This window comes from Mustela putorius, unplaced genomic scaffold (genome assembly GCF_011764305.1).
Source record: "Mustela putorius furo isolate JIRA1106 unplaced genomic scaffold, ASM1176430v1.1 tig00000224_pilon_pilon_pilon, whole genome shotgun sequence".
NCBI lineage: Eukaryota > Metazoa > Chordata > Mammalia > Carnivora > Mustelidae > Mustela > Mustela putorius.
Genome location: NW_025421321.1, coordinates 8,649,808 through 8,924,857, shown reverse-complemented (window position 1 = coordinate 8,924,857; position 275,050 = coordinate 8,649,808). Strand labels below are relative to the sequence as shown.

At 42.5% G+C, this 275,050-nt stretch overlaps 2 protein-coding genes, 1 long non-coding RNA gene and 1 pseudogene across 8 annotated transcripts; all 4 read left to right on the top strand.

The window, feature by feature from the left end:
* The first annotated feature begins 67,347 nt into the window (after positions 1–67,347).
* IL1R1 (interleukin 1 receptor type 1) lies at positions 67,348–140,631 on the top strand. 5 transcript variants are annotated; one of them, XM_004753056.3, is made up of 14 exons: positions 67,348–67,677; positions 70,700–70,798; positions 115,816–115,892; positions 117,437–117,528; positions 118,869–118,935; positions 121,923–122,157; positions 122,266–122,455; positions 123,262–123,430; positions 125,324–125,389; positions 130,572–130,689; positions 132,421–132,572; positions 134,979–135,122; positions 135,876–136,043; positions 137,381–140,631. In XM_004753056.3, the coding sequence occupies exons 5-14, from the start codon at positions 118,875–118,877 to the stop codon at positions 137,797–137,799; spliced, it is 1,722 nt and encodes a 573-aa protein (XP_004753113.1). In that variant the 5' UTR covers positions 67,348–67,677; positions 70,700–70,798; positions 115,816–115,892; positions 117,437–117,528; positions 118,869–118,874; the 3' UTR covers positions 137,800–140,631. The 5 variants fall into 5 exon arrangements, with proteins under 5 accessions (XP_004753113.1, XP_004753112.1, XP_044933569.1 ...); XM_004753055.3 differs by lacking the exon at positions 70,700–70,798; XM_045077632.1 differs by lacking the exons at positions 67,348–67,677; positions 70,700–70,798 and adding an exon at positions 105,676–105,970.
* LOC123391393 lies at positions 126,357–129,674 on the top strand (annotated as a pseudogene).
* A 10,309-nt stretch (positions 140,632–150,940) lies between the features above and the next one.
* On the top strand, positions 150,941–188,987 carry IL1RL2 (interleukin 1 receptor like 2). Of its 2 annotated transcripts, none has more exons than XM_045077631.1 (11): positions 150,941–151,354; positions 152,097–152,158; positions 153,233–153,467; positions 155,969–156,170; positions 161,488–161,647; positions 162,904–162,978; positions 171,845–171,974; positions 172,744–172,880; positions 174,594–174,737; positions 183,231–183,392; positions 187,006–188,987. In XM_045077631.1, exons 2-11 carry the CDS (start codon positions 152,101–152,103, stop codon positions 187,371–187,373), a joined length of 1,671 nt encoding a protein of 556 aa, XP_044933566.1. In that variant the 5' UTR covers positions 150,941–151,354; positions 152,097–152,100; the 3' UTR covers positions 187,374–188,987. The 2 variants fall into 2 exon arrangements, with proteins under 2 accessions (XP_044933566.1, XP_004753115.1); XM_004753058.3 differs by lacking the exon at positions 150,941–151,354 and adding an exon at positions 151,364–151,638.
* Positions 188,988–230,951: 41,964 nt separating this feature from the next.
* On the top strand, positions 230,952–233,195 carry LOC123391386. The gene is made up of 3 exons (XR_006606079.1): positions 230,952–231,054; positions 232,575–232,664; positions 232,764–233,195. It is a non-coding gene; the product is annotated as an uncharacterized LOC123391386 (long non-coding RNA).
* The last annotated feature ends 41,855 nt before the right edge of the window (positions 233,196–275,050 follow it).

Below are 275,050 nucleotides of genomic sequence, written 5' to 3'. Positions count from 1 at the left end.
TTGGAGATGACGATGGGGGGCTCAGTTTCAATATTACATCATCATGTGGCTTAGATGGGCAGCAACAGAGAGTTTCCTAATACGGACTCCTGGGACTTCGCACAGCTGGAGAACAGCTGGCCCCAAGCCGGGCTGAGTCCTTTGCAAGAATATAGAAAGAGGGAGCAGAGCAAGTATTCGTTTTCCTGGGGACAACCTGGCCCTGGGGAAGAGCTGAGATCCACGTGTCCAGCTCTTCTCCCGACTCACCGAAGCCACATCTGGAGGGGACAACAGAGACTCTAGTGGGGGTTCGTCTGCAGGGAAGAAAGTACCATGCATGGGATCCAAATGTCTCCTTATAGCATTCCCCAGGTTTTAGTCTTCTTGTCCTGTGGGACTCCAACCGGCCTGTGTCCCACAGGGTGGGGATGAGCAGCCCACTCACTTGACCCACTCACTTGGCTGCTCGTCCAGGAAATAGAAGTGAACCATCTCCATCCAATCTTTCTGGGCCTGATGGTGGGCAATGTAGATTTAGCCCCCCAGAAGGTTCAGAAATGATTAGGAATGGATGTGAATTAAATTTCCTGTCCCAAATTACTGTTTTAAAATGTAGGTTTTATTATTCTTATTATTTTGATTGATTGATTGATTGAAGTGGGGAGGGGCAGAGGGACAGGGGAAGAATCTCAGGCACACTCTGCCCTGAGCATGGAGCCTGACTGGGGCTTGATCCCACAACTCCTGAGATCAGGACCTGAGCCAAAACTAAGAGTTGGACACTTAGCCAGCTGAGCCACCCAGGTGCCCCTAAAATATCAGTTTTATTATTATTCAGGTATGGTGAGGCCAACAGATTTGGAAATGATTGTCATTGAAGAGATGGTTTGTTACAGATCCCAGAAGAAGGGGCCACCCCATGCCGCGCAGAGCCACATGGGGATGCACCAGGCTGGGTCAGGAGGCAGAGGGAATGAGGGGAAAGCATGGCTTTACTGCTGTTTCTGTAGAAGGAAAGGACAAGACAGGGGGAGCATTAGATCACTTCGGATTGGCTAGTGTGACTAATTTCATTGAATGATCTTTGCTCTCTGGTTTAGGGCAGGTGGGTGGAGGTCTGGAGGGTGAGAGAGACTGGTAAAGGAGCTGATCCTGGTGTGGACTCTGTCTTGGTTGGTTTGCATTTGAAAATAGTGCTCTAGGAACTGGCTAGCCCTGGGAGGGGCAGCAAAGCCTGGGTGTCAGAAACGCATGCTTCGTGCACTGACGCCCAGCTTCACCAGGGGGGCTGGTGAAGGGCTGGCCGGCAGTTGTGCGAGGACATAAATGGCCAAAAGTGAAGAGCCAACAAATCAGATAGGCTCCCGATTTTATTTTATTTTATTTTTTTGCAAGAGAATCAAATATCCTTTACTAAGCCAGCCACCAAGCCAGAAAAGCAGTCACGGTCAACCTGCAAGCATTAACAGTAAAAGGTTATAAAACAATATTCCGTAACCCGAATTTGATTTTCAAGTCCTTTCTCACTATCAAGTTCCTTAGGAGACATTCAAGTTCAAAGATTAAATTTGCCCTTGTAAAGCTGAGGGTAGAGAAACCAAACCTCAGAAATGTTGAGATTGCCACCTGAGTTTCATCCTCCCCCATCCCACCTCGCTCGGTCGCCGCAGGAAGGCTTCTCTGTCCAGGGGGAGTGACCGGCAGCGGGCAGTCTGGTCTGCCTTCTGCAGGGAAGGGTGTGGCTCCTAGGCCTTGACCATGGCATTGGCCTCTCACGTGTCCCTTTTAAAAAGTCCCAGGTGTTAATACAATATAAGCATATGAGCACAGCCTGGACTCCACTCACACCGTGTTTTAGGATAGGCTACCTCCTGGCCTTTGGAGCTGATACTGCAGGCCACTGTTGTTCCCACCTGGCACTGAGTGTCAGAGTGACCCCAGCAGCCGCAGGGGTACTGGGGAGAAGGGCAGACAGGTGCTGGTGCAGGCTGCTGGTCCTCAGAGTGTGGACCCCGGCCTGGCAGCACTGGTGTCCCAGGGAAACTGGAAATGATGGAGCTGCTGAGGAGAGGCCCTGGACGGTGGCCTGGGGTGCCCGTGAGGCATGCTCATGGCCTGAGCCCTCTGTGGTTTATCTCGGATCTTTAACCCAAGAATGTTGAGTCTGTTGGGCCAACTACCCTCATAGGCCTTAGTCACAGCACCACAGTGACCTTATCTGGAAAATTCCACTGCATCTTACGCATCTTATCTCAGCAGCTGAATCCCTGATATCTTCTTGAGTAATGTCCGTGTTTCCAGGGAAAGCCCTTCTTCCAGGCTCCGTGTGTTTCTTGGTGCCATTCTTCCCCACCTGGTTCCCCACTCAGAACTTCTTTTGGAGTCCTGGATTTCAGGCCCTGCCTGGTGACAGAGCCTCCCCAGTGTGTTGTTAGCAGGCCTGTGAGGTCCTGGCCTGGAGCGCTGGTGACCATGGCCTCCTACTGTGGAACTTTCTAGGCCTCTGCACCTTTCCCAAGGGCAGGCATCTCTTCTGGCTCCACTTGAGCTTCAAAATCACCCTCAGCAGATTGCAGACCCTGCCTGTGCCCTTGGGGTTCCCTGAAGTTGATCCTCCCACCAAGCGCAGCTCAGTTCTTGGTTTTCCCTCAGCTTTGGAATGGTCAAGACCCTTGTAGCATTTCGGCCACATAAATAAGTTTCTGAAGCAGTGGGATAGGCTCCGAGCTTGTGTGCCTCAGATAAGCAGCAGGGTCCCAGCCTTGGCTGCATACTGGGATCACATGGAAGGCCTGAACCGAAGCTGTGGATGCCTGGCCCCGCCTCTGCGGATTTTGCTGGAAGTGGTCAGGGTGCTGGCAATCTCCATGCTCTGTAGCTGGGGCTGGGTTGGAATCCTGGCTTAACCTCTTCCATCTTCTTGTGCCTGTGGGTCTGAAGGCTTTGACTGTAGCTTCCTCTGCTGTCCAGATCAGGATTCATCCACTCATTCATTCATTCATCCTGGTATGCTTTTCTAGATTTTTTTCTCCTTTGGCTCTTTCCTGTAAGAGCTATAAAATCAGTAAGTTTGGGTTTGCCACAGTCCCCTGCTCACCTCTCTTGAGCTTGGTAATCCCACTGGATGCTATCCGTTCAACATCTACCTAAGGCCAGGCTCAATACCCTTGTCCTAATGGCCCCTTTACCCTGCCTCATCTGTGCCTTACCTTCCTTTATTACTGTCCTAATGGAGTGCCTGAAGTAGAGTTTCTGCCATGTTCCTTCAACAAACAGTCTTGCAACCCCATCTAGCAAGAATCATGTCATATGGAAACTCACTGAGCACTTTGACTATTTTAAGATTCTTGGGTTATAGACAAGGCCCATGAATATAAAATGTGTCCCTCCACAGTAGCATCCTTGGACCCAGTGGAGATGGAAACTGGGCCACATGATCTGGCTTTGCCAACTCAGGCCCAGGACGGACAGTGCAGGGCTAAAACGTCTTGGTGCCCACGGGCAACAAAGGAACTCAGCGGCCTTGCAGTTTAGAAGCAGTGCCGCCCCGACTAAAAAGGCTTAATCCAGTTTCATTCAGCTTTGCCTGGAATCGTACCACACTTGCCTGTAGCTAATGTAGTTCAAGGTCAGGCTGTACCACTCTGTCTCTGAAGGCGTCTGACTTGGCTTTGGTCACGACAGGGCCTGCCTCCCTGCTCAGCCTCTGTCCTACTTCAGACAGCCTCAATATGAAACCATATGCTAACAAGAAGGCAAGCAAGCAAACCAATCACGCATGAGCTGCATTGGCTACCAAGGGAAGCTTCCGTGCGACGAAGTGTAACATGGGTTGGAAGTGGCCCACCACCTTCCCTAGAAGAATCTCTGCAGCCACGTGATCCTATGTGGGCTGCCATAAGCCTCCAAGGGAAAAGCCAGCCGTCAGAGGTTTCCGTCAGAGGTTTCTATCATGATGTGTATTTTACCCACAAATCCCACTCCTTATCACTTCTGCTTTTCCCAGCTGTGTTCTGAGCCAATTCAGAGGAAGCATGGAAGAGGAGGCAGAAGGGGGAACCAAACACTACCCTTATCACAGACAGAGCCAACGCTGGAGGGTATGTTGTAGTTGTGTGACAAAGGACCTTCCTGATTCTGAAAGCTTGAGCTGGACAAGCTCCAGCACTTGGTCCCAAAAGAATGTAGGACACAGAGGAGCCTGGCAGAGGTTGTGGATAGCCTGGACTGTAAAGGTGGAACAGGAGCACGTGACAGAGCAAAGCATGCTTGGCACCTCTCTGAAACTCATGGGGAGGGTCACTGGAACCTCCTTCCTCAGGGTGGCTTACAGGGGACCAGGGTCCAAAAGGGTCCTGATGAAGGAAACATCAGGAGTGACATTTTGCCTCCTAAAAATAAGCAGTTCTTGGCTATTTCTGGCAACTGGACCACGACTTTGTTGTTGTTTCTGTTCAACTCTTCATTATCAAGAATTTCTTCCCTGGAAGAAAGAACAGGCAGAGTCGCCAGGCTGTGGTCAAAGTTTTGGGTACCACTGGGCTCTCTTCATGGAAGCCAGCCAGACCCAGAGATCAGGACAAAGCATTTATAAGGCTGTTGTCCATGTCTTTGTTTCCTGTGTGATGTGTAAGAAAAAAAAATGTCCAGCAATTGTTCAAAAGACATTCAGAAGTGAGGCGGTCCTTACGGTCTGGTACTCAGTAGGATCCATACCTGCTTGTTGAATGAATGGACGGAAGAATGGATAGGTGGCTGAATGGCTTCTGCACTGAAAGGACAGGGCCAGAGGAAGACCTTGCCCATTTACCATTGGCTTCCCTGCAACTGGCTTTGCCCATGCATTTTCTTCCTCTCCAAACCCTACTCTTCTCTTAGGGCTCTGTTGCAATGTCTCCGCCACCACAAAGCCGAACCAAACACAGGACTCATTGTCCCTTCCAGTCCTGAATCCTATGTGGGCCTTTATTATAACATTTAGTGCTTTCAACTTTTCCCTTTTTTCCCCTATGAGGCTGTGAGTAATTTGAGAGCAGGTTCAGGATTTGATTTGTCTTTCCAAAGCAGACCCCATAGCATCACAGAGCAAAAAGCTCATAGTAGACACACGCAAGGGCTCTGAGGAGGCTACTCAGGACAGGACTGACTCTGAGATGCCCCAGGGAACTGCATGACACAGACAAGACTGCTGAGCCAATCAGATTCTCTCCTGGGACTCTGAACCCATTTTGGAGAGAACTGGCCACAAGGAGGTGCTGAAGGGGGTTGGGGTGAGGGGCCTTGGCAGGGATGTGCTCTTGTGGGAATTTCACGTGGGCCATGGCCTCACAATTTCCTCAGGCTGCAGTTGTATCCTAGGCTTACACTTTGCCTAGCTTCGCAGTCTCAAGGTGGGACGTGATCCTCTGCCTCCAGGCTGGCCTCCCACTGCAGCTCATCTTCCACAGGGCAGAGCCAGCCTGCCTGCCTGCCTGCCTTCTTTCCTTCCTACCCCCCGCTTCCTTTTTCTTTCTTTTCTTTCCTTCCTTCCTTCCTCCCGCCCTTCCTTCTCTTTTTTCTTGAAGATAGATTTTATTTATTCATTTATTTGAGAGAGAAAGAGAGAGAGCCCAAGTGGAGGGAAGAGCAGAGGAAGAAACAGACTCCCCACCAAGCATGGATCCCAAGGTGGAGCTCGATCCTGGGACCCTGATATCATGTCCTGAGCTGAAACCAGATGCTTAACCTATTGAACCACCCAGGTGCCCCTAGAGTCATCTTTCTGAAGCCCAAACATGGTGGTGTGGCTGCTCTGTTTCAGACTTTTTAATGGCTGCCTATTGGCAGGATGCTGGAGTCCAAACCAAGAGGTTTTTCTCAGTCGGCTTACTTATGTCATTTATTTTGTCTGCTTCTGTCTCCTTATACTAAAATGTAAGTTCCAAGAGGGCCATGGTTGTAGCTGTTCACTGCTGTGTTTGCAGTTTCAAATATTTATCAAGCGAACAGGTGGACACTTCACCTCCTGTGAGACCCTCCCCATCTGAAGGACTGAACCACTCACGGTTCTGCTCAGGGCTGTTGTCTCTGGTCCCGGGGACTTGGCATGTGTTGTTACCCAGTCTGGAAAACTTCCCATTGTGTTCAATTGGGCTGACTCCTTCTTCCTGTTCAGGTCTTTCCTGAGAAGCTTTTTCCAACCCCCAAACCTGGCAAAGACACCTCTTTTATGTGCCCTTAGGGCACCAGGAAGCCCTCACAGTTGGAATCGTTGTCATATATTGATCCAACAGGCCAGGCTTTATCTAAAAACTTTCTCAGATTCTATCTCCTTTGTTGTCCCAAACCTATGAGACGGCTAGTAATAATATCTCTGCTTGATATATGGGGAAACTGAGGCTTGAGCACCTTAAGTAACTTGCCTTAGTTACAAAGGTAGAAAGGGGCAGCAATGGGGATCAAACCCTGTTCTCTAGCTCCAGATGTCACATTCTTAGTCCCTGAACTTGGTCTTCTAGAACACTGAAGTTGCCTGTGTCCCATCTGTCTTTTCTAGCAAATTATAGGCTCTTTGAGGGTAGGGTCTGTACCCTGCACACTTTGGCTTTGTCCTGGTTGTCCTGGTTGCTTATGCTTAGCATGCATTACCTGACTGAACTCACATGAAGCACTCAGCATTCATACCTGGTCAATGAATGAACAAAGGACAGTGGGAAGGTTTTGAGCATACATGGTCAAGGAGAACAGAGTCCCTGGCCTCCACCTCCACCTCCTCCTGGAGTGTCTATACTGATTTTCCCCTGTGGGCACATTTATCTACCCAGATGTTTACCTGGTTGCCTCAAAGGAATCCGCCTTATTTGTAAGGCAGAGGTCTACGGATTTCCCAATGTCCAAGATATCAGACAAATGAGTGAACAAATTGTGCTGGCTTCTTGGTGTTCATGGGAGGTGAGATGTTCTGAGGCAAACAAGGAGGATTTTCTCTGTAACAAAAGGAAGAGATTGGAGTCCTAGTCCAAGAATCACTCCCTCCTACGCTCAGAGATCAGAGTTCCCCTTCTCGAAGTTCTGATGCTGTCAGGCTCTGTCTTCAGCCTTGAGCAAACTCCTTTATCCCACTGTGAAAAGAACTGTCCCACCCCCACTTTGAGATTTAGATTTAACGTTATCTTCCAACAGTGGAGCCGGGGAGGCGGACAGCTTAGTCGGAGCAGGGAGGGTCACTTTCTAACTCCCTGGATGGGTTCAGAATGTTTTCTGTTCTTTGGACTTAGAGTTTCCTGTTTAAATGTCTGAGAGCCTGGGCACAGGGTGCTGGCGGATCTCTGACTAACAGAAGCCTGTGATTAAATTATTTCAAGCTCTAATAAAAATAGTTTTAGGATAAAGTCCTTCGGAATTATGTCAAGTGCTGAGTACACTTTTCTTGGTAAACACTTGAGTCTGCCATGTCTTTGAGTCAGCTTTTACTCAGCAGTGTTCATCCTGAGGAAATTCAGAAGATTTATCTTCAAAGTCCTAAGCCAAGGTTGATTTCAGAAACCTCCTGGAGAGAAAGTATTCTGATGATATCTCATGAGTAGGGCTTTTTGTTTGAGCCTATCATTGCCCACCCAACTGCCACCCCCTCCGACTGCTGCCATCTTTAAAAAAATATTCCTGTAATGCACTTGAAATTACAATCTTCCAGGGAAGAAAATTTTTGAAGGGGTTGCCCTCAGTCTCCCTTTCTCCATTCCACCAGCTCCTTAACCCAGAACATGTGGTAGCAGAGTGGGGTGATTTGGGGGAAGTTGGGGAACCATGAGTCTCATGACCTTCCCATGCTCATGGACAGCACTGACTCCAATATTTCTTAAATTACAATTGTTCTGCAGTAGCCCAAAGAAGATTCTTTGTTTTATCCTGCTTATAAGCAAATTAGGTAAACAAACAAAAGTCTATTAAGTAACTGGCACGAGTGAGATGCTGGGCTTGGTGATGGTATAGAAGGAGACACGTTGATGGATTCTGCAACATTTCCTTGCTCTCCAGGAGCTCATGGAACAAGAGCAGGCATGACGTTTCATAAACAGCACCTGTTTCTCCAGGCCACACCAGCTGTGGGTGCCACTGGGGAGGGTGCCACAGTGGCAACTAAGAGTCTTCTCTAGTCTAGATCCATATCAGTTGGGATGCATTTGGCTGCAAGTAAGGAAAAACCATAGAGAGCGATCTGCACAAAAATTGGTGTTTATTTCTTGTCACATACTGGAAGTATAGAGGTTTGGCAGCTCAAAGATGTCAGGATCAGTGACTCTTGAACTTTTGACCTTTTATCGTGGTCACAAGATGACTGCTGGAGTCCCAGACATGGTGTTACATTCAAGGCAGGGAGAAGGAGAAGAGGAACTTCTGTTCTGTTTTTACCTTTACCTTTACTTGGAAACCCTTTCCTGAGCTCTCTGCAGGCTTTTGCTATATCTCCTAGAACAAATCTTTCCCATTGGGCTTCCTTGACCCCACAGGAGTCTGGGAAAGCCATAGCCCAGCCCCACGCATTCGGTTTCCTACTATACAGCCTGTGAGAAGGCTTTCTTTTCTCACCTATTATCACCCCAGTTTCCTAGGAACTGGGCAACATGTTTCCGTGGGCTGGATTGGAGGAGGGCTGGTGTGACAATGCAGCATGTCCCTCGGCTGTCAATCCTCAGCAGCTGTGTCTGCAACGGGATCCCTTGCCCAACCTCCCTTCCTTTGGGGCAGCTCCTTTCCCCGGTGAGAATATTGTTTTGTAGGGGCAGCCAGTTGTCCTTGATTTGCAAGAGGGTGGATATTGGGGTAAGGCTGAATGTTAGCCTGGACGTGCTGTGCAGTAATAACAGGGAACTTATGCAGGGGAGACCCACGTGTGACTGAAACCAACATGTCTGAGGTTCCTATGAGCACATGGTTCAGACTGTTATGATGGGACTCTCACAAAAAGAAGGAAGGAAGGAAGGAGGGAAGGAGGGAAGGGAAGGGGAGGGGAGGGAAGGGAAAGAAAGAAAAGAAAGGAAAGGAAAGGAAAAGGAAGGAAGAAAGGGAGGAAAGAAAGAAACAAACCCCACTAATTCGTATTACAGAGAAGAGCATGGTAAATGCATGTCACACCAGCATGCTGTTTGAGTCTAGAAGGGGAATGACTTGCAGGGTGCTTGTGTGTGCAGGTTGGTGGAAGGCTAGTGGGAAGAGGTTGAGGATAGTGCATACATCACAGAAGAAAGAACATTTAGCTCACCCATTCATTTATTCATTCATTCAACAAATAACAAATATTGTTTTCCTTCCTTAGCTAGCAGAAACAGACTTGTTCACTGCCCTCTGAGAATTTGTCTCATACGGAAGACCAGCAAAGACAATGTAATGAGTGTGACAAAGCGCAAGACTGTGGAAGGCACAGCAAGGAGAGAGGTGTGCTGCTGGGAGGTGTAATCGGCTCAGGGAGGTCAGAGCTGGATGCACTGGGGTAAGTGGGAGTTTCACCAAGTGGAGGGAGGGAAGGCTGAGCAGTGAATGGGTCTGGAAAGGGCTGGTTGTGTTCAGGGGAAATGTGAGTGGTCCTGACATCTAAGAAAGGTAGAGAAAGAGCATGTTTTGGGACAACTATTTGCCAGCCAGACATTTCTCATGCTCTGAGCTTATGTTATGCTAAAACAGCCCTACAACATGAGAATTCCCTTAGTTTTGGCTCCCCTGAAGGTGAATTCTTGGAGGAAGACTTGGATGCAGATCATTCATGGGGGAGGTGATTCCAGGAAACAGGAGGGAGGGAGCCCAGATAGGGAAGCAGGAAGTAAGGAAAAAACATGTCAAGGGTGATTTATGGGTGTGACCACTGGGGCTCTTGTCCCGGGGACCTCCTGGAAGGCATACAGAAGGTCCCCCATAATATTTTACTTGAAAGAATGGATACAGATCAGGGGTGAGGGGCCCCTGAGACACCTGCTGTAGGTATCGTATTCATTTAAAAGGCAAGGATCAGAAAATTTTAGCCTCTTGCCCAATTATTTTTACTGCCAGTAAATTACAGAGCAGGGATTTGAACCCACGTAGGCTGTGCCTGCGAAACTCACACTCTTACCACCATTTTCTGCTGGAATGGATGTTAGTATCAGTGTTGCTGTGATATTTTTCTAACAGTCACTAATTCTACCAGGCCTAAAAGTGATGCTAAGTCTGCTGCCGGCTACAGCACCTGCAAAAGATGAATCACGTCCTTGGGAGCTAGTGAGGGAAGACACTGTGTCATCTGCAGAGCAAACTCGATGCCCTAATGCAAGCATAAACTAGTGAAAGGGACAACAGCAGGGTCTGTGGTAGACAAAAGATGGTCGGAAAAAAGAAAGATGGTAGCAAATTCTTTGCAACTTCTCTCACCAAAAGTGACATTTAAATCTCCTTCTAAATGCAGTCTGGTCTTAGTGACTTGCTTGACTCATAGAGTGAGGCAGGAGTAACTTCCTGAGCCATTCAAAGTTTGCCCACAGGGATCTCTGTAGCTTACAGCTGGGCGTCTTGACTGGAACACTTGCTCTTGGCGCCCTGGACTGCCATATTGGTTGACTAACTTCCCTGAGGTTGCCAGGCTGGAGAGGCTCCAGGTAAGTGCTCTATTCAAGAGCATCTGCTGAGCTCAGTGTCCCTGGTGCCCCTGCCAAGGTGCCAGTGTATCAGAGACCCACTACACCAGGCCTCCTCCAACCAAGCGCCAATGACCTCTGTTGATGCCACATGGAACAGATGAGTCACCCAGCCACCCATATTCTTGACCTACAAAACTGTAAGATGAAGTAATATGCTTGTTATTTTAAGTTTCTAAATTTTGAAGTAATTTGTTCCTCAGTAGTAGATAACTGGAACCTAGCCACTACTTTCTGTTTCCAGTAGTCACTGAAGTCTTACTTTTCTTAGAAGAAGATGTACCATTTTTAAATTTAGGCCAAAATGTCCCTGCTTCAACTAAGTTCCAATAATATACACATTTACAAATCACGGGGAAGTTTGGGCATCTCTCTCTTTTTCTCTATGATCCACAACTGGGATTTGGGATCAAGACTCTGAAGAACTTGCCCGTAGGAGAGGAAAGCACACTTCCATTCTCAGCATTGACTTTTAAGCAGAGGACCTGAATCTCCAGAGGGCACAGAGCAGCAGGAATTTTGTAAAGTGTGAGATTTCCAGGAGGAGTTGCAGGTAAAGCAATGATTATCGTGGGCTTTCTGAGGGGAAGTAAAGCAGAAGTACAACCACAGTTTGGGGGAGTACCCACAGATGAGGCCAGGGGTCTGAGGTGACCAGCTGGCTGCTGGGAAAGTGAGGAGCTTGTTTGTTGAGTTCATGTCCAGGCTTGGGGAGGGATTACAGCAGGAAGCACTGGTGTCCAGTACCATTGTGAGGTCCAGAAGACTGGCCATGCACATAAGACCACCGCCCTCCTCACCTTGCAAGCGACCTCAATCGCATAGGTGTTGATGGAAAAAAGGTATCTTTCACCGTTTGTGTAACTAATTTATTCAGGCATCTCACCTCTTTGGAGGCAAAAGCATGACATGGTTTGTAAATTCTGTTTTGATAACTACTGCCAGTTGTGTCCTGACATACACATTTTCCTCTGGGTGGGGATCCCCCTAATGACTCATCAGTCCATTTCCATGACTTTCCAGTAATGTTGAGTTATTGCAACAGTCTAGTTCTGATTGCTGAGATTTAGTATTGATCATTTAAAAAATTTAATCTCATGACATATGTTTTCCATTTACCAACTGCTGTGTGTGTGTGTGTGTGTGTGCGCACGTGCATGCATGTGTGTGTGTGTTGTGTTCTTGTGTATTTGGAAGGGTCTGTCATCCTATACCCTCTTAGTTTCCCCTGAATGAACACCTCTGTGTTGGTTGGGGTTGACAGGGGGATAGGGAAAGCCTTTGAAGTTTCTACGGATGGCTGCCTCTGGCCAGGCTCCTGTCCTTTTTCTATTGGCTGTCTCTGCTTTCAGATCTTGTGCTGAATGGGTCTGGGGTCCTTGTGGTGCTTTCCACCAAGTGCTGGCTCTCTGGAGGTGGGACAGGGCATTGGTTGGTTTCTCAAGGGTCTTGGGGAGGGGGTCTCATCGTACATACTCTCCTGGTTTGTATGATAACATTAGTATCCCTAGTGCCATGATCTTTTCTGGTTGAAAATCCTCAACATGGTGGGCTCCCATCCCATCACCTACTTCCCATTAAAAGGCAGATCAGGATTGTTCTGAGCCCTTAGTAAATTCCAGCCATCGTGAGAGGATCTTTCAGGAATGTTACCTGACCAAATCCTCTGAACTCCAGGGCAATTCTGCCCAAGCCACACCCACTGTCAGTGGGTGGGATTTTCATCCAGTTCTCTGCCTTCTTGTCTAATGTTTGTATACCTTGTACATATCTTTGCAACCATTATTTGTGCTCTGAGAGTTTCCTTGAGTCTCTTTTTAAAGATGTGGTAACCTAAAGTTCACATACTTTTCCAAATACAGCTAGAAATTGGTTTTGGGTAAATGCACAATGCCCGTTTCTGATAGCAGTGGCTTTGCTACACTTTGATTCAGTGGGGTGATGGGTAAATGTTGCCAAGAAATGGGCACAGTGAATGGCTGTGTTTCTTCTCAGGGTTATGATGGATAGGCTGACATGTTTGTCTTATAAAAACAGTAGAGATGACTTTTCTGAAAGTCATCTGAAGGAAAAGTATAATTATTAGTACTTCCAGAGAAGTACAGCTATAAATTCCTGCTTACTATTCATTTCTTTGTTGGATCTTTTGCAGTTGAACAGCTTGCCATTTTATCATTTGGAAGAATTGAGTCATCGGCAAAGTTAGAGATTTCTTTGTGTACTCCCACATTTTGGATCATGTTCAAGTATTTGTATATCTTGAAAGTTGGTTTTGGTCCCTAGGTTTCCTGTCTAGCATAATCAATGCTTGCTTCTCTACTAGCTGTATCTTGAAGTTGTCAGGTTAGATTTGGGGCAGTTCTGAAGTAGGACCAGGATCCAGAGGAGATGATGACTTCCAGAGGAGGTCATTTATCAAACCTGGGATTTCCATTTGGGCAAGTCAAGAATGGGTACCATAAGCTTATATAATAGGTAATTTAAATCGGATTTACTCAACATTCTAGGATGTATTAGAGGAAGCCATTTGATGTTTGAGGGGACAAGCGCAATGAAATGGTCCTTTGAATATCATTAAAGAAGGGGATAGAAGTCATTCATGAAAAGGTGGTATCTAGTAAAATCCCAAAACAGTCGAGTAGAGTTGCGGTTAATATTTCCACATCAGTAAATGCATGTCTACAAGAAAATTTTTAATGGTATGAATGACATTCCCTTGAGTCAAAATCTTAAAAATTATTTAACCAATCTCTACCATAGGGCATTAAGTTGTTTCTAATTTTTAGTTACTATAAACAGTGCCAAAATAAACATCCTTGACTCTGCCAACACCTATTTAATAGCTCCTTATGGTAAATTCCTGGGACTGAATTTGCTGAGCCCAAGGGATGTACATTCCAAGGGCTTTAAGTAAAATACCCTCTGAAAGGTACTACATGCTTACATTTTTATCAGCAGTGGTGGAGATGTCCCAGTGTTTCTGTGCCTGACATTGCTAGGAAGATATTTTTCTTTTAGAGAAATTCAAGGTGAATGAGCCATTAAGCCCAGGAAGTGGAATAATTGCCTTTCAGGATGCACACTATGAGCAGAGAAGCTGATGACATTCTTATTGCTCCTCACTTTTTGGTGTTTGCTTTTTCACATCAAACATGTAGATGGAATATATCCAAAGTTTGGAATCAGCTATTTAATGGCTGTGAATATGATGTCATTTGGTGCTGCCAAGCCCCAGGGAATCCTCAGTCTGTGAATTTAGAACTGGGCTCCACTTGACTGAGGGGTGGGACTTGGATCATGGCTCTGAGGGGATGCTGCCCTGGGGTTCTGTGAGCCTTGCGTGCCCAGGATGGTGAGCACCAGGGCAGACAGGTCATTCTAGAATCAACTTTTCAGGATCCTGGCAACAGAGGTAATTAAGCAACACATTCTCACCTGACCAGGGACAGCCCTCAAATCTTAGAAGAACCCAAGTGAAGATTATTGTTTTTAGTAGAAATGCCAATTTAAAAATTATTTTTTTGTATCAATTTCTATAACAAACATTTTAACCAAGAGTGGTTGATCCATAAGATAGGGCATTAGAGATACTAAAGATGAAAGTATTTTCTTGCATTTCCACGAGACCCTTTGCTCTGAGAGCTGTTTTTCCGACAATGTCCTCCTCCTACTCTAATTCATTTCATATTTAAAAAAATCTGGCCACAAATTGCCTCAGAATTATCCTTCACCTCTGACCATCCCACCTTCTTCCTGAATGTCTCCAGAATGCATCAGTCTAGGGAGATGATGTCGTAATGTGGTGGCTGACTAAGCACCAGGTTAGCCTGGGTTCAAATCTCAGCTCAGCCAATTGCTCACTGTGTGACATTGGACAGGGTCCTTAAAGTCTCCATGAACTAGGACAATAATGCCTATCTCATAAAGTGGCTTTAGGGATTAAATTAAATGAAATAATAAATGGTGGTGGTTTGTCACAGAATAAATGATCCTTCAATTGTCATAATCTTCAGATGACATTGATCATGATTACCAAATCCTGGTCTCTCTAAGCCTAGGTTCTGGGGAATTTTGAATTACAGCGATTTCTCTGATTGTTGGTTCATTTCCTGGCTTACTGGGAAGTTATCATTCCCTTGGTGTCCCCTCGCATTGTACCCAGCCCAAAGCCCCCTTCCAGGCACAGCACCCTCTCAGCAGATGCTGATGTGTGCCCCACAGACCCAAGTCTTGCTTGCAATAAATTCAATTACTCATTGCAAACCAAGGGTGGTTTTTGTAGGCTGAACAAATCAGGGAGGGTGCCCGAGGGCAGGCCCCGTGGTTGGGACTGGACAGCCTGGAGAATACAAATCTGTAAAACTATTTAAAAAAGATACTTTTAAACTGAAAATCGACTTTGTCCATTTTCTCCTGGAGCAGGAGAAGCAGGGTATGTCAGGAAATACATGGAAGATCACACACACACACACACACACAGAACAGGGAGTAAGTTCATGGAACATGCTGTCCCCAAAGGTGGCACAAAATTAAGAACAGGTTTTGCCAGGGATCTAGAAGAAGTTGTGGAGAGGGTGTCATAGCAACATGTGCCCAGAAATCAGTGGGAACAACCTGAACCTTTTGAGGTTGCCCTTGAGGGAAAAGAGTCTCCCCTGTGTCATAGTCTTCTTCTTGTGTACTACAGACAAAGCCCTCCTCAGGCCACTTCACCTTGTCCCTGAGCATCTCCTTCCTCTTGGAACCTTGGTCTAGCTGGTGAACCCCCCCTGATTCTGGGTCTTTCTTTCTCTTCTTTCCTGGAGTCTGGCTATAGGCTAGAAAATCATGAACTCATAATTTTATTTGGCTTATACCAAACTCATTTTATCCTCACAACAACCCATGGGAGTGGCAAGGCAGCTCTAACTACACCCATTTAATTGAGGTTTGAGAAAGAGAGAGAGAGAGAGTGCACAAGCAGGGGGAGCAGAGGGCAGATGGAGAAGCAGTCTCCCCTCTGAGCAAGGAGCCTACTGCTGGACTCCATCCCGGGCCACTGGAATCATGACCTCAGCCCAAAGCAGACGCTTAACCAACTGAGCCACCCAGGCATCCTGATGGAAGGGTGTTTTCAGCTCTGTTGGCAGGAAGAATAACTTTCTGCATAAATGTCTAAGACAAAAAGGATTTCCCCCAATCTGGTGAAATACCAAGGGCCATGCCATGCCACATGCCTATTATAGGTAACCTCACTAAATGTCCAGCCAGGGTTCAGGGCTTTTGCCTTTAAGTCCATTTAGCCCAACTTTAGGTGGGCAGCATGCAGAGTGTCAGCTGGGGCTGTGTTCTGCCAACAGGAATGAGCGTGGAGGGTGCCCGTGCAGGACTTGGCAGGTGATGACTCTCTGAAGTGGGCGTGGGTCTGGTGGCATGTCATCAATACAAACAGTCCTAGTTGTGCTTGTGGCAACACCCAGAGCGATCACACTGACTCACTGGTTTGTGGGAGAGAAGTTTATCTGTGTATATACCGACGATACTGTCTCAATCTGGAATGTTTCTGAGGATGCATGGAAGCATGGTTAATGTCGCTGTCTCTGGGGAGGAGGACAGATGTGCTGGAATGGGAACAACACTACTTTTCAAAGCACTGTTTTACCAAATGCATATATTCCTCTTCCATTTCATTATTCAGACCGACTTTCTCTAGCTGTATCAGGGCTAATGGCGAGATCTTAGCCACCTGTCACCAAACGCGGTGGAATTTCATGTTTCTTATTTGCCAAACAGACGAGTTGAGTTAGAGACATTTTAACAACTTTTCTGGCTCCTTCAAAGGATTCCTTTTAAGACAGAAGTACTTTAGGAAGTTAGTTATACCTAAAAGCAATTTTTCATCTGAGATGTTTAAGTTGGCCACGACATCTGCACAGGGTTTTGCAACACAGCCAACCCTGCTCTGCAGATGGCCAAGACAATGGAAATGTCTAAGATCAATTACACATGCCCCTGTCTCCTCACATGGCCAGAAAGGGAGAGAGTGTATCACTTCCAGTACATTCGATAGATGCAGTAGACCTTCCTGTTTGTGTGGTTAGGTGGGGCTGTTCAAATCCTTGTCAAGCTGACAACTGGGATTCAGGCCAACAGTTGGAGGAAGCCAGTAGCCTATTTGATCAGGATGCATGAAGTCTTCTGGGATCTTCCATCAAATGGCCTTGTTTTCAGAAGTTTCCTCTTGCTTCTCATTGATATCAACCAGTGCTTTGAAAGCCACTATTGAACGATGGCTGGCTGGTTTTCTCCGAAAAACACTTCCAGAATGGAAATAATCATGCTTCACTAAAGCAAGGAACTTAAATAAACAGTCATTTCTTCCCTCAGTGGAGGACTTTAATCAGCTGGACTTTACTGTTAACATTTCTTTGAAGCAAACTGATAAAACAGGGTCACTTATGGGAAGGGTTGCAGATGTGCTAAGGCAAAGGCAAAGTTTGGCCTCTCCAGAATTGTGTCCCAGGGTGACTGATGGACTGTGCACTGAAGGGCCTGGCTGGTGACTCAGAAAAGACTTTATTAGTTGCCCTGTGTGAGTGGAGTCACTGAGGTCTTTAGGAAGGTTCACACTGCAGCCAGAAACTTCATTTTGTTGGTGCCCAGTGATGTTCAGGCTCCCATAGATGGGCTCATTCTAATCAAATTTAAGAAGCTATTAAATTCCAGAATGCCCATTTGTTCCTTATAGTGGGCATATCCCCTCCAAGTGATTTATGGAGGTAACTGTGGGGCTAAATTTGGGGTCTGAAGGCTGCATGAAATCAATCCACCAGTAATGTATGTGGAATTTTCCTGACAGAATTTTCGGGCAGTTTAGTATGGCCATTAAGAGCATGGATTCTGGACCCAGACTGGCCAGCACTGAGCCCTAGCCCCTTTTATGCTGGTGACATTGGAGAAGGTTCCTTAAGCTTTCTCTGCTACTGTTTCCTTATCTGTGAAACTGGCATAATTTCATTGGATGTTTTCAAAGCTTGGTGTGAGGATGTGATAACAATATGTATGGTACCTAGAACAATGCTCAGCACATAGTAAGTACTAGAAATATTTAATGGCTGTCATCATCTAGAGAAGGGGTCAGCAAATTCTTTCTGTGAAGAGTCAAATGGTAATATTTCAGGCTTTGCTGGCCACACACTCTCTATCTCGACCACTCACTTTGTCATTTCAGCACAGAAGCAGCCATAGATATAAGGTAAAGATGTGGACATGGTTGGAAAAACAGGAGTGGGCAGAATTCTGTCCTTGGGCTTGATCTACTGATCCCTCATCTATAGAATCCCTGGGATCCTGGAGCACCAGATAGAATTGCTGATATGGGCAAGGGGCCAAGAAGAGGATTGTTTAGTCTTTATCCTTAAGGTAATAACTCTCTCACCCTTTGGGAGGTTGGAAGGAGCAGACAGGGAGACTGAGGCACCCATTCTCATAGAGTGAAGTTGGCAAAATTGGATTCCCCCGACCTTATTTTATTTCTTTTTCACTAAGCCTGAGCAGGTCAGTGTTCACATGGATAGCAAGAATCCCTTACGCTCATTTGAAAAGAATGAGGGATGTAAAATCCTACCCAAGGACTAGCTGTCAGTGAGGGATATTAAAGGGTCATGAAAGATGGAATCTCCGCTGAGGGGGATCTTAGTGGTCAACTATGAGATGCTTCTATCCCCTCAACTGCATCCTGATCAAGGAGGAGTATGGCAACTCCTCTACTGGCCTTGACTAAGAGCACCCTCTAGCAATGGTATCCATGATGGCTGGGCTCAGAACTGCCCTTAGGTCTGTAAGATGGCCCTGCCCCAGGCCCCACACTTTAGAGAAATAAGCTACAAATCTCAAAGACTTCTTTTTTTTTTTTAATTTAATTTCAGTTTCCTAAGGAATTTTTTTGAAGGTTTGGCCAAACACTGAGCAAAGAGAGATTATGGGAAGGAAGTTGTTTGGAACAAACTGGACCCCTCTGAGGCTAGGTATATTGTGGTGGGGGCACTGGGTTTGTGTGGGAAGAGGGGAAAATCACAGGTCTGCTCTGAGGACCCAGAGACAGTTGCTCCTTTTGTTTAAAGTTAACTGCCCCCAGCTGCTGAAAGTGGGTGTCTTGGCAGGAGCTGGGTTCCCTGGATAATTATAGTCTCTTCCTCCCTTTGGCTGGGAGGATGTGGTTTTGGAACTGCTTAGAAACTCTGAGTCAGAAGAGTGAGGTGTGGCTTGGTGGGGATGGTGGGGAATCCTCCAAAGTTTTAGGGTCAGAGAACCACCTGGTTGCTAGCCATAGGCCCCGGACACAAACAGGTAGAAGTTCAGGTTTAGCATTCCTAAGTTTATATTAAATACATTAGAAATATCCAGATACATGGTATGTGGCCCATCTTTGGACTCTCATTTCAAGCCTCAGAAATGTTAGGAGTGAGCCTGGCTAAGTTCACAGCACCTTGTGTTCCTGGGTCACCTGATTTTCCTGGTTTGGCTCCTAAACATGTCCCTTCTAGATATTTTATCAACACACACTTAACTTTGGTCAAAGCTCTCCTGGCTGGGGTACACTCCTTTCCCTTAGAGAACCTTTCATGTATCGAACTTTACCCATTTTACATAGGTTAAAGTAAATCCAAAATTCTCAAGGTTCTAATTTTGTACTGTGTATGTGTGTGTGTGTGTGACAGAAAGCGGGGTTGGGGCAGTGAGAGAGAGTACACATGCATATGTGTATATATGTGTATGTGAGTGTGTATGTATATGTGTGTATGTACATATTCATATGGATACACACATATGTTGTTTAGCTTTTTATTTTGTCTTCCAAAATTGCCTCCTGTATTTCCTGAATATGAGGAGGGTTGGGGTAGTAGGTACATGAGCCATATATTTGCCACTCTCAATTATCCAGATAATAGAATTAAGAGTTTGGAATTGAGTAAAGAAATGCCCTCTGAAAGCTGAAATAGACACTGCATTAGTTATCTGTTGCTGTTTAATAAATTTCCCTTGCTTGAACAAGGACGACTGTTTATTAGCTCACAGTCTGTGAGGGCCAGTGATTCAGGAGTGCTGGCTGGGCTGCATTCTGGCTCAAGACCTTCACGAGACTGTAGTCAAGATGCCGGCTGGGGCTGTCATCATCTGAAGGTTTGACTGGGACCGGGAGTTCTGCTTCCAAGAAGGCTCATGGCTGACCAAGTGGTGCTGACTGTTGGCAGGGAACTGTTGGCAGGGGACTTCCCTTCCCCACCTTGCACATGTCTTACAGGGCAGCTGAGGGTCTTCATAGCATGTGGCTGGCTTCCTCCAGAATGTGGGGTCCTAAATGCCACTGTGGAAGCTCCAGTGCTGTTTATGTCCTAACCTTAGGAGGCCTCTGCTCTTATTTCTGCCAGTCGGTCCTGATTAAGTAGCTGAGGTACAGGGCATGCCTACTAGAAAGTGAGGATCATCTGGAGAGGATCATCTTAGAGGCTGGCTACTGCAGGTGTTGTAACATTTCTGGGTAAGATGTAGCACCTGAAGACCCGGATCCACCCTATTCAGGCCCCATTTTTGAGAATGTTTCTTTCTTGGATTGCCTTCTGTGGGCCCCAGGCCTATAGATATTGCCTCCACCTGGTTCACCCACAGCTCCCCACTCATGCCCAAAGAAGTCCTTGGATTCAAGATTTTATAAGAACCACCCAAAGAGTATATTACCACCAGATCCAGAGTGTCAAAGGTCCACGTGAATATGTGTACACCGATTCAGCACAATGCACAGGTGTAGGCACAGTACTGTCCTGATGTTAACCACTGATGCTTCCTCATTGAAGAACTGGCCACAGATACTGCCCCAGAGAGCTCTGGCAGTTGTCTGTCCTCCTCCTGGTCCTCTTCACTGATTGAACTTGAATAGCTTCTGCATCCCACTCAATGTATTGCTTTTCTCAATTTTAATTCAGCTGACACAATAGTTTGAAAGAGTCTCTGTATTGCCAAGGATCATCTTTAAAGGACCGAGTCCTACTGGCAGAATCCCATGAGCTCCATGAACTGTTTCTAGTGATCAAGATCCTTGTGTTCTCATTTGCTCACTCACTCATGCTTTCATTAATTCATTCAATTGTGACCGTGTGTGCACTATGTGAGGGACTGGTGTCGAGCCCTTTGCTCTTGCGCTGGCGATTGCATGATGTGTCAGACACTGCAGAGCTCAAACTGGGCACTCCCTCATCAGGGGAGGCTCTGCTAATGGCTTCTGCAAAGCATCCTTCTACAAAGTGGCAGAGGAAGCTGCCTGCAGCCCAGGGAGACCAGATTTGAGAGATAGCTCTCACTGTAGGTGAACAGGGCTTTCTGGGCTCACTCTACTGAACGGACCTTGGAAAGGTTCTTCTTAGTGTTGTGTGGCTCTCTCCTCTGTTGTTTCTGAGGTTCCAGCATCCTAGTTACAGATGCTCAAAAGGCTTGTGGTCTTGGTGGGACTTCGCTTCTTTCCTGATTTTTTGGTTCTCTTCCACAAAGGAAAGTTCTCTATCTTCTCCAAGAGTATATTTATCCTTTGGTACTTGGTTATCTGGCCTCCCAAAAGAGACAGGATTCAAATCAGTTCTTTTAAAAGGGGGAGTGGCTGGCAGAAGCAGGTAACATGACAGTAACATGAAGAGGCCATGGAAGGAGACTGAGGAAACAGAAAGATGACACAAACCAGAAGTGAATACTCAGAAGGAGTGTGCCTCTGGAGACATTCAGATGCAGGCAGGCTTCCCTAATGTCTTGGTTAAGAGCCCACACAAATTCTGACGTGTTCATCACCCAGCATTTGAGGCCATGCACACAAAGTCTGTTCTACTGAAGGGGCTCCCCATTCATAAAGTTCTACCTGGGATCCAGCGACAGGGACTATGTGACTATGCAAAAATGGATGTTCTCTGCTCAAAAAAGTGACCTAGAGGGAGAGGGGAGGCCTCTAGAACTCAGGAGGTGATGGCGGCTTTTTCTTCTGGTTAGCTAGCTCAGACCTATGGAGTTAGCTACCAGCTCAGCTGGAAATGATCCTTCAGGGCCATTCAGATTGGTCATTCATCAAGGTCTCCATCCCTGCAGTGATCATGAAGGTCTGCTTGGATGTGGACTCTTAAGAAGTCACCAAGAATTGACAGGTCAATAGTATAGTCTTCTCCTCTTGAGGGGATGGTTTGGGGAGTGTGTGTGTGTGTGTGTGTGTGTGTGTGTGGTGATGACTTGCTGGTCCAGAATCATTAGTTTCTTCCCCAGTTTGAACCCTGTGAAGATGTGGGAACGTTTGAGCACTGACCTTGCTCCTTTTCTGCCAGTAGAAGGAGAGTTTTCTAGGCCTTCCCCGTCTAACACCCAAGTCCATCTTTATGTCAAGCTCCAAAACAGCTTTTTAAGATACTCTAATTACCTGAAGAGAACCCTTTCAAGGGGAAAACAAATGAACTACTTAATTAATACACCTAATTCCATGTTTGCAGTAGGCACACAGGGAAAGGGAAGGGATGGTTTAATCAGAACAGGCTGCAGGTTCCCCTACTATTGGGGAACCCTGTGCATCCCATCTTTGACAGCACATAGCTCCCCATGACCCTTTTCAGGCTTTCCAATCAGAGAACCTGGTGTGAACCTAAAAGGCAGTTGGGTACCCAGCCGCATAGGATGGAGACAAGGAAACTTAGCATTTTTAGCTGCCTGCTCTAGTCGGGCATCCAGGCAAACCCTCTTTGCTGGAGCACATCGTCTGCCCGCCTTACACAGTCAATACTCTGCTGTCCACAAGCAGCCGGTTTGACTTAAGGGCTTGGTTAAAATCTTCTACTCTGGAGAGTGGGGTGAAGAATCATTCCTGTCCCCTTGAGGGCTTGAATCTCACATGCAACCCCAAGCCACTTCGAGACTGTTCCTCTCCCTTCCCCCACCTCAGACCTCCTGACCCCCTCGCTGTCAAAGGTTCATTTGTCCTTTCTCCCAGGACTCCTCAAGGTAGCCATTTTGCAGGGTGCTCACCTTCTAGTCCTACAGTGATGAGTCACTTTCTGCCACTTGGATCTGCCCGTCCCAACCTCTGTAACTTTGCACCTAAAGCCACGATGCAATCCCTGCTTTTCTTTCTTGATTGCCTCTCTTCAGTATTAGTAACTTGGAATCATTTGAAAGAGTACAGCTAGTGGGCAGACCAACAGAAAGGAATTCTGGGAGTCTGGCTGGTTTGGGCCCAGCTGCTGCGAGCTACCATGAGTGCCCACTTCTGTAGGTGCTTCTGGAGGCCTTGCTGAGCAAAGATAACCCCAGCTTCAGTATGAGTCAAAGACAGAGATGTGAGCCATGCTAAAGGCTTGATAAGGGCTGGGGGTGGAGAGTTTCAGCTACTGTTTTATGGGATATGATCTCTTCTGCCTGTCTCTTCCTTCCCTTCTCCATATGTATTTCTGTATATGGAAAAGTATATATGCATCTACGTGTGTGTATCTGAGTCTGTCTATATATGTCTATATCTATACACATACACACAAATGAGTCAAAATGAAATAATTCAAGCTCTGTTTCAAAATGACTTTTGAAACATTTTCAAAATTATGCCTTAGAATTGCTTATCAAAACATTAAAACCAATTTTTCAAACAAAAGGAAAATGAAAAAAAATCCCTCTTTTATAGGTATAGTGGATGTCTCCAGAGTTCGGGGGAGCTGGGATCAGGCAAAACCGAGCGAGTCTGCACACCTGTCACCTTACAGGATTAACTGGGAGCTGGAGGTCTGGCACTGGGCACCAGTGGAAGGCAAGCATGTGGGAAGATGGGAAATCTCTTGAGGCAGAGTGCTCTGGCAGGTGAGTGAGATCCAGGTTTGGGTCTGAGGTCTGTCACCAGGTGTGCCCATGTGACCTTAGACACATCACTTCCTCTCTCTGGGCCTCTGTTCTCCCCAATTTAGAAGAAGCATCCCTAAGTGACCCAGGAGTTCCTTGCAGAACCAACATTCCTTGACTTACAGTCTTGGGGCCGTGGAATCTGAGTACTGTTGTCATGGGTCAAGTGTCATCCCAGGGGCCCAAGTGTCACAGCACTGTGGAGGATAATCACATGGCCTGGGTTCTATTCTGACATGCAGAGGTGAGGATGGCAATGGTTTGGGACTGATATACTTGCCACATGGATTTTCTTCATCATTTCCAAATGAGACCCAGAGTGAAAGGGGCTGGGGACACCCCTACTAGGGTCTGGGATTCCAGCTCCTTCCCTGAACAGCTCTCTGATCTTGGGCACCGAATCATTACTTTTGCTCTCAGGGGTTTCTCTAGCAGAATATGTCTCTGGCCAGGCCAGAGTTTGGACTGTGCCTATGGCAGTGGCTGCCTCATGCGTTGTTCACACTGTGATGGTGAGAGCATCTCACAGACTCTGGAGTGAACGAGGTTGGCATAGGAATCCTGGCCATGAGCAGCAGCAGACCAGAGCTCAGAGCCATCGTTTAACAGGTATTTTATTAATAACACATCCTAGTGAGTGCAAAGCAGCAAATTGATCTTCCAGAAAACACTTGACTTTAGATTCTTGGAAGTGTTTTTATAACTTCACAGCTATAAATGTTTTTCTCTTGGATTGAAAGACTGAAGTGGGTTCACCGAGCATTCTGTGTTTTAGAAGTGTTTCCCTTGGATGGCATTCAGAGCACAAAATCTCTTATACATCCCAGTTTGGAAAGTCCCCATTTTGACTCTAGTTGACCAAGGATTAACTTCACGTCAATGAGCAGGCAAATTCTCTCATTGACATATTTATGAAGATAATATTTTCAAGAGTTCTAATTTATATGTTTTTTACATATAAAACATAAGTCACTTTTTTTGAATTATGGTAAAAAATATGAAGATGACTAAAAATATAAAATTTTGCATATAATCTCACTCCTTATAACTAAGCACTTATATTAGTAAGTTTTTTTTTATTTGTAAGTGACAACCCATCTCAAGGTAACATGTGAGGGAGGGGGGGAAGAGAGAGAGAGAGAGAGAGAATCTATTGGATTAAAAGACAGTAAAGTAAAACCTGGGAACAACACAGCTGCAGATATGGTTGAATCCAGGTGCCATCAGGGAGCCTTATCTTTGTCTCTTTAATGATTCTCTCCATATGGTGGGCATATTAGCCACTGGTAGCTCAACCTTTATATTTGTGCAACAGCCCACCTGGGAAAAGATAATCTTCTCAGATATTTCTGTTCAGCTATGTCCTATGATTCTCCCTGGACTGTTCACTGTGGCCATGGGCATGGTATCATCTGATTGATGAGAACTGGGTGACATGTCCTCATTCATTCTACAACTCATGTGGCATGCTTCTGTCTTTGTATCACTGTTTTCTCATTTCTAAACATAGAAGAATATACTTCTGGTTTGTTTTGTAAGGCTATCTCATAGGTAAATTGTTTGGTGATTGCATTCCATCCTGTGCTTGATTTTTCTGGGGCTACAGCACTGCACTACAGCTGTAGGGGGGCATGGACATGTGTGGTAACCATCATAAACTCAGGCAGTCCCTGAATCTGGTCCTATCCCTTCTCTCTCAGGATTTCCAGACAGCTTTCTCCTTTCCTGAGATTTTTAGTGCCTACGATTAATTGCACCCAGAGCCCAAGGTAGAAAATTAGGTCGAAATGAAAAGCTTGGGATGTATTCTTGACAAATCGCAAAGCCTTGCAGTGTGTCTCTCATTGGGCTGGCGCATTCAAATGAAACTTGGTGTTCACGAACATTATTTGACTTATGCTCAACATCATGCTGTTTCGGCGAATGGTTTGTCCAACACAAGGCTGTTGTAGAAAGTGATTCTTGGGGCACCTGGGTGGCTCAGTGGGTTAAAGTCTCTGCCTTTGGCTCAGGTCATGATCCCAGGGTCCTGGGATGGAGCCCTGCATCGAGCTCTCTGCTTAGCAGAAGGCCTGCTTCCTCCTCTTTCTATGCCTGCCTCTCTGCCTACTTGTGATCTCTGTCTGTCAAATAAATAAAATAGAAAGAAAGAAAGAAAGAAAGATCTTAAAAAAAAAAAAAGAAAGTGATTCTTTTTTCTCTCTTGAGATGAGGCTGTGGAATCACTAGGGACACCTCCCTTCCTAGGAAATCCCCTCGAGAACTGGAAAAAGTCACCATTTTCTCAGGCTATGCTGAGAGCTCAGTGAATTGGTATTAATTAAAATTCCCCTTTTTGTGAGATTTTCCTTCAAGACCCGGAAACAAATGACTGGGGGAAAATGAATAACATGACACCTTAAGTATCAAAAGACCTGAAATTGTTCCATCTGTGTCGTCTTACTTGGAGAGGCAGAAAGATGGGCTTGCGCTGGGTTTGTAGGTGGAGATGTTGAGGATCACTTGAGCCTTTTGTCTAAAGTCACATGCTAGTTGGGGCCCACTTAGAACCCTGACTCTTTCTCTGGGTCTCATAAGCTCAGACACGGTAGCAGACAGCTTCAGTTGTACGTTTGGGGTGACTTATTTTCATATCCTCCTGAGGAAACCAGACCTCTGATAGTCAACAGAACTTGATACTACACATCCTAAAATTTGAAAACTCACCTGATCAAAAAGACCTTGCAATTTTACTTGCTTGAGCAGGGCTCATAGTCTCCCACAGAGCTTCCATGTCACACTCTGAATAAATAATCACTCCCCCTGTTATCAAATGTCCTTTGACCTCTTTTCAAGAACCTGTGACCAGTTTTCCCTTTCAAACAGCTCTTTGAAGTTTGTTTAGTGTGAGCACAAGGCCTTCCCTCCCCTGAGGGTCACAGAGCAATTACTGGAAAATTGGTGGGAGGTGGTTCTTCCCTTCGGGTACACATGAGCGCACATCTCTGAGGAGGCTGGTGTTTAATGTTCAGGAACTGGAGCAGCTTTGGTCAGAAGAAATGTGCAGGTCACCTCAAAATACGGGAAGAAAATGCAAAGCCACTCCCTTGCAGTCAGGGAGGGAAGGCAAGAGCCTGTGCCCCAGACACCCTGAAGGCACATCAAGGAACCCTAAGGTTCCTCTGAACACAGTCTGAGAACCACTGGACTGGAGGCTCTGTATGAAGTTCTAGTTGTAAGAGCCTGTGAGATCTGTGGTGGGGGGTTGCTAGCAAAGACCTGCCCCTCACCAGAGGCCTCCAAGGAGTAGACATTGGCCTCACATGCAGGCAGATTCCTTTCCTTTCTTTGCTTCCTACCTGCCAGGCAAGATGGTAGGTTTCAGGGAAAGCAGAAGGTTATGATTTGACCTTTTTCCTCAAAGAGCTTGTCACTCAGTTTTCATAGTAAGTGTTCAATACATATTTGATGAATAGAGGAGAGAACCTCTTCTGAGGTATACAGAAACCAAAAAGGATGCCTAAAGTGCAGTCCTCAGTAAGAGACCCATTTGACATTGCATTCAGGACATACATCCATATACATGGATGCAATCGAAAACCGAGATAGACTCCATTCTCTTTCTTACACCAGTAGTGACCCACAGAAGTGTTTCTGTAACCCATTGATGGGGTCCTGTTCTGGACAATGTTGGTGAGGGTGTGCTCATTAGTCATTCTCCCAAACTCACACTGGGTTACCTTTAAGCTTCTCCTGCTACATCAAATGTTAGCAAACTGCAGCCGCCAGGCCAAGTGCCACCTATCACCTGTTTTGTATGGCCCAGAGGTACTGGCTGAGCACCACAAACCCAGGTTGGTGTGACCCTGTCTCTGCCGTTCCCCACTCTGTTCCCAGCACCTGCCTGGCACTATGCTTTGGGCTCCCAGTCTGGGAGCTAGAGCCTCAATAACCTCACTTCTAGCCTCCTGAGGGCAGACAGGCTCTCCAGGAGGAGAAGGTCTGGGGTTCATTGAGCAAAGAGAATTGAGAGTAGGGGCTCAATCCCCTTCAACTCCCCCATCGAACTGATCTGGCCTACAGGGCGCTCTTCTTCCTGAGACTGTCTCCAACAGATGCACCTGGGCCTAGAATGGGCTTCCCACCCAGGACAAATATTTGCTTCTTGGCCCACAATGTCTGAAGTATTTACTATCTCGTATTTTATAGCAGAAGTTTGCCCAACACAGTGCTCTGTGATGATGGGCTGTGCATAACCTAATTCTATAAAAACTCATCCACTTTTAAAAAAAATTAATTAATTTTTAAAAAGATTTTATTTATTTGAGAGAGAGAGAGTGAGCAGGGGGAGGGACAGAGAAAGAGGGAGAGGGAGAGAAGCAGACTCCTCACTGAGTGCAGAGCCCGACATGGGGATCGATCCCACGACACTGAGATCATGACCCAAGCCAAAAGTAAGAGTTGGACGCTTAATGGAGAAAGTCACCCAGGTACCCCAATACTCATCCACTTTTTTTTTTTTTTTTTCAATTTGACGGACAGAGATCACAAGTAGGCCTGGGATCATGACCCGAGCCGAAGGCAGAAGCTTTAACCCACTGAGCCATCCAGGTGCCCCTGCATCCACTTTTAATAACAATAAGCAGTAGTATTAGCTATCACTTATTGTGGCTCAGGAGGTTAAGTAACTTGCCCAAGGTCATACAGCCAGTAAGTGGCAGACTAGGATTTTGCAGCGATGGTTTGGCAGGAGAAGAGAAGAAACCACAGCGTTGATACCCAGCCATGTTGCCCATGTCTTTTTTTTTTTTGTTTTTTTTTTTGTTTTGTTTTGTTTTAAGATTTTATTTATTTATCAGAGAGAGAGAGGGGGGAGAGAGCGAACACAGGCAGACAGAATGGCAGGCAGAGGCAGAGGGAGAAGCAGGCTCCCCGCCGAGCAAGGAGCCCGATGTGGGACTCGATCCCAGGACGCCGGGATCATGACCTGAGCTGAAGGCAGCTGCTTAACCAACTGAGCCACCCAGGCGTCCCTGTTGCCCATGTCTTGATACCCAAGCCTCAGCTTCTCCAGGGCCCACCCTTGTCCCAGAACCACAGGGAAGCTGCCTAATGTCTCTTCTTGTGAGCCCACTCTGGGGTGGCTGCCAATGCTTCTTTTTAATTATCATGGTCCTGCATCGGGACACTATGGCCAGAAGCTTCTATCCATCTGGGATTTTCTTTCCTGTGTGGCCTCCCACACTTAGTGGTTCCTTTGTGACTTGGCTAATTCCCCTCCGGAAACTTAGGTTTCCTCTTCAACTTCACCCGGTGGTTCAGGGAGGAGACCGTTGTTTTTAAGTGGTACCGTGCTCCATTTCTGGTGTGTCAGAGTTGACAAGCCCCCTTGCCTCTTATCTGTCCCTTGATTTACCCTCACAGAGAAGACACATCTTACTTACCGGGCACCATCCAGATATGTGCTTTTAAATGGATTTTCCAGGAACCAGAGCTCACTGCCGTGAATACCCAGCTTCGGAAACTTGTAACTATTTTGCACGGTCATCTTTGTAAGATAAATGACACCGTGTTTTGGGTTCTTAAGCAGAGCTCCTTGCACACATTGACTCTTACCCCAAAAACGTAGTAGACTCATTAAAAACATTAGTTATTGACAGGGCTGTGACTGAAAGGCAGCGTAAGGTGGTGAACTGCATGACTTTGAGAGATTTACATAAAACCTTGAAGTTTCTGTTTCCTGATCTGTGAAATGGGGATGATACTCTGACTGACCTGGTAGAATCAGATGAGGGAGAAATGAGAAGATTCTCGTAAAGACTCTAACAAGGTGATTGGCATGCAGTGTGCTCCCGCTAGGTGACTGCACTATGACTCGGACATCATCCCACCTGGGGTAGTAGTTCTCAATCCTGACTGTGCCCTGGAGACCCTGGGGGGAGTTTTGAAAGCCTGATGCCGGCCCCCGGACTCTCCCCAATCAATTACATCAGGATCTCGGGTTGCTTGTGCTTCAGCATGAATGCTTTTGTTTTGATTTGCCTACATCTACGCCTCCTCCCCCCCCCCCACCCCATGTACTACCACCCTTGGCCTCTCTCAAATGCAGCTAGAGCTGGGGACCCATGCTTCGAGGCGTGTGCAGTTATTTGCTCCAACACTAAATAGCCCTATCTTCTTGACTCTTTCAAGAATTTCTAGTTTTATTTCAGCGCTTTTCTGTTCCCCTTAAGAGCAGCCAATATTTATTAAGGGCTTTACAAGATGCTTTGCCTGGCTTGATCAACCCTTCCCTGTACCCCCCACCTAGTTCCTGGTACCAGAGAACACAGTTTAAGGAGGCACTCACTCTCGGGGCCTCACAAGTGCCCTCGGTGTGCATGTCATCACCAATTTGGCGCCCCTGATGTCTCTCCCAAGTCTTTGTCTCACCCCATCAACCACTCACCACTTCCTTCTCCATAAGGACTGGAATCCGTGTCTGTTTTATTGCCTGAGACAGGACAATCCCTCCAGAACTGTGACTGAACACGCTAGGTGCTCATGCATACACGGGTAGATGACCTTTGCAGGAGCCTTGTGCCTTAGGTACCATCTCTATTCACCATGCCTCTTACATGTGGGGTTACTGAGGCACAAAAAGGCTAAGTAGTTTGCCCACGGTCCCAGAAAGTGGCAGCTCCAGCCTGGGCTAGCACCCTGCTTCCTGATTCCATCACTCCCCTTGCCTGGAGAAGCGCTGGGTCGCAAGTCTATCTGTTCCGGGAAGCCAGTAATCACATTTAAAAAAAGAATCAGCTGGTATGTAACTGAGCCCTGAATATTAAGAAATGTTATTTCCTCCCCTTTTCCTGACTCTTGAGGCCCAATTATTATTTTTCAATAAATAAAACTGTTAGTTCAGAAAGTTGGAAGTGTCCTTTCTTTCCGTAATTCCAGCCCCCATCCCAGGCCTGCTGCTGATACCGCCCTCCACCTCGGGGATGTCATCCCCCGGGAGTGCTATGGGGCCCACCCTGACCAATTCCAGCTGCTTCTGATCCAGTCACAGGAAACATAAACATCACCCAAGACGGAATCTGGCTGGGCAGGAGGGTGCTGACAAGCTGTGGACACACACAGCCACAGCAGTGAGTCGGGGGTGTCCTGGCCAGTGGGTGGAGGAGGGGCCCTGAGGACAGTGGGGTGAGGAGCTCTCAGTGTGGCAGCTCGGCATGGAAGGCTGAGTCAAATGGACGAAGAACCGCTTCTTTCTGAGAAGCAGAGTAACTTCTGAGTCATGGCACCTTCTGACCCTGTCTGACAGACATACCGCCAGCCTAGCTTCCAAGCCTTAGAGTGGCAACCCTACCAAGTAGCTCCTTCCTCCCACCAAACCCATCTCCTCAGGGGAATTGTTTACCAGACTCCCGGTTGCACATTCACTCCCCCAGGACAAACAATAGGCTCGCCTTAGACTTCTCTAGACTGTGATTTTGAACCGTGTGCTTCTATTGTTTTCTAAATTTATTGCAAATACCCCGCTAAAGTCATACATGATCAGTGCCTCAGAATTTCATGTCTGTTCTTAACCTCCCCATAAGGAGGGTTGGCTGAGAATGTAGAGACAGGGGTAAAATTGTTTGGACTCCAAACTTGCTTCCAGAAAACTCTGCACCGGGAGGATCTGATTACACAAACTCCCCAGTGTGCTGGGTTTTCTTGATACACCCCTTGAAGCAAGAGCCTTATGTCATTGTATCCTGCAGAATAGCTTGTTTCTGTTAGAACCCATTGACTGTCACTGGGATGGGGCTTTGTATCGAAGTGCCATTAGGCTAGGTCTGCATGGCCCAGAGTGAATGGAGTTCTTAGGGCCACCCACGTATGCAGAGAGAGCAGGTGATGGGATTGTTGGCGAGTGAGAGTCTGTGGGCACCCCTCTCAGCTGGGCCGGTCTCTTGTCTCAGGTCTGAAGTAGGTCAGTAGGGTGGACCTAGGGAAAGCTTATGCTTCCAGGAAGCCTGATGTGGAGCTAATGTGCCCTGCAGAGAGAATTGAGGATGGTTTTGTTCTGACTTTTGGTAAAGAGCAGAGAAGATCATAAACATGGGCCACTGGACACAAGACCACTCGTTCCCCAACTGCCCCCCTTCTTCTCGATCTTGCCCTGAATGATGGCCTGCCTACTCACCAAGGCAACATTTCATGGTTTACCCAACTTCCTAGTGCTTTTTGTTGTTGTTGCTGTTTTTAGTAGGCTCCATGCCCAGCATGGAACCCAACGTGGGGCCCAAACTCAAACCACGAGATCAAGACCTGAGCTGAGATCAAGAATCAGACGCTGAACTAAGCCACCAGATGACCACCACCCAAGTGCTCTTAATCTTCCAAAATCTGCTGCATCTGCTACCAAAACATATATTTATGTTCTTCCCTGTGTCTCCACTGCCTCAACCCAAACCCAGCCTGGTAACTGGCCTCCCTTCTAGTTTCACCTCACTCCAATCCTCCCCTGATTCTAGCTGGAGCATCCTTCTGAAGCCCAGAAATCTTCCCAACCATTACCAACAGCAGTGGCCTTTGACTGTCACTCTGCAGCGCAGGGAAGGTCCCATTCAGAGGGAATGCCCTCTTCCTCCCTCCCTTAAGAAAATACAGCAGCTTGTACATGAGGGGTCTACACTGCAGGGATCCCCTTGACAGAGTCCTAATTAGTAGTATTTGCCCCATGCCACCCAGTTGCTCTCTCCATGAATCAGGACATCGTGATTGAGCAACACTAGCCCAAAGGTAGAGTCCAGAGGGCCTTTTGCAAACTCTCCCTGACCTAACTTTCGATTCTTATTTTCCATACAGTGGCCTCCACCCACCCCTTCTGTGCCATTCATGCAGCGCAGGGTTGGTGTTCTTCCTTGCACGGATGGGCGGTCTCTGCAGGGGGTATGCTTCCTTCCGTTTTCCATTTGTTCCATTCCTTTGAGTTTTCTGCCCCAGTCCCATGGCCAAGGCTTCCTTCATCCCCTCAGTGTTCTGTGTGCCTGCTTGTTACAAAACCTTATTGCATCCTATTACATTCTCTGGTTCTGATTTTTTAAAAAATCAACCTTTTTAAGGGATCATTTACAATAGGAAAAGGCACCCATTTTCAGGATACAGCTTGGTAAGTTTCGACAAGAGTATAAACCTGTGGAATAACCACCACAGGCAAGATATAGGGTATTTCTGGCACCATGAAAGGTTCCCTTGTGCCCCTGCCTGGTCACTGCTGTCCATCCCAGCCCCAGGAAACCACTGACCTCATTTCTGTCATTACAGGTGAGCTTTGTCTTCCCTGGTATTTTTTATATATAGAACATGGAGTTTGTGGTTTTTGAGTTGAGCTTCTTTCACTCAGTGGAAGGTTGTGGGGATTCGTGTGTGTGTGTGTGTGTGTGTGTGTGTGTGTGTAGGTCATTCCAAGAGCGTTCTTCTATCATACAAATATGCCACCATTTCGTTTGCCATCTTTCCCAACCTTTTGGCTATTATGACTAAGTTTACTGTAAAGTACAGGTCTTTTGTACTTTGATATATGTGTTTATTTCTCTTGGGAAAATATCTAGGATTGGACTCATTGGGTTAAAGAGTAGGTGTATATATAGTTGTAATTAAGAAGTATCACTTTCCTCCAAATTAGTGGCATCACTTATATTCCCACCAGCACGTATGTGGTTCCTGGAGCACCGCATCTGTGTCAACATTGTTGTTGTCAGTCTTTTCAGTCTGAGCCATGCTAGTGGGTATGCAGTGCTATCTCATTGTGTTAGTTTATATGTCCCCTCATCATGCTGCATTTTCATTATTTAAGAATGGTCCTCCCCCATCAGACTTCAGTGTGGGGACAGCTGCACTCAGCTTTGCTGGTTGAGTGAACATATTGTGAATATGGACACAGTCTCTGCTCCTCACTCAACCTGGGACATCCTGAGAAGAGGCTCTGTTAGCACTGGGACTGAGTTCTTGGGCCTCCATATTAACCCCGGGTTGGTCCAGGGCAAACTGGGATTGTTGGCTACCCAGGGGAGGCGGGTAGATGTTGGATGGCAGATAGGACATTGAGTCATGATTATACCCAAATGGAACTTTCTTGTATGAATGGTGGAAAAATGCCATCTTTCCAGTTCAAGAAAACGCAGGCTTGTTCAGTCTTACATGTCTCCTCAAGTATTAAGACTGGTTCAAGATTCTCTGCCTGGCCCTTCTCACTGAGAGCTGCCCCATGTTGCCTGTTGGCTTTGTCCTGGATCTCATGAGGGACATGCTTTCTGGGGAAGGCTGGGGGAGCCAAGGAACTTTTCTGAGGCCTCCTGCAGCTCACCAAGTCTCCTGGAACCCTGAGACCTCCCTCAGGCCATCTTCCCAGACATCTCATTTCCTTCCCCCCAACTCCCTTGCTCCCAGCCCACAGCCTCCATGTTGGAGATGGGCCTTCAACACAGGGGTTGCCTAGAAACCTAGACACAGATGCCTCCTTGTCTTGGGTCCCTTCCACCCCACTTCCACTCCAGCCCCAAACCCAGTCATATTCCCTCATACTTCTTGTGTTATGTGCTGGTTCCAGTGTGTACACCCAGTTATGATGACATAAACTCTATGCCCCAGGCTTCCAGGCTTTGGGCTCTTGATACATAAGGATATGTTTCTTGAATTACAACAAAGAAAAGCAAAAATAAGACAAAACTCTTTCCTCATGACTTTTAAGGTGAGCACTTGGACAGTCGACATGGTGGCCATGTTGGCATCTGCTTCTGTTAGGGGAGCATCCAAGAAAGTTGCCCACTGTCTTATAGGGAGGGTGGTGAGCCCGGGAGAGGACAGAAGAGAGAGGTGGCCCTGGAACGTGATTTGGAGGCTCCTCGGAAAGCTGAAACTGAAGAACTTGAAGGGGAGAGCCAACTGTGCTAAGCAGGTGACAGGCTTGGAAACTCATTTTGGAGGAGCCTGGTCTGAACCAGAGCACAAAGGTGGCTGAGCCTGCCATGTGGGGACACTGATAAGGCTACCTGACTGCAGGGAGGATGTACCTTCTAGGGGAGATAAGAGTGGAGTGTGGTGGTATACTTCCTTGGGAAGTTCACCTCAGATCGCCTGCTGGTTTCTGATAGGCATAGCTGGACACCAAGATTGGCCTCCCCTCCATGCCCAGTGTCTTATATTCACAGCAGGCCTTTCCTTGACACAACATTTCACCTCAGCCTTCACCACCATCCCACAGAGCAGGTGTGATTATTCCCATCCATAGAGAGGAAATGGGGCCCAATAGAAGCAAGTCATCTGTGTCAGGTCCCAGAGCCAAGCCATTCAGTCATCCCACAAATACTTACTGAGCGCCCCTGTGTGCCAGAGACGAGTACCATGAGCTTTTGTTTCTTTTGTACTTTGTAAAATTTTCAAAAGACTCAGTAGGATGTTACCCTCCTTATGTGAAAATCTGCATGGATTCCAGTATCTTTCCTGAGTCTTTGTAGCACATGGAACCTGCATGGAAATGTTCCTGAAATTATGTATGCCTACACCCATGTACATATGTCTGGGAAAGGTAGCTTCAAAGCCAACTTGGCTCAACATTTCCTTTAGAAGAACTGCTACCCTGAGAGCAATCAAAAGCTCTGTTGAGGGGCGCCTGAGGGGCTCAGTTAAGTGTCTGCCTTCGGCTCAGGTCACGATCCCGGGGTCCTGCCTACTTGTGTGCTCTCTCTATCTCTGTCAAATAAATAAATAAAATCTTAAAAAAAAATAAAGCTCTACTGAAGGCCCTTAAAAAATATCAAAGTGTGTGTGTGTGTGTGTGTGTGTGTGTGTGTTCAACATTCATCACTGCAAAATGAAACAGAGCTGTGAGCTGGGGTGGAAGGAGGCCTCAAAGCCAGGCGCAGAGCCCCAGGCTGCTGGTTTCTGGGGAGACCACATTCCTAACCGAGCTGCTTCTCAGTTCACCCACCCCGGGGAAGGAAAGCCTGACTCCAAGAACCCTGGGGATGTGGCTCAAGACTCCACTGGCTGTCAGCTCTCCATCTGTATTCCTCACATTGAAAACAGGAGGTGACATCCAGTTAAGGAAAATTCCAGGGGATTTGTCTTGATTAATCCTCTGAAAAATGAGCAGGGCAGCCAGATGACTTTTTCAAGGCTCCTTTTCAGCTGGTTGGGTCAGTGAGTCTAAGGTTCCCATAAAGAGCCCCTCCCAATTTCCCTGGAGCTGTGTTTGTGACCGTGTCATTTTCAGGGTCAGGAGGCCCAGCCCAGGTCCTGAGCTGGACCCAGGGAACTGTTGCTGCTTTTAGGGTGTTTGAAGACATGGACTGTCCAAGGTAGCTTCACTGGGCTCCAAGCAAAAATAAATTTCAGAAGGGGCTCCCTTTAAGAAAAATTAAATAATGAGAACTGGGATTTATTGGCCATTTTGTGCCAGGCCCTGTGAGGTAATTTCTATTTATTCTTATTATTCTGGAGATCCAGACACACATTCTATTTCAACAGGCAAGAAACTGGAGAAAGTGATTGAAAACTAAATAAGCAATAGGTTATGCAAATTGATCTCATGTAAAAATGATGATATTTGGAGCCTATGCCCTTAGTATCTGTTAGACTGTAACTTTTTAGATGATGGTATCTAGTACACTTCAGCTCTCTAAAAACTGAAATATATATCCGTACATATACACGTACTTTAAAAGTAACATGTATTTATTGCCAAAACCTTAAAAAATCAGTTCATAAAGGTAGAAATAAAAGCTTCTTCCTCCCCTCTGATTCTAATCTATATCTCCCTCTATAGCTTAATTTATTTTCTTTAACTAAACGGAGTGATATGATGCATATAATTCCCTAGCATTTTCCTTATTAATGGAAGTTTGTGCACAACACTGTTTATACACCTATCTATACTTCTTACCCTACCCTGTGCACAGTACCTTATTACATGGCTGTGCCATAATTTATTTCTTTTTTTAAAAAAAGATGTATTTATTTATTTTTGAAAGAGAGAGAGAAAGCCCAAGCAGGGGGAGCAGCAGGCAGAGAGAGAAACAGACCCCCCACTGAGTAAGAAGCCCGATGTGGGACTCCATCCCAGGACCCCCAGGACCTGAACTGCCGGCAGACACTTAACTGACTGAGCCACCCAGGCATCCCTGTGCCATAATTTCTTCAACCGCTTCCCTACAGATGGTTCCATCATGAGATTTTTGGCTGTGGTAACAGAAAGTGACTCAAAGAGGCTTTACCAATGAAGACATTTATTGGCCCATGTAACTGAAGTCCATGGGAAAATGTAGCTTTGAGGTGGGCTTAATCCAGTGGTTCTAGTTTGTTGGTCTTATTATCTTTGGCATTTCCTCTCATGTGTCCTTGTCTCCGAGTTGGTTTTCCTAGAATGTTGCTTCCCCTCATGGTGGCAAGTGACTGTTGTAGCAGCACCAGGCTTTAGAGTCCCTCATCAGAGTGATGAGGGAGAGAGAATAAATAGCTGCTGCCTCACATGCCAAGTCAGAGTCGTGTGATTCACCCTAGTTGGAGTCCTTCATGCACCTGTCCCCTGGCCAGTGGCCAAGGACTGGCCAACACATGTTACATGGAAGCATTTGGGCCATACATTCTCTACAATGGACTCTGAGAGTCTGTCCAAATTTTTAAAGGTTGGAAATGCTATTAAAAGAAACCCATAGCTTTGTACCCTATACACAGGGCTGCTTACTTGTGCCAAGGCCAGTTGAGGATAAACTTCGAGAAATAAAATTTCTGGGTGAAATGGGATGTGACATTTAACTTTTTTTTTTTTAAGATTTTATTTATTTATTTGAGAGAGAGACAGTGAGAGAGAGCATGAGCGAGGAGAAGGTCAGAGGGAGAAGCAGACGGCCCATGGAGCTGGGAGCCCGATGCGGGACTTGATCCCGGGACTCCGGGATCATGACCTGAGCCGAAGGCAGTCGTCCAACCAACTGAGCCACCCAGGTGTCCCGTGACCTTTAACTTTTGCTTGGCATTGGCACTTTATCATCCAAAAAAGATATTAACAAGATATGTTTACAATAGCCGCACCTGGTTCCTTTTATCCCGCGCTTGCTTCTTAGAACTCTTTTGGTCTCCGCCAAAACAAGTTATTTTTCTATTGCGGTAATTTATATTTCTTTCATTTTTAGGAATCTTGAACATAGTTTTCATGTTCATGGGCTGCTTCTCTCCTTCTGTAGATGGGGTATTCATATGCTTTGCCCAGTTTTGACTTGGATTTGTGGGAATTATTCATTTCTTATGAGCATTAACCCTTTGTGGGTGATGCATGCTGCCGACATTTTGCCTTAAGTTTTCATTTGTTTGGCAAACTTAATTTTTTTCTAATATTGTCTTTTCTGGATTAAAGGATCTCACTTTTTCTTTTTCTTTTTTTAAAAGATTTTATTTATTTATTTGACAGAGAGAGATCACAAGTAGATGAAGAGGCAGGCAGAGAGAGAGAAAGAGAGAGAAGGAAGCAGGCTCCCTGCTGAGCACAGAGCCTGATGCGGGACTCGATCCCAGGACCCCGAGATCATGACCTGAGCCAAAGGCAGCGGCCCAACCCTCTGAGCCACCCAGGCGCCCCTAGGATCTCCTTTTATGTAGCTGAAATGACACTATTTTCCTTCATAGTCACTAACTTTGAGGTCATGCTGAGTAGTTCTTCCTTTGTTGACTATAAAAATACCTGCTACTTAATTTTTCTCTTTAACATTTTTTTTTAAAGATTTTATTTATTTATTTGACAGAGATCACAAGTAGGCAGAGAGGCAGGCAGAGAGAGAGAGGAGGAAGCAGGCTTCCTGCTGAGTAGAGAGCCCGATGCGGGGCTCGATCCCAAAACCCTGAGATCATGACCTGAGCCGAAGGCAGCGGCTTAACCCACTGTTTCAATCTCTGATCTATCTAAAATAAGTTTGTTGTAAAGACTGAAGTTAGAAGTTGGATTTGAACTTTCATCTGTCTGGCCCTCAAGCTGGGGCCCCCTCACTGCCTGCCCGCCTCAGACAAGCAGGCTGTCAGTCTCCTACCAACTTCATCTTCTGACAGATTAACCCCAGAGCCATACACACACTGATTCGTCAGGACAAGATCAGGGCTTGTCTTCCAGCCACGGATGGGCCTAGAAATAGTGTCAAAGAACTGTCAAAAGGAGGTTCTCTCAGTGCAAGTGCTGAGGGAGCATACTTCTGGCCAGTTTTGAACTTGAACCAAGTAAAATAGGCTGATTGGTCCGTTTGGAAGCAGCCCTGGGGGTAGGTATAAAACTTGCTTTGTATTTCTTGGTCTGGAATATCATGAAACCTTTTAAATCTCTTTGTTTTTCCTAAATGCTCTTGCTTGATCCAGCCATTAGGTCGGGTGGTTCTCAATCTTCAGAGTATGTGAGGATCAACCACTTAGAAAACTCAGTAAGAGGCAGATTCCCAAGGCCTCATTCCTGGTGCAGTCTGGGGGCCAAAGCGGGAGGGTCTCTTATTTCTTCGTTGCTAGGCCTGGATGTTTGTGTCTTCCCCAAATTCATATGCTGAAAGCCTAAATCCTAAAGATGATGCTATTAGTGGGTGAGGCCTTTGGAAGATGATGAGGTTATGATTGTACAGCCCTCATGAATGGGACGAGAGCCAATGAGAGAGCCCACAAAGCTCCCTCCTCCTTCTACCACATGAGGATATGATGAGAAGTCTGCCAACTCAGAAGAGAGCCCTCACCTGACCATGTGGACACTCTGACCTCAGGTTTTCAGCTTCTAGAAATGTGGGAAATAAATTTCTGCTCTTCATAAGCCACCCAGTTTGTGGTGGTATTGTTTTTCTTTTCTAAAAATTTTATTTATTTATTTGAGAGAGAGAGAGAGTGGGGGAGGGAGAACACAGAAGTAGGGTGAGATGGAGAAGCAGACTCCTTCTGAGCAGAGAGCCCAATGCGGGGCTCGATCCCAGGACCCTGAGATCATGACCTGAGCCAAAGGCAGAAGCTTAACAGACTGAACCGCCCAGGTACCCCCAGTTTGTGGTATTTTGTTACAGCAGCCTGGGCAGACTGATACATTCATTGCACAGGTATTTCATGAGTGTTTAGAGCACTGTTCTCAGGGCCATGGTTAAAATATGGTGAATATAGTAGGCAGGTTTCTGTTCTCATGTAGCTGACATCCTAGTGGGGGAGATAGATCATAAGCAAATAAAGAAACAAAACCTCACCTGGGCAATGAAAGGGTCCATTAGGCAACATGATGGTTCTGAAAATGTTGGGATGAAAAGAGGAGGCGTGGCCTCCATGAATGGGAACAGAAACAAAAATTCAATCACTGAAAAATCTCCGCTATTAGTGCCTTCCCTTACTCCTACCTCCACCCCCACCCCCACCAGGTACTGACAGTTGGTGTGACTCCTCCACTGCTCTTGTTACCCCTTACCTGGTATTTCACAAAACCTCAGTGAAATGGCTTACAAGTCTGAGCACATACGAACCACCTGAGAACTCTTTCTTGGATGTCAAATGGATAAAATAGTACCTCTTTAATAGCCTAGATCTCACATCCTCTTGCCATTCCAAGGCAGGATAGCCTTTTGAAGAGCTGTGGTTTGTGTTTAACAATCTCTAAGCTCAAAAAAAAGAGGAGAGGTAAAATGCAATCCTACCTTACCCAGTAAAAAGCTTCTTTTATATGGTTTCCTTCGGCCTTCCTCACAATCCCCTTAAAATTGATGTTAACTGTATGATGAGCAGACGGAGATGTGAAGGTCAAGTGACTTACTAAGGTCAAGCAGCTAATAAGTAGCTCAGTCAATTCTTAACCCAGCTGTCTCACTCTCAACCCATGGTCTTTTTATTTGACTAGTGATGGCCAGCACATGGTCTCCAATTTCACCATAAGGCTTGAGGTTTGGTTTTTGAATTTAGTTTTGGTAATTTTTAAAGAGGCTCAAATATTAAGCTTTTTGCTGGCTGTCTTAATTATCTCTTGCTGCACAATTCCACACCCCTCCACCCGGCCCACCACCAAGTCCGTCCAGTAGAATAACCACCATTTTGTTTTCTCCCCTGAGATTGTGGGTGGGTGGGGTAAGTTAGGCAGTTCTGCTCCATGTGACATCTGCTAAGACTGCAGTCATGTGGGAGCTTCCTTGGGATGATGGAGGTTCACGGTGGTTCCCTCACACGGTCGGCATCTTGGTGAGGACAGCTACTGACAGGGAGTCTCTTTTCCATGTTGTCTAAGGGACTCTCTGTATGGTGTTTCATGTATTTTCTCCTTCAGGGTAGACTACTTTTTACACGGAATTCAGAACTCTCCAAAATATAAAACCAGAAGCTGCTGGGTATTGGTGAGGTCTTGGCCCGCGGCTGGCATCACATTTTCCCTGCTTCCTGTGGGTAAAGCATTCACACCAGATGCAAGCAGAAGGAAAACAAACCACCTCTCTCAAAGGAGAGAGTGACAAAGATCTGCAGCCTTCCTTCATCCACTGTGATGTCTCCTCAGGAGCGTGCCCATTTTCTCACTGAGGTCCTGCTGAGTGAAAAGGTGGGACTATTTTTCATAATAGCACTCAATGACTCAGAGTCTGTAGAGTTCCTTCAATGGAAAAGAATATGGAAATTGAAAGAGAAAATAATATAAAGCAGGCACTGAAATAGATGACTCCAAGTGTGGGTCTTAAGTCCTCTACTTACCCAAGTAGGTGTTCTGGTATGGGTGTTGTTTTAAAGGCAAGGTGAGGATTCTGCCAGATAGGACAAGCTCTTTGCTATCCACAAGAGGGTTTATACCTTTCTCGGTCTTCTCCCACATGCCTATTGGAGACTCAAGACATGTCTACCCACTCATCAGGAGCAAATTTTTAGAGCAAAACCACCCCACACATTCCTAATTGTCTACTACAATTTCCAGAAGTGTCCCAAGGAGGCCCAGATACCATAGATCTATTTCATCACAAGATATGTAAAGGGTATCTTGATAGGTAAGAATAGAGGGTTCCTGGGTGGCTCAGTAGGTCAAGCAACTGCCTGCGGCTCAGGTCATGAGCCTGGAGTCCCTGGATCGAGTCCCACATTGGGAAATCCCTGCTCAGCAGGGTGTCTTCTCCCTTTCACCCTTCCTCCCTCATGCTTTCTCTCTCTCTTGCAAAAGAATAAATAAAATCTTTAAAAAAAAAAAAAAGGAATGGAAAGATAGGTTTTAGCCTTCATAATTTATGGGGGAAGATTATCAGAGCCATTTAAATTTTTACCAGGAAAGGGTTGACCCAAGTAGCTTTAAGATCAGTCTCTTGGCACTATTGGCAGTGGATGACAGGTGCCCAATCATGTCAGTTACAGTCTATGCCATGAAGGGGTTTATTAAGCATCCCTTAAACTTCTTAGAGCTTAATTTCAAGAGATGTTATACCACTTCATGTGTAGTTTAAGAATCTTAAAACACTTTCGTTTCTCTCTACCCAGACTTTCTGCTATTAGTATCACAGATTTTTCTCCCACATGTTACAAGCCCCACAATGCATTGCTGTTATTTTGGTTTAAACAATTATCTTTTAAATAGGTTTAAATAATAACAAAATCTTACATATATTTCCAAGGTATTGTCATTTCTGTTGCTTTTCATTCCTCTGTGTAGATCTAGGCTTCCATTTGGTATAATTTTCCTTTTGCCTGGAGGACTTCCTTTAACATTTCACATACTACAGTATGTCTGGTGGTGATGAATTCTGTCAGCTTGCATGTGTCTGAAAACAGCCTCATTTCCCCCTTCATTTTCAAAAGGTATTTTCACTGAATAAAAAAGTATAGGTTGACCCAGAATTGTTATTTCTTTCAGTGCTTTAAAGATATTCATCCAAGGTCATCTACTTTGCTTCATTTTTTATAAGAAATCCATGGTTTTTGTCTTTGTTCCTCTGGCAGCTTTAAAAGTTTCCTCTTTGTCACAGATTTTAAACAACTTGATTATGATGTGCCCTGGTATAGTCTTTTTAAGGTTTCTTGTGCTAGGGGTTTATTGCATTTCTTGGATCTGTGGGTTTATAGTTTCCATCATACGTGGAAAATCTTTGGTCATTATTTCTTCAAATAATTTTTTCCATCACCTCATTCTGCCTTACTTCTTGGCTATCTGCTCTGGGGACTACAATTCCACGTGTATTTGGATACTTTCAGTTATTACACAATTTATCAGTGCTGTGTTCATTTTTAAAAGGAAGATTTTAGAGAGAGAACAAGCAGGAGGAGCAGCAGGTAGAGGGATAGGGAGAAGCAGGCTTCCTCCTGAGTAGACAGCCCAATGAGGGGCTCCATCCCAGGACTCTAGGATTGTGAACTGAGCTGAAGGCAGATGCTTAACCAACTGAGCCACCGAGGTACCCCTATTATTTTTTCTTTCTTTCTTTCTTTTCTTTTTCTTTTTTTTAATTTTTTTCTTTCTTTCTTTTCTTTTCTTTCTTTCTTTTTTTTTTTTTTTTTTTTTTACAATTTCAGAGCTTGTTTTTTAGACTTTATTTATTTATGAAAGAGAGAGCACGAGTCAGGGGAAGGGCAGAGGGAGAAGGGACTCCTCACAGGAGGGAGTGCAAGGTGAGGCTCATTCCCGAGACCCTGAGATCATAACCTGAGCCGAAGGCAGACCCTTAACTGATTGAGCCACACAGGTGCCCCACTCTGTTCATTTTAATCCAAAATTTTCTTCTTGTTTTATTTTGGGTAATTTCTTTTGAAAAAAAATTTATTTTTTCAGTGTTCCAAGATTCATTGTTTATGCACCACACTCAGTGCTCCATAATACCCAGGCTCACCTAAACACCCCCCACCTCCCTCCCCTCCAAAACCCTCAGTTTGTTTCTGAGTCCACAGTCTCTCATGTAATTTCTGTTCTTATTTCTTGAAGCTTATTAAACATTTCTTTTGCAACAGATTCTTTTAAATCTGCCATTAATCCCACTCATTAAAAAAATTTCAGACGTGTGGGGCACCTGGGTGGCTCAGTGGGTTAAGCCTCTGCCTCTGTCTCAGGTCATTATCTCAGGGTCCTGGGATCGAGCCCCACATTGGGCTCCCTGCTCAACGGGGAGCCTGATTCCTTCTCTCTCTCTGCCCGCCTCTCTGCCTACTTGTGATATCTCTCTCTCTCTCTGTCAAATAAATAAATATAATCTAAACAAAATTCAGATATGTTAGTTACATTTCACTAAGTATGATTTGGATCTTTAAAAATCTCTTTCATGTCTATTCAATATGTTTGATCTTTACTTTAACATCTCGAACATGTGGAATACAGTCATAAAAGCTGTTTTAATGTCTTGTTTATTAATTCTATAATCTGTGTTAACTCTGGTAGTTTTGATTGTCTTAAATTCTCATTATGGGTTATGTTCTCCTGCTTCTTCATGCTGGTAGTTAAAAAATTCTTTTTATTTAAGTAGAATTGACACATGATGTTACATTAGTTTCAGGTGTACAAAATAGTGATTCAACTTCTCTGTACAGATGTTATGGTCACCACAAGTGTAGCTATCATCCGTCACCATACAATGCTACTAAAATATTGACTGCATCCCCTATGCTTGGTAGCTTTGATTGGATGGTAGACACTGAATTTTCCATTGTGGGTTAGACCTAACAGACATATACAAAATACTCTTCCCAACAACAGTGAAATATACATTATTCTCAACTACACATGGAGCATTCTCCAGGATAGAATATATGTTAGGTCATAAAGTAATCTTCTATACATTAGAAGAATCAAAATATACAAAGTATGTTCTCCAATCACAACAGGATAAAATTAAAAATCAATAAGAAAGAAATTTAGAAATTTCTTGTGTGGAAATTAAACAACCCAATCCTAAATAATGAATCAAAGTAGAAATTAAAAGAGAAATTAGAAAATACTTAAAGAAGCAAGAAACTAAAAACACAATATACCAAACTTCAGAGATAAAACTAAAGCAATATACACAGAGAGAAATATAGGAATGTAAATGACTATATTTTTAAAAACCACAAATAAATAACCTATTTTTCCACCATAAGAAACCAGAAAACGAAGAGAACATAGAATCCAAAGGAAGCAGAATGAAGTACATAATAAAAATTAGAATGGAAATAGATGATATGAGGAAGGGGAGAGGCAACATGGGGGGTTTGGGGGTAGGAAAAGAATAAATGAAACAAGATGGGATTGGGAGGGAGACAAACCATAAAAGACTCTTCATCTCACAAAACAAACTGAGGGTTGCCAGGGGGAGGAGGATAGGGAGAGGGTGGTTGGGTTATGGACATTGGGGAGGGTATGTGCTATGGTGATACTGTGAAGTGTGTAAACCTGGCGATTCACAGACCCCTGGGGCTAATAATACATTATATGTTAATAAAAAAATAAATTTAAAAAATTAAATAAAAAATGGAAATAGATGAAATAGAAAATTGAAAATGAAGTGGAGAGTATCAACAAGACCAAAAGTCGGTTTCCTGAAAAATGGGCAAATTTGGTTAGGTTGACCAAGACCAAAAAAAAAAAAAAAAAAAAAAAAAAAGAGAGAGAGAGACACTTAAATTATTAAAATCAGGAATGAAAGAGGTCACTTTACTCGTGGCCTCACAGAAACAGAAAAGGTATTATAAAGGAATACTTTGAGTAACTATATGCCAATAAACTAAAGAACCTCCTAAGAAGGCATTACCAAAACTGACTCAACAAAAAAGACAGTATGACTAGACTTACAACAAATTTTAAAAATTGAATTAGTGGGCAGCTATATGTAGAAGAATGAAACTCGACCATTCTCTTACACCATACACAAAGATCAACTCAAAATGGATAAAAGACCTCAATGTGAGACAGGAATCCATCAGAATCCTAGAGGAGAACGTAGGCAGTAATCTCTTCGATATCAGCCACAGCAACTTCTTTCAAGATATGTCTCCAAAGGCAAAGGAAACAAAAGTGAAAATGAACTTTTGGGACTTCATCAAAATCAAAAGCTTCTGCACAGCAAAGGAAACAGTCAACAAAACAAAGAGGCAACCCACGGAATGGGAGAAGATATTTGCAAATGACAGTACAGACAAAAGGTTGATATCCAGGATCTATAAAGAACTCCTCAAACTCAACACACATAAAACAGACAATCATATCCAAAAATGGGCAGAAGATATGAACAGACACTTCTCCAATCAAGACATACAAAGGGCTATCAGACACCTGAAGAAATGTTCATCATCACTAGCCATCAGGGAGATTCAAATTAAAACCACATTGAGATATCACCTTACACCAGTTAGAATGGCCAAAATTAGCAAGACAGGAAACAACATGTGTTGGAGGGGATGTGGAGAAAGGGAAACCCTCTTCCACTGTTGGTGGGAATGCAAGTTGGTGCAGCCTCTTTGGAGAACAGTGTGGAGATTCCTCAAGAATTTAAAACTAGAACTTCCCTATGACCCTGCCATTGCACTCCTGGGTATTTACCCCAAAGATACAGATGTCGTGAAAAGAAGGGCCATCTGTACCCCAATGTTTATAGCAACAATGGCCACGGTCGCCAAACTGTGGAAAGAACCAAGATGCCCTTCAATGGATGAATGGATAAGGAAGATGTGGTTCATATACACTATGGAGTATTATGCCTCCATCAGAAAGGATGAATACCCAACTTTTGTAGTAACATGGACGGGATTGGAAGAGATTATGCTGAGTGAAATAAACAGAGAGAGTCAATTATCATATGGTTTCACTTATTTGTGGAGCATAACAAATAACATGGAGGACATGGGGAGATAGAGAGGAGAAGGGAGTTGGGGGAAATTGGAAGGGGAGGTGAACCATGAGAGACTATGGACTCTGAAAAACAACCTGAGGGTTTTGAAGGGGCGGGGGGTGGGAGGTCAGGGTACAAGGTGGTGAGTATTAGAGAGGGCACAGATTGCATGGAGCACTGGGTGTGGTGCAAAAATAATGAATACTGTTATGCTGAAAATAAAAAATAAATTTAAAAAAATTGAATTAGTAACAACAACACAAAACTTCTTGCAAAGAAAAACCCTGGCCCAGATGGCTTACTTGTGCTCCAGAAAATACTCATTTTTACCAAACACTTAAAGAAGAGTTAATGTCAGTCCTTCAAAAAACTCTTCCACAGATCAGACAAGGAAGGGAACACTTGACAACTCATTCTATGAAGCCCATATTACTCAGAAACTAAAACAAAGACATGATAAGAAAAGTAAAAAGAAGATCTATATCATTGATACATACAGACAGCAAAATCTTCAGCAAAATACCAGAAAACCAAATAGAGCAACTTATAAAAGGATTATGTACTACGGTCAAAGGGAATTTATTCTAAGAATGCAAGGTTGTTTCAACATCCAAAAATCAGTCAATGTAATACACTGTATTATTGGAATAAAGGATAAAACCGCATGATCATCTCAATAGATGCAGACAAAGCACTGAACGTGATAAATTTCATGATAAAAAAAAAAAATCAGGGCGCCTGGGTGGCTCAGTGGGTTGAGCCTCTGCCTTCAACTCAGGTCAGGATCTCAGGGTCCTGGGATCAAGCCCCGTACTGGGCTCTCTGCTCGGCAGGGAGCCTGCTTTTCCCTCTCTCTCTGCCTGCCTGTCTGCCTACTTGTGATCTTTCTCGCTCTTTCAAATGAATAAATAAATTCTTAAAAAAAAAAAAAAAAAAGAAAAATCAACAGGCTAGAATAGGGAATGTCCTTAGGTAGATAATGTGCATCCTTGAAAAATTCATGACTGACATTATACTTAATGGTAAAAGAACGTCTCCTCCCTCAGATCAGAGGGAGGAACAGAAAGATTTATATCTATTTTTACTGCTTCTATTCAACATTGAACTGTAAGTGCTAGCTAGACCAATTTGATCAGGGAAACAAGGCATTCATATGGGAAAGGAAGAATTATCTTTATTTTCAGATAATTTTAAAGAATCCACAGAAAACTGTTAGAACTAATAACCAAGTTCAGCAAGTTTACAAGATACAAGATTGGTGTATAAACTAATAGTATATTATATAGTAGCATTGAAAAATCTGAAAATGAAATTAGAAAACAATTCCATTTCTAATAACATAAAAAGGAATAAAATAGTAACATTTAAAAGAAGTACAAGACTGGTATGCTAAAAATATTAAACATTGTTGGAAGAAGTAAAAGGAGACCTAAATAAATCAAAAGATATCCTATATTCACAGATCAGAAGACTTAACATTTTTAAGATGGCAATAATCCCCAGATTGATCTGCAGATTTATCATAATCTGTGTGAAAATCCAAGCTTCCTTTATTGCAGAAATTGAGAAGCTGATCATAAAATCCATTTGGAAGTGCAAGGGATTCAGAACATCCAAAACAATCTTGAAAATAAAACAAAAACAAAGTTCAATGCCTTATATTTCCCAATTTCAAAAGTTAGTACAAAGTTACAGTACGCAGTGTGGTGTTATCATTAAGTCTAAACATAAAAACCACTGAAAGAGAATTGAGAGTCCAGAAATAAGCACTTCCATTTAGGATTAACTGACTTCAGCAGGAGAGCCAAGACAATTCAATGGGGGGAAAGAACAGTCTTCTCAAAAAATGGTCCTGGGACATGTGGATATCCACAGACAAAGGAAAAAGTTTGTACTTCTACCTCGCATCATATACAATAATTAACTCAAAAAGGATCATAGACCCAACTGTACAAGCAAGAATGATCAAACTCTTAGAAGAAACAATAGGTGTAAATCTTTATGATGTTGTACTGGGCAATAGTTTCTAAGCTATGACACCAAAAGCACAATTCATAAAAGAAAAATAGAAAAGTTGCACTTTACTGTAACTAAAACCTATTGTTTTTTGAGAAAGTGAAAATATAACCCATGGAATGGGATAAAATATTTGAAATTATATATTTCTGATAAGAAACTTGTATCCATACATATAAAAAACTTCAATTAGTTAACATAGAAAGGCAGAGAACCCAGTTGGACAATGGGCACAGGATTTGAACAACCATTAAACAACCATTTGAACAAGCCAATGAGCACTTGAAAAGATGCTCAGCATCATTCGTTAAGGAATGTAGATCAAAATATAATCAGATACCAACTTACATCCAGTAAGATGACTAAATTGTAAAAGATATGTAATAACAAAATGTTGGTAAAGATGTGGAGAAATTGGAACACTCATTCGTTGCTGGCAAGAGTTCACTCAGATGGTCTAAAATAGTTGGGCAGCTCTCCAAAATGTTCAGCATAGAGTTACCCTATGACTCAGTAATTCTACTCCTGGATATATACCTAACATAATTAACAACAAAAGAACAAGTTCACCAGTGTTACTGGGAACATTATGCATTATAGCTAAGATGTAGAAACAATCCAAATGTCCATTCACTGATGAATGGACAAACACAATGTGATATATCCACACAATGGAATACTATCTGGCCACAAAAAGGAATAAAGTCTAGATTTCACCCACTCTTCAAGACTAGGCTGTTCCTAAAAAACCTTTCATAAGCTGAAATGATGTAAGGGGAAGAAACAATTACCATTTCTTAAAAGTGAAAAAAATCTCATCAGACATCTTTTAGTTAGTAAAAATAGGTACTAATGTCTTTTGTAAAAGCCAATGGTATAAAGTGAACTTTCAGATAGCTAGGGAGATTTGTAGTATCGTACATACTGCATCATGGATGAACTTAGAAATCACTATGCTAACTGAAAGAAGCCAGTCACAAAAGGGCACATATTGTTTGATTCCATTTACATGGAAAGTCTGGAAAGAGAAAATCCATGGAAACAGAAAGTAGTTCTGTGGTTGCCAGGGGTGGGTGCATGCAAGGTGTATGGAGAGTGACCACCTAAGCACATGAAGTGTCTTTCTGGGGTGGGGAAAATGTTCAGAAATTAGGTAGCGCTGATGGACACACAACTCTTTGAATCTACTAAAACCCATGGAATCATACAATTTTAAAAGGGAGAATTTGGGGCGCCTGGGTGGCTCAGTGGGTTAAGCCGCTGCCTTCGGCTCAGGTCATGATCTCAGGGTCCTGGGATCGAGCCCCGCATCGGGCTCTCTGCTCGGCAGGGAGCCTGCTTCCTCCTCTCTCTCTCTGCCTGCCTCTCTGCCTGCTTGTGATCTCTCTCTGTCAAACAAATAAATAAAATCTTTAAAAAAAAAATTAAAAAAAATAAAAGGGAGAATTTTATGATATGTGAATATGTTCTCAATAAAGCATGAGTATCTGAAACTACCTATTTCTAAATGCAGAGATTTTAAAAAATCCTGTATAAATATGCTGCATTAGTTGAAACTGGTTGGGAGAATGGGAACCACATCCAATGGCCTGTCTGGCACTCTCGCAAGAACCAGAAATAAAGTCTCTTCTACAACCTACCAGAGGATCTATTCGTCAGTCTGGCAGCACAGCAGTTTCAGCCACTGCCCTACACATGATCAAGTTTTTTGTAGTAGAATACAAATGAAGACTGAGTTAGACTAATTGTACCCCGGGACAGGAAATAACACTCCTTCCCCAGTCTTGGGTCAGAAGTTTGGGAAGGACCTCAGCTACCACTGAGTAATCCATCTTCCTGCCAAGGAAGAAAGCCAGAGATCTTGCACCCCTGATTAGAAGGCCAGGGCTCCTTAGATGTGAATAACACCTTGATTCTCCCATGAAAACCAGAGTGGATATGCCAGAAACTTGTGTTGCGGGTTACTGCTACCCGGAAGCTGTAGTAAGGGTGTCAGGTTGTTGGTGGATTTGGGCTCACTGGACAAGGGTGATTCCTGGGGCTCCTCTCTTGGTTGTCTCAGAGACTGTACTAGGAACTGCCCATCCAGTCACTCATGGTCGCTACTAGCCCGTTTTACTGGGACACTAACATGAGACAGAGAAAATGCAGTCCCACCTTTAAAGAAGTAAAAATATGGGTCACAGAATGTTCCAGTTCAGTGTTTTTCGAACTTCAGCCTATCTCAGAATCACTGGAAAGTACAGATTGTTCAGTCTCCCAGCCTCACAGAATTTCTGAATCAGTAGATGTGGGCCAGAGAGCCCACCACCCTGCTGTCCACACACACATTTTCTTCTTTTCCTCCTCCTCCGGTTTTTTCTTCAAATTTTCTTCTGTTTCTTTTTGGTTTTATAGTTATCTTTGTTTTTGTTTCCCTCTCCTATATATTGTGTCCATGACATTTTATATCCATTCCTTTAATTTGAATGTTATTTCTGGAAAACTCCCTTTCACATGGTCAGTTCTGGTTGAAAACACAAGAGAAAAAAAAATACTAACTGTATTTTCCCAAAAATGATTGCTTTTTTTGTCCTGGAGCCAAGGATGTGTAGTGCATCTGGAATGTTTTCAATCAAAGTGCATTCTTTATGTTTTCAGACATCGTTGATTCACTTGAAGTAAAACTTTGGAATCAGGGTAGACTAAGCCGTTTCTTGGAAATGGTGCCATGATGATCCCACGCCCTCCGCCATGGGCAGGTGATAACAGAGGCATTGGTTTTCCTGCTCTTCTCTCTTCACCCTGCTCTGACAAAAAGAACTCCTGGGGACAGAGTCCTAGTCCTTCTCACAATACCATTTCTATTTCTCTTCATATGTTTCAAGAGGGTGTGTCATCAGTCAGGCTACCTTTCAGAGAGACTTAGGGCCAGGAGCTATTTGGTCAGTGCAAGTGAAAGCTAAGGGTTCAGCCTATAACACTGTCTGGCTTTTAGAGATTGTTAGGGTTTTCCAGTGTCTTCCCTAAGTAACCATGCGATGAGCAGGGAGCTTCTCATGTGAAGAACGACTTCCTCCCAGGAGCTACCGTCAGGGGTGGGGTTTGGACCTGTGGCCCTTTCATGTGAGAACAGGAATGATGTCAGAAGCATGGTGAGGCTTAGCAGGGTCATTCCTGTGGGACCAGGGGCTTCTGTGGGGGCAGGTTCATGAGTTAGCATAGCGGTAATTGCTGACAGGCTTCTGAGGACATCCAGTCCTGCCCTGGACTCCAAGAAGTTCTTGCATCAGGAGGGTAAGCTTCATGTGCTGACTCACTTCCACAAGCTAGAGAGCACTTTCTTTCAGAGGATGTTCAAAAAGGAAATGCAAACTAGATACAACTTTCCTACCTGTCAGCTGCTGACTTATACTGAGAGTGCCTAGAATAGAATCTTTTTCTTTTCTTTTGGGAAGGCACCTTCTCCCCAGCTGCTTTGGTCCCCAAAGTGCTGCGGTCTGGAGTGATATCATCTCCTTGTGTGTAATCCTACCAGTGCCTTTTTTTGATCAAAGAGCTGGAAGTTTTGAGTGGTCGAGGGTAATCCCCTGAGCTGGGCTTGCCCCAAGCATATGGGATCTCCATCTCAGGCTACTTGGATCCTGTGTCTGAGGAAAAGGTCTGAATGGTTGAATAGGTCTGAGGACTACTGATGATTCCTTTTTTAACTATTTTCCTCGAATACCTGCAACCATAGTTACCAGTTATTTAAAAACAACTGTATGTAGGCTAGTGCTTGAGGCTCAAGAGAAAGGCCAGATAAAAACCCTGGCAGGGAAAGCCTATTTAAATGAAGACCAATTATTAAACGAAATGCAGCCCATTGATGATACAGGAGAGTGACAGCTCTAGAAGAGTGAACTTGAATGTGAGGTTCAATAATTGAAAAAAATTGGGGGCCATTACTGTAACCAATCTAAAGGGGTTCACCACTTCGGGTGTGTCAAATCGAACCCAAGGAAATGAATAAAGCAAAGAACTCTTTATTATTCATTCTATAAGTAAGGAGACTGGGAACTCTCAAAGCACCGTCTCCCTGTGGGGTTAGCACAGTTGGCTGTAGTCAGTGTTTTTAGTGGGTAGGGAGCCGGGCTTGCATGGAACTTTTGGCTCAGTCCCCTGTGTCTCCCATGTCAGCATGCCAGAGCGTACATGGCATGTTCAAAAAATGGTGGAAAGCTCCGCCCATAGGAGATCTCTGTATTATGATGAACTAAAGGTAACCTCAGGACAAGTCAGAGGGGCTTCTGCGCAGGGCCTCAGCTCCAGTCTGGCTCTAACTGGCTTGCATAAGGGGCTGTCAGGAGAGACACCTGGTTTGGGTTACGCTTTGGCTGGAAATGCTGCTTCTGCAAAACCAAAACACACCCCTTCCCTGCTTTTATCTTGTCCTGTCCTCCGTTCTGCAGGCAGCCTTCAGCCCTCTTGTTTGAATCACTTCCCACTGTAACTTAGCTAACATTACCTCTTCAAAGATTGCTTCTGAGTTGCTCTTTCTCCCTTTCCCTTCGAAGATTAATTATATGTTAGACTTTTTAAATAGGTCTCACATGTCTCTTGTGCCCTTTTAAAAATTATTCTTTTTTCTAGTCATGCATTAGTTTAGACATTTTCTGTTCAATTGTCTCTCAATTACACCCTGGCTCTGTGTGTAATTAGTTGTTAACTCATCAATAGCCTTAAAAAAAAAAAAAAAAGTCTTATTTATTTGAGCCCGAGGTGCGGCTCGGTCTCATGGCCCTGCGATCACGCCCTACGCTGATACCAAGAGTCTAATGCTTAACAGACTGCATCACCCAGGCAAGCACCCCACCATTAATTACTTTCGTATTCCAAATGTTAAAGTTTTTAATTTCAGACTGTCTATTGGGTTATTTTTTATAGATTCTCATTTGTTGATGTTACTGTCCTTTCACCTACTTAGGTCGTATTTTTTCCCATCTTCTTGAATTGTATTAATTGTAGTTATTTTATAATCCTCATCTGTTAGCCATAATGTCTTGGTCATGTGTAAATAATTCTGTTGTCTGTTTTATTTTTTTCTCTTCATTATTGGTCATCTTTTCTTGCCCCTTCAGGAAGTTTTTAATTTCATCAGACAACGTGTGCAAGAGGACCATACTATTATTAATCTGAATTATTATTATTATTATTATTTTAAAGATTTTTATTTATTTATTTGACAGACAGAGATCACAAGTAGGCAGAGAGGCAGGCAGAGAGAGAGGAGGAAGCAGGCTCCCTGCTGAGCAGAGAGCCCGATGCGGGGACCCTGAGATCATGACCTGAGCCGAAGGCAGAGGCTTTAACCCACTGAGCCACCCAGGCGCCCTGAATCATTATTATTATTTTTATTGTTTATTTGAAAGAGTTTCCTTTTTTGTTAGGCAGTTGAAATGAGGCATTGGTTAGCTCAAACCAATCAGGATGTGCAGCTTTAAGAAGAAATGTTAGAACCTGGCTTACCCAGGGGTGTCATGATTGAGGCTTTTCTGGGCTTTTCATAAAGAGCCTCACGAGTCTCTGTTTCCTTAGCCCTGAAAAATTGGGAGGTCCAGATATGCACTCAAGAGGTTCGCAGCCCTGTTTTCCAATGTTCAGTACCATAGAGAGTAACAATCTGGCAAATGTCTTAAGAAGAAAACAAGCAGTCTCTAGGAGATTTTGAATTGGAATTACCTCAAAACTCAAACAGATTTCACTCTGCGTTTGAAAAGTTTTCAGACCCTGAATTGGTAAATGCCAGTAGAGAAAACAAGGGTTGGAAGTCATAAGCAAATATTCTAATTCTTCCGTATTCCCCGGAAATTTTTTCCCTACTCCTTATCGCTTTCACAGCTCTGATGTTTTAAAAAATACAGCTACTTAAATATGTCCATATTTGCCCAATTACTGTGGCAAGGTCCAGTGTATCTCTTCTCTAGCACATCCTTCCCAGAAGCAGAAGTATCTTGATACTCATTTCCAGATGATTATACGAACCCTGTGTTTCTCAGTGTTCTTTAAATCAACTTATTTTGGTCTTCCTTATTCATTTCCTCATTAATGAGTTCAATAACATTTTGGCCTATGCTAAAAATGACATTGAAAATTCTATTTTGCACACCACATATAAACTCAGAGAACAGAGCCCACGGAAGCACACTTGCAGGGCTGGTTCCTCTAGAAGCGGAGATCTCGCTCTACAGATCTGGGGTTTATCTGTATAGTGGGACACATAAGAGGGAAGCAAGAGGAGGCTGAAGTCAAAACTGATGTCTGAGACAATGAGGGTTGGAGGGGGGTCCAAGGTGAGATGTGTTTCCATGTTCCTGTTCCAGGACTAGGGTTTTTGCAAGCCAAGAGGGACTATCTTCTCAATATGTTTTTATTCAGGATCAAGTGAAGTTTTGCTAAGATGCCCTTAAAAAACTCGGAGTCCAGAAAGGGAGATAACACTACCCTTAAACCAAAGGTACATATAGATGTCTCTCTGTGATACATCTTAGAATGAGAGCCTTTTGGAATGAGAGGCTGAGTAGTAATTGATTTCCACCTTTATTCATGAAGAGGTTGATGAGAAAATAGTACTTGGTGTGATGGACTGTTTGTGATTCCTGTGATGGAATGTAGAACCTCTGTAGGGATTTAGGTTTCTGTGGCCCCAATTGCCCAAGGTAGGTAGTGGTTAAAGGTGGTCAGGGAAGGGAAGAGTGAGTTGAAGACCAAATTGGGGGGGGAAAAAGAGCAGTTTTTCTAAGGGTCAGAAAAAAAAAAAGTCCCCAACCTAACTCATCTTACTGAGAAGACTAGCAAAACCTTGTAAAACCCTGTGCAGAACAAAACAAAATAAAAAACTGAATAAAGCAACCCAACAGACAAAAAATTTTTTTTTTCCTTCCCAAGTTTCTGGAATTTAAATTCCAGTTAGTTAACATATAAAGTAATATATTAGTTTCAGGTGTAGAATTTAGTGATTTGATACTTCTATGCAATACCTGCTTCTCATCACAAGTTCAGGCCTTAATCACCTATTTCACCCATATCCCTGCCCACCTCCCTTCTGGGAACCACCAATTTGTTGTCTCTAGTTAAGAATCTACTTCTTGGTTTTCCCTCTCCTCCCCTTTCACCATGTTCATTTGTTTTATTTATTTATTTTTTTTTAAGATTTTATTTATTTATTTGACAGAGATCACAAGTAAGCAGAGAGAGAGACGGGAAAGCAGGCTCCCTGCTGATCAGAGAGCCTGATGCAGGGCTCGATCCAAGGACCCCAAGATCATGACCTGAACCGAAGGCAGAGGCTTAACCCACTGAGCCACCCAGGTGCCCCTTATTTGTTTTATTTCTTAAATTCCACATATGCTCATACAAGTCATATGGTATTTGTCTTTCTCTGACTAACTTACTTTGGTTAGCATAATACTCGCCAGCTCCATCCATATCATTGCAAGTGGCAAGATTTCTTTCTTTTTTTGAGTAATATTCTTTTTCATGGCTGAGTGATATATATATGTACATATATATAAAATATGATATATATATATATGATATCATCATAATAATTTGACCATTGTTGATAAGGCTGTTGTAAACATCAGGCTGCATGTATCCCCTTGAATTAGAATTGTTGTATTCTTTGGGTGAATACCTAGTAGTGCATTTGCCAGATCATAGTGTAGCTCTATTTTTTAACTTTTTGAGGAATCTCCATCCTGTTTTCCAGAGTGGCTGTGAAAGTTTGCATTCCCACCAAAGTGCAAGAGGGTTTCCCTTTCTCCACATCCTCACCAACACCTGTCGTTTCTTGTGGTTTTGATATTAGCCATTCTCCCAGGTATGAGGTGGAATCTCATTGTATTTTCCTGATGATGAGTGATATTGAGTATCTTTTCATGTGTCGGTTGGCCATCTGGATGTCTTCTCTGGAAAAATGCCTATTCATATCTTCTGCTCATTTCTTAACTGGATTACTTGTTTTTTGTTTTTTTTTGTTTGTTTGTTTTGTTTTGTTTTTTGGGGGTGTTGAGTTTTCTAAGTCCTTTATATATTTTATATACTAGCCCTTTATCAGATGTCATTTGCAAACAAACAAATACCTTTATGCCAGATAATGCACGCTCTATGGCTAGAGTAATTGATCCACAAGGTCTTCAGGTTTGTCACACAGTTACCCCAGAAAAGCTGTTAATCCATTCTTACCAAATTTTGAAGTTCATTTTTACTGGATATTGAACTTGGGAAATGGCTGCATGCATTACTATATTCAGAGGTAAGAATCTAGGGCCTGGACACATGAATGTCGATCAGTGTATGTGAGGAGGTGCAGCTTTAGACTTTAAAAAACTATGAAGGTGACACAGTTTTTATACTTGATTGATTTTCTAGAAACTTCTATTAAAGCCTAGCAGTAGAGATATGTAGAAGGAAATTTCCTAGGAGAATTTTTATTTAGCAAAGAAATAGTAGTCAGTTCTCTGATATCCTGATACACATGTACACACACACACACACACACACACACACACAAGCGAGGTAGAGGAACAAAGACAGCTGTCCCCTAAGAGCTTAACCTTTGCACCTCACCTCCTCTCCCCACAACAGGGCTCTTTCTTACCACCATTTATCATGAACTATCCATTTTAAAGATTTATCATAAAGCTACAATAATCGAGACAGTATGATATTGGCATAAAGGCAGACAAATAGTTCAATGGAACAGAACAGAGAGTTCAAAACTAGAGCTACACACATATGGACAAATGATTTCTGACAAAGTTTAAAAAGGTATTGGAAACAGGGTAGTTTTCTCAACAAATGATGCTGGAACAATTGGACATCCATATGTGAAATGAAAACCCACATGCTAAAAAAAAAAAGAGAAAGAAAGAAATATTAGTCCCCATTTCACACCGCTACAAAAATTATCTTAAAAATATAGAACTAAAAGTAAAACCTAAAATAATAAAAATTCTAGAAGAAAGTAGAGAGAACATTGAGAGTCTTGGGTTAGGCAAAGATATATATAACCCAGAGCATAATCCGTAAAAGAAAAAGATGGATAAATTAGGCTTCATCGTAATTAAATATCTTCTGCTCTTTTAAAGATACTCAAGAGAAAGAAAAGGTGAGTCAGAGAAAACATTGCAAATCTTGTATCTGATAAAAGGTTTATATTCAGAATATCCACAGAACTCTCAAGATGCAACAGTAAGAAAACAAAAAGTCCAACTTAAAAATTGGCAAGAGGTTTAAATAGATGCTTCATCAGAGAAGATATATGGTTGGAAAAAAGCACCTGTAAAGATACTCAACATCATTAGTTCTTCAGTAAATATCTGTTAAAATGGTTAAAATGGAAAAGATTGACCAGATTAAGTAACAGTGAGAATGTGTGAGAAATGGAACTCTCAAATACCGCTGGTGGGCATGTGAAATGGTATAACTGCTTTGTGAGGCAATTTGGTAGTTTTCCCTCTAATTCAAAATATACCTACTATCTGATTCAGACATTTCATTCCAAAATATTTACCCGAGAGAAGTGAAAGCCCAAAAAGATTTGTACACAAATATTCATAGCAGTTTTACTTAAAATAGACCTAAACCAGAAACCACTGAAATGTCCAACAGCAATGGAATGGATAAAAACAGTGGTATATCCATCCAGTGAATACTATTCAGCATTAAAGGGAACCAATTACTGGTACATACTACAATATAGAGGAATCTTTTCTTTTAAAAATAATTTTATTTATTTATTTATTTATCAGAGACACACAGAGAGCATAAGCAGGAGACTCAATGTGAGACTTTATCCCACGACCCTGGGACCATGACCTGAGGTGAAGGCAGATATTTAACTGACTGAGCCACCCAGGTGTCCCCCAATATAGATGAATCTTAAAATAAATATACAGAGTGACAAGAGACAGACAAAAAGACCATATACTGTATGATTCAATCCACATAAAATTCTAGCAAATACCAACTAATCAGTAGTAATAGAAAGGCAGATCAGCAGCAGCCTGGGGTGGGATAAGAGGGATGAATTTACAAAGGGGTTTTAGAAAATTTTAGGGATGATGGGTATAGTCATTGTCTTGATGTGGTAATGATTTCACAGGTTTATACGTATGTCAAAACCTAATCAAGGTCCACTTGGCAGCATTTTCTGGGAGTTTAACCTTTGGATTTGACCTCCCTGCTCCAAGACAGTGTCTTTTCTAACTGCCACATCACTGTACCGGACATTTCCTCTGAGAGTCACATACATCCAATTCCTATATGGCCAGTAGTGATGATGCAGTGATGATTTAAAAATGCAGGAAAGAACACCAATGAATCTATGAGGAAGAAAAATTCTGCCTGTTTATAAATTCTGTTTTATCTGATGAAGTTTCACTCCAAAAAAAATTTTTTTTTTTCTTTTAAAGAAGGAGGCAAGGGGTGCCTGGGTGGCTCAGTTGGTTAAGTGTCTGCCTTTGGCTCAGGTCATGATCCTGGTGTCCTGGGATTGAGCTCTATGTGGGGAATCCTTGCTCAGAAGGGAGCCTGCTTTTTCCTCTCCTGCTCCCCCTGCTTATGTGCATGCATGCTCTCTCTCTGTCAAATAAAAAAATAAAATCTTAAGAAAAAAATCAAAGCAAGAAGGCAAGAGAGGGGCACTGATTATTTTTAAATTACAAAATGCTCAAAATTTACAAAGGGATAAATGTAATGAATAAAGCCTTAAAATAAAAAACCTGCATCCATGAACCCACCAAGTAATCTGAGAAATAGAACATTATCAGTGTCTTTAAGGTTTTCTGCATGCCCTTGCACCTCCCCACTTGAGGACTGCTGTTAGAACCTGAATTTCTCATCCCAGATAAAGGTCTTTTCTCTCCTGACAACAGATAACGGAGAATATCATGAAAATATCTTAATAAGAATCATCCCTTTAGACAAATAACACTCAAGTTTCTTAGAGAGGAAGTTTGAGAGGAAGTGGAAATAACACTTTTAAAGGAAGAATTACTTATAATAACTTTAAGGAACATGATTAGTTAGGATTCCTCCACATTAAGGGAATTGGAGATGAAGTAATGAAATTGAACTGGTTTTTAAAGGAGAACTACTTGTTGTAAAGAACAACAGAGTTTGAAATTGAGTCAAGAACTGAGTGTAGTCTTACAGCCTTTTGTTAACCAAGAGGTACGTTTGGACCTTCTTATTTTTGTGGTTTCTATGACCGAAACCACCATGGCAGTGAGCTGGAAAATGAATGTGTTTTTGCTCATGAAATCTTCATCTATGAGGATATAGGAATAACAAACATGGAAAATGATATTTTCTGGCCACGCACGCACTCCCTCCCAAGGCACTTCATAATGGCTTCTGACGTTAAGCGAGTTAAAATAATACATGATCTACTGACTTCCTTGTTCTGAAGGTAGTGATGTTTGTGATTTCTGTAAGTATCAGATCACAGGGGCAAGAGCACATGAGAGTTCCATTTGTAATGACTGAGCCTTTAATTCATACTCTATAAAGTTTTGAAGTTTCTATTCTCTTGGTAAGATACTACAATGTACAGAAAAATATGAAGAGAAGAACAATCCTGGATTCTTGGCAATTCCTTCCTTCCCAAATAACGGTGGTTAATGACGTGGAACTGTCCGTCCATCCAGGCTTTTGAACTGTAGTGTGTGGAAAAGTCCGTTTAATTTTTAAATGTAAAACAAAAGCTGCAAAGGGAACTACGTAAACTATCCATAACGGGACTTCAAAGAAGGGGAAATGGGTCAGAATAGGAGGTCGTATGCCCTGCGCAAAAGTTTTATACAAAAAATGATAATTACGAAAGCCATGTAATTACAAGCACAAAAAAACTGCTTGTGATATAATGTTAAATCGAATGAGATGGCACAGAGGGGCACCTGGCTGGCTCAGTTGGTAGAACATATGACTCTTGATCTTAAGGTCATGAGTCAAGCCCCACATTGGGCACATTTTACTTGAAAGAGAAAGTGATTACAAAAACATATGTGCATAGAAAAACAGAGTAGATGGAAATATTCCAAAATGCTAACAGTGATCAGGAAGTAGGTAGCATGGAAGGACTTTCTAAACCTTATTTCTCCTATCTTCTGTATTATGGCTATATATATGTATATATATATATTTTTTTTTTAATAACAAAATTACTTAAAAAAATCTGTAGTAATCAAAACCTTTTGATCCTTCCTACAGATTTAGTAACAGTATTAACTTCCATCAAAGAGCAAATGAAGACAAAATAGTTTCAACTAATTTTTTTTTAAAGATTTTATTTATTTATTTAACACTGAGAGATTACAGGTAGGCAAAGAGGCAGGCCGGGTTGGGGCAGGGGGAGCAGGCTCCCCGCTGAGCAGAAAGCCCAATGCGGGGCTTGATTCCAGGACCCTGAGATCATGAGTTGAGCCGAAGGCAGAGGCTTAACCCACTGAGCCACCCACGCACTCCATCAGCTAATGTTTAATGGCACAAGAAGTCAGACACTTTTACTACACTGGAACTCACTTAGAACTTGACCTATTATGAATATAAGTAATACACTGTCTTACCGTATTAAAGACAGTGAATTCCTTATGCACTGGATGAACTGAAAACAGTACCCAAACTTCACAGAAGTGTACAGCTGGAGAGAAAACAAGGAAAGGAGTTGAAGTTTGTAGATCGAAATTCTAGACTTCGGGGACCCCCCGGGTCGGCTCAGTCAGCTAAGTGATTTTAGCTCAGGTCGTGTTGCGCCCCGTGTTGGGCTCTGTGCTCAGTGGGGAGTCTGCTTCAATCCCTCTCTCTCTACCCCTCACCTGCTCTTGTGCATTCTCTTTCTCTCTTATATAAATAAATAAATAAATCTTTAAAAAAAAAAAAGTTCTAGTCTTGGATTTGCCCTTGCTAGCCCAATTTTCTATTTTGGTGTGTGAATGGAGAGAAAATGCCCTGCCTAACAGTGATTTTTCATGAGAACAAACCAAAACAAAACAATCTATAAACTGAAAGAAAAATCAGAGGGCCAAGAAGAGATGGTAGAAGGGAGTTCTGTTAGAGGTTCATGCTCAAACCCGCACCCCCCAAGTAACCTTTGTTTGAGTGGTTCTGGGATGGGGCAGACACAGCATTTTTGGATTTGGCCCATTTCACGGCTGAGAGCTCCACTGTTAGAAAGGTCTTTCTTATATTGGCCTCTACAACTTTCTGCCCTATTGTCTTAGTTCCATCTCTGCGGTAGGATACCTTGGTCCCTCGTCTGGCCTGATGGTTTCCAGGTGTGCTGCTATCAATCCCCTTCGTTTATTGACCAACAGAAGAGCCTGGATGGCTTTCTCAGGCCAGGAAAGCCTGAGTGTGCCTCGATGGGAACATGTTTAGAAAAGACGGCTCTGCAGATTGATCTTGAGAGTGACCACCCTCTCCTGTGTTAGAAGTCATGCTTCCACCAGGGCAGCTCAGCATGCAGTCTCTGATCGCACTCAAGATTCATCAAGGATGTCTTTCTTAATCCATCAAGATCGCCCACATGGGTTTGACTTTGTTTTCCACAGATACTTCTGCTTTTTGTGTACCCTGTCCTGTAATTACAAAATTAGGACTGGGAAAAAAGAACAGGGTTTTACATTTGTCTCTGTTTTAATTCTGTTTTGTTAGATTGGCGCTGTGGTTCCCTCCTAGTGGGATCTTTTTGGTTGTGGATTTACTCAGTGCTTTTCAGTCTATTCTACCTAGGGGGTCCTCCATCATGTAAATATTCCAGCTTTGCCCTAGGCTGCAGGGACTTGCACTGGGCCCACCAGCTCGGCCTCCAGCCTCTAACTTGGCTTTGTGACCTCCTCCCTTTCATACATGGCCTCTGGAAATATTACCAGGATCCACCCCTACACTTCCTGGCTCTTCTTGCCAATGCTCACTTGCTAATTTTTTTTTTTTTTTTTTGGCTTCAGATTCTTCCAGTTCTGCTTTCTAACTTTGAATTTGCTTTTGTGGAGACTGGGGGGTAATGTATTCCTTCTAATCCTCCCTCCCCTCATTATCCTCTACTGTTTACTTACTGGTGGGTCACCCATGGTGGGTCACCCATGACCATGGGAACATGCAGCCAGGCTGCCATTTTCCTAGGAGGGACCAAATAGGGTCCCTGAGGTTTTCCACCAGAGACCACTCTTTAGGTGGTCCCATTTGCCGTGGAGCATGGGTGTTTATGAAAATATCCAGTTCTACCAACTGTATTCTTCATTTTGTTCACAAAAAAAAGAGGCTTGCAATTGCTTTCATGAGCTCTCCATTCATTGAGTCTGCAGTGTTCTGCATAATCTCCCCATCTATAACTCCATCAAACAGGTTGAATGAGCCTTACCAGGCTTGACTCATTCTTAGTCAACTCATGTTTTCTCTCAGTGATCACAGCTTCATTAAGTGCTAAAAGACTAGCTCTGTAATAATTCATCTAAAATCTTTCCTATTCACTAATTTCTACTTGCAACAACCCTCAGACCCAGTGATGGCTGAGGAAGCTCTCTGGACATAATGAAATATTAAAGAATGACCTCCTCCTAAGAAGTTTGGTAGGAAGCTGGAAGACATCACGTGACTTGGTGGTCTGGAAGGGTATGGGGACAATCTGATTGTTTATATGTTGGTTGCCTGGAGCAGGAGTGAAATCAACATGCAAGTCCCAAGCCGGATTCTCCCAGGGCTTAACCACAAAGGTTACAGGGCGGCCATTTGGCATGATGTGCTAATTTTCCTGTTTAAAGGAACAAAGGTTAAACTAACAGAATGTGTCACTGGAAGGTACTTCAGAGATCATGCAGACCAGTGGTCCTCAAACCCAAATATGTCCATGAGTCACCTGGGCACTTGTATTAAAAAATGCAGATTCTGATTCAATAGTACTGGGGTAGGGGCCTGAGAGTCTGTATTTCTGACCTGTTCCCTGGTGATGCTCTTGGCCTCTGGCTGTACTTTATGTCACAAGGACTTCGACTACACTGCATTTTCCCCCCCGAGATGTAGAAACTGAAGTCCAGAGAGGTGATTTCCCCAAAGACACATGATGAAGTTAAAGCAGTTTCTTTCCTTTGGGTCTCCAGGGGCCCAGGTCAGTGTCCATTTAATTGAAAAATTGCTGGACTGTAAAACAGAGGTTTACTCTTTCTTAAGGACTCCCAGCCTATGGCGGGAGAACCAAGGTTAGATGCCAGGTATGGCCATGCATGCACACAGACACACACATGTGCACCCACACAGGTGTTCATGCTCAAAGACATTGCCTATGCTTCTTCATGTTGCCCTCCCTCATCCGTTGCTGCATAGGAAACACAAGAAATACGAACACATTAAAGATGCTCTTAAATGCAAGTCAATCCTGAATGTGTAAACTTTTTCTTAAGAATATTCTGGGAAAAATACACGAGTTGTTTCTGACCTCTTAAGGATAAATACAGAACGTTCTGGGGTTCTGCAGAGACCAGTGTGTCATAATGACATTTTCTATAGTTTGAATAGTAAATGCTCTGGGCTTGGCACAGTGAGTTCCATGCTCCAGCATTTATAAAGGATCCTGGAGTTTGGAGATTTTCCATTAACTTCTGGTATTGAATTGTTGTTGCCAATTATGAATATATATATATATATATATATATATATATTTATATATTTATATATATTTAAACTCTGTGGAGGAACTAAGCAACTGAGAAATCCCAGGGAGAAGTGTGTGTGTGCGTGTGTGTGTGTGTGTGTGTGTGTGTTCATGCATGTCCTGACATACTTTTCTCCTTGCTGAGAAGTGGAAAGAGGGAAGGAGAAGAAATGGTCTGGAGCGGGAAAGAGGGTCAGAAAAATCCTTGAAATGAACTCTCTCCTCTTCACTGGAAGGTTAGATAAGATGATAAACTAAACCAATTAGGGAAAAATGGGGTCACAAACTCTTATTTTGGGAGGCAAATACCTATGATGGGTTAAGCCCACTGTTGCGTCTGCAGCCAGCTATCTACTGGATGGTAAGCTTCTTGAGACCAAGGCAGGGTCTTCTAGGCACCCCCCCCATTTTTTTTCCCACTAATTCCAAAATGCTTAGAAGAGAGTCTTGCATCCAGTGAGAGGCCAGAAGCATCTCTGGAATGAAATATCATTTATCTTCCAGCATCAGTCATTCCTGGCCAGCAACCCTGGAAGCCGCTAGTGTGTTTCGAAGAGCGTAAGAGCTTCATCTGGAACTTATGCTCGTGAGCTGGTGTTTGTCTGGAAGTTGTAAATGCCCTGCTAACTGTGGCTTCTTCTCTCCTAATTGGCCTCTTCTTGTCAACTCAGAGTCTCTCCGTTGGTGTTCTCTCTTTCTTAATGGGAGGAAAGAGTGGGAGGAGAAGAAGGATACAGAAGAGAGGAAAGAGGGGGAAGAAGAAGGCCAAGGAGGAGGCGGGAGAGGAGCAAGAAAAGGAGAAGAGGGGAAGGGGGAGGGGAAGAGATAGAGGAGCAGGGAGGAACTGAGGCAGAGAGATGGCAAGCTGCTTGCACAGAGGAAAAGGGGTCAACCTCCTTCCCCTGAGATGCCCCTCCCCTGGCTCCCCAGCTACCACTGATCTCTGCTGCGGGAGTTCGTGTTAGTCAGGACACTTTGAAAGCCCAGCTTGGCTGACCAGGCAATACCAAAAGGTAGATGTTGGTTCTCATTACTGAACATCCCTGAGATAATATGGGTTGGATCGGTTTCTAGCACTTTCTTTGCAGTTCTCTGGAAACCCCTCCCTTGTGTGGACTTCATTCTCAAGCTCACTTTTGTCATCTTAAGAAGGGTTCTCATATCAGCCATAAAGGGGTGCTTCCTACCATTGTCAAGTGGAAGCCCCAAGCCTTCCTCTGACTGGACTGCCCCCTTACTAGGGCCAGGAGGATCCACATGCCGCCTGGCTTTGCCTTGTTGTGCCCATCCCATGACCTCTCTGGAAGGAACGGTGGGATGACCCTGGTTGGCTCAGACCAGTGGGGCCAACCCTAGAGTTGGAGATGGAGTTAGTCCCTCAAGGCTCAGATCTACTCCATATTGGAGGAAAGGCGGCAAGTTCAGTGTGACCTTCGAGGGTCTTCTCAGCTTTCTCATTGGGGTTATGTCTTTAACAACAATCTGTTGATTTGCCAGATGGTCTAAATCTGCTTGTTCACATTTTACTTATTTATTTATTTGACAGACAGATATCACAAGCAGGCAGAGAGAGAGGAGGAAGCAGGCTCCCCTCCAAGCAGAGAGCCTAATGCGGGGCTCTATCCCTGGACCCCGGGATCACGACCTGAGCCGAAGGCAGAGGCCCTAACCCACTGAGCCACCCAGGTGCCCCTTGCTCACATTTTATTTTATTTTATTTTATTTTTTAAAAAGATTTTATTTATTTATTTGACAGAGAGAGATCACAAGTAGGCATAGAGGCAGGCAGAGAGAGAGAGAGGAGGAAGCAGGCTCCCTGCTGAGCAGAGAGCCTGATGCGGGACTCGATCCCAGGACTCTGAGATCATGACCTGAGATCATCACTGAGCCACCCAGGCACCCCCCTTGCTCACATTTTAGATAGGTTTTAAAAATATTAGCAAACTACTGCAGGAATGTTGCTTTAAGCCTCAAGACCATTCTGCTTATTCTTTATGTTATTAAAATCCCTGCCTGCAGCGAAAGTAGAACATTTGGTCTCTCAATTAAATTTCATTAATCTACCAATTAATCATGGCTGTTTGGCAATTACCCAGAATGGGAAGGCATTCCGGGACACCCTCTGGAAAGGATACCACCACAGCGTGAGGAAACCGCCTTGTCCCTGAGTACATATGTTCCCAAACAAACGGCACTGATTCCAGGTAAGATGTGAAGAGCAACACTGAATGGGCTCATCTGGGCTCCACCCTGTGTGGGAAAGGGACCTTGAGGAAGGTGTTGAATTTTTTTTTCTACACGTTTTCTAAAATGGGTCTAAAAAATTTAAATGTGCTAGAAAAATGTCTGACACATAACAAGTGGCCCCTCTTGCTGTCTGTTGTTATCACAGAGGCACGACACGGGAGTGTGGCGGAAACAGTCATCCCAGGATGCAGCTGGGGGGGCGGTGAGCTTCTGTGAATGGTGGTAAAGGTCAGAAGTATGGGAAGGGGGGCAATGAGAAGGGGTAAATGCACATGCAGGCGCTGTCATATTCAAGAGAAGAAGGAGAGGGAGTGGGAGGGTAGTGGCTACAGAGCACACACAAACACAAGTTTGAGCGGCATCTTCTCAAGTCGATGGCCCTCCAGATGGGCACAGCCCAAGGGGTTCTTGCAAAGGGCAGTGGGAACAAGGCCTACGGAGGAACCTAAAGGCCAATATGGGAGGTTTGTGCATGCTGCAGATTTTTGAGCTGCACTGTGAAAACCTGGACCCCGTGTCCTGTAGAGAACACGAATTAGAATGTGGGGCATAGGAGGGGCCAAAGGAGAAAGAGAAAAGAGGCAGCAGGCCAGTATATCTCTCCTGCATGAACTCGGCTCCCTCCGGTGGAAGCCAGAGGCTCTGGCTACAGCCCTTCCTCCCCTCCTGCCTGCCACTGTCCGATCATCACACCAAGCCCAGGGGTGATCAGTGGGTCTCCCACTTCCAGGACACTGACAAGAGAGCCTGGCTGAGTTCCCAGGGCCTGTGGCAGGTGAACAGGCATATCATGAAGGGGCCCGGGGCTGAAAGATAAAAGGAACTGAAAAGGTCCTCCAAGCTCTCGCCTGTGGCTATCGTCACAAGAAGGATCGGGAGGCTGGCAGCCGAGGGAGAGGGTATGAGTCCCCAGTCTTGGCCTTGACCCATCGGCTGATGGGACCCCTGCTGGGCTGGACATGCTGGTAAGCCTTGTCTAGGTCTAACACAAAGTCACATGGGAGAGAGACACAGGATTGTGAAGCATTTCGATGCGAGTGTGCGGTAAAGTGTGTTGGTATTTCGTAAGGGTTTGGCACGTTTTCGGAATGATTCTGGCTGTCTGCCCAGCTCTGAGTTTCCTGTTCATAGCTCCCTGCATGTGTCACTGCTGAGGATTAAAGCCCCCATAGGCTCTGACACACACGTCACTCAGAGTCTCCTTTCAGCTGCGGCAAAACTGGGTCGCCTGACAAGACGTGAGGGACTCTCTCGTGCTGCGCAGACCAGATCCAAAGCTGTTTGGAAAAAGAAAAGAGGAATTAGCAAGTCTTTCCAGGGCTGTCTTCAGAATTCACTTTTGCTTTTAAGAACCAACGTCAATTCAGCTGACTTATTGGGGGAAAGAAACTGCTGTGGATTTACCCTCCAAGTCACCGCCTCCTGCGAGGCTAGCCATCTCCAAATGTCCCCAAGATGAAGAAAGGAGATGGTAAGATGATTAACTGCACTTCTGGTTTTTGTTCCCCTATTTCCTCCTCGTTTTCTTTTTGCGTATTTCTACACCGATGAAAGATTTGGGAGGGACAAACGGACTTTGATAAAACTGATCATGTGATGCTGTTTGTTGAAAACAGGATTTTAAGAATTTCTTGAAATTATGTGGCTCTGTAGGCACATTTAATCTTAAGATGTGTCTGGGAGTCATATTAAAAGATCAACTATGATAATGTATGTTTTACTCTATGGAAGATTAATTATGAAAGATATGGGAAATATATTTTATAACTATATACTACTTAAGAGCCGTAAATAGGGGCATGACGTTTGGTAAATCGTGAAGTTTAAGTGAAGGGTATTGTAAATAAGAATTTCTTTAAAATGCTGCTGATGTTTGAATTAGAATCTTAGAATGCAAATTGATCCATTTGCATTAAGCTTTGTCTGTTTGAGAGGGGCACAATCTGGCCCGATGTTTGATGACCGAAGGATTGCCTTACTATTAACAGACACGCATTGGTTGCATTTAAAGTTATAATGTGTTGTACTAGCAAGGCTTATATGTGCTTCTTCCAGTGAAGGCTTAAAATGTCATTCCTGAGGCTTTACAAATATTACTCCCAGAGCTGTAGGGAGAACTCGGAAGAGATGATTGTCCAGTATTTCTTTATTGGATGTGCCTGACTTCCATAATCCTATGAGTAGCGTTTCTGTGGGAAAGAACAAGAAAATGGGAGAGAATCTGGAAGATTAAAGATAGGAAATGAGAACACAAAAAAGAAAGCAAAATGAGCTTTACTGTTCAATGCAATTCAATTCAATTGACAACTCCTAACTTTTATGCAAAATGCTCATTGGCACTATGGTGAAGAGGGCTCGGGGAGCAGGGTTAGGGAGGATGTTTTCAGATGGTGCAGCTGGTCTGTGAATCCCGCTATTCACCTACGGGCCTCTGGGGACCACCGCTTGTACTGGAGGCCAAGAGAAAGGTTGTGCTCTCTGGAAATGTGTGGATCTCTTGGGGGAAAGTAAGTAGATAAGGCTGCCCACAAGGAGCAGGGAGTACTTCTTGAGATGAATTTAATCTTCTTAATTCTGGTGATGAATTTAAAGAGATGCTTATTGCCTTTCTCAAGTCAGCAGAAGGCTGCTCATTTTCTTTCCCCTAACACCTTCTGGGCACATGCTTGCTCCCTTACTTAGGAGAAAACCTTGCCGGCATGCTGGAGGAATGGCTGAAATTCACTTCCAAAAACATCCCTTGCGAGACTGACAGGATTAGCATATCCTCACTGTCAGAAATAAAATAAAGGACATATAGACCAATAAATAAGATGGAAGATAAAAAACCTATCATCGTGAGAGAAAGGCCAATTTCTTTCTACAAAAATTGTTTGATCACATTATACAATTTATTAAGTCATGTTGTTAGATATCGGCGTGTTTTGTTTTCTATTATCAACATTCCAGAACTAATGTACTTAAAATGAAAATGTTGTGTCTCTTCTTGATTATTTCCTTGGACTAGATTTCCAGAGGGAATAGGGTCAAAGGGCATGAGCATTTTTGAAGCTCTTGATCCATGCCACTAGACTTAATCTAGGAAAGTGCTATTAATTTACACTCCCTCCAGCACTGCATGAATACCATTTTACCACACTTTCACCAACATTGGGTTTTGACTTTTTTTTTTTTTTAATAAATGTGCTAATCTGATAACTGGCAAAGCCTGTTTTGTTGTTTTGATTTGTTTTAAGGGAACCCTTTGCAGAACTTTTACACTTCCTATTCTGCCCTCTTTGGGTTCAGATTCTTGTCTTTTTTGGTTGTGTACATCAAAGCAATCATTTCTTACAGTAACTTATGCCAACCTAATTTCTGGGGACTTTGACCTCATTTGATGTCGCTCAGCAGGCCTGCTGAGAGCGTGGGGAATCAAATGCTTTTGCTCTTTCTACCATTTGAACAACCCAGGACAAAACTCAGTCTTTTATTTCCTTTTTGTCTATAAAATTTGAAGATAAGGATTGACGTTTCATCCCACTACACGATTGTACTGGGAACAGAGATGAGACAGAGGAACGTTCTTTGAACAGAAAAAAAGTGAAAAATATAAAACAGTACAATTGTGATTGCTTGTTCTTACGAAGTTTATTTATATTCTCACCTTATAAAGTATGTCGTGTTTGGAGAACTGCATGCTGAAATTTTGACAATGTGTTCTAATTATAGACTTAGAAACTGTGTGTGTGTGTGTGTGTTGTAACATATTTTTTAGTTCTTGGAGTCAGCCCTAGTATTCGGTATATTCTAGCAGTACATGGAGATATTTTAGATTGAAGGTGGCTTCTATTTTGTTGCTTACTTATCTCACTTGCGTGCAGGACAGCACGCCATTCTTCTTTATTGTGTTGTTGTTGACCACTTGCTTTGCTCAGTTCCCCTTCTCAAAGGTGGGACCTGTTTTATTTGTGTTACTCTCTCCAGGGCCCCGTTCGGGTCTGATACCGAGGGGGGCTCAATGAACGTTTTTTGAATGAGTCCACAGAAGGGAGCTGAGAACATTGTTACCTAATTCTTCATGGAAAGGAATTTCTTAAAAAGGAATCACAGAAGATTTTGAAAATGGAGATTTTCTGTGGCAAATTGATTTATTTAATTTCATTTGGGCTGGTTTCCATTTTAATTGAATGAACATTTAAAGCTCTTAATGGATATTAAGCAAATGAATACAAGCCAAGGGTAGAACCAGGAAAATGGAGATCATAGACTTGTGAGTGTAAGTCGCATGGACTTGGTATGAATATGATATGTGTTACAGTGTTTCATTCTGACCCCCAGCTCAGTGCTACGCTGTTGAATCAGAACCAAACTGATGCTTAGCGATGATGTGAACTTGGTGCCGAATAAATAATAATGATGGCTAATACTTAATAGAGCACTTGACTATATGTGAGGTATGGTTCTAAGTGCCTCATGTGTGAGGTAGTCATTGTTACGATCTTATTTTGCAGATTAAGAAACTGAAGTGCAGAGAAGTGATGTGCCCAAAGTCACACCAGTAGTTGGTGCACAGCTGGGATTCACCACGCAGTCTTACTTAGAGTCCACAGGTTGGTGAGGGTAGGTTTGAGTGAACTCTAGAGACAATGGCACATAGGTTTGGGACAACTGATGATGTTTGTGCTGTTCACTTGAGTATATAGTCACCATTCATTGAGTTCGCACCAAAGAATACATGCTGATCTAAGTTCTTATGTCTAATCTGTTCACAATCTTGCAAGACTGGTATCATTATACCTGCTCAAGGACAAAACCAACTGAGACTCTGAGAAGCTCAGTAAGTGGCCAAGAGGTGATGAGATGAGCTAGGGATTAGTGAAGCCCATCAATCTATATCAAGTGTATTAAACTTCTTAGCCTATGTGCTGCACTGGACGGTTGAGTGCTGATGTGCTTGGTTCTTCATCCAAAAGTGCTGAGTCCATTTCTATATTTGGAGGTGCTAGGCCTAGAAACTCAGTCAATGCAGCCCCTCACTTTGGAATTTTGGGGAGATGGGGGTGCTCTGCCTTGGTCTCTCTGAATCTATGTGGGCCATTATGAAATGGTACCTGAAGTTGATTTTCAGGCCAACATTCCCTGGCAGGATCATCCAATTTATTACCTCATTCTAGACACATTGATATTCAATATGCAGGGACACTTTCCTTATAGGTTTCAACCACCAAGCACCCAATTCTACACCAAGATTGTTCAAAGAATGTCTCCAAGGAAGATGGGACAGAGTAAAGCAAGTTCTAGCTTAGGAGAGGGGGGCTGGCTCCGTTTTCGCCTGGGAAGCTTACCTATCTTCTTTTTGTTTAGTTTTTCAATTAGAAGATGAGTATGAGAATATAATTTAAAATAGTATTTTACACAATTTTCTATTAAACTTTTCAGTAAGATTTTGAAATTTAAAAATATTTTTCAACAAGGGGAGCCTGGGTGGCTCAGTTGGTTAAGCATCTGACTCTTGATTTCAGCTCATGTCTTGATCTCAGGGTGGTAAGTTCAAGCCCTATGTTGGGCTCCACACTGGGCATGGAGCTTACTTTAAAAAAATTATTTTATCAACAAATAACATGTAAAAGGTTATTCAGTGAAATCTTTCCTCTCACTTCTTCTCAGACATCTCTTTCCCAACCAGTAGACATCTCTTTCCACCAACAAGTAGCTGAGTAACTGTTAATAATTTTTTCTACCTTTTCTACCCTGTATTTGGGTTCTCCAGAGAAATAGGACCAACAGGAAATAGATACATCAATCTTCTATTGGTTTTATAGGTAAAATCAGGCATATCATTGGGCTATTTTGAGAAATAGAGAGAGAGAAGAGATTATAAAATATTGGCTCATGTGGTTATGGGGGCTGAGAAGTCCCATTGTCTGTTGTCTTCAAGCTATAGACCCAGGAAAGGAGGTGGCCCAGTTCCAGGGCTTGGGAGCTTTAGAGCTAAAGGTGTGGATTCTAATCCATATCTGAAGGCATGAGAACCAGGAACACAAAAAGAAAATACATGTCTCTGCTCAAGTAGTCATGAAGAGTGAGTTGAACCTTTCTCTGCCTCTTTGTTCTATTTCAACCTTCAAGGGATTGGATGATGCCTGATTTACTCAGCTCAAAGGCCTGTTTCATCCAGAAATCCCTTCATAGACACACACCAGCTCAGGCAAATAGATTCATAAAATAAGCCATCACATACCCTAATGGTTTATACTCTTCTGCACCCTGTTCCATATCTGCATTTAACAAGGTGTATTTTTAACCTTTCAGTGGACTTTTAAGTTGTTTGCAATCTTTTGCTATTACAACCAGTGTTGCAATGAATAACAGCCTCACCTGTGTCATTTTGCAGAAGTGCACACAAACATGTTTATTTGCTCAATTCCTAGAAGTGGAATTGCAGGTCAAAGACTTGGACATTTGTGATTTTGATATGTATTTCAAAACTGCCCATCCACCTCCCACCTGGTTATAATAGATAATACTTCTGGGAATGTTTGAGAGCATGTTTCCCCATGCTCTTGTCAACACAGTATGCTAGCCAACTGGTTCTTATTTGACTTTTGTGGTCTTTTGTGGGAAGAAGTTAAGTCAGTGTGCTTTTTAAATTTTCATATCTCATTTCATCATGGAGGTTTCTTTATTTAGGCTTTATTTTTTGACAGCAGTTTTAGGTTCACAGCAGATTTGAGGGGAAGGTATAGAGGTTTCACATATAAGTTCTTCCCTCCATTATCGACATGCTCCCCAACATTAGTTACAGTTCATGGACCAACACTGACACATCCTTATCACCCAAAGTCCATGGTTGATAGTAGGGTTCTCTCTCAGTGTTGTGCCATTTATGGGTTTAGACAAGTATGTAATAACATGCATACATCATTATGATATCATACAGAGTTTTCTATTGCCCTAAATGTCCTCTGTGCTGTACCTATTCATTCTTCCCACTCCCAGCTGAAAACCCTGGCAACTACTGATTTTTTTACTACTGTCTTCATAGTTTTGTCTTACCCAGAATGCCATATGGTTAGAATCAAGCAGTGTATAGTCTTTTCAGCCTGGCTTCTTTTATTTTGTAGAATGCGTTTAAGTTTCTCCTCTATGACTTTTCATGGCTTGATGGCTTCATTTCTTTTTAGCACTAAATAATATTCCACCATCTGGATGTACACGGTTTATTTATCCATGAATCTACTCAATAATATGTTGGTTGCTTCCAAGTTTGGGCAATTATGAATAAAGCTCCTATAAATAGCTATGTTCAGGTTCTTGTGTGGATATAATTTTCAGCTCTTTTATGTAAATACCAAGGGGCACAATTTCTGGATTGTGTGGTAGGTCTGCTTTTAGTTTCGCAAGAAACCAACTATCTTCCAAAGTGGTTGTGCCATGCTGCATTCCTACCTGTGATGAATGAGAGTTCCTGTAGCTCCATATCCTCACCAACATTTGATGTTGTCGATGTTCTGGATTTTGGCCATTCTAATAGGTGTGTAGCAATATTAGGATTGTTTTAAAAACTGTTTGTGATCATAACTTTTGGTTTACCCAGTGATTATTTTTTGAAGCCTTGCTGGGTGCCTAGCCATGGGATGCCATAGTGGGTGAGGGTGGTCTAGTTGCTGCCTGCAAAGGCCACACAAAACATCGGGGCAGTAGCATGTATTATACCTGTTGTGATTAGCACCATGAAAGAGACAGGCCAGTGCCAAGAAGGTTACTGATGAGCTGAGATCTGCCTTAGCCTGGTGATAGGAGTCTGGTTGAAGAGCAGGAGTTCTGAGGCACACAGGTGGAGGGTAGAGAGAACAGCAATGTAGAGCCCTGTTGAAGGAGCAAAAGAAGGTATGTACAGGGCTGACCAGGTGTGTGCATGGGGGGTTAGAGGTGAGCTTGGAGACAGGGGCAGGGGGGCAGATCACTGTGGGCATTTGGGGCCACTGTCAAGATGCTGGAATTTATTCTGAATTTCAGATAGTCTTCAGTCATGGGCTGGAAAGATGGTGGCAGAGTCTGTAAAATCCTACCCACATAGACCATAAATGCTTACCTGGATGATGGACATTACAGGGAGAAGTCATTGTATTTGGCACAAGAGATGGTGACATCGGTGACATCTGGTAGAGGGCTGGTGCCCGCCTACACTTCACTCTTTGTCTAGCCTTAAATTCCTGTGTGTGTGACAAGTGACAAAAGCTCAGTCTAAACATGGCCATAGAGACGTACCACTAATACACATTCTACCTCTCCCAGAGATAAAACTCAGTTTACCAAGGCCTTTCTCTTTCATTATCTCACACCTTACTGAATTAACTGATCATTTTGACAAGTGTCGTTATTGCATGTCCAGGCTAGGCTAAGCCTAGTGCTCAGTGCCCCTGAGAGGAAGAAGAAGAAGAGGTGGGAGGGAAAATAGAAAGATTTAGAAAATGAGCAGCATCTTACAGTCTAGTTTTGAGACCAAGTCAAATGTCAGCAACCAAAAGGAAGGCAGGAAAGAAATAGCAAAAGGGCCCGGTCACTTCTGGATTCTAGATGAGAATTCTGGCCTTGCACTGTGGGTCACTTGTGTGCCCTGAGCATCTGCTTGGTGCTGGGGAGCCCTCTGGGCACTGGCGCTTCTCCCACATCCTGCCCTGGAGGTGCAGGTAGGGTTATCATTCTACCTCTAGAGATGAAGAATTGAGAGCTTTCCTCAAGACCACTGAGTGGGCCAGGGACAGAGTGGGACTGTCCTCTGAGCACTGAAGCCATGGCTATCTGTGCTCCAGAATGGAGCAAATTCCTAAGTTTTATTGTCTGGGGAGATCTCTGGGGAGAGGGTTTCTCTCCACTGTGTATCCTCTTTTGCTCTGGTCCCTCTGGTTCCATTCTTATGGGACTGCTTTGCTTATGAGTCTGCAGTGCTGGGAAGGCCCTTCAGAAGGGGTGTGGATGGACCACAGCCTCAGTAGCCTGATGGTAAGGCTAGAAACCAAGAAGTTCTTCCATCTTGTGAAGAAACACAGGGACCTGGGACAGAGTATTGATGACTGGGTGGGCACTCAGGTTCTATCTCCATGGCACAAGCAGTCATTTGTGGCCAGAGAAGAGTGGGGATTTGTGTGTGTGTGTGTGTGTGTGTGTGTGTGTGTGTGTGGCATCTGGAATGAAGATTCCAGGATCTCTTGGCCCGTGGAAAAGGCATGAAGGGATGCAGGTTTCTGTGGACATAGGAACATGGAAGTAGGAAACAGGAAGAATATGAGGTCAGCTTCTTAACTTAAGCTCAGGCAACCTCTCCTGGTCCAGGGAAAAGATGGCAGGTTTGCTTCTGATAGGAAAGGACTCCTCATGTGATTTTTAGATACTCAACCCAAACAGAATTGTCCAATCAAAAACAAAGTAGGACAGGGGATTATTAAGTGAGAGTGACAGGTAAGAAAGGTAGCAAAAGGAGTTTTTACCAAAAAAAGAAAAAAAAAGTCCAGAGACATATTTGTAAAATTTGAAATGTGCCTGTGTTAATCATGACTGAAATAAATATTTTAGGATTTCTGGATTTTTAGGCTTTTGTTTTTCTTACATTTGTGCTCAGTTGGTCCAAAACAATGGCATGGTTTGCTTTAAAAACTAAAATTTCAGGAAGGATTTTAGCAATTTTGATGTCTGAAGCTGTCAGGCATTCCTGAAATGAATGAATGAATGAATGAATGAACGAATGAGCCACTGAATGAATGATATTTCTCTATAACTAGGTGATGGCATGTTTGTGTCTTTTGTGGATGTCTGCCTCTTTCTATAGTTTGAGGGGAAAATTATGGGATGTGAATGTGCTTATAAATTATCCCATCTTGTTTCTAAGGAGGCTGAACCTCTTGACAATGTGTCCCTTCTTGGCTGACAATGAATTCCATCTTGGCTTTTGATGACAGTAGCCACTCAGTCATTTTTGCCAATAGCATATTTCAACATGGGCCACAAAACCTACACATTCCAAAGCCATGAGTGCACCTACCCCCAGATTGATGTGGTTTCTCTAATTCTATTCTCGGAGTTAATGAGAGGGTAGCACTTGACTGGAAATCCTGGGGTAACTTTTCATAGATCTTTTATTATCTGTAACTTCATTTGCTGGTCTCTTGATCTCTTTGCTGTCGGCTGACTAGAGTCGCTCCATCCTGGGAGTACCAGGCTGACTAGCAGTTGCTCCATCCTGGGAGTACAACAGTGAACACCCTGCTGCCTCCCTGCCCCCACCCCCACCCCCACCCTGATCTGTCTCCTGCCCATGATTGCTGCCCGTGATGTTACCTGTGCTTCTGATATAGATTTGGACCGAGGGAGACAGAGACCCAGAGATAGCAGGTGGTTTCTCAAGATGGTAATAGCTGGTTAATAGAATCAGGTTATGAACCTGTGTCTGTTGGGCTCCCAAACTTCTTTGTATTGCATTGTGCCGAAATGGTGAAGAAGGGAAACACAAGTGTATGGAATTGCTCTTTTTCTGATGTAGATGAAGTAGTTATGTTTTCATGAGTGTTGACCTTTTTCAGAGTTTGTTCACAAGAAGCCTCCCTCCTTCTACCTCTGATGGGAATTTATCATCCAAATTGGCTCATGCTATCTGTAAGCTATCTTTTTTATAATTTATTTATTTTTTTCAGCGTAACAGTATCCATTGTTTTAGCACCACACCCAGTGCTCCATGCAATCCGTGCCCTCTCTAATACCCACCACTTGGTCTCCCCAACCTCCCAGCCCCGCCCCTTCAAAACCCTCAGATTTTTAAAAAAATATTATGTGTGCGGGTTATTTTCTACCCTCTGAAATGGTCAGTAGATAATATTTAAACTAAATTCAATACAAATGAAATATATGTAATAGCAAAGTACAAATTAACTTGATAACTATTTCTCTGGAAAGCATCAACAGATGGTGCCTGAAGTAGGTGGGAGAAACCTGGTTTCACAAATAGTATCATCTCTCCATTGAAGAATCATCTGTATATCAAAAGGTTACTGATAACAGGTGTTGGCAAGATTGTAGAAAAAGGGAAGCCCTATGCACTGTTGGTGGGAATGTAAATTGGTATAGTTACTACCAAAAGTAGTATGGACGTTCCTCAAAAAATTAAAAGTAGAACTACCAAATGATCCAGCAGTCTCACTTCTGTGTGCATATCCAAAGGAAATTAAAACAAGATCTTGAGGCCATATCTTCACTCTATGTTTATCGCAGCAGTATTCACAATAGATGAGGTATGGACATGACCTCAATATTCGTCCACAGGTGAGTGGATGAAGAAGATGTGGCACATATATGCAATGGGTTATGATTCAGCCATGAGAACAAAAGAAATCCTGCCATATACAATGACATGGATGAAGCTTTAGGGCATTAGGTTAAGTGAAATAAGCCAGACAGAGAAATACAAATACTGTATGAAACTGCATCTATGTGAAGTCTAAAAAAGCTGAACTCAGAGCAACAGAGCAGAGTGGTGTTACCAGGGGCTGAGGGGAAATTCAAGGGACATGGAGGCATTTTGATCAAAGAATAAAAACCTCTGGTTATGAGATTGGCAATTTTCAGGATCTAAGGTACAGCATGGTGATTATGGCTAATATATTGTATTAAATATTTGACAGTTGTCAAGATAGTGGATCTTAAATGTTCTCACCACAAAAAAGAAGTGGCAATTATGTGTTGTGTTGAAGGTGTTAGCTCAGGCTAATCATTTTGCAATATATAGATGTATCAGATTAACACCTTGCATACCCGAAATTTACACAGCGTTATATTGATATACATACATATTATATAGTTACATTGATGTACATATATGTATAATGTAGCTGGGAGTGCAAAGATTCATGGGATTTCTTTCCCAGAAGGAAAATACATGGTTATAATCAGTGATAGAATGTGTGCTTAGATTTCATTGATTTAAAAAATCTAGTGTGAACTTGACATGATTACCTCTTTTGAATACATTTCCCCCAAGGATGAAACATTTCTCTAGATTAGTACAGTGGGTTCCTGAGCTGATTCACAAGGAGAAAGGGAGGTTACAGTTTTGCTATTGTAATAATGTGGGAAATTACACCCAACATCTCTCACCATGCTCAAGTGTTTATCATTAACCTCAAATTCTGAGGTTTATTTAACAGCAAGATCAGAGTTCTAAACTTCTTTTTTCCGCATTGAAATTGCTTAGAATGCTGGTAAGATAATGTGACAAGTGTACAGAAACTATGTGCATAGGAAAGTGAAAAATGCCACAGGGAGTGAGGTAGGGGGAGGAGAAGGGGTGGTGGAGATGGGTACTTCCCTGAGTCTGGAACTGATGTCCAAATTATAGCTTACTGTTTTAGGGAAACCTGTTGTGTGTTCCTGAGGTTGAACTGTCCCTTTCTTTGCCTGGCCACAGTCTACTGGGGCCCTGTAGAAAATGGGTTTTGCTGTGTTAGTGAACCACACAGTTTTGTCAAATAGAATAAAGGTCTGCTGCATAGGGTTACCCTCTACCATCTAGACCAGCGGTCATCAGTCCTGGCTACATGTTGGAATCACCTGGAGAGCTTTAAAACAATTACTGATGGCCCCACCATGGGAGGTTCTGATGTGATTGCTCTGGGTCTCAGCATAGCGATTTAAAAAAAACTCACCAGGTGGTTGTTACCATGCAACCAGTGTAACCTGGGTTGGGAACCGCTGACCTGGGAAGGAGACAGCCATAAATTCAGTAAACTACCGAGTAAACAAGAAGCTGGCTAGAACAAGGCTGTCCAGAGCGATTGTCAAATCCTACCTGCTGGGGGAATTTAGGTCCATTTCCCAGAATACCTTGTCCACAGAAGTTATTAAAGCCTCTCTCTGTCCCACCCATGTGGTTTGAATTTTCTAAGACATGGTGGGCCTTAGTGGTGTAACTGTAGTCGCTGTCATTTACTTAACAAAGATGTAAACGTCTGCTCAGTTGAAGCTACAGTCAGAGAAAGAGCCTATCTTTACGCATTTGAGTATTAGGGGAGTGAAGAGCTCCTGTAAAATGAAATTGGGGGTTGCCAGTGACATCAGAGGCAGGGAGGTGAAGCCAAGGGTTCAGGGGAGCGGGAGAGAGTCCCCCATTTCCCCTGGTTGGAGGGGTGGGGAAACCCTAGAAGGCTCCTGTGGAAGGAGTACACAGTATTTGGGAAGGACTTGGAAGGGTGGGAAGGAACTCTTGAGCTGGAGGAGGAAGGGTGACATTTTAGGGGGAGGGTAAGAAGCAGCCTCTGGGGGAGCTGGCAAGGAGGCAAATGTTCGCAAAGAGAATCTGGGGAGAGCAAGGTGGTTCTGGGACCTGAAACCCAGTGATCTGGCTTTGTCCCAGGGTCTGTGGGGGACCCAGCATGGCAGGCTTTGACTGCCAACGTTGAAGCAAAGGGCAAGAAGCAGCTTGCCTAGTATTACTTATTCTGCAAACCTGGATTGTTTGGAAGAAAAGGGTGTTTTGGTCTAACCATCTGTTTTGAGGAGGTGAGAAAGAAGCCCACGTAGGTTACACAGGCCAGTTATACATTGACAGGTGGATGTATTGCATTCAGGTGGTTCAAACTTTAATCCCCTTTTCTCTAACTTCTACTGCCTCCTTTGTTCCTCCTGCCGAAGAAATTTAAGAACTTCCCCCTTTCCACACCCCTCCTACACCCGCATGAACTTGTCTCTAAAATTTTAATATAAGAATTCCATCAAATGACATCTTGTTCTTGAAGGGATGGACTGTATGCTCTTTGTCATTTGTGGAAGTACAAATCAGAACTTCTACACTAACTTCTACACAAATCAGTTAATATTTGATTCCTCAGCAGTGAAAAAACAAGATTAGGTATGGCCATTAATAGGTTTGAAGGTAGCATGGTATTTATGTAACAAATTGGGGGCACATTGGTTGTTAAGTAATTATGGCAACTACTTTTTTTCTTCGTCTTCTTTTCAAAATACAAAAATAAAATGTAAAGGTAAGCTAGATTTTGAAATAAATGACCAATACACATCATTCAAATGATGTTTCTGGATTAATTTCATTGCATCCAAATAATCTTCAGTGTATTTTGGGAATTTTATTTATAAGAAAGTCGGTAAGTGCTGTTAGTGCATCAGCCTAGAAGGGGGGTAGATATGACTCTCCTTATAGCTGAGATCACTTCTAAGTTTGACATTAAGGTGTCAAAGTATTTACTGAGTGCTTTGCCTTGTTGCACATGTTGGAGGGTACAAAAAAAAAATTAAAAAGAAAATAAAGAGGATGGTCATTGTCCCGAAAACCTTTCGAATTTGCTTTTTTCTCTCCCTTTCTCCCATTGAAAGGAACAAGGGAAATCAGAAAATCATGTTAGCAGACATTTCTATTTAATCCTAGTGTGTTTATGACCAGGTGACATTTTTCTTTTCTTTTTTTTTTATTTCAAATTTTAGTTTAAATTCTAGTCAGTTAACATATGGTGTGACATTGGTTTCAGGGGCAGAATTTAGTGTTTCATCACTTACCTATAACACCCGCTGCTCATCATAGCAGTGTCCTCCTTGATGTCATCATCCATTTAGCCCATCCCCCACCCACCTCCCTTCAGCAACCCTCAGGTTGTTCTGAAACGAGAGGCTCTCAGGCTTGCTTCTCTCTCCTTTCTTTTCTTTCCCATATGTTCATCTATTTTGTTTCTCTAATTCCACCTATGAGTGAAATTGTATATTTGTCTTTGCGTGACTTATTTTTTCTGTTTGTTTTGTTTTCTTTTTAATTAAATTTATTTATTTTCAGCATAACAGTATTCATTATTTTTGCACCACACCCAGTGCTCCGTGCAATCCGTGCCCTCTCGAATACCCACCACCTGGTCCCCCGACCTCCCACCCCCCCCGCCCCTTCAAACCCCTCAGATTGTTTTTCAGCATGACTTATTTTGATTAGCATTGTACTCTCTGGCTCCATCCATGTCATTGCAAATAGCAAGATTTCATTTCGTCTTATGGCTAAGTAATATTCCACTATATATAAATATACATAAATAAAAAAAATATATATATATTTATTTATATTTATCCGTAGACAACACATTTGGGCTCTCTCCATAGTTTGGCTATTGTTGATAATGCCATTATAAACCTCAGGGGGCACGTGCCCCTTCAAATCTGTATTTTTGTATCCTTGGGTAAATACCTGGTAATACAATTGCTATCTTAAAGTGGCTCTATTTTTAACTTTTTGAGTAACTTCCATACTGTATTCCAGAGTGGCTACACCAGTTTGCATGCCTACCAACATTGTAAGAGGGTTCCCCTTTCTCTGTATCCTCACCAATACCTTTTGGTTCCTGTGTTGCTGATTTTAGCCATTCTGACAGGTATGAGCTGGTATCTCATTGTAGTTTTGATTTGTATTTCCCTGATGATGAGTGATGTTGAGCATCTTCTCATGTATCTGTTGGCCATCTGCATATCTTCTTTAGGAAAATGTCTATTCAAGTCTTCTGCCCATTTTTAAACTGGATTATTTATTTTTTGAATGTTGAGTTTGAGAATTTCTTTATATATTTTGAATACTAACCCTTTATCATCTATGTCATTGGCAAATATCTTCTCCCATTCCATAGGCTGGAAAGGTTTTGTTGACTGTTTCCTTGGCTGTGCAGAAGCTTTACATTTTGATGATATCCCAATACTTTGTTTTTACTTTTGTTTCTCTTTGCCTCCTGAGATATGTCTGGAAAGAAGTTGTTATGGTGGAGGTCAAAGAGGTTGCTGCCTATGTTTTCCTCTAGGATTTTGAAGGTTTCCTGGCTCATATTTAGATCTTTCATCCATTTTGAATTTATTTTTTTGTATAGTATATGAAAGTGGCCCAGTTTCATTCTTTTGCATGTAACTGTCCAGTTTTTCCAACACCATTTGTTGAAGAGACTGTCTTTTTTCCATTGGGTATTCTCTCCTGCTTAGTTGATGATTAGTTGACCATAAATTTGTGGATCCATGTCTGGGTTTTCCATTCTGTTCCATTGATCTATGTGTCTGTTTTTATGCCCATACCACACTGTCTTAATGACTACACAGACTTCGTTTTTCTAGATAAAATTTGCACATCTATATATTATTATTTCTGCTTCTTATTGTTCTCATGTTAATTTGTTATCCCATTGCAATAAATGTTTGACCCAGTTTGAGAGACTCTAGTGATAAATAGGAAAGGGAGAAAAATCACTTCAAAAAGATAATCTTTATTTCCATATGGATCTTAGATACATGACAAAGTAAATATTGTAAACTCTTAGTTTTAACATCTTGGTTTTAAATATTGGACAGTAATGTCCCATATCTCATCAAACCACATGTCCAATTTTGGAAAGGGAAGACCTCCTGACTCTACCCTTGAAATCTTCACACTTTCTTCACTTATCTTTGGGGACCAAAAATAACAATGCAAAGCACCTACCATGGGTAACTACCACAATAATAACTTCACTTGTGCTTTCACCATCCTGGCAAGGTGACAGAGGGGGCCCTGAAGCTGATGCAGTGCATCTGGAAAGAGTAGAGCTGGAGGCATCTTGGCCTCTCTTACCTGTGGGTCAATGCTGTTTGTGGCATCCCCATGTATGGCTGTTTCTCGCTTGGCTCTCTTGTTGATATCATAAAATCAAGTGTTTGCATATATTACTGTTAGTTACCTCTGACTTCTCAGACTATTAAACAGCTGCCAACATTTCTCTTCAGTTAGTTCTGTACTCAAAGTGCTGTCTTTGAGTCTCCATCCTAACTTTCTTCTGGCATGTTCCCTGCTTATTTGTTTATGTAGGTGAGTCTCGCCTTTTGACTTGGGCACTTGAGGCAGCTTATTGTGTGTTTAAATGTATGTCCAAGAGTGTATGGCTCCTTGGGGATGTGTAACAGGGGCTTCTCGGAAATAGCCTTTGTGGGTGGAGGATACTAAGAGGCAGAAAACATTTACTCTGTTCCAAACACTTGAGTTTCAAGAGTTATCCTTACTTATTAAGACTTTGAAAAAGTGCCAAAGCTACTACTTCCTGGGGGTTTTCCATCAAACTCAGTCCTCTGGCATAGTAAAGAATGATTTGCAATGTAGCAAGAACAGAAAAAAAATGTGTATATATATATATATATATATATATATATATATATATACACATTTTGCTCCAAATGAGAGTACAACTCTGGAAGCAAAGAAAACATTTGCTAGAGGATAATGGTAAAAACTGTAATGTCGTGCAGAATTTAGTTTGGATCTTCTTTTCAATAACTCAAGAATAACTAATTACAACATAAGCTCCTTAAGTGTTTCAAAAATATGCCTTTGACCAAGGAGAGTTTCCCCTTGTACTCTCATGTGAAGTTGGAATATTTATCATGGAAACCACCTTGAACTTCTTTTAGTCTATCGAAAATTAGAAAACAAATTGTATGCAGTTATCAAGTTATTATTTCAAACGTAATGGCATCAGATTAACTTCTGGAACTGAAATCCGCTGACACTACCTCAAAAGGCAATTGTAACATTCATTTAAGCCCCAGGTGTTGAGGAAGATGTCAGGTACACCTGGTGCCAGATGTCCTTCTTGGTCTAGCAGGGACAGAATTTGGAGTCTCGGTGGGAATGACATAGTAAGTGCAGACCATTCACTCTTAGCTGTGCAGGTGGATTTTAGTTGGAAATCATTCTCATGGCAGTAAATCATGAGATTTACTGAGAGAACTCTGTAGTGGCTCCTTTGGCAACTCACGTGGACAAAAGGCTTTTTCCTGAATTAGCTCCATTGGAGTTTCCCCCGAGGTCTCAGAGCTTTCAGTTACTACCTCAGTATAAGTAACTTTTACCAGTTTATTTGACTAGATCAACCTTCATCTCCATCATATGGTCCTTCTTGTGAAAATACATCAGTACAGAGACTTTGATGTATGTGTGATGTGAGTGTTGAATGTTGTGTTTGTTGTATGTTTTTAGGGTATATGTTGTATAAATGTGTTTGTGTGTTTGTATATCGTATGTTGTATGGCTGTGTTGTATGACTGTTTTCCATGTGTCATGTGTGTTGCAAAGTGTTGTGTGTGTCTATATTATGTGTGTGTTGTGTATGTGTTGTAAATGTTTTATGTGTTGTGTATGTGTGTGTTGTGGGAGTCCCCAGTGCCTGGCCCGTATTTTAGTGGGTGCTTGGTAAATATTTGTTCCATGAAGAAAAGACACAATTCCTTCATAATTCCATGGAGCTCACTATAGAAACTCACAAATTGGATGGTCAGTTCCCTGAGGAGAAGCTCTACCCTGTGTTCATTTTTCTGTCCTTCAGTGTTATTCTGACAGAGGCAATGCTGGTGTAAGATAAGTAAGTATAGGGGCTCAGATGGGAAATAGATATAGTGTAGCTAACCACAGTCTTGCTCTCAAGCTCAATCTTCCTGAGGCGGACACATTTTCCACATTCAGTTTCTCGTATGCTATAGTTTCCTTCTTTATTATGTTTACTGTCTATTGCCTGTCTGCACCCTAGAGAATGTCAATTTCACATGGGTAGGGGTTTTGTCTCATTTGTTTCCAGATATATCTCAAGTACCTAGAACACTGCCTGCTATGTAGTCTATGTGAAATAACTATTTATTGAATGAATAAATATAATAGAGGAGTTCCAGCATGTTGGGTCCATGTCAAGGTTTTTACCCAAATACAAGTCTTGTCTCAGTCACAATTTATTTTCAATCTCAGTAAGTCTTGGTAGATAGCCTTTCAGGGTTCCTCCCTCTTGTTATTTTTCTGGTCCTCTCCCTATGGTTGTTCTAACACCAATAAGGATTGCTTCCCATGCTGGCATTGTGGACAGGGACCCAACCCAATCTGGCCCTGGTGAGATGTCTTGTTCCACTTTGTCAGTGGTGGCTGTCCTGTCCTTAGGTGCTACATTTTGTCTACTGTGTGTCTATTTGGTGTGACAGGTCTCACCCAGTATGGGCCATGAAGCCAGCCAGTGCTGATAACTCTGAGCCTTGCCACTGTTGCAGGTGTGAGGCCCCTGGACTCTGTCCATTCTCCCAGTGTCAGGAACTCTTGGAGGCCCTTCCCACTCTGCCAGTGGCAACTTGTCAGTTGTGCCATCCTCCTTGCCTAGCCAGAAGCCAGTCTCTGTGTCCCCCTTCTCTGAGAAAATTGCTGTCTTTCCAGGCTACCTCAAAGGGAGGAGGCCACCTGCCCTCTGACCATAGGTTTCTGCTCCCCCTTCCAGATGTGACTATAGGAACTTAGCTCTTGTTTTCTCCTTTTTCTATTTCTGTGGGCTCTTCCCGTCAGCTTCAGGACATTCCCTGCCCAGCTGTGTGGTAGAAAGTCTCCACCGCCCTAGTCTAGCCCTGCTTAGTCTTCAGTGTATGGGTTCAGTCCACCTCCCTGACTTTTAAGATGTGAAGTCCAGTTTGTGGAGTTCCAAATAAATCCCTTTGATCTCTTAACAAAGCCTGGCACACCTTTTCAGCACATTTTAAGATACATTTTACAATAGATGGTAGGTCATAGTTAATTGGCATCATTTTTTTTCTTTCCTATTACACATATTACAGTGAATGACATTTTAGCTTAGGCTATTGCCTGGTCATGGCCTTAAACTCTATTCTGTAGTTCAAAAATGAGCAATCCCTTGTTTGTTCTAGCCTCTGTCTTCCTCTTCCCAAAGTAATGGATGCTTCTTCTTCAAAGGTATGAAGTCACTGGCCCAGCAGAAGCACAGGGTGACCCAGAAAAAATATATGTTGTTTATGTATTCAAGAAATATAAATCCCAGTATATAGTATCACTCTCTGAATTAATATAAATGGGATTGGAGCAACTTGATGCAGTAGATTGGCTTCCATGCTCACCCTGGAATGCAGCAAAAGAAAATATGGGTCCGGCTCAAAGAAGCCCAGAGCAAAGACATAAGGACTCCCAGACAAATGGGGTAGTTCCCAGCCAGGCTGTGGGCCAGTCAGTCCTTGAGAGGTCCTGGTGCAGGGTGAGGATGAAGGCCCCTCAAACTGAAGCCATTAAATGCTAGAATAATCCTCCTGTCTGAATCCTTGATCATTCAGAACACTTCTGATGATATTTTGACTTCTCAGTGTGTCTTTCTGGAAAAAGAAAATGTGTTATCAGTAAGTAATAATACCTTGTCCTTTGGCAGTCCTGTTCTCTCTGTCACTCTCTCCCCCCCACCCCCACCCCATACACACGATAATGAATGAGTGGACATGAAACAGAGGAGAGCCAAATCTTGCAAAAACAACCAAATCTAAGAATCTATGAAAAAATCTGGTAAGAATGAGGGCTTTCAGCTAGATCTGATTACAGACAACAGGAGCTGGCACTGGCAAGAGCCACTGGCTTGTTTAAATGAGTTAAACTTTCTCAAGCAGAAAGGAAGAAATTTAGTCAACATTCACAAGGGCCTCTGGAAACCCAAAGGCAGAGAAGCAGTCTGGCTTCCTGAAAGGCCGAACCAGCCCTGGTGGGGGAGGGGTTGTCTGTCAGCGGAGGAAGGAGTCCCTTTTCATTTTTTTTCTTTTGTTAATTTCTTTTCGGCATAACAGAATTCTTGCTTATGCACCACACCCAGTGCTCCATGCAGTATGTGCCCTTCCTAATACCCACGACCAGGCTCCCCCAACCTCCCACCCCATGTCCCTTCAAAACCTTCAGGTTGTATTTCAGAGTCTATAGTCTCTCGTGTTCATCTCCCCTTCCAATTTCCCTCAACTCCCTTCTCCTCTCCATCTCCCTATGTCCTCCATGTTATTTGTTATGCTCCACAAATAAGTGAAACCATATGATAATTGACTCTCTCTGCTTGACTTATTTCACTCAGTATAATCTCTTCCAGTCCTGTCCATGTTGCTACAAAAGTTGGGTATCCATCCTTTCTGATGGAGGCATAATACTCCATAGTGTATACGGACCTTATCCATTCATCCATTGAAGGGCATCTTGGTTCTTTCCACAGTTTGGTGACCGTGGCCATTGCTGCTATAAACATTGGGGTACAGATGGCCCTTCTTTTCACGACATCTGTATCTTTGGGGTAAATACCCAGGAGTGCAATTACAGGGTCATAGGGAAACTCTATTTTTAATTTCTTAAGGAATCTCCACACTGTTCTCCCAAGTGGCTGCACCAAATTGCATTCCCACCAACAGTGGAAGAGTGTTCCCCTTTCTCCACATCCCCTCCAACACATGTTGTTTTCTGTCTTGCTAATTTTGGCCATTCTAACTGGTGTAAGGTGGTATCTCAATGTGGTTTTAATTTGAATCTCCCTGAGGGCTAGTTATGATGAACATTTTTTCATGTGTCTGATAGCCATTTGTATGTCTTCATTGGAGAAGTGTCTGTTCATGTCTTCTGCCCATTTTTTGACACGATTATCTGTTTTGTGTGTGTTGAGTTTGAGAAGTTCTTTATAGATCCTGGATATCAACCTTTTGTCTGTACTGGCATTTGCAAATATCTTCTCCCGTTCCATGGGTTGCCTCTTTGTTTTGTTGACTGTTTCCTTTGCTGTGCAGAAGCTTTTGATCTTGATGAAGTCCCAAAAGTTCATTTTCACTTTTGTTTCCTTTGCCTTTGGAGACATATCTTGAAAGAAGTTGCTGTGGCTGATATTGAAGAGGTTACTGCCTATGTTCTCCTCTATGATTCTGATGGGTTCTTGTCTCATGTTGAGGTCTTTTATCCATTTCGGGTTTATCTCTGTGCATGGTGTAAGAGAATGGTCTAGTTTCATTCTTCTAGATGTAGCTGTGTCCAAAGAAGAACAAAACATTTGTTTTGACTCCATCCATGACACATAGAAATTAACTCTGTATATTTCAGGCTCAATGCAAAATCCTCGAGATAGAGTATGTAAACATTCCAGCTTTGGATCTAGTGAGTACTCTTGGCCCAGCCATCCAAGGCCAAGAGTATCTCCCTATGCCCATACCTATGGACTGGAAGTGGCGGTCAGGGAAGTTGGTTTACTTTCCCAAGAAATAAGGGTATGCTATACACTGAGTAGACACCAACCCAAAGGCATCTATATGAGTGCAGAAAGATTGAATGTAGCCTTGAGTTAAATACCAAGTACATTTAGTCTATTTCCTTAAGCTGATATTATGTCCCGGTCCAATGTGTGTTGCTTCAAAGGATGATATAATATAATGTCAAAGTTTCATCCATCAAATACATTTAACCACAGATGTCCAATGTCGTGGTACCATTGGTACCATGTACCAATGTCAGGCCTTATTACATTTGAAGTTGCATTTTTTATCTTGTTGGGAAAAGCATCGTGAAATCCGCTTTGAGAAGCAAGCTGAGTTTTCTCATAAATACTCTTAGGTTCTATGGAATGGAGTATTCCCAGAATTCCAAGCTGAAAGCAAATATGAGTATATCAAAAGCACATTTACTACAATTAATGGTAAATGAAAGGGCCAGGGGAGATATTTTGCATACATGCTTTACATTTATGCAACAATAAAATGTTATGGTTGAAAATAATGTACACTAGTATAATTCCAAGAAAATATAGAAATGTGAATAGAGTGTCTTCTATGGATTGTTCTTGGTGGATGGAGAGCAAAGAAGGGGACATAGAAGAAACTGTCGGGAGAGGAAAGGAGGGGAGAGGGTAGAAGAGGGCGAGGGGAGGTTTTTGAGTGAGGTTATCTCAGATGGTACCCTCACTACTCTGCCAGGAAAAGGTTTGACAAGGGTAATGCAGGAGATAGCTGAGTGGTCATCCTCCTAGCTCTCGAGGCAGATGGCTGGGAGATCTCCTGGAGCCTCTTTCTCAGCCACTCCCCAACTATCTAGAACCCACTGATCATTTAGCATGTGCTGTTTTCTCCCTGAAGAGTGACTTGGGGGAAAACCACAGTAGAGAATTTATTCTTGCAACTTTGTCATCTCTCTGTGAGAGAATGATTCTGAGCTGAGATTTAACTTGGCACAGACAGTGTTTTTTTCCCCGTTGGTCATAAGTCTCAGAAACCTTTTTATTGTTTCTTGGACTGAGGGCTTCCTGAGAAACTAAAGGGAAGAGTTTCTGACAAGGGTTGAGGGCCTTAGCTCAGAGTTAAGTTACATTCAGCAGCCAATATCCTCTTGGGGGCACACAGGTGAGACATGAGAATAAGGGAGATGTTTAAAAAGGCGAAGCACAAAATGTTAAGAACCTTCAGCCTCCCTGTGGCACTTATGACTCCAGAGTGTCAGTCAGCCTGGTTGCGTTGAGGCTTTCTCATGGTCTTGGGTGTAATATTTCAAAGAAGGTTTACAAGGAAGGCTGAGACTCTCACAGGTAGGGCTGGGAGGGTTGCCTATGAATAAAAGACCTCTTTTATGATGCTTTGGATGTTGCCAAACTTGGAATTTGAAATGATTTTCCTAAAAGACTTATCATTAAATAGAGCACCAAGTGGGAGGAAGTTAACGGTGAAAAAGTAGAATCAAAGACAGTAGGATGTCATCTCCAACCAGTAGCTTTATTTTGAGAGATGAATTAAATGGTTTTGATCAGTAGTTCTTTACTTCAATGGACCTAATGCTCTTTTTCTTGAAAAATATTTTACAAATGCCCTCTACTATTCTATAATGAAATTTACTGATAACATATCCTACCAACACATGATATTAAAAATTTAACTATAGGGACAGCTGGGTGGCTCAATCAGTTAGGTGTCCAGCTCTTGATTGTGGCTCAGGTCACAATCTCAGGGTTGTGGGATTGAGTCCTGCATCAGGCTCCACACTCAGCACAGAGTCTGAGGTTTTCTCTCTCTCCCTCTCCCTTTGACTCTCCCTCCCCCCACTAAAGTAAATAAATAAAATCTTTAAAAAATATTTAACTCTATTACCCTAACCATGATGTGAAGGAGAAATGAAAGTTATTTCACATTCAATTCCACATGTACAGACTTGGGTATGACTGAACCGGAAGACACAAAGAAATTGTCAGATGCTTGCAGGGACACCCAGAGAGGTCTGTAATGTGGCAGCTGCAAACTACAAACAGATGAAAACAGTCTGTGTCTCTCTGGAGATTCACCTATCATTAGTGGCATTGCCGTTGATGATGTGATTTTCTCCGGTGGTGTAAAAATCTTTTTTAAAGTTCCAGAAAAAATACAGTTCTACCTCCCCTCAATTTTTGTGGTAGCTGCATCTCCTGAAAATTGAGTACATCTTAAAATGGCACAAAAATTACTCTGTGATTCTGTGAAAAACAGAGTTAGGCTCCAGGCTCAGGTTTTACTCACATTCTGGTCTGGTGGGATATTTGATAGTTTTGTAGTATGAAGGACATTTTGTTGTATGGTACTGTCCTGGGTATTGCAGAACCTCTAGTATCCCAGACTTCTGTCCACTAAATGAAGCACCTGCCCAAAGAGACACCCTAAAGTACTTCCATCTAGACTTAGAAATACCCTAGGGTGTGCTGTTCCCCTTCCGAAGATCTATTTTCTCATAATCATGGGTTAGAAGAGCCCTTGGGGGGATTGTTGGTTAATAGGTGTTGATCTGTGGAGCAATTGGTAGCTCTTTAGTCATACAGATTTCCAGGCACCATCTGTGGTGAGATTCTGCTGAGGAAGTAGGGTTCTGGAATGTGCATGAGACATGGGTGTACATCCAGAAGTGGGGCCCACTGACTCAGTCATCTCTCTGATTCATGAGGCCCCTTTCCTGTATCTAGGGCCAGTGGCTATCCAGTCTGCATTTGAAAGAGGAGGGTTTGAACATCAATTCTCTTTCCAGCCCACTTGTTAGTCCAAATGCAAGCCATGAATTGGAACAGCAGGCTAAGTTCTTATGTAAATCCTTTTTCTGGGTCCTTTCTAGTATATGGCAGCTGTATGGTTGAGGGTGAGAAACACTTTGCTCCAGGTCTCCATATTGTAAAGTCCCATTGGCTGGCTTTGCTCCCCACCTACCCTTAGAAGGACCTAGAACAGATAAGTTGTTTTCGTGATAACGACCTGCATATTCATGGCTAGTTCCTGGTGAAATAAAGATGGTTAAGAAAAAATTGATTGTGGAAGAGTTGGGGCAAAGAAGGTAAAACACTGTTAAATGGAACAAATGAAAAATACCGAAATCAAACATCTAAGAGCCTTCAATGTGCAGAGTTAAGTGATTCATTCATTCATTCAGTAAATAATTTAAAATGCACCTACTGCATGTCAGGCTTTCTTCTAGACAATGGCAGTACAACAGTGAAAGAAACAGACCCAAACCCTACCCTCATGGGGCTTACACGGTAGGAGGCATAGAAGGTTATGAACAAGATCACAAGGTTATAGAGACAGTGTGCCAGAAGATACGTGGACTTCAGATGGGCTACGGCTGGTGGGCTACGGCTGTGTGTGCACTCTCTTGTGTGCACGTGTGTGGGGGACATCCAGGTCCTGGGCTTCAGCTACCTCTTTGGCAAGGAGCATTTCTTTGGCAATAGCGATTTGGAGTTTAGTAGTGGAGAAAGAATGGGAAAAAGATGTTGCTGTTGTCAAGACAGGAAATGATTCAAGTTTGGTAGAGCTTTTTAACAATGAAAAATGAAGAGAAACAGAACAACTTTGGCATGGCAATAATTGAATTTCTGAGTTTACGTAAGGAATGTTGAGAAACTTCTGGTCTCGAACTGACCTTTGGTTTGTTTTAAGTGCTTCATTATCTCTGAGGACGTTTAGATTTCAGTGCCTGAGAGTCGTCACGATATTGGCAAAATGCACTGCCCTATCGCAGGGACCAAGTTCTTTTACATTTCACACTTGATTACTTTAGCCTTGCCAGTTTGTGCAGAAATATCCGGCTTTTTAAATATGGTTTTGGTTAGTGTTTTTGGAATGAGGAATTTATCAGCAGTGGTGACAAGTACATACTCTGTCAGCCAGAAATGCTGATGTACTCTTTACCAGAAAACCTTCTATTCAAAATGACATCACATTAGGATTTTTTGCCGTATAGAGCTTCTATAATGTTTGCTTATTTGCATATCATTCAGTTAAAAATACTTCCAGGTACATTCATTATCTGTGATTTTTCTCAATAACTCCCTGGTATAACTGGGCAGGTATTTTATACCTATTTTACAGGTTCAGAGATCCTGAGTAAGGGACCCAAATTTAACTGATGTATGGCAAATAATGATCATCTCTATTATTGACCATGTATTAGACCATGTTTAAGTATTCTGTCCATATTATTCAGTCCTCACAACAACCCAATAAAAAAGGTACTATTAATAACATTATTTTTCCATCAGGCAAACAGAGAAGTTTAGTGACTTGCTCAGTACCACACAGCTAGTACGTGATAGAGCTGGGACTTAAGCAGTCCAGGTCAACTGTCTACACTTGCAACCACTTGGCTCTTCTCCCTGTAGTTGTGGAAAGCAGACTTCCTATGTTTTAAGGTGTTTTTTACTTTACAAACAATGATACCACAACAATGATAAATGGCAGGGCAGTGAAAGGTTGCAGTGTGACTGGCAAAGACCAGCAGCTTTGGAGAGTGAGCTGAGTTCCAACAGGTTATTCCACTCACTGAATAATCTTGGGCAAATTCCTTAAGCTTTGTTTCTGTCTCTAAAACAAGGGGAGAGTGACGCTGTTCATAGCATGGTGAGCATAAATGTGATGTCCTATTAAAGCATCTAAATGACTGTCAGACATGTAATAGTTGCTTGATAGTTAACACATTTCTTTCCTTCACAAATGATCAGTTATTAGGCATGGATCAGATGAAGCGTGGGGACATTATGATGCAGTAGATTAGAAACAACACTGGTGATTTTGCAAACATTGAGAAATTTGTGGTGGGACTTGTACTACCTAAAAGAGCATTTCAGATCTCAGGGATGAGTTTAGACCCAGTTTCTGGCAGGTGGCGCTTATGGAGGCTGCTGTTCTGTGAGTTATCATTTCACATTCTGGGTAAAAGATGAAGCAGATGGTGTTGGGGGTGATTCTCCCTCTGACTTCTTGATCTGCCCTTCGTCGTTGTTCCTGGGAAGATACTTCCATGAAGTACACAGGGGTCTCCATAAGGCTGCAAAAGCTTTAGGCAGAACAGAGGTTCTCAGACTTGTGGGCTAAGGACCCTTTTATGATCTGAAGAATTATTGAGAACTTTAAAGAGGTTAGTTTATGTGGTGAACTCTGTTGATTGGAAACTATTAGAAATTAAAACAAAATAAAAAATAAAATTTTATTGATCATCTTAGAATAAACATAAAATTATCACCTATTAACACAAATCACATTTCTTTTACAAAAATATACTTTGAAAACAAAAAAAAATTGAAAAAGTAGCATTGTTTTACATTGTTCTGGAAATCTCTTGAATATTCGGCTCAATAGAAGACAGACAAATTCTCATATCTGCTTCTGCATTCAGTCTTCGAGATAGACATCATGTAGCTTCTGGAAAACCCACTGTATACTTGAAAGAGAATATATATATGTGAAGAAGACATGTACCATCTTTGAGTCATTATCAAAGTAGTTTTGACCTTGTGGGCCTCTGAAAGGATCTCAGAGATCTCTGAGAACAACTAATATAAAATATTTGTTCTTTTTAACAATTTTTTTGAACACTCATAGAATTTCCTCTCAACTTTGCCCTCCTGATACCTGTTTTCAACCAATCACAATTGCTAATAATTCTTCCTTTTAATTTCTTGGGTTTTGCAACCCTAGAGATAGATTAACTTGGTTCTTTGGACTTTATATGTCTTCTACCCCACTTCTTTTCTTCCTTTCTTCCTTCCTTCCCTTCCTCCTCCCTTCACTTTCTTCCCTTTCCACTCCCTGGGCACAATCTTGGTCTTTCTGCCTCTGGGACCCATCAGTTGTCACATTGTCCTTTACCTGATATCATTCACAGTTTACTTCCTTCCTCAAAAGTCTCAGTCCTGGCTAACCTTTATTAATTCTAGGTTATGTTTTATTAATATTTCAAAAAACTTTCCCAAACAAAATTGAAAGGAAAAATTTTTTGAGATGTGTAAAGATGGCCATGTTCACGGCCAACTGTCATGGAAACTCTGGAAGCTGTGTAGCCAAGTTCTGCTGCCAGCAAGATTGACTAATAAGGCCTGGATTTACTTCTCATCGCAGACAACAAAAGAACTACACAAAATACATGAAGCCAGGGTTTTTAAGGCACTGGACCTCTTCCATTGAAGGCCAGGAAACCCAGAGAGATTGCTCCTGCTTACCTATTTGAGAGAGCTTTCAGGCTAAGGAAGAGAGTCCAACCACTTCCATAGGAAAGGGAGACCCAGGTGGAAACCAGCAAACTTCCCAGCAAACTGAATTGAGATAAAGCTAAACAAAAAGGGAGACCAAGATGGCTGTAGTTGACAGAATAGATACCAGAGAGGGGAGAGTTGCAATGAGGAAGAACTTCAAGTCTGCAGGGCGTCCCCCTTAAGAGTATAGCAGAGTACAGAAGAGCATATGTATGAGGCAACTACCTGAGGCCAGAAAATACACTATCCTACAGGGGTAAATAAAATAGTAGACCATACACAAGGCCAAGAATAATTTCTGTTCCAAAAAGCCAGACTGGAGAGCCTCATAACTTATAGGCATTTGGTAGGGCATGAGGATTAAGGGTTTCAGCAGTGGGGCAAAATGAGCCTCATGCTGAATGCTGCCACAGCCCTGCCTAACGTGTCATAAAGCCAAGACCCAAAATAACTGAGGCACTTCCAATAAGAAAAATGCATCCCCCAACACAAAAATACCCAGCATCCAACAAGTTAAATTCACACTATTTGTCATCTAAAAAGAAATTACTGTGGGGGCACCTGGGTGGCTCAGTGGGTTAAGCCTCTGCCTTCGGCTCGGGTCATGATCCCAGGATCCTGGGATCGAGCCCCGCATCGGCCTCTGTGCTCAGCAGGGAGCCTGCCTCCCTCCACCCCCCTTTCTGCCTGCCTCTCTGCCTACTTGTGTTCTCTCTCTCTCTCTCTGTCAAATAAATAAATAAAATATTAAAAAAAAAGAAATTACTGTGATTGCAAAGAAGTAGAAAAATAAAGAGGAGAGCAATTAATCAATCAGAACGAACTAAAACCAACACGGATGTTAGAGTTAGAGACTAAGGCAATTAGAGACCAAGACATTTGAAAGGTTATTATCACTGTATTCCATATATTTGAAACAGTAAATAGAGAAGTAGAAGATGTTAAAAATAAAAAAGAGACCCATCTCTAACTTCTAGAGATGAAGACTGCAGTGTCTGAGATCAAAATATACTGTATTGGACGTAGCAGAAGAATAGATTAATGATTTAAAAACACAATAGAAACTATCAAAATGAAACACATAGGAGAGAAACAAATGAACAAAGAGAAGGACAGAAGTATCAGTGAACTGTAGGACAATTTCAAGCAGATGGTTACGCATATGACTGAAGTCCCCCAGATGAAGGAGGGGTGACAGAAGAAATATTTGAACAATGGCCAGAGTTTTTCCAAATTGGATGAAAATTACAGTCCCGTTGATCCAAGAAGTTCAATGAACCCTGAAAAACACAGAGAAAAATACATTACATTCTGTGATAATCAAATTGTTTAAAACTGGTGTTAAGTAATAAAATCTTAAAAGCTGTCAGTGAAAGAGCACACAGAAGAACAAGGATGACAAGATGGCAGATTCCTCACAGAAGTAGTGTAAGCTAGAAGACTTTGAAGCAATGTCTCTAAAGTACTGAAAAAAATACTGTCAACCTAGAATTCTATACACAATGAAAATATCCAAATACAAAGGCAAAATTAAGCTGTTTCAAATATATAAAACGTGAATTCATCACAGGCAGACCTAACTACAAAATATTAAAGGCAATCCTTTAGAAAGAAGGAAAATGTAGACAGAGATTGGGGCTATCCAGAGAAATAAAGAGCCCTTGAAATAGTAATGAAATCATGACTTAAATTCCTTTAAGAGAAAATTGACTATTTAAAAAGAAGCAGTGATAATGTGGTGTGAGGTTTATAACATATATAAAAGTGAAGTGAATGCCACACATAGCAGAAAATCCAGTCAAGAAAAGATGGAACTATAGTATTGTAAATTTCTTCTTAAAAATTGAAGTATGATTGACATACAATATCATATTAGTTTCAGAGGACAACATAGTATGATTTTATACATTACATAATGATCACCTTTACCTTCTGTCACCATACAAAGTCACTACCATATTATAGACTATGTTCCTCATGTTGTGACTTTCATCCTCACGACTTAATTTATTTTATTTTATTTATTTTTTTAAAGATTTTTATTTATTTATTTGATAGACAGAGAGAGATCACAAATAGGCAGAGAGGCAGGCAGAGAGAGAGGGGGAAGCAGGCTCCCCATTGAGCAGAGAGCCCAATGTGGGGCTCGATCCCAGGACCCTGAGATCATGACCTGAGCTGAAGGCAGAGGCTTAAACCACTGAGCCACCCAGGTGCCCCACGACTTATTTATTTTAAACTGGAAGTTGTACCTCTTAATCCCCTTCACTTGTTTGCCTACCCTAAACCCCTCCCCTGCAACAACCACTGGTCTATTTCCCATATCTATGTGTCTGTTTCTGTTTCATTTTGTTTTTTAGATTCCACACACAAGTGAAATCATAGGGCATTTGTATTTCTCTGACTGACTTATTTCACTTAGTCTAATACCCTCTAGGTCCACTTACATTGCTGCAAATGGCAAGGTTTTATTCATTTTTATGGCTGAGTAGTATTTCACTGTATGTATGTATATGTGTTTATATATACACATATATCATATACAGTATATGTGTGTGTATGTATGTGTGTGTGTCTGCGTATATATATATACATACATATATATCCTAATATATATATATATTAGGATGCCTGGATGGCTCAGTTGATTAAGCATCTGACACTTGATTTTGGCTCAAGTCATGATCTTAGGGTTGTGGGATTGAACCCCACATCGGGCTCCATGCTGGATGTGGAGCCTGCTTGAGAGTTTCTCTCCCTCTTCTCCCCTTTCTCTAAAATAAACAAATAAACAAATAAATATATAGGCAGGAAAGTGTAAAGTCCATGACCTTGGCATCCACTGTAACCAGAAAAAGAAACACAAATCACATGTAAAGCAAGCAGAAGATAATAAAGATCAAAGCAGAGAGCAATGAAATAGGAAACAGAAATATAACAGAGAAATCAATGACACCAAAACCTGATGCTTTGAGGAGAGTAGTAAAATTGGTAGCTGTCTGGATAGCATGATCAAGAATAAAAGAGAAGACAGAAATTTAAATATCAGGGCTTAGGTAATATCAGTGCACTACACAATAAATATTAGAAAGATAATTATGCTAAGTGAAATAAGTCAATCAAAGAAAGATGATTATCATATGGTTTCACTCATATGTGGAATATAGGAAATAGCACAGAGGATCACAGGGGAAAACCTGAATGGGAAGAAATCAGGGAGGAAGATGAACCACTGGAGACTCTCGACTCTGGGAAACAAACTGAAGGTTGCTGGAGGGATGGGGTCACTGGGTGATGGGCATTAAGGAGGGCACATGATGTGATGAGCATTGGATGTTATTTGCAACTGATGAATCATTGAACACTACATCTGCAACTAATGATGTACTATATGTTGGCTAATGGAACTTAAATTTAAAAAAATAAATAAAAGGATAATGACAGAATATTAGGAATAAAGTTATGCTGAAAGCATTGACACTTACATGAACTGGATAATTTCTTTGAAAGACACTAACTACCAATATCACTGAAGAAGAAACAGATGACTTGAATAGGCTCCTATCTGTTAAAGAAATTGATTTGTAGTTGAAAATCTTCCCAGAAAGAAAACTGCAGGCCCAAATAACTTCCCTGGCAAGTTCTGCCAAACACTTAAGGAAGAAATAATATCAATTCTGAGAGACTTTTCTAGAAAATTGAAGAGGAATAAACATTTCCTGACTCATGAGTTCTCCCCAACTTTTTGAGGTTAGCATTACTTGGATATCAAAACCAGATAAGATATTACAAGAAAAAATAATTATAGACCAACATTCCTCAGGAAGAAAGACATAAAAATTCTAAACAAAATACTAGTAAATCCATTCCAATGATATATAAAGATGCTAATACATCATGGCCAAGAAGGCTTTATCCCAGGAATGCCAAGTTGGCTTAGCAATGGAAAGTTGATACATATAATTTACTGTATTAACTAAAAAAGAATTTCTTGTAAAAATTGTTAAAAAATCATAAAAAATTGTAAAAACTAAAAAAGGAAGACCATGGAATGATCTCAACAGATGCATAAAAAGCATTTGACAAAATCTGACTTCTATTCCTGATAAAAATTCTCAGAAAATTAGGAATTGAAGTGTACCAGATAAAGGGCATCTAAGGAAGACCTAGAGCTAACATCATAGACTGGAAGATTTCCCCTAAGATTAGGAACATGGCAAGAATGTCCACTTTCTTCACTTCTATTCAGTATGGTACTAAAGGATCTAGCTGGTGTAAAAAATCAAGAAAAGAAATAAAAACCACCCAGATTGGAAGAGAAGAAGTAAAACTGTCTTTATGTGCAGACAACATGGTGATTTACTTAGAAAATCCTATGAAATCAATAAAAAGCTACTAGAATAAATGGGTTTTGTGGATCACAAGATCAATATGCAAAAACCAGTTGGATTTCCATATACTAATAATAAATAGTCAGGCATCAAAATTTAAAAGCCATACCCTTTACAATTGATAATATCATTGTCAATATTATTGACATCATTTTCATATCAGTAATATGAAAAACCTTGAGATAAACTGGAAAGAAGATGTACAAGATCAGCATTTGAGAGGGTAGCAACAGGGGTGTGGTTCTGCCCTTGAACCTACCGCGTGCCTGCACAGTTCTTGTCTGTGGTTTCTGCTCCCTGCCCTGCCTGGCTTGGGTTTCTCTGCAGACGGCATTTGTCTCTCCCAGTTGCTGCCTTTCCCTGAGACTTCTATGTATCTACTTCACTACTTCCATACATAGAGCGGGGAAGGTGGAGAAAGTGCTCAATACTTTCTAAGCATTGTGTTTTATTCTCGACTTCCTCTCCTTTTCCTGGGACAGCATAGGGAAAAACTCTTCCTAGGGCTTTTCTCTGCATTCAAAATCTTATGCACTTTCGTTCCTTAGGCTCTTAGGAAAGCCTGGGCTCTGGATGCCACCCACACTTCTCCTTGGGAACCTTCTCTGAGACTGTTTCTCTGTGTCATTATTTTGATGTCCAGATTGGGAAACCATCAAGTTACTTTACAAGCACACAGTTAATATGTCAAAGCAATAGGGCAAAGCACCGTAAATGATCTTTTCCTTAGAGAATAACAAAAAGGAATGAATGTAGCATGTAAGATTTTACAATGCTAACACAATTGTACTTTGAATCTTGGTCTCTTTCTTTCTCTTTTTAAACCAAAAAATAATAAATATCCTGTTGCTGATTTTATGATCTTGTGACTGTGGACAATAGTGTTGTCTCTGCAAGAAATCATTTGTGGGTGCAATAAAAGCTTGGGGTGACACTTATCATAAAAAACTTCTCTGCATTCTCCTTTTACCTGGTCAGTTGACTGCTTCTGACATTCAGAGTTGTATACGAATATTCTAGGACAGGGGATGGAGATATCCACCCCTTCCCCAATACATGGTTCCTCTCCCTGAAGATCTTGGGATATAGACATGAAAAAATTATGGACAAGGTATATTCATATACTGATGAATATAAAGTACTTACAAAAAATGAGCACATAAAATATAGAGAAAACATGTGATCTTGTATGATTTAGCTGAGCAATGAAAGGTAGACTGAATGATGACACAGTTGATCAGAAGGAAAGAGGAAGGTGTGAAGATTCTTTCTTGGGTATAGATTTAAAATGAGCAGATTGCTTATTTTGGATGAAAACTAGTGCCCCAGAAAAGGACCTCTAGTCCAGAGGCCCTGAATTGTCTAGACTGTAGAGTAGCAACATCCAATAGAACATTCTACAGTGATGGAAATGGTCTATGGCTGTGCTGTCCAATATGGTAGTCACTAGTGACGTGTGGCTATTGAGCTCCTGAAGTATAGCTAGGGCAACTGGAGGAACTGAATTCTTAATTTTAAATAATTTAAATAGCTTCATGTTTCTGGAGGTCCCATGTATTGGATAGCACAGATCTTCTGCATTTACTTTTCCTGAGTTGCTCTGTTTCTTGGAAAACCACTGAATAACAACACTAGAAACTAAATCATCTTGCAGTTAGCAATTGCTGAAAAGTACAAGGTTATAGCTACTTCTTTTACTCAAAATACCATATTTAAAGGTAAACCTGTTCGACTATCCCCAAACTCTCACTTTTCCTTTATTTGCTGGTGAGATAGTCATAATCACAATTTTCAGGAAGTCTAGTAACTGGGCAGTGGCCAGACGTGATACTGGAGGAGGGAGGCCAGGTGTCATTTTCATTCAAAGAGAACTTGCATGCTCTACTGACTCTGTATGCTACGGGACAGGTCAACAGAGAGTTGGCACACATTCCTGAGTAGGGTCATTGCTTTGCTTACCTAGTATTGTGTCACAAACTCAGTGACTTAAAACAACAATGTACCATTTTGTTTTTCATGGTTCTGGGATTGATGGGACTCAGCTGGGTGGTTCTCCTTTGGAGACTCTCCCATGGTGGGAGTTGGTTCTGGCTGTCATCTGGGGCTACAGACTGGAGTGCCTCCATGTGATGATGTCCATGTGGTTTAGGATGGCAGTCCCAGGAGACTAACACCTCTTACCTGACAGCTTCGGGCACCAGGAGTGAGTGTTTCAAGAAACCTAAGAAGAAGCCGAAGGGTTTTTTGATGACCTGGTTCCTGAAGTTCCAAAAAGTCAGTTCCACCTCATTCTATTGGTTGATACTGGTTGAGTAAGGCAGCGAGCCCAGCCCAGATTCAAGGGGAGGGAAATCAGACTTCACTTCTTGATTGGCAAAGCAAAGAATTTGCAGCCATCTTCCATCTACTACAGTGATCATATTAAAAGGGAACCACTGAAAGAAAACAAATTGACAGTGATGTTTAGAAAGGATCAAAAAATTGAGAGGCCGCAACATGAATCTGGATTTTGGAAGGTGCTTGTGGAAAAGAGAAAACACAGAGATGAGTTACCAGAAAATTACAGAGAACCAAAGGGGGTGGGACCCTGTAGAAATACCTGGAAAAGCATTTAAGGCAGCCAGTACTTTCGTTATGTTTAAAAATGAGTCTTAAGCATGGAGGACATGGGGAGTTAGAGAGGAGAAGGGAGTTGGGGGAAATTGGAAGGGGAGGTGAACCATGAGAGACTATGGACTCTGAAAAACAATCTGAGGGTTTTGAAGGGATGGGGCGGGGAGGTTGGGATACCAAGTGGTGGGTATTAGAGAGGGCATGGATTGCATGGAACATTGGGTGTGGTGCAAAAATAATGAATACTGTTATGCTGAAAATAAAAAATAAATTTAAAAAATGAGTCTTAAGGAAGGCAGGATTTTTGTTTTGTGTCTCATATATGACTGAGGACAAAGGCTTTAACAGGCCCCTCTCAGCTGATGTGGGAAGCTGGTCACAGCTACCTTTTGGATGGGGATAGGTGGTTTGGTTACTGGTGCTTTGACTTTTATGTGTTGAACCAATGTTTGAATCAAGACCTGGCATAAGAAAGAGGCCACCCGTCTGGTTCCATTAGGTGCAGCTGTTCTTAGAAGCCACCGAGTCTATGAGTCTCTGCAGCTTGCTGTGCTGTTTCTGTGTTGTGAGCGTGGAAAAAAACCAGGTGCAAGAAGCCTTTGGCGCACAGTTGCTTTCACTGAGTGACATTAAAGCTGCAATTAGGACAAGAAGTTGGTGTGACTGCCTGCCTGCCTTGTCCGTCTTTTCGTCCTCCTCTTATAAAGGAAGTTAAGAAACAGTGTACTGCCCGAGGCAATTTTATGATACTCTCCACTTTCTCCTCTGCTCCCATCTCAAGTTCACATGCTGCTTTCTGGTTGGTAAAGGTCTTGCAAAATCGGAGGAATTTGAACGGGAAGACGATAAGAGAAACCCACAGCTAACTGCTTGGAGGAAGGGACAGGACTGAGCCAATTAAAACGAGAAGGGGCAGTAGTGGGAGGTACTACAAGACACAGATTGAAAAAGTGGTTATTTGAAGGTCAGGAGGTGGAAAATTTGTGAAAGGAACACAAAATGAGGCTGTAGAAGGAAGTCCATGTAGGACAGTGGTTTTTAAATCTCTCTCTGGGAACACTGTGGTTCTGTGAGCAGTTACTGGCAGGTCTATAAATAACAAAAAAGAGGTGTAGCAAGAATCACAGAGGCCCTGTGTGCGAAGATGTAATTTTATTTTCCACAAACAGAAGTCAACTTAGCCCACGGATCTTCATTTCCATCTCTAGCATCAGAAAAAAAAAAAAATCTGGCCAATTCAGAGTCTCCACTGGTTCAAGGCTCCATCTCTTCTTTGCAGAATCCTTCCCTCTCCCAACCCCTTTTGTCCTTCTGGACAGTCACTGGGGTTCTTTGGGGGTGGTGGAGGTGAAGGGCATGGCCTATCACTGCTTGTCCTGCTGTCTGGGGAGGGTCTCTGTCCATAGGTCATTCTCTGGACTTAACGACCCCAGCTGGGATCACACTTGCCCCAGTGTCCCCAGCTGCCAAGGCTGCTCTCAGCGTTGCCCTTCTTACCCCTTAGCAGCTCCTTTGGAGGCTCTGGGGACTGAAATACCCTGGGAGTGTTGCATCATCGTTTGTGAAACAGCCCGTCCTCAGGCCCAGGAAGCTCTATGGTCATAGCTGCCCCTTGGCACAGACCATTCTGGACATAGGGCTTTGCTATGATGGTCCTGATGGACTGTGATGTCCCTGACGGTGTCCAGGACTTTGTTTCTTGTGCACTATTAGATCTTCCTCTCAAAGAAGGGGATTTGAGCAGCTTGATGGGAGGGCATATGAAATATGATCTCTTTTTTTAAAAGTAGGATCCACGGTGGTCCAGCGCAGAGTCTGAAGCGGGGCTTGAACTCATGACCCTGAGATCAAAACTCAAGTTGAGATCAGGACTCGGACACTTAACCAACAGAGCCATCCAGGTGCCCCCAAATCCCCAGGGAGATGGTCTCTCAAGAAAGGTGGTCTGGAGGGTGGCCAAGTCTTCCAAATAAGAGGAGTCTCAGAGGTGGGAAGGCAGTGAGGGAGACACACTTAAGATTGTGTCACAAGACTCTGGCTGTTATTTCTGTTTCTCAAACACAGTTGGCATTGCCTTCGTGAAGGGCATGTCTCACACTGAAGGACACACTCTCATTCAGAGCATGTGCATGTGACTGAGACCAGAGTATACAGGCATGACAATCTCCGCCTCACAAGTCTTCAGCTCTGGTATGCAGCAGGACAGGTGGACACATGAGCTACCTAGGAAACAAAGGGAAGAGGGAGTCGGGGAAAGTGGTTAGCATGGCTGAAGAAGGGAGGAGGTGAATTCAAGGTGCCAGATAGGACAGTGGTTATAGGTGAGAAGGGGAGGGCTTCAAAACCCGTCCTCATATTAGAGGGGTGTTTGTCTTATCTGAGTCTAGGGGCCCATGTGTCTAGCAGGATAGTTGGCCTAGGGGTGGGTGGGAAGCATCAGAATATGAAGAAAAAAACAAGGAAAAGTATAATTTTAATTTCCACATGACTTCACAGATCAATTTTACTCTCAACTTGTAAACTGTTTAAAAACCTTCACTGTATAAATGGTGAGATGTGTTTATTTCACCAACAATGCTAGTTGTTGGTGAACTATCACCATCACGGTGGGGCCTTGGGCTTAGAAGAACAGGTGTTCCCAACCCTGGGGGCCCGTTGGAATCACCTGGAAGGTGTTTGTGTGTGTGTGTGTGTGTGTGTGTGTGTGTGTGTGTTTAAGATTGCATTTATTTATTTGATACAGAGAGAGAGGTCACAAGTAGGCAGAGAGGCAGGCAGAGAGAGAGGGGAAAGCAGCTCCCTGCTGAGTAGAGAGCCCAATGTAGAGCTTGATCCCCGGACCCTGAGATCATGACCTGAGCCAAAGGCAGAGGTTTAACCCACTGAGCCACCCAGTCACCCCCACCTGGGAGTTTCAGTAACACTGGCATTTGGGCCACCTCAGCCCCAGAGAGTTTCATGTGACTGATCTGGGAGTCAGGGGTCCAGATCTCTCTCCTGGTGATCCTAAGGTTTCAAAAACCACACTCTAAAAAGGAATCCTAAAGAGATGTGGCCATCTGATGAATTTTCACAATACCATGTTACTGGCCATAGAGTTGAGCCCGTTCCTTGGAGCAAGAGGAAGCAGATGCAAACACTGGAACCAGATAAAAAAAAAAAAAAAATTAAGAGAGGTTATCATCATTCCAGACCACAAGGCAGCATTTGCACTGATGAATTATTGCTGCTATTTTCTTTGTCTGGGCCAGCGCCTGCCCAGCCTGGAAGGGATATAGGAAGGGAGGGTGTGAGTTCTGTTAGGAGGGAAGCCATCATCATCTACTCAATGTCTCCTCAGAGGAGGATGGCTCATTAGGGCCTCAAAACAAATCAGGGTCCAGTCACTTGCTGGAGGCACAGAGTGGAAAGGGAAGAGCTACTTCCAAGCCCCTGGCTGTTGGGCTTAGAGCCCAAGGCAACTACTCTGGTACTTCAGCCTCCTTCCCTCCGTGCACCAAGGTTCACACCTGGCCATTCATTGCATTCCTCTCAGTACCGATTCTCACGTGCAAAATGAGTGGATGGGAGTAAGTGGGTCTTAAGCTGAAAAGAATTACCTGGTCTGGCCAAGAATTCTGGTATCAAGACTGTACCACCTGTAAGCTCCTTTTTCACCTGGGCACATAAATAATAACAAATAGCAAGGGACTCCTGCGTTGTATTAACCTTGTGCGGGTGCTGGTTTACAGTAGTAATTAACGTCACCCATGATATGGGTGCTGATACGATCCCTTTTCACAGAAGAGACGGAAGTACCAAGAAGTTAGTGCGTAAGAAGCCAGGGTGAGGAGGGGGTCAGGCTTCAAGCTCCAGTGGCTGACCTGAAAACCCACTGGTGGGGAGCTCGATTCGTCCGACTCATGCCCAGGACCCAGTTGGGTGGTAGCCAGGTTACGATGTCCAGGTGAATCGCTCCAAAAGTCACTTCTTGTGGGATGACCGTCACTGCCCCGCGTGGGGCGGGGGCCCCGGACCCGCGAGGATGCGTGGGCCAGGGCGGCGTTCCTGGCTCCCAGGCTTTTTCGCGTAGGGCGCGGGGCACCCGGCCAGCAGGCTCCCTCCCCCGCCGGGCCCGCCCGGGCGTCTCCGCCCGCCCCCGTCAGTCCCCGCCCGCGGCGCCGGAGCTGGAGCCCGAGCCTTAGCGCTGCAGGAGCCGCGCCCCGCAGTTCCCGGGCGCAAGGGCAGTGCGGCTCCTGTTCGTGCCCGCGCCGGACCCGTGAGCCGACCCGGAGCGCGCGGCAGCGGCCGGGAGGGGCGCGAGCGCGGTCGGCCGGCGCCCCGAGGAACCCCGGCATGTGACCGCCGTGCGCCCGCGCCCCGGAGCTCCCGAGCCCCTCGCCCAGCTCCCGGGGCGCTCGCCCCGGCGCGCTGGGCTCGGGGCCGTCGGGGGCTCGCCCAGGTAGGAGGAATCTGCAGTGTGCCTGGCTAGCTGGCTGGCAGGGCAGGCGGGGTTGGGGGTGGGGGGTACCCGCCGTGGCTTTGACACATTTCCCCTTTGCACAGACCGCGCAGAAAGCGTCCTTCCTCTGTCCCCCTTGCTTGTCACTTTGTTGTGGAAGAAGGTGATGGTGGAGTAATCTGGCGGGGGGGGGGGGGGGGGTGGGGGGGTGGTGTGTGTGTGTGTGTGTGTGTGTGTGTGTGTGTGTGTATATATATATATATATATATATATATATATATATATTCCTGTGTGCAGCCGGAATAAGGGTAGTTCAAATGCCTGTGGTGTGTGGCGGGTGGGGGCTTGCGACGGTCCTGGAGGGTTGTTCCAGGGTGTGTGTGTGTGTGGGGGGGTAGTTAAGTAAATTGCTTTCAGGCATTTGAATCTGGCCAAGTTCAGCTGCTTTGGGAGTGTCCCTCTCAGGGATTTAGGCTCAGATGGGTCAGTCTGGTCAACAAGATTGGGGAAGAAGGGTCTACACAGTTGGGGAGGGTAACTTGTGCTGCCCCCTCCCTCCCCCAACCCCCTAGGGAAGGGCTGATGCTGGGTGTAGCTACTGACATGCAGAAGGCGTTTATTCACAGTAGGCAGGGCCAGTACTTCACAGTTTATAAGACCCTTTACATTTCTTTTTTATCCCCCCAGCAGGATATTATCACTTTCCTTTCACAGCAGAGTGAAGCAGAGGCTTACATAGGGTGACACTAACTTGGGGGACTGGTGTCCAGAAGCCCTTTGGACTCCAGACCTATGCCTTCTGCCTTCTGCCTTCTGGCATGACCTGCCTTCAGGTCTTTCTCCTCTGTGCTGTTGAGGGTGCTCAGATTCCTGCCAGGGGTAGCACTGGGCATCCCCAGTGATTCCCACTGGCACGAGACATTCCCCAGATGGGCATGTTCTGGGGGTTTTAGCTCCCCAGTCTAGAAACCAAGTAAGGGATGTCTCGGCCACGGATGCTGTGGAGAAAAGGTGAGCTGAGATCCATCCATCATTGGAAGGTGCTGGCTGGGTTACCCTGGCTTGTACCAGGCTTGTGGAAGGTGAATGTATCAAATGGAACTAACTCCATGACTACTGGTGAACTGAGGAGAGCCAGGGGATGAAGTTGGGGGCGGGGTTGGGGTGCTTGGGAATTTTGCAGCCTCTTTCCCACCCTGTTTACGTGCAGCTGTGGGCACCTTTTCCTCTCTTGACTGCTTTTAATTTCTGATTTAATATTCTGTGTTCACATCCTGTATTGTGTTTTGAGCTAGACAAAAATGAGGGGCCTTTGGGATGGGATTTGATGAGTGAAGGGATAGGGAACCCCTTATTTATTTTCAGTCTTATTCGGCTCGCTGCCACTGTACTGTGTGTGGAGCATGACTTACACCTGTCCACCCTTGGGTAGTCTCCATGTGGTTCCAGAAAGGGTGTTTGACCTGAATTCTCCATGTGACTTTCACATGGCTGAATTAACCCCCCCCCCTTTTAAATACACTCTATGCTTTCTGTATGGGATAATGTGGTAAGGCTTTCTTTATGGATTTTTTTTTTAAAATAATATCTTTTGAGTAATTCTTTTGCTGTTGGTGACACACTGTTCAATATTAGATCCACTAATTTATTTAACAAATGTTTACTAAATATCTCCTATTCTGGGTTGTATTCTGAGTACAGAGGATAGAGCAGTGAATAGAAGCGATGCAAATCCCTGCCCTCTCATGGCTATGAATCGGTTCCCGGGACAACTGCAGTCTCTCTGCATAAGGAAGTTCTTTGAACTTTGCCTCTTTGAATGGCAAAGAGGGGTGTGGGCATCCTGGCTGTTCACAGGCAGGACATCATTCAATGTCTCCAGTGGAGAAGGCAGGAAGGTAACGGGTGCAGACATGGCGCCTGGGTTCCTGAGGATTGGCAAGGGTGCTGAGATATACTCTAGGGCCCAATTGTGCACTTGGATGGGGGATGATGGAAAGCGTGTGCTTGGGATGCATGGGGGGGGCAGGGGAGATGGGCGTCCACCTGGAAACGGGTAGAGATGTCAACAGAACGTCTTATTGATCAGCTTCAAAGCTGGACAGTTGCAGTGAAATTACCATAGCACGGGGGCTATGGAGGTACAGAGCATCAGCTGCATATTGACCCACTGTGAACTTGTCAGCTGAAGGACAGCAGGCATTAGGAAGCACCGGGACTCACTGGCTGTGGTTCAGCTCCATGATGTTCCCCGTTGCTGCTGTGCACAGGAATTGGGTTTGTGTTTTCCTTTTTTTGAGGTTTCGAGGTCATCACGCGGGCTTGCAGGATCTGTGTTGTCAGCAGCTTTGTTCCTCGCTCCCTCCACCCTTGTGCTGTGACCCCGGGAAGTGGGCTGCAGCTTCAGGGCCATGCTCAGCGCTTGGGAGCACTTGGAGGAGCCTTGGCTCCAGACTGATCTCACCAAGCACTGAAAGGGGCTAGGGTTTCTGAAGGTCCCTGGTCACCTGCATGCCTCTGAACTGGGCGCTGTCTCCTCATCTCATACATGTGGCAGAGTAGCAGATTCTTTGTTTCTTTTTTCCATTCCTATCTGTTCCAGAAAGGATTTATAAGATGCCATGGGTTAAAAATCGGATGAAAGAAAACCAAGAGTGGAGATGAAGTAGGCCTGCAGTGAGTCTAGAAATGTAAACTTTCATGAAATGCAGATTTGCAGAGTTGTCAAGTGTGGCTGCAAATACAGAGGGAAGCCTGTTCCTTACCCTTGCTTGAACCTTCGCAGTGCCTGAGGCGCTCTGATGAGAAATGGCAGGACTTGACCACAGAGCAAACAAACTAGCATGTCTGGGGGTGTGCCCAGACACCGGTGTTTTTAAAGCCCCCAGGTGGTTCTGATGTGTAGCCAGTGTGGACGACACTGATGTACTTTCCTGCCGGCAGTAGGAGAGGGGATACCTAGTGGGGCACAGCCATCTGTGTCTTCAAGATGTAACGAAAGTGCTCAGAAATAAAAGAATTCCTGGGATGAAGAAAAGTGGGACCTTTCCCCTGCATGTCCCCATTTAGGAGGAGCAATTTTAGGCTGTCTTTTGAAATGATTCTCCATTGTCAGTGCAGTTGGGTCACCGAGTTTCAGCTGGACTTAGGATGCTAGTAGGAGGTGGGGGAGGTGGCCTGTGCACCCTGAGTTCTGCACATGCAGCTTCCCAAACCAGAGAATGTTAAGGATCCCAACAGATACAGCCTATGACTCCTGACTGTGAGATCAATCAAGAGTTACATGCTGTCACTTTGATCAGTACCTCTCAGCTAGTTCAGAATCCCTTACCCCCTTTAATGCAAATATTTACAGTTCTGAAACGATATAAGAAAACTTACCCATAATGGAATTTCCAACTAGTTAGTATAATAGCTAGATATAAAGAATCACTGTGTGGATGGGTGCTTGGGCAGAGCCAAACTAGAATCCAGCGAAGCCACTTAATGTATCATGGAGACTAGACTATAGGGTTGCAGGGGATGGCTCCAAGTGTGGTCCGGAACAGAGGCATCCTGGTGGGGATCCAAGTACCCCTGAATGATGAGTGACTTTTGCTCAAGGTCTAAGGTCTATATGGTAGTCAAATCTAGTCTCCTCTCTGTTTTCACAGTAATCACATTCCTGGAAGATTCAATTATGTCTGAAACGTGTGCCAACAATATATATTCTATGTAAGTGTAGGATAGAATTAGGCGCTGGGCTCTCCAAATGGTAAATGATGTGCGTGGCTTGGAGGTCATGTGGGACAAGAGAGTCTTTACTTTGCGGAACTGCCCTGCATTGTTCTGGAAGTGACTCTACTACTCCGTGCTTTGTTGTGATCACCCTAAGTGTCCCCTTCTCCACACTTTCAAAAGTGCTCCCTTAGCAGCCATACCAGCCTCTTTGAAAACCAAGGGTTTCCCCCTCATCACTTGGGAGTAAGTGATTAAAGCCCTAATGTCACTTTGCACCCTAACATAGCAGGGTGCAGATGGGGTGGAAGCCAGCCATCCAGAGTGACTCATGTTGACAGTTACGGGGTCCTATTGGTGGTGATGAAATCAGGATGGTGGGGCCATGTGCTGTGAAATGTGGCTAGTAAGGGGCACAAAGGAACTTTGGGGGAGGATAGAAATGGTCTGTATCTTGATGGAGTACTCCTGGGGTATATAGTTGTTAAACAGTTAATGGAATTCTACACAGGTATACCATATTCCCGGGGTATACAATTGCCATGGTTAATGGAATTCTACACGGGCATACTGTATTCCTGGGGTATACAGTTGTCATGGTTAATGGAATTCTGCCTGGGTATACTGTATTCCTGGGGTATACAGTTGTCACAGTTAGTAGAATCCTACGCAGGTATACTGTATTCCCAGGGTATTCAGTTGTCACAGTTAATGGAATTCTACACTTAAGACTTACTATGTGTTTCACTGTATGCATATTCTATCTTCGTTAAAAAAAACAAACAAACCAAGAGGAGTGAAGACATAGAAAAATTCATGTAGAGAATGTCTAGTCCCCCATGATTACCTGTAACACTCACTTTGAGAAACAGAAACTATTGTGGTGGCCTGGTGGGCGGTGCTTGGGGACAAGCCCTGGGAGGCAGGGTTCAGGTATGGAGCCCTTGGCAAGTGGAATGGGAGCTGTGCAGGAGGGCTAACAGGGTCAGGCAGATCACTTGAGAGGAGACAAGGGCCGGGAGAGCAGAGCCTTTCCCATTGCTGGGTCTGGTTGCTGTGGTCCAGAAGCACAGGTTCATTGTGGAGAAATGGACACTGTGTGAAAATTCAGTCCAGCCATCAAGAGGCTCTGGTCTGGCCATTCCTGTCCTTAGCCCTCTGCTGATGGTAATCCTGTCCCTCTGTGCCTTATTCTTCCCTTTTCTGTTAAAACCCATGTGAAACCACATCTGGTGGCTTCATGCCTTGTCATAGCTGAACAACTTGGACAGCCTAGCGACCCCTAAAACCTCTGTGACTATTTTCCCTTCATCTCCATATCCCTGTCCATGATAGCCTTTGATGATTAAAAAACTTTTCTTGTCTCATTTGTGTGAGTAAATAAGCCAGATGAATCTGCTGTGAGCCAGCATTTGGATTTTCTGATAGGAAGATGGCCAAAATTTCAGTGTTTCTCACACCTTCTGGGATGATGAGTGTTTCTATTGCCTCCACCATGGGTGTGGTTTTGTCTACTCATAGTTCTGTAGAACTCTTTCTCTGGGGGAAAATCAGGGATAGCCATGCTGAACAAATGCATAATCGGGTTTTAGGATGTCATTGTATGGTGGGGTATGTGTCACTCTTCTCTGCATAACAGATATGGTTCTATTATACTGTGGTGACTCCCAGACTCCTTTGTGTCCACATCCTTGGTCTCCTTCCTTTCTTGAGCGTGGAACCATCCTGGGGGGCCTCCTTGATGTTAGGGCGAGATTGCTCTGTGTGGCCTCATGCATGTGAAGTTGTGTGGCCCTTATGGTTCCATTTCCCATGACTAGGACCAGGTAGAGTTGATTGTTGTCTATGCAGGACAGTGCCTCCCAGATTTTACCAGCAAAGGACTCCTCTTGAGAAATGAAAAGTCTAGCTCTCTAAAGTAGCCCCCTCAAGGGCCATTTCTTTGATGACTCATACTTTAGCTCTGAGAGATTTTTCTTTCCATTTCGGCATATAGCTATGTTTTCTCTAATATAAAAATGACTCCGCCCAGAAAATCCTTGAGGCAAATCAGTATCCCAGGAAGTTAGATTCGGAGTTCCCTGGCTGTCTACAGCTTCTTGGGGATTTGCAGGTTCTAGATTAAGAAATAGGGACTTGTGTAAGCCCAGAATTCTAAAGAATTTTCCACAATCACATGGTTTTGTGGCTTTATGAGTAAGTTCCTTTATACATCTTGTCTTGAAAACTGACATTTTTGGTCTTAACAAAACTGGAGACTGTGTAATTGCTGTTTGAGTCCTTATAACAGGTGAAGATCATAATTACAGATTTGATTTTAATACCATGCCCCATTCCCCATATGTGTTCATGATGGTTCTCAGCAGAACATGGAGATTGTGACAATTTGTGAGCTGAAGAACCTGCTTTCCTCTTTGCTTCTTTCAGGGACTGTCCACAGGCCCTTCCCAGTTACAGTCAATTAGTCAGAGCCCAATTCTCTATTTTTCTGTTGTGTCAAATATACATATATACATATGTCGAATAATGCCTGGGATGCGAAGTCGTATTAAATGATGCTGTGTATGTATTTGTCAGGCACTCAGTGTGAAGACTGAGCTGGGAGGAGGTGGAGATGTGGAAAGTACCAGTACAATTTCTGTTTAAATTTCAGATGTAGGGCCCTTCAGGTCTCCAGAAGGAAGAAGGGGAGGAGGCTTTTGCTGGTGTCATCTCTCTCTTCTTGGGTTTCTGCAGAGGTGTGGCTCCTGCAGAACTACCCTTAGAACCAAGTAAGAGTAGTCCCATGCAGGCCCCATACTTTGGAGGGTCCTGCACTGCTTCTCAGCTGGCCTCGGGCCTCAACATGGCCAGGAGTCTGTGGGGCTAAAAGAATGTGCCTCCTTGGAGCCTGTGCACACCAGCATGGCCATAATCCAGGCACCTGGGACCCGGGAGATTCCTTGTCCAAACAGCCTGGGCAGAGCACACACACAGGTCTCTCCCCCTGTGAACTCTGCAGCCACCATGCCTTCCTGGTCTGCTGAGTGGCCCGGGCTGTATGGGTGGGGGAAGGGTAGATTTGGATGTGGGATGTCTATCTCTATGCACTCTCAGGGCACCTCATGATATGTGACGGAGCTGGGGGGCCATCTAGGGAGTCCGGCTGGGAGGCTGACATGAACAGGAAGAGCACAAGCCACGTGGGGGACTCGTCCATGCAGATGCTATGTGGGACAGCGCAGCCTGCTTCCAGAACCTCGTGCCCGCCGCCCCCCTCCCAGAGGTAGACGCACAGGGGGCATGTGTCTTCATGAGGTCTGGGATGTGTCTGATGCGTGCCACCTCTGTCCTGTGCCTGGCTTCTGGCCTGGCAGGCAAGACACACAATGTGGGGGGATTCCTCAGGAAAAAGAAGGAAATTCCTCAAGGTTGTGGGAAAATTCTTCAGGAATAAGAAGGCATTAATAGAGAAGGCACCCCTTCCCTCTGCACTGGAGCCCCTGGGCCTTGTGGAAGCCTCGTGGGTTCTGGCGTCTGTCCCTCCATCCCCCAGCTGTCACTTTCACTGCATCTGTGCAGGGTATGGAGTTCCTCACAGACGGACAGGACGGCGCTAGGGGATGGATGAGCGGATCTTCTGTTGGAGGCCTGCTCATCATTAACCCTTACACCCCATCTCTGCTTCTGTAGTTGAGTGCCTGCTGGAGTCAGCTGCGCTCCGGTCTCATTTCCACTTTTCTCTCTAACAAACAAGAGGCTTCGCACATGCCTGCCGTGTGCCACAGAGCCATGGTGTGTACCAGTTTCCAGGTACATTATGATCACAAAGAGTGAGGGGAACTGTACTCCGGAAGTCCATGATGGATTGCTTTTTTGCATGATGGTCATAGAAAGCTCTGCTTCCTGTTTTCCTACCTGCATGGGAATGGACCAGGCTGCTGGGGGCGGCGGGGTGACCAGCCAGGGCCCCCTGTCATGCTGGGGCCCGGTCCGGTGTCAGTACCTCAGGGTGCCCCCCCCCGCCCCCACCCAGACCCCTGCACTCCTGCTGGAATCGGCTGTGGAGGGGATGGTAGGCAGGGTGGAGTTTCATGTGTAATACAGATGTCACTGCCTGTGAGGGTAGGAAAGGAGCCGTGTGTGTGTTAATTTATTGGGAGCATTAATCCTTCTCTCTCCCTTCATTCTTTTATGTGGAAAATTCCTCTGAATAATAAATAACACAATAGAATAGATCTGTGACTTTTTTATTGTCAGTACTTTCTAAAAATATATTTTGAATTTTATTTGTAAACCGATTTCAAAAATCACAGCAGAGTTTGCCCAGTTGCCTCTGGACAAGGGAGGTTGACTTAGCCAGTATCCCTTCTGGAGGGAATTGTGCCCAGTGTCTGGTCCTGCTCCTCCTGCTCTCCCTCAGCGTCCTCCCTGGCTTCCTGGCTCTGCAGCCTTTGTGTCACCTTGAGGTAGTAATCTTCCCTTTCCAGTGTGGTTCCCAGCCTCATAATGCTTCCCCTAGCATTTCTCTTCTCTGACTTACACTTAGTACCTGTTTTCCAACCTTTCTCCCCCTTGATTCGAGGACAGGTTTTCCTCCCTGTGTAGTCTAACATGAAGATGTTGGGTAGATGAATCTTTCTCTCCCGTCCTCGCTTCCTTCCTGAGCTCTTACCACAATACAAGAGGAGTAGGATGGAGCCCTCTTCACAGGAGTATGGGAGAGGGAGACTGTACCTTTCTCTCCTGGCCCAGGTAGGGAAGGGCAGCCATCAGGGGAGCCCTGGGTCCCAGAGCCAGAGGTCTGAGGCACCAGGTGCCCTGGGTCAGGTGGAACCTATGGGACTTGGTGTTCCTGGCTGTGGAGGAGGGGGGGCGTCTATTGGGGCCCCTGGGAGAAGCCTCACATCAGAATCGGCTCAGAGCTGGTGGGAAGTCCTAGAAGAAGCAGGCGGAGTGGGAAGGTTAGAACCAAGTGACAGGCCTGGGGAGCCCTGTGGAGACACTACGGAGGGAGAAGGGCAGATGGCAAGAAGCAGAAGCCATGAACCAATAGCAGAGGATGGGGAGAAGAGACAGTAACTATAAAAGTTCTTTTAGAGACTTTCGGGGCAAAGAGGAAGAGGGAAAGGGAAGTGGTCTGGGGGGATTTGGGAAGTCCAGTCTGCTAGAGGTTTCCTGGACTTTCCAAATCCATTCATTCCTCTTGCGCATCCTTCTTCCTGTCCTCACTCTCTTCATTTCTCTGACACTTTCCCTACAGGCCCCCTCCATGCTGTGCTCATTTCTGGGCCACACTGATGGAGGTGGGGAGGGCACTGTGCTTCGGACAGAGGATGGGAAGATCAGGGAGCCTTTGATTTTGTGTTTTATTTGATGTGGATAAGCCTCTGTGCCTCTGGCCCCTTAATGTGATGCTGTGTACCTTCCTGTAAACCTAACACGAATGGTCAGGTGCTGCTTAGTCCATTTAATCTAAGCGGAGTGTTTGGTGCTGCATTAGTCAGGCTGTTTTACGGATCGGACATGAAAAGGCCTTATGCTTCAGCCTGACCAGTGTTGCAAAGGCTTGAGGAAATCAATCAGACCTGAAGCAAATACTCCGAAGTATCCCAAGTAAACCGTAAAAACCAGGGAATGGATGGTGGAATGCCTATAGGGCACATCACAGTTCAGCTTTTCGGGAAGTTCTTTCAGATTCTGCCATTGGGAATGCAGGTGTATCGATAAGCTTGCTAGAGGGAAGCCTGAGGATGCACAGTGTGCCTGTTCTTAAAAAGGTCCTGTTCATGTTCTTCCTGGCATCTGGTTCATTCTCTGAGCTCTTTTCTCCCAGGGCATACAGTGGCGAGGTCCCACAGGTGGTGCCCCCCTTCTGCCTCCCTGGGCCAGCTAAGTGCCAGGTTTCGTGCAGTTATTCCAAGAGTGGTGGTGGTTGTCAACCTCTGGGTATTCCTCACCCCCTGCCCCTCAGTTTTCTGAAACCGTTGTCTCAGAGGACTGTGGAGCATGGTGCCCTTTAAACATGCTGACTCATTTTTGTCAGTTTGTTTTGGTTGGTTTGGACACTTCTCAAGGTCTGAGCAGAGGTCAGTACCTAGAAGCTCCCTCACTGCAGCTCACACTGGTGTGCATGCTTCCTTCTCTAGGTAGAGTCGCCCCTTGAGGATGCTGACTCCGTGCTGAGAAGCAGGACCACTTCACACAAGGAAGAGCCATCTCCAAGGTAACGGTTGCTTCCCTCTCAGCCGGCCCATGGGCCGTTTCCCGTAGACGGCTGGAGTCTGCCGCCTCAGCTTCAGGTGATCCCGGCATGTCTCTCAGGGTGCACAGAACGTTCTGTTTGTCTGCCCACATTCCTCTGGGACAACTCTGTATCTGATTTGTGAAGGGGTCTGTGGCCCCACTGAGGGCCACTGCTCACCCACTTTCCAGGGTCACTTACCGATCACTAAGGTTATGACCGGTGTGCTGATGGCTCCCAGCGTACGGTGTGCTGTCCAGTTCCAGCACATTCCGGGCCCTGTGTCCGTGTCACTCAGCTTTCAGTGGACACTCGGAGTCTCCGTTTCTGTTGGAGGCGACACTGCTAGCTAGCCCCAGCAGACCCAGGCCCAGTGGTGCTGTGAGTGACATCTTTTGGACCTCTCTTCGGACTGTCTTGTGCATGCTGGAACCTGTCCCTCTTACCGGGCCCAGCCCTCACTGGTCCCCACCTGAGTGAATCAGGGCTGGTGCATCCCAGACCCGCTTCGTCACCCCTCCTTTCGCAGGCCTCTGAGCAGTTCTCAGATCCACCCCCTTTCTGTCTGTCCTTCACTGCTGTCTGGCTTAGGCCACATCCGCTCTCATGTGGACACCCTCTCACGGCAGCCTGCTCTCTCCACCTACCCTCTTTTCTCCGGTTTATATTCCACACAGGTGCCAAAGATCTCTGTGAAATCTGATTGTACACCACCCTGTAGCGTAACACCTTTAAGTGAGTCTCTTTTTTTGCCACCTGCGACTTGCAGTCCCAACTCCAAGCTGGGCTCTGTGTTCTGGGCACTGGTCCCCAGCTTTGCTTCTTGGCTTCCCACCTTCCCACCTTGGCTTCCCACCTTTTATGCTCCAGAAGTAGATGTGCTCCCCACCACCTCCTGAGGTTCAGGTAACCCCTTCCAGGAGCCCTCCTCCAGGCTGAGTTAGGGCCCTGGGTGTTGCTCTCCCCAGAGACACCTCTGCATCATTGGATAACTCTGTGGCCCTGCCCGCTTTCCCCGCTGGCTGATGAGCTAGCTCCTTGAGCCAGACCCTGGTTGTTATTCCTGTGTGTTCCCAGGACCATGTGTAGCTGCAGGCGTGCAGTAGATAGCCAGCACACAATTGCTAAATTTAGCAGCGACCGAATGAAGGGATGAATGGATAACTGGAAACACTTCACCAAAGCTTGTACTTGTCATCAGCACGGGGGTGGTTATGATAGCTTACATTTGAGGGTGACCATTTACCTGACGATTCAGTGCCCCTCACACGTGACAACCATTTCACCTTCAGCAGGTGTCAACCACAAATACTGCTCATGTCATCCCTGTCTTGTCAAATGGGGAATGGCAGCATTGACCAGAGGATGGAGGGATGTGGGGGGGAAGGGGGTGTGTGGGATGCAACTGTGATCACCTGGGGCTTATGCCTAAATGGTGGCCATCTTGAAGAGTAACTTCTTGCTTTATTTTTTTATTTCGTTCATTATTATTATTATTACTATTATTATTTTGTCTCTGGTTCTAGCACTCTGCCTTCAAATAGCACAACACAGATGCTGTTGAGAGACTTCCTCACTTGGCCAGCCTTTCAACTATTGGCAGTGCAAGTCTAGTCAGGTTTGGCATCATCCTTGAAATTTCTGTGTTGTGTGGGGGGCCTCGTGGGGTTTGTGGTAATTTTTTTTTTTAAAGATTTTATTTATTTATTTGACAGACAGAGATCACAAGTAGGCAGAGAGGCAGTCAGAGAGAGGAGGAAGCAGGCTCCCTGCTGACAGAGAGCCCGATGCGGGGCTCGATCCCAGGACCCTGAGATCGTGACCTGAGCTGTAGGTAGAGGCTTTAACCCACTGAGCCACCCAGGAGCCCCTGTGGTAATTTTTGTCAGGAGCATGGTTCATTTAGTCTCGGGTACGTCTTTACGTCCCTCACTTTCACCGTCCATCCTTGGACATAGGACTCTTAATCCCACCTCTTGGCCCGGAGCTGACCACCTTGCCCTAAGATTCTGTTGAGAGGAAGGGGCTGCTCTCTCCCCTGGTTTTTCTCACAACAGTTCTGGGACAGGCAAAGCAAAACCTGGACCCAGGGGGTTTGGCTTCCCTGTTCCACTATCGGAGTGGGAATGGCTCAGTGATGATCTGACTGCCTCCTCACTGGTACATATGAGGGAACTGAGACCCAGGGAGCCATTGTGTCTAACACCACACTGCCCTGCGGTGGCAGGCCATTAGCCTTGGACATGTATGAGTCAGCATTTTCCCACACTTAATTCAAATTACATCTTGAGATATAATCTGTATAAAACTCACCCCGGCACCTTCCGCTTCTTCTCCCATGCTTAGTAATCAAACAAGTCCGATCTTGTAATTGCATGAACTAACCACTGGCACTGTTCATTAAGTTTCCTGATATCGTTACGTTGTTTCAGATAACTAACACCAGCAATTGATGGGCCTGGAACTGGCCACTGGGAAATATTTTAACCCTTTATTTTCTGCCTCTTTATCATGGAGCCTTAAAACACACACTCACACAGTTACAGAAAGAGCTAATAAGCTGGGTTGCTAGACTTCTTACTTTAATAATCTAAATATAGTTTAGTAAATATAATACTAGTATATAATATAATATATATTATGATATATATTATATATTATATATAATATATATATAAGATAGTAAATATAATAATGCAGTTAATCTGGGCAAACGTGGGGGAAGGCTGGTTTATGTGAGTAAAATGTCAGAATTACAGGATATTTAAGGAATGCAGTCCTCCTGCTGTGAGGTAGGTCCAGAAGAGGATCACATTGAGGCAGGGAGACTAATAACCCATCATCATGACTTGAGGATGAGGGTGGAAGCAGGTGGGAGTTAGTTTATATGGTTTTAGAGATTTTTCTGGAATAATAACATTTTAATTCTTGTTTCACACCCATTCCTCTCTTTTTCAGGAGAATATGAAACTGTTACTCAGGCTTGTTTGTTTTATAGCTCTACTGATTTCTTCTGTGGAAGCTGGTAAGTTAAGCATTTCCTCATTTTCTTGTCTGCTGAGAAGCCCTATTATTTAGAATACATGAAGTATCTTCCCTGACAGAGTCAGTTTTTTCTTCTCACCTGTTTCTGTTGAATCCCAGAACAGAGAGCCTCCTGATCACAGAACTGTACTATATATTGCTTCACTTGTGATTTGGGAAATTGAGGCACAGTGAGGCTAAGAGCCTAAGCTCACATAGCTAGTGTCAAAGCAGCAGCTAAGCTCCAGGCCTCCAATGTCAAGGCCAGGCCTTCTCCAACTTTGTTGCCGATTGAGAAGTGTGATGGGAGATCCTGGCTTTCAGTCAGAAGAGGTGTTAAAAGCAGCCCTTAGGAACCCATAGCTAAGAACCATCCAGAGACATCTGGATGTCTCCATCCAGTGTCTTTGTTTTTGTTTTTAGCTTTTTTGTTTATTTATTTATTTATTTTTTAGTCTGGCTTTTTTCTGTCAGCATAATTATTTTGAGATCTGTTCATATTGTATAAATGGATAGATATTATTTTATTACATGGTAGTTGTCTATTATATGGGTATATCCCCGTTCATCCAGTCACACTTGATGGACATTTCAGCTATTTCTGGTTCTTGACTATTCAGAGTAAAGGTGCTATGAAAGTTAGCACTCAGGTCTTTGAGTGGACATATATTTTCATTCCTCTTAGGTTAATATCTGAGAGGGGGATGGCTGGGTCATATGGTAGGCTTATGTGGAACTTTTTAAGAACCTACTAAAGTGTCTTCCAAGCAGTTGTACCATTTTATGTGGTCACCAGCAGTAAAAGAAATTTCCATATCTCACCAACACCTGATATTGTCCACCTTTTTGATTTTAATACTGAAAGGAGTAATAATTGTTTGTAATTTCAATTTCCATTTCCTGCTAATGATAGTGAACTTCTTTTCATGTGCTTTTTTGCCATCCATATATCCTTTGTCTGGTTTATGCTAATAGCTTATCTTTTTTAAAATAACTGCTCTCAGGCTTATGGTATCCATCTTTAACTTACTGCTGTCTACTTTCAAGTGATACTATACTATTTCACATATACTCTAGAAAACTTAGAACAATACACACCCACTTGTCCCTTCTTGAGCTTTGTCAGATTATTCCCATGTTTTATTTCTTTATATGTTATAAATATCACAATACTTTTTAAATTTTTACTTTAAACATTCAATTATCTTTAAAGAGATTTAATAATGCTATGGCTTGAGGTTCACTAATCTTTTTTTCTGTAGTGTCAAATCTGCCATTAATCATATCCTATGTATTTTTTAAGTCAACTTTATAGTTTTCATCACTAGAAATTAAAGTTTTTTTTTTTTTAAAGATTTTTTGTTGTTGTTGTTGTTATATATAGAGAGAGAGATACAGAGCGCAAGCACAGGCAGACAGAGTGGCAGGCTAGAGGCAGAGGGAGAAGCAGGCTCCCTGCCGAGCAAGGAGCCCGATGTGGGACTCGATCCCAGGACGCTGGGATCATGACCTGAGCCGAAGGCAGCCGCTTAACCAACTGAGCCACCCAGGCGTCCCTAGAAATTCAAGTTTTAAAAAAATATTTTTTTTTATGTCTCAACATGTTTGATCTAATATCTTGAAGAAATGGAGCACAGTGGCAATAACTATTTTAATCCTATTAATTCTGTGATTTGTATCATTTCTGGGTCAGTTTTGATTACTTTTGTCTTTTTTTTTTTGAAAGATTTTATTTATATATTTGAGAGATAGATAGAGAGAGAGAGCATGAGCACAAGTGAGGGGAGGGATGGAGAGAGAGGGAGAAGCAGACTCCTTGCTGAGAGCCTGATGCAGGGCTGGATCCCAGGGCCCTGAGATCATGACCTGAGCCAAAGGCAGACGCTTAACTGACTGAACCACCCGGGCGCCCTGATGATTTTATTCTCATCATTGATTGTATTGTCCCACTTCTTTGTACACCTCATAATTTTTGATTGAATGCTAGACAATATAGATTTTACCATTTTGGGTGCTGGGTGTTTTCGTATTACTAAAAATGTTCTTGAACCATTCTGCTACAGGGTTGTTACTTGGAAATAGTTGATCTTTTCAGGTTTTGCTTTTAAGCTTAATTAGTCAAGATCAGAAAAAGTCTTATCTTAGGCCTAATTTGCTCCATCTACAGGGTCAAAACCCTCTGGGTTCTCTACCTGATGTTCCATGAGCCATGAGGTTTTCCATTCCAGCTGCTGAGAACAGCAGTATGTGGTCCAGTGGATATTCACTCCAATCCTTTTGGCAATCTTCACTCTGACCTTGGGTAGTTCCTTATGTGCTTATACTAATTGGTACTCAGCTGAAACCTTGAGGGAGACTGTACAGATCTCCAAAACCCTCTCTTTGTCTATGTATCTATACATCTCCAATCCCTTTCCTGCTCTGTCCTCCAAACTCGTGGTTTACCTGGATTTCCACCTCTGTCTTCGCCATTCAGACAGAACCCTGGTCTTGTTTGTGTTTCCTCCTTGCAATGTCATGACCTAGAATCTTTCTGTAGGCAGTAACTTGGGAAAATTGTAGGGTTCACCTACTATGTTTTCCATCTTTCTGGCATTTCTGTCCTTTGTTCCTCGATGTTCAGTGTTTTGAATATTTCATATACTTGGTCCATTTTTTCAGTTGTTCAGGTGACAGGGCAAATCTAGTCCATTTTGTACTGAAGCAGATCTCTCTCCTGCTATATTAGCATCAGTCTTTAGATGAATAAAGAGGGGATAAGAGAGGTTAAATAACGTTCCCAAGGGCACACAGAGAGTAAGTGGCATGACTGGATTTGAATATAAATCTTTCAGTCTTCCAAGATCATGCCTTTCGTTATAAAGCTGTTAAAACTCATATATAATATGAATTGATACATTTTATGATTGATGCATTTAAATGTCAATATTGCATGAAGAAATGGATGAATTTCTCACAGACATTGCTTTCTCTTTTTCCCTTTTCAAGATATATGTGAGGAACGGACAGAACGAGTAATTTTAGTTTCATCTGCATATGAAATTGATGTACGTTCCTGTTTCCTTAACCCAAATGAAAAGAAAGGCCCTATAATTTGGTATAAAAATGACAGCAAGACACCTATATCTATGGATGTAGGTGCCAGGATTCATCAGCACAAAGATGAACTTTGGTTTGTTCCTGCCATGGTGGAGGATTCGGGGTATTACTTTTGCACCGTGAGGTAAGAAAAGAATCGATATGTTGCAGACATGTGTTCTGTGTGCCTGCAATAGGTAAGGACAGAAACATTTTTAATTGTGCTGAATTCACCTATTTTGATTGATTTTAGGAATGCAACTTACTGCCTCAAAATTAAAACAACCATTAGGTTTGTACAGCATGAACCTAACTTGTGTTACAACACAGAAACTATCTTTACGCAGAGACTACCTGTTGCAGCAGATGGACAACTTGTGTGTCCCTATATGGACTTTTTTAAAGATGAAAATAATGAGTTACCAAAAATACAGTGGCAGAAGGTAATTTTATATTCAATATGGTATTTTACTTTTCCAGCAAACAGAAAAGTTTCCTGACCTAGACAATAGGGTGAATCTGCAGAGTGCTTTTTCATTTGACGTATTGGTTGCTTTTGCATGGTGAAACTTAATAGGAATTTTTTTTTTTTAAATTGTTAGACTGCATACATTTAATGAAAGTCTTACTTTCTGTTAATTTTATTTGAAACTGGATTGGGTAGCATTCTACTTCATGTTTTGGTAACTTTGATCTACCTAGTTTGTTGGAACTTACATGGGGAATTGTCTTGTTAGAGGTTAAGAAATACAAAATAATTAATATCAACGCAGAAAGGAAGTATAGCATTACTAAGAAACTGTGGCATTAGCATTCTGCCCTCAAACATGTTTTCCTTGCAAAGTAAATTTGTCTTCACTTGTCTTCAAAGTGCAAGGCTCATAGGCATAAAGATATAATATCCTGGAAATGTGATTGGGATTATTGCAAACAAAAAAATACTATATTAAAACTCGTACACAAGAAACATAGTCATATATATTCATATATGTGCTCAGCTTGCAGTCATGTGTTTGGTGTAAAACGGGTGTATGATGATTTATTATAAATTTTCCTGAGGTTTTCAATATATATATCTATGAATATATATGAATATGTACATATACATACATACACACACACACACACACACACACACCCCATGCATAAAATATTTGCCAATATGGAAAAATGGAGTTTCTTTTGCTGGTAGTAGGTTGGGGAAAATCATTAATTGGTTTTAATACTTCCTTCCTCTCCATCTTTCTAGGATTGCAAACCTCTACTTCTTGACAATATATACTTTAGTGGAGTGAAAGATAGACTCGTTATAGCAAATGTGACTGCAGCACATAATGGGAAATATACTTGTGGAATATTCTACATGTACTTGGGAAAGCAATATCGTGTTACCCGGGTTATAGAACTGAAGACTATAGGTGAGTCATAGCTCTAATCCTAGGAGTTTGAATCTGGGAAGGCCCAGTAACCATGGTTCTAATGGTACCTTCATTGTTTAGGGAGAAACTAAACCCAAGAGAAGCTTGATAACTTGCCAAAGGTCGCATGGCTTTAGCTTTTTTGTTGCTAATCCTGTGTACACGTTTTGCATTCCTGCTTCAGATGCAGTGCTAATTAGAGGGTAAGAGCTGTGTTTTCCAACTGAAGTAAGAGGCTTGTTCTTTGCCATGGCTGAAGATGGTTCTTCCAGAGAGCTCTGGGGTTCCTTGTGACTAGAGTATGAGGGAGGGCAGTCCTGAGTGCTTTTGCTTGGGGAGTCTGAGTGTCTAGCAGTAAGGAACATCTACTTGATCTTGATGGGGTGGATGCTAATGGGCTTTGGAATGTGTTGCATTCCTAGAGTGTACTGTACCTCTTGTTAGTTTCTTGTTAGCTCAGTTACTTTCCCTCTCTAAGCCCGTTTCCTCCTCTGTAAGATGATACAACCTTCCAAAGTTGTTGGGAAGATTAGTGACCAAGTATGCTCATCCTGTGATCATGTGCCTGGTGCAAAACAAAGGAGAAATAAATAGGCATTGATAATTATTCTTGTAAATATTCCCGAGGCTTTCAGTTTTCTGTTAACTGTGTTTCACCTTAAAAGTGATTTTACAAGAAAATGCACTCCTAAAAATTACCTGGGAATGGGCAGAATGCTCAGCCTTTCTGTAAATAGATTTTGTAAACTTTCAGTAACAAGAGCTCCTCTAACCATGACTTTAAAAGTTAAAGGGACCTTATTATTGGTTATGCTGGGACAACCGGCATAGATGGGGCCTGTCTCGGGTAAACCCTAAACACAATCACCCTACACAGAGCGAAGTTTTCTCAATTCTCTAATAACTTATATTTCAAACATTAATTTTATTGAATCAAAATGAATTCCTTGCCTAGTTCCTATAAGCATTAGTGAATCATAATTTTCAACACCCTTTACTTTACAACCATCTTAGCAGCTGTGGGGTAGCTCTGGTTTGTCTTTCTTGATATACAGAAACCAGACCAGCAGAGAGAATTTTAGAGAGAACTAGGGACTTTTTTTAATAGGTCAAATATATTTTTAAATACTCTGTCTTTTCTGATCCCTTTTATAGAAATAATATACTTCAGAGAAGAGGTCATATTTTGTTTGCATAGAACAGACTCAAAAATATCAATTGAGCATCTACTATATACCAGGCACTGTTCTAGGTATACATTAGGGAACAAAAGAGACAAGGCCCTGCCCTAATGGAGGCTATTATTATTATTTTTTTTTTTTACTGTGGTGGAATACTGGGCATTTCAGTTCATAGTTTCTCAGGCTTGGCCACAGATGGACCTTCGAAGTCAATCTTTTTGGAAATAAAACACAGACAAATTTCTGGAGCTCCTTGATATTCTGCTGCCCTTTTAAATAAATTCTGCCAAATCACCTGGCATTGCACTCTTGGGTGCAGTTACTAAAGAGAAGCAGATTTAGTGCGGGTGGTGTCTCCGGTTCATGCATCATCCACGGAAGTCCCTCTCCGTAGCTACTTGCTGTTTCTGATTTGCTTCACAAGAGGCACTTGTCTGGAGTCCCTGTGATGTGTGTGTTTGTAGCACCAAACTCAACGGGTTGCGCAGGGCCCAGGCTTACCAGCAGGCATTGTACTTAGTCATGACATCCACATTGGCCTCTTTCCTTCATCTCTTGTCTTCTATCTCCTGCCGTCTACGCTTTGGGCACGTGGGGGCATATCTGGCCCGCCGCCACGTGGTATGTCTTCGTATATTTTGCTAACTGTTGTCATCAGTTGAGATTCTGATCTGTAAGAGACTAAGAAGCCCTGTGGATGTTTGTCTTTCAGAAGAATACAAGCCTCTGAGGCCTGTAATTGTGAGTCCAGCTAACGAGACGGTGGAAGTAGGACTGGGTAAGTGGGTTCCAATCACCCTATGCTGAAATCATTATTTTGAACTCAAGATAAACTCTACCGGGACGCCTGGGTGGCTCAGTTGGTTAAGCAGCTGCCTTCGGCTCAGGTCATGATCCCGGCGTCCTGGGATCGAGTCCCACATCGGGCTCCTTGCTCCACGGGGAGCCTGCTTCTCCCTCTGACTCTGCCTGCCACTCTGTCTGCCTGTGCTAGCTCTCGCTCTCTCTCTCTGACTAAATAAATTAAAAAAAAAAAAAAAAAAAAAGATAAACTCTACCTTTGCTACACATCACCAAAACCCTTTACTGAGTAGATCTGTAATTAGTGGGAAAATAAAAACAAAGTATGTCTTTAAATGTTTCTTTCGGTTTCCTGCCTCTCCTAGCAGAAATCTACTCACATCTGATTTGCCCGCCCTCACTTTCCTGTGGATGTTTATTACCCATGAAAACATCAGCCAAAGGCTAAGTTCAACAGGACTAGGAATGAGAAATGTAATTTATCTGACTGGCATGGGATGGATTTCTTAAGATCAGAACTAAGCTTTTAGACTGAAGGGCAGGATATCAGACCAAAAAGGAAAAGTATTTTTCTAGAATGACCACCAAGTCAGTGAAATGTTTTTATTTCAAGAGCAAAGACATAATCCTATAAGCATCCAGACCTACTTTATACAATCCAGTAACCACTAGCCTTATGTGGCTATGTACATGTAACTTTAAATCAAGTAAATTAATTAATTTAGTTCAATTAAAAATTAGCCCTTCAGTCACATTAGCCATATTTCAAGGGCTTCATAGCCATATGTGTCCAGTGATTACCATATTAGCACAAATATAGAACATTTTTCCCATCACCGCATGTTCTCTTGAAAACCACTGGTCCAAACATAAAAACAGATTTTGGTATCAGAGGATCAAAAGCCAGGCTGGCATGCAAAGTTCTTTTCTGTAAAAGTAACTGCATGAAGACAGGGAATAGCTGTACGGAGATTAGAAGGAAAACATTTGTGACCATAGAGATCACAAGTACACAGAGAGGCAGGCGGAGGGGGCAGTGCGGGGCGGAGAGCCCAATGCAGGGCTCCATCCGGATCATGACCCAAGCTGAAGGCAGAGGCTTTTACCAACTGAATCAACCAGGTTCCCCCCTTCTTAGTTTTAACGCCACAGATCTATTGTATATCTGTTGCTCTACCACGGCACTTTGCCGGGCCACAAACCATTGCAATATCTAGGATTTTCTTGCCCTCTCCTCACGAACTACTTTTTGCCCTGTTGGCCATAGCTTCTGTTTAGAATTCGTGTTCTAGAGGCATACATTTTAGGCTTCTGAAGTTCAGGTGGCATTGATCTCCAAATCTAAAAAATAGCTTTATGTTAGGAAATAATTATTTTAATATACCCCGTTGACCAGATGCACATGTCACCCTGTCATATGATTATCCTGAAGGGTGTCAAACAAGCTTATGCTAAGGTTCAGTACCAATAAAATGACTTAGAAAAATAGAACTGGGGTATACTTCCTTAACTTAATAAATAACATTGATTCAAACTAATAGTCCCTAATATTCTTTTTTTTTTTTAAAGATTTTATTTATTTATCAGAGAGAGAGGGGGAGAGAGCTAGCACAGGCAGACAGAATGGCAGGCAGAGGCAGAGGGAGAAGCAGGCTCCCCGCCGAGCAAGGAGCCCGATGCGGGACTCGATCCTAGGACGCTGGGATCATGACCTGAGCCGAAGGCAGCTGCTTAACCAACTGAGCCACCCAGGCATCCCAGTCCCTAATATTCTTAATGGACAATGACACTAGTGTGAGACGTTCTACAGGCATAGACCCTCCAAGCAAAGATGCCCAAATAACCATCATTGCTTTACATATTCTAGAAGGGCCCTGTTGATAACATCATACATAAAAGAACCAAGGCATGCTTACTGTAATGGAGAAAAGGACTTTATTATTTTCAGATCATATAATATGTGTATTACTTTCAAGAGAGTTACCAGGGAGAGGTTAGAATTAATATATTATTAATTGGCCAGATACAAAATTAATATTCAAGGTGTAGTGAAGGTATGCTGTGGGGAAGAGATGGATTTGTAAGTCCCCGAGCGAGGTCCTGCTTCCCTGAGACCACTACTGCGGGGAGGAGACTCTGGGTGAAGCAGTCATCACTGTGTTTAACCAGGAGGCAAACCTTTAACTTGAGGGGGACTTGAGGGATGAGAAGGAAAGAGCGTACATTAAACTCAGTCACCGGACATGGTGGCAGTGAGATTCACTTTGAAGTGACAGTGGTGGACGACATATCTCAGGAACTCAAAGAATCCTACTGTCAAAGACCGGATGTTCCCGTGAATTCACTCAAGGTTCTCTTTGAAGGTCAGAGGATTGCTGATAATGAGTCCAGGGGAGCTGGGAAGGGGGGAAGTTGTGATTGAAGTTTATCAGGAACAAACAGGGAGTTCATACCACAGTTTAGATATTATTTTTATTGTTTTCTTCTTTCCCCTCAATCCTCTTTTAGTTTCAAAAATAATTCTTTTGTCATGTGGTGTTCAAGATGGAATTGAAGACTGGCCCCTTCCCTCCTTAAGGCATCTGGTGGTGTGAATTCTGGTGTCCATTAGTCATTATCGTTTGTTTTCCTGGCACTGAGTTTTGGTGATGAAACCTCAGTTCCTGTCGCCCTCTCCTTTTTACAAATTACACATGTGCACAGAGGGGCCACCCTTTTCCAGGACTGTGCGTCTTCAGGCTTGTGGTAAATAACTCGCTGATGCTAGTGTTCATAATGGCTTTCCAACTGGCCCTGAAATTCTGGCTCGTGATTACTTCCCTTCTGGACATGTGGCTTTCAGTAGGAGATGAAAGTTTCTCAGAGAACTGAACTGTGGAAAAATGGTCTTTCCTTAACTTAAAGCTGCTTTTATAATTTGAGGGTCGGCCCCAAAGAACAGGAATACTGGGCTGACGTTGAGGGGCCGTAGAGATGGTGAAGATAGGGACTAACTCCAAAGATGGCTTCACTGAAGATAAACCATTTTAAGATTAAAGAAAGATTTTGTCATAAGACTCCCTGAAAACTTGTGATTTTCATAAGTAGTTAATAAAATTTTTAATGCAGAAGTGTATGCAACAGAGCACTGCTCTTTTTATTTTATTTGTACTTTTTGGCCTAGGTATAGGGGTTTTAAATGGACATTGTCTATACTAACTTTATTAAAATAAAAGTATTTGTAGAAGCAAGCAAGTGACTAAAATTGATATTCTAAAATGGTAAACGTGTTTGGTAATAACCAGCTAGAGAACATAATGGGCAAAGAGATCCCATTTGCAACAAGTCATAGAGCGGTTTATAAAATTCTTAGCAAAATCTTTAAAAAATATATAGCATTTATAGGAGAGAAAAAAACCGCACAAATTCTGACCTCTCAGGAAAATTGAGATTTAAAGCTTACATATCGACAGAGTGGGAGTGATCTTATTTCCAATGGGGAGAAAATTTGTTCTTAGTGGAAAAAAATCTAAAGCGATATACTATGTCTGTGGTATTAAAAATTCACGGGGAGGGAAGCAGTTAGGATAAAAATGTCTTAAAAGGCTCCAAAGGGGAACAGTAATGAAAACAATCTTGAGAAACACCAAATTAAGGAAAACTGTAATAGAAATGATGCTAACATTTACCCTAACACTGTAGTAATTAAGATTTGTGGTACCACTGGCATCAGTATACACATTCAAATCAAGAAAGTCTCAAATAAATAATTTATTTTCTAATAAAAGTGGCATTACAAATTGTTATCAATAAGTGGTTCTGGAAATGATCAGTCAGCTATTTGGACAAAAGCCTTAGGTTAAATCTCTCCCTCATACCATACCCAATTATATTCTAGATAGAGTAAAGAACTAAAACAATCAAAACGATGAAAACATTATATATACCTCAATGAAAATGTACATAGATATTTTCCCGATTTTAGAAAAAATTGTGAGAACAGATAAAACAGAAATTTGACCAAGTAAAAGATAAAAATATCTGTACTCAAAGAATTTCCATAAATAAAAATAGAAGGAAAGCAGTGAACTCTGAACAGTATTTGGAATAGTTTTCATGCATGATAAAGAGTTAATGTCATGGCTATTATAAAGAGCTCCCACACAATAATGAGGTTTATATGAGACTCAATTAAGTAATGGCATAACAAGCAGTTCTTTTTGTTTTTTTTTTTTAAGATTTTATTTATTTATTTCACAGAGAGAGAGATCACAAGTAGACAGAGAAGCAGGCAGAGAGAGGGAAGCAGGCTCCCTGCTGAGCAGAGAGACCCATATGGGACTCGATCCCAGGACCCTGAGATCATGACCTGAGCTGAAGGCAGTGGCTTAACCCACTGAGCCACCCAGGCACCCATAACAAGCAGTTCTTAAAGGCAAATGAATACTAAACTTATAAAGGACACGTTCATTCACCCTGATTTCAAGCAATGCTGTTGAAAATTTGAATGGAATTTTTTTTTTCTCTTGTTGGTAAATGACCAAAAGTATTTGGAATCTGGGGACTAAGGGGATAAAAAGCACTCACTTATACTGCTGGAAAAAGTGATGTCAAATATAGTGTCACTTGGGTCAGGGGGCTAGCTTTTTAAATCTGTACTTCCAGATTCAAAGTAGTGCTTCAGTATATGTACAATATTGATGTGCAAGAATAATCATTAGAATATTAATCCTAATAGTGAAAAAATTAGGAACAAATTGTGTTTAGCAATAGGAAAAGCATCAGTCATAATGTATTTGTATTATGGAATAGTAAACGGCCTTGACCAAAATTCAATAAATAGACCATCAACTCAAAAAAAAAAAAAAAAAAAGTGAACGGCCTTGAAACAGACTATTTTGGAAGGCTGATCTCATGAGCAGGAATTGCCAGGATACAATATTTGCAAATGGTAGACCATAACACTCCATTTAAAAAATTGCATGTGTACACAGAGAAGATGAGGAATGAGAGGCATGAAGTTACTAATCACAGTTATCTCCAACTGGTAGGTTTAAGGGCAATTTTTCTTTTTCTTTGTACTTTTCTATAATTTAAAATCTTTATTCAATGGCCATTTATTAATCTAGATAGATCAGATAAAAGTCAATTGCTAAGATTAAAACTACATTGCTTTGCAGGATCCAAGCTACAATTAATCTGCAATGTCAGTGGCCAGTTTAGTGACTCTGTCTTCTGGAAGTGGAATGGGTCAGCAATTGACGATGACGACTCAGTGCTGGCAGAGGAATATGTGCTGTAAGTATGCTAAAATACGTAACAGAGAAGTTTTGGTATTAAATTTCATGTCATGAAATGTATACAACCTTGATGGTTTAGTTGGATAGAGATAGTTAGTTGATAGGCCCTTGATGTTTTGCTGTCCCTGTTGAGTTTTGCTGAGCTAAACAGGACTTAGAAGATCTTCTACACTTCAGGTAAAAGTACATGTCATTGTGGTGCAAATAACAGACCACTTGGAAGGCTTTCTCTTGAATTTGGATAAATATGTTATAACATTCCAATGAAGCAACTTTCCTGAATTACCCTTCATGTTGTTCTGGGTTTTTTTTCTTTATTTTTAATGGTGTTACGTTAGTCACCATACAGTACATCATTAGTTTTTGATGTAGTGTTCCATGATTCATTGTTTGCATATAGCACCAAATGCTCCATGCAATCCATGCCCTCTTTAATACCCGTCACTGGACTAGCCCATCCCCTCACCCCCTCTCCATTCTAAAACCCTCCGTTTGTTTCCCTGGTGTCCATAGTCTCTCGTGGTTCGTCTCCCACTCCGGTTTCTCCCCCTTCATTTTTCCCTTCTCCTAATGTCCTCCATGTTATTCCTTATGTTCCACAAGTAAGTGAAACCATATGATCACTGACCTTCCCTGCTTGACTTACTTCACTCAGCATAATCCTCTCCAGTCCCATCCATGTTGATGCAAAAGTTGGGTATTCGTCCTTTCGGATGGCTGAGTAATAGTCCGTTGTGTATATGGACCACATCTTCTTTATCCATTCGTCTGTTGAAGGGCATCTCGGCTCTTTCCATAGTCTGGTTACTGTGGACATTGCTTCTGTGAACACTGGGGTGCATATGGCCCTTCTTTTCACTACACCTTTATCTTTGGGGGTAAATACCCAGTAGTGCAATTGCCAGGTCATAGGGTAGTTCTATTTTTAGTTTTTTAAAAAAATATTTTATTTATTTATTTGACAGAGATCACAAGTAGGCAGAGAGGCAGGCAGAGAGAGAGAGAGAGAGAGAGAGGAGGAAGCAGGCTCCCTGCTGAGCAGATAGCCTGATGTGGAGCTCAATCCCAGGACCCTGGGACCATGACTAGAGCCACCGGCAAAGACCTTTAACCCACTGAGCCACCTAGGCACTCCTATTTTTAATTTTTTGAGGAAATTCCATGCTGTTTTCCAAAGTGGCTGCACCAATTTGCATTCCCACCAACAGTGTAAGAGGGTTCCCCTTTCTCCACATCCTCTCCAACATTTGTTGTTTCTTGCCTTGTTGAGTTTATATTCTGGTTTTTTAAAAAGTTTAGGAAGGACTCGTTAAGTGAGACCAAGAATCAGGGGCTCCACGTCTCAAGTCTCTAGTGGCTTTCTGTTTCCTCTCTAGGGATCAACTCCCGACTCCTTAGCATTCTCCTTGGTCATCTGCTCCAGGCTCCTCGTCTCATGCATTCTTCTCTGTGCCCTCATGGTGACTAGAATGCACATCCATCTTTTTCTTCTTGGAAGCTGGTAATTTTACTTTGATCTCTGCTTCTAAGTCTTTTACAGACAGTGGTCTTTGCGCTATAAAATCTCAGATCAGTATTGCTAACAGCCTGATGATTATTATTCCTGTGCATAGGGCTGGTGATAATTTCTGCTGCAATTCATGTGGTGAATAAAGAGATAAACCATGTATATGTGTCTCAGTTATAGTTTTCCCTAAACAACTTCATTTATTCTCTCTCTTTTGAACAGAGTGAAAAATCCTTCAGAAAGGGGAAAGGATACAGTCATCACCATTCTTAATATTTCAGAAGTGGAAAGTAGGTTTTATCTATATCCATTTACTTGTATAGCCAAGAATACAGATGGCCTAAGTTCAGCATATATCCAATTAATACATCCAGGTAAACAACAGAATATTTGAAATGCAGTTTTGGTTTTCTGTTGCAAGAGTCTATGACCTTGAGGTTTGCAGTGCTGTTTCCTCTGCCTGGAATGCTTTTGGAGTCCTCTTAACCTGGCAAACTTCTATTCTTTCACTTGTCAGCTGTACCATTTCTTCTCCTAGAAGCTTTCTGTCCTCTTGCCTGCCCTTAACAAGCTCTCTGACCAAACAGACAAGGTTAGTGCCTCTGTTATATACTTTCAGAGAACCCTATGCCCCTGTCACAGTATCTGTCATACTTAGCTTATTGATTTAAATTCTGTAATGGTGCTGACCAGTTATCGTAATAGTCATTCTATTTCCAGAGCTAGTAGTGACTAAAATCTGGCATATCATAGGTATTTAATGAACATTTTAAGTAAATGACAGCATAATAGACAGGGGAAGCCTAAATATCCACTTTCCAGAGAGGATGTCAGAAGTTACTGGTTTTTTTTCAATTATATAATCAAACACAATATTAAAAATATTTGTGAAATATTTTGATTATTTGTAGTTGGATTAAATATAGGGTATTTATGAATATGTACATGGGAGAAAATTTAAAAACCTATAGACAAACTATTAGAATTAGAAATGAATTTAACAAGATCACTAGTGCCTCTCTACATGTAAACACATATATGTACATACATACAGTATTTCTATGTAGTCAGTAAATACTAACAACAAATAGAAATTAAACTTAAAATATTAAATTTATAATAGTATCAAAAATTATCAAATACTTAGGATGAGTCTGACAAATGCTATTTATTTATTTATTTATTTTAAGAGATTATTTATTTATTTATTTGACAGAGAGAGAGATGACAAGCAGGCAGAGAGGCAGGCAGAGAGGGAGAGGAGGAAGCAGGCTCCTGGCTGAGTAGAGAGCCCGATGCGGGGCTCCATCCTAGGATCATGGGATTGTGACCTGAGCCGAATGCAGCAGCTTAACCCACTGAGCCACCCAGGTGCCCCTGACAAATGCTATTTAAAACCTCTGTGATACAAACTAAAAAAAGTCATTGAGATAAATTAGAAAAGACCTAAATAGGTAGAAGGATATACAATGTTCATGGATTGAAAGACTTTGTATTATAAAGATATCAGTTCTCTCCAAATGAATCTATAGATTCAAAAAAAATTCCAATCAAAATTCCAACAGTATTTGTGCAAGTTTGGGTATGTGTTTATGTGGATGTGCTGTTGTGGGCAGGTTTATTTTTAAAGTCATATGGAACTGTTAAGGGGCAAGAATAATCAAGGTGGTATTGAATAAAAATAGCAAATCTGGAAGATTTACACTACAGGTATCATGATTTTGTGTGAAACTACCATAATTAAGGCTATTAGTGTGAACTATCCATTGGGCCAATTGGATATTGGTCTGAAAAATGGTATATATCTTGGTTCCTATTTCATATTTAAATCAGCTGCAGATGGATCAAAGACCAGATTGGGAAATTAAAATAATAGAGCTTTTAGACTCTCTCTTCTGGATGCCTACATGAGCCCTGACATTTAGAAGGCACTTTTTTCGTCTTTCTTCTCTACACCATACCCCCTTACTTTCCTTCACCTTGCTACTCTGCCTCTCCTCCACTGTAATCATTGGAGGGAATGAAGCTAGAAGAATGTGGAAGAGTGACACATTCTGTTTGGCATTCCTAAGCCCCTTCTTTCCTTTCCCCTAGACTTCAGCTTTCCTCACCTGATTCTTATAGCTCCAGAAACTTCTGTAGGGTTTTGAGTGACTTTGACTTGTTTTACTCTGAAGTGCTCTACCCTATGCGCTTTGGCACTTTTTCTGTGTTATTGTATATAGTGGACCCTTGACTAACATGGGAGTCAGGAGCACCAGCACTTCTATCCCAGTCAAAAATTCGAGTATAACTTCGAGTCCCCAAAACTTTACTGCTGATAGCTTGCTCATGACCCAATAAACAGTTAATATATATTTTGTATGTTATGTGTATTATATACTGTGTTCTTACTATATGGTAAGCTAGAAAAAAGAAAATGTTATTAAGAAATCATAATTTATAGTAACTGTATTGTAAAAAAAAAAAAAAAGTAACTGTATTGTAAAAAAGACCCATGCATTTCAAACCTGTACTGTTCAAGGGTCAACTGTATTGTAAAATTTAGGTGGAAGTTTAATACAGTGCACCTCAGTTTTATAAAGTATCAATTCTAGATGGCTTTGTACATTAGTATGTTTTATTAAGTGATAATAATGAATACGTTAATATTATCTGGGATTTGGGATGGCAGAACAGTCCCAAAAATGGTTTCTCTGAGATGATAATATTTAATTTGGTATGTCCAAATTTTTAATTCTTTTGGTTCTAATATCTTTTTTTCCTCTTCTCTGCTATAGTGCCTGATTTCAGGAAGCACACGATTGGTGTATTTGTCATGTTAACAGTAATAATTACATGCTCTGTTTTCATCTACAAAATCTTCAAGGTTGACATTGTGCTTTGGTACCGGGATTCTTGCTATGTTTTTCTCCCCCCAAAAGGTATGATTTTGTATTCTGGGCAACTTTTCCTTGTTGGAGAGAGGGGGTAGTTAAGAGATAACAGAAGATAAATGAGAAACTTTTTACTTAAATTTTAAAATGAAAAGTGGCATATACAAGCAAGCATAGTAGTTACTCTTATACATCATTATTGTTTGGGGACTGAACAGGCTGAATAGCATTGCTTTGCAAGTTCCTGCTTTCGTGTTCCTCACAGAGGGATAAACATGCATTTCAGAGCATTTGTTTGCTGGTCCAGTTTAGTAATGTTGAGGGTTGGCCCCTTGCTGGGTAGGACATAGATGTCCCCACGATCTGCCTTCAGAGGAAAGAAACGATGATTTTCATGCATCAGGGAAGCTCTCGCTTTCTCTTTTGTTTAAACCTTGCAAAAAAAAAATTAATACTACAATACTACATAAAAGAAAGAATGGATAGAATTCAAGGCTAAGACACAGGAAAGAAGATAAGACCAGGTTGCTAAGGATAGTTCCCCGGCCAAGAGGAAAAGAATCTCTGCCCATGAGGAGGCCATTCAGTAATAAAGAATACATTCAGAGTGAGACACAATAAAATAGAGACTTGTAGGAGAGTACCACTTTAAAAAGTTACTGTATTTTTGGTACAGCTGCTTCATTCATACGCTCACACACGCACAAATTAATAATTCATTCTGAACTGCATGTTGGGAAGACTGATGTTACCAATTCTTTCCTTTTTTTGGATCTAAATATTTCACATTTTCTCCTCTAGCTTCAGATGGAAAGATCTATGATGCTTACATACTATATCCAAAGACTCTTGGGGAAGGGTCCACCTGTCCCTCGGATATTTTTGTGTTTAAAGTCTTGCCTGAGGTCTTAGAAGAACAGTATGGATATAAACTGTTCATTTATGGAAGGGATGCATATGTTGGGGAAGGTGAGTGTGTCGTGGAAAAGAGTAAAAGTCTTCGTTGTAAAAATAATCAAGAAATTAAAAATCGAGCTTTCCTATGACCCTGCAATTGCACTCCTGGGTATTTACCCAAAAGTTACAGATGTAGTGAAAAGAAGGGCCATCTGTACCCCAATGTTTATAGCAGCAATGGCCATGGTCTCCAAACGGTGGAAAGAACAAGATGCCCTTCAGCAGACTAATGGATAAGGAAGATGTGGTCTATATACACTATGGAGTATTATGCCTCTTTCAGAAAGGATGAATACCCAACTTTTGTAGCAACATGGATGGGACTGGAAGAGATTATGCTGAGTGAAATAAGTCAAGCAGAGAGAGTGAATTATCACATGGTTTCACGTATTTGTGGAGCATAACAAATATCACGGAGGACAAGGGGAGACAGAGAGGAATAGGGAGTTGGGGGAAATTGGAAGGGGAGGTGAGCCATGAGAAACTATGGACTCTGAAAAACAACCTGAGGGTTTTGAAGGGGTGGGGGTGGGGTGGGAGGTTGGGGGAGCCTGGTGGTGGGTATTATGGAGGGCATGTATTGCATGGAGCACTGGGTGTGGTGCAAAAACAATGAATACTGTTACGCTGAAAAGAAATTTAAAAATAATAATAATAATAATTGCTAAAGTTAGGTTTCGTCTTTCTAGAAGGACCACGGTGTAGGTACACAGATTTGGCCGTTTTAAGAACCTCCTTGGTGGTGTGTGATGGCGATTTTCACATCTATTAAATGCAAAATACTTACTTTTCTCATATTTTGCTGGTAGAGTAATTAACTAAGTTTATTTAGTTTTGGAAAACTTCACAACTCGTTAGATCCAATAGTTACTTTCCACCTGAGACAGCAACACAGGAGGGGAAGAAATCAAATGGTTTAAGGTTTTAATATTTCTACCAGAAATAGATTGAGTCCTAAATGAAATATTCAGCTTTTGTGGGTCAGGTTTTGAGCTGGTCTATAAAATCAGAAACTTCTTTCATCTTAATTAAGATGAGAAAAAAGAGGGGGCATCTGGGTGGTTAAGCAGCTGCCTTCAGCTCAGGTCATGATCCCAGGGTCCTTGGATAGAGTCCCAAAGAGGCTCCCTGCTTAACGGGGGGTCTGCTTCTCCCTCTGCCCCTCCCATGCTCATGCTCTCTCTTTCTTTCTCATATAAGTAAATCTTAAAAAAAAAATAAAGGATGGGATAAAAGAGCATTAGAAGACAAAAGGGATGGGGTGGGAAAAACCTTGTGGGGTTTTGGTTTGGGAGAGAATGATTATTAATTGAAATTTTACTCACTCTTACTGTGCTTCATGTTTTTAGACATTGTTGACGTCACTAATGAAAACATAAGGAAAAGCAGAAGACTGATTGTCATTTTGGTCCCAGAAGCAACAGGATTGGGTTGCCTGGGGAATTCATCTGAAGAGCAGATAGCCATGTACAATGCCTTTGTTCAGGATGGAATTAAAGTTGTCCTGCTCGAACTGGAGAAAATCCAAGACTATGAAAAAATGCCAGAAACCATTAAATTCATCAGGCAGAAACATGGGGCTATACGCTGGTCAGGGGACTTTAGAGAGGGGTCATGGTCTGCAAAGACAAGGTTCTGGAAGAATGTCAGATACAATATGCCAGTCCAGCCGCAACCCCCTTCATCCAAACCCCAGTTTCTCTCCTGGGCCACAAGGCCAGACTCTAAGAAAACACTGCAGAAGGAGGTGCAGGTGCCTCTCGGGTAGCAGGGGAGAAGCTTGGCCCAGAGTTCCTTGGGTGACTCCCGTCTTCAGGCATTGTAGGCTGGGCTATGCCCGCACTGACTGTACAGTCATAAAATGCACCTGTGGTGTCCCTTATCCCTGAGGTCATCTGGAATCAAATCGTTAAGGGAACAGAATGTGGTGGTGATAGCAGGTCAGCCCAATTCAGAACTGAGGGCTAGGAAATCCTTTTAGAAAGCAACAGATGCCCTGCCTGAGTGTTTGGACTGCTAACAGGCACCAGGACCGCAAATGAGAGGGAAGAACTAGCAGGAAATATTTAGCATCTATAAACGGTTTTATGAAGTTGTCTACAGTCCAAGGGTGGGGCCGTGGCCCAGTCTGGGTACTGCCTGGTTCCTTGCCCCAGCCCCCCCCCCACTGGCTTTCCTTGGCAAAATGAGACTGGTATTTCACAGACAAGGGTAGGAGAACTTTCCACTTGCTTCGCACTTTTCCATATGCATCGACAGCCAGCTCTCCTTTTCCAAAGACCGCATTTCATTTTACAGACCTTTATAACTCTCATTTTGGTGAAAAGAGGGATTCTTCAGGATTGCATGTTTTTGAAATAACTTTAGCTTTGTGCTGGAGAGAGAGACTGTAAAGCAGGAATTGCCGAGACCTGATCCAGCTCTGCATGCTTCCCTCGCTGGAATGACCATTCTGTTCTACCCTCCTCTTCTGCGTTCCACTGGACTCATCGCTTCTTTGGAAGGACAGCTTCCAAGTCACTTCCTCCTCCTCTCTGCCACACTCCAGGCCCACAGATTGATTAGGTGTCCTGCATGAAGTGCTGCTCTACTAAAAGCTCTCCTGCTCTTACTAAAAGCCCTCTGCGGGGCTGCTCCTGGTTGAGGAGCCAACGCCCTATTTCCCCGGTCTGTCTGCATGGCTGTTCCCATCCCCGTCCTGCTGTGTGAATTCCCAAGTCAGCCTTGTGTGCCTTCACGCCCACCACTCCTGCTCCCTCATATCTGCTTCTCCTCCTGTCTCCTCTGACCAGAATGCCTTCTCGAATTTTCTCCAGCGGACCAAAGTTTTATGAAATTTGAAATTTACTCCAGCTCTCTTTCTTTAAGAGATTTCCCTAGGAAACTGCCCTAGGACACCAGCTCTCTCCTCTGAGTCTGGTAGCACTTAGTCTGTTGGCTGTCACTTTATGAGAAGGCATTCTGTCTCCAGCCGGAAACTCTGCTCTTGGCTCGGGAGGCTGTGGGTGTCTCTCCTCGTCTGGGTGCCTTCCAAGTAATTTGCCTACTTGACGTAGATTTGGGTAGGGCTTTCTTATTGAAAAATGCCCACAGATGATCAGATTTAAGTTTCATAATCATCCTAATGTTATAGAGAGAGCAAGTGACCTATTTTTAAACAAAATACATTCTTAGTGCTGTCGGACCTAGGGCTCACAACGGTGTTGCTGGCTTTGAGTGTAGTAGTGTCTTGAACACTTGACTTCAGGTCAATAAATGTCCCTTTCAGTCCTACCCCTAGCTCTTTTGTGAGAAGAAATGATTGTTTTCCAGGATGGTGGCTGAGTCTAGGAAGGCTTGCATTTAAGAAACCAAATTCTAAACTTCTGAGTGTTGGAATTGATGAAAATTCTGGTTAGGTTTTCTGAAAACTATTTCTGCTTTCATATATTCTTTCCTGAAAGGTAAATATTTCTTAGTGAATTAAAAGTGAAAGCAAGTTAGATTTTTGGTATAGGCAACTATTTTTTAGAACTTGATGGTACTCCTTAGAGAAACCCCTGAAAACTGAAAAGCCAAGTTCACATGCCACTTGCCCCATTTTAAAGGTTGATGGACATGGACAGGCCTTCTGTTTTTTTATTTTTAATGTTCATTGTTACAATTGAACGCAAACTGGCGCAGTGTATCCCCGTCCCCCACAGTGGTCAGAGCTAGACAGAAACAGAGCTGAATGCTCTGCCTCTTCACTTTCCCCCTGCTTTCTCTTGGATCTGAGCTGGCAGCCTCGAGTAATAACACGGCTTTGGAACTGCTGTTTCCAAAAAAATAGCCTTATTTTTATTTGGCAGCACACACAGGGCTGGGGTTTGGGGCTGTCCTTCCAAAAGGCCTATCAGCTACTTAAAACCTAGGTTGCTGATGATTTTTAGTCTGTCATCTATAAAATACACTTGTGTGTGTTGCACCAAGGAAGCCAATTCTGAAACCTAGACTTAGCAGCAAAGTTGGCGAGAAAAATAAGGAGCGGGGAGACCGACCAAGAATTACCAGTGGCATTGCACCTGGAGTTCAGGGAGGGACAAGAATCAAGGGATGTGCCTGGGACCAGGAGGAGCCCTGACAGGAAAGCGCATGTCACCCATGTCACTCCCATTTCCCAGGGGAGGATTCCGGAGGAAGGAGCAACACTCTTAGTACTCTGGGAACTTCCTTTGTTTTATTGTTTTCCCCAAAAACCTCTTCTAAGCTCTTCCTTTCAGGCCTTCCTCATTAATTCGATTTTACTGCATTATCTGATGGTGGTAAGCCTAAGTGTTTGAAGGGAAGTTTGCCAAGAAAGCCTTTCGCCAGTAGTGAAAACTGGCTTAGCAGAATTTGTATTTTCCTTCTCCTACCGCCTCTTTGTGTATTTGTGATAAAAGTTATTGAGCCATTTTTTCCAGTGGTATTTTTGATAAATTATATTTTTACTGGTTAATAATGAAGGGTTTTTAGAAATGTCTTTATATGATTATGAGCAGATACCAAGTATTTTTATACAGTAAAACACCTGATTCATGTACAGCATGTATCACTGGTCAATGGATTGAATTTCCAATAAAATTGGCAAAACCTGGTATTGAATATTCTCATGAAAATCTGTTTCTGCATGGCCATGTCCTGGGCTTACTGGGCACACTCCCCTGGTGCCTGGGGTATTTGGAGGCCATTAGCCAGCCACTGAGCCCTGAATCCCATCTGTAGCTTCAGGGCCAGTCTACCTGTCTGCTTGCTTCTAAAATGGATTAATTATTTGCTGTTTACTAGTTCAAAAAAGTTAAGGGCAGCATTTGTATGGACTTTTTTACATTTTACAAAAAGTTTGTTGTTTTTCTCCTTTGACACTGGAAGTGAACGAAATCAGCCAACATGGTGTCCACAGCGCAAGCTCACAAATGCTCAGGAACTCTAGGGATCAGAGAGAGCCCTGGCCCGTCAGTGCTGCTCTGTTCTCATCTCCCAGCTCTTCTCATAAGCAGGTGGCTCTGGCAGCACCCAGGGAGCACGCCCAAGGGAGGCAGGTCAGCCCAGAGTCTGAAGGCCCACCCTAAATTCTGCCTCCTCCTCGGTGTGCAAATGTGGACAAACTATCGGAGCCCCAGTTTCCTCACCTATAAAATGGGTATAATATCTCCTTCATAGAGCTGTATAAGGATTAGAAGGATGAGGTATCTTCTGACAGGCACTGTGCCTGACATACAGCAGGTCCTCAGTAAATGGAAGCTTGGTTAGTAGCAGTTCTATGAATAAACTTTGGTCATATTAGAATCCGCAAATAGAATGGAATTGCATAAGAGAATCTGCAAACCAGAAGTGGCAGCTGACACCGAGGGAAGTGGGAAGTCAAACTATTGGAAAAATAAAGTACAAATGCTCAGATGAAGCTGTGTGACACAGAGGCCAAGAGCCCCGCTCCCATCAACCCCCGAGTGACTGTGTCACCGAGGACTGAGGATCAGCATTACTGTGTCACCGAGGACCGGTGACTGATGCTCATTCACACTGGCCCTCTGCTGCCCAGGGACTTGAAGGGATATCTGGTTTCTAAAGAAAGGGATTTCACACATTCCTGTAGGATTTCTCAGTAAAAACGAAAAAATGCAAGAACCTCTGAAAATTTGGGGATCAGCTATCCAGAAAACTTGCCTCTACAGAATTTCTTACCAGAAACATTCAGAGAGCTTTCCACCAGATTTTGGTTATTTTACCACTTAATATATTTTTTAACAAACAAACATGTCAATGCTAACAATCATCTTAAAAAAATAATTAAAAGTGGGTTGTTTTTTTTTTTTGAATGAGGATTTTTATTCTCTTTACCAAATAACTTTCTCAGAATACAGTTTGTTTTGCTTTGTTTTTTGTTTGTTTTTTGCTCTTTGGAAATGTTTCTTAGTCGGGATGTTCTCTGGTAGAAAAATTCCTGGTTATAAATTCCTGCACTGTCATAGTTTTGAAGCGAGAGCAAAGCACTTTGTTGGTTTGTACCTCTGTTTTCTCATCTGTGAAATAGAACTTCCTGTGTTTCAAGATTTTTATGCATGGAAAGCCTCTGTCCAGCATCTGAGAAAGAACCTCAAAATATATATATTTTTAATTTTGCCTTTTGATCAGATAAAGCAACAACAAAAAAATCCATTTATCCTGAATGTATCTTTTTCAGATTCTGGGGTTTTGGGTTTGGGTGTGGAGGGAGAGGAAGGTATATAATCTTTTTTTTTTTTTTTTTTTTTTTAAGATTTTATTTATCAGAGAGAGAAAAAGCAGGGGGAGGGGCAGAGGGAGTAGGAAAAGCAGTCTCCCTGCTGAGCAGGGAAAAAAGCACATCATTTTGGAGTTAACTTCTAAAAATGATAATAATAGCTTGTATTTAATTCAGTTTTACCAAGTCAGGATCTGGCTTGTTATTTTTAATGTACATTTCATCCTGGAAAAATGCAGGTTTGAACTGCGCATCGTTCCAGGTCAGATTTCCTCAAGCTAATTTGTCAGAAGAAAATCTTTTCATCACACATTTCAAGGTAGAATGTGTGAGTGTGGTGAGTTGGGCTTGACGTGAAAGCCAAAGAGAGGGTAGCAGGTAGCAAGAGAATGTTCTGGAATTGGGATGGGGCTAGTTGTTCCTTTTTCACTGAGATAAGATGCACAAATGGATCACGGCAGTAACCAGAATTCATAAAATAGGAAAAATAGATCACACATAAAAAATGTACACAGGGAGATAGGTGAGAGGGATCTTCTTTTGCTGTATCAACATTTATTTTACAGCCAAAATATGATTGTGTGTGTGTGTGTGTGCACATATTTGTTTTAGGGAGAGGAAGAGTTATAGGAAACAGAGAACACTATGTAAAGTAGGTATTAACCAAAGAGGGCACGGATCTCATGCAGCACTGGGTGTGGTGCAAAAACAATGAATACTGTTATGCTGAAAAAAATAACTAAATTAAAAAAATAAAGTTGAGTATTAACCTATCAAAACAAAAAACATGTTCATCTTGACACGTGTTGCTCAGGTCTTGGCTGATTAAAGCACACAGACCCTGTGTGTTCACCTTAAGCCAGCAAGAGGAGAAACATGACCCCAGGTAGGAGGCTACCCCCAACATGAACCCAGCCTGTGCTGGGAATTGGAAGATGAATTGACTGAGAGTGAAAGTCAGTGAAGCTTGTTTTTCTCAGAACCTTTGACCTGGAAGTGATCCCAAGTGTCACTGGGATCCCTCTTCTGGATCAGGGACAAGCTGCACTGATACCATTCCATAGTGTTCCCTGGTTTTCCTTTCACTAAATATAGCCTAAGACTGGGACTCCTGGGACTTCTTTAGTATGCGGGGGTGGGGGCATTGCTTGAGGAACCGCACCCAAGGGAACCCACTTCTTTCACTCTGTGGTCAGTCAGTCCTGCCTGGTGGCTGCTGCTGCATCTCTCCTCAGGTATCTTACCTCAGTTGTCCTACTTAGCCTCAGACAGAGTCGAGCTTCTCATCACCTTCACAGCCGTGCACAGTGGTTGTCTGCCTGAACGCTATAGTTAGAGTACGTCCTGTAATCCTGCTTTCTTTGGATTTCTTCTTTCCTAAAGATGGACTCCATGTCCTCCCTCAAATTCCCAAACGCAGGGGAAATATTTTTGCTCTCAAGTTTACTTTTGAATTGTTTTAAAAGTGCTGATTATCTGCCTCACATTATACCAGACACTGAGAACACTTCAAAATCAGAAAACACTTAAATCTAGCCAAAGAGAAAAGTGTGAAGAGATGGAACTTCAGGAAATGAATTTGTACCGTAGAAGGTCTTAAATCCCTGACTGAAATATCTGCTCTTTATCATTCGGAGATGGTATAGGGGAGTTATCAGAGATTTTGGGTGGGAGGACATTCACGAAATGTTGGCTGGTGGAACCTGATGATGCAGGAATTAGGGAGTAAAGGCTTACGGAGGCTGTTAGCAAGCGGGGATAGGAATCCCTCTGTAAGTTGTTGGTATTAGAACCATTTTTCTTAAATGAATTGAAAAAAAAACTTTTTGTATTATGAAAACAATATTGGTTTGAGAGAATGTAAAAATTTCTAAAATGTACAAGTAAGAAAAAAGTCATTTATAACCTTACAACTTAAAAATACTTAGGGACACCTGGGTGGCTCAGTCCGTTAGGCTCAGAGCATTAGTCATGGTCCTAGGGTCCTGGGATGGAGCCCCACATTGTGCTCCCTGCTCAACAAAGAGCCTGCTTCTCCCTCTGCCTGCTGCTCCCCCTGCTTGTGCTTTCACTCTGACAAATAAATATAATGTTTAAGAAAATCATTACTAACATTTTTAAAAATTTATTTATTTATTTGACAGAGATCACAAGTAGGCAGAGAGGCAGGTAGAGAGGGAGGGAGAAGCAGGTTCCCTGCTGAGCAGAGAGCCCAATGCGGGACTCGATCCTAGGACCCTGGGATCATGACCCGAGCGGAAGACAGAGGCTTAACCCACTGAGACATCCAGGCACCCAATAATTACTAACATTTAAAAAAAAAGATTTTATGTATTTATTTGAGAGAGGGTATGAGAGAGGGAGAGAGTTAGTATGAGCAATGGGGTTGTGGGTGAGGGAGGCAGAGGGAGATGGAGAAGCAGACTCCCCGTTGAGCAGAGAGCTGGAGGCAGGACTCCATCCCAGACTCCAGGATCAAGACCTGAGCAGAAGTCAGATGCTTAACAGCCTGAGCCCTCCAGGTGCCCTTAATTACTAACATTTTATTGTTTTTTGACTGATACAACTGAGATCATTTAATATGTGCAGTTTAATTCCCTAACTTTTTTTAACTTAGTAAAAATATTTGCCCATGTTACTATTATTTGAGATGTGATCTGAGAGGAACAATTAAATCTATCAAATGGATGGTCCAGAATTTAGCTTTTCTGCTTTGTTTGGACAGCTAGATTACTTCCAGTTTTTAGCCAACAGATTTTAGCCAACAGATGACATTGATTAAGGATAAATGTAAGACCCTTCACTTACAATAAAAGAATGTGTAAGTATAGGTGTGGTAAGATGGTTTAGCAGCAACAAAAGTGAAAAAAAGTATTTATGATGTTCTCGTATAGTAATTCTAGAATGAATGAATGAATGAGCAAGGTGGGGCAAGAACAAGCCAAAATGGCACCCAAGTCCAGTCAGACCATAGGTTATATCGACACGAGTTGAACATTTATAATTATAGTGATGGAAGTCCCATGTCCTCCATTTGTCAGAGGCCAGGACATAAGCCAGCAGCTGAGTGGCCTTGTGACCTGGTGGAGTCTCTGATGTCAGGTACTTGGTCTGGGGAAAAGGACTGTTGTAGGAACATCAGCAACATTAGATGTGTGGCAATATGGAAGACGAGGTTCTTCTTTCTATGGACCCACAGGGTATAAAGATAATCCCTAAGTGGATGACATTTCTTCCTCTCATTCGGAAGGATTGGTTTGCTAGTAGGCCTGCTACCGGACTGGGCTGCCATGGAGAGAATGAATTCCTCCCAGTCTAAGTTAAGCAGGGATATGAAGAAATCCAAACAGCAGATGCAAGATTAAACCAGGTGATATATAGCAGATGTCTCTAGTGGGAGGCAATGCCTGAGCCAGATCAACTGGTGCTGGGCGGGTGTGGGGGAAGGCTGTTATGATTTTGTGTGTGTGTGTGTGTGTGTAACATAAAAGGCCTTAAATTGTGAGGATTTAGAAATCTTGATGATTGCACCATGCAATGCCCCTTGTATAGGAGGGGGCATATTACTCTACCCAACACAGAGCTAAACTGTAGTTCTATTCCAGCCCTGTGATTTTGTGATTTTCTGAATCAGACTGAAGGTAGACTGAAATTGAGAACAGAGAGACATTCAAGGGTATACCAAATGGGTCTCCATATGTTCATTTCCACCATCACTGACCTAGACCTAACCACATCACCTCTTTCTTGGTCTACTCCTGTAGCCTCTTACCTGGGGCCATGCTTCTCCTCTTGCTACCCCACTCCTCATAACCAATTCTTCACACAGCATCCAGGGGAAATTTTCTTTGATTTTTTTAATCGAAGTATAACCTACATTTAGAGAAGAGAACATATAGGAACAGCTTCATGAAGTGTTACAGACATAATTTACCTCCACTGCCAGCATTTAAATTGAGAAAGGAAGATGCCCAACACTGGAACATTTCTATCATGTGCCCCCTCAAGACACATACAGCCCCTGCCCCAAGGGAAACCACCATTCTGACTATCAACAGCACAGATTAATTTTTCCTGGTTTTGAAATTAATGTAAGTGAAGTCAAGTAACATGAGGTCTTATTTTATCTTGAAATGTGCCAATGCTCCCCTCCTTCAGAGATTTTATGCTAGCTGTCCCTACTAGAAGGAGAACTCTCTCCCCAGATAGCTACTTGGTGGGCTACTTGTCGTCAGTTCAGCTATGGGATCTCTTCCTTAGTGAAGCCTTTCCCAGCATGCTATCATTTCATCATATTTCCTACCCTTTATGATTATGTGAATACGTAAACCCATCTCCTACTCAGTGACTCTCCCATATCTATTGTCCCCACACACACCAGCCATGGGACTGCAAGCTCTGAGAGGATCTGTCTTCTCTACAGCTGTTTCCAGCACTCAAGAATGTCTTCCGGTGTGTGGCAGGGGCTGTGTGAGTGCTCGGCGTGTGAGCCCAGGAGCTAGCTGATCACTGAGCCTGGGGGAGAGGGCCGGCCAGGGACCTCAGGAAACCAAAGGCTGTTGCCCTGCAGCTTCGTCCGTCTCTGGAAGTTCATGTCATCTCAGCAACAACAGCCTGCCATAGCATTGCTACTGTAGATTTCAAGTTTCCCGGGGAGGACAAATGTAAGAACATAAGAACCTTAAAGGTATAAAGATCTGGGCAGAACCTCCACCCCCTCACCCTAGCCTAATCTGGGTTTCTGAGCATTTTCCTGTTACACGAGAACATATTTCTGCTTCATTATCCCTGGAGAACTTTACGTGCAGGTTTGGTTCAGTGGGAAATTATTAGATATTTAACTAGAACACAGAAAAGCCACTGTCCGTTATGTAAAATGTACATTCATAGGTGAGACCTTCGCCACAAATCACCGCCCTGCTACTCTTCCATATATGCAACACAGCCTTGTACGAGCAACTAGATTGAGGGTAAAATTCAACCAACCTGAACTCAGCAATGCCTCCCTCGCCCAGAGACGGTTGTTTCACACCTGCTCTCAGGATGAGGCGATGAATCCTTGGAGGAATTCTTTCACTTGAGAAAACAATCACAACAACAAAACAAAACAATTGGAAAGAGTCCATTACCCATGGCTTCTGCCTAACAGCATAAAACTTCCAAAAATGTTCCCATTGCAAAAATGTCTGCAACTGGAAACGACTGTGAGGAGGATGGGTCAGTGGGAGGATGAGAATAAACCGTATCCTCACTCATCAAGTTTCTGTTGCTGTCAGACACTCTGCAAGGAGGTTTTCACAAATGACCTCTAATCATCCCTATTTTATAGATAAGGGGCACCTCTGGTGTTTGACTTCCCGGTCAGGAAGAGGGCAACGAGATACATTTGTGCTTCCCTTTGAAGGCAATCAACTACAGGAGGCACTAGAGGTAGGACTCAATGAGCTATCTGCAAACTGACAAGATGAAAAACTGACAAGCAACCAGGTGGGTAAAAGGGCGACACACACAAGCAATTCACAGAAAGACACATGCATGGATAATGAAGAGAGACAGAGGTGTCCCATCTTCCTAGGAATTAGAGAAATGTAAAATAAAGTCACAAGGTCACAAGATAGCTTCTACATCATTGGGCTAACAAAACTGGCAAGGAGGCAAAGTCCTTCTGACATTACCAAATGAAAGGATGAAACTCCTATCCTCTAAAGGATGTTAATGTGGGATTTTTCTAATACAAAGATGCACCTACCCAAAGACACTGCAATTTTACTCTCTGGAGAACCTCTCAAAAATCCGCACAAAAGAACATTATAAAAATATTTACATAGCACTATTTTTTTTTTTTCACCTAGACGAAGTGGGGAGGGGGAAGAGGCGGGGGCGGTGCATGAACAGGGAGAGGGAGAGAGAGGGAATCTCAAGCAGGTTCCCTGCTCAGTGCAGAGTCTGTCTTTGGGCTTCATCTCACAACCCTGAGATCATGATGTAAACCAAAATCAAGAGTCTGACACTTAACTGACTGGCGCCTGACCACAACACCCGACCACTACACTATTTTTAAGAGCAAATATGAATTGGAAACAATGTCCAAAGGAGACAGATACATAAATCGCAGTACATTCATACAATGGTAAGTCATACAGTAGTGACCTTGCATGAACCAGAACAACTCAAAATATTTACTTATCATACTTTATATTGCTTAAGGGACACATGCGCGCGCGCGCACACACACACACACACACACACACACACACACCCCAGAATGGTAAGCATTAAATAGGATAATAGGGAGAGACACCTATACAGGAAACTTGGTCATCATGGTTTCTGAAGCTGGGTCTTGATCACATGACCTAGGACTTGATTTGAATTACTTAGCTGTTAACTATTGCATGATGCCCATTTAAAAGGAAAATTTAAAATGTGAAAATCGGAGAAGAATAAAGTGATTGAATTCAGGAAGTTCCTGCACAAAAAAACAATTTTCTCAGGGCTGGAACAAAGCCAGCTTAGAAGCTCCATAAATAAATTGTTTGAATTTGTTCCTCCCCTTTTCTCATTAGTAAACAATGTTATCAGACTTCTCCAAACTTTTAAGGTAATCGAGAGCCTGCAGTAAATATTTTGGTTTTCTGTTGTTTTTAATTGTAAAGTTTATAATCCTGCCCACCCCCACCTCACATGAACTCTGCCTTCAAAGCCATGTGCTTTGTTTTCCCTGTATCAGGAAACACACTTGGCATAGAACCCATCCCTCGAAGTGTCAGTTTCTGGTCCAGAGCCTCACCTGCAAAAGGGAAATACCAGAAATGTCCCATAAGAGGTGCTGCCAGGGGGCTGGGTGACCCCCTCAAAACTTCATAAGCTTTGGGGCAACTATACTGATTGGACTTGGCATTCGTGCCTATACTCAAACTATAAAAAAGCAAGATATGATCCACATTTGTTCATAAGGTAGAAACTGAAACAGATAATGAAAATTAAGAAAAATTTGGAAATAACTTCTAATACTGCTTGTAACAATAGTTCTATATGGGTATCAATTGACAGTTTCCATCGTAACACCTTTGTTTTGTTTTGGGGGAAGACACAAACCTGGCAAAATGTGCACATGCAGAGGAACCTCATTTAATGCTGATGTTAGGAGAAATAAAGATCTCCTTTCATAACTTAACAAAGCAGTCCTCGGAGTGTGAGCCCAAAGGATGCCCCCAAGATCTGTGAAATCAAAATGATTTTCATGATAATATTCAGATCTTATTTGTCTTTTTAATTCTCATTCTCTCACCTGAGTATAGTGGACATTTTCAGACTGCCTGGCAGGTTCTATCCTAAGAGATTTGATACAGGAAAAGGTCTGAGTTCAGCTGTCTTCTCTCAGGTTACACATCAAAGAGATTTGCAAACACTAAGTAGGGGTAGGGGATAGTATGTAGAACAATATAACTTTTCTCAATAATATTGTTTTGGTCTTGATGAAATCCCAATAGTTCATTTTTGCCCTTGCTTCTGTTGCCTTTGGCGATGTTCTTAGGAAGAAGTTGCTGCAGCTGAGGTTGAAGAGGTTGCAGCCTGTGTTCTCCTCAAGGATTTTGATGGATTCCTTTCTCACATTGGGGTCCTTCATTCATTTTGAGTCTATTTTTGTGTGTGGTATAAGGAAATGGTCCAATTTCATTTTTCTGCATGTGGCTGTCCAATTTTCCCAACACTATTTATTGAAGAGGCTGTCTTTTTTCCATTGGACATTCTTTCCTGCTTTGTCAAGGATTAGTTGACCATAGAGTTGAGGGTCTATTTCTGGGCTCTCTATTCTGTTCCATTGATCTATGTGTCTGATGATGACAGCTTTGTAATAGAGCTTGAAGTCTGCAATTGTGATGCCACCAACTTTGGCTTTCTTTTTCAATATTCCTTTGGCTATTTGAGGTCTTTTCTGGTTCCATATAAATTTTAGGATTGTTTGTTTTATTTTTTTTTAATGGATGGGATTTTGATAGGGATTGCATTAAATGTGTAGATTGCTTTAGGTAGAATAGACATTTTCACAATATTTGTTCTTCCAATCCATGAGCATGGAACATTTTTCCATTTCTTTGTGTCTTCCTCAATTTCTTTCATGAGTACTTTATAGTTTTCTGAGTATAGATTCTTAGCCTCTTTGGTTAGGTTTATTCCTTGGGAAGTTTGGATATTTTTCATAAACCGTATGCTATTTACGGTAACATTTATGCTAAGTTTATTGCTGTTATTACAAATAAGTAAGAACATAAATGTTTTACAAGCTCTTCAGTTTACTTTCAAATGTAGTAACTATTGGCAGATGTAACCCACGTAAACAAGCACTTTGGTATCCTTAGTAATGTGTAAAATCGTAGAAATGTGCAAACCATCCCCTGGCCTCTGGCCATCCCAGAAAGTGCTACTGTTAATGCAGATGCTGAACTCCTTCTGTCCTGTTCCTGTCCCGCGTCTGCCTCTGTTTCTAAAACTACAACTACCACCAGATAGAGGTTGGCCCAGAATCTGCTGAATGGAGCTGGCATTTTATCTATATTTTCTAAGTCCCAGAGCCCCCTCGGGGATCTCTTTGGGCGTGTTTCCTGATGGCCAGCGCAACAGTCCTGATTGATATTATCTTATTTGGAAATTTCAGACAGGACCAGGCCTCCTGTTCCAGGTGGTTCAGGATCCCGCTGGGATGTCTGCTTTACAGAAGTTGACCACACGAATCAGGTAGATAAAGGCTATTCCTTGGAAGCCACTGGGATGGAAGCTATTCCACTTTGGGGACATTCCATATAAGCCAAGCAGAGCATAGAATTCCTGCTCAAATGGGGCTTTGAAAGGAAAGAACTGCTTTACAGGGACAATTCGGAATAGATTTAGGAAGACAGGCCGGCCCATGAGAAAGACTCGTTAGCTGCCAGAAAATCAGGAAACACGTCTTTAAACCCACTTCTTAGTGTGATGCCACCGTTCCTGCCCGGTGGCAAGGAAGTAGCCTGGTATGGAAACGCCACGCCTGGGTTCAGTGCCTGTTCACAGGATTCTCCACTCTCCGCGGGATCCTGCGCGCTCCAGGCCCGTCGGGCAGGTAGGCACCGGTTGGGAGTGTGCGACTGAGCCAAGCGGGTGGGGCGCCGACCGTCGGAAAGGTGTGGAGGGAAAGAGGTGGCTGACAAACAAGTACGCGACAGATCCGGAGGCCAGAGATCAGGACTCCGGGGCCGCCCCGGACCGGCTGGGCGACCGTGGGGGAGCGGGTTCGGTCTCTGGGCGAAGGTGCGCAGCTTCCGTCTACCAGCCGGTCCCGCGGCGTTCCTGCTTTCTCTTTTCCTGCCGACCTTTGGCAGGTCGGCCTGAGCTGGCTTCTCCCAGGTGAGCGGGTGGCGGGGGTTCCGTTTGGACTGCCGGGCCCGGGAGGACCCCCGAGGCTAGGGACTCGCAGGGGAGTCGGTAGGGACTCGGTGGGGATCCGGGGGGTGGGTGGCGGGTCTCCCACCGCGCGCAGGACGCAGACCCCGCCTCGCTGCCCGCTGGCGGAGAAGGCGTACCTCGGGGCTGGGGGTCTCTTTGCTGCAGCCACTACCCTGACTATCTGACACCGGGGGCTCTTAACCCCTCCCGCAAATCCCTCTCCAGACGGAATTCTGCAGGTCGGGCGGGGAGGAGGGAGTCTTTGTGGGCACGTCGGGATAAGGTGGGGCCAGAGGTGGGGGGCTCCCCACGAAGAAGGGAAGTCCAGAGGCCTGGGTTAGGATCTCCTGAGATTCATTGTCGCCGCTCCCGCCGTACCCCATTCCCGCCCACCTTCTCTCTTCCTCGTAACCCAACAGGGGGATGCTGGCCTTGCTGCTCTGCGGACTGTCCTTCGCTCTTCCACCCTTTGTCCGAGCAGGTAGGTTCTAGGTTCCGCTGTCCTTGGGCCTCAGAGGCTACCACCTCCCTGTGGCTCTGAGAGAGTCCCCTTACTCCGCCCCTCAACCCCGTGGGGATCCCTCCCCCGCCAGGGGATCTTAGGACACCAGAGCCTTGTGGTTAAAACTTACCCCAAGGGACCAGACAGAATTCCCTCCGAATGATGAAAGGGCAAGTTTCAGTTCCCAGCTTCTGACGCTCAGCCTCCAGGTCACCTTTGAGTTTTGAGGTGACTTTGGAGGGGTGGGGGTGGAGGAATAGGCAAATTTGGAAGTCTGGAGTCAAAATGCTCCTGTGGAAATAACACCATTTTATATAACAAAGGGTCATTTTATGACCCAGGGTTAAAACACAGAAACGATCAACATAACAGTTCTTCCAAGAAGAAACACGGTTTCTTCAGTGCAATTCCGTAGCAACGAACTTTAAAATGAGAAGATTTTTTTTTTTTTTTTTTTTAAGCAGTCCTTTTTTGGGATGGTATACTTACACCTTTTTGTGAAGACGGAGTGAAATACCGGGGTACAAAGCAGAAAGAAACGGGACAAGGAAGGCTCAGAATAGGAATGTTCACTCTGAAGGAAAAGGATGAAGGGGATCCGGGGTCTTAGGAGAGAATGGATGGAGAGAAATCGTTCCAAATGGGGAGGACAAGTCGGTGTGTTTCATGAACACATTTGAAGGACTTCCAATTATGTCTTCAAATAGCAGAAGATTTGCCAAACTCCCACACAAGAGATTCTCCAGTAAAATTTTAAACTGGCTAGAAAATTAAAGAGGCATTTTTAAAAAGGATTTTATGTATTTATTTGACACAGAGAGAGAGATCACAAGTAAGTAGAGGCAGACAGAGAGAGGGGGGAAGCAGGCCTCCTGCCAGCAGGGATCCTGATGCAGGGCTCAATGCAGGGCTCTATCCCAGGACCCCAGCTGAAGGCAGGCAGACACTTAACCATCTGAGCCACCCAGGCACCCCTTAAAGAGGCATTTGTTAAAACTAATAATCAATAATGCTAGAGTTCTCTTTCATGATTTCTCCCCTTTCTTTCCCTAGATGCATGCAAGGATGTTAGTCTGCAAAATGAGGCACCTTCAGCAGGCCAACCTTTTGCTTTTGACTGTACACACCCACCACTAACATCTGGGAAAGCACATGTAACATGGTATAAATATCCTAGCAAAATCCCAGTGTCCAAAAACACACAGTCTAGAATTCACCAGGAGCAAAACTGGATTTTGTTTCTCCCCCTGACACAGGAGGACTCTGGGATCTACCAATGTGTTATAAAGTAAGTTTCTCATTTAAAATAGAGCTCTCTTTCTCTCTGATATATCTCTACATGATATATGTATATAAAAATATATAATGTTTTATATAAATATAAAATATTTAATGTATATATGTGAAAATATAATACCGTATATAACTGTATACATATATAATTCTTTTAGGAAAATTCTTAATAAATGTAGAAAATTCAATGAGAAGAATAAATAATAGTTCTCTAATTGTTACCAGATGGTTTCCAGTGAGGAAACCTCCATCATGAGGTCACAGGCCAGACCAGCTTAAAAACCTGTTTCTCCCAGTATTACTACTACCTTCTTAATTGGAATTCGGGAAGTGTGTATGACTGGTGGCACAGCCAGATAGGAATAAACCGCCTTTGAGCCCTTTTTGTAAGGGCTCTGTGATAGGGACCTAATGGTGATTCAGCATCAGCATCAGCTGTGTTTTTGCCTCCATGCTGAGCCCTGTGCTGGGAAGTCGTGTAGGGGAGTGGCATAGGTCTGGTGGGAGACTGTTGAGCCTGGTGGGGGCTGCGGTGAGCCAGAAAGCTCCCCAAAGACAGTGGCCTGTGTCTATGTCTACCTTCTATGAAAGGTTATCTTTCCCGGTTTATAACTTCCAGATTTATCTCCCAGATCTGGGAGTTATAAACCGGGAAAGATAACCTTTCATAGAAGGTAGACATAGATGCTTTCTGTCATAAAATAAATGTGAATTCTCAAAAATCTTTAACATACAGAGATGAAACATACTTAGTCAACTGCATATTTTTACTTGGAAGTAATTTCAAATTCATACAAAATTTACAAAAATAGTATAAAGAAACCCCATTTATCCCCCTTTTAGATACCCTTTATCTAGATTGCCCATGATTTAACATTTTGCCACATTTACCTTAGAATTCTCTCTCACTCTCTCCCTCCGTATGTGACTGACTCCTGAGCAACATGGATTTGAAGTGCACATGTCCACTTATACACAGATATTTTTTGATAAATACATTACTATAAATGTATTTTCTCTTCCTTGTGGTTTTCTTAACTTTTTTTTCCTCTAGTCTACTTTATTTAAGAATACAGTGTATGCTACACATAACATTTAGAATATGTGTTAATCCACTGTTCATGTAATCAGTAAGGTTTCTTGTCAAGAGTAGGCTATTAGGAGTTCAGTTTCAGGGGAGTCAAAAGTCATATGCGATTTTCAAGAGTGCAAGAGAGCCAGTGGCCCTAATGCCTGAGTTGGTCAAGGGTCACCTCTGTGTATGTTTACATACAATATTATGGTTTTCGGTGTTTCCTCCAAATTTTGAGCAATATGCCTCATGTTCCTTTAACCTGAATAATTCAATGTTCCATTTGCTATCAACAAGGGGAGATGGAGAGGAGAAGGGAGTTGAGGGAAATTGGAAGGGGAGGTGAACCATGAGAGACTATGGACTCTGAAAAACAATCTGAGGGTTTTGAAGGGGCGGGAGGTGGGAGGTTGGGGTGCCAAGTGGTGGGTATTAGAGAGGGCACGGATTGCATGGAGCACTGGGTGTGGTGCAAAAACAATGAATACTGTTACGGTGAAAAGAAATAAAAAATTAAAAAAAAACAAGGATATTCTCTTATAGAATCACAGAAGAGTTAGCCTACTCCAGAAATTCAACCACCACGTGATATTTTTATCTAATTCCCCATTCATATGCTAATTTTTGTCCATTGTCTCGATTTTTCTTTATACATTTTTTTTTTCTTTCCGGGGGAGGGTCCCATCCAGCCTCCTGAATTGCATTTGGCTGTCATACCTTTTCAGTCTCTTTTTATCTGGAATAGTTCCTCAGTCTGTTCTTCATGACGTTGACATTTTTAAAGGAGTACTTGTAATTATTTTATATACTAGCCCTCGATTTGGGTTTGTCAGATATTTCTTCAGACGTAGGTTGAGGTTGAGCCTTCTGGACTAGAATACCATGTAAGTGGTTTGTGTTCTCTGCAGACAATGCACCCCAAGGCTTGTGGTATCCATTTGCCCCTCACTGGTGCTGTTCAGCCTGATCCCTTGGCCAAGTTGTGGTCCAGCGTTTCTGCAACAGAAACATTTTTTTTTTCAACTTTTGTAATTAGTGATTTGTGAGCCGCAGCCTGCCTGGGCTGGGGCAGAGCCTTTACTAAGTGTCTTTTCTTTCTTTTTTTAAAGATTTTATTTATTTATTTATTTGACAGATAGAGATCACAAGTGAGCAGAGAGGCAGGCAGAGGAGAGAGAGGAGGAAGGAGGCTCTCTGCTGAGCAGAAAACCCACCAAGCAGAGAGCCCGATGTGGGGCTCAATCCCAGGACCCCGAGATCATGACCTGAGCCGAAGGCAGAGGTTTTTTAACCCACTGAGGCACCCAGGCGCCCCTTTACTCAGTGTCTTGATGATGATTTGGCAAGATGTGAAGGTGAACACCTTTGGATGATCTGGTGGTTATTTGAGTTCATGAGGTTTCCAATTTACCCTTTTCCTACAGCGGCACAGACACCTGTCACAGAATACACGTTAACCTCACTGTGTTAAGAAAAGACTGGTGTGGTATTTCTGGAAATGGCCAGCTGATTTTATCAGATGAGTACAAACAAATACAAATACTTCACGAAGGAAGGGACAACAGCCTTACCTGTCATCTGAACTTCCCACAGAGTTGTGTTTTGGATTCACTGAAGTGGTATAAGGTAAAAAACCAAATAGTTTTCCTTTTGATATTTTTCTTTTTCTTTAAAACTTACCTGCTTTTTAGTTGAAGTTGGCTCTTTTCGGGCAGTATTAGTGAAGAGGTTTGTGTACCTGAGACAGATTTGTTTGCCAGTGGTTACTGATAATTTTACCCTTTAATTATTGTTTTTAAAATTAATAGTTATTACAGCTTTATAATATTTTGTCACTTGGATTCACCGTCTCCCTACAATAATCATTTTCAGGCTACTTCCAGTATCCTTTTTTTTCCCCCCCTGAACAGATTAATTAATTTCTTAGAATGCAAACGACATGCCTGTGATTCAGTAATCCCAAAGTATAAAAAGTCGCCCCTGGCAAGTGTCCTTCCCACTCCTGAGCTATATTTGCCCTGAGCCCATCACACCTTTCCTAACCTGTGGCTGCCATTGGTAGGGACTTGCCTTCTCTGCATTATCTCTGCATAATGCTATACAAGCAAATGAAACCATACCCTTGTCCTTCCATTTTTACGCAAACAGGGAATCCTAAACTCACCTTTCTACGCCATCCAGCACTCTCTTTTCTTGGCTGTCCTGGCAGATGATAATGTCTAAGACATAATCCTAGACACAGAGGGGCACTGGCTGCTTATTTAAGATGGGATTAGTTTTCCTGTAACTCTGCCTGTCGGCACTTGCCGGTCCAACCATCTGGGTCATGAGTTTTCTCTGTGGAAAGCTTTTTAGCTGCTGATTCAGATTCTTTAATGGAGATAGCCTTATGCCAGTTTCTTATTTCTTCCTGAAGATATTTTTGTAAGATTCCTTTTTTTGTAGGAAATCACTCATTTCCTTAAATATTTCAGATACTCGTATTGGTAAACAACTGCTTGTCATCTTTGCTCTTTTCGTGTCTAAATTCTGTGGTGAGGTTCTTCTTCTTCTTTTTTTTTTTAAGATTTTATTTATTTATTTGACAGACAGAGATCACAAGTAAGCAGAGAGGCAGGCAGAGAGAGGGGGAAGCAGGCTCCCTGCCAAGCAAAGAGCCCGATGTGGGGCTCAATCCCAGGACCCTGGGATCATGACCTGACCGAAGGCAGAGGTTTAACCCACTGAGCCACACAGGCTCCCTGAGGTTCTTCTTTTAATCCCTGTTATGATGTATTTCTCTCTCACTCTTCACTTGACTAGTCTCATAAGAGAGTTGTCCGTTCTATTATTTTTTTTCCCAAAGAATCAAGTTTGGCCTTGTTCATCCTTTCTATTATATGCTTCATGTTCATTTATTTTGTTTCTACTTTTCTGTCTCATGAGGACCGTGGCAATGAATGTCCTTATTCCGTTTTTTTTTTTTTTTTTTTTTTAAGATTTATTTATTTGAGAGAGAGAGAGAGAGTGCATATGTGTGCATGCATGGGGAGAGGGGCAGAAGGTGAGAAGAAGAATCCTCAAACAGCCTCCTTGCTCAGTATGGAGCCCAAATGGGGCTTAACCCCAGGACCACGAGATCATGACCTGAGCCAAAATGAGTCGGCTGCTGTTTAACTGAGCAGCTCAGGTGCCGCTTATCCCTCTCTTTTAACCCACGTTTGCCAGTGTGTGAATTTTTTAGGCTACATGCTGATTAGCTTTATAACTGTTACGTTGTAGAGTATGTATATGAATAAGGTATTCAGTTTTATTGATGCTCTCAAGTTACTCTAAAAAATTTTATACTAGTTTTTATTCTCCTGTGCAATATTCTGGGCTCCCTAAAACCTCATGTGGGACTCTGTACTATAAGACATATTTTTTAAATCTGTCTGGTGGGTACAATTGTTACCTAATTGTTGTTTTAGTTTGCTTTTCCTTCATCATTAAGGAGGTGGACCAAATTTTTCATACGTTTGTTGACCGTTTGAATCCTCCTCTGAACTTCTGACTCCTATCTTTTGCCCTGTTAATTTATTTTTTCTTACCATTTCATTACTGACTTACAGGAGATTTTATGTATTTGTATATCCTGGGTACCAATGTTGGGAATGCATGAACAGTTTTCATTGAAGTATAGTGTATGTATAAAAAGGCATGAAGTATAATTGGACAAGCTCAATTGATTATCAGAATGTGAACACACTTTTTAGCTACTCCTTCCAACGATCAAGGTCAAGAATGAAACTACCACCCGCGCCTCGGAAGGCTCGCTTCTGCCATCTTCCATCCAAGTACTAACCAGGCCCGACCCTGCTTAGTCGCTTCTGCCATCTACCAAAAACTATGCCTCCCGAATTCCCTGACTTGTAATAGCATAGATTAGTTTTGCCAGCTTATGGACTTTATTGAAATTGAGTCCTATTGTATGAAGTCCTATTGTATGAGCCACTTGCTTGGCTCAGTAGTAAACTTGTGAGAATCATCCTTTGAAGTGAAGATTGGTTCAGTCATTTTTTAGAACCGTGATTTTAGTGGTTCAATGAAACCACATGGCCATTTCACATCCCAGCCGACAACTTGAGAATTGGATGGGGATGTTCTTCATTGTCAAGCCCTGACTCTAGCTTTTGTCCCCTACATGCATAGGTTTGTCAAAAGCACTGTCTTAGTCTGTCAGCCATCACCTTCAGAATAATTGGTGATAGTTCTGAACACCTACTATTCCATTAATGAAAAGTTCATCTTTATAGAGTTTAAAGCTACCCCCGTGCCTTTTCCACTTGCAAGGCTAATACCTGGTCCTTAGGTTTTAGCCTTAGTTCAGGAAGTTTCTGCTGACTAGATGGATGGATTCCAGGTTCTTTCTACCTCCAGTGTTTTTCATTTTGTGTATCAACTATTGGGCTAATGGAAAAATTACGCAGTTATTCATTTAATGTGTGTCAGCAAGTATAATCAACACTCTGCGTACTCTCTCTCATGATCCTCTTATTAACATTGGCTCTGACTACAATTTAATTATTTTTTCTAAGATTTTATTTATTTATTTGACAGAGAGAGAGATCACAAGTAGAGAGAGAGGCAGGCAGGGAGTTGGGGGAAGCAGGCTCCCCGCTGAACAGAGAGCCTGATGCAGGTCTTGATCCCAGGACCTTGAGATCATAACCTGAGCCAAAGGCAGAGGCTTAACCCACTGAACCACCCAGGTGCCCCTACAATTTAATTATTAACAATAATCCTGCTTCAGGGAGCTCCTGGCTGGCTCAGTTGGTGGAGCATGTGACTCTTGATCTCAGGGTTGTGATTTCAAGCCCCACATTGAGCATGAAGCCTATTTGGGAAAAAAAAAATCCCCTCACAGTATCTCTGTTCTGTTCAAAGGGTATTGGTTGCCAGGCCACAGTCCCCTCCATCTCAGTTGGCTCTGACTGTGATATTACCCATTTTCCAAGTCCTGCTTTAGCCTTCTCAGGATATGGTGAGTCTCAGTTCCTCTCTGTGGCTTCTGTAGACTCTTCCTGAAGCATCCTGTTTTCCACCTTACAGCCTTGCAACCATTACCTCCTGACACCAGCATCAGGACCCTCTTGACAATAGGACTCTTCTGAAATATTTTTCCTCCTGGCCTGGACCTGTCATGGTCAAAGATTTAAAAGCACTTGACATCTGTAGAGAGGTGGATTTTTAGGACTAACTTTGTTACTACCTCAACATTAAGATCAATGGATTTTTTTTATGTACTTTTTTGGGCTTGTCCTCTACTCATTGAATCAGATTATCCATGGGCGGGGTTCAGGGATTTTTATTTTTAAAATAATGCTCAGGGTCTTCTGGGTGACTCAGTCGATTGGGTGTCTGACTTTTGTTCTCAGCTCAGGCCATGGTTGATGGGACAAAATAACTCTTAAGTTACCAGGGCTACATTTTAATATGATTAAATGTTTGTACACCTTGAAAGAAAGAATGAGTTGATCGGAGGGGGACTGGTCAATAATGGAACATAGAAAGGGAGGCCCGGGGATTGCTCCTATCCAAGTTCTCTCCAGAGAAGAAGTTGTCATCGTCCGAGGACCCAGTGCTGTTTGTTTGTCCCTACTCTCAAGAAGGGGGCACCACGTTATTGGAATCTGATGCCTTCACCCATCTGACTCTCGCTGGTAATTCCCATTTTACTTGGTAAGCAGTTGCCCAATTATAACTGGGTTTCCCAAATGAAGAATAATGTGAGACTTCTAGAAATTCGTATTGTAAATAAACAAATGCTCATTCTGGCATGATTGAGTTTCCCTTTTGTGAAGAATGGGCTCTGATGCTGAGCTAGCTACAGCTGACTCAGGGACAAGACAGCTGGGCACGTGGGCAGTTAAATCTTCACCCGGGTTGTAAGTTGGTCCTCTACAGTAGGATTGTGAGCTTTCTAAGGACAGTGACTACATTCACCTGACAGCGCTTCTCACAGCCTAGCAAAGAGCAGGAACCTGAATGCTTGAATGAGTACATGGACTCAGTAATCCAAAAACTTACTCTATAGAGCAGCACTTTCCAAAGAAAGGGGAAACGTTTTGAAAGAGTTTAGGAGGGGGTCTGTGAGACGGGAGAAGCCTGAGAATGTGAGCTTGTGACAGTGTCCTGCCGGTGGACAGGGAGGCCTGCCCTGGGGGTGGTTGCCAAGGATGACAAGTGAGAAAGGCATACCTGAGACCAACCAGGCCTCGGGCTGGTTTGGTGTAAGGTTGTTCTAGTTGATGTTATGGCAGCATCGGTGATGTAATGAGTTAGGTGACGTCTGCCCATAAGCCTAGCCAGCATACTGTGACTGTTGTTCAGGCCTCCAAGCAGAATGTTCTCGAAGAATTATTTTGGACCTCTGTTAAGTCCAACCTGATAGGTGGAGAAGGTGTATTTGGGCCTGGAACACAGTGGAAGAGCTCATTAATCACCTGGGCTTGCAGTCTCGGTATAGGGGCTTGATGTCATGAGATAGTGCTTTACTGGGAGCTATGGGCCCCTGTGGGCGGAGGGCATTCCTGCCTGTTCACACCCTCCTACTTTGCTCCTCTGTGGGCCTACACAATCCTCCTCCACGTGGTCTGCCTTCTAGTTCCAGTAGGCCTCTTTCCTCTCAACTTCCATTAGACTTTATATTGACAGCGTGCACAATAGCCTCTAACATACTCGTCATATATGTAGATATCTATCAATCTACCAATTGATACCTATAGGTATAGATATCATTTTCAGTTAGAGTATAAATTACCTGAGGTCTAGAGATCACATGTTCCTTGCCTCTCCCCATGTTCATAGGGTGCTGTTAACCAGAAATGTAACAATGTAACTGATACACCAAAATACTCTTTGATTTAATTTGTGTGTGTGTGTATGTATATATATATATATATATATATATATTTGTATTTAGGACTGTGAAGAGATTAAAGGAGAACGGTTTATTTCCTGGGAAATGAAGCTTTCAGTGAGCAATGTTTCGGCAGAGGATGGAGGGAGCTATGCATGTCAAGCCCGACTGACACACACAGGGAGACAGTACACTGTTTTAAACAGCATCACCGTGAATATCGGTAAGTAAGCTCGTAGCCATTGCCTTGGCTTCCTCTTGGCTTTGCATGAGATGGCTGGCTTTTGGGCAGCAGTGATTCTTTTTTTTTTTTTTTTTTTAAGATTTTATTTATTTTTTTGACAGAGATCACAAGTAGGTAGAGAAGCAGGCCCCCCCGCCAAGCAGAGAGGCCGATGCGGGGCTCGATCATGACCTGAGCTGGAGGCAGAGGCTTTAATCCACTGAGCCAGTCAGGCGCCCCCTTTGGGCAGTAATTTAGTGGCTCTCTACTAAGTGCCTAATAAGGCCAGGTCCTGTGGTTTGTGGAGAGAGCATGAAAAGGAGGAAGCACCCATGACCACCGCTCTGACTGAGCTTTGAAGTCTGAGCAGGGAAGGGAGGCAGAGATAAGTCAGATAGTCTGCTAGTGGGATGTGTGATTACCAAAGAGATGAATGCCATGAGCGAGTGGTAAGTATGAGATCGAACAGACAAGGACCTGTTGAGAAGACTGAGGGTCAGGGAAAGCTTCTTGATAATAGTGGTGCTGACAGGACACATTAACTGAGTGACGGAGTGGGAAAGATTTTTCCCGACTGAGGGAGCCCTTTAGCAAAACGGACCATGGTATGTGTGAATAACGGGAAATAGGCAGGTGGACAGGAGCAACGTTGAGTTGGGGAGGTCATGCAAGGTCATGAGGGTAGAGAAGTAATCAGCAAATGGGGAAGGGAATAAGTGGAGAGAAACAAAGGGCTGGGAAGTCAGTATGAGGGAAGACAGTCTCACAGTGGGGTGAAGGAATGGGAGAACCCAAGAACAAAAGAGGACCAGATTTAAAGACTATGGAAGAGCAGGGATGGAGGTTGGAGCAGTGGGACCAAACATAAAACATTAGGATCATTCTCTCTCCCTAACTGGTACCTAGACCAGAGCTTGGCTTAGAGCCACTGCTTATAAACTGTAATTGGATTATTAGGTAGTAAGATTTGATTACACAATCTCATCAGTTTACCTTCATATCAAATATAGAATGGTGAAGCGAAATCTCCTGGGAGCCGCGGTTTTAGGGTTTTTGCTCAGCAATTTAATTTCTGGTTTTAAAATATGCATTTATGAGGCAGTAGCTTATCATGTCAGGAGTTTTGTTCTTTCCTTGGCTCATGTTTAGGTAAGACCTGCTCAGTGCCACGTTTTCTTTACACTATAACTGGATAAATAGTTGGAAATGTATCATACATGATTCTAATGCAATTTCATGTGCATATGATTTTTTAGCAGAAACAAATGGATATGCAGGAAGAATTCCTAAAATCATTTATCCAAAAAACAATTCAATTGAAGTACAACTAGGTGAGTAAAATTATTGAAGCCATTGAAATCACTAAGGGCAGATTAATATATATGTTTAAAATAAAACCAGTTAAATTTCATTGAATGTTCTGAAACTTGATGAAGCATTTTAAAAATTCACGTCAAAAAATGTTGGAAAAATTTAGCAGGAAAATAATTGAATAGAAAAATAAAGAGAGATCTTTTCTAGTAAATGGTAAAGTATGTTTAATTATAAAGCAACAATATGTAAATACTGGTATTTGTATACAAATAGAAAGATTAAAGCAACATAATGGAAAACAATAAACATATCCTAGAATATACAACAACTTAGTAAAGGAGATTTGTGGCATTTAAAAATATGTAGGGAAGGAGAGACATAGTGTATGTGTAGTGTGAGTGTAACTTTTAAAGATTTTATTTATTTATTTGACAGAGAGAGATCACAAGTAGGCAGAGAGGCAGGCAGAAAGAAAGAGAAGGGAGCAGGCTCCCTGCTGAGCAGAGAGCCCGATGCGGGACTCGATCCCAGGACCCTGAGATCATGACCTGAGCCGAAGCCAGTGGCTCAAACCACTGAGCCACCCATATGTAGTTCATATGTAGTTCATTCTTTACCTCAGACATAAAAATACATTTTGATGAATTAAAAAACTACATATAAAAATATACTCACAGAAGTACCATTTAAAACTGAGATAAATTTATACCTAACCTCAGAATGATGTACTTTCTATGCATAAAATCAGTGGAAGAAATCACAGAATATTAAAAATTATACTCACATAGAAACTGTAAATGTCTGTATATAGTAAAAATGATAAAGTTAAAATGTGAATGACAAATTAAGAGAGAATGTTTGGGACAGAGACATCACAAAACAGGTAATACCATTTCTGTACAAAAATATCAACAAATCAAGGACTAAGAATAATCCAAATGAGGTAAATGAATAATTCACAGAAGGAAAAAAAGAAGACTAACAGAGTATGAAAATGCATTCATCTGAAATAAAAGAAATGGACATGAAAACAATGATATGTATCTTAGAAATTGGTAAGGATTAAAACATGTAAATACCAAATATTAGCAAGTATAACATAAAGGGTGTTCTAATACATTACCAGCCACAAATATAAGTGATCCCTTTAAAACATTTGTGTTTAAAGCTCCTCAATGGTTTTCCATCTCACCCAAAATAAAATTCAAAAGTCCCTGCATTCCCAACATGGCCCTCCACGGTTGACTTCCCCTTGCCAGTCCTCACACTGATAAGTTCACACTTGATTGCCCTGATATAACTGCGGTTCCTTGAATATCTCAAGCACATCTCCACCTCAGGGACTTTGCATATGCATTTCCCTCTGCTTGAATTGCTCTTCCCCACACAGCTCCATGGTCCCTTCCTTCACTTCCATCGGGTCTCCAATGAATGTCATCTCACTTGACCACCACATTAAAACAGCACCCTTCAGGGGTGTTTGGGTGGCTCAGATGGTTAAGCGCCTGACTTCTGTTCAGGTCATGATCTTGGGGTCCTGGGATTGGGCCCCACATTAAGCTGAGTGGGGAACCTACTTCTCCCTCTGTCCCTCACTCTTTTCATGCTCTCTTTCTTGCTCTCTCTCAAAGAAATAGGTAACATCTTAAAAAACAAAAAACAAAGCACACCTCACTCACCATCATGCTCTATTTCCTGAGCTCTGTTTTCAGTAAAGTACTTATCACTACCCCACATATTTTGTCTTGGTATCTCTAATTCTATTTGAATGCTCCTTAGGAGCTGTCATTTTGTTTGTTTTTTTCCTTCCTATATCACTAGTGCTCAGAACAGTTTCTAGAACAAAGCAGATGCTCAAGAAATAGTTACAAAGTAGCTAAATAAATGAATGGACTGGTATCAGCTTTGTAGAAGGAAATGCCAATATGTGTTCAGAACCCTCACAGATAAGTCTTGACTCAGTATATTCTAGATGGTAAACCTCATACAACAGAAACAGATCCTCAGGGCCCCAGATAGAGACAGACAGATAGATAGAGAGATAGATATTGTGCTTACCATGTTTAAGGAAGGAAAAGACATGATCGCAACTTTCAAAAGACAACTGCAGACTTTTAAAAAATGACCATATCAGATTTGAAAAAGAACAAATCATATATCAGAATTGATAAATATAATAACCAAAACCAAAAACTCAATAAAGGATTTAAGATTTTATTTATTTATTTGTCAGAGAGAGAGAGAGAGAGAGAGAGTGCACAGACAGAGGGAGAAGCAGGCTCCCTGCTGAGCAAGGAGCCAAATGTGGGACTGGATCCCAGAATGCTGGGATCATGACCTGAGCTGAAGACAGCTGCTTAACCAACTGAGCCACCCAGGTGTCCCTCAATAAAAGGTTTAGAAGCTTATGAGACACCTGAAAAAAGTTACTGAACAAAAATATAGGTCAGGAAAAAAATACCTAGGATTAAGCACAGAGAGACAGAAGACTAAGAAACACAGAGGTTAGAGAGAGAGAGGATACACAGAGCTAACATGTATGTAATTGCAATCCCCAAAGAAAGAGAAAAGAGAAAATGGGAGCAGAGACAGTATTATTCAGGTGATAATCTGAGAATATTCCAAACTGATAGACACATTAATTCAAAGATGCTGTAAGCTAAGGAGACTCAGCAGGACAAATAAAGGCAAACCTATACCTTGAAATACCAAAGTGAAACTGCAGAAAACCCAAAACAAAGGAAAAATATCTTAAAAGTTAGGAGAAGAGGAAAAAAAAACCCATCCTCTATGCGCAACAGTAAGCCCACTGTTTGAATTTTTTTTTTAAAGATTTTATTTATTTATTTGACAGAGAGAAATCACAAGTAGATGGAGAGACAGGCAGAGAGAGAGAGAGGGAAGCAGGCTCTCTGCCGAGCAGAGAGCCCGATGCGGGACCCGATCCCAGGACCCTGAGATCATGACCTGAGCCGAAGGCAACAGCTTAAACCACTGAGCCACCCAGGCGCCCCTTGAATTTTTGATGGAAAGAGTGGAGGTTGTCTGCTGAAAAAAAAAAGCGCTGCTAATTTTATAGTCCGTGAAAATATGACAAACTAAAAATGACAAAATTTGTTGCACAGTCTTACGCCAGATGAGCTACTACAGTATTCTTGAAGCAGGAGGAAATATTTCTAGATTGTGAATCAGCTATGGAGGAGGGAAGGAAGGAGCAAATGTTGGCAAAAATAAGTGAGTAAATCCAAATGAATCTTGACTCTATGAGGCAATGATGATGACTGTTCATGGAATTTAAAATATATATGGAATTAGAATTCACAACTGCATTTGCCTGTCTGTTGGGAAAAGGCTAAAAGCAATTGCATCCTAAGACTTTACATTCTCTTAGAAGAGGATAGAAATAATCAATAATGTCAGACTTTGATAAGTTCAAGGATTCTGTTTTAATATTTAGGGTAACCCTAAAATAATAATAATTTCAAAGATAGAGCATTATATGGAATAATTAAAAAATAATCAAGAGAAAGGTAAGAGGAAATCCAAAAGAAGGAGTCAAAAGACAGCAAGAGGGAAACGACAGATATAGGACAGATGCTACCAAAAAAAAAAAAAAATAATATATATATATAATATATATATATATATATATATTATATATATATATAAAAGATAGTTGATTTAAACGTACATCTGTCACCGATTTCAGGATGGACTAAACACTCCAAATAAAGATTGTCATACTGGATTTGAAAGAACAAATCAGAACTCTGGGCTGTTTACAAGATGCTGGAAGAGAAAAGAGTAGAAAATGATATATGGTATAAACACTAACCAAGATAATGTTGGTATAATTATATTAATATCAAAGTAGATCTGAAGGTAGAATCTACTATTAGAGGTGAACAGAGATCCTTCATAATGACTAAAAGTTCAATAATGAACCTGTAGATACATAATAGCATGGCCTTAAAAGTATGTGTTTGTGCATGTGTGTTTATACATGCAGAAAGACATAGCCAGTTTAGGATTAAGTCCACACTAATAATGGAATAATAATAATGACATTTGCAAGGTAGCTTCTGGTAGAACAAAGCAAGCAGCGCACCCTATCACAACAAAAAAAATGTGCCCAACAAATGGCCTAATGTTCATATCATAGAACTCCGAGCCCAGCTGCTACAGATTACATATTCTTTCTAAGCAAAATGAAATGTTTAAGAAAGGGAGGCCTGGGTGGCTCAGTTGGTTAAGCACCTGCCTTCAGTTCAGGTCATGATCCCAGGGTCCTGGGATGGAGCCTCACATGGGGTTCCCTGCTCTGTTCCTTCCTCTCCCTCTGCCAATGCCTCCAGCTTATGCTTCCTGTCTCTCAAATAAATTAATAAAATCTTTAAAAAGAAAAAAGACCATAATCCCACCCCCTTCTCCCAAACCCCGGATAAAAATATATGTTTATAAAAAATAAAAAAATTAAAAAAAAAGAAAAAAGAAATGTTTAATAAAATCAACTGTATATTGGACTGTAAAGCTAGACGTTATAGAAAGAAAGAATAAAAAAACTCTCTAGATAGCTTATGGACAGAAGTAGAAATCAGAATATATTTTGACAATGAATACTCATGAAAAGTTTACACCAAGACTGGTGGGATACAAAAATTTGATCAGATCACGCTTAATAGCCTGAATTAGGAAAGGAAGCTAGTCGAAATATCCATGAGATGCAAGCTCACCCCTGAAGACAGAAAAGGAGAAGCAAAATGAATCCAACAAAATGTGAGAAACAAGGGGAGCGGTAATCCCAGACAATAGTGTAATAGTAAATGAGCATACAACTGAGGGATTAACAGGAAAGAAGTTAGTTTTCTGAAAAGTGGAACATGATTGCTAAGCCCCTGAATGATTAAGAAAAGAGAGAAGGCACAATCTGAAGGAAAAAGAGACCATCACCATAGATCATATACACATGAGAAAGGTCATAAAAGAACACTCTGGAAAATCTAGTGCCAAACAATTTGAAAATCTAAAAAGAAATGGGCAGTTTCCATAAAAACCAGCACATAGGATCTGGCACAAAAAGATACAGATTTCAAAATTGGCATATGACTAGAAATAAAAAATCTTGTCTTGAACCAAATTCTAGATCCACCTGGCTTTACTGGTGAACTCTATGAAACATTTAATAAAGAACTCCAACAGATTTAAATAGTTTCTCAGAGTAGAAAAAGAAGAAACAGTTGTTAACTCATTTTATTAGGTCAGGAAAATTTTGACACTTGGATCCAACAAGGACATCGTTATAAAGGAAATTTCAGGCCAATCTCATTCATCAACACAGATGAAAAAATTTAAGCACATTTTTTTTTTTAATTTTCAGTGTAACAGAATTCATTGTTTATGTACCAAACCCAGTGCTCCATGCAATACGTGCCCTCCATAATACCCACCACATGGCACCGCCATTCTTTTTTGTTTTTTTTTAATTTTTTATAAACATATATTTTTATCCCCAGGGGTACAGGTCTGTGAATCACCAGATTTACACACTTCATAGCACTTACCAAAGCACATACCCTCCCCAATGTCCATAATCCCACCCCCTTCTCCCAAACCCCCTCCCCCCAGCAACCCTCAGTTTGTTTTGTGAGATTAAGAGTCACTTATAGTTTGTCTCCCTCCCAATCCCATCTTGTTTCATTTATTCTTCTCCTACCCACTTAAGCCCCCATGTTGCATCACCACTTCCTCATATCAGGGAGATCATATGATATTTGTCTTTCTCTGCTTGACTTATTTCGCTAAGCATGATACGCTCTAGTTCCATCCATGTTGTCGCAAATGGCAAGATTTCATTTCTTTTGATGGCTGCATAGTATTCCATTGTGTATATATACCACATCCTCTTGATCCATTCATCTGTTGATGGACATCTAGGTTCTTTCCATAGTTTGGCTATTGTGGACATTGCTGCTATAAACATTCGGGTCTGGCACCCCCATTCTTAGCAAATCTATTTTAGCAGCATACCCAAAGAGTGATACACTGTGGTTCAGTGGGTTTATGTGAAACAATGCTAACTTGCCTCATATTATGTAAGTCATCCTTTTTTATTTTACATAACAAACCAAAGGAGAAAAAATAATACACTTATAGATACTGAAAAGTCATTTAGAACACCTGAACTAGGAATTTATTATTTAAAAAGAAAACACTCTTCTAAAACTAGGAATGTAAGGGAATGCCCTTAATCTGATTTTTAAAAATCAATCTTTAGAAGCCTATAGAAGAAACAACACGCTCAAGACTGAACTATTAAACACATTTCCTTTGTTTTGAGGGTAAGCCAAACAGATTTTAGTTTTTGCTGAATTTGATAAGTTAATTATAATGTTGGTATGGAAAAGTAAAGACTGAATAATAGTCAAGACACTTTTAATGAAAACTAACTAGCTGAGGGATTTGTACCTCCCGATTTCAAGATTTAATAAAAAGCTACTGTGGTTTAGAGAGTATAGTTCTGATACAAGGTAGACAGTGGGTTAGAACTGAAGGCCCAGAAATAAATCTGCCATATTATGCCCTTGATTTTGGTGAGGCTGACACTGTACTAGGAGAGGTGTGATCTCTTCAACAAGTGGGACTTGACAATGGGACAAGATATGGAATAAAATAAAAACTTGACCCCTTTCTTACACTGTTTATAAAAATAATTTCAAGTGAGTTGTAGATCTAAGTATGGAAGTCAGAATGATGCATTTCTAGGAAAAAATCCTTCATGATTTGGGGTAAGGAAAGATTAAAAAAATAAAGACATATTAGTCAATTACTAGTCTTTTTTTTTTTTTTTAAAGATTTTATTTATTTATTTGACAGAGAGAGATCACAGGTAGGCAGAGAAGCAGACCGGGAGAGAGGAGGAAATAGGCTCCCCACTGAGCAGAGAGCCAGATGCAGGGCTCAATCTCAGGACCCTGAGATCACTACCTGAGCCAAAGTCAGAGGCTTTAACCCACTGTGCCACCCAGGCACCCCTCAATGCTAGTCTTGAGGTAGAATTTGACAAGTATGACTACAGCAAACATAGGAACTTACATTTATTGAAAGACAAGTCCACCTACCAGAAGGCGAAGCAGACCGCTGTGACAGTTTACAACAGAGGGCACCAACATGGCCAATGTAGGTCTAAAAACGTGGTGGAGCAGGTGCCATCTAGAGCAGCGCAAATTCAATCCAAGGTGTGAGGTCACGACACACACCGAGCTGGCGAAAATAAATAGACTGACAACACCACATACTGCTGAGTCCTCCCTCTTACACGTGCTCGTCTACACTGCTGGTGGGAGCGTAAATCGGTGCAGCCGCGCTGGAAAACGATGTGGCATCTCTTTTAAAGTCGAAGATACGCATCACCTACGATCTACTGATTTTGCCAGTAGATGGGCATGTGTACCGTCACAGACACAGGCGTGTATACAGGACAGGTGTGTACTGGGGCCCCAGGAGGTGTGCAGTGGGGAGCTCACAGCAGTCTTCACACTGAGGCAAACACTACAGCGATGCAGGTGTGTGTGGAGCAGCAGGACAAGAAATAGAGACGCACTAGTGTATTCTCTTCACTGAGTGGAGTAGAGCTACATGCAACAGCACAGATGAGCATCATAAACAAAATGTGGGGCAACAGAAACTACAGTTCAAGTGTGAATGCGGAAGTGTTAGATAAAGTAGACAAGGGGCGGGCATGGGGAAGTCTTCTGGATTTCCGGCCAATCTACTGTTTCCTGATGGGGTCAAAGAGGTATGGATGAGTGCTTTGCATTTATGTCCTCTACTTTTTACTCTACATGGGTTGTAGTTCATGATTTAAAAAAACAAAAAAAAAAACTTAATTCCACCTAGAATAAAGAAACATAGATTGTGTAGAAATAATTTTTTTTTTTTAAGATTTTATTTATTTGACAGAGAGAGATCACAAGTAGGCAGAGGCAGGCAGAGAGAGAGGAAGTGAAGCAGGCTCCCCACCAAGGAAAGAGCCCGATGTGGGACTCGATCCCAGGACTCTGGGATCATGACCTGAGCTGAAAGCAGAGGCTTTAAACCACTGAGCCACCCAGGCGCCCCAGAAATAATTTTTTGTGTAAATAGATGGAAGGCATTAGGCTCAGGGAGCAAAACAAAATAAAAATAGAAAACCAATAAATATAAAAATTAAATAAAAATATAAAACTATTAAATATAAGAATGCCTGGGTGGCTCAGTGGGTTAAAGCCTCTGCCTTCAGCTCAGGTCATGATCTCGGGGTCCTGGGATGGAGCCCCGCATCAGGCTCCTGCTTCCTCCTCTCTCTCTCTGCCTGCCTCTCTGCCTACTTGTGATCTCTATCTGTCAAATAAATAAATAAAATCTTTTAAAAAAACTATTAAATATAATTCGTGACTGTGTGTGATGGGGTCAAAGAGGGGTCACGATTGGGGAAGTTTCTTTCTCTCACATGTGACCTTTGGCCAGTCACCAGTTAATCTGAACTTCAGTGTTCTTATCTGTAAAGCCTCCTCTTTCCTGATCGTAGGAATGTTTGAAGGTGAGAAGACTGAAGGAGATGATGTGTGTGAAATACTTTGTAAAGTTCTTTGCTAAGTTTCCTAAGACTGGTGGTAGTGTCTGTGTCCCAAGCTGGTGATATTTGGCCACACATGGATATCTCTTTACAAAATAGACATTCTAGAAGTGTCCTTGTGCCTGTGATCTCTGTCTAGGGAGAGAATAAAGTAGAGGAACATTGACCTCCGGGGTGAATTTTTGATAACCAAATGATATTCAGGATATTGTTTAGGTGACCACTTTTTGGTAGGCTTTTCATGTAATATTTATGAATTTTTTTAATAGGCTCCCCTCTTATTGTGGACTGCAATATCACAGACACAAGGGATAATACAAATCTCCGGTGCTGGAGAGTGAATAACATGTTGGTGGATGATTATTATAATGAATCCAGACGCATCAGAGAAGGATTTGAGTGAGTGTTGTGTTTTTCTGGCTTCCCTAAAAGCCGCCAAGAATTTCCTCACTTAAGTTATTTTGTTGCGAGTACTACTTTTATAGATGCTCCTCAATGACTCCTCAACCCTCTTTGGCTTTGTCTCTCAAAGATCTCCTTAGTGCTGCGCAGGGCCGAGCTTCTGGTTCAGAGAAGTGTGAGGCCCACGTTATCAACCTTCTCACGTCCTAGTTAGACACATGAGGCAAAACATCAAGTATGGGCTTCACGCAACAAAATCAATTTCTCTCAGCTAGTCCTTAAAACCAGCCTCATTCTTATTTCGTTATATCATGACCCATGGATCCTCAAGGCTTCAGTAGCAAAGTGGGCAGCAGCACAGGGACTCTTGCGGGGGAAATAGGACTTAATCATGAACTAATTGTGTGGTAGAAACCCAATTTGTTGTGGTCTAATTGGGGTGGCATCAAGCAAGACTCACTAGTCCAAGGGATGGAAGAACTGGTGTTGGGCCCATGTAGAGTAGGTAAGTTAGCCTAAGTGGAGATGACCAGGGGAAGTCTCTGGAAGGCTGAGGATGCTGTCTGTCCCTGTCCAGAAGAAAATGCAAGTCCGGAATGGCCACCATCCATGCACCTCACCTAGCTAGTCCATGAAGCATTCTCAGGGTAACGTGATAGCCCAAAGTGTTCTCTGGAGAGAGAATTTTATTCTCTAGACTGAAGATGATATGCTATGCTGGGGAACTAGGACTCATGTATAAATGATTAGCTCCTTTCTTTTACAGGTCACACATTTTTTCCCAGAAAGATATATTTTACACAGTGAACATAACCTTCTTGGAAGTGAAAATGGAAGATTACGGCCATCCTTTTGTCTGTCATGCTGGAGTGTCCGCAGCATATTTTATTTTAAAACTCCCAGGTAATGGTTCTGAGGAATACACACTGTTCAGAGGGTTCAAAATGATGACAAGGAGACAAGTGTCTCCTTGTAGTAAAGCAATATTCAGTAGGGAAACTCAGCATTAATTTCTCGTTTGGCATTTGATGGTTTTGATCTCATTTCCAGAGCAGAGGGGAGGTCAGTGTTCCTGAAGGCAATGAGTGACCAACTCAAGAATATTGGGCTGTCACTCCTGTCTATTACCAGGGACTTTATGACTCTCATAAATATTGCACGACATGGTCTTCTTACTGTGACTATTGCAGTACCACGATCTCTGAAGTCTATACATTATAGCTTTCCAGACCTGGGTCCCCGCAAAGGGGAAGGTGGCATTGTTGTTCCAAGAGCTGGGGAAGGACAGAGAGAAGTGGAAGGATGGGAGGAAAGTGTGGATCCATCTAAGAGTTAGAAGCTAGAGGCTCAAACATGTGGTCAGGATCAGATCAGGGAAGATCCACTTGACTGTGCTGCGACTTAATCAATGGATTGCTATTTCGGTTGACCCAGAATGCATTTTAGTTATTGTGCTTTATCGTGACATTTATTTAAAGACATATAGTAGTGCATGGGGTGTCTTTGATCTCAAACTGTTTGCAACATGGTGTGACCTAGGGCAGGTCGTGATAAGCTCTTTAGGGAGTATTTAAAAAAAAAAAATGATTGTGCTCTTTGAACACATTTGAACACAAGAAAAGAGAATTTTCCCTTCTACCCCCCGCCCCCCTATACACACATACATGCATACATACCTTGTGGAGACTAGAACACCAGGGAGGGACTGAAAAAGGAAGTGGTGTATGCGGTGGGTTCTAAGAATGGAGAGACTTTCTCTTCCTCTGTTCTTCTGTCCCTCTTCCTCTTTCCAAGTTCTCTCCTTCCCAGAGCCTCCTTCTGTGCCATCACTGGTCTTGGGTGGTGGCAAGGGAGAAAGCTGTGCTGTTCCTCTTCTGGGATGTGTAGGAAGGAGCCTGAGCCTGTTTGCAGAGACTTGACATTCCAGGAGAACCGGTTCTCCTTCTTGATCATCTCCCACCCACTGCTTTTGCCATAATTGCTCTGCCCTGTGTTTGCAAAGCAGAGCAGGGGTAGACACCCTTTCTGCCCTTTCCCAGACTGTGCCTTGCAAACAGGCCCCTGGTGCAGACCTTGTTGGCACAGGGAGGATAAGGGGGGAGTTTGGCTCTCGGCCAATCTCAGGGAGACAACAAAGGTTTTCAGGGGAGACAGCTGATGGCTCTTTATGTATGACAGACATCGTGCTGTCAATTTTGAGTGCCTGTGAAAGCAGTTATGACAGTGGAACAATCAGGATTGTGCCACAGAACCATCGGGGAAGGTCTTCCAATAAGCATGTTCAAGGCTGTACATCGGGAGAGTCTAGTAGTGTTGGCTAAGTGAGACCTGGCAGCGTGTGTGTTTTGAGAGCAGTCCTCATGCCCTCAAGCTCAGCTGTGGCCACCATGAGGAGCCAGGCTTCTGCAGAATTTCCCTCCCCAGGTTCTTAAGAGCATGTTTCCTTCCTGAAATTCACGGGCTCCACCAGATTATTCTACTCCCATGTACCTATTATATTTAACTGTAAGAAAACACTTAAGCAGAATCCTCATCGACCTCTAGTATGTGTCCATTTGGCATTTGTATTATCAATATTATTGGATTATTTATATCTTTATTTGCTGTCGTCTGTAGCTCCGAATGTTCAAGCTTACTTGATAGGAGGACTTTTCGCCTTGGTAGGGGCAACAGCGTCTGTCATGTACCTCTACAGCATTTTTAAGATCGACATTGTACTCTGGTATCGAAGCGCTTTCCATTCTCCCGGGAGCAAAGAAGGTAAGTGCGGGCAACCACAGCAGATTGCCTCCTCCTTGGCTTCCGCTCATTGTAAATACACTTCATTCTATTTTACTAGCTTGCCTTTATAATGTTGTTGGCAAATTGGGAGGAAGGGCTCTCCCTGGAATGTCTCATGCTTCAGGGAAACCATTGGTTCATGGCCACAGGCATTGTTCAGTCGAATGAGGCTTGCAGCCTGGTTGTGACAGAGCAAATCTTTGCTCAGGAGAAGCACATCAACTTCTGGGCCCCACTGTGACCATTTTGGAGAGCTCTCGTACCTACTGCTATTTTCCAAAGAGGACGGCTTCTCCTAGAGCGACAGAGGGCTTCCCACCCGCACTGCATCTTCAACGAAAGGGCGGGGTGGGGTGGGCGGGGCATGAGCAAAGTTGACATTATGGAGGGAGATGAGCTGCCTGTGGCAGGAGCTCTTTCTAGAAAGGTTTAAGTGGCTGACTCACAAGGCTGGGGAGAGCCCTGGGTTTGCATCTGGTTCTCCACTTAGTCCCATGTGATCTTAGGAAGTGTTGAATGTTCTTCTCTTTCTTGGCTATAGAATGAGAGAAAAAAAGAAGCAAGGAGGGAAGGAGAGAAAGGAGGAAGGAGGGGAGGAAGGAAGAAGGGGAAGGGAGGAAGTGGGGAGGGAGAGGAAATGTTCAGAGCCTGCCCTCACAGAGTGTCATAGGAATAACTGAGTTAACGTCCAGGAAGGCACTGAGCAAGGACCTGGGGCCCAGGGGGCACCTTGGAGTCCGAAGGCCAAAGCCAGCTGCCTCGGCCACTGCGCCCCAGGTTTCAGTCTGGTCTGTGGAGCTCCCGTCCTGCCAATCCATCTCAACACACAAATGCCTCGGTGTGATCCTGAAACTCTGAGGAACAGGTACTTCCCACCATTGTGGTGTTTTTTTCCTTTCTATTTGCATTTTATAAGTAGGCTTCAAGCTCAGCCTGGAGCCCAGTTCGGGACTTGAACTCATGACTCTGAAATCAAGATCTGAACTGAGATCAGGAGTCGGATTCTTAACTGACTAAACCGCCCAGGCACCCCCACCTCCAAAACTCTAACCCCGCAAAAGTGTGTTTTTAAAATTCTGTGCTATTTTCTTGTTGTCTCAGAATCGTTGTGATCTATTAAGGCCTTGGAAAAAAGTAATAGTCTGCTGTAATGTCCCCTGATTGGATGGGAAATTAACACATGGCGGAGAGACGTCCCTGTGCTTCACGTGCACAGAAATAGGTACATCTATGCCACTCAGGTCCAGAGACGAGCGATGAGGACTGGAGTGGGAATTCAGGGATATATAAAGCATATAAAGCATGCAGCACAAGTTGTTGCCCATCAGTTTGAGAAAACAGCTGTCCTAACTCAGACTTTATTCTAAGCTAAATTTCCGAATTCAAAACGGTTAGTCCTGGGGCAGTGTAGAAAGCAGCATGTTCTTTCTTGAGAGCCAAATCCAGTCAGGAAGACCTGACTGTGCCTGTCCAATGCCGCTGAAATCCCCTCCAGTCCAGAGGCCCTTCAGCTGGATGTGGGGTCTCTCTTCGGGGCTGTGGTCCCCACAGGGCCACCCTGTGCCTATGCTCCCACCTACGAATGTGATGGAGGAGACCTGCGTGCCCCCACTTTTCTTTTCTTTTCTTTTTTTTTTTAAGATTTTATTTATTTATTTGACAGAGAGAAATTACAAGTACACTGAGAGGCAGGCAGAGAGAGAGAGAGAAGGAAGCAGGCTCCCTGCTGAGCAGAGAGCCCGATGCGGGACTCGATCCCAGGACCCTGAGATCATGACCTGAGCCAAAGGCAGCGGCTTAACCCACTGAGCCACCCAGGCGCCCCCCCACTTGTCTTTTCTGACACACACACATGAGTGGCCCGCCTGCTCTCTGTTTACTGACTGAAGGGACACTGGGGACACTTCAGTGGTGTTCACATATCTCTGGTCCTGGTGCATGTCTCACTCCCTGACTCACTGGGACTCCCAGGGGCATGAGAACCCAGGGCTGGTGCAGCTGCCTGCTGGTGAGGTCGAGTTTAGCAGGAAGAGAAAAAAGGAATAGTGACTCACCCAGAGCAGGGGGAGCTGAGCAGATGACAGACTTAGGGAGCCCCACCCTCTGCGGAGACAGGGCTCCATCCCAAATTCCGGCTGAGAGTTTGGGCATTGGAGCTCAGTCGGCCAGGGCTCCTCTTTCTTTCTTTCCTTCTTTCTTTCTTTCCTGCTTGCCTGCCTGCCTTCCTTCCTTCCAAGATTTTATTTATTTATTTGACAGAGAGAGACATAGCAAGAGAGGGGACATAGCGCAGGGAGTGGAAGAGAGAGAAGCAGGCTTCCTGCCAAGCAAGGAGCCTGATGCGGTTCATGACCTGAACCGAAGGCAAACACTTAAGGACTAAGCCACCCAGGCGCCCCTCCTCCTTATTTTTTTTAATTCAGATAAGTGCTTGTATACTTTCTGACTAAATGTCTAATCTCTACAGTTCCATCTATGAGAGCAACCCCTATAAATTCCTCTCTGAGTGTTGGCTTTGGCAATGAGCTTGTGATGAGACTTAAGATTTGTCCCAGTTTGGTATTTCTTCCAGCATTGTGTCCCTGGGGGATATTTTCTGAGTTATGGGGGGAGCTTGTGGAGTAAGGGGTGGCAATAGGAATGAAGAAATAGATAAATTGTGTCCTTCTTGTGATAAATTATTATCCCAGCTGGATGAGTTAGGCTTTATAACATGAGTAACAGGTGGTGGGTATAGCTCAGTTTTATTGAGTTATCGCCAGCCCTAGTCCATGGGTTCTGTATATTCTCTAGTAAATTATCGGAGTGACTTTAAAATTCTCCTTCCAGGTGTGCATGCATGTACAAAAATGTAAGTGTTAGTTTACACATCTAGAGAGATTTGCATAGGTCTCACCACCTTCCAAATAGGTTTGTGGAGAATATACATGTAGAACACAACAGTTAAAAACAAAAACAAAATAGGTACAGTGAACAGAAGGTACAATGGTAAAATAAAGCTTGGGGGTAGAACTGATGACAAATCTTGGGCACTTTTTGAAGATGAGTTGGCTTTAGAAGTAAAGGCAAAAGCAATGACAAGATGCATTGTGTGTTGTTCACAAATATTCTTCAATTGCTTATGAGAGCATGTGGCTTCTTCTGGGTCTGTTTTCGGAGGTAGAGTTTTTGTGGGGAGTTCTCATATTTAAAGGGTGTAATATAATGAATCTTGTCTACGGCAACATTCCTGTGGTAAAAGTGGTAGCATGTTGAATGTGACTTTTCTTCTAGTGTCTTCCATGTTAGGGTTAAAAGGCCAAACCTCATGAAATTATATCAAAGCACTTATGTGAAGGCCAGATTGATTCTGTCTGATTTTTCATTGGGTCCAGTTTGATTAGGTTTGAAATTTAGCAATAACATAAAAGGAATTGAGGAATTAGCAATCTCTCATAAACATGAATACTTGCCCATAAACTCTTGTGTTTCTGCCAATGGCCCACAGAGGCACATGCAGACATTTCAGCATCAAAATTAGGGCTGAATATCCTCAGGAGAAAAAAGGAGCTTGGCCAGAACCTAGATGAACTGTCTAGGTTTATCCACTATATAGAGGGAGACTGTGGGATATCTGCCAGCAGGCCCTTTCCTTAAAAACTTACCAGTAGGTCTACATTTCTATAGTTTTCTGGGTGAGATAGACAGTTGGGGGGATGGGGCATGTCAGACTCATCTTAATCTATTGCCCATTGTTATCTTCCCAATTGCTGTTACAGTTACTATGGCTGGGAAGCAAATTACCTCAAAACTGTAGCATAGAGCAGCCATTTATTTTGCTGATGGGTTCTTTGGGTCAGGATGTGAACAGGCACTGCAGGAATGGCCTGTGCCACCTCCACAATGTCTGGGCACCCCGCTTGAGGACTATCTTTTGATTTTGGCTATTAGTTGGTGGCCTCAGTTTCTCTCCCCAGTGGCCTTTCCGTGTGGTCTCTCTTGTGTGGGCTACTTTGAGCTTCCCCACAGCATGGCGACTGGTTTCCAGGGGCTAGTGCTTCAAGAACAGGAGAGCCAGGAAAACCCATTCTTTCTCTTATGACTCAGACCCTGAATTTTTAGAGTCAGTTCTACAACATTCTATCTGTCAAGGCAGGTACAGAGTCCTAGTCAATTTTAAGGGAGTGGAAATGGATTCTACCTCTTTATCGGGGGTGTGGTTGGTTCTGAAAGAGCCTGTGGAACTGGAAATATGGCTAGGGCTAGTTTCTTAAAAAATGCAATCTGACACACTTGCACAGGACTAATCAGGGATACACTTTGTGACGTTTCCTCGACCCAATTCTCATCTCAGCCACACCAGAGGGAGTGGTAGACTTGGGTTTGAATCAAGGCTGGCCACTTAGCTGCTCAAAGGCCAGAGACATAACATAGCCTTGTCTGTCTCAGCGTTCTTTCCCGTAATCCGAGGATACCAATGTGACCCTCACCGTGACTATGACAGCCAAAGCTGGCGGGAAGTTGTCTGAGAGCGCCCTTCAAAACCACAGGTTGACAGGAAAAGCAAAATGGCCTCAAGCTTGATTTTTTTTTTTTTTTTTGCTATATTGGCGAATAAATGATAGATTGATAATTTGAAAGTTATGAGAACCCACTGCATTTTAAGAATGAGCCACCAAGGTAACATTTCTACTCAAAAGCTTAGAAAGAAAAAAAAAGACCAAAAAGTTGGTAGCATTTTATATTTTTACCTTCTAAAATGTGTGAGAGTTGCTCACTACCCAACTCTCTTTTGTCTCTGAGTCTGCACCTCTCTTTTCTTTGAAAAGCAGGGAACATGGAACACTGTCAAAAGAGAGAATTCACTTAGCAAACATAGGTTTTTGTTTTGTATTGTTTTTTAAGGAGCAGGAAGAAGGAGAAAGAGCCTGAGAGAAGAGAGACATGAGTGGCAGGGTTTCTGACAGAGGTGGTGATAAACACAGATTTATAGACAAAAATCACTGTATTCATTCAGGATGTCTGCTATGTGGTGAGAAGAGTACCAACCCAACCAATCTTTTATCATAAAAGGATGAAATATTATCAAGATTTTAAGGAAATTTACATTCTTTCTAAAATGTTTAAAAATAAAGCCTTTATGAAATCTTAATATATTTTTTTTCATATAGCCTCTGGCTATAGAAAGTCAAGAGTATGACAACAAATTTAATTCAGAAAAATACCCACTTACGGAGTGGTGGTTTAGACTAGTAACGTTGAAGATGTTGCAGAAGGAGATTTAGCTGGGTTGGGTTTCTGCAGACTCCAGACACAAATTCATCATCCCTTTGGTACTTGCTTTATGACCCCAGTTTATTAAAAAGCTGATTGGCTCACGATCTAAAACTTCTCTCTCCCCCATCTAGATAGAACATCTTTGAGCCTCTATAAAATCCAATTTCATTCAGACATTTGGCAACTACTGAGAGAGACCACCTCTGTCTCTATCTGTTGGTATGAGATTTATAAAATGAGAAAAGGCTACATGTAAACTCTAAAGTTCTGGATACATTTTAACTACAGCTCTTCCTTGATTTATGATGGGGTTGTAGCCTGATAAACCTGTCATAAGTTAAAAATATCATGATTTTAAAATGCATTCGATGCATGTAACCCACAGAACATCACAGCCTACTTTTAATGTGCTCGATACTTATATTAACCTACAGTTGGGCAAAATCATCTAACACAAAGTCTGTGTTACAATCAAGGTTGACTGTCTAATGTGATTGAATACTGTCCTGAAGGTGGAAAACCGCATTGTATGTGGGTACAGATGGTTGTTAGTATATGGACTGTTGAACCTGAGGATTGCATGGCTGACTTGGAGCTGTGTCGTTGTACCTTGCCCCGCATCAAAGAGAGGATAGGACCACATATCACTAGCCTGAAAAAGATCAAAATTCAAAATTCAAAGTATGGTTTCTCCTGAATATGTATTGCTTTTGTACCATCATAGAGTCAAAAAAATCATAAACCGAACCTTCCTAAGTTGGGGACCGTCTGTACTATTATTTAGATGAAAACTTGAAGTATACAAGTATTCTTTCTTTGGGCTCAGAGCCACCTTTCTTTTCAAGTCTGTTCACTCAAACAAAATCCCATGAACAGGGAATAAAAGACAGCCTTCTTCTTGGGTCCCCTTAGGTTGGCTGTGAATTTCCTAATAGCTTGGGGCTCAAAAAAATCACATTTTCTAATCAGATGTTTGCTAGAACCTTCTATCTCTGCTAGAGCTTCTTACTCATTCACATGACCCCTGAGTAGAACATAAGCATCCCCCTTCCATGTCCTTGTCAAGCTCTCCCCCTTCTTGGCCTCTTTACCTTCCACTTCATTTTTTTCTAAACCATTTAAAATCCAGGAACTGCCCTCCATCCTTTATGAATTTTCCGCAAGAGCTCCAGGCTATGGAAGTTTGATTTCTTTCCGTCTCTCCTGTTCATTCTGCCATGTTATCTTGTAGCACCTCATGTTTTTATTTCCAAGTCTCTGAATGGTCTTTCCAGTTAGATCCTGTGTCTTGTTCATCTGCTCAGGGGTGAGCACAGTGACTGTTACTTGCGGTTGGTTGCTCAATAGATGCTTAGCTCATTTGGTGATGATGAAATATGCTGTTGTGTGGGACGTCCCCATACTGTACAACAGATTCCTGGAGTCTACTCAGAGGCTTGGTCTCTATAATGCCATATGCAATTGCAGTGACGAAATTCACTAGTGAGTCTGAATCACGAGAGACTGGACCCATTTTGCCTGATGCAGTTATGACAGTCCACCATTGCACAGGACCCATTCCGAGTGACATTGATGGAAACTCCTGCTTTCAATTCTCATTTTCGCCATGGGGACTGGTGATCTTAAGTCAAAGGAGTCAGGTTGGAATTGGGGCTGTGTGATCTTGGAGAAATGATTCTTATATAAGGGGGAAAGGACCTTCTTCCTCATAGGTCAGTGCCAATGTGTTGGGAGTAGCAACGGTAACTGACAAATCATTGAAGGTTCAATGTGGACAAATCTGAGACTTAAATTCTTCAGGAGACCTAGTCATAAGGGGTGGAAACCCACACTTTTGTGAGTTTTCCCTCTAGAAGCCTGACCTGGTTCTGACTGTAAATATCTAAGAAAAAATTTCTTTGTGCTTCCAGCAGGGGGAGGAGAAAAATCATTCTGAAATATCCTAGAGCACTCTGTTCTTATTAACAAGGCTTGCCCTCAGGATGAACTAGTTAATGAAAGCCTTACCTGCTAGGGTATTATCAGAGCCTAGCTGACCTGCGCAGAAGGAAGTACCCAACTCCAGCCCAGTCAGGCCATCCTGCCGCATCTAAGCGGGGATAAATGACTGAGAAATGTTCGCAAAGTTCATAGTCCAGAGTCACTAAAAGATCTAATCACAGGACCGTAGAACACATCCCTCCCTCCACACCTCACCATCATGTTACTAACGGCCAGTTTATAGCACTTTCTTTTACTGGTACATTCCATCCAGCTTTAGAGAAAAGTATAAGACATATTAAAAGGCAAATGCACAATTTGAAGAGACAGAGCAAACATCAGAGCCAGAAATGGCAGGGATATCGGAATTACCGGGCTGGGAATTTAAATCATCCCTGATTAGTGTGCCAAGGGATCTAATGCATAAAAGCAGACAGCATGCAACAACAGATGGGCGATGTAAGCAGAGAGATGAAAATCTTAAAAAGGACCAAAACCAAAGCTAGCCATTAGGAAAAAAAAAAAAAAACAGCCCCACAAAACTGTAACAAAAATGAAGACTGCCTGTGATGGGCTTGTTAGTGGAGTGGACATGGCTGAACAGAGAATCTCTGGGCTTGAGGCTATCACACTAGAAACCTCCAAAACTGTAAAGCAAAAGGAACAAAGTCTGGAGGAAAAAAAAAGAACAAAGTATCCAATGAGTGTGGCTCAACCACCGAAAATGTAACATACATGTAGTGGGAATACCAAAGGAAAAGAAAGAGAGAAAGGAAGGCAAGTATCTGAAACACTAGTGATTGAGAATTTCCCCAGATTAATGTTAGACACCAAACTGCAATCCAGGAAGCTGTGAGAATACCAAGCAGGATGAACAAACAAAAGCCTAGGGTTATCATTTTCAAATTACAGAAAATCCAAGATAAGGAAAAAAATCCTAAAAGAAGCCAGGGTTGGGGGGGACAATTTACCTATCGTGAAACAAAGATGTGAATTGCGTTCAGCTTGTCCTCAGAACCTATGCAAGTGAAAGAGTATGAAGCGAAATATTTAAAGTGTTGAGAGAATGAGAAGCCTAGTGTCACAACGTTGGCACCAAGAGAGCCAGCTGATCACTCTGAAGTCATTGAACCTAAGGGAAAAGGACCTCATGGGAGCAAGCCAGATTTTTGCTCCTGTTAACCTAAGAGAATTTGGTACGAGTAATTCCATGAGTTTATCCCATTTCCTTTTCAGATGGCAAGGTCTATGATGCCTATGTCTTATACCCTAAACCTCAAAGAGAAATCCAGAGCCATGAGGTAGACACACTGGTGTGGAAGATTCTGCCTGAGGTGCTGGAGAGGCAGTGTGGATATAAATTATTTATATTTGGCAGGGATGAATTTCCTGGACAAGGTATGTTTTTTTTTAATTAATTTTTTATTTTTTATAAACATATTTTTATCCCCAGGGGTACAGGTCCGCGAATCACCAGGTTTACACACTTCACAGCACTCACCAAAGCACACACCCTCCCCAATGTCCACAACCCCACCCCCTTCTCCCAAACCCCCTCCCCCCAGCAACCCTCAGTTTGTTTTGTGAGATTAAGAGTCACTTATGGTTTGTCTCCCTCCCAATCCCATCTTGTTTCATTGATTCTTCTCCTACCCACTTAAGCCCCCATGTTGCATCACCACTTCCTCATATCAGGGAGATCATATGATAGTTGTCTTTCTCTGCTTGACTTATTTTGCTAAGCATGATACGCTCTAGTTCCATCCATGTTGTCACAAATGGCAAGATTTCATTTCTTTTGATGGCTGCATAGTATTCCATTGTGTATATATACCACATCTTCGTGATCCATTCATCTGTTGATGGACATCTAGGTTCTTTCCATAGTTTGGCTATTGTGGACATTGCTGCTATAAACATTCGGGTGCATGTGCCCCTTTGGATCACTACATTTGTATCTTTAGGGTAAATACCCAATAGTGCAATTGCTGGGTCATAGGGCAATTCTATTTTCAACATTTTGAGGAACCTCCATGCTGTTTTCCAGAGTGGCTGCACCAGCTTGCATTCCCACCAACAGTGGAGGAGGGTTCCCCTTTCTCCGCATCCTCGCCAGCATCTGTCATTTCCTGACTTGTTGATTTTAGCCATTCTGACTGGTGTGAGGTGATATCGCATTGTGGTTTTGATTTGTATTTCCCTGATGCCGAGTGATATGGAGCACTTTTTCATGTGTCTGTTGGCCATCTGGATGTCTTCTTTGCAGAAATGTCTGTTCATGTCCTCTGCCCATTTCTTGATTGGATTATTTGTTCTTTGGGTGTTGAGTTTGCTAAGTTCTTTATAGATTTTGGACACTAGCCCTTTTTCTGATATGTCGTTTGCAAATATCTTCTCCCATTCTGTCAGTTGTCTTTTGATTTTGTTAACTGTTTCCTTTGCTGTACAAAAGCTTTTGATCTTGATGAAATCCCAATAGTTCATTTTTTCCCTTGCTTCCCTTGCCTTTTGCGTTGTTCCTAGGAAGATGTTGCTGCGGCAGAGGTCGAAGAGGTTGCTGCCTGTGTTCTCCTCAAGGATTTTGATGGATTCCTTTCGTACATTGAGGTCCTTCATCCATTTTGAGTCTATTTTTGTGTGTGGTGTAAGGAAATGGTCCAATTTCATTTTTCTGCATGTGGCTGTCCAATTTTCCCAGCACCATTTATTGAAGAGGCTGTCTTTTTTCCATTGGACATTCTTTCCTGCTTTGTCAAAGATTAGTTGACCATAGAGTTGAGGGTCTATTTCTGGGCTCTCTATTCTGTTCCATTGATCTATGTGTCTGTTTTTGTGCCAGTACCATGCTGTCTTGATGATGACAGCTTTGTAATAGAGTTTGAAGTCCGGAATTGTGATGCCACCAACGTTGGCTTTCTTTTTCAATATCCCTTTGGCTATTCGAGGTCTTTTCTGGTTCCATATAAATTTTAGCATTATTTGTTCCATTTCTTTGAAAAAGATGGATGGTACTTTGATAGGAATTGCATTAAATGTGTTGATTGCTTTAGGCAGCATAGACATTTTCACAATATTTATTCTTCCAATCCAGGAGCATGGAACATTTTTCCATTTCTTTGTGTCTTCCTCAATTTCTTTCATGAGTACTTTATAGTTTTCTGAGTATAGATTCTGTGTCTCTTTGGTTAGGTTTATTCCTAGGTATCTTATGGTTTTGGGTGTAATTGTAAATGGGATTGACTCCTTAATTTCTCTTTCTTCTGTCTTGCTGTTGGTGTAGAGAAATGCAACTGATTAAGTGAGGTTTCAAAGCCACAAGTAAAAAGGAAAGGGAAGTTTCTTTTCCTTCACTTCACAAATGGGGGTCGGGAGGGCTTGGGAGACTCTGCTCACCTTCCCCCATGGAACCACGGAGAGTCTCGCACCTCCTCAGCCCACAGTCCGTGAGCCAAGTTACGACCAGTTCTCTCTCTTCTCTCTGGGGCTCATTCCTGTTACAGGATAACTGGGATTCCTGGTTGAAATAATGTGACTCTCACTATGAGTAACACAAACAGCTGACCAATGCCAGCCTTGGCCAAGAGACCACATGGTAGAAAGAGGTCATTTGCCCTCACGTCCGTGAGACTAACTGCTGAGTATCCTCCATCAGTTCAAATATGTAAACCAGCTCATATTTAAAGATGATTTTATAAACCTTAACTACCCAGGTTTCTCCTACATAAATAAAATAGAATTTATTTATTTATGTCTCCCATCACACAAGAATGTAGCTTTGGGCACTGTAGGTGACATCTCTGAGCTTCAACAGTCTCATCTGTCAAATGAGGAACAGAGGGCTTCCCTGACTCGGGCGAGAGAATGAAGTGAGATAAAATCTGAGTGGAGACCCGTATGGAGCTTAGCGCATGTTAGACATCTGACAGATAAAGTTTCCCTCTTGACCTACATGTTTTCTTTCTTGGGATGCTATACAACAAATGGCTAAAATTTGAAATAAACCTCCTTCCCTGGTCAAGAGGAAGCCAAGAGGACTACATTAGAGCATTTGGTAGCGGCCCACTCTGCGTTGTTTGGGGAGGTGGCCAAGTACTTTGGATTTTTAAGTTTCTTATCTCTATGGTGGGAGAAACCACATCTCAGCCCACATCTTTTCAAGTTATAAGATCAGCCTCCATGAGGAAGTGAGAATCTGATTTAGTGCTTGCCGTAAACATGGGGAAGACTTCAGATTTCATAAGCATATTCTTTCACTCACTTATTCAGCAAATATTTATTGAGCACCTGCGATGTGACAGTAATATTCTAGGCACAAGAAATAGAAAAATAAACTGAAGAGAAGAAGAACATGAGCTTGGAGAGGTCACAGTCTATTTTTATATTCTAAGAATCAGGAGGATATAAAAGTTACTATTTATTGCTAAAAAAGGCCAAGTTTCATCCATAGCTGGATATTTCCAGAACTACCCCCAAGAAATCATCAGGCAGTATTACTAATTTGAAGTTAGTCCTATAAATCCTGGGCATTTAGCTAGCTATAGCACAAGAAGAAAACACAAACAAAGATTAATACAGCATTTGATCTATCTATACTTTTCCTGTCCCTTTAAAATATATTTATTTTAAAAAATGTGTTTATCATCTAGTATATACTAGTCCTTCAGTGAAGTTGGTGACAAAAGTTAGGTACGATAAAACCCTTTTTCTGAGTAGGTCACAGTCTGTGGGTGCAGCCAGTGAGCTGAGGTAAGTGACCTCGCAGCAACCAACTACCAAAAAAATATGACTCATGAACACAAAGTACCAATTTTTTTCCAGGGAAAATCAGGAAGGTGTCACAGAGGATATGATAAAAGTTAAAAAAGCAAAGCAAAACCACTTTTGTTATCCATTCCTAAGTGACATTTATTTTAAAATCCATGTGGTCCTTCCAGGACCCATTTCTAATATTCTCAGAGATGAATCTAGGCTCTTTCACTCATGCGATAGTCTGCATCTTCTTTATTTCCAGCGGTGGCCAACGTCATCGATGAAAACATCAAGCTATGCCGGAGGCTGATCATTGTCTTAGTTCCCGAATCCCTGAGCTTTGACGTGTTAAAGAACATGTCGGAAGAACAAATTGCAGTCTACAATGCACTCATCCAGGACGGCATGAAGGTCATCCTGATTGAACTAGAGAAGGTCAAGGACTACACGGCCATGCCGCAGTCAATTCAGTACATCAAGCAGAAGCACGGGGCCATCCAGTGGAGCGGGGACCTCACAGAACAGTCACAGTGTGCCAAGACCAAGTTCTGGAAAAAAGTGAGGTACCATATGCCACCCAAAAGGCCTCCACCATCTTTTTCCGCCCAGCCGCTGAAGCACATGTCCTGACCCCTCCTGGTTGGCTAGTGGGGGCCCGACATGGGGTTGGTCACCTGTGATGGCATTGTTGTGTGGGGTGGTTCACGGATGGCATGGATGCCTGGCATTTAGCCGTCGGCTTGAAGCTTGCCGTTGTGTCCTTGTTGTGGCAGGACCTCTGTCTGTTGCTTGTTTGGGTCAGAGCTCCCTCTTTAGGGAGAGATGTCACCCTTCCAGAAGGCCTTCATTCACTTATGGACTCTAATGGGCACTCCCCATACACAGAGCCCCTGGGGAATGGGACATGGAGGACTGTAGAGTGGCAGGTGAGATGTCAAGAAGTTAGGTGCGTGGTGTGGCATCTGTGGGGCCAGAGACAGAAGTTAGGGGATGGCAGGAGGCAATCTGTGGGCTTGGAGAGGGCTGGCAAGAACTGCAATTTTTCTTGACCATAATCTTAGCTCATGGATACTGGAAGCCATGTAGTGGTCACACAGACCAGTGGGGACCAAGTGTGGCCCCACTGGGATTGCCCATTAATCACCCTCCTGTTGGGCCCCAGCCTTGAAAGACTTGATCTCTCCAATCAAAATAAGTAACACTTCATTTCTTTCTCCAGCTGGCCTCTGAAGGCTGGGATTCTGAGCAGCATGAGAGACACAATTAGCACAACGAGATGATGCAATTCTAGTCCACATAAAACAAAGAAATCTTTAGGTTAGCCCGCATCCCCTCATCACAGGTGCATTTATGATTTAACAAGGCACAAGGATTTTTGATGCTAAAATTTAGCTGGAAATTCATCACTACTTTCAAAGACCCTGACCTGAGGAGCTGAGATAGAGTACAACACTCTCATTCCATGGTTGAGGATGTCAAGTCCTAACAAGTGGCCTGCTGGGGTCAGAATGTTTATGTTGCCCCAATTCACATGTTGCCGTCCTAACACCCAATGTCATGGTATTGGGAGGTAGGGCCATCTGGAGGTGATTGGCTCAGAAGGGCGGAGACCTCCTGAATAGGATTAGTACTCTCATGGGAGATAGCCCAAGAAATCCCTTGCCACTTCAGCCATGTGAAGACACAGCAAGAAGTCTGTTACCTGAAAGAATTTCCCCACCTGACCACGAGGGCCATGTGAAGACACAGCAAGAAGTCTGTTACCTGAAAGAATTTCCCCACCTGACCACGAGGGCACCTGTTCTCAGACTTCTTGCCTCCATCACTATGAGAAATAAATTTCCTTTGTTTAGCCTATGGTATCTCACGATAGCACCCCAAGCAGTCTAAGCCATGGCCCTAGTGAAGGGTCCATGGGGACTGGATGGGGGTCAGCCAGTGGGCAGGACAGGGGAGGAGGACTGGGGAGGAGGAGGGGTGAATTGGGAGAACAGGAAGCCCAGCCTGCAGAAAAGAGCGGAATGTATGGGCAGGAGCAGAGAGCAGGAACAGGTGGCCTTCACAGGCTGCAGATAGATGGAGTGTCTGGTGGGCTCTGAGATGATAAAGAGCCTACTCCAGTCTTCTAGCATCTGTGCTCCAAGGTGACCCAACATTGGGTCAAGATGACATATTTCTTTCTTTCTTTTTTTTTGTTTAAAGATTTTATGTATTTATTTGACAAACAGAGATCACAAGTAGGCAGAGAGGCAGGTGGGGTGGAGGGGGAAGCAGGCTCCCTGCTGAACAGAGAGCCTGATGTGGGGCTGGATCCCAGGACCCTGAGATCATGACCTGAGCTGAAGGCAGAGGCTTTTACCCACTGAGCCACCCAGGTGCCCCACATGACACATTTCTTTGTCATCATATGCTGGTTCTCACTTAACATGAGGCCACTCTTTATTTTATTTAACATTTGCTCTTTAAAGATTTTTTTTAAAAGATTTTATTTATTTATTTGACAGAGAGAGAGAGACAGCGAGAGAGAGAGAGAACTCAAGCAGGGGGAGGGACAGAGAGAGAAGCAGGCTTCCTGCTGAGCAGAGAGCCCGATGTGGGGCTCCATCGCAGGACCCTGAGATCATGACCTGAGCCAAGAGCAGAGGCTTAACAACTGAGTCACCCAGGAGCCCCTAAAGATTTTCTAAAATTGTGGTAAAATATATGTCATGCAAAATTTACCACTGCGACCATTGGTAAGTGTACAGTTCCAGTGACTAACTTTTATAAATGACTGTATCCACACAGCACAAGTTGAGGCTGTCAGAAAAAAGAAAACCAATCCATCCGGGCAAAGGTATTTTCTGAAAACCTAGGACTACTGGGAGGCCAGCGCTATTGGTGAATTTCTTAGTTGGATTGATTTTTTGTCAGAAACTTCCCTCACCTCCAACATGTGCCCTATGTTTCTTTTTGCTTAAAAATATGTAAAGGTGTATTATTAGGGCAATAGCAATGAATTATATCAGCACATTGTAATTTTATTGTTATTGCTTCATGTCCTATATAGGAGGTTCCTTTTCTCGAGGGTTCTGGCCTTTCACGTATTTGGACACAGGGCTGATGTTCTCAGGCATGTATATATGCTCCTCAAGACAGACCATGTGCTCTGAATCAAGATTTGTACAATAGGGCCACATGTTTTCAAAGATGGATAAGACTTCTCTTATCCTGATAAGTTCTGTCCTTTTAAACAGTGGCTCTTTCTGATAATTTGAGGAAAAATGTGGATATCTCCCTAGAAAAAAAATGTATGTACACACAAAATTTTGGGTGCAGTTTGAGAATGTTGACAGAATTTTTCAAGTTCCTCAAAGGCATCTTACACAAAAAGGTCCCCAGGCCCTGACAAAAGGACCCTTTTCCTAGAGGGACTTTCATTTTTGTCCTTACTGGATATGATCTCCGAATTTTACACAATTCTATGTAGAGGTCCAATGATAAACATGCTGAGTGAGCCATTCTGGGGATCCTCCTGGAAGTTGTTTGGAAAGGAACACAGACTTGGGATTTTTGTGGTATTCTAGTCATCATCTAGCCCAGGACTGCCTTACTTGTTCACAGGTGACGACAGTGACTCCTGAGATGTTTCCTCATGGTGTGTCTGGAGCTATAGGCCTTATGTGTGTGTGTGCCATGATGTGAAAAAGACTGGGAAACAGATCCTAGTCAGAGAGGGCCTGGAAGACTGAAGGGAGTAAACTGAAGACGTTCGATACTCGGTGGCAGAGCTGGGACAGATGCCTCCATCTTCTCACTGTGCTGTGGTTTATGCTATGGCAACTTTTCTTACCCTCTCTGTCCTGTGACACCAGCCACTCATTGGAATTAACTTCTAGAAACCTGGGAATGGACTTCTAGCAATAAACAGTTAGGGCTTCTGAGTGATTTCCCTTGATTTACTCTGGGACTTTTTAGGAACACACACATTTATGTTTTGTTCTGCCTTGTTTCTACCCACCAGTAAGCAAAACTGTAGGATTTTTAGGTTTGTAGGAAATTTGACATTCAGGATTAAGAAGTTCTTCAGTAAGCTTTACCTTTCTTGAATGGATCTTTCTGAATGGCTGGAGGTTTTAGATGAGAGAGGTCAATGAAGGAGGCTATGTCCTTTCCTGGGACAGCTTTATCACATCGATCACAAAACATTGAACTTCACTGAATTCTACTTCTTGCCTGGAGCCTCACTACCACTTGGGAACCTGGGGGTCCAGGGCTCTGCCTGGTGGTGAAGAGCTTGTGTTTGAAACTCAGCTTTTCCTGTGAGGCCTTTGAGAAGCCAGTTAGCCTCTCTGAGCTTGTCATCATTTGGGGATGACACGGGAAAAAGCATATAACACATGTGAGCGTGGGGATGATAAGTGGATATTAATTATGGACAGGTTTCACACACTTGATAGAACTCTGGCCATGATATTCAGGGACAAAAGTGTAATTAAAAGGGGGAAAAATCCATAGGCACTGAATGTTTTGCAGTAGACAGCTCATAGTTTTTGGAGATTCCTAAATTTTCTACTAGATTCTTAAAGTCACACACACACACACACCACACACATCCCTGGAGATGGGTTGCTCTGTATTGGCATTGATGGGGTCTATGACTATGCCCTGTGCTGTGGGCTCTTGGCTGGACTAACCTTCCAAACAATCCTGTCCGGTCTGCTGGCCGGTGTCCTCTTCCACTTACGCAGGGACCCCCAGGGTTCCCCATCCCCTGGGTATCCACACAGGGATATCTGCTCCCATGGAGCCTTTGGTTATTGTCCTTGCTTGCTATTTGGTCTTGATTTGGGGGGCTCAAGGAGTTTTGAAACCTGGTCCTGGGCTACCACACAGTAGCCCAGGCCAGAACCAAAGGAAGTACCTGAATTGGGAGATCCAATTGACAATACCATCCCTCTCTTAGGTCTCTGGAGGACAGCGCTGTTACCCCTTCCCCGGCCTCCAGCGAGTCCTACCACCTCTCAGACTGTGTTCCCTTCTCCCTCAGACACTCAGCCGCTGTGATTCCAAGCACCCTGCTTGGAATCCCTACTGGGGATTGTTTACTTCTTGCCATGATTCCATCCAAACACTCCTGAAATGAGACTGCTTCCCTCAGAGCCTTCCAGAATTTCTGTAGTGGGGGCCCACAGGCACTCTTTGTTTGGGGTGGTGGTGGTGGGAGAGAAGGGCTTGGAGTAGAATTTGTGTAGCTAGCCCTTGGCCAAAAATGGAGAAATCATTAATGGCTCATGTTGTAGAATGGGCTGATTCCTAACGGAGATTTCAGGAAAGGGGTGCTGGAGTTCCCCTGAGCTCCCTCTGTTTTATTCATGACACAGTCCCCGAAATGTGCCTTTCCACTGTTTTGTAGGTGTTCTTTAGCATTTAATCTCAGCATTAAGACCCATAATTAAGCTGCTGGAGACCAAGGAGCATTAAGCGTCATACTAAATATTTGCCATTTTGAATCCTGGTGATACCCATCTCATTGTCAATTTTGTTGTCGCTGGTTTACTAGTTTGAGCAATTCCATTGTGAGTTTCCATGAGTTTTTATGGAATAAAGAGATACAATGTGGTAAAAATATAAGTAATTGAATTGTCCCTGAAGTGGCAGTTTGCCAGCTGATGGACTCATGTGTAAGCATGGAAACGAAAGAAAGCTTAGATGTCCATGGATAACAGGAAAAAAGGCAGATTATATGGAAACTGAAGGCCACCACCAATTCTCTCATGTCTCCCCAGCAGAGCTTGGTGAGGTAAATGGGGCCTTATCCCCATTCCTTAGGGGTGGGCTCCAGGTCTCTTGGGAGAACCTGAGGGGGCAGGACTGACCCCGGGGGCAGGGGTGAGAGGTGAACGGGTTAGAGAAAAGATAAAATACAGATGTTGAACCCCTCAGTTACCTTTTGGCTCACCTTCTTATGATGACTGAGTCAGCACCAGAACCCACTTCCTTTGGTTTCTCCCCTCAAATACCGTGAGTCTGCCCATGAGAAAGTCCTGGGTGAAGACTGAGTCATATCAAATAAACGGCCCAGGAAGGTCTGGTCTTTCCCCCGAAGGTCAGCCGAGATGAAGACACATGTGAAAGTGCTTGGCAACCTCACAGAGCTACAAGGAGTTGTCTGACCTACATGGGGACTGGGGGGGCATAGACCCTCACTGTCTTCTACCCCTGCTGAACCCCACAGAGCCTCAGAGAGCTGCTGGCTGTGGCCCTGTCTTGATTGGCTCTTGATCTTGATTCATAGTTTCACAAACTTCCCTTCAACACATGCTTCATTTAGTTGGTTTCTCCAGGGCCGTGTCTGGAAAATTAAGAAAGTGGAAAATTCCTCCCTGGTTTCCCTCTGCAATAAAGACTATTGCAGACAAATCCATGGTGTTTAGAATAAGTGACTGGACGTGACCATGGCTCTCACAGCTGCAGAACATCCAGTCTGAATGGCTGGAGGCCACACATCTCAGATGGTGCCCTTGATGGATGGGAACCCTTCTCCGCTCCATACCCAGGTAGCTTTGAAGGGGTGCTGCCATTTCTCTTAATAAAAGTCAAACCGTAGTCCTCAGAGAGAGAGAGATTCTCCCCTAAAGAAGGGAAATTAGACCTTGTAGCCCTGGGTCTTGTCCTTCAGAGCCACCTTTCTTCAGGGGCTCTCTTATTAATGGCAGTTGCCACATCCTAACTTAGATGCTCTGGCCTGCCTACCATTGACTAATTCCTAGGAACACGGCTGACATCTGCAAGGACAGACAAGATTTTATAGAAAGAGAAAGGAGAACAAAACAGACTGGAATCTGTAGGGATATACCATCAGATGGCTTGGACTATAAGATGGAGGTTTTCTTGTCTTCCTCAGGAGATGACTCGGCCCTCATCTCCTATCACCTCAGAAGAGGAGAAAGCACATCTTTTCCAATTCAGGCCCAGAATTGTCAAGGGAGACACCCAGCTGTAAGACATTGTGCCAAAATGTTTTGCCCACATAAGCTGTGTTTTGCTCTGTTTCTTCTCTCCTATAAGACAGCAGTTTCTTGCTGTGTGGTGGGGCTGGTGTGGGGACTCCGGCAGCTCAGTCATGGGGGAGAGCCGGCCATGGTGAGAGCTGGTGGAGCATCACCATGGGCCATGGTGGCCTCAGTCCTACATGGAAGCCTGTACCCGAACAGCATGTCCCCCTTCCCCTCTGTCAACAAGGAGACATTCAGCTGCAAATCTTGGAAATCTCAGAAGTCCATCAAGTAAACTTCATTCTCAATTTTGAAATATAATTCATAATTTTATTTGTTTAGAACTCCTATGAAAATGACATTTTTATGAATCTAGAGATGAAAAACCCTTTTCTACAACAACCAAGTAACCAGTTTATCACCATTCAAATATCTGTAACTTGATGGCACTCCCCCGGAGGTTGTGTCACCTAAAAGATTGGGTGAATCCCAGACTGTGATCATAGTTGTAGAAATATGTGAGAACGATGCATAGTAACCTTTTTCCCTCTTACTCAGTGGCTGTATTGCTTTTTAATCTGAGTCACTGACACCTACCGTTTTATTTGATTGATTCATGCTATCTCTTGACTTACCTGGAGAACCCTGGAGACCAAAGGTTTCATCGTGATGGTTTTGTGGTCACACCCTCATTTCTCTCTGCCCTTTATTACTCCCTATTTCCCACCTTCTCTTTGTGTACAAAGAGAAGTACATCAGCGGGAGGTACTTGCCTTCTCCCTAATCATCTCCACCACCACTCTGGTTAGCATCTTTCTAGATAATGAAAACATTTATAAGGTGTGAGGGTTGCACGTGCTCTGGATGATTTTCAACACATCTATCAAATGTGGCCAGCCCGAAGACCCACACCTTAGTCTCCCCCCACCCCATATGGAACCACCTGCAAGTCAGGCCAGGGGTGCCGAACTTATAGTCCTCAGTCTGAGGTTATGGGTGAAGTGCTGGCATTTGCTACCAAAGGCATTCATATTTTTAAAACTGGGAACTACACAGGATAAATTACATTGCAGCTCAGTATAGACACACACATACACACACAGAAGGAATGGAAAAGAAACCGCATTTCTTGTTATGGGCTCAATGCTATTTTGTTCTAGTCTGGCTCAATTTTTCAAAATGCGGTTCACAGCCCACCAACCTGTTTCATGACCAACTTCTCTGTTTCCAAAGCAATTTGAAAAACACAGCACCAGTTTTGCATACTGCTGGTGACCCAGTCAGTCAAGACATTCTGCTTTGTTGAATCAACAAGCCTTTATCAGGAACTTATTATGGCTCTTCTTTGATTATCTAACTTCCAGGTCAATTAGCTTTGTTTGTTATGTCAAATGACCACAGGACAGCGGAAATCTCCCCAACAGCAGTTTTAAATGGAGATAATTTCCTGCCTGTGTAAAAAGATGACATCAAGAGGAAAAGAAAGCAGCCCTGTGGGTGACAAACACTGAGAAAGAGAAAAACATTTCCTCTCACGAGACACAGGAGAAAATGAAGTTCAAGACTTAACCTGGCAATAAAATAAAATAAAATAAAATAAAATAAAATAAAATAAAATAAAATAAAATAAAATAAAGGAGACAACGCTGGTGTCCGGACCCCTCACGGCGCCACTGCGCCCTCTGCTGGCGGCCGAGGCAATGCCCTCCAGCCCGCCCCTTACCCAACCCGCCCTCCCAGGCAGAAAGGGGTGTTCACAGGTGTACGTGCAAGGGAACACCTTTGGCTTTTGGACGGTTTTAACTTAAGGCCAAGAATGTCTTTTCTTCTGAGGCCGTGGGAAGGGTTGAGGTAGGGCCATTTTCTTTGCCACTGTGCTCCTACCCCTTGGGCTTTTGAGACTACCGCAATCTGCCCAAGAATTGTGAGGGAGGCCAGGAGGTCCTCCTTTTTCTGTGTCCACAAGCCGCAGGTCTCTTTCCAGAAAGAGGGCCTTGACCTCAGACGACTTGGACTGCAGTCACAACTCACTAACTGAATACAGTTGCCAAACAGGTGATTTTCTCAAGCAAGTCACAAACTCCGTGCCTCAGTTTCTTTATGTGTAAAAAGGGGATAATAGAAGTACCCTCGCTGTAGGATAACCAGCAAGTAAAACGCTTATTGGCACCAGTAAGACTTCAGTGAACATTGGCTCTTATTATACTGTAATAATAATCTTGCTTTTACTATACTGTCATTTTTACTATAATTAGTATTTTGCATTTACTATTGTCATTACTGCATTAATGCTTGCAGTGGTGACGATGCTAGTCAGCATTTGCGGAGTACTTGAAACTTTTCAGAGATTCTTCTACGTGCTTTACGTGCATTGATCCGCTTTGCAGAGGAGGAAAGAGAGGCAGAATATGAGTTCAAGGGATCTAAGCTCTCTGTTCCCTCAGCCGCATTGTTTCAGCCCCAGAATCCAGGTGAGAATAGTACTTCCTTGGTAGAGTGGTTGTCAGTATCTGTAAAAAGCATTTTGAGCCCTAGACAAGAACTGGTTTTTGGTATTGCTGTGAATATGGTAAGCCCAAATTATCTTATATACCTTAGAGCGCTGATTTATAGAGAAGTTCTACCTTAAGAAAGACCTGATTCTATAAAAAAAAAAATGTAAGCTCATGAGTTTGAGAATGATTACATTTTGTGTGTGTGTTCTAAACAATAGATTACAGGACTCATTTAAAAAGTGTTTCTCAAAGTTTATATGTGCCAAATTAAAAAAAAAAAGGAAATCATAAAATACTAGAAAATATAGGTGTATCTTATATTGAGTCACATTAAAAAAAAGATTTTATTTATTTATATGCCAAAGTGAGAGAGAGTACAAACAAGGGGAGTGGCAGGCAGAAGGAGAAGTAGGCTCCCCACTGAGCAGGGAGCCTGATGTGGGATTCGATCCCAGGATGCCAGGACCATGACCTGAGCAGAAGGCCACTTAACTGACTGAGCCACCCAGGCGTCCCAAAAGATTGACATACTTTACTATGTAATCATAACTTAAATAAAGGCATGGAATAAACTGAAAAGCTGGGCAGAAGTATGAAGTTAAAAACTGATAACCTTAGTGCCCAATAGAAAAAGGACCAAAGCAAATGAACAGGAAATGTACAACGTAAGAGCTAATTCACGTAAAGGCCTAGTGAGTGACAAAGTGTCTAACATCACAAATCATCCAGTGCTACTAGTTAATGTTTAGAATGTTCCAGATCCCATGCTAACCTCTTTAAATATATTGTCTCAGTTGATACTCTCAAGTAGCCTATATTTTCTCTTTTTTAAAATAATGAAATTAAAGATGTAAGAGATTAGGTAACCCATCCAGGGTAACACAGTTGTAAGAGATGGTCCCAGGGAAATTTATCACCAATTGGCTGTTTGATGATTTTGGAGCATTATTGTTTTTTTTTTTTTTTTTTGTTGTTGTTGTTGTTGTTTTTGCATGATCATGGTAGCATTGTTATGTTTCCAGAAGAGTCCTTGTGTTTTAGAAGTGATACACTGACTTATTTCACTAAGCATGATACGCTCTAGTTCCATCCACGTTGTCGCAAATGGCAAGATTTCATTTCTTTTGATGGCTGCATAGTATTCCATTGTGTATATACACCACATCTTATTTATCCATTCATCTGTTGATGGACAACTAGGAGATGCAACATGGGGGCTTAAGGGGGTAAGAGAAGAATAAATGAAACAAGATGGGATTGGGAGGGAGACAAACCATAAGTGACTCTTTTTTTTTTTTTTTAAAGATTTTATTTATTTGACAGAGAGAGATCACAAGTAGACAGAGAGGCAGGCAGAGAGAGAGAGGGAAGCAGGCTCCCTGCTGAGCAGAGAGCCCGATGCGGGACTCGATCCCAGGACCCTGAGATCATGACCTGAGCTGAAGGCAGTGGCTTAACCCACTGAGCCACCCAGGCGCCCACCATAAGTAACTCTTAATCTCACAAAACAAACTGAGGGTTGCTGGGGGGAGGGGGGCTGAGAGAAGGGGGGTGGGATATGGACATTGGGGAGGGTATGTGCTATGGTGAGTGCTGCGAAGTGTGTAAACCTGGCGATTCACAGACCTGTACCCCTGGGGATAAAAATATATTATATGTTTATAAAAAATTAAAAATTAAAAAAAAAAAGAAGTGATACACTGACAGATTAAACACCACGATGTCTGATATTTGTCTCAAAATAATCCAGTGCAGAGAGGGGTAGAGAGCATGGGAGAACTGATGAAACAAGATGGCTGTGAATGAGGTTCGTGGGGTCCAGTATACTATTTCCTCTATTTTTGTATATGTTTAAAATTTTCTCCAAAATAAGTTCGAAAAAAAAAGTAGTTAAAAGTAGTTAAAAACAAAACAAAACAAAACAAAACAAAAGTCCAGGATGGCCTGGATGGCTCAATGGATTAAGCGTCCAACTTTTGATGTCGGCTCAGGTCACAATCTCAGCGTTGTGAGATCGAGCCCTGAGACGGGCCCCACACTCTGTGGGGAGTTTGCTTGAGATTCTCTCTCTTCTCTCCCTCTCCCTGCACTGTCCCCCTCCACTCATGCTCTCATATTGTCTCTCCAAAATAAATAAATAAAAATAAATAAATAAATAAATAATTAAGAAGTGAATTAAAAAATAAAAAAAAAAAACCCCAACTCTCAGACTCTTGAGTAAATTTGCCTATGAAAAAAGAGACGGAGTGTTCTATAAGGTAGGATAAAGCTAGGGAAGGAGGCCTTTTGTTTTGAAAATATAGACGGCTTTTTCTTTTCTCGACTCTGCTCACTGGAAAAACTTGTAAGATAGGAAATTATTTAAAAACAGTATTTATTAGTGTTTTAGAGTATATATGAATATTTACAAAGATTTGATCTTGCAGTACATAGCTAATTGTTCTCCATTAAATATAAGTATACCAACACAGCAATAAAACATGGAAATAGTTACAAGCCAATATAGTTATAAACCACATTTTTTATTGAGGTATAATTAACATACAACATTCTTTAGTTTCCGGTGTACAATATAATGATTTGATATATGTATAGTGTAAAACGACCACCATAATAAGCCAGCATTTGTCACCACACATGGTTACGATTTTTTTTCTTGTGATGAGAACTTTTAGGATCAGCTATTTTAACAACTTTCAAATATGCAATACCGTGTTATTAACTACAGTCACCATATATCTCTTTAATGGTAGCATAGTGTTTCACTGGTGGGGTGGCAGTATTGTACTTTATTTAATCCTCGATTTATGAATGTTTAGGTTGTTTCCAATTCATAACTTTGGCAAACGTGGTGCATTCATCTGATGATTTGCCTTGGATAAACTACTAGAAATAGAATTTCCAGATTAAGACCTTCCAAATTCCCCTCCAGAGAGCTTGTACTAGTTGTGATTCACAGCATGTTGATTGAAGATGCCAGAAAGGGAAATAGTCTAAGGTGTGTCAGTGAAGAATTCGAGGTTCATGTTTGAGTTCCTATTTTGTTAACGACAATGGGAAACATATTTTTACCCATTTCATTTTTGTGCATTTCAAAGAAATGATTGACAGGATGAGGGGGGGTTGTTTTTGATCTGGTAGGGCCCAGGAACACACGTCTCCATGCTGGGGTGTGGTTGTGGAATTCCCAGGCCTGTCTCCCTCTAGTGCTCCTGTTGGGAGAGCATGCTCAGGCCCCGGACCCCTACCAGGGCATCTTCTCCAGCAGGGTTTCAACAGGGTGGCTGGGGCACTCCTGCAGGTTTGGGCTCTGCTACCGCTCGATCCCACTGTGGACATCTTAAAAACCTGAAGGGCCACACTACAGGGGTGAGGACAAGTCCAGACTCCACATGGAAAGAGAGAAACATCCAGGCTCCCACTGAATCTTGCTAACTTCTCTGATGGAGTAAGTAAGTTCAACAACATTGTTGACAAAATCCACCCAGGGCAAGAGAGGCTGGTGTTGTGTTTTGGGGTCTCTTGTATTAAAGGCCTGGGGGGCAGACCTCTCTTCCCAGGGAGGAAGAGGACAGAGACCAGGATTGAGGCAGGCAGGTGCCTGTGGAGAGATGATTCCCTCTGAGGAGGCTGAGATCCCCTCAAACTAAGAGAGGGTTTGGGGCTTTAGGCTGGTCTTGGCCCTGCTTCGATGTCATCCCCTTGATTTCTTTTCCTATTCCACAACTGACAGGGCACAGATATTCTTGGTTTTTTTTTTTTTTTAAAGTTTATTTACTTTTTTTAGTAATCTCTGTACCCAGTGTGGGGCTTGAACTCACGACCCCAAGATCAAGAGCAGCATGCTCTTCCAACTGAGCCAGCCAGGTGCCCCAGGGCACAGATATTCTTGGGAAGAGATGTTTGAAGCTGAGAAGGTCTTTTTAGAAGACCCTCAATGTCCTTTTTTGGAATAAACCAACAAAATCAAATATCTTATTGAGGGTGGGTAGACAAGAGCTAGGAATTTGCCCCTGACCTCCATGCTTGAAATCAGCTCCCTACTCAGTTTTCCAACTTTTCTGTTTCAAGCATTACCAGCTAGGTTTGAAAATCTGCACAGAGGACTTTGAATGATAGACCGGCTTTGTGCATCTTATTCAAGGTGAAAATAAAGGGTCATATCTCTCAACTCTGACAAGAGTCAAGTCCTCACCCATAAACCCAGGTGAGGCCAGAGGTTCCCAGCGGGTACAGCCTTTGTCTTGTCTGGAGTTGAGCACCCCCCCCCACCCTGTATGGTGCCAGGCCCCACTGTGCCCTCCCAGGGGTCTGCCAAATGAATGAGTAATGGGAACATGGGGTCCAGGAACATCAGTGACACTGGATCGGATTGGAGTGGTCTCCTTCCTGTCCAAGTTCGGGATCTACATAATGGCTTTCAAGCAGAGTAAGGATAATCTGAACTGAATTTACTTGTATCTATACTTTGAGATTGGGGTTTAAAGGATGAATACCAAATGGGAAGCAGATTTCAGTAGCTGGTATTCCTTCAGGACTTTGGGCAGTGGGCTCCGGGGAGCGCAGGAGGGAAGCCCAGCATTGGGGCTGGACCTGTCACGTATATCAAGGGTGTGGTCCAAGACAGAGAATCCAAAAGTTGTGCTTTGCTTGGGTTCCTGGAAGTCCTTTAAGGCCCCTGTGATTGAGCAGCAGGGATGTCTCAAACCCATAAACCCAGGTGAGGCCAGAGGTTGCCTAGGAGGCGCCCGCAGTTGCGCCAAGGTTCCTGCAGAGGGCGCCCTGACATTTTTTTCCTCTATTTCAAAGACTTTCAAATAGAACTGCTGTGACAGAAAGCAATACAAATCAATAGTGACCTCTATGTGTGAAACCAACAATACATTAGATGTTCATTAACTGGATTTAAATAAAATAATAATAATAATTTTAAAAAGTATACTTATCATGATGGAAAATTTAATAAAATAATAATTTTTAAAAAGATGAATAACTTATGAGTATCTAATGTATAACAGGTGACCATAGTAGATAATGTCACATTGTATAATAGAAATTTGCTAAGAGATTACAACTTAAAGGTCCTCATCCAAAAAAAATCAATTCATATGTGAGGTGATGGATGTGTTGGTTAACTCAATGGTAGAAATCCTTTCACAGTGTATAACAAATCATCATGTATGCTTTAAATATCTTAAAGTTTTCTTTGTTAATTATACCTCAGTAGAGATTTAAAGAAAAATCTCTGGTGGAGAGTAGATAGGCATTCCTCCCTGCCTCAGAAATAGGCAGCCTTGGGCTTCTTATAGGATTGAACGGGATGTATTTTGCTGTAAGGCTTTTCTAGACATGTCTCATCAGGGAAGGAAAAGTGTAAAATGAAATCTCACTTTATCATCCCAATCATTATGTATGGCTGTTGCAGTTGGTGGGAGACAGGGGTACCCAGGTCATTGAGCTCAACAAGTGTGGTACAAATATATATTCCCCCCCTCCCATGCTGGGCCCCCTTTCCCATGAGGTATCTTAATGATAATTTGGGTAGGTTTTATAGCTTCATAGTCACTTTTTGGATGCCGCTCTAGTCTATATTAAAATGTCAGTCATTTGATTCAAAGCCTATCTTTTCCTTTTGTTTTCTCGGGGGAGTTGGGAGACCAGCCCTGGGTGGCTGGAGTGAAGGTAGGCACGGGGTGCTGTCATGCCCCTGTCCCCTGGCTCTGTCTCTCCGACCCTAGTTAGAGCAGTGAGAGAAATGAAAGATGTCTACATCTCTGGCTGCATGTGGTGGCAGTCACCTCCCTGGGGCATCTGAACTGCTGTCCTTGCTCATCGCCCACGGGCCTAAGGTGGGTGAATGGTGAGCCTTTCGCGTCCTGCCTACCAGGTGCTCACAATCTGCCAGACAGGCAGACACAGCAGGAGTAGAAATTCCATCCCCTGACCTCTCTCCACGCGTGGAATGGTTGTTCTTTGGGAAGGGGTGAGGTGCTGGGCTGATGAGGCATCTGGATCGATTCCTCTGTGCTGTCCTTCTCCGTGGGCCTTTGGCTCAAGCTGTTTGTATTTCAGTTATGGGGAATGAAGCACATTCTCAGTCTCATCTTCAGCTGAAAATGAGGAACCAGACAAAAAGTCTTGCTTGGGTTCTCTGTTCCCATATCTTCAGATGAGAAAGAACGGAAGATTTTAGGTAACATGGTTGGCAGCCCATGATATGAGAGTGAGGCCCCTTGATCCAGTGCTCTGCATGGTCTCACCCAGGGAAGCACAGTGCTTGAGATGGCTTCTCTTCCCCTCCTCTTCACTGGACTCTGACCCTACACACCTACAAATCAGTACTGGGACAAGAAAGGAGGTGAAAGGGCCATGAGAGTCAAAGCCAGATTTGGGGGAGTTCTGACATGGGTAAAATTCAAAGCATTTTTCCCCTTTTTAAAAATTTAAATTCCATTAGCCAACATATAGTACATCATCAGTTTCAGATGTAGAATTCAGTTAATCATTAGTTGCATGTAACATCCAGTGCTCATCACATACCATACCCTCCCCTCCTTAATGCCCATCGCCCAGTTACCCCATCCCCCCAGCCTACTCCCCTCCAGCAACCCTCAGTTTGTTTCCTAGAGTTAAGAGTCTTCAAAGCAATGTTTGTGGAAAGCTGCAGAAGGATACCTACCATAGATATACCAGTTAGACATAGTAAAGATACAATAACACACAAAACAGTACTATGTGTTATTTATGGCTATGCACAAATGTAATGAAATTATGGACCTGGTGGCTACCTTGGGGGTGGAAGATTGTGAAATGGGCCTTAGTGGACCATATGGTGTCTGGTTGCATCCACAAATGTTCCATTTCTTAAAAATAAAGAATAAAGAGGAGGAGGAGATCTGGAATAAATGTGAGAAACTCTAATTTGGGGAAGCTGAGTGGCAGGTGCATTTGTGTTCATGGTCTTATTCTATGTGTTTTCACACATGAAACATTTATTATTAAGCTAGATCTAAGTGTGTGCAGAGTTTCAGCTGGGGAAGATGAAGAAGTTTTCACGATGGATGGCGGGATGGGTTGTACAATGATGCAAAGGTACTTAGTCCACAGACTTGCCCACTAAAGAATGTAAACTCTCTATATACATTTCACCTTAATGAAAACTTGCAATTGGCCTGACTCTTTGTGGTTCTTGCTGTCCTATAGTGTGCTGATGAAACAAAACAAAGGGTAATATTAGTTGTGAGCTTAGTGTAATCTTATTCTCCTTGAACTCTAAGGCAGGATCTTTTGATTATCCTATGTCATTGTGGGCTCAAGCTTTTCAGAACAGCCTGTCACCGGACATCAGAAACCTTTGGTTCTATGTTTGTTATTGACTTGAATGGTTCTTTATAACTGTTATGTAACCCTGTGTCTCAATTAGATCTGGCTTTCTGCATAGGTGATTGCCTACTTAGTAATGTTTTATGGATTTCAGAACCCTGTGTTACTCCAAAAACAGTTCTATACCACATACCTTTCTGGAGTTAAATGAAAAAAAAAAAAGGTATATGCAATATCAACACAATACCAGCAAGAGAAGAGTTTTGTTTTGCTTTGTTTTTAATGAAAATACCTCCAACAACTCCACTTACACACTCACAGAGGTAAATTCTGATTGCGTTACAGTGTGATGGCTAGCTGAGACAGAACAGAGACACAGAACAGAGATACAGAGATATGCTTGGGTGGCTCAGTTGGTTGGGTGTCTGCCTTTAGCTTGGGTCATGATCCCAGGCTCCTGGGATGGAGTTCCACATTAGGATCCCTGCTCAGCAGAGAGCCTGCTTCTCCCTCTACCTCTGTGGCTCCCCCTGCTTGTGCTCTCTCCCTTTATCTCTGTCAAATAAAAATTTCAAAAAAAAAAAAAAAAAGAATAGAGATATAACATGGAAGCTTTGTTACAGGAAAAGAACAAAGAGCTGACATTTAATGTGGGCCACTGGGGGAAAGGGTAATAATGGGTACCACACTTGAAGCAGGGTATATGCTCTTTGAAACCAGGAGAAAGCAAGACAAGGGTGACTGAATGTAGGTGTTTTGCACAAACATGGTAACATGTCACAGGGAATGACACAAGGTATTTCCGGTTGTATTTCTGATGACTGTAGGGATTAACATTTTGTTGAGCATATACCATGTGCCAGGCACTGAGCATACAAGTCCTCACACCACCCTTCTGAGGTCCATTTGGTGGATACATCAGTTGAGATTCATGGAGTTGGATGGAGTAACTTTCCCAAATATACAATACTATTTGATACAGAGTTAGCTGACTCCAAAATTCAGTATGTCATCATGGCTCTATGGTTTTCTTCCTGTTTTTGCTTATTCCTTGACAGGGTCCTGGTTTGTGGACCTGGGTCTGATCCATAGTCTTTGGGTCTGATCCACATGTCTTCTTTTGATTCCATTAGGAAACTACTTCTTGTATACATGTGGATCCCATGGTCCAGGATCCAGGCTTGATCTGTCCTAACATGGTATGGTTTGCACATAATTCAACCATGGCCTTGTGCCTCAGGATGGGTAAGCCAGAACCATGCAAGAATCTTTTCAGCTGGACTAAGTGGGGGAAAGTGTATGCTTCTGTCTCATTCGCTGTGCCCCCGACTGTAACACCTCTCTTTCTTGGAAGTAGATTTGCCAGTAGCATTTTTTTTCTTTCCATGACCTTAAAATTTGACAGAATCAAGAAAGAATCACGTCAAAAACAAAGAGCTAGACAGATCAACACAATCAGAGAAGGAGAAGAAGAGCTAGAAGGAATAAGAGAGCTCTATGACATTTTGGCGATCTTCGATCCCGGCTGTGCCTGAATTCCCTGGGAATTCTCAAGTTCAGGAGTTAACCCTTTCTCCTTTCTGCTTAAGTTGGGTTTCTGTTTCTTGGAGTTGAAAGAACATTCAACATTCAACATTCCTTTCCCTTTAGATTTCCATTCTGATCAAGATCAACCATAAACAATGCAGATATTTCTCTAGAATAATGTTGCAACTTTCTCCCCTTAGAAAAGAGATTAAAGAGACATATTAAGTAAGTGTGGGGGTTCTATGATGAACGTGGTTTAGTTTAAATTATAAAATGACCCAATGGCTCTGAAGCAACTTTTTATTTATCTATTTTGTGTAACCAAGTGAAATACATGCTTTTAATAATCAGTAAAATGAAATTAAAGTTGAACCAACAATGTCATGTTTCTCTACTCCTCCCTGACTGTCCCCTCCCTCCACAAATCTTGGGGTTCAATGAAACAGTGAGGGCTGATTCGCTGCTTCCAATGGAGCTGCTTGGAGTAGACTGGCTAGTTATCAGCGGGTCTTTCTGGGGGCCGGTGGGCTAGTGAGGGAGAGTGGAGAATGGTATATTTGGATTGTTGAAATAATGCTTCAGGTCACAACAAATTTCTTATAGGAACAAGCCAAGCAACCACAAAAGTTAGGGCTGAGCACAGGCACATGCTGGTGTAAGGAAGGATTGCCATTACGTGCCTCTCTACCTTCATCTGTCCCAAAGTAGAATGCCTTGATTGTAAGCATAGCCCATCTTGGTACCGACTGGGACAAGGGGTGGGGGGACACTTCTAGATTTTCCTTTTTATATTTGACACATCCCAATGAAAAGAAGTCCCTTTCTCTCTCTCTTTTCACCCTCTGAGAGCTAGTTTAAAGACTACTAAAGGAGAGAAGAATATAGCATCCCCAAGTACGCCAATGTTGACATATTGATTATTTTGAATTAATGATATTTGAGAAACAGCCAGTGTAAGGAGGACACTCAACCTTCCTTTGTCCCCCTGAAAGCAGGAAATCTATTTCCCATGTGAATGTTACCCCTTCTCTGTACAACGAGAGTAGAAGGGATCCTTGTCACCAGAGACAGGGAATTCACAGCAGAGAAAGCCACACAGACAAACCTTGTTACTTCCTCCCTATATCGCTCCAAGCTCAAACGCCTTTGTCTTCTCTGTTCTTCGCAGAGGATTGTTGGTCTAAACGGTATAAAAGCTGTTCGTTTTGATCACTTCTTCAGTTCTCATATTTTTATGGGGCCCCTGCACATAGGAAATTAAATTTGCTTTTCTCCTTTTAATCAGTCTTATGTCAATGTCATTATTACATCAGCTGACGAACTTAGAAGGGAAGAAGCAAAGTGTTTTCTGCCCCTAAGCTGCCTGAATCCCTCCACAGAGATGGGGTTAGATGTGAATCATGCAACAGTTAACTTTTCCATAGTGAGACCAGTTCTGATTGTGGCGGGGGGCTTGGTGCGATTGGTTTTGGTCTGATTGTTTGAAAGAGGGGAGCCCATAGGAGGGACCTTCTGGGACAGTTGTAAGAATTGTGCCTCTTATTTTAGCTAGAATCATGAGCTGGAACTATCAATGCATGGCCAAGTCTGTCTGTCTGTCTGTCTTTTTTTTCTCTCTCTCTCTCACTTTGTCTTGCACCGCTGCTGAAGACATGCAGAACAGATTGTAGAAACATGACAAGAAAATTCTGCTGATGACATACACTTGTTTGTCCTGGCCAGGAAGCCCTCATTTGCTAACCCACTCACCACCCTTACCATGTGTGAATTTTAGGTAAAGAGGTAAGTTTGTTTACTCCTGGTCCCTCCTGAACAAAACAGCTGATTTTTTCAGTGGTTACAAACCACAGGGCTCACTGATTTGGTGTCCCTCTTAAAACAAGAGAAAATAAAAAATACAGTCGACAAGCAGAGAAGAAAGAAGAATCACGAGGTACTCCTTGGGGGGGAGTTCAGAGGAAACCGTTGAAGACCAGAAAGGTCAGAAGGAGATTTGGATCACTGATGCTAGAGATTAGCAGAAGGGCAGGGGTCACAGAATATTTTGAGCAATAAAACAAGAAAATGTAGTGAAGGTCACTTTCAGGAACCCATTGTGCCTTAGCAACCTCAACAGAGGACCGACTTATGAAGACTTTCAAAAGTCTCTGAATTTTAAGTTTCTTTGTGCTCATTTTTAAGCAGACTGATGGAATCAGACTGAGGAGCAAAACTATAAGTGTTAAATATCCCTAGTAATAGAACCATTTTGTGTTTAAAGGCATTTTGAGTTGAGATCAATAAACTAGTTTAAAATCTAAGGATTGAAGTGTTATAGCATATCCCCCCCGCCAAAATGTGCTTCTTGGGCACAAAGATTATTTTGAGCTGTCTTTTTAAGAAATGAGAGAAACGCTGAACACAGTAGAAGTTACCGTTTTGTATGAAATACTTGCATTCATCAGGGGAATGTTCCTTTATACGTTTCCCTCTCTTTACCAGGAAGAAAGGATGACTCTAAATCATCAGAAACACTCACCATTGGGGAAGACACCCTATTTAAATCTGCCTAGCAACCTACCCTTGCTTACTGTGCTCTTCCCCCTAACTGCACCCCCACTCCCCCCCCCCCCCCCAGCCCCCAACATCTTTCTTCCAACTTTAGCTGGAGATGGCATTCATTGACCCATTTCAGGGAGTTTTACTCAGTTTCCTCGTATCTCCCATGCATACAAGAGGTATACAGGTTACCAAACTTCTGTTCGCTTTCCTACTTTGGCTGCATTCCAGAAATTTGATATGTGACATTTTTCTGGGTATGATTGTATTCACTTGGGGATTTTTGAGTTTTGATTTTCATTTTGACCAAGAGGGTTGCCTTTCTTTTTCTTCAGTGGTTCAGTTTGTTTGCAGGTAACATTGTTAATTATTTCTGGCTTTGTTGCATCCTGACCAGAATATTTGTTCATATAGTGTTAGATAATCTCTTGGCAATTATCGTCGTCATTCCTGTGGCATTAGAAGCAAGATGATAGCTTTTCTATGACAATGTTAGTGCCCAATTAACACATTCTCAGATCACTTCACTGACAGTTGTCAAGTCTGAATTATCATGTCCAGGGAAACATCGCTGGGATACACGTTCAAGTGCAGTTAGGATACCCATTGCCAAAAGGCAAAGGAGAAGGGGACCCTCACTTTTCATGTCTGTTATCCATGCTCCTCACTGCTCAGGGAAGGCGGCGGGGGGGGGCGTTGCCTCCAGGGCATGAGATGATGAAGGTTTGGGCTACAAAAACTGGCATTTGGGGTCTGGTGTAAGTACAAGGTGGCTGGGGTGGGACCGGCTGGTGGAAGGCACAGGGACAGTGTTGCAGGGAGGTGTGGTGCTCCCCATGTGAACAGAGTGGCTCCTGCAGGCCAAATCCAGAATACTGCGGGGGATGCTGTGATCACTGTCCTGGCCACTCTGGTGGGCACTGCAGCATGTGTCCTCCTCGTGCAGGCCACTCTGTGGACCACAGCTGCCACCTGCTCTGGTCTCTTGGGCCGTGACTCCTTCTCCCATATGGGGTCACCCTTTCTCCCCCAGGAAAGCAGGTCCTCTTTTCCTGGGACCTACTGGGTTTTCTTTCTTTCTTTCTTTATTTTTATTTTTTCATGTTCCAAGATTCATTGTTTATGTACTACACCCAGTGCTCCATGCAATACGTGCCCTCCTTAGTACCTACCACTAGACTCACCCAACCCCCCACCCCTCCCTTCCAAAATCCTCTGTTTGTTTCTTGGAGTCCACAATCTCTCATGATTCGTCTCCCCCTCCAGTTTCCCCCAACTCACTTCTCCTCTCCTTCTCCCAATGTCCTCCATGTTATTCCTTAGCCTCCACAAATAAGTGAAACCATATGATAATTGACTCTCTCTGCTTGACTTATTTCACTCAGTATAATCTCCTCCAGTCCTGTCCATGTTGATACAAAAGTTGGGTATTCATCCTTTCTGATGGAGGCATAATACTCTATTGTATGTATGGACCACATCTTCCTTATCCATTCGTCTGTTGAAGAGCATCTACTCTTGTAAGGGAAGACACTGTCAGTGCGTGAAAAGTGATAGGACTTTCTAAATGAGTACGGCCTTACAGGGAATCCCAAGTGATTTCTTATCTTCCCTTACATTATGATGTAGGATAAATGACTCTCAGTGAAGAACACTATTCCTTGCACAAACACCCAAGTTTAATTTCTGGTTGAATGTCGCTCTGGTGGGGCCATTTATTACATTAAAAAAAAAAATCCGCTGAATTTCTATTTTTCCCTCTTCTAAAAATTTCATGTTTATATCTTTCAGCTTCTAACTGAGACATAACTAGGTGCTTTGCTAGGACTCTCTTATCCTTTCATACTGCCTCAGCCTTTTTAATTATCCCTGGACATTTTTCCCCTATAAAATTGACATTCTGGCTCAAAGCCAGTATCCACTGCTTATGATAAAGTGTCCAAAATCAGTGAGAAAAATATCTCTTGCATTTAAAAAATCCAGTTGCTCATTTTGATAATCTGGCCCTTTCTCATGCGACCCCATTTTACCTTGCTCTGTTGAAAATTCCACAGTTGATCATGAGTTCGGTTCCTTGTGATAGTGACAGAAGGAGCGTGTGTGACTCCATTCAGATCCCAACCTGGTGATACAATGTCTGGGTGACCTTAACAATTAGCCTTTGTTTTCTGATCTGTAGACAGAATCGTGCCTACCCATGGACATGTCTGGGGGATGAGAACATGAGCCTGGGACATGGTAGTCTGTCCCACCACACCTGTTCTTGGTGTGAGAGCCAGCCAGCCTGCTCTCCTCGTAAGACGGCAGACAACCGTTCTGTTCTCTGTGCCTTTCATAAGTGCCCCCCTCTGATGCTCTCTGCACCTAACCATGAGTAGAGGGATCAGGGATGCTGCTGGACACCCTATGATGTCCAGGACAGCACCTGCAACAAAGAATTCCCAGGCCCCAACGTCAGTAGTGCTGAGGTTGAGAAGCCCTCAGAATCGCCTGGGGAGGGTCCTCTGGGTGTCGTCACCTAATGACCCCAATGTGCCCAAGGTTTATCATAACGCTCCAAAAACAGAAAAAGATCATCTCCTGGACAAAGGTGTTCTGGTTTCTCTAAACGCTTAGCTGCTTTGTCCTTTAGCCAGATTGCTCCTGTGAGCAGAATGGCTTCCGGGAACATTGCTGTTCTTGGTCTCCCTTGGAAGCTGAAGGGAAGTGAGAGTCCTGCCTGCAGAGCGAGAGGTGAACCCATTCTCCCTCCCCATTCTGTAGCCAAAGCTCTTGGGGGTTCCGGGCATGTCTGTTGCCACTCCTGGCAATGCGGGGGTGGGGGCGCTCATTGCCAAGTTGCTCACCAGTTGATCAGTACCCAAGACAGATCTGTTTCCATTTCACCAGCAGGAGTGGTAAGGTGGATCTGGCGACAGGTCACTCAGACTTTCAAAACCACAAGCCGTGTGTCTCCTGAGAACAGAGAATAACAAAGCAAAAAGACCTTTTCTTTCCTTTCTGAGAATGTTTCCCTTCTCAGAAAAAAAAAAAAAAAAAAAAAAAGGTGCTACAATCACTTTCTTGTAAAGTGGTAACTGGGAGCAGCCAGTGGTCACAGTTGCTAAGGCAGAGAGTCTTAAAGACAGTGCATGTCAGGCACGATTCCTCAGCTTCTGCTGCCCAGCAAACACACACACACACACACACACACACACACACACACACACTCATACACACACGTATGCATACGCAATACTCCATGTGCTCACATCTGCAGCAATGAATACATCACACCATTTAGAGTTCTTTTTCAACTTAAGTTAAATGTGACCTAAAATAAATACAAAATCCAATCATGTCCTCTGCCATTGACTGAAGATTCTTAAAGCCACGAAGCTACAGTACTTCCCCCGCCCCCCCAATCCCCAGAAAGTGTTTTTACTTGCAAGTGCACAGTTTTGTTTTGTTTTGTTTTCCCAACAAAGAAATAGTGACTTGACTTATACTATCAGGATTGATTTTTGTTTAAAAATGGATTTTTGGTCTTTTTTTTTCTTTGTCTTTTCACAAACAAATTCACTTGTTGGAGTTTTGTAAAAGTAAACTTTACTTATTTTGTAAAAAATAAATTCATGCAGAGTTTAACTATGGGAGTCAATACTCCTTTCCCCCCTTTCTTTTAAGAATACACTTACAAAAATGTGGATTTTAAAATGAGCCAATCATGATGAATGGATTTTGTGAGAATCGTTTCTCCATGGAATGGGAGAGAGATTAGTGTTCCTTCTACTCTATGTTCTTAAATGGTCTGCAGACTTAGAATGAGATTTCTAATATGAACTCCTAGGGACTACCGCTTCTCTTATCCATAATTACCTACAAGTGATCATCACTTTGTTTCCCATCTAAAAGTATCACTTTCTTTTTCTTTGTCTTTTGGGTACGTTTTCATTTTTGTTTCATCGATGGGTCAACTTAAACACACTTTCTCTGATGCTTAGTTTCCTCAAACCTGAGAACATGGGTTTGGACTTAGTGGTTCTCAAACTTGGCTGCACAGAGTCACCTGGTGAGCTTACTAAATAGGTCATGCCTGCCTGGTCCCCAGGGATTCCAGTGTCAGACAGGGGAGACCCTCGTGGTGGATCATCTCTTAGGTTATTTTCAGCTTTAAAACTCTGTAATGCGAAACACCCATTTTGGTGAGGGTGGTGAAATTGACAAGTCACTGATCTCAAATGGGAAGATGAGGTGGGTATGGTGATTCTCTAAGCCAGTTTAGTTACAAATGTCAAAAGCATGTACTTAAACATGTACTTGACCTTTGACCCAGTGATTCAATTCAATTTCTAGGCATTCATTCTTTCTTTCTTCCTTATTATTATTATTATTATTATTATTTATTTGACAGAGAGAGAGACAGCCAGAGAGGGAACACAAGATGGGGGAGTGGGAGAGGGAGAAGCAGGCTTTCTACAGAGCAGGGAGGCCGATGTAGGGCTCCATCCCAGGACCCTGGGATCATGACCCGAGCTGAAGACAGACACCTAAGGACTAAGCTGCCCAGGTGCCCCAGGCATTTATTCTTAAGAGAAAATTTATGTTGTATCCAATAGTTAGGGACAAGGATGTTGACTGCAGTATTACATAAAATAGAGAAAAATGAAAGACTACCTATTTGGGGAGTATTTAAATAAATTATGGTACAATTACCCAGCAGGATACTATATAGACATTAAAAATGCTATTTCCATAGGAAATATTTTATATCATCAAAAAACACTTATGATATACTCAGTAAAGAAGTAGGTAATACATAAATCTCATTTTTAAAGTAAATCATCAATATGTAATATCATTTAGAAAATTACAGAGCAAAATGAGGACAATGGTCATCTGTGTCTGGCGGGATTAAGAGTGACTTTTATTTTGTTGTGCATATCTGTGTTTTTTCTAATTTACTTAGGGCCATTGTGCTTGATTGCTTTAATTTAAAAAGCTATTTTAAAATCATTCTCTAGGGGCACCTGGGTGGCTCAGTGGGTTAAAGCCTCTACCTTTGGCTCGGGTCCTGATCCTGGCGCCCTGGGATCGAGCCCTGTATCGGGCTTTCTGCTCAGCAGGGAACCCGCTTCCCCCTCTTTCTCTGCCTGCCTCTCTGCCTACTTGTAATCTCTGTCTGTCAGATAAATAAATAAATAAAATCTATAAAAAATTAAAAATAAAATAAAGTCATTCTCTATCCTGGCCCCTTCGAAATATACATGTTACTCCTTCAACTCTGCTCTATCCTTTTGTTTTCCAGATATAACCCAATAGGGCTTAGCTACAAATTCATGTTTGTCAGGAATACTGAGCTAACCACAGCAAATGTGAATGGGTTCTGCTCTGGGTTTTGCTGTCAGATCATCAAAAACAAGTGAAGGAGATAGATTTCCAACCAAAAGCAAAATCCAAGCCAGAGTGACATAGTCCTCAGTAACTGTGTTACCAGGATGTGGACTAAAGGGAGGGTTCCAAGTTGGTGGGATGCACAGAGCCTTCCCAGACTGAGCGATATTAGAGAATGAGCTTTTCCCCAGGTGCACAATTGGGGAACAAATTGTTATGGAGATGATGGAGATATACTCTGGGCTGTTCAAGTACTTGGTATACTTGGGAAAAATAAAAGATTTGATTCTGAGTATCAAGTAGCAGCAGAAATATATGTGTATTGCAGAAGAAATCTGGTAAGTGCAATCCTAACTGAAGCATTGGGGAAATTAGGCAAAGTCTTCTTCCAACTCTGACCAGACTGAAACTCAGCCTAGGCCACTGATTTGGTGATTGGATCATGAGTTGGATTTTAGATTCAACTTGTTTCAGCATCTGGGCACACTTGTCGCAGTGTACAACCCGAGCAACTGTTCCTACAACAACACTGTGAGGTTCAAAGAAGGCAAATAATTTCTTCATAGTCTTGCAGCTCTTTTGGAGCAGGGACATGCACCAGAGTGAAGACTATTAAGCAATTAATTTGGACACCTTCTATGGGCTGTGTGAACCTGTTTTCTAGAAGGAAACTAAATTGCACTAAGATGACAGCTAACATGGAGAGTAATGAGGAAGCCATTGCAGTAGTGCTGGTGAGATGAGAAGGCCTGAATCAGGGTAATGTCAGTGAGTACTAAAAGAAGTGGGTGAGCACAATGCATATTGCGTGGGTGGCATGCGAGAATTTGCCAGTAAGATGAAGCAAGGAGGGGCTGAGACAATGGTCCACCTGGATGTGCTGATGATTGCAGCTGTGGGAATCCACAAGAGGTCCTGGAGAGAGAAGTGATGGCAGATCTTGAGACCATGCCTGCATTTGAGCTGTAGGGGGAGAGAGGGACCAGAGTGGGAATCCAAAAAGAGCCATCAGCAGTGGGAGGGAGGGCAAGAAGGGAGTGGGGTTGTGAGTTGGAGTTTCGAAGAGGAAGTGGTCACAGTGTCAAATAGTCCCCGTGGAAGGTAGATGAAAATTGAGAACATGCCACTTGAAAGGTCTTTCAGTTACCTTTTAATTAGCCATTCACGTAAGACGGCAGAAATCAGAATCTAAGGGTTATGGAGTGGGTGTGCAGTGGGGGGTGGTGAAGGCTGGGCCAGGGCTTAAGCAAGCACTTGGGCAGGAAAGAAGGAGAGACAGAGGGCAGCAGTAGCAGAGGAAAGTGAATGTAAGGGAAGGCTTTCGTTAGGGCGGGGGGAGTCCACACCACCTGTAGAGAGTGGGGGGGGGGTGCCCGTAGACACAGGAAAATGAGACAAGGCAGAAGCCGTTAAGAGGTAAGATGGCACTCAGGGCTGGGGAGATTGAGAGATTACACAAGGGGAAAACACACAAAGGGTGAGGATAGCTGGGGGGGGGGGGAGAAAAAGTCATCTTTCTCAGGAAGGAGGAGTAGTGGGGAGGAGGGAGGACATGGTTGATGATTCCGGAAATTTGGCGTTGGGGAAGACAGACAGCGATGGCCCATCGGATGGTGTCCCTTTCCTCTGTGGCTGGGAAACAGGACCAGTGACAGGACCAGTGGAGAGACTCCAGGATGGATTTTTAAGCCAAAGTGCGGATCTGGCAAGATGCTATGGGAGAACACAAGGGAAACAGGCTCGGGGGTGCGGGGGGGTAGAGGGGAGAGAAGGGTCCATGCACACCGTGGCAGGCCTCCCACTGCAGCTGGGCAATGTGACCATGTGGATGCTGGGAGAAGAGCCCCTGCTTTTGTCTGGTTGGTACAGAGAAGCCTGTGTTTCTCTGACTGTTGCGTTTCCAGGGCACTTGTGTGACGTAACACAAGGGCCACCACTTTTACTCAGTAACCAGCAGAGAAAACAGGATTAGGGAGCAGGAAGAGGCATGACCAGATGGGAACCCCACCCCAGGTCCACTGCCGACGGCAGAGTTCCTTTGCTGTTGATGTCCATGAGCTTCCCCATTATCACTCTCAAATGATTACAGAGGCAGAGATCTTGCCCAGGGAACACAGAGATTTTTCACTTTCTCCTATTTGTTGGTTTCCTCTTCTCCAGCTGGTCTACCAACCACAGCACAACCCATGACAGGCACAGACGAGTCCTGCTACTTGGGCTGAGCCTTCCTAGTACAAGTGACCTTGGGTTGGCATTGATCCAGGCCATAGGGCCTCCTGTAGCTTGGCCACAAGTGAAACCCTCTGTCACCCCAGTTCTGTGAGCACCCTTTTTAGGGGCCGTGGTTGCTGCCACTGGCTTGATCTTTTTGCAGGAAGATTTTCCCTTTTGATTTTTAGTTCACCTTTAGTTTCTATTCTCCGATCACACACCCAGCTATTCTCTTTAGCCTCCTCCCTACTCCCTGAAACCTGCCCCTATTTCTCTTCTCATCTTTGAAGCCTGAAGACCTTGCTGGAATCTCTGCCTCGACCCTCTTTGGCTTCCGGCTGCAACATCAGTCTGGAAACCCGTGGCCTCGCGGCATGACTGATATTTTCTTCTTTCATGACAATTCATGAATTTCATTTTCAGTAATGGGTATTCTCACTCTTACTCAGTTTCCCTGTGTTGGATCATCCATTTCCAAGACCGCTTGTGGGGTGTCATCTTCCTCATTGAATTTCCTGGGTGGCCCCTGATGACCCTCTCCTAGCAATTGCTTAGTTCTCGTGGTACCTTCTCTGGGCAGGATCTCTGGCTTTCTCTCCTGCTCCCTGAATACACACTTCTACCCCCAGCTCTCTCTACCCTCCAGAAAATTCTCTCAGGGCCACCAGCTTCTCCAGACCATCTGTAGGCTGTCTTAGAATTTATAGGTTTCAGAACCAAAAAAAAAATTCTACTCATTTTGCTGAAAAGCAAATGACACACAGATGATGGTATCAGAAAGTGACAATTTCAATCACAGAGTATTAGAAAGTGTAGGACAATTACTTGAATCTGAGGTCAAAGACTTTTATAATTTTATGAAGCAGATGAGTAACTTTCCTTTCAGGAAGTGGAGGCTCATTTCTCCTGACACATGACTTTCTTTGTGAGGTGTTTTTGTTTTTGTTTTTGTTTTTTTGGTGGCCCCTCCTGGTGTCCCAGAGGCTGGAGGGGACTCATTCACAGAGTTGGTGAAGCCCTGATGTCTCTGTGGTGCTGCAGGCCATGGGAACGTGTAGCCCCTGGTGAAAACAAACCTCTTGGAGCCACTGAAACCACGGCCATGGGGACCAGGTGCAGTGTTGGAAACGTAACATGTGGAAAGGTCATCCCCTGCCAGCTCCTGGGCAGGCTTAGAAACCACATCTTTCTTGGTATGAGGCATACATGTAGACTCAGGTAACCACTGTGCTCCATGCCCACAAGTCAGATGGGGGAGGGACTGCTGCCAGTTAGAGGAGGCCACTGTGTGACCTGGTACCGTGTGTCTGCAAGTACAGCCAGCCACGTTCACATTAGTCAGCTCGGGCTGCTGTCACAAAATTCTGCAGCCTGGGTGGTCTCAAAAACAGACATTTTCTGATAGCCCTGGGGGCCACAAGGCCAAGATCCCCGGGATGCTGGCAGCTTTGGTTTCTCCGGAAAGCCTTTCTCCGTGGCTTGCTGATGGCAGCCTTCCCATGGTACCCTCATACCCTCACATAGGTTCTCCTCCACGTGCACCCATCCCCGATGTCTCTCTTCTAACGGTGACATCAGTTCTATTGGGAGAGGGCCCGACCACATGACCTCATTCAACCTTCATTATCCCTTTAAAGGCCCTATTTTCAAATATAGTCACAATGTAACCAGAACACTGTCTCTTGCTTAAGTCAACAGAGAGGCACCGTGCCAAAATGTTGGGCTTATGGGATTAAAACCACCCGTGGCTATGGTTCTGCTTTCCCTTGGGACTTAATGCCAAGTGACATAAGCCAGTCACAAAAGGAAAAGAAGTGTATGACCCCACTTCTGTGAGGGACCTAGAAACCTCAGAGGCATAGAGACAGAGGTAGAACAGGGTTGTTGGTGGCTGGGGAGGGGAACAGGAAGGTATTTCTGATGGGTCCAGAGCCTGGAGCCCAGCAAACTTGGGAGATGGAGAATGGTGATGGTTATACAGTAGCATGAAAGGACTCAATACCACTGAACCATACACCCCAGAATGGCCAAAATGGTAACTTTTACGTTATGTCTGTTTTATCACAATAACAAGAAAGGGTGTGAGCTGAGGAGACCGGAGTTTTCAGCCCCTGCTGCCTCCTTCCCCGTGCCCGTGACCCCCACCATTATTTCACTATATTAAGCGCAGGTTTTGGATCTACAAATCAGGATAATGTTTTCTCCTGTGCGATAAAGGAGATAATGAAGCTAAGGGGTTAGTTAGTACAGCCTTTGTCGTACAACGAGCTTGCTGCCAGCGATAGCTAATAGTAGTTAATAGAACAGGAGAATAGAGCGTGTGATGTTCAAGGGGACTTCTGGGTGATTTGTCTCAGGATGGGGTCATGAAAAGCAAGCAGCCCACGTGGGCTCAGAGACAGAGGCGGCTTCTCATCACATCATATCACAAGTCTCTGGGCCTGGGAGGCTCTCCAAAAAGTTTCAAGGGAGTCATATTCTCAGCTTTCTTGATACCTGATGCTTCAATCGTGCATGTGGCAATGTCAAGCAGATGCAGGAAGAACATGCCAGAGTCACAAAACCCCGTCAGCCTTTGCCTTGTTTCTCAGCTTCTGGCTTCTGTCACAGCTCTGGGTAGATCCTTGAAGGCCCTGACCTTGCTCCTGCAGCTAGGCCTGTCCTGCTGCTGGCCATTCGTGTGGCCATGGCCTCGTGCCTGTCTACAGCATCCTGCCAGCACATGTGGGCTTTTGGGTGGCCTTCCTCAGTACCCCTCCCCCCCGCAACAGGGGCCAAGCTCTCCTGCCCCTCACCCCCACCCTGCCCTGTCGTGGCCCACATCTTGAACCCTGGGCGGCTTCGCTGTCCCAGGCCTAGGCTAACGTCTGTCATTGTCACCACACCCACAATTAGTTCCCTGAAAGCTAGCCCAGTGCCTAGACACAATTCACTCTTAGACATTTATGGGGATGTAATGACATTTAATTGCTCTTAATAAGAACATAACTCAGAGTGATGGATATTCAGAAGGGCACATGAGGTAATGCGTGTTGGGTGTTATATAAGACTATGGAATCACCAACCTCTCCCTCTGAAACTGATAATACATTGTATATTAATTAATTGAATTTAAACGTTAAAAAAAAAAAAAAAAAAGAAAAAAAGCACTACAACCCAGAGCTTCCGCATGGTGCTAGAGGAGTGGTTTCCAAACACAGGTGTAGAGCACCTGTACCAAAGCTTGCAGATGGTTGCTCCAGAGGCCGACCTTCCTGGCAGAAGGAGGGTTGTGGGCTGGGTCGCAAGGCCAGGCTTTGCTGAGATCTATCTCATGGTTGTCTTGTTATTTGTGGCACTGCTGTGAGAAATCCAGGGGAGCACGGGTGGCGGGGCCTTCAGTGCTCAGCCCCTCCCCCCATGCTTAGCCGTGCAGGTGCCTCACAGCAACCCTGACCATCATCACCCTCTCCCTGATGTGCTCGTGCATTCAAATTTCTGGCCTATATTCAAGACACACTAAGCCCAGCTCAGCTCATGAGTCACAGATTCGTTGGTTCTAGGGGAATCTCCAGTTTTCTGGGTCCTGTTAACTCCGTCTTCTCTCACCTGTCCATTTCTTTAGGCTTCCTTACGCTGCGGGCGTCACACTTCACTCGCACTCCCCTTTTTGCGCCTTTGGCCTGGGTAACCTGGCTGGGACTGAAAGCATGACTACTTTAGGGGATAGTACAGGAGGCTTTATTTGGGACTGAACCCCAAATACCACACTTGACAGTTCCCTGACAGCTTCTGCATGGCGTTCTGGGGCAGTTCTTGTAGGCCTTCCTGCCTTTTGAGCTTTTTGGGTCAGGAGTGACCCCAGTACCTTGGGATAAGACTACTTTCCCAGGCCCACTGATTTCTGCTGCTGGGGGTGAGAAGGGGACCCGTGTGTTTAGAGTAAGACTGTCTCTCCCCCTGCCCCCAGGCCTCCTATGGTGCCTGGCTGCCCCCTTTCTCATCTCCCTAGTTCAAGGCCTCACCTCCACTGTCTGTCTCGGGACCTCGGGTCTCAGCCTGTCACCCCTTTTCCTCGACCTGAGTCCATCACTGGAACGCCACATACCTCAGATCACCCTGTCTCCCGCAGTCCGCGGTGCTCATGCTCCCCAAGCCCCCATAAAGTTCCAATTCTGTTTCCATCTCTTGCCCCTCCTTAACCTTTGAAGACCTTTCCTGGTTTCTCTGAAACTCTTCCTCCATCTTTGTTAAAGAAAAAAATTTTTGAATGGCACTTGTTCAAGACAGTAAGGCAGGTTATTCAGGATCGCTGAGATAGGTAGAGGGCCCAGTGCAGGGCGGGTTTGCAGAGTGGGAGCAATGGTGCTCATCCTCTCACACAACAAGGGCAAGTTGGGCCTTAGAGCCCAGGAACAGGGTGGGGGTGAGTGGGTGGAAAATTACTGAGAGGAAACATCAGGGCTATGGGGAGGAGTTCTGGCTAAGCCCATCCAATGGGAATCTTGCCAAAGACAGGCCTGAGTTGGATCAGACATCACTTGGGGAAGGGTGGAGGGTGACAAACCTGGTCAGACACTGAGGTAATCAGTTATTGAGGTGATCAGATATTGAGGGTGTGGATTTCTTGGTAAATAATGAAGCCATATTCTTGCTAAAACTCTACTTCACAGGGAAGTGTGGCCTAGGAGAAGGTTTAGGAGCCTGATGAAAGTTGGATCAAACAAAGAAGCTTTCTCATCTTCAATGAGGAACCCTGGGTAGGAGCTTCTCTGTGATCTCACTCATCATCAGGGAAATGCAAATCAAACCTACACCTGGGTTTGATATCTCACCTGAGGTGAGATATCACCTTACTCCTCTAATGGTGGATGCTACCCAAAACAACAAAAACAAAAAAGATAACGTGTGTTGGCAAAGCTGTGCAGAATTTGAAACCCTGCACACTGTTGGTGGGAATGTAGAATGGTAGAGCCACCATAGAAAATGGAATGAAAGTTCCAGAATTAAAAATAGCTTCATGACATAAAATCAAATCAATAGGCTGATAAACTCCTAAATTTATATCTTTGGCTTGGACTTCTCCCCTGAGCTTCAGACTGTCTACTCAACCTTGCCTCTTGGATATTTAATAAACATTTGAGACTTAACATATTTAAAACAGCCTATCCCCAAACCTTCCCTACCTACAGCCTCTCTTACCTTGTTGGGGCCTGTTTCATCTTTCAAGGGCTCAGGCTGAGAGTGTGGGGGCTCCCTTTCCTTCCTTCTCACCCTCACACTCAAACCCAATCCAATGGCATCTGCTGTTGGTTTACTTTCAAATTCTATCTGGAATGGAACCACGTCTCGTGATCGCCGCCCAGCCACCTTGATCCCAGTCTGCCATCTAAATGGCTGCAGTCCCCAGCTGTGACTCCTGCTTTCACTCTAGTCCCCCTTCCCAATCTATCAGCCAAAGTAATGATTTTAATACCAAGTTAAGATTTTAGATCACACTCCTCGAGCTTGTATAGACCCACCCGCTGTCCCAACCAGAATAAAAGCTAAATGAAGTCCTTACAGAGGCCAGGAAGATCTCCCCGTCGAGTCTCCCTCAGTTGGTGACACACTTCTTATGTTTTCTCTTCCTCCCTGCTCCCCTTCCTTACTGCTCCAGCCTCACTGGATTCCTCTTCCCTGTGGCTTGAGCATTCCAGGTCCTCCTTCCTTTCTCAAAACATAACGTGGGGTCTTCATTGGCTCTTGTATCTAAAATGTATGATCTCACCCTAGCTTCAAAACACACACACACAGGCTCTCTCTCTCTCTGTCCTTTTTTACTGCTTCATTTTACTCCTTAGTATTCATCACTTTACAAAATTCCATTTATCTTATTTATTATCTTTTCAAAACTCAATAAGGATGTGGGGTTTTGTGTCTTTAATTCACTAGAGTGTCACCAGCCCCTAGAATAGTGCCTGGCCCACAGTAAGTTTTTTTTTTTTTTTTTAAAGATTTTATTTATTTATTTGACAGAGAGAGAGAGAGAGAGAGATCACAAGTAGGCAGAGCAGCAGCCAGAGACAGAGGGGAAGCAGGCTCCCCGCTGAGCAGAGATCCCAATGTAGGGTTCGATCCCAGGACCCTGAGATCATGACCTGAGCCGAAGGCAGAGGCTTTAACCCACTGAGCCACCCAGGTGCCCCCCAGAGTAAGTTTTGATGAATGAATAGGTAGGGTGAATGGGTGGGTGGATGGTTGGAAGGAAGGAAGGAAGGTAGATAGGAAGGATGGTGTCCCTTAACTTGCTACCCATGCACCAGATCTGAACTTCATCACCACCTTTCTGTTCAGACACCTGAACAAAGGTTTAGTGGGATGCTATTAATTATCAAAACAGAAATTTCTATAAACTGGAACCACAGGCAGAATCCTGTAACTAGTTTTGTACCTCATCCAAGTCCTTCTTCACAAACCAAGATCCACATACTTCTGAGTGACCTGCTTTCTCTCTCTCATTCCAATACTTCCTTGTTTTACCTGCCTGTTCACTTTCTCCCACTGCTACCCGCCAGGCAAACCCTTCTCCCCGTGAACTCTGGATCCCTATCCAGAGAATGATCGACTCATGCGTTCATCCCACACATCATTTATTGAGCTCCTATTATGTGGGAATACAATAGTGAAGATACTAAATACATTGCCTAGCCTCTTGGAGCTCTCAATCTAGAAGAAAACAGAGTCTGAAAAAATTACATATATGAAGAGTGACAAAATAGGGAAAGTATCCCTGGCTCTACAAAAAAGGAAAGAGTTTGAGTCTAGGATTCCTCAGGAAGTCATTGAAGCTGTACACTAGGGATCTGAGGAAGGAACTAGTCAAGGGGGTTTGGGGGAATGGCAGTGAGGGCAGAAAGAAGGGTTATTGTTCCACTGTTGATAGACTGCTTTCACTCCTAAATTCTTCAGAGAACATTCTTTATAACTCCCAGACTTAGCTAACACCTGATTCTCCTCTGAGTGCACCCTGTCTCCCGTCGGGACTTCTTCATCTCCCCCTTTTCATGTTTCTGAGAGGAGAAGGTGGTGGTTTTTGTTGTTGTTTTTTCCTTCAAATACCAGTTTGCCATTTACAAACCACCACATGTTGAATTTCACATTGTCACATCCCCTAGCATTTCTTTCCAACCCACTCTGTCCTACCCGTGCCATTCTCAACACCTCTGAAATCACTTTCAGTGATGTCATTAGTGAATGCAGGGCTTGCTAACTGGAAACCTCTCCATCCTTCTCTGTCTTTCACTTTCTTGTATGAGTGCCATTCCTCCTCTTGCCCAAGTTCATGCTCCCCAGGGCTCTGTCCTTCCCCTCTGCAGTTCTTGCTATGCATCCTCTTCCTGAGTGACCCCACTCATCCACATGACTTGACTACAATGTGTACACTGAGAAATCCCAAGTTCATAGGTCTAGCCCGTAATTTTGCTGACTTCCATTTCTAACACTTCAATGTCAAGACAGTACCTCAACATTAGCATATCCAAAGACAGAGCTACCATTCCTTTCCCACTCACTGGTCTTCCTCAAATATTTGGTAACTCTGTGAATGGTTCTCCACCATCCCACCTGCCTTGAAGGTTATCCCTCAGACCCCTTCCCTCTTTTCCTTCCAAAACAAAATAAATTAATAAACCTAACTACTCTTAAACATAGAAAGGCAATTTGCTTCTCCTTCCTACTCCATTCTAAAACCCATTTTACAAATTCAAGCCCTTACTACTACTTGGTAGGAATGATGGTAGGAGCCTCTCAACTGGTATTTCACTTTGTCTTTGGTTACCTCTGATCATATATGCTGTTACCATAAAAATCTAGACCCTGAACTGACTCTTTTACTTAATAAAAATAATGATTGGGTTTCGTAGAGTTAGAGGATGAAGTGAGAACCCGTCCCTATTTCTCCTTTCTTCATCTACATTTCTTCTCTTTGCACACACAGCTCCTTCTCTTCAACCACAATGCATCCCTTGGATCACTATTATTCCCTGAATATTCTACACAGAATATTCTACACAGAAACAAATAATGCCATAGTATGTACCCTCTGGAAAACACTTAAAATCAAATTAAAAGGCAAAAGCTTAAATTTTGTTTATGTATTTTTCTTAGTTTTAGATAACCTACCTCTAAAGAATGGAGAGCCGGGGCGCCTGGGTGGCTCAGTGGGTTAAAACCTCTGCCTTCGGCTCAGGTCATGATCCCGGGGTCCTGGGATCGAGCTCCACATCAGGCTCCCTGCTCAGTGGGGAGCCTGCTTCCTCCTCTATCTCTGCCTGCTTCTCTGCCTATTTGTGATTTCTAACTGTCAAATAAATAAACAAAATCTTTAAAAAAATAATGGAGGGCCATACTTGAACACGCTAGGATTTGGTTTGGGGATGCTGTCAGGTTCAGACTGCCACCTGCTCCATTCTCAATATAGTGTTTTCTTCACGTATCTATGTTTCATTCTCTGTCATAGAATTTCCATACGTAGTTGTGATGTTTTATTCCTTTAACAAAAAAGTGACAAATCCTCTGATTTTTAGATGTTGTCATAAAAAGCCATAAATTAAGTTTTCAACATTTCTTAGAGTAATTAATTCATCTGTAACATCTTTGCTCTGCACTTTATTCCAAGCAAACAAAATAGCTAATATTCTTTTTTTCCATTTTAATTTGCTTTATTTCTTTTCAGTGTTCCCAAATTCATTGAATAGCAGGTACTCTCTTATAGCACTGGGTCAATGTATTATAATTTTAAAGTGTTCTGTGTTTAAGATATCTCAGAAAATGCTGACCGAGGGAACTCAGACTCTGTCGTTTCAAAAAGACATGTTAACTTTTTGCTTCCAAAGCATTTCTTGAATAGTCTGTTTGTGGAGCACATATTTCTACTTCTCTAAGCATATGTATTTGTCTTGAGATAGCTTATCTGTCTCTGCAAGTGCTGTCAGTACATCTATCTTGCCACAGAAACTTCTAGAGAGCAGGAAGCTTCCGTGTGATCTCTTCTCATAACGTGTCTAGATCGGTAACCTTTTAAGGGCTACAGGGAATCAGTAGCAAACACAAGGCCAACAAGGTGCAGCACTAGCATTTTGTTTCTGCTAATGTTACTGATTAGACAATGCCCTCTTTCTTTACTCTATAACCAAAGGCATTTACCTAAATGACACTTGAGAAATGGACAGTAAACACAAAGATTTGGGAGACAGATGTTGGTGTCCAGTGAGTGGCTTGATTGAGCCTTGGATCCTGGCTTTCCCACTTATTAATGAAGTGACTGCTTCCTTTATGTGCCTCAGTTTCCTATAACACAATGGTCTTAATAATACCCTAATCTCAGAGTTATCTTTAGCATACAAATGGGTTAGTATTGTGAAGAGCTGAGCTCAGGTCCTGGCATAAAAATGGCAGCTGTTCCCTGGCAAATGTTAACATTATCCTTCTTCATTGATTTATTTTATTTTTTTTTATTTTTAAAGATTTTATTTACTTATTTGACAGAGAGACAGAGAACACAAGTAGGCAGAGAGGCAGGCAGAGAGAGAGGGGGAAGCAGGCTCTCCACTGAGAAGAGAGCCCAATGCGGGGCTCAATCCCAAGACCCTGAGATCATGACCTGAGCCGAAGGCAGAGGCTTAACCCACTGAGCCATCCAGGTGCCCCCTTCATTGGTTTGTTTTGTAAGAAGCTGTGGAGCTGTCTTTGTGTTTAACTAGCGCATGTAGAAATATGGAGTGTATTGATTTCAACAGCTTCTGTGATCACAGAGGCAAGTTAGTTCCTCCCTTGGGGCTCTGTTACATGCTCAGGTGTAGCTAAGAGCCAACATCTCTGGTTCTATAGGAGATGCTCTCAATGGCTGTGGATCTTCTCAACTTTCTCTGGAAGGTATGTGTCATGGTTGTCCATGTGCTAATGGCACAGCATATGAGCATTTGGACACTTTTCTTCAAATCATAGGCTTATTGACTGTAAAGAAGGTAGCAGAAAGTTACTCATCCAATTCCCCAGTTCCTGGAAAGACTACCCTGGGTGCAGTGATTGGAAAATGGACATGAGGGACATCTATACTCAGAACTTTCTTCTTCAACAGTTCTCAGATGAGTTTGAATCCATGGAAAGATTGACCCAGTAGTAAGTATCTAGAACTGATTCCTGTAGTCGAACATGAGGTGATCTGTAGAAAATTAAGAGATGAGGACAGCCTTTCTGTCCATTCCCTAGAAACTTTCTGCCTCAGGGCTTCTGGAATGGCTTGCCTGATGTTTACAGACTGTTGAATCTCTCTGAGACCTTCAAGGAAGAGGAGCTTCACTTAGGTCAGATGCCTGTCTGCATACTCTACCTGTAAATGAATGGCTATTGTCAACAATTCTTGCTCCCAGTGATCTGACAACAGGTGCAAGACTCGGACTGTTGAGTAAAGATTCTGAGAGTGAGGTGAGCCATTCTGAAGGGGAATTCTCCCCAGAGGACCTCCCATTCAATGGCCCTGCAAAATCAAAATGGGTTTTTGGTTTTTTTGGTCAAAATTGGGCCCCTAAATAATAGCACACTTTTCTTCATTAAAAATACTTTCCAGTTATTGCACATACTATCTGCTTCATCCATTCAACGGGGCCTGGAGTCTGATGCCACAGTGCTCCTCTCTGCACAGTCATTGCCTGGGGTGGCCATTATGCTCTCAGGATGGACCCACGAGCCTTGGAATGCCCCTTTCCATGTTTCACTCCTTGATTTCCAGTGGATGACCAATGTGTTGAGAACTCCGGTCATGAGTCTACACTCACAATTTGAGGCTCTTGGATAAGGTCACCCTACTACCCATCACTATGCCCCTCTACCTTGGAATTTCTGGGACCAGTCTATTGCTTTTCTTTCAGAAAAGGTTTCTCTGTAGCAAGGTCTATTCCCTAGAGAGGCAGCTGAGCTAAGCCCATCAAAAATAAGTTTCGGGGCGCCTGGGTGGCTCAGTCAGTTAAGCGTCCTACTCTTGGTTTTGGCTCAGGTCATGGTCTCAGAGTCATAGAATTGAGCTCATGTTGGGTTGTGTGCTCAGCAGGGAGTGTGCTTGAGGATTCTTTCTCCCTCTCCCTCTGTTCTTCCCCCATGCTCTCTTTCTCTCAAATAAATTAATCTTAAAAATCTTTCAATTATACGGTTCTCTAAGGACAGCGCCTGCCAACTCATCTGTTTCATACCTAAGAGCATGCTCAAGTGACCTCAGTCAAGGAAAAAAGAAAAGGTCTGTCCCAAGATAACTATTAGTCTTCCAAAGAAGATGAGGCTGCAAACTTCTTAGGAATTAAAAAAAAAAGAAAAGAAAAGACCACACATTATTACAAAAAGATGCTACTATTGGTGTTATTTTTATTAAGGACCCAGCATTTTACATTGCCAATTTCTAATGCAGCATTGCAACAATCTTAGGAAGTTGTTAAGAGTTACCTTTATTTTACAGAAAAGAAAACTGAAGTTTGGAGGCACCGAATAACTTGCCAAAGATTACGCTGCTGGGAAGCAGTAGAGGAGTTGCATACACAGGTGGTCTGGCCTCAAAAGTCTGGTCTTAACCTCTGTGCTTGTCTGGCTTTTGGGTCCTGGTGTGGCTATCTGAGGCCTTGAGTTCCTTAAAACATTTCCTGTTGAATTCTGCATTGTATTCTGTTACTTGAGGTTGGGGAGTTTGCTGATCTGATGTGATCAGGGGATGTGATGTAATATAATTTGCATAGACGGTGGGGATATTTTTTTCAAAAAATCTGAAAAGGGAAAAAAAAACCCACACTTAAAGCTCTAAAAGAAGTTTGATCTATATAAGCAAAACAGCTATCCTGAAATTTCTTGGTAACAGAAGTCCAATAGGACAATAACCAGCTCACGTGGCCAGTTATATATTTAGTGTCTTGGCACCTGGAGGTTCCAGCCAGGTAAGGGGACACATCTGTGTAGGAGGGCTTTCTGTCCATTTTTCAGTTCAGGACAGAGCTTAAATCACTATTAGATGAGGTCAACTCTTAGCAACACCCTTCCCTACCAGGAAAGGAAAGGCTTACACATAGACATATATGAAGAGAGATGGAGTCAAATAGTCCCAGTAGGGTTAAAGTCCTGGTTTGATTTTTGGAGTGCATGCATCAGGGAATTTCCTTTATTTGAAGGGGCTGATGGTGGAGCCTAAGGAATTTCTTCTTCTTTCTGCAAGTACATATTGTGCTAAAACAGACCAGCCTTCCTAGAGTTCCTTTGTAGATGGACAATTTCTGGGATAGCGATGCTGTCTGTGGAGCATGCTGGGACCTCTTGCCTGGTTGTTCTGGTCGCCCCTTGGGGATTCATTTCATCATCTCTGGATCATCCCACTCTCCTCTTGGCATGCTCCCCCAGAGGACATGCCCTGACTGTGACTGTTTTCTGTGTTCTCTGGTACCATGAAACCCATCAAAAAACATTTAAAATATTCTACCCTGATCCTCCAGCTCTGCCTAAATGTGCATAAACCACATCATCTGTCTCTAAGTGAGGACTTCCCAAACACACCGTTGTTCCTTTCTTGAGTTTAGGAACCACCTTCTGGCAGTTCTGAACTCTGGGCTCCCTCCCAGGCAGCCATCCCAGTCTACTCCTGGATCTTCCATTTCTCTCCTTTGTAGCTGTGTCTGGGTCAAGAGCTCATCCCAGTCTTTAGGAATAGTTAGGTCCAGTGCGTCTCCCTTTTCCTTTCATAAAGATCTGTCCTATCCTTTAAGGTCATTTTCCTAGCAAAATTCTTCTCTTCTTCAGCTTGATATTCATGTGTCCTCCATTTAAAAAACAAAAGTCCCTGAGAAGGGTATGTGGTATGGTGAGTGCTGTGAAATGTGTAAACCTGGCAATTCACAGACCTGTACCCCTGGGAATAAAAATACATTGTATGTTTATAAAAAAATTTAAAAATTAATAAAAAAAAAGGTTCTAACATCACACTTGTTCTGATTTTCTGACTTACAAGACCCACACTTTTTTTTTTTTTTGAAGGTTTTATTTATTTGACAGAGAGAAACAGCCAGAGAGGAACACAAGCAGAGGGAATGGGAAAAGAAGAAGAAAGCTTCCCGCTGAGCAAGGTGCCCCATTCGGGGCTTGAACCCAGGATCCTGGGATCATGACTTGAGCTGAAGGCAGACATTTAACGACTGAGCCACCCTGGTGCCCCCACACTTTTTTTGTTTTGTTTTGTCTTTATTTGTTTCTTTAAACAAATGCCATTCTTCTTTAGTGTCAAATCAACAACATTCTTCCTTTTTTTTTTTTTTTTTAAACTATGGCTCTTTATTTTCATGTGGACAGTTCAAAGGAAGTCATCAGTAGCTTTTTTTTAATGTAAAAAAATAGGGGGGTTTTAAAGAAAAGCATCAGTAGTAGGCTGGTTGGAGGATTTGTATTGTTATAAGGGAAATAGAGTGCACATATTTCTAGAGAGCAGTTTTTAAAGATGTTTTGGGGAGCTTAAGTTTAAAGCTAAATTGGGGGGCTTATTTCCCAGATTTAAAGTAATTTAGGGATGGTGTCACAGTGCTAAGTATAGGGTGATAGGACAGTGGTCACTACCCAGGGCCTTGCTGTCACACAGTGCAGGTAACAGAGAGTGAGACAACAAAAAGTAATCAAGGCGCCAATCGACATTTTTGGATCAAGCGTTCATCATATAAGTCCAAAAGGTATAGGCATAGGCCTTGTAAATCAACAACATTCTTAAAGATAAGACAAATCTTTTGAAATATCCTCTAGGTTCTTGTTGAAATTTTGTTTTTCATTTTAATCTCAATTAAAAAGGTAGCTGACTTGAGGAATCTCCACACTGTTCTCCAAAGAGGCTGCACCAACTTGCATTCCCACCAACAGTGGAAGAGGGTTCCCCTTTCTCCAACACATGTTGCTTCCTGTCTTGCTAATTTTGGCCATTCTAACTGGTGTAAGGTGATATCTCAATGTGGTTTTAGTTTGAATCTCCCTGAGGGCTAGTGATGATGAACATTTTTTCATGTGTCTGATAGCCATTTGTATGTCTTCATTGGAGAAGTGTCTGTTCATATCTTCTGCCAATTTTTTGATATGATTGTCTGTTTTGTGTGTGTTGAGTTTGAGGAGTTCTTTATAGATCCTGGATATCAACCTTTTGTCTGTACTGTCATTTGCAAATATCCTCTCCCATCCCGTGGGTTGTCTCTTTGTTTTCTTGACTGTTTCCTTTGCTGTGCAGAAGCTTTTGATTTTGATGAAGTCCCAAAAGTTTATTTTCACTTTTGTTTCCTTTGCTTTTGGAGACATATCTTGAAAGAAGTTGCTGTGGCTGATATTGAAGAGATTACTGCCTATGTTCTCCTCTAGGATTCTGATGGATTCCTGTCTCACTTTGAGGTCTTTTATCCATTTTAAATTTATCTTTAGCAGCAATGGCCACGGTGGCCAAACTGTGGAAAGAACCAAGATGCCTTTCAACGGACGAATGGACAAGGAAGATGTGGTCCATATACACTATGGAGTATTATGCCTCCATCAGAAAGGACGAATACCCAACATTTGTAGCAACATGGACGGGACTGGAAGAGATTATGCTGAGTGAAATAAGTCAAGCAGAGAGAGTCAATTATCATATGGTTTCACTTATTTGTGGAGCATAACAAATAGCATGGAGGACATGGGGAGATAGAGAGGAGAAGGGGGTTGGGGGAAATTGGAAGGGGAGGTGAACCATGAGAGACTATGGACTCTGAAAAACAATCTGAGGGTTTTGAAGTGGCGGGGGGTGGGAGGTCGGGGTACCAGGTGGTGGGTATTATAGAGGGCACGGATTGCATGGAGCACTGGGTGTGGTGCAAAAATAATGAATACTGTTATGCTGAAAATAAATAAAAAATAAATTTTTAAAAAAGGTAGCTGACTTACTATGTGATAAGATCAACCATCCTTTTTATAAGGATCTAATAAAAACCAGCGACCCCTAGTGGTTGAGCCTACGGCCTGGTTCCCACAAACTTCATCAGACTTGGTGTAAATACTGATCCAGAATTAACAAAAAGCTTTGAAGCAGAAAGTCTTCCTCTATGCTTGAGGGATTGTGGGCAGGCCTCTTGAACCCAAAGATAGCCCTGTCAACAGTAAGTTCCCATTGCCAGCTGAGTGATGGGCGTTAAAGAGGGCATGTGATGTGATGAGCACGGGGTTATATGCACCTGATGAATCATTAAATACTACATCTGAAACTAATGAGGTACTATATATTGGCTAATTGAATTTAAATAGAAAACAAACAAACAAACAAACCCAAAACCCAGCAAGCTCCTCCTGTGTTTTATAAAGAGGAACACAATGTGGGCAGCAAATCTAATGCCAGGGTTCACTCCTCACCCCATCCTGGGAATGAGAGCAGAACAAAACATCTCATATACACGTGCCCTGGAACTTTTTCAATTTATGCTTCCAGATTTAAAACAGAATTTAGGGGAGAAAAAAATAGATGGGTTTCTGCCTAAAATTCCCCCACCTTGGAGATCCCTTGCCTTATAGACCTGGGCGTTCTTGTCTTTAACGCCCCTAGAGACCCACGCATCATGTTGTTTTTGAAACCTGCAGATTCACCTAAAGTTGAAAGGTGAGGTCTTGTTAGAGGACTGAATTTCCAGGAATCCACTTAACCAGGGCACTGGAATGCAGCTCCGCTGAGCAGTGAAGCTAAGAGGCTGCCGCCACGAGTCAGAGGGTTGGGTTTCACGGGGTTGGACTTTGCCTCTCAGAGGTCACCTCGGCTGCTGGCCTGGTAGTTTCCTGAAAGACGCAGTGTGCGCTGCACATTTGGGAATGTTTCCCCAGACCTTGCAGGTAAGTTCTATGTGGTGAATAACAGGACCCCCCAAACCCAAGTTCCCTTGGTGAGAAGGTGGGATACAGAGGAGGATTTGTTTTCCTCCAGGACGTGGTGAGCACCGTGCTGTGATTACTGTTTAGAGGAAAGCTTCTGTCCACATGTGAGGAAGTTCAGAGGCCAAGGAGGCTGAGTCCCAGACTAGCTGGCATCTTGGTAAGGCTAACCGAAGGCTTCCTCCTTTTCTTTCCATTTCCTTGCCCTTGCTCCTTCCTCCAGGCAAATTAGATATCTTCTGTGGTCTAGAATGGTCTAGAGTTGGTCTAGAATGTACCGTGTTCTGGGCACTGAGAACACACAGTTCATCCTCCTTATTCACAGATTCCGTATTTGTGATTTTGCCTATTTGCTAATCTTTCTTTGCAACCCCGAAATCAGTACTTCTGGTGCTGTTGCACGATTCATGGAGGTGCACAGAGTGGCACAAATTTGAGTCACCCACTGTGCATTTTCCCACTTGAGGTGGAATCCAGCAGTGCTCTGCCTTCTTGTTTCAACTCTCGTCATGCAAACGAGGGTCCTTTTCTCTGTCTGGTCAGTGCCAAGATCTTTGCATTTTTGTGCTTATTGTTGGTGATTTCACAGCATCACGACTGATGCTGAAGTAGCTTTTATTTGCTTGTCCAAAGCACAAGAAGTATTTGCAAATCAAGGTTCACAGTGACTTTATAGAACGTAATGGCTGAGAGTAATGAAAATCAATTGTACTTGATTGGGAGATGAGTTGTAATGGCTGAGATTTGTTTTTTAAGTTTTCTGAGTGTCAGTGATGTAAAATGATGTAGTTGGTGATGTAAAAAAAAGTTATGACCTTGGAGCAATCTGGGAAAAGAGGATGCATGAAGGTTACCATTAGATTAAATAAACTGGAGGGGTATCTGGTAGGAAAGGACCAAACTGATGCTAAATAAAGAATCTAGGACTCTCCTGGCTGAGTGTCAGAATAAAAAAAGTAAGTAGAAAATGATTTGGATTTTGGGGCCTTTAATTCAGGGTAAATTAACCTGGAGGTCCATTTCTTCTTGAGGTCTTGATAAGATAAACCAATTTAATTTGAGGACATTTTTTGTTGCTGGAATTGAAATGTTATTGTATTATCATCCCGATTTATTGCTCATTCCCTCTGGTCTATACAGATGTCAAATTTGGGATGAATTAAGGCTAGAAGGAGATTAAGCCATGAGTTTTCATCCTCAGTTGAGAAACGTATTTATTTTTTTTAAATTTAACTTTCTTTATTTGAGAGAGAGACAGAGTGAGACAGCATGAGAGGGGAGGTCAGAGGGAGAAGCAGACTCCCCATGGAGCTGGGATCCTGATGTGAGACTCCATCCAAGGACTCCAGGATCATGACCTGAGCTGAAGGCAGTCACCCAACCAACTGAGCCACTCATGTGCTCTGAGAAACGTATTTAATGTCCTGTGCTGACCCCTTGCAGAGCTGTTTCAGTGCTGAAACTGACCTTCTCTTTCCTAGGAACAGAGGATAGTGGAGCAGCCTCGAAACAGGAAGCAAGACTTTCCTAATCGACCACAAATGTCTTCTCCCAAAGAAGATATCTAAAGAGTAAGTCACATGCTTGATGGCTACGCCTGAAGAGTTAAGAAAAACTAATAACAGGGGAATGGTAGAAATTGCCTTATCCATCTTCATGTTTCTCTTAAGGGGCTGGTGTTACTGATGAGCCTGGGGTGTAACTTTCAAGCAGCACCTTATTGAGAGGATGGACCTGAGACTCTGAAGTTCCATCAGGGTGGGTCACTCTTCATTTCCCTCTTTCCCTTCCTTGTCCTTAATTCTCTCCTTTTCTTTATATAGCAGACACAGACTTCCCTTACCCATGGAGTCACGAAAGTAAATCAGGGTCTTAGGGTTCCAAAGCTTATGTTAAGAAAGGAGGTAAGAGGCTCTGCTTTTTTTTTTTTTTTAATCCTTCTAATCCAGATTTACTGTTAACATTGGCCCTGTATCTTATCCACATCCAATGTCTTGTATGTTTTCACCAATGACTAGAACCCAGAGAGGATTAGCATCCTGGAAACCCCATCAAGAAGGAGCACAGTGTTGAACCTGAACAGGGAATAGCTCCCAAGGTGGTCGGAGGGGGTTGCCTGCATGGCTCAGCTGGTTGAAGCATCTGCCTCTTGGTTTCATCTTGGGTCATGATCTCAGGAGTGGGAGATGGAGCCCTGCACAGGGCTCCATGCTCGGTGGGGAATCTGCTTGAGATTTTTTCCCTCTCCTTTTTGCCCCTCCCTCTGCTTGCACACAGGTTCTCTCTGGAATAAATAAATAAATAAATCTTTAAAAAAAAAAAAAGTGAAACGAAACAAAACAAACCAAAAAACCCAAAAGTGCCCTGAGGAGTCCAATGTCCCTGGTCAGAGGTGTAGAGGACAAACTCAAGTTCAATCTGCACCTGATTTAATTCTCAAAGACTCTGAGCTGCAGAAGAGGTGGAGCAGTTTCAGAACATCTGCTTGCTGCAGATGGGTTAGTGATTCATTGATATCTGGGGACTAGAATCTGACATGGTTGAAGGGGAAGCCAGCAATGAAGCGAGACTCAGACTCCTTGGACTCTGGTGTCCTTGAGGGATCCTCTGAAGGGGAGACCTGAGGAGGTCAGACTTCCCTCCATTTGGCAGGTGCAGTAAAGGGGTGTGGTCCTGTTGGATTCAGCGTGACAGGTGCATAGGCAAGGAGCTGCCCCCACGGGCATGCTCACTGTGTACAGGGACAGAGGAGATTTTCAGATCCTCCTTGTTAGGGAAGAGAAATAGCCCAAAAAAACCAAACCAAATCAAAACAAAATGAAACAAAAAACAGTAGTAATTGAACTAAAAATGGTCAGAGGACCTGAACAGATTTTTTTTTTCCTAAAGAAGACATATGAATGGCCAACAGGTACATGAAAACATGCTTCGTATCACTAATCACCAAGGAAATGCATGTCAAAAACCACAATGAGATATCACCTTACACTTGGAAGAATAACTATTAACAAAGAGAAAAGAGAGAACAAGTGTTGCTGAGGATGTGGAGGAAAGGGTGCCCTCACGCGTTGTTGGTGGGAATGTAAACTGTGCAGCTACCATGGAAAATAGTATGGAAGCTTCTCAAAAAGTTAAAAATGGAACTACCATATAATCCCGCAATCCCACATCTGGGTATTTATATATTTATTTATAAAAGATTTTTACTTATTTATTAATTTGATAGAGAGAAAGAGAAATCACAAGTAGGCAGAGAGTCACGCAGAGGGGGAAGGGGAAGCAGGCTCCCTGCCGAGCAGAGAGCCCAACATAGGGCTCCATCCCAGGACCCTGAGATCATGACCTGAGCCAAAGAGCCACCTAGGCACCCCTAGTATATATTTAAAGGAAATGAAATCACTACCTTGAAAAGATACCTGCACCTTCATATTCATTGCAGCATTACACAATAGTCAAGACATGGAAACAACCCAAGGGTCCATCTAAGGATGAGCAGATAAAGAACATGGGGTAGATGTACGTATCTATACATACAATGGGATCTATTTCAGCCATAAGAGAGAAGGGAACGCTCCTATCTGTGACAACATGGATGGGCCTATACTTAGTGAAACAAGTCAAATAGACCAAGATAAATACCCCAGGGTATCACTTTATGTAGAATCTAAAAAGGTTGAACTCATAGAAACAGAGATTAGAATGGTAGTTTCCAGAGTCCGGGGGAAGTGGGGAGATGTTGGTCAAATGGTACAAACTTCTAGGTATATGATAAGATATAAGATGAAGAAGTTCGGGGGAATCTAATGTATCACATGGTGACAAAGTTAAAAATTCTGGATTGTAGGGGCACCTGGTGGCTCAGTTGGTTGAGTGTCCGACTCTTGGTTTTGGCTCAGGTCATGATCTCAGGGTCGTGGGATCAAGCTTTGTGGGCTTTGTGGTCAGTGTGGAGTCTGCTGGAGATTTTTTCTCCTCCTCCCTCTGTCCCTCCCTCAGCTCATTCTCTCTCTCCCTCTCTCAGATAAATAAATATATAAAACCTTTAAAAAAATACTGTAGTATATAACTGAAGGTGGCTAAGAAAGTAAATTTCATTTATTTTCACTAAACACACACAAAGGAAGAAGGTCATTATGTGAGGCGATGGATGTGTTATTGTGGTAACCTTACTGTGGTAATCATTGAGCTGGCTGCCTGGGCTCATTTCCCAGCTCCAGTGTTTTACTAGCTTTGTGACTCGGGGAAAATTCTTTAACCTTCTCTGTTTCAGACTCCTCTTTTTTTTGAGTGCTTAAATTTTATCTATTTTTTTTTATTACGTTATGTTAGTCCCCATACGGTACATCATTAGTTTTTGATGTAGTATTCCATGATTCATTGTTTGCATATCATACACAGTGCTTCATACAATCTGTGCCCTCCTTAATACCCATCACCAGGCTTACCCCTTCCCCTACTCCCCTGTGTTTCAGATTCCTCATCCTATAAAATGCCTGTAGTGCCTACCTCCTAGGGCTGGTTTGGGGAAAAAAAAAAACCCCAAAACATCTAATAGCTAGAAAGTGCCCAGCAAAGTGTCTGTCTTATAGCAAATGCTCCTATATGTTAGCTCTTATTAATATGTTGAAGCAGAACAGGTAACTCTTCTTGAGATCTTCTAGTCAGGAAAGCAGTAAATTTCAGTAAATGACAAAAGATTTTTTTTTTTTTTTTGGAAAAAGCATGTTTATTTTCTGCACAAGTATTTTGGGGGACCTACTATGTGTCAGATGGTATGTTCTTGGTAATAGTCTTTATGTACCACTTTGGACAGTCTGTTGAAAGTCTCCATTGGTAAATTATTTCAGTAACACCAATGGCAGGTGGGGCAAACCAAGAAGTCACTACATGGTTTCATTAATATCATGTGTTTTTTCCCAGGTTACCATTGTTCAGCTGGCAGTGATTGAGTTAATCCTCATACAATGAGCAAAGGCACAGCAGTATTATTAACCTTATTGACCTTTATTAACCTTAACTATAAATCTTTAAAAATTTATGTGGAAAGTTTTTATAATAAATTTGGATTTATAATGTTACTGTGCCGTATTGCATTCACAGTGACATTGCAAATATGACAGTCACCAGAAACGCCTTTCTCAGAATTGTCTAATGGTGATACCCACATCCAGGTCTTGCCCGCTTTGCACATGAATGTGATCACCTGCTGAAAGTGTTAGAGCTGTAGAGAGAGTTGCTGGATGCCCAAGGGTGTGTTTTCATAAGGTGGTTCTTCTTTGGACAGATTCTACATCTCTGTATTGTTCAATACAAAGGCAAAATGCTAGGGCAACTTGTTACACCCTGAGAAGGTGTTGGGTCACAATGGATCCATACATTGACATGTTCTGGGTCCAGCATTCCTTTTAAGAGCTCTGCATAACAAATGGGTTTCTGAGTGATAACTGTACCTGCATAAAGGAGACAAACTAATATTTAATAACATAAAAGAAGCAAAAGAACAGAAGTTGAACCATATCTCCTAACAAACATTATTAGTGAATCCTATTTCACAGAATTTTTGTTATGGAATATCCTAATACTTTTACAGAGATTAAAATATAGGCCTACTTCTATGTCATCCAGGGTCCTTACAGAGGATTGTGTTGGACCTGCAATTGGGGTTGTTAATTCTACCCTGTAACAAAGAGCAAGACAAACAACAGAATAGCAAATGGCACCAATCAGCCTCAGAATTCCTGCAAGACTCCGGATGGAGATTCAGAATTCTGTTTAACATAGCGCTCCAGGGATCCAAGCCAAAGGATCAGAGTTGACAGCAAGTTGGAGTCTTTTAGTCATTCTTAATTTTGTATAGTCTTTCCCTTCCTATTTTAATGAGCCAATCACATTACGGGAGAGTAACACATCAAGAAGATGACTTTGAGCAACTGTTGTCAGGGACCCTGATGTGCAGCTCTTAGAGCCACATATGTGCAACCCCATCTCCAGGTTATTGCTGTGCGGGTGGAGATTCGTGGGAATCAAGGCAAACACAGGGCACTGTCCCGTGTGTGCATACAAGAGGCAAAAAGGCAGAGATGAGTGCAGGAAGCCAGGAGGTAGCAAAAAGCAGAAGGTGATATAGGGAACTAGAAATAGAGAAGAGCTGGTGGCAAGAAAAGTGCCTTAGACTAATTTAACTTTGGGTATGGGACCTTGTTTGTTTCAGCAACAAACTCATCTGCATTTCGCCTTGGAAATAGCCAGAAAGAAAAGCTTGGGCACAGGAAGAAATGCATGGGATGGAGATGTGTATCTAGGCTGCCATCTTGCAGGCAGGTGTACAATCTCGAGGTAAGTGAGGCTGTGAGAGAGAGAGAGAGCGAGAGAGAGCGTATGTGGGGAAAGTGGATATGGGGCCTGGACTGAGTCAAGAGGATGCTGGCAGGTTGAGTGATGGGTGGAGGAAGACAGCTAAATGAAACACAGAAGAGGGTTTTCTGAGAACTGTATGTTTGCTGAGAAATATAAGATATAAACAAAATATTACCCTTCTTTGGTAAAGAGATTATAGAGGCAGAATGATTAAAAGTGCCAAGAGTGGCAAAATCATTCACTGAATTTGACCACATTGAGGTAATCGGTGATAGGAGAATGAAAGTCTCTGGTCTCTTTCCACCTCTACTTCAGACAGGCTTCTTCCCATTTTCTGCAATGCAACATAACTATGGAACAAATCTCATGATCAGTAATAATCACCTCCCTGCAGTAGGTCCTCAGACCTCTTCTCATCTAGCCTCTCATCAGCATTTGAAACTGTTGACCCCTCTCCTTTCCTTAACTCCTCTCTTTTCTGGGATTTTGATGTGCAAGCTATTCTTTGTTTTCTATTAACTCCAGAACTGCTCTTCTGTCTCCTGTCCCTGGCCGTTAATGTTTAAGTTGCTCAAAGATTTATGCTTGTCCCTCTTTACTTTTCACTTTTTATTCCTTCTCTGAGCCCAGGTGCATGTGATTTCAGTGACCACTGAAATAGTACCAACCCCCATAGCCAGTCCCAGTATCTCTGTTGAGTCCAGAGTCTGTAGCTGCTTACTTGACTTTCATTCGAATATCTCAAAGCCCCTCCCAACACAGCATATCCAAAGCCGAATTTGAGTTATCCTCCCCGTGAGCCATGTGGTACACTCTCAGTCCTCTTCCATGGTTTATAAGGGACATCACTGTCCATCTGCTGTACAATCTGGAAGCCTCTGTTTTTCCCTCACAGTCCTGCTAATAACCTTTAAAGTAATGGAAAGTAATGGAAATTCCTAATGTGACCTCAAGGACTGAACCAGGCGTCTCCACCCTCATCTTGTAGCACAAACAACCTTTGTCCTCTGATTTCAGTTCTCTGTCTCAAACCCCCTCCTTCCTGCCATGGTATTCTGCTCAGTTTCCTTTGCCTGCCCTATTCTTTCCCTGCTCTTCCCCAGAAAAGGGCAATTCATGCCGCAGGTCACGGAGAAGCCATGCTTCCTCAGGGAGACTTCCTTGGCTGCACAACTCTAGGTCACATTTCCTCATTGCATGATTCCACTGACCCCCATTCTTTCGGGCATGGCAGTTCCCACTGTCAGAGAGTTTGCACGTTGTCTGGAAGGTCATAGGAAGTCACTGAATGATTTTGAGTGAGTCATTGGCAAGATATATGGAGGTGAGAAGCGTGGATACATTTTATATCTTTTGTTGTGGCTGTTTGTTTTTGCTTTTAGTAAAAACTGCATTAGTGTCTGTTCCTGCCTTAGACTGTCAGCTCAACATGTCAACAGACCATGTCTGTTTCTGTTCCCAGGAGTATTCTTGCTGCTTTTCATGGATCTTTGGTCTTTAATTCATATAACACTGAGTATATACTTGCAGGATGATTGAACAATCCTTGGGGGATTAGTTGCAAGGTCAGTGTTGGTCAATTATGGTTTATGACACAGCTTTTGGTTATGGGAAAGGTAAAGAGATGCAGTGGTTATAAGTCTGTTCTTCAGGAAGTTACAGTCCGCTTGGGAATAGATGCATATCTAAGATATGTATATCCATCCATACCTGTGATGATTGAGTTTCTATTCTAAGACAGACACTATGGCTGGTGCTTTAAGTAAACTATGTTATTTATTCTCCACCACTCCTATTTTACAGATCAGAGGACCAAACCTCAGGCAGGATTTGAACCAAAGGTTCTAAAAACTAGGCTGAACACATGAGATTTTTCTTGGTAGAAAATATTTTATGAACAGCATTGGGACATAAAGTAGATTGAATCTGATATTCAGGCTAAGGAATTTTGAGTTTATTCTGTAAATTTTGGTGATCTACTAAAAGATTTTGAGCAAGAGACTGCTGTAATCAAAATGGACCTTTCAGTGCCAGGATAGGGTATCTGGTGTTGGACTAGCCTTCTTACCACGAATAGTGAAGTAGATAGGACCTGTACCCCTGGGGATAAAAATATATTATATGTTTATTAAAAAAATTAAAAAAAAATAAAAAAAATTTGTCCAGACTTTGGACAGCAGGCACCGTATACCTTGAAAGAAGGAAAGCTATTTAGGTAACTCCCACATTGCCTGAGATTTTTGCTTGCAGGCACTTTCCGAACTGTGGAAGAGGGTAGGGAGCACAAGTGTTACTGTGGTCATACTTCGCTGGGAGGACAGTGATCTGAGTTTGGAGACGTCTTGATAGGGAAGGAATACCAGAGAAAAGGAAACCCGAGAAGTACCAGGAATTTGCAAAGGAGTCCTTTTGGGAATTTGGCTAACACACACAGTTTGAACAAAGAGCATTGACTAGGAAGCTGTGAGCTGAAAATGAGATCCAAATCTCTCTGAGAGATAGGAGATATTTAAATTTTATTCAGCCAAGCCAAAATGGAGAGACCTTGTTGAAACTCTGAGAAGTAAGTAGAGCAAGTCCATCATGAGGACCCTCGAGACCCTCCCAAGTAAGCTTTAGAATAAACTGTCAAAGGACCAAGTGGATCTGCAAGTAAATTACTTCATACTAGAACAACAGTCACAATTCGAGGAAAATAACAAAACCAAGACAAAATAGCATAGCATCCCAAACATTCAACATACAGTTAAAAAAAAAAAGAGAGAGACATTCAGAAAAGCAGGAAGATGTGACCTGCAAACCAAGAGAAATAGAACAGATATACGAGAGATGATGGAATTAGCAAAGATTTTTACAATAGCTCTTTTAATTACTTTCAAAGCTTTAAAAAAATGTGGCCATAATAAGTACCAAATAGGACATCTAAGTAGCAAAATGGTAATGAAAAAGTAAAACAAAACAAAACAAATCCAAATTCTATAACTAAAAAAAATGACAATATTTCCAATGAAAAATCTCTCAGTGGGCTTAACAGTAGATTTATTAGTACAGGAGAAAAAAAAATCAGGGAATTTGAAGACAGGGTAATCGAAGCAGACTATAGTGTAGAAAGAGGGGAGAAAGGTGGAAAAAAAGAAAAAAAAGAGATTTAGGGACTTGTGGGACAGTAAGAGTCTAACACAATATTAATGGTCTCAGAAGGAAAAAAAGGAGCCTCAGAAGGAAGAAAGATTTAAATTAAAAAACTATTTAATAAAATAATCATGAGAACATTCCAAAATTGAATGAAAAAGCAATCTACAATCCTAAGAAGCTCACCAACCACAGACAGAATAAATACAAAGCAGCGGCATGCATAATTAAATTGTTGAAAACCAATGACACAGAGAAAATTTAAGCCAGAGGTGAGAAAAATATATTACTTAGAATGATAAAAATGATTGCTGTGTTGTCAGAAACAGTGCAAGACAAAAATAATGAAACATCTGTAAAATGCTAAAAGAAAAAAAAAAAAAACCAAGTTAACCTAGAATTTTATATCCACAGAAAATATCTTTTAAAAACAAAGGTATGTGTTGTGGTGATCTCTGTGAATTGTGTAAGACTGAGGAATCACAGACCTGTACTCCTGAAACAAATAATACATTAGATATTATAAAAAAAGGAAGATTAAATAAAAAAATATTTGTATGCAAAGTGAAGTTGAGACAATGTATTACCAGCAAGCCTTAGTGAAAAGGCAGGTTAAAGGCAGTTCTTCAGGATAAAAGAATGTAATGCCAGGTGGAAACAAATTACATGAGGGAATGAAGAGTGTAGAAAATGGTAAATACGTGGATTTAAGACACAATTTTCTGTTTAGGGGCACCTGGGTGGCTCATATGGGTGGCACCTGGGTGGCTCAGCTTGGGTTCTGATCTCAGGATCCTGGGATTGAGCCCCACATTGGGCTCTCTGCTCAGCAGGGAGCCTGCTTTTCCCTCTCCCTCTATGCTCTCTCCTCTGTGTTCTCTCTCTCACTCTCTCTCAAATAAATAAAATCTTTTTAAAAAGACCTAATTTACTGTTTAAAGTAAAAAGTAACTAACCCTGTATTGTAGAGCCTTAATACATGTACAAGTAACATGTATCACAACAATAGCCTATAGGGGGAAGTAAAACATATTGCTTTAATGTTCTTTCATTTTATTTACCTGGCATAAACTACTGGAAGGTAGACTATGAATAGTGAAAATGCATCTTGTAAACCCTAGGAACCTATAGCTACAATAAAAATAAGGAAGTTGAGATAATAAGCTAACAGGGGAAAAATGCAGTATTAAAATAATTAATCCAAAGAATGCCAGAAAATGATGAATAGAGAATAATAACAAGTAGCAAACGAACAGCAAGATGATGGACACAAACCCAATATTAATATTTACATTAAAATATTTACTTCTCTAATTAAAGACAGAAATTGTTAGACTGGGTAATAAATAATAAATGATACCAATACTAATGATACTGATATCTGGTATCATTCAGATAATACTGGGCTACTTACTAAGTAAGTCAAGTTATGGTAGCACTTAGCATTTTGCACAGTGCCTCTCTTGAAGAAGAAAATCTCTGTGCTAGCAATGCTTTTGATTTCTTCTACAGCAAACGGAACTTGCAAATTCAAAACTAATCTTCTGTAATGTAATTCAATTCTGCAAATATTTGAAAAAAATTAGGAATGCTTATGATTCCATGTAGCTACCACATCTGTTTTGAAATAATGTTTCAGAGTAATGAGAATATATGAAACAAAGCATTTGGCTATGGAAACATTGGGAAAACAAACAGAAATTTAAAGGGTGTTGTAAATTGTAGATCTTTATCTGATAAAGTTAATCATTAAGGACCTGAATAAACAATCATAGTGGATTCAATAATATGGAGCTAGAAACTGGATAAAGAAAGGCTTATGGAGATGAGAGGAAAGTAATGGGAATTCAGTTCACTGTGCATGAAGCAAATACAACACTCACATGGACATGTGAGTGTCTAGGATATCATTGACATTACCAATGGGTAGGATCCCAATCTACTCAAGATACAGTAAATTATACTACAGGGGTGCCTGGGTGGCTCAGTGGGTTAAGCCTCTGCCTTCAGCTCAGGTCATGATTTCAGGATCCTGGGATTGAGCTCTGTATTGGACTCTCTGCTCAGTGGGGAGCCTGCTCCCCCGCCCCCCCCACCCCCGCCTATCTCTCTGCCTACTTGTGATCTCTCTCTCTCTTTCTTTCTCTGTCAAATAAATAAATGAAATCTTGAAAAAAAAGTGAATTATACTACAGAACCATAGAATTGTAGAGCAGTTAAAAAAAAAAAAAAAAAAAAAAGAGGGCGCCTGGGTGGCTCAGTGGGTTAAGCCCCTGCCTTTGGCTCAGGTCATGATCTCAGGGTCCTGGGATCGAGTCCTGTATGGGGCTCTCTGCTCAGCAGGGAGCCTGCTTCCCTCTCTCTCTCTGCCTGCCTCTCCGTCTACTTGTGATTTCTCTCTGTCAAATAAATAAATAAAATCTTAAAAAAAAAAAAGAAAGTAAATGGCCTAAATCCCCCAATTAAAAACAGAAAGTGTTGGGGTGCCTGGGTGGCTCAGTGGGTTAAAGCCTCTGCCTTACGTTCAGGTCATGATCCTGAGGTCCTGGGATCGAGCCCCACATCGGGGTCTCTGCTCTGCAGGGAGCCTGCTTCCCCCTCTCTCTCTGCCTGCCTCTCTGCCTACTTGTGATCTCTGTTAAATAAATAAATAAAATCTTAAAAAAAAAAAAAAGAAAGTGTCAGTTGGGATTATTAAAGTAAAGCCCAAGCATATGGTGTTTATCAGGCACACATTGAGTAAAAAGACACAAAGAAAATGAAAGTGGGAAGTATGCCACATTAAACACAATCAGAAAACTGGAGTGGCTGTATTCATATGAGACAGGGTAGGTTTCTAGGACAAGGAGCACTGCCAAAGAAAGAGACAGTTCATAATGTTAAGAAAAAAACCCAATTCATCAAAAAAGTAATAATTATAAAGTGTATGTATCCAATAACAGAGTTTCAGAACACAGTAAATAAAAATCAACAAATCCACAATCATAGTTGGAAATTGCTTTGATTTTCTTTCAGTGGTATACTCTTACCATAAAACAGACCCCAAACATCTCCAACCATTTTATGATATAAGAAACTTGATAAACACAAGTAATTGACCCAAACTGACTGGACATTTACAACACTTCCCCCAATAAAACCACAGAATATTCTTTTCAAGTGCATATGGACCATTCATCATGACAGACTATATTCTGCATCATAAAACAGACCTCAACACTTTAAAAGTATTAAAATCATACAGAGTAAATTAATTAACTGACCAAGAGAGAATTAAACTGGAATTCAATAACAAATAGATAATCTGCAAAATTCCTAAATTTTTTGGGTATTAAGTAACATACTTTTATATAATGGATTGGTCAAAGAAAAAGTTACAAGAGAAATTAGACAATACAAGGAACAGAATGTGTGCTTGTGTGTGTGTTTATATGTATATATTTGTGTGACAAAATTAAAGCTGTGCTTAGAGAGGAATGCATAACTCTGATTTATAGTATTCAAGAGTTAAAGTAGAAGAGAGGGAAGTATTAAAATCAGTGACCTAAACATCTATCTTAAGGAAGACAGAAAAAGAATAACATTACAGTCAACCCTTAAACAACAGGGGATTGACCTGCCTTGGTCCATTTGTACATGCTTTTTTGTGATAAATACAGTACAGTACTGTAAATGTATTGTCCCTAACTCCTGCATTGTTCAAGGGTCACCCGGAATCAAACTCAAACACTATACTTTAAGGTAAAAAGCTGAATATTTTCTCCTTAAGCACAAGCAAGATATATGTCTTCCTATTTCAATATTACATTAGAGGCCTTAGACTGTATAATAAGACAAGAGATAAAATTCATGAATATTGGAAAGGAAAAATAAAATGATCTCTGTTTCCTAAAGAAAGAAGTCTTTTTGCAAAAAAAAAAAAAAAAATCACTCAAAGGAATCTAAAACATCAAAGCTTCTAGGTCTAATAAGTGCATATACAAAGTTGTAAGATGGAAGATTAATATCTGGAAATACTTGTTTTTCTATGCTAACAGTGAATAGAAAATAAAATTTTTTAGAGGAATATGGTTTACAATATGTTTAAAGCCTTTACATTTTAAACTGTAAAATATTGCTGAGAGAAATTAAAGTAGATATAAATAGATGAAGAGATAAAGAACAGGTTTATGGGTTGAAAGTCTAAATAATCCTAAAATGTCAGTTCCCATCAAGCTGATCTACTGATTGAATGTAATTGCAATCAAAATTGTGGAAGTTTTTTTTCCTTTTGCAGAAATTGCCAACCTGTTTCTATAACTTATATAAAACCATAAAAACCCAGAATAAACCAAAATAATTGTGAGGAGGAAAAAATTAGAAGACTGATAAAACCTGATTTTAGTATTCACTATAAAACTATGGTAATCAAGACTGTGTAGTAACATCACAAAGATACACAAATGAATGAATGATGGAATAGTCCAGAAATAGACCAACACGTATATAGTTTTGTCTAAGACACCAAAATACTTTATTGAGAAAAAGATTGTCTTTTTTTTTTAACTTTTAATTCTTTATTTTTTATAAACATATATTTTTATCCCCAGGGGTACAGGTCTGTAAATCACCAGGTTTACACACTTCACAGCACTCACCAAAGCATATACCCTCCCCAATGTCCATAACCCCACCCCCCTTGTCCCAACCCCCCTCCCCCCAGCAACCCTCAGTTTCTTTCTTTTTTTTTTTTTATAAACATATATTTTTATCCCCAGGGGTACAGGTCTGTGAATTGCCAGGTTTACACACTTCACAGCACTCACCAAAGCACATACCCTCCCCAATGTCCATAGAGAAAAAGATTGTCTTAAGAAATAGGAGTATAGGGGCACCTGGGTGGCTCAGTGGGTTAAGCCTCTGCCTTCGGCTCAGGTCATGATCTCAGGGTCTTGGGATCGAGCCCTGCATCAGTCTCTCTGCTCAGTAGGGAGGCTGTTTCCTCTGCTCTCTCTGCCTGCCTATCTGCATGCATGTAATCTCTGTCTGTCAAATAAATAAACAAAATATTAAAAAAAAAGAAATAGGAATATAAGAGCTACATATTTCTATAAAAGATCTCCCTAGATTCATAATTTATATCATATAAAACTTTAATTTAAAATGGATTAGAGGTTAAAGGTAAAAATTAAAAATACAATACCCCCATAAGAAAACAGGAAAAAATTCACTTCACAACCTTGAAGTAAGCAAAGATTTCTTAAAAGGGACCCCAAAATCCTTAACTTAGAAAGAAAAAATATGTATTAGACTTCATCAAAACGAAAAACTTCTGCCCATGAATAGTCACACATCACTATTTATGATAGCCCACAATGGAAACAACGCAATGGCCCAGCACCTGGTGAATGGCCCGCAGTAGTAGTAGTAGTCCTATGAGGGACTACTGCTCAGCAGTAAGAACAAGTGAAGTTCTGATACACAGTAAACATGGAAGAGCTTCCCAAACATCCCACTAAGTGGAGGAAATCACAGAGGAAGGCACAGAGATCACAGAGTGTGTCTACAGCAGGCCAGTCTGCAGAGACAGAATGCAGATGTCGTTGCCAGGCACCAAGAGTGGGAAGAGGGGTTCCCTCTAAGTGGGCCCTTAACTGTCTTGTTGCAGTGGTGGGGCTGTCCAAAAACTGGATTATGGCAGTGGCTGCACAGCTTGCTAACTTCACAAAAAATCATTTGATTATACACTTAAGTGAATTTTGTGGAATTAAATTATGCCTCAATACAGTTGTTGAAAATCATTTAAAGTTATGCAATGAGTTAGAATAAAGAAATGAAAGCCCAGTACAAAAGATATAAATGGAATGGGGCGCCTGGGTGGCTCAGTGGGTTAAAGCCTCTGCCTTCGGCTCCGGTCGTGATTCCAGGGTCCTGGGATTGGGTCCCACATCGAGCCCCACATCGGGCTCTCTGCTCACCAGGGAGCCTTCTTCCTCCTCTCTCTCTGCCTTCCTCTCTGCCTACTTGTGATCTCTGTCTGTCAGATAAATAAATAAAATTAAAAAAAAAGATGTAAATGGAAGGCCCCTTTTAAATGTTTACAGTGAACACGTGTACCCCATATCAAAATTTTTTTAAACTTCATTTTTTCAGTATTCCAAGATTCATTGTTTATGCACCACACCCAGTGCTCCATGCAGTACGTGCCTTCCTTAATACCCATCACCGGGCTCATCCAACCAGCCCTGCTGCCGCACAAAACCTTCAGTTTGTTTCTTAGAGTCGACAGTCTCTCATGGGTTTGTCTCCCCTTCCGATTTCCCCCCAACTGCCTTCTCCTCTCCTTCTCCCAATGTCTTCTGTATTATTCCTTATGCTCCACAAGTAAGTGAAACCATATGATAATGGACTCTCTCCGCTTGACTTATTTCACTCAGCATAATTAAGCACATTTAGAAAAAAATCAATGACTTTGGGGATAAACAAAAAGATGTTATTGACAGCAAGGGAATATAAATGCATATCAAATGATTGAACAAGAGATCTGAATGACTTCTGTGATTAAAATCTCTAAATCTCTAAATCTTTTCTAAAAGGCATGGAAGAGGACTTACATACATGGAATAGCATGCCAAGTATTTGGAAAAGACTGTCATCATTGTAAAGACAGCCATTCTCACTAAATCAACCCATAAGCCAAATCAAAATTCTGAAGACCTTAAAAAATGAAACTGGACTCTAAAATGTATCTTTCCCTATCAAATACACAAATGTACTAAATAGAAAGTTACTGGTCTAGTAACCTACAGGTAGCACAACTGGGAGAGGGGAAAAAAAAAAAAAACTTTCCGTAAAAAGACTCGAGTCTGGAAACATGTTGAAATACTGGAACAGACAGGGAAGAGGGCTCATCATTGAATTTGATTTTACTGCCAATCCAGTAAAAACAAATTTAAAGTATCAATTTGAGGTTAAGTACCCGGGAAAGAATATTGGCACACTTCTAAATGTCAGTGCCTGCTTTTGTGTCATGTTGGGATGTCGCTGAGTACAGCGACGTCTCTGTCAGCCTTGTCCTGGTATCCCACATCACACATCCAAACCAAGGGCCCAAATGTGGGATGAGCTGGGGAGCACCTGTCAGGGGAATGGGTGGGGTGTGTTGACAGCCTTTACCTGCTTACAGAGTTCCCAGGGGGTATCTGGATCTCTGGGTCTTTTCCCAGGAATGGTAAAGCCCTAGCTAAATGAGCCAGGGGTCAGGAAGGTGCTGGCAAAATACCTTCATTCCTTATTGGGGCAGCCAACTTGGCCTCCTTGGCCAGAATCCAGTTCAGAGATCTGGAATCATGGACAGATCCAGCTTAGTTGTGGCCACTCTTAGAGAACAATTTGGATCTAGCAGATAATATATACATACATACATGCATACATACAGACAGACAGACATACTTCTGCTTACATGGAAAGACAGAGTTAAGAAAATGGATAGGTCTGGTGGTGAGTATTAAGGAGGGCACGTATTGCATGGAGCACTGGGTGTGGTGCATAAACAATGAATCCTGGAGCACTTGGAACACTGTTAAAAAAAAAAAGAAAATGAATAGGCAAACTACAGAACAGGAAAAATATCACAAAAAATTATATTTGACAAAGTTCTTTTATCCAGAAAAAAATATATCCAAAATAGATATATGTTCCCTATGATCCCACAGTTCCATTTCTAGGTATATACTTAAGAGGAATGAGAGCAGATATTCACAAATTGACTTGTATAAGAATATTTTTAGCTGCCTTTTATCAAGGTAGCCCTGAATTAGAAACAATTCAAAATCTACTGGTAGGAGAACAAATGAACAAATTGCTCTAAATCCATAAAATGAACTATTACTCAGCAGTAAATAAGAATGAAGTACTTGAAACCCATAATATGGATGAACCTCAGAAACCTTTTGCTCAGTAAAAGAAGGCATGCACAAAAGAATCCTGGATAATTTGTTTTTATTTATATGAAGCTCTTGGGTAGGCACATTAGATCTATGGTGAAAGAAATCTGAGCAGTGATTTCCATCAGAGGGTGAGGTGGTGGGAGTGGTGGAAATTGACAGAGGTGATAAGGTAGCCAGCCTTCAAGATGGCCGCCAATGATTTCTCCCCCTGATATTCACAATGTTGTATAATTCCCTCACCTGTGGTACCAGGCTTGGCCTGTGTGAACAACAGAATAAAACAAAAGTGAAATCATGGTATGCTTCTTCTGAGATTAGGTTACAGGTACTATAGCTTCAGCCTTATATTCCTCCTCTCTCTCTCTCCCCCTCTCTTCCTCTCTCCCTCTCTCTCCCTCTCGGTCATTCTCTCCACTATACTGGATCATGTCACGAACATCCCTATGAAAAGGCCAACATGGTAAGGAGCCAAACCTCTTGCCAACAACTGAGGGAGCTTAGAAGTGCCTCCTCCAGGTCCAGTCAAGTCCCCAGAGACTGTGGTCCTAGTCCCTGGCTTGACTGAAGCCTTGGGATAAATGTTGAGCCTGAACCCAGCTAAGCCACTCCCAGACTTCTGACCCTCAGAAATCATGTGAGATAAGAAAACAGAAAGCTTATGATTTTACATTGCTAGGTCCTGGGAGATAATATATTATTTAGCAAGACATAATAGTGTTGGTGGCATAGGGGAGTGTTCAGGGATAACGGAAATGTTCTGTATCTTTTTTTTTAATTTTTAATTTTTTATAAACATATATTTTTATCCCCAGGGGTACAGGTCTGTGAATCACCAGGTTTACACACTTCACAGCACTCACCAAAGCACATACCTTCCCCAATGTCCATAACCCCACCTCCCTTCTCCCAACCCCCTCCCCCCAGCAACCCTCAGTTTGTTTTGTGAGATTAAGAGTCACTTATGGTTTGTCTCCCTCCCAGTCCCATCTTGTTTCATTGATTCTTCTCCTACCCACTTAAGCCCCCATGTTGCATCACCACTTCCTCATATCAGGGAGATCATATGATAGTTGTCTTTCTCCGCTGAAATGTTCTGTATCTTGATCGAGGCATTGGTTATACAGATTTATGATATGTTAAAAACACTCATAGTGCTGTACTCTTAACATCTGTGAATTTATGTAGATTGTAACTCAAGACAATATATTCTGTACATAAAAACATTTAGGTTTAAGAATTTTCCTCCAGTGAAAGTTTTACATGAAGAGGTGAAACTGGCTCCTTAGAGATAAATTTGCATAAAGTCTGGCATATTTCAGAAAAATTTCAGAATAGTGTGTGGATGGTTTCTCAAAATATAAAATTGAGGGTTTTTTATGTAAATATCCAAAACTTGGGCACAGGTCCTGGGAAGACATGAACCCTTTGGCAGACACTGGAGACACCTGAGTAGTAGACAGTGTTGCTTCTCATGGTTTCCACCATACTTTGTAACATCTGAGCAGACACTTTAGTTCTCTTCTATGGCTGGAAGTTTGGGTGATGAGAATGTCTCTGAGAACAGATATCCAATATGAAAGTATAATTCTCATTATTAAAATCATAATTCTTATAGGAGTAGGTCCTCTCTGTCAAAGTTTAATTAATGGGGGAAACAACAGAACATCAGATTAATTCCATAAGGTTATAAGAAACTGGAATGTTGAGATAAAATTGCCGAGTCAGACATAACATTGCTTAACCCATGTCTGTTATGTTATCTATGTGCCAGCAGGAACCAAAAGCTCATCCGACTTATCAGTTTTCTGTAAAGTAATCTCTAACTTTACAGAGTTGCAAAACAGCTGAGCTCTAAACAATTTTGAGTCAAAACTACATTTTTTTTGAGAGAGTATGATGATTTCCAGACTAGCTTGCTAGAAAATATTCTACCCTTTTATTTATTTTTGCATTATTTTCAATATCACTTAAACACCAGTAAACCTTATGTTGACTTCAGAATGGGGACCTCCAATTCATTTTTGTCTTTTGTCTTTGGTGTTCCTTAAAATGAATGTGTTGGGGAAACCAGTTGGCTGAGCAGAGGGTGGCAGGAAACAAGATGAGGGCCCGGATATGGTCCAGGTTATGGGCTGTGAATGCCTGAGGACATGGTGTTGGTGGAAAGTAGGAGGACATGGGGGAAAGATACTGTGTTGTTAGAATCAAGATTTGGCACCTGGTTGAATGTAAAGGGCAAGGGAGAGAGTTCCAGCGTGCTGAACCAGAGGACCAATGGCCTATTAATAAAGACAGAAACCTTCTGTACTTAGGCGAAGAAGGAAAGGGAATGGGAGCTGGAAGGAGGGGTCAGTGAGGCAGCAGAAAAGCCAAGACAAAATAACCACTTGACTTGGGGCGCCCTTATCTGATGTTTCAGAACATGGCGCTGGAGTCCTATAGATAAGAATTTACATTTTAGCTCACTGTGTATGCTTCAACAAGTTATATCATCTATCCAAACCTGTTTCCTCTCTCATAAAATGGGGAAATAATAGCTCCTTCTCCGTGAAGATTAAAGTAAAAGGGAGTGTAGCTGTTCAGCGCAGTTCGTGCCATGTAATAGCAATGCAGGAATAACTCCAGAGCCGGCACTGTTCTCATGGAGTCCTGGGTGCCCAACATGGAAAGGATGACCTGACAAAGACAAATTCAGGAGACTGGAGACTGAGAAGAAGCCATTGGATTTTGTACTTAGGGCATTGCAACATTTAATGAGAACAATTTTTTTTTTAAATTTATTTGACAGAGAGAGAGTGATCACAAGCAGGCAGAGCAAAATGCAGAGAGAGAGGGGGTAGCAGGCTCTCCACTGAGAAGAGAGCCCAATGTAGGGCTCAATGCAGGGCTCAGTCCCAGGATCCTGAGATCATGACCCGAGCCGAAGGCAGAGGCTTAACCCACTGAGCCACCCAGGTGCCCCCAGTGAGAACAGTTTTAAGAGACAAGCAGGTGGGGCGCCTGGGTGGCTCAGTGGGTTAAGCCGCTGCCTTCGGCTCAGGTCATGATCTCAGAGTCCTGGGATCGAGTCCCACATCGGGTTCTCTGCTTAGCAGGGAGCCTGCTTTCCTCTCTCTCTCTCTGCCTACCTCTCCATCTACTTATGATTTCTCTCTGTCAAATAAATAAATAAAATCTTAAAAAAAAAAAAAAAGACAAGCAGGTGGGGGTAACCGGATTCCAGGGTAAAGCAGTGAATGGGGTCTTGAGAAACTGGGCACAATGATTGTAGTATTTCTTGTTTGTTTTGTTTTGTTTCTGTTTGTTTGTTTGGTTGGTTTTTTTGGTGGAGTTGAGAACGCAAGCCTAGGGTGTAGATCAGAGAGTGGCCAGGCTGAGGAATTTTCTTCTTTGTTCTAGCTTTCTAAGAGCAGGGAAGACTGGGATAAATTCATAGACTGAGAGGAAGAGCCTTGTGGTGTAAGACACAGGGAATGACAGCTGTCATAAGATTTGGGAGAGATGAAAACTGGGTAGATTGAGGTAAATTCTTTTCCTCAGCACAAGGATGGAAGAAGGAGCAAAACGGGAGAACATAAAGGGAGCTTGAGTTGAAGAAAAGTGCTGTGAAATATATATCTGTGTCTTCATCGAGTCTGAGGAGTGGCGGGCTGGTCTGCAGAGACTGTGGGGGTGTGGTGTGCCCTTGAGGGAACTGGGAGCTGTATGGCATGGGCATATTTGGGGAGCATCTGCTAGGGAGAACATGCAAGGCATGGGGGACTGGGTAGGAAAGAAAGAAGGAGGGGTGACATGGCCTATATGAACAGGAACAGACTGAGGACAAGGATGGCTAAAATCAGGACAAAGAACAGCTTTAGGAGGTGTAAGGCATATGGCAGTCTGGAAGGAGGTGAGGAAACTTCTAAGATCAAGTTTTAAGTCCAAGGATGATCAATGACAGATTGGTTCCAAGGTATGTCTCTGCCTAAGTGTGGCTGAGGCAGGGCAGAAGTGAACTTTGTTCAAAGTATAGGAACTTCCGGGTGGGAAAGAATGCCACAGAAATGGAAGCAAGAGAAGTGGGGCAGCCAGCACTGGGGGTCAGCACTCACACTTAGTGTGGGGAGGGTCCAGACCAGAATCACTGTGTGAGAATCCTGTCAAATGGTACAGGTGGGGCCAATTCCCAAAGCCCAGTCTGTCCCCTGGCCTGTGCTCAGACCAGATTCAGAAGGCCTGTTGGTAACAGGGAGTTTTTGTCTTGAGTCAGGGAAAGAGACTTTTTTCTCTTATGATTTACCTTTGCTCAGGGAGAAATTTCTCAAAGGATCTGGGATACCAAGTTGGTCTGCCAGCTAACACTCACCAGAATAGAAGTCTCTTGTGTCTCTAGCACCCAGAAACCCCAAGCCCCATGTAACTACCTCTAAAGTGGGGGGAAATGACTCTGTTTCCCAATTAAGCAGTATGAGTGGAAAGGCTGTGAATTTCTCAAGAGAAGAAGTTGGTTTGGCCTCAGAGTTCCTTTCCTGTTTGCTGTTCAAATTAAGATTTCAGTTTGAAAGCCTTAAACCTCATAGGGTTATGATTTCTATTTATTTCTGACGGAGCTGTTATCATCCTGGAAATAGACCTATGGTACAGGCTTGAGGCAAGGTTGCAAAGCAGAGGACTGACGGGAATCTCTTCTTTACAGATAGACCCAGGCAGTTCTGGTTAATTATGTGTAGGAATCACAATTGAGAAATACTGTTCTAGGCACATATTCCAGCTAAAACTCCTCTCACCTATGTGACAGGCAAGGAAAGGAACCTATAGTGATTCATACTAGAATGTGAGTGACTAATAGGAAATTATTGCATTCAGCCTCCTTGATCTCAGGATACAGTTACATCTCAACAGGGACACACACTTAACTCAAAGGAATGACAATAGTGGTAGAGTGTCTTCCCAGGTCCTATGAAATCACATCACATGGCAGAGGACTGTAAAGAAACAAGCTCTTATAAAGAATAGAATGTGTTCTATCAATGATGAAAGAGTAAATGTTCTCTTGACTCTAAAGAGTTTATATGGGTAAAGAAGCAACATTCTTTGTGGATTTACAAGTCTTTTAACGAGCTTCCGGGCCAGATAATAGATCAATGAGATAGGAGCCACACCTTGCGACTGTATAACTCTGTCATTTTATAGAGTGTTCTTCTTACTAAATCCCTGAACAATTCCATTAGTACCTTGATTATTTTTATTTCCTAGATTAGGCTTAAAACGCCTGCTTTTCTCTAAGTGGTAGATTTAAACCCATGTCTTCTCATTTTAGCACCAAAACTTTCTGGTGCTTCACAGTGGTCTCTGACATCATAGCTGACCCCAAAAAGCCTTCTTCAGACCTCCATCAGCATGGTCCACAGGCCATCACTTAACCTGTCAGATATCTTCTGCTCCCCAGGAGATCATCATGTTCCCATCATGTTTGTAAATATCTAGCTTAATTTGTTGCAGATGTCTGATTTCATATTGAGAAAGAACATTTTTTTGTTTGTTTGTTTCTGTTGGGAAAATGGATATCCATGGAGAGCAGTATCAGCAATGTTTGTCATTAAAGCGGGTGAGGCTTGAACTTGAATAAGAGAAGCCAAGAAGCATAGCTTGCAGGTCTGGGAGTGGAGGGAAGGGGTACTAAAGATGTCAGAGAGGAAAAGATGCACAGAGAAAGGAATGTTGGGAGTAGGTGAAAGAGATAGGAAGGGAGCCAGGAAAGTGGAATGGTTTCTTTCAGGAAGGGATGAGGAAGTGTAACCTGCCAGAAGGCAGTTGGGTGAACTTGAATTGTTTTAACTACTTCCTTGGGGAAGCAGTTCCATGGGGAGCGTGATATGGGAAATGTGATGTTCTACACCTTTGCAGCTGGGATAGATGCCATCGGCAAGAGGCACTTCTTGTCAAAAAAATCTTTCAAAACCCTCTTTGTCATGCCCCTTGGAGAATATGTCCCCAAAGCTGATCCCTGCAGTCTGAACACAGATAGTATCTACTTAGAAATACAGTGCGTGGAAACTTCCCCCAGAGTCAACAAAGAATAATTCATCACTGAGCCTAGTAGCAAAGCTTTGGTTTTATTTTTTTTAAAGTTTTTATTTAAATTCCATTAGTTGCCATACATTGTGATATTAGTTTCAGGTATAATTTGATGATTCAATACTTCCATACATCACCTGGGTGCTTATCACAGGGGCCCTCCTTAATCCCCACCCTCTCTCTCTCCCATCAGCCCACTTCCATCCTCCCCTCTGGAAACCACCAGTTTGTTCTCTATAGTTAAGAAGGAGCAAAGGGGCAGGGCCTAGCTGTCAGGACTGGCAGAGCAACCCCAAACCGGTAAATACTGGTGATGAAGGCATAGCTCTGTATTCTTAGTGATAGGAAGCGTGTCCTTTATAACTCCGCCAATGAGCTTTTTAAACTGTCTTTGAGGACAGTGTTATTTTCTTAGGTGGAAAAGACTATTCAGAAGTTGTTTTTGATTTTAAAACTAATATTCAATTTGTCAAAGCTAGAAATTAAAAAAAAATCGACTTTATTAAAAATCCTATCATGCCATTTATGAGTCTAGCACATTTTAACAAACTTTAAAGACCAGGTTATTCCTTTTACAAATTTAGTAAGCTAAATATCTACAAATATTTTCAGACTGCATTTATACATTTAATGTATTTACTTTTCTTGCTTTCTTCTCTTTGGCTAAAACCTTTTTAAATATTTAATTCTTGTATATTTAAGTTCTTTCAGGGCTTCCAATGCTACAAATAAACCCTTAAATGTTATGCATAAAGATTAGTAAGGGCTAATAGTAATAAGTAATTACTATTACTTATAAGTATTACTATTAAAAGTAATCAGTAATTAGCAGTAACATTAGTAAGGATTCTACTTAAAATTGCAAGTCTAAGTCAATTGCTCAATTACACTTTTTTTTTTTTTTTTTTTTTTTTTTAAAAGTAAGTTCTATGCCCAACATGAAACTCAGGACCCTGAGAATTCAAGAAGTGTGTGCTTTACAAACTGAGCCAGACAAATTCCTCTCAATTATATCTTTTAAAATAGATTTATAAGACTGTCACTCCAAAAAGTTGATCTCTTAGGATTAAAAGCACATGACTTCAAACATGTTGATTCCTTAACACACAAAAATCATGCTATGGTCATGATTCTCATTACATAGGAATGTGCATATCTTCCTTCCCAGGTCTAAATACCAATGAGCCCAACATGGTTCCTGCATTTCTAGTGCCTCAAACTTTTAATGATTATTAAAAAGTGACCCAGTTATTTATGTATACACTTTATGGATGTACCTTGATATGTGGTCCCAAATCCAAGGTCATCCTATTGACAAATTATATTAAAAAATAAAAAATAAATTGCATAGACTACTCATTTCAGCATGTGTGTTCAGATTTTGTTGATGAATCCATTCGAATTTTATATAATGTCCTGAGTTAGAGAAGCGATGATGGCTACGTAGTGATAATTAGTACTGTCAAAATGGTATTCGCCTCTTAGGGTCACCATGCTCATGTCCAAAGCAAGCAAAAATGAGGCAAGGAGCTTCCTTGTGGAGTGATATTTGGAGTGTTATAAGCAAAAAAAAAGGGGGGGGGCAGGGGATTTAGTGAGGATTAAACAAAATAATCTGTAAGGCACCTTGCTGAGATTCTGGTAAGCAAACGGCATTCAAAAAGCTAGTTGAATTTCGTAAAAAAAAAAAAAAAAAAAAAAAAAAAAAAAAAAAAAGCTAGTTGCAAGAGGAATGGGCTGAACAGAAATTGAAAGAGAAAATTAGAGATTTTAAAGTTGTTTTAGTTTCCTGTTATGATCATCTCCTTGATCTCTGTCCTTACCTCTACTATTTTCTACTATTTGGGGAAAGACTGTAAACATTCCAACGCAAGCTGTATTTTCAAATCGTTAGTCATGATCAACATGGCTTAGTCGCTCTGTGTACATGATGTCTTTTGTAATAAGATGGAAAAGAGCTCAAAAATAGAGTGACTCAAACAAGACGCACATTTCTTCCTGTCTCATGTAACAGTGAACGGATAACCAGGTGCTCTGGGACTCAAAGATCAATCCACTTTAGGAAGTGGATTCAGAATCCTGAATTCCATCCAACTGGTAACCCTGTAACTCCTGGTCTAGTCCTCATTCCCAGGGAGGGAACTGATTCTCCACTGATTCTTCACTGTAGCCCATCGAGAGGAGAAAGCATACTGTTTCAGCTGGAGGTATGGATGCCAGATGCTTGTCACACGGAAGTTAGCCAAGAAGCTTGGTATTTATTTTATAGATAATACAATGCTTCTTTCTACAGAAATATTTAGTTTAAAATTTTATTCTGTTACTGTTGAAGCCTCAGGGTAAAGGTTAAGCTCTAGAAACAGGAATTATCCTTTATTTAGGCCAAGCATGTTATCTGTGTTATAATTGGAGAGGACACCAATAAGTGATTCATTCCTTCCTTAAAATAGCCCCCCATATGAATTTATGCCATTAATGGTGGGTTCAGTTCTCCCTGTTTTTCTCATTGCTCCGGTGGAAGGGGTACATGTAATTACTAACTTAATTTTTTTTAATCTGTACCCCAAAGTAGTTAGTCTACTGTCATTTGGGAATAACATCTTCAGGGTTAGAAAGGAAACTAACAGTTAAGTTTCTACTATTGCCAGACATTGTGCTAGCTTTCTTCCATTATCTTCATTATACCATCCAACAATGCAATGATCCCTTTTTTACAGATGGGCATCTGTGACTTATATTAAAATTTAAGTGACTTCCTCCAGATTAGACAGTTGGAAGGTTCCTGGGGGTAGCAGTTGTCCTAGAGAGAAAAGGGAGATCAAAAGCCATGTGTCAACTACTTTGAGTAAAGAGTTCTGGCTCATTGGCATTATTGAATCTGCCTTTGAATTGGTCCCATATTGGTTGTACATGGCCTTGAACACATCCTATCACATCATCATGCTTCACTATAAAAGAGAGTTGGGTGTAGATATTATTTAAATTATCTTTTGTTCAAGATTTATACTCCATGAGCACCTGGGTGGCTCAGTGGGTTAAGCCTCTGGCTTCAGCTCAGGTCATGGTCTCAGGGTCCTGGGATGGAGTCCCGCATCGGGCTCCCTGCTTTCTCCCTCTCTCTGCCTGCCTCTCTGCCTACTTGTGATCTCTCTCTTTCTGTCAAATAAATACATAAAATATTTAAAAAGAAGATTTCTACTCCATTTTCTCAACTTTGACTTCCACTTAGTATCTTGAGCAAAGACTGAACTGATAAAATCCATTTTACCAAGAAGATTATCTGATGACACTTTAGCTGTGTTTCTAAAAGTGCAATGCTGTCTTTTGGCAGCCTTTTTGAAATAGTGTTCAAAAATCTCCTATTTCATTTTTACAGTTGGCCTTGCAGTGTCAAGTGTAACAGGACTGAGAAGCTCAGAAGCTCTCTTACTTTATGTCACTCAGATGATGGGGTGCTTTGGTGAAGGAAACACTAGACTTCCTCTCTGATTTGGCCCTCTAACCCAACTACGGATCCTAGAGAGTTAACACCTTTACTATTAAGGTGAATATTTAAAAAAATTCTAATCTTTACTAATTTAGTAGTAAATTGTTGGTATCCTGGTACCGATCAGGATTCTATACCCTATTCCACTATTTGTGTGTGTGTGGTGGGGGGTGTGGTTCCCATAGCAACAAACCTCAGATAATGTCAGATCCCACAAGTTGAGAGCTCAGTCCCATGAACTCCCCCCACCCCCACTCACTGCCACTTCAAACACCGGTTGCAAATCCAGATGTCTCTTGTGCTTTTGAACAACAGGCTGTAGACCATAGGTTTTAATGATCCCCTCCTTGGGTTTGATTAATTTGCTAGAGTGTCTCACAGAACTCAGAGAATCATTTTCCTTGGTAGATTACAGGTTCATCACAAAAGAATATTACACAGGGACATAGGCGGAGGTATGGGGACAGGGCTAGGAGGTTCCATGCTCTTTGAATGCACCACTGTCCCCAAATCTCCCTGTGTTCACCAACCTAGAAGCTCTCTGAACAGCCTATTATTGGGATTTTACGGAAGCTCCATTTCCAGCTCCTTTTCCTTCTCTGAAGGATTGGGAGAGGGTAGGACTGAAGATTCCAAGCTTCTAATCATGGCTTGATCTTTCTGGTGACCAGTCCCTATCCTGCAGCTCATCCAGAGCTGCCTCAATAGAACCAAGATGTTCCTACTGTTCTTCTCACATAGTAAAATACAAAGGTTTTAGGAGCTCTGTGCCTAAAATCAGTGGCAGAGAACAATATATGTATTGTCTGTTATCTCATACATAGATTAAAAAATGCAGTAATTCTTTAAATTGCATTTTTTTCATAGGATGGCTCAAAACATTTATATGCACTTATTGGTCATTTGCACATTTCTTTTGTAAATTGTGGAGTTTATTTTCTTTCAAACTATTTTTCCTACTGACTGGTAAGGAAACCAAATCTTTTTTTTTTCTTCCAGTTTTCATTTGCCTTTTAATTTAAAAGTTTATGTATGTATTTAAATTGTAGATGAGAAACAGTTAACATTTTCATCCTGGAAAGCCTCAAATTTTGGAGATATCACTATTCCTAAGGTTTTATTGACATATAAAATTTAAAAATTTTGTGTGATTATGGCTATATCTTTTCTTTGATGTGTTCTTGTGCATTTTATCATGGTTACCATATACCTCTCCATGAAGATAAGAAATGTCTATTATTCCAGCTTATTCTTTTAATACATAATAGTGACCTGGAATATAGAACTTGAACAATGAAAGTTTCTCCAGTAAATAAATAGAAGGTGTATGAGAAACAATTTCCCTATTTTCGTAGTGTCTCTTGGGTCACTTCAGCACTGATTGAATAGTTAGTGTCCAAGTTCATCCTTGTCTTGGCTCATGTGTGCTTGGGCAACCTGGAATGAGGGAGGTTGACCACTGGCAGTCAGGTATAAATTACACATGGAGACAGGTTCATCACAAAACAGAGTTTGTAAACTGGTTTTAAATGATTACAGACAGTTACTGGAGGACAGATTTCCCAGTGAGAGACCATAAAGCCCCTATGCCATTACTGTGGCATACATTATGCTGTAATTTCCTTTTTTTGAGTCTTTAAAATAATGGGATTTGTTGTCTAAATTTCAGCGAGGTGTCCTTTTGCCTGGGCTTAGAAGAAGGATGAAATACCCTCTTATGTTTATTTATTTGGGACATGCCCTTCTCTGGACTTTGCACTTCTCAGAGCCAAAATTCAGAAATTTGCCAATGTCCCTTCATTGAGAACATCATAAAAGTATGTGTGTATACGTGTATGTGTGTGTGTGTGTGTGTGTGAGAGAGAGAGAGAGATACAGGATCCCTCCTGATGCAAATAGTGATACGTAGGGTTATCTTTTGCTTTAGGGTATGTGGTCTTCAATCACCTTTTTGAAAATATTTTTTTAAATTTATTTTTTATTTATTTTCAGCATAACAGTATTCATTATTTTTGCGGCACACCCAGTGCTCCATGCAATCCGTGCCCTCCATAATACCCACCACCTGGTACTCTGACCTCCCACCCCCCCGCCCCTTCAAAACCCTCAGACTGTTTTTCAGAGTCCATAGTCTCTCATGGTTCACCTCCCCTTCCAATTTCCCCCAACCCCCTTCTCCTCTCTATCTCCCCATGTCCTCCATGCTATTTGTTATGCTCCACAAATAAGTGAAACTGTATGATAATTGACTCTCTCTGCTTGACTTATTTCACTCAGCATAATCTCTTCCAGTCCCATCCATGTTGCTACAAAAGTTGGGTATTCGTCCTTTCTGATGGAGGCATAATACTCCATAGTGTATATGGACCACATCTTCCTTATCCATTCGTCCATTGAAGGACATCTTGGTTCTTTCCACAGTTTGGCGACCGTGGCCATTGCTGCTATAAACATTGGGGTACAGATGGCCCTTCCTTTAACTACATCTGTATCTTTGGGGTAAATACCCAGGAGTGCAATGGCAGGGTCAGAGGGAAGCTCTATTTTTAATTTCTTGAGCAATCTCCACACTGTTCTCCAAAGAGGCTGCACCAACTTGCATTCCCACCAACAGTGTAAGAGGGTTCCCCTTTCTCCACATCCCCTCCAACACATGTTGTTTCCTGTCTTGATAATTTTGGCCATTCTAACTGGTGTAAGGTGATATCTCAATGTGGTTTTAATTTGAATCTCCCTGATGGCTAGTGATGATGAACATTTTTTCATGTGTCTGATAGCCATTTGTATGTCTTCATTGGAGAAGTGTCTGTTCATATCTTCTGCCAATTTTTTGATATGATTGTCTGTTTTGTGTGTGTTGAGTTTGAGGAGTTCTTTATAGATCCTGGATATCAACCTTTTGTCTGTACTGTCATTTGCAAATATCTTCTCCCATTCTGCATGTTGCCTCTTTGTTTTCTTGACTGTTTCCTTTGCTGTGCAGAAGCTTCAATCACCTTTTAACTCATGTGACATCCTTGACCCACAGCTAAATCCTTGACTTTCAAAGAGCACAAACTTTTGATTTCTATATATTTGATTTGTATATATTCTAGGGTCTGCTTTTGCAGGAATAGAAATGTATTTTCCCAGAGTGGAGAACAAAGTTGTTCCTCATCACTCTTATGTAGATATAATATATAGAAATGTAATTTAAGCATTCACAAGTTAAAGTCAGAAACACATTTGCTATAATGCAGTCCACAAGTAATACATTTCCCTGTGGGAAAGTAGAAATCCAGACAGGGAGAGAGGAAAATAAAAATCGTTTACATTCTTTTCTTTTTTTCTCCGAAGATTTTATTTTATTTTACTTTTTAAAGATTTTATTTATTTATTTGACAGAGAGAGATGACAAGTAGGCAGAGAGACAGGCAGAGAGAGAGGGGGAAGCAGGTTCCCTGCTGAGCAGAGAGCCCGACTCTGGGCTCAGTCCCAGGACTCTGAGATCATGACCTGACTGAAGGCAGAGGCTTTAACCCACTGAGCCACCCAGGTGCCCGAAAATCATTTACACTCTTACTCATGCAGATAATCATTGCCAAGAGTTTAGAGTTATTGTCTCAGAGATTTTTTTCTGTGTATGTGCATATTATTACCAATTGAGGTCATAACATATTTCACTTGAAACTTTTTTTAGAGCTTTATTGAGATATAATCGACATATAGTAAATTACACATACTGAAATTGTACAATCTGATAAGTTTGATGTATGGATAAATGTTTGAAACCATCATCACAATCAGAAGTAATTAACGTATTCTCTACCCCAGAAGTTTCCACACATCCTTTGAAGTCCCTCCCTGTTGCCTCTCCCACCCGTCCCTAGGGATCCACGAATCTTTCCATCCCCATAAACTGGCTCACATTTTCTAGAATTTTATGTAAATGGAATCATAGAGCATGTGCTTTTTTTCATCTAGCTTCTTTAATTTGGCACAATGATTCTGAAATTCACTCATGTTGTTGCAGGTATCAATGTCATTTCTTATTATTCACTTAAAAATATTTTATTAAGAATTATTGTATTATTTGCATTGTTCATAGTGTGTCAATGCTTTCAATAATCCTGATATTAAAAATTTGTGTCTTGGGGTCCCTGGGTGGCTCGGTGGGTTAAACCTCTGCCTTCGGCTCAGGTCATTTCCAGGGACCTGGGATTGAGCCCCACATTGGGCTCTCTGCTCAGCAGGGAGCCTGCTTCCTTCCTCTCTCTCTGCCTACTTGTGATCTCTGTCTGTTAAATAAATAAATAAAATCTTCAAAAAAAATTTGTGTCTCTTCCTTTTTTAAAAAAATTTTTCTAGTGATTAATTTTGTTTTTTATTATTATATTTGTTAGCCACCACACGGTGCATCATTAATTTTTGATGTAGTGTACCATGATTCATTGTTTGCATATTTTCTTTCTTTCTTTCTTTCTTTCTTTCTTTCTTTCTTTTTTTTTTCTATCCAATCAGTGTGGCTAAAAATTTATCAACTTTCTTCATTTTTTCAACAAACCAGCTTTTGGTCTCATTGATTTTTCTCTCTTGTTTTTCTGTGTTTTATTTCCTTGTTTTTGCATTGATTTATATTATTTCCTTTCTTCTGCTCACTTTGTGTTTCTTTTGCTCTTTTTTTTTTTTTCTAGTTTCTTTGGGTGATAGCCAAGACTATTGATTGCCGGACTTATTTTTCTCTAATTTAGTGCAGTAGAATTTTTTATGAGTACCACTGAGCTCCATTTCCCCAGTTTTGATATGTTGTGTTTTTGCTTCCACTCAGTCAAAATAATTTTGAGTTTTCCTTTTGATTTCTTTGACCTATGGGTTATTTAGAAGTATATTATTTAGTTTCCAAATACTTGAGGGTTTTCTACGTACTTCTGTGTTGATTTCTGATTCTATGCCATTGTTGTCAGGTAACATACTGTCCTTGTATGCCTTGAATCTTTTCAGATATACTGAGACTTGTTTTAGAGAACAGAATATGGATTCTCATAGTAAATTACCCATGAGACTTTGAGAAGAATAAGTATTTTGATGCTGTTGGGTAGAGAGTTCAAAAGATGTCAATTACGTCCAATTTGTTGACATTTTTCAAGCTTCCTATATACCCAGTGATATTTTATTTATTCTATCAGTTACTGAAATAGGGATATTGAAATCTCTGACTCTAATACACGATTTCTGTATTTCTCCTTGTAGTTTTATCAGTTTTTCTCTCATGTATTTTGAATCTCTATCATTAAAAGCATAAGTACCTGGGTTGTTGTTCTATTTTCTTGATAAATTGACTCTTAAACTCTTATGAAATAAACTTTTTATTTCCGGTGATATTTTTTTGCTCTAAAATCTACTTTGTCTGATATTAAGATTGCCACCCAGCTTTGTTTTCATTGGCATTAGTATGGAATAGTGCTGTATATCTTTTTTTCTTCCTTTTACCTTTAGCTGATTTGTATTTCCATTTAAATTTGAATTTGTACAGGTAGTTTTTTGCTGGGCTTTCCTCTTTATTTTTATTTTATTTCTTTTACTTTTTAAAAAGATTTTATTTATTTATTTGAGAGAAAGAAAGACAGCGAGAGAGGGAACACAAGCAGAGGGAATGGAAGAGGGGGAAGCAGGCTCCCCACTAAGCAGAGAGCCTGATGCAGGGCTCAATCTCAGGACCCTGGGATCATGATCTCAGCCGAAGGCAGACAATGACTGAGCCCTCCAGGCGCCCCTGGGCTTTCCTTTTTAAATCAAAACTGATAGTTTAATTCAATCTGATCCACATTTAAGGCAGATATTGAGATGGTTAGGTTTAAAACTCTCATCTGGGGGTGTCCGGGTGGCTCAGTTGGTTGTGTGTCCAACTCTTGGTTTTGGTTCAGGTGGATCCCAGGGTCATGAGATTGAGGCCCACACTGAGCCCCACTTTGCCCTCCGCACTTAGCACTGAGTCCGCTTGTGATTCTTTCCCCTTACCTCACCCCTCTGCTCCTGCCCCTGCTCACGCATATGCTTTCTCGCTCTCTCAAAGAAAGAAATAAATGAATAAATAAATAAATATCTTTAAAAAATTAAGTTCTCAGGGCACCTGGGTGGCTCAGTGGGTTAAGCCTCTGCCTTCAGCTCAACTCATGATCCCAGAGTCCTGGGATCGAGCCCCACATCAGGTTCTCTGCTCGGCAGGGACTCTGCTTCTCCCTCTCTCTCTCTGCCTGCCTCTCTGGCTACTTGTGATCTCTGTCTGTTAAATAAATAAACAAAATCTTTAAAAAAATTAAAAAAAAAATAAAGTTCTCACCTTGCTGTTTGTTTTCTATTTGAGCCAATTGTTTTTCATTCTTTTCTCCTTTTTCTGACGTCTTTGAATCAATTGCATGCTTTTTATGATAGCAATTTTCATTCATTTTAAGCTCTTCACTGTACTCTGTTACACTGTACACTGTTGTTAGTTTAGTGGTTTTTTGAGTGTTGGTAGTATACCTTTTTTTAAAATTTTTATTTATTTTTTTATGTTGTTTTTTTTTTCAATTTATTTATTAAAAGATTTTATTTATTTATTTGACAGACAGAGATCGCAAGTAGGCAGAGAAGCAGGCAGAGAGAGAGGAGGAAGCAGGCTCCTTGCTGAGCAGAGAGCCTGATGTGGGGCTCGATCCTAGGACCCTAGGATCATGACCTGAGCTGAAGGCAGAGGCTTTAACCCACTGAGCCACCCAGGCGTCCCTGTAGTATAGATTTTTATTTTATTTTATTTATTTTTTTGGAAGAGTGTGCATGTGTGCATGAGCAGGTGGAAATGGTGGGCAGATGGAGAGGGAGAAAGAGATTCTCAAGCAGGCTCCATGCCTAGCACAGAGCCGAAGGAGGGGCTCAGTCTCACCACCCTCAGATCATGACTTGAGCCAAAATCAAGAGTCGGATGCTTAACCGACTGAGCATTCCAGGTGCTCCACATACTTTATTTTAAATAGAAGTCTACCTTCAGGTGATATTTTACTAGTTTACTTACGTATGAGGGATTTACGGCGATACAATTCCATTTCTCCTTTCTTGGTTTTTCTGCTATTGTTTTTGTATATGTCACTTCTGCCTGTATTATAAACTCCACATTACATTGTAATTCTTTTTTGTTTAAATGATACATTACCTTTTAGGCAATTCCAATAGTAAGAAATAAAAATCTGTATATTTACCCACATTGTTAACTTTTTTGATCAGCATACCTGGGTGTAGATTCAGATTTTTATCTGGTATCATTTCTTTCTATGTAAAGGTCTTTCCACTGAAATATCTCACAGTACTGTTTTGTTGTTGATGAATTTTTTTCAGCTGTTATTATGTCTGAAAAAAAAAAAAACCCTTTATTTCACATTCATTTTTGAACAGTGTTTTTATTGGGTAATGGTTTCTAAGGTGACTTTTTTTTTTTTTACAGTACTTTGAAGACTTTGTTCTAGCATCTTCTTTCTGCAGGAAATCTGATATAATCTTTATCTTTGTGTAGGAACATGTGTTTTTCCCCTCTGAGTTTTAAGCGTTTCTCTTTATCACTGATTTAGAGTGATTTGATTCTGATGTGCCCTCGGGTAGTTTTATTTTTTTTAATGTTTGAATTTCACTGAGCTTCTTGGACTTAGGGTTTTTATAACTTTCATCAAATTTGGAACATTTGAGGCCATTACTTCTTCCAACTGCTTTTTTCCCCCGTCATCTTTCTTGCTCCCTTTTTTTAGACTCAAATTGTATTTATAGTACATGAGTTGAAATCTTCCCACAACTCACTGATGCTCTTGTTTTTTCTGGTCTTTTTTCTTTCTGTGTTTCATTTTGTATAGTCTCTATTCTCCCATGATGTGTTTTTTTCTGAAATATTTCATTTTTATCTGAAAGAGCTCTTTTTGTTTTTGTTTTGTTTTGTTTTTATTATTTTCCATGTCTCTGCTTAACACAGTCTTTCACGTGGTTTTTGAAAACATAGAATTCAGACAAAATAGCTGTTTTCGTGTGTTTTTCTACCGATTCTACCATCTGTATCAGTTTTTGGTCAGTTTTAATGGACTCTCTTTTCTTTTCATCGGAGGTAGTATTCTCCAGCTTCTTCACATCTTGATATTTTTGATTGGATGTCAGACGAGGTGAACTTTACCTTGCCAGGTTCTAGATATTTTTGTGTTCCTACAGCTGCCCTTTGGTTATACTCCAGTGCACTGTTAAATTGCACAGAAACAATGTGATCCTTTCAGGTCTTCAAGTTGTCTTCTGTCTGTGTAGCCAGGGAAGTATTTAGTTGAAGGTTAATTTCCGTGGCTGCTGGGACCAAACCTTTCTAGTAGGCTGTTTGATGACTCATGGATTATATCATTTTCCGTTCTGGATAGTGGGATGGGAAGAGTACTATTCCTGGTTCTGCATGAGCTGTAATGATTATTCTCTGTAATCTTTTGGGCATTTCTTTCCTTGGCTTCAGAGAATTTCTTCCCAAATGTGAACTGTTCAGTACCTTAATGTTCAGAACTGTTCAGTACGCTGAACGACTGAGGAGCCTCTCTGTGTGGTGCTTCCTCCTTCCCAGACGCCCGGCTCTGACACTTCTACTCAGAGTGACTGCTGGGCCCATCTCTTTCCCAGTCCCAAGCCACAGCCCAGAAACTGTCTAGGCAATCAGATCATGGTCTGATCTCATGTGCCTCTCATCTCTCAGAGGCCATCACCATCCATTGCCTGATGTCAGTATCTTGAGAGATGCTGCTCACGCAGTTTGTCCAGTTCTTAGTTGTTTTAGAAGGAAGGATGACTCTAGTCCCTGTTACTCCATCTTGGCTGGAAATGGAAATGACAAGACCTGTTCTTTACACACTTAAAATATGTCACAAACATTTCCTGTTTAAGTGTCATTAATCTAAATAATTTTTTGATGACTGCCAAATATTTTATCAGTTAGAAGTGGCATAGATTATTCAATCAACTAAAGTGCATGGTTATTTCCCCACTCTTACCCACAACATTGCCAGTGAAAAGCTTAATTTTTTTTATTACAGCTATCAATTTATTTATTTTCAGAAAAACAGTATTCATTATTTTTTCACCACACCCAGTGTTCCATGCAGTCCGTGCCCTCTATAATACCCACCACCTGGCACCCCAACCTCCCACCCCCCCGCCACTTCAAACTTCTCAGATTGTTTTTCAGAGTCCATAGCCTCTCGTGATTCACCTCCCCTTCCAATTTACCCCAACTCCCTTCTCCTCTCTAACACCCCTTGTCCTTCATGATATTTGTTATGCTCCACAAATAAGTGAAACCATATGATAATTGACTCTCTCTGCTTGACTTATTTCACTCAGCATAATCTCTTCCAGTCCCATCCATGTTGCTACAAAACTTGGGTATTCATCCTTTCTGATGGAGGCATACCTATTCTCCTGAAGCTGTTTCAAAAAATTGAAGCAGAAGGAAAACTTCCAGACTCTTTCTATGAAAAGCTTAATATTTGTAAAAAAATTTTTATTTATTTGACAGAGAAAAACACAGGGACAGAGGGAACACAAGCAGGGGGAGTGGGAGAGGGAGAAGCAGGCTTCCTGCTGAGCAGGGAGTCTGATGCGGTCTTGATCCCAGGACTCTGGGATCATGATCTGAACCGAAGGCAGATGTTTAATGACTGAGCCACACAGACGCCCCAAGAAGCTTAATATTTTTGAACATCCATGATTTCATCAAATATATTAACAGAAAACAAGTTACAAAGTTAAAGAGGATTTTGACTTAAGTGTCCATACTACCCTCTAGAAAGATTGTACCCATTTGTATATCCATCATCTTTCTGTACTTTTTTGCCAGTATCAGATACTGTAATTTTGTAAAGCTTTTCATAAATTTAGTCAGTAAATATGATATTTTTATTTGTTTTTCTGGATTACTTTTGAGGCATAATATTTATAATCAGCTTATCAAAAAGTTCTACAATCTCTTTTTTATATTGCCTATTTTTATTCTTTGCCAGTTAAAGAATTTAAATCATGCTTTCTGTTATTGCTGTATAAAATATATTTCTATAGAAAGTATATATATAACTTGTGTGTATATGTGTGTGTGTTTGCGTGTGTTTATGTGTGTATGACTATATAAGCCATATTTTATATACATATAAATTATATATAATATATATATATATATATATATATATAATATATTATTTCCCCAGGCTTTTGCTTGCTATTTGTAGTATATTCAGATGTAAGGAAATTGATTTGACCTTTGACATTATGGTTTCTGTCTTTATCATTGTACTTTAGAAAGCCAAAAGAGTACTCCTACCTCATAACCAAGTTAATATTCTGTTCTATTTGTTCACAGCGTAATTTTTTTTTACTTTTAAAACTTTAATTTATTTGGAACTTAATTTTTTCATCAATTGAACTTTATTCTCCCACTGATTGTATTTCATAATGCTCATATTAAAACATTTACTTTGCTTGGGTAAATTTAAATGTCTTTAACACTATTTATTTAAAACATGTTTTTGACACTAGATTTGTTATGTTGTTGTTCTTTTTATCATCTTGTGATAAATTCTCCTGAATGTTTAGATCTTCTTCCAGATTTTCTGTTTGTTCCATCAAGAAATTTGTCTCCTCCTGTGCCTGTTCCACATTATTTTAATTATTGAAAGCTTATTTGACAACAGTAGGCTGTGAGAAATATTTGGAGAAAATATTTGGAAGAATAAACCACCCTTTCCCTCAACCTTCTATTATTTATTTATTTCTTATTATTTTTAACATTTTCTTGGAAGATGTTACTCATTTTTTCAAATATTCCTGGAAAGTTGAGAAACAGTATAGCTGTTGGGTGTAGTGTGGGCTTTGCTTTCCTGATAGCTGAGTTCAAACTGCAGGTCCCCAGCTGACCCAGAAAATTAATTCACTTCTTCATGGTCCAGCTTCCTTATCTAGAAAGTAGGGGTACCAAGAGTCGCTACTTTATAAGTTAATTTTGAAAGTGATTGCTCACATGGTGGCTGGAACCAAGCCTAGAACACATGGGAACTTAATAAAGTGTTAGTTTTGCTGTTTTTATTTATTCTCCAATTTAATTTTAGAATTATTTTGCCAAAATCCAAAAACACTCATTCTACTTTACATTGTTATATTATTATGTTTTATTATTATCTCTTCTAAAAACATAACATGACTCTTCTTTTTCTTTTGTCTCTTCCCTGTCCTTTTGCTGTGTGTATACGTACATCATGTTTATAAATAATTATATATATCTTGCAAAATTATATTCATTCACACACTCTTAGAAGTAGGGCTTAGAAATAGATGAAGATGTTAGAAATTATTATCTGTGAGTACTAGAGATAACACTCAGTAATACTCAAAACGTTTTCTCTAAACATCACTTACATTGTCAGAAACACATGATTTTTTTTTAAAGATTTTATTTATTTATTTGACAGAGATCACAAGTAGGCAGAGAGACAGGCAGAGAGAGAGAGAGGAGGAAGCAGGCTCCCTGCTGAGCAGAGAGCCCAATGTGGGACTCGATCCCAGGACCCTGAGATCATGACCCGAGCCAAAGACAGCGGCTCAGCCCACTGAGCCATCCAGGCACCCAGAAACACATGATTTTAAGATGACTCTGGTGCCCTAGTATTCTGTTGTTTTTTGCTTCAGACATAAGGATAGCACCTCTTAGATATTATGAGCTATGTATTACACAAGTACGCTGGCAAATAAATTGTTTGTTCTAAAACAAAACAAAACATGTTATTAATGAAGGAAGTTGATTTTGGGAGAACTGGACAGGATCCTGCAGAGAAACAATCTTAAGTGGATGAGTAAAATAACTTTCTGAAAACACATGTGGATGGTCTCTGTTGAAATTTCTTCTTTCCTTTCTTTTTTTTAAATTTATTTTTTATTTTCAGCATAACAGTATTCATTATTTTTGCACCACACCCAGTGCTCCATGCAATCTGTGCCCTCTATAATACCCACCACCTGGTACCCCAACCTCCCACCCCCTGACCCTTTAAAACCCTCAGATTGTTTTTCAGAGTCCATAGTCTCTCATGGTTCACCTCCCCTTCCAATTTCCCCCAACTCCCTTCTCCAATCTATCTCCCCATGTCCTCCATGTTATTTGTTATGCTCCACAAATAAGTGAAACCATATGATGATTGACTCTCTCTGCTTGACTTATTTCACTCAGCATAATCTCTTCCAGTCCCGTCCATGTTGCTACAAAAGTTGGGTATTCGTCCTTTCTGATGGAGGCATAATACTCCATAGTGTATATGGACCACATCTTCCTTATCCATTCGTCCATTGAAGGACATCTTGGTTCTTTCCACAGTTTGGCGACCGTGGCCATTGCTGCTATAAACATTGGGGTACAGATGGCCCTTCCTTTTACTACATCTGTATCTTTGGGGTAAATACCCAGGAGTGCAATGGCAGGGTCATAGGGAAGCTCTATTTTTAATTTCTTGAGGAATCTCCACACTGTTCTCCAAAGAGGCTGCACCAACTTGAATTCCCACCAACAGTGGAAGAGGGTTCTCCACATCCCCTTCAACACATGTTGTTTCCTGTCTTGCTAATTTTGGCCATTCTAACTGGTGTAAGGTGATATCTCAATGTGGTTTTAATTTGAATCTCCCTAATGGCTAGTGATGATGAACATTTTTTTATGTGTCTGATAGCCATTTGTATGTCTTCATTCGTCCTTCCTTCCTTTCTTAATTCTCCTTTCTTTCTAAATCTAAATTCTCTTGGAATCCTTCAGAGTATCTGTACTTGATCTCAGAATGTGACCTGTCATGAATATTTATAAAATAAAGACCATGTTTAAGCTTTTAACAGCCCCATAGGGAAGCTTGCTTCAGGATTTCTAGGTCTAGGAGACGTAAGGTCATGAAGGAAAATGTTGACACCTATTTGGATAAGGGAAAGCATGAGAAGATGACTACAGTTTGACCTTCCTCTCATGCTCTTACAACATGAGAAGGTAAGAGAAGTGACTGAGACACCAGAGAACAGGAGCCTCCACACAGGGGGAATATGGAGGACATGACCTACAGTTGGGTTTTCCTCTTACACACTCAGTGCATTAGAAGCCAAAGCATTTGCTTGAGAGTCCAAGGAGCAAAGCCATGACAAGAGGAAGCATCACATCACAGTAAGAACATTTCTGATCAAGACAAAGACTGTTTGCCAGAAGTCACAGACCCCCTGCCCAAGACTGGGCCGTGACTCCCACCCATAGCTCTCACTAAACCCTCCCTTTCCAATTGGGTCATCTTACTGTCCTTAGAGACCTTTCGCCATGAGCCCTCTCAGATGCCATTGCTGCCCAGTACAGACATGGTACAGACATTAGATTTTAAGGAAACAATAATGCAATGTTGCCTTTTTTTTTTAAAAAGATTTATTTATTTATTTATTTGACAGACAAAGATCACAAGTAGGCAGACAGGCAGGTGGAGAGAGGATGAAGCAGGCCCCCTGCTGAGCAGACAGCCCAGATGCAGGGCTTGATCCCAGGACCCTGGGATCACGACTGGAGCTGAAGGCAGAGGCTTTAACCCACTGAGCCACCCAGGTGCCCCAGCAGTGTTGATTTTTATGATAAAACAAATGTGTTTCCTTCATGGGGCACCTGGGTGCTACATTGAGTTGTTTGACTCTTTGTTTTGGCTCAGGTCCTATTTTCAGGGATGTGAGATCAAACCCTGCATGGGGCTCAGCATGAAGTCTGCTTAAGATTCTCTCTCCCCGGGGCACCTGGGTGGCTCAGTGGGTTAAAGCCTCTGCCTTTGGCTCAGGTCATGATCTCAGGGTCCTGGGATCGAGCCCTGCATCAGGCTGTCTGCTCAGCTGGGAGCCTGCTTCCTCCTCCCTCTCTGCCTGCTTCTCTGCCTACTTGTAATCTCTGTCTGTCAAATAAATAAATAAAATCTTAAAAAAAAAAGATTCTCTCTCCCCTTCTTCCTCTGCCCCTCCCCCACTCTCATACACACAGTCTCAAATAAATATATAAATATATAATATATAAAATATATATTATAAATATATAATATATAAATCTTTAAAAATGAATTTGTTTCTTTTGACAAGTGGGCAGAGATCTAATACATAGATTGTGCATGTAGATACTTAACCTTATGAGACTAGCAGAGGAGTGCTTTCAAGAACTGGGGAGCAATCTTTGAGACAGGAAATCCTAACAACACAGAAAAAGGCCTATTAAGTAGGAATAGAAGTTGAATTTTTGATACTTTTGTAAGTGAGAAACAATGCCAAAACCCTGGAAGTCAAGTCATTTTATATTAGCAAGGACCCCGACTTCTATCTCCTCATTGATAGAACCACAAATGGTTGTAGATAAGTTATTATCAACTAGTAGTTATTGACTGCTGTGTAACAAAATAGTCTAACATTTTAGAGGTTTTTTTTTTTTTTTTAATGTCTTTGTTACCTCTTCATGTGCACCACTCCATGAGCTCTCCACCACATGGCTTCTCTTGGAGTGAGTGATACAACAGGGAAATTTTACCTAATCTTGGAAGTGGCAAGTGTTCACTTGTTCCATATTGTCCATGTACAGCCTGGTACATGCCTGGTACAGCATGGGAAAGGACTGCATAAGGGAGGCAGAGATCACTGGGGGCCATCTTGGAAGCTGGCTCCCATGCCTACTGAAGGTGTTTTTTCTTGGGACCTCACAGTTTCTAGCTTCCCAATTGCTCATTCTTTTGTTTGAACTGCCCAAGTCTGCCAGGGGACACATGAATATTGTTAAAATGTGGAGCAGTCTAAATGTATTTTATAGAAGTCATTGTAGATTATATTAGGATAAGTGGGAGCCAATTATTAAGGGTAATTGCTTCAATAAAATCATGAGCAGCCAATTATAGTCTAAAGATAAAAAAAAATTTACCTATATATTCAATCATAAAAGAGCTGAAAGAACTTAGTATAGTGTGACTATGAAATAAGGTTGAATTTTTATTTCCTCTTAAACACAGTGAAGAGAACAGGGACTCAGGGTGAAGGGTGAGACCGAGACCCACAAGGCTTCCTTTGATAAGGAAGTAAAGTTTCTGTTTATATGTTCAATTTTATTTGAGTTTTCTGAGTTAAAACATCACTCCTACAGTTTTCTGTTATTTTTCCACAGATGGTGAGATTATTTTATAAGTTATTCAGATTTTGTATTTATAAGGCTTTCCTACTTTTTGAGTAATTCTCTACTCCTTGGGAAAATAAAGCAGCAAAGCTTACCAGTCAACGTATTCAATGGGTTATAGCAACCAGGTAAGAGGTGAGAAGGTGCTAGAAGGGGGAAAAGGGTGCTCATGAGGATGGAAAGGTGAAACAAAGGTAGAAGTGACAGAGAGAAATGAATGGACAATCTGTACCTTCAGCTTCTTTCTAAAAGGGGAGGTGCGGCCTTTTAAGCTGCCTAGCACCTTGGTGGATTTGGGGTGCTCTCATATAAGGACAGGCACTGGGAGGAAGTGAAAGACTCCTGGAGCCCCTCTGGGAGGGGTGGGTTGGTGATGAGCAGATGTGAGAGGGAATGAAGGAGAGAGCACCCACAGATGTAGGAGGCCATGAAATCTGCTGTGATGCACCAGTCTTTGCTTGGTGGGCCACATTTTAGAACTGTTTGGTGTAAATGGATTTCTTGTGTACACACTGGAAAAGGATCTGAATTCTAGGCTGCTGCCAAGTAGAATAGATGGGACTTCTGCAAACAGCTGCCAGGGACAGGGAGTACCTTGACATAATGGACCCACGCTATAGTGGACCTCATAGGGAGGACCTGGGTTGTCATTTGGTTATTAAATTGGTGGTGGGTCTGAACCAACTATTCCTAGTTCTCCAAGGTACAAGGAAGACCAGCTCACTTCTTGGTTTTGGCAATTTGGTGAGATTCTTGATATTTGAGAGCTCATTTTGGTTTGGGTGTAGAGCTAAGATGTTCTCTCCATGTGGACAAAACCCCACATGCAAACACACAAACAAGCTTCTGCATGGGTGTGTATGTGTGCATGTGTACACACGCGTGCACACCCCCCTACCCCAAACAGATTTCTGCTCTTTCAACAGTGCCAATCTGTTGTTCTCATTACAGATAAAGGAGTTTGGCCACTTTTGATCTCTCCTTTCATGCCACTGAACGGTGAGTTACCGCATGTTTCTCTGCTCTGTCACAGAGAAGCATCATCTCCTGTTGGTTCTGGGTGCTTTTGCTTAGGAGAGACACCTCTAAGGAGTCCAGTCAGTTCGAGTGGGTATGGCCTGAGAGAAAATCATACTTGGAGTGCACCATCTTGAGGAGAGACTCTTGAGGGAGTGGGGTCTCCTCTCTCCCATAGTCTCCTAGTCTTTCCCTCCCAGGTGGCACCTCAGTAGAAATCTCTAAATTCCACACTTTTCAGTGCCCTGGCAGTTAGAGGGATGGTTAAAGAGAAATTTCCTGAAGCTACCCATGACTATGAGGCCCCTCTATGTTCCTTCAAATAAACTTGAAAGACCTCAAGAGGCATTGGCCTCCTTGAACTTCAAATTGCTTACGCTGTTGATAGAAACATTGAAAGTGCCATTACTCATCCTGATAACATTAGAATATGTAAGTACCAATTCTGAGAGAGTCTTTGAGAGATAAAGTCCACAGCAGAGTTGGCACAAGTTTCTAAACACTGCTGTCTCAACATTCATATGATGGTAAAGGATATCAAGAGATCTAGAGTTAGAGGAGACCAGTAGCTTAATCAGGCCAGAAAGATTTTTCACATTCCACTCCTGAATAAAAACAACTTGATGGTCTCTCAATAATCTATCCTACATTTAAAAATATATCTATATTGTTGCAAATTTAATTTAAATTTATTAATTTAATTAATTTAAATTCTAATTTAAACTCACAATTTTCAGATTTTTAAAATGCTACATTCCC

What these genes read in the sequence shown, in the direction of transcription:
- IL1R1 (XM_004753055.3), top strand. Translation starts at nt 118,875, where the DNA reads ATGAAACTGTTACTCAGGCTTGTTTGTTTTATAGCTCTACTGATTTCT. An exon ending in GATTTCTTCTGTGGAAGCTG is followed by an intron (nt 118,936 to 121,922) that starts GTAAGTTAAGCA and finishes TCCCTTTTCAAG; the next exon opens with ATATATGTGAGGAACGGACA. An exon ending in TATTACTTTTGCACCGTGAG is followed by an intron (nt 122,158 to 122,265) that starts GTAAGAAAAGAA and finishes GATTGATTTTAG; the next exon opens with GAATGCAACTTACTGCCTCA.
- IL1RL2 (XM_045077631.1), top strand. Translation starts at nt 152,101, where the DNA reads ATGCTGGCCTTGCTGCTCTGCGGACTGTCCTTCGCTCTTCCACCCTTT. An exon ending in ATCTACCAATGTGTTATAAA is followed by an intron (nt 153,468 to 155,968) that starts GTAAGTTTCTCA and finishes CTTTTCCTACAG; the next exon opens with CGGCACAGACACCTGTCACA. An exon ending in TTTTATTTTAAAACTCCCAG is followed by an intron (nt 172,881 to 174,593) that starts GTAATGGTTCTG and finishes TGTCGTCTGTAG; the next exon opens with CTCCGAATGTTCAAGCTTAC.